The 288,358-nt window shown below is 35.3% G+C and overlaps 2 pseudogenes; one reads left to right on the top strand and one right to left on the bottom strand.

The window, feature by feature from the left end:
* Positions 1–40,571: 40,571 nt before the first annotated feature.
* Positions 40,572–40,848, top strand: LOC110213242 (U6 snRNA-associated Sm-like protein LSm2 pseudogene; annotated as a pseudogene).
* A 72,229-nt stretch (positions 40,849–113,077) lies between these two features.
* LOC110213301 (WASH complex subunit 3 pseudogene) lies at positions 113,078–117,154 on the bottom strand (annotated as a pseudogene).
* Positions 117,155–288,358: the final 171,204 nt, after the last annotated feature.

A 288,358-nucleotide genomic window follows, 5' to 3' on the forward strand; every position in this document is an offset into this window, starting at 1 on the left:
TATTAAACAATAATAGCCCTTTTCAAGCAGGAGGTGCTTATGAAACCAATTCTTCATTTCAAGAACCTTTTTTTATCTTTTCTTTAATAAAAAATGCTCACGCATGAGAAGATTTATTCAGAAATGACTCCTGAGAGGCATGCCTCCTAATTCACAATAGACCTATACACAATGTGTCCAGAAATTCTAAAACCTTAGTCTCAGGCTCTGGAATATTTAAAGCTACATAAAGAAATATTATCAAACTTTGCAAAGCTGTTGGCAACTGCCAATATTTTTTCACGTGTACTGAAATCTGAGAAAAAAACAACAATAACAACAGCAACACATAATTAACACCTCATAGTTTAAAGAGTAAGCTGGGTTTTCTGTTGACATTGTGCCAAGGAGATGATAAACATAGCAACATTCTGAAATTTAATTTTCATAAAACAAGTTGTGGTGTTAATTTTGAACAAGCTTGTGTTAGCATTAATCTATGGGTGCAGCTGTGCAGCATAGGCCCAGTGAAATTCCAAATCCTGACTCTAGCATTTCTTTGTGAAGTTGTTGTTTTAAAAGGTTTTCGAATTACAATGAGCAGATGCAGTTGTTTCAGAGTGGGTTGCTTTGCTAAATTAACTTATTTTAACAGCTCAGACACACTAACACCATACCTACCGCAGTCTTTAAATCTAAGCCCAATACCTCTTACCAGTAAAATGCATAACATTGGAGGATTAACAGGGATCATGATTCACTGCTGCCTTCATGAGCAGAGTGCCTTTTCAGGGAAATGTTAATGGATTGTATCAATGAGGCCTATCCGACAGGATTTCTGCTTTATTACTTTACTTCTACCAAGGCACTGGTTCTCAAACATTTAGCCTATAGACCTTTTCTTAACTCTTTCCCCTGCCTCCAACCCCACTCTAATTAGCTATGTAGATGATGAGCTAATTTACTGATAGAAATGAGGAAGAAGAGGAGAAGGAAGAAAAATTATGATAACAATGATTGCCCTAAGGAAGTCGTGGCAACAGAATGATATGAATGCCTAATATTCTCCAGATAAGCTAGATGAATTTTTCCATAGCTTATGTTCACAGAATAAACACCTCTCTCCCATTAAACTCTACCTATGCTGATGAGTGTGAAGGATTATTTTTCTTTTCTTTACATGTAAGGAATAAAAATTGGGCCTTCCTTGGATCCACTCTCAGAGACAACAGCCTATTTTGCCAGGTCTGGAGCCAGAATTCATCAATGGCAACTTCCCTTGACAATCTGACTCTGATGAAATCAGATTAACTCCCTAGGGTCCTCCTTCTATCAGCCAAATATAAAAAAAGAAACCAACAGATCCTACTTTGGAGGGAATTTCATTATTCTCAAAGCACATAGATCAGAAACAACTCCCTGGAATCAACCTGAAGAGCAGACTCCAGGGAAGTCACAAACTTAATGTAACAATAATAGTGAAAAATAGTAACAGCAACAATAATAATAACAATACTTGCAGAAAACAGCAACTAAGTACTGAAGCCATAAACCATGGGTATCACAAGAACTCATCATTTATCTGAGATTGTATTCACATCACATATACCTTAAGTTCTGTTTTCCTGCTTAACTTCCTGTTTCACAGAAATTAGCTTCTCTCAGATCCTGCATCCATTATGTAAGATCAACCTGAATGGTTATTTTCTTGAGATAGTGACAGAACTCTTACTCCAGGATCATAACTTCAACTCTCTTTTTCCATCCAATAGAAACATGTTTTTCACAAAGGTGTCAATCAAAAGAAAAATAATCTCAAATAAGCAAAAAGTCAGCTAGATTTGTGGTACTTTTAAATTAACTAAACTGTGTGTGTGTGTGTGTGTGTGTGTGTGTGTGTGTGTGTGTGTTTAACTTCTACTGAGAGGTTTGGGACCAGAGCATTAGGGTAGCAGTCCTAATTAGTCCTTAGAATTATTCATACTTGATTGATTTAATATGCCTATCATGTACTCTAATGGTGCAGCAAACTGAATGTGCTTAATAAATGCTTATTGATTAGTTAGCTGATTGATCTAGATTTGGAGCCTAAGGTGTTCTTGAATAATTTAGGAGGCTGAATTGTACCCATTGTCTATAATGACTAGAGGAGGAACTATTAGTTGACACCTAGTCCTGAGATAAATTGCATTGTACTGTGCATGCTTAAACATTTTTTATATAATTATTATTATTCTCACAAGAGACTACTACCAGAAAAAAAAAAAAGAAAGAAGAATTTTTGGAAATAATGTAGATCACAAAACCTATCATTATCTGGAATTCAATGGAAATGAATAACTTGGAAGGCTATCCAGTGTTTAGAAATGGTAGTAGTGCCAGTAGTAAAATTACATGGTGATTGTTGTTTAGTATCCATCTTGATTTTGCTGTCCAAAAGGTCTTACTTTCACTGTGGATTAAACTATGAGCTATTTTGAGCTTTTATTTGTTTCATGCTCTATTATGCAACTAAGGAAACATGGGCTCAGTGTTAAGAAAGGTCAAAAGATTCCACTTGGAAATTTAATACTGTAGATTAAGTTTTAACTTCTTTGTGTATTCTTTGTTCATGTGTTTTTAAAATACTATTGTTTCACTCTTTGCCAAAATTAGTTCACCCTATTGATAGCTGATTTGGATTAGATTATGATGATTATGTGATGGGTTGCATATGAAGAAAATATAGAACAGAAAACTCTGGTCACATTTACTAAATGTTTAATCAGTACACAGCAGGTAATCTGCTGAATCCTGTGCCCTATGGTTCAGCTACAAACTGATTGGACAGTTGTTAATATTGACGTAGTTATGTGGTAGTTAATCAGTTAGGTTGAATTATTATGTTTTAGTAGACTTACTCAATTAGAGAACTAAACTGATGTTGAAAAATTATTATTGATTTGGGAATGCTATTGAAAGAGCAGCATTCCAACAAAAGGAATGTGTATTTGTAGACTGCTTACTGGAGTGCTCATTAAAAGATAATCTGACCCCTTAGTAATAGTAATGCATAGCAGATCTGAATATTGAATCAGTCCCAGGTGAACATATTGAAGCTATGGGAAGTACTGGAAAAGTGGCCTAAAAGAGGTATTAGTACTTTTCTGAAGATATCATTGTTTTTACTTGAGAGACCATAACATTCCCTGTGGATGATAGGCCTATTATAGCAGTATATTGAATGAATTGTCAATCTTAGACACCAACTATATATCTATGATTAAAATAATCTCTATTGTAGTTCTAAATATATTATTATATGAAAATTAGTTACATATTACATCAGCAAAACTGTGCCACTTAAGTCTGTAATTCAAAGAATAGCTGGGAAAAGATCACCACCACAATCACCCCAGTAGTATTCCTTCCTTCCCCACTTACAGAGATTTCTTTTAGTTCCTCAAGAAAGCACTCAAGTGTTCTATGATGATTTTTTAATGAAACTAATGTATTTCATCTCTAAAAGATATATATGTGTGTATACACACACACACACACATATATATGCACACACATGTGTGTATATACACATTTATCTATCTATGTATCTTTGCAAGGCCACAGTAAATTAAGAAGAGAAATTTTAGGATAAAGAAGATTTCTAAGATAGAATTATTCTAATGGAATTATTCTCTCCATAATGGCAGGAATAAATCATTGAGGAATAAGAAGAACATATTCTTAATAATGACTCAAAAATTCACCAATCTCCACATTTATGTTGTATCTCAGTGTCTCTTTTATTTACACAACATGGCTTCTCATTTCTATAGACTAGTAAAATTATTCTCAGAAGAAATCAACCAAATTTCCCTGAAGTCAAAGTTTACTAAGCTCAAAGAAAAGTAGTTCTTGAAAATTTCTGGACTAGGTCTTAATGGCAAATCATGGATCTGATTCTCAGTTTGGACCACTAATATCATTGTGTATCTCATCATTAATAATAAGAAAAAAGAAACTCCCTGATGGTGTAGAAATTTTTAGAATTTTTGAGGGAAGTGACCACCCCTCCTTAAAACTAATGATAAGACTATAAAAATATACACTCCCTTTGAGCTAGCCATAGCACTTCTAGGGCTATATCCCAAAGAGATCATACAAATGGGAAAAGGACCCGCATGTACAAAAATATTTATAGCAGCTCTTTTTGTGGGGCAAAGAATTGGAAATTGAGAGGATGCCCATCAATTGGGGAATGGCTGAACAAGTTATGGTACACAAATGTAATGGAATGCTTTTGTGCTATAAGAAATGATGAGCAAGTGGATGTCAGAAAAATCAGGAAAGATTTGTATGGTCTGATGCTGAGTGAAGTAAGCAGAACCAGGAGAACATTGTACACAGTAGCAACCACATTGTGTGATGACTAATATTGATAGACTTTACCCTCCTCAGCAGTACAAGGATCTAAAACATCTCCCAAGGCATCATGATAGAGGATGCTATCCACATCCAAAGAATGAACTATGGAGTTTGAATGCAGATCAAAGCATACTATTTGTTCTTTTTTTCTTCTGTTGTGTTTTGTTTCCCCTTTATGGTGGTTCCTCCTAATTCTTCCTTATGACATCACTAATGTGAAAATATATTTAATAGGAATGCATATGGATAGGCTATAGCAGATTGTGTGCTGTCTTGAGGAATGAGGTGGGGAGGAAGGGGGAGAAAAATGGAAACTCAAAAGCCTATGGAAGTGATTGTTGATAAATCAAAATAAATTAATAAAAAAGAGGCAGAAGTGAGGATGTAATGCATTACAGGAATGGGTCAAGGTTTATGCAAAAGTACAGAGGTGGAAAATGTAATACCAGATTATGAGAACAGCAAATACACCATTTTATCTGGAAAAAAAAAGATTTGTAAAGGAGAGTAATATGAAATAAGTCTAGAAGGGTAGGCTAGAGCCAGTCTCTGGAAGACTTTGAATGACATATTAAGATAAGTTGTCCTAGAGGCAACAAGGAATTCTGAGATAGGTTGATAGTTCCTATTTCACAGTCTTTCACTGTATCTGCAAAGCTAGGGAAAATGCATAGAAAGTGCTAAAGAAGTTGTTTGAATGATTGAGCAAAGGAATGAAGTGGTTAGCTATATTACTTTAGGTGTAAATCAAATGCTTTTAGACCTCACATACTGTATCTCCACTCCCATATATGGTAAATGAGTGATACACACGAAATTCAGTGATAGGTTGGAGTGGAAAGGTATCACTGTGGCCTGAAATTTGTCAAGGAAGACTTCCCAAAGAAGTTGGGATTTGATTGGAGCCTTGAAGAAAAAGCAAGATTTTGGTAGGTGGGAGAAGAGGGCTGTCTGTATTGCAAGCAGGGAAAAGGGGATGGAATTGGGAATGTGAAAGGACATTCATGAAGTCAGCTTGGAGAGTTTGTATGGGGGATCATTAAAGGTAGTTTTGGAGAGTGTGATTGGGTCTAAATAGTGGAATGCTAGAAGGGAATTTGGACAACATGAATCTTGACAGCAATGGAGAACACAAAAATTTCTGAGCAGAAAACTGACATTAAAAAAAAAGTAAGGAGAATTAGGTTCAGTGAGCAGAAATTACAGGTACATAGATTTGAGGTTAGCATAGGGGAAAACATAAAAATGAGAGAGACTGGTACAACAATGAAATGGGCTACTTTGGAATGAAGCAACTTCCTATCATTAGAAGTGCATAAGCAAAGATTGGATAACCACTTCTCAGGAATTTTGTAAAGAGTGTCATCCAATGGGCAAGAAGGGTTGGACCAGACAACTTCTAAGGATATTTCCAGATTTAGAAATCTATTATTATGATGCTATTGATGTAAAAAATCTATGGGGAAATCCTATTGGAGTAGAACCTTCCTGATAATTCAGACCCAACCAAAAGTGTGTCCAGTCCTCATTTTGTCTCAAAATACACTTGAGATCTATCATGTGAAAAAAGGTTTTATTTTTAAAAGTTAGCATAAGATATAACAATATTATTGGGAAAAAATAGAATGAGAATTAAAAGAATTGTGTACTAATTTGTGTACTCTTTCAGAAATTAGCTATACGACCTTGCCATTCAATGTCTCTTCACATCCTCAACTGCCTTATAAAATAAAGACATTGCAGTAGAAAAAAAAATCTGATGATAACAAAGAAGAAAAAATTGAGCATAATCTCACATGTATCCTATATTCTGGAGAACAGATTTTAAAGGGTTTATAGAAAGGATAGGTATTATAGCTCTATATATCTATTTATCTATCATCTATATCTAACAAATAACCTACATGGGAAGTGTGACCAGAAAGAACAGAGATTCTCAAGAATGAGTGTTTAAATAGGAAAACCTCTAATAAGGAGAAAAATTGAGAATCATACAGAGTTATTAAGAAAATAAGAGAACCAAAGAGGTATGAATAGAATGGTGTTGTTTTTGTTGTTGTTCTACTTTTGTTCTTGAAGAGAACTAGTGACATCATGAGGGTGATATCTTTACTTGTGAGTGAATTGGGTCTTAGAGAGGCAGAGCTGCAGAAAGTCTTCAGCCTTTCTCTTTCCTCTAGTCATTAAAATGTAGTGGCAATACAAAGGTCAAGAAAACTGGTGATGGCACAGGAATGTAGTGGGTTATCTTGCCCTAAGTTAAGGTCTTATCCAAGTCTCAGTTTGTCTGAGATTATACCCATTTAGTGACTAAGGGTTAGGAAAGAATTGAGACAAAATATGGCCCAATGGATCATCACAAATATCTCACTCACTTATATTTAAACTACACAATTGTATAATTAGAACAGGACCTTACTTGATCTCTTTGCCTCAAGTGCTTCCCCTGTCTGATTCATCATACACACACACACTACACACACACACATACACACCACACACACTTATATATGTATATATGTCTCTTTATATGTATATTACTACATATTTTTGTTGTTGAGTCATTTTTTTCAGTCGCGTCTGACTCTTTGTGATCCCATTTGGGGTTTCTTGGCAAAGATCCTGGAGTGGTTTGCCATCTCCTTCTCCAGCTCATTTTAAAGATGAGGAACTAAGGCAAACAGTGTTAAGGGTCACACAGATATTGTCTGAGTCTGGATATGAATTCACAAAGATGCATCTTTTACTGTTCCAGCTTGCTGCCCACACGTAGTCTTATATTTATATGTGTATACATGTATACAATGAATTTGTGTGTACTTGTATGCACACATTGTACATATGTATGATTGTATGTATATTCCCATAGCATGGGCCTAACCATGTCCATTCCCTAATCAATAAGTTCCAGTGACTCCATATTGCTTCAAAGACATCTGGTTCCCGCCTATCTTGCCAATCATATTACTCCCTTTTGCCTCCTCTAAATTCCTGTCAAACTGCCCTATATTGGAGATAAATAAGGAAGAGCTACCATGATTTACTGCTTATTCTACCATCTGGCTCTTGCAAGACCCTTATTTTGTGCATATTTTACATGTCATCCTCTATGTTTATATTGTTTCCCTCAATAGAATGTAAGCTACTTGACGAGTTATATTTTTGTTTTCATTTCTCCAGCATCATGTATAGTGAATGCTTAGTAAGTTCTTATTCATTGATTGAATGAGTCAATACAGCAGCCAAACTTTTAAAAAAAAGTGATCTTTTGCTAGTCCAGGACTTGGTAAATGGTTGTTTCATTCTACTATTCTTTGTTGAGACTACATTAAGGAAAGTAAATAAAAAAAAGTGGTAAATGGTTGCAACTGAGAAGACAAATTTAGGCTAATGCACACACATGTACCAGAATTAGCAGTACCAGAAAGTGGAATGTGCTGACTTGAGTGGTATGAGTTTCTTTGCATTGAAGAACATCAGATAAGACTTGGATGACAACTTGGAAGGTATTTTCAAATATAAGCTGAACACTGTTCACTCCATCCCTTTCTAACTCTAGAATCTAGAAGGTTTCAATGATATACCATATGAGAATAAGTTGAAGATATTGGAGATGTGTAGTCCAGGAAAAGAATACTCAGGAGAAAATATAACTGTCTTCAAATACTTGAAGGTTTGTCACGTAAAAGGATGTAACTTGTTTTTCTTGATCCCTGCGTGCAGTACAAGAGCAACGGAAGAAGTTACAAGGATAAAAGACAATGTAAGCAACCACTCTTAAACATTTAGAGCTAACACAAAGTAGAATGTGTGAGAGAGAGACAGGCAGACAGACAGACAGACAGAGGAAGGGGAAGGGAGGGGAGGGGAGGGGAGAAGATAGGTGAGGATAGGAGAGGAGAGAAGAGAAAATAGTTAAGCTTGCCTAAAATTCTACTTTACTGCCTAGCCCCATAGGGGTAGAGCAACCTTTTCCCCAAGAAATCACAAGACTATATTAACACTGAATTCCTGGTTGATTTCACAGTGCCTGCTAATTCAACACAGTTGATCAGGCATCTGGGATCTGGATCTTGTTGGCTGAGTTAGCTGCTGCTCAGGGTCCTTAATGTCTTCACTCATTGGTTGAGGGCTATTTTTAATGAATCCTTGAAATAAATTTCAATTCATTTTGTAACGGTATTCGGTGTGGTCATGTCTTATACCTCCTAATTCAAGCAGAGCACTGATTGGTTTGTCCATTAAGCTAATGAGGGAGGGAGAGAAATAACTACTTTTATACCATTTTGTGGAAAGTCCTAGGAAATCTAGATTTAATTGAAAGGTTCAGCAATCCTCCAAATCTAAGTTTATCTGGGTACTTAATATGCTTAGTACCTTCAGAATTACCTTCCTCCCTTGTGTCTAGAAATGGAATCCTATCTAAGGACTGCAGTTTCTTTTAGTCCCCTTTTGTCCAGGAAATGATTTCTGAAGTCTAAAAACCTGCCATAGCTATCCTAGAATGAAAGCCAAGGGATTCCTACAACACAATACTGCTATAGGAATTCACATGGCTGGAGGGAAATTAGATGTTATTGTTCAACAAATAATAAAAGGTGCTGTTGATGAGTAGAAAACAGAATGGGGGATCCCATTGTATCTTCTGCCTAGGAACATTTGTACTTTTTCCAAATAATTTTTTAAGTGTCTTTCTGACTTTTGTAAATTTAATTTTACACTTTTTAACACACTAAATAAGCACCACCTAATAGTAGGTGAAGTAGTTGATTACTTCACAGTATGGTTTGAAGGCCTAACTATGCAAATACAAATGCCTGCCATTTTTGCCTAGGACAAAACCACTTAACATTCTTAACTACTTTTTTATCACAGTATTTGTCAGAATGAAGTTTATTAGGGAGTTTTTGCTCTGCCTTTTAACAATGCTTTAATTTGTTTCTACAATCATTCATTCAACAATCACTTACTAGATAATGCCTAATATGTGTAAGCTGTGTGAAACCTAAGCAGTTAAAATAGGCTTTATGAAAGTATCCATTTTTTTATGATGCTTTTGCGGATCTGCTTCTTGATTCTCAGTGAAAACACAATGTGAATTTTTCTAGGTTTTGTACAGATCACGGCTGATATCTTCAGTAGTAGATGTGGATGCTGGTTGTAGATTCACTTTTGGGATTGTGATGGGCAGAATCCAAGTCCTATTCTTTGTTATGTAATTTTTTTTAAAATGGTAAAAAAAAAAGCTTTTTCACAAGATCAACAAAGTAAAAGAAAGTACATTTTGAGGACATTTGGAGTATTTTTTTGGTTGTTTTTTTTTTAATTTGGCTAGGCAATGAGGTTAAGCGACTCACCCAGGGTCACATAGCTAGTAAGTGTTATGTGCCTGAGGCTGGATTTGAACTCAGGTCTTCCTGAATCCAAGGCCAGTTCTCTATCCACTTTGCCACCTAGCTGCTCCAATTTGGAGCATTTTTAAAGCTAATTGTGAATAAAATGTATTTCCTATTTAACAAAATCAATGTTTAAATAATAGTTAATATATGTAATATTACATTAATATATATAATATTACATTTCATTTACAACCCAATGGGAGAAGGATTGATGTGATTTTCTTGTAAGCTGTGCAGTTATTTCAATAAAATAAATAACTTGTGGGAACATATCTACTATGATGTTGGCAGAGTCAGGGCAAGTGTAGTACTAATAACTAGCCAATCTAAGCTCAAAGAAATACAAAGAACTTTTTCCCAGTGATTAATTATTTTGCCACACAAAAGAACACCTGGACTGTGAAATAAGAACACACAAAAATGCTTACAATTGCTTTTGCATTGTACTAATTAAAAGAAAATTGGAGGTATCTGTGTCTAGTGCTTGAAACTAACTTGTGGGAAAATATTATGGGGGAGGCAATAAACATTTATTAAGCATCTACTGTGTGCCAGGCATCATAGTAAGCACTTTACAAATATTTTCTTATTTGATCCTCATAACAGTCTTGTGAGGTAGGTGCTATTATTATCTCCATTTTACATTAAGGAACATGACCCAGGGAGAGGTTAAGTCACTTGCACAGAGTTACACAGCTAGTAAGCCCCTGAGACCATATTTAAATTCAGGCCTTTTTGACTCCAGTTCCCTGCTTTCTGTCCACAGCATCACCTAAATAATGTGGGCACTCTATCTTTCTCAGTGATTTCATTACTATCTCCGTGGATTCTAAATGTACCTTTCCTTAGTATTTTCTGCTGTATGGATTCAAATTTTGTGATGCTCTCCTTACTTCTTGGCAACATTTGAAAATAATTGCAGTTTTTCTTCTGACTAGATAATAACCATGTAAGATGCAAAAAAGGAAATTTGTATTCTATGGCTGTGCTTCGGGTCTAGACAGTTACAGATGTAGTAAATATAAGACAATTGAATCTGAAATGTACAGCTATTTATGCCTTAAGAATTTCTACGGTTTGCCTCTTGGAAAGTGTCTAACTTCATAAACTTATAATTAAAGGAGCCAGTATAATGCCCAAATCAACATGTTAAACAGAAACTACCCTAAAAGCCAAACACCAACAATACCTCTCAATACCATTATAATTAATTTTTTAAAAATTATTTTGAGGAGGGCAGCTAGGTGGCACAGTAGATAGAGCACTAGCCTTGAAGTCAGGGGGACTAGAGTTCAAATCCAGCCTCAGACCAAACACTTAACACTTACTAGCTGTGTGACCCTGGGCAAGTCACTTAACTCCAATTGCCTAAAAATTAAAAAAAAAATTAAAAAAAAATATTTTGAGGTTTTCAACCTTTTAAGGAATAGTGGAAATCACAAATGATTTTAATAGTTTTTCTAAGTATATCTTGCTTATTAATACAAAAAATTAAACATAAAAATTACCTAATATAAGTAGAATTCACATTTAACATTTGGGTTGGGCACTCCCCCTTAAATTAGAGAAAAATATATATCTATAATGAAAGATATTTTCAAAGTAATATATTTGGAGAAAAACATTTTCTGAATGTTATATTCAAGGTAATTTAACTTCATTGCTCAACAAATAATAAAAGTTACTAATGGAAAGGAAATAAAATAGTTCATCTCATTGCATCTTCTGTCTAGGAACATTTGAAATTTTTCCAGGAAAATATTTCAGATGTCTTTCTGGTTTTTGCAAATATAATTTTATACTTTTTAACTTACCCAACTGCCTGGTTTATTTATGGATAAGTAGTGTAGGTGGCCACTTACCTGTTATCGTGTGAAGGCCTAGTTATGCATAACTTCCTCCCAAATGCCTGCCTAACACTAAACCATTGGAGATTCACTCTTTTTGTATAAAGCATTGTGTTTCTAGGAGTTCCCTGTGAGGGGAAACCCAGGAAGTCATTGCAAACCATTAGTAATATATAAAGGAAAGAGGGGAAGAATGAGGGAGGGAAGATGGTTCTGCCTAAGGGAAAACCTATGTCTGTAAACTGAATTGATTATGCAGTTTATATTACATGTGAATTAAATTTCTTTCATTTTTTTAATCCATTCAATTAAACTTCTTACTGGATCAATAATATTGCAATAAGGCACTTGATGAATGGTTGTAAGAAAAAAGTAAGCATGTAGGGGCAAAAATTGAATGACTTGAGAGGATTAAAACAATGCCCCCATACTAATAGTAGAAATCATTGTAGGCTAATTCAGGAGTTGAACACAAGCACAATCATTAAGGTTTTTTACTGAGAAGAATAGGCAGCTTAATTAGGGGTCAGTATAAAATAAAACAGCTTACCTTGAATGAGTTAGTCAAATGTCACTGTTATTTAACAGTTTTTGAAAGTGTGCAAAACTATGGCAAGAATCACAAAATAAGCTTCTTATCACTGGAAGGACTTTTCTAGACTATCACGTCCAGTTGAGTATTTGACAACAAAGAACGGTGAAGATTTTAAAGAAAAAAAAGCAATACCCCATATTGCATAAGTATGACTTTAGTATATGAATTAAATATTTGAGTAACAATCCTTTTAGGAGACTCAATGTATCCAAAATCACAAATGCATTTTTTAGGGGAACTCTATCCATTGACACATATCAAAACCCTTTCCATATCATTCCAGGATATTTTTTTAATTGCTGAGGAATTCAAAACAACAACAACAAAATGACCTATATATATATTCTATCTTCTGGGAGCCAAGATAGTGCAGTAGAAAGTAAGTTGCTCTCATCATTCTATATCAACCTATGAAAGCCCAGAAAATATCACCCAAAGAAAAACTCTGGAACAGCTGAACCAGAAGAAAGACCAGGTGCAGCAGTCCAATATCCCAGGTAGCTTGAGGGATTAAGAGGAAAGGCCCCTCTTGCCCTGGGGGAAGGGAAGCAGTACAGATTGGGAGGTGTCCCCAAAAGCCAGCCTAAATCCTCACCTTAGCACATGAGGAGGAGATCCTGAAACCCAGGTGATGGAGCAGGCAAACACAAACACCTGGAGCCCTGAGTGCCTCAGTGAGGGATGGGGAACTAGTGGAAACCAGTTCAGAAAGCACCAGGTGCCTTGGCATTCTACAGCAGTCTCCCAATGCCTCTGTAAAACTAAGGGAAGCAGTGCTCCAAGGGTCCCCAGGCAGATAAACATCCTGAAACATCCATCTGAAAGGAGCTGAAGAAAGTGAAAGGAAAGGAAAAGCAGGCAACCTCCAGGGGCCAGATCACCCAATCCTAGCCCGAGAGTTCAGGTGTTGCTGGTTCTAGCCCAACACCAGATAAGCTGCTAGAACCCTACAGCCTCCAAATGCCAACATCAGAGGCCCCAGCACACAAAACCAGTGACTAAGACCTAGGCTCCCAACACAAGAAGCTTGGGTCAGTGCCCTCTGTTCCCCAGCAGGAGAGCTCAATCTCTTTAAAGGCCAGGAAATAAGCAAACACCATGAGTAAAAAGAATCATACCACAGATTCATATTATGAGAACAGTGAAGATTGAGGTAGAAATTCTGAAGAGGACAACATTGTCAACAAATCCACATCTGGAACCTCAAAAGGGAATATGAACTGTTCTGAAGCCCAAAAATCCTTCTTAGAAGAGCTGAAGAAGGATTTTAAAAGTCAAATGAGAGAGGTAGTGGAGTCCTTAAAAAATGCAATTTCCAAACTAGAAAAAAGGACACTGCAGAAACAGGTCCGTAAAAAATAAAATTGGCCAAATGGGGAAGGAGGTACAAAATCTAATAGAAGATAACAATTTGTTAAAAATTAGAATTGGACAAACTGAAGCTAATGACTCTATGAAAGAGCAAGAATCAGTCAAACAGAAACAAAAAAGAAAAAGAAAGAAAAAATAGATGAAAATGTAAAATACCTCACTGGTAAAACAACTGACCTGGAGAATGAATCCAGGAGAGACTATTTTAAAATTATTGGTCTGCCTGAAAATCATGATGAAAAAAAGAGCCTGGACAATATCTTTCAGGAAATTATCAAGGAAAACTGCCCTGAGGTCCTAGAACCAGAAGGTAAAATAACCATAGAAAGAATCCACCAATCACCTCCTGAAAGATATTCCAAATTGAAAATACCAAGGAATATAGTAGCCAAATTCCAAAATTACCAGGTCAAAGAAAAATATTGCAAGCAGCCAGACAGAAACAATTTAAATATCATGAAACCACAGCCAGGATTACACAGGACCTTGCAGCTTCTGCATTAAATGACTATAGGGCATTGAATATGATATTCCATAAGGCAAAGGAGCTTGGATTACAATAAAAGATCAACTACCCAGTGAAAATGAGCATGATCTTTCAGGGGAGAAGATGGATATTCAATGAAATAGGGCACTTTCAAACCTTCCTATAAAAAGACCAGAGCGCAACAAAAAATTTGATCTTCAAATACAAAACTCAAGAGAGACATAAAAAAGTAAACCAGACAGAAAAATATGATATGTTGTTAATAAAGGCAAACTGTTTAAATCCCTACCAGGGAAGAGGACACTTGTAACTCTTGAGAAATGTATATATGGAGTGGACATAAGTTGACTTTAATGTAATGATGAAAAAAAATCTAATCAAGTAGGTTAAATGGATCCAAGTAAGTGGATTAATCTGATCTAAGAAAATGTACCAAGAGAAAAGGAAAGGAGGAGTCAGGAAAGGGTAAATTACATCACAGGAAAAGGCACAAAAACCTGTTACAGCAGAAGGAAAGAAGGGAGGGAGATGAGTATTATTTGAACCTTACTCTCATCAGATTTGACTCAAGAAGGGAATAACATAATCATTTAGGTATAGAAATCTAACTTGCCCTATAGGCAAGGGGGGGGGGGGAAGGGAAAAGAAGCAGTAAGGGTAAAGGGGAAGAAAAGGGAAGGGGCTAATAGAAGGGAGGAGGGAATGAGGGAGGTGGTAGTCAAAAGCAAAACACTAGTAAAGAGAGAAAAGGAGAAATGAGAAAGAAAAGCATAAATGGAGGGAAAGGATGGAAAGAAAGACAAAGATAGTAATCATAACTGTGAATGTGAATGGGATGAACTCTCCTACAAAACAAAAGTGGATAGCATAATGGATTAAAAACTGTAATCCTACAATATGTTGTTTACAGGAAACACATCTGAAAAAAGAGCTACACACACAGCATAAACGTAAAAGGCTGGAGTAGAATACATTATGCTTCAGCTGAAGTAAAAAAAAGTGGGGGAAGCAATCCTGCTCTCAAACAAAGCAAAAGCAAAAATTGGTCTTATCGAAAGAGATAAGGAAAGAGGCTACATCCTCCTAAAAGGTACCAAAGACAATAAAGTAATATCATTACTAAACATACATGCTCCAAATGGTATAGCATCCAAATTCTTAGAGGAAGAGTTCAGGGAGTTACAGGAAGAAATAGACAGCAAAACTATACTAGTGGGGGACTTCAACCTCCACCTCTGTGAACTAGATAAATCTAACAACAAAATAAACAAGAAAGAAGTTAAGGAGGTGAATAAAATATTACAAAAATTAGGTATGATAGACCTCTGGGGAAAATTGCAGGCAATAAAATAAACCCACATAAATCATCAGCATTTCTATATATTACCAACAAAGCCCAACAGCAAGAGACAGAAAGAGAAATTCCATTTAAACTTACTGTAGACATTATAAAATATTTCAGAGTCTACCTACCAAACACACCCAGGAACTTTATGAACACAATTACAAAACACTTTTCACAAAAAATAAAGTCAGATCTAAATAATTGGGAAAATATCAGTTGCTCATGGGTAGGTTGAGCTAATATAATAAAAATGACAATTCTACCTAAGCTAATTTACTTATTCAGGGCCATGCCAATCAAACAACCAAAAAAATATTATATAGAGTTAGAAAAAATAATAACAATTCATTTGGAAGAACAAAACGTCCAGAATATCAAGGGATCTAATGAAAAGAAATGTAGGGGAAGGTGGCCTGGCCATTCTAGATCTTAAATTGCATTATAAAGCAGCAATAATCAAAACTGCTTGGTACTGGCTAAGAAATAGAGTGGTGGATCAGTGGAATAGGTAAAGTATGCAAGACACAGTAGTCAGTGACTACAGTAATCGATTATTTGATAAACCCAAAGACCCCAGCTCTGGGAGAAGAACCCACTCTTTGACAAAAACTCCTGGGAAAACTGGAAAAGAATATGGCAGAAACTAGGCATAGATCAAAATCTCACACCACATACCAAAATAAAGTCAAAATGGGTTCATGATTTAGATATAAAGGCTGATACTGTAAGCAAACTGGGAGAGCAAGGAATAGTTTACCTATAAGATTTATGGAGAACAGAAGAATTCATGACCAAACAGGAGATACAGAACATTACAAAAAGCAAAATGGATAATTTTAATTACATTAAATTGAAAAGCTTTTGCACAAACAAAGCCAATGCAACCAAGATTAGAAGGAAAGTAGAAAATTGGGAAAATATTTTTACAACCAGTGTCTCTGATAAGGGCCTCATTTCTAAAACATACAGAGAATTAAGTCAAATTTCTAAGAATACAAGTCATTCCCCAGTTGTTAAATGGTCAAAGGATATGAACAGGCAGTTTTTAGATGAAGAAATGCAAGCCATCTATAGTCATATGAAAAAAAGTGCTCTAAATCACTATTGATTAGAGAAATGCAAATCAAAACAACTCTGAGGTACCCATCACACCTACCAGATTGGCCAACATGACAAAACAGGCAAATGATAAACATTGGAGAAAATGTGGGAAAATTGGAACACCAATGCATTGTTGGTAGAGTTGTAAAATGATCCAACCATTTTGGAGAGTAATTTGCAAGTATACCCAAAGGGCTATCAAATTGTGCATACCCTTTGACCCAGCAATAGCACTTCTAGGGCTATATCCCAGAGACAGCATACAAATGGGAAAAGGACCCACATGTATAAAAATATTTATAGCAGCTCTTTTTGTGGTGGCAAAGAATTGGAAACTGAGGGGATGTCCATCAATTTGGGAATGGTGAACATGTTGTAGTATATGAATGTATTGGACTACTATTGTGCTATAAGAAATGATGAGCAAGCAGACTTCAGAAATACCTGGAAATACTTGTATGGTCTGATGCTGAGTAAACTGAGCAGAACTAGGAGAACATTGTACACAGTAACAGCAACATTGTGAGATGACTAATATTGATAGACTTAACCCTTCTCAGCAATGCAAGGATCTAAGACGTCATCAAAGGCCTCGTGATGGAAAATGTTATCCCCAAAGAAGAAAGAACTATGGAGTTTGAATGCAGATCGAAGCATAGTATTTGGTATTTTTTGTTCTTCTGTGGTGTTTTGTTTCCTATTTCTGGTGGTTCCTCCTATTGGTTCTAATCCTTCCTTACAACATCACTAATGTGAATGTATGTTTAATAGGAATGGATATGTGTAGCCTATATCAGATTGTGCGCTGTCTAGAGGAAGGAGGGGGAGAAAATTTTAAAACTCAAAAGCTTATTGAAGTCATTGTTGATAATTCAAAATAAATTAATAAAAAAGGACCTATATTCTAGTGGTTTAGATGTTGAACTAGAAGTAACCCCATATAGTCCTATAATTTTATAGGTAAAAAAAAAATGGACACTGGAGGAAGTAAAGTGAATTACCAAAGGTGACAAATGTAGTGAATGGCAGAGCTAAGATACCAGGTAAGGTCCCATGACTCTAAGCTCAGTAGAGAAGTTTCACATTCTTTCTACTATACTACATTGAATCTTCAACTTTAGCTAAGCTAGTTCTTAGATGACAGATGAATTTTCTCTAACTAGGATTTTATGCAAGGACCTTCCTGCTTTGTAGAGTCTACTAGAGTTTTTGTTCTCTACGGAACCATTTTAAGAACCTGGAACCAACCTCCATGGGACATTTAGGGGTCAATAATACTGATAATGATGATGATGTTGATGATGATAGTGATACTATTACTACTACTATTGCTACTGCTACTGCTACAGCTACTACTCTTGCTGCTGCTGCTATTACTACTACATGTTGTTCAGTTGTTCAGTTGTGCATGATTCTTCATGACCCCATGGACCATACTTTCCGTGAGGTTTTCTTAGCAAAGATACTGGAGTGGTTTGCCATTTCCTTTTCCAGTGGATTAACACACACACACACACACACACACACACACACACACACACACACACTAACATTGGTTAAGTGACTTGCCTAGGGTTATACAACTACTAAGAGTGTGAGGGCAAATTTGAACTCAGGTCTTTCTCACTGCAGTTCCAGCATTCTATCCACTGAGCCATCTAGTGACCTCCTAGGCAAACAGAGGTTAACTGACTCACCTGAAGTCACAAAGCTAGTAAATGTCTTCTGCTGTATTTTAACTTGAATCTTCCTGACTTCAGGCCCAGACAGCTATCCACTGAACCATGTAGCTGCTTCTACTACTACTTAAACATGACAAGTATTATTAACCCCATTTAAAAAATGTGACAATCAAAGCTCCAAGAGCTTGAATGGCTTGCCTAGAATATGGCTTCTATGAATAGAAAGGATTTTGAGTTCAAATGTAGTGTGTGTGTGTGTGTGTGTGTGTGTGTGTGTGTGTGTGTGTTTATGTGTGTGTATGTGCAACTTCCACAAAATGTTACCTGATGTCGTGAAAAACTTTAGAGAATACAACCAAAAACCTCTCCAGTGCCCCTGAAATACAGACAAATGATTGTAAGCACACTGATAAGATCATAGGATCATAAATTTAGATCTGAATGGAACCTCAGAAGCTATTTACTCCAAATCTCTCCCTTTATAAACAAGGAAGCAGAAGAATAGTGAGATTGAAGTAACTTCACTAAGGACACACTATACTACATCTCATAAGATTTGTCCTTGAGCCGTTGATGTATACCATGTGTCTCAAAAAATGTCTATGTGAAGTATTTCTGTTCATTACAGTTCAGAGTAATATCAAGCAATGAAAGTAATCTTTGATAATCTTGACAGTTTACACTGGGAAAAAATAGAACACTACCATGTGATCATTTTTAAGTAACACTGAACCTTGGTCCTCTCATGTCTATCATTTCCAAATACATAACTGCCACAAGTTCTCCTTTCTCTATATTCTGTGAATGATATTAATATATATTTTATGAGTATCTTGTAATGTGTACAGTACAGCCTTAGGCACTGCATTGGCCACCAAAGAACAATTGAAGAATGTACTAAGGACACACTGTGAGAACTTGACTCACTGAAAGCCACTGCCTCTTGCAGATGATAATTTTTCTCAGGAAAGCAGAAATAAACCTATAGAATATAAGAGGAAATTAAATGGGTGTACTTTAAGGTAGGAAATGGGTGATACAGTGGATAAAGCACTGGACCTTCAGTCAGGAAGACATGAGTTCAAATCCAACCTCATTTAGTAGCTGCGTGACCCTGGGAAGCCACTTCAATTCTCCCTGCCTCAGTTTCCTCATCTGAAAGAATTAGAATAATAATGGTACCTACCTCCCAATGTTATTGTGAGGATAAAGTAAAATAATAATTGTAAAGCATCTGGCAAACCTTAAAGTATTATATAAGTTCTAGTTTTTATTTTTATATGTATATAAATAGACTATATATATGTATGTATGTAAATTATTTTACATACATTATTTGAGGCTTACAATGGCCCTATGAGATAACTGTGATGAGCCTCATAATTTTTCAGGTTAGGAAACTATTGTTCATGCAGTTTAAATCATTTGCCTGTGGTCCCATAGCTGGTAAACATAAGGGGGGAATTTATACCCAGATGTTTCTGACTCCAAATATAACATGCTACCCATTTTACCATGTTGTCTCTCACCTTGGGTCACAGATATCTGATTCTATTTCTCAGCAGCATGACATCACAAGTAACAAGAGTGACCAGCCCTTCCTAGAACTTCTGACTAAACTAGATTATGCTGTTGGCACTTGGCTACCTGTACTCGGAGGAATATAAGAAAAAAGGGAAAGTTGAAGTGTTGCCAAAAGACACCAGTTTTAGGTAGAGAAATTCTCCTACTTTTAGGCACACAAGCTAATTGCTTGTAGGGTAGGAGAAAGATATATTTGGATTGATACATTATTTTTTGGCTCCCTGTGGCTGCACTGTATATATTCACCAGCTATATTTGGAAACTGCTTATAACACATTCCCCTTTTACCACCTTGTTACAGGGAGATGGGAGAGAGAGAAGGACAAATTCTTCCCAAACTATCACCTTAGAAACAAGAGGAATAAACCAAATACAATTCATCTCAAGTACTTTAAAGTCTGGTATAATTCACCAACTTATTCATTAAATGGAACTTAACTAATGGGAAATGTAATTTATATTCATTGACATTTTGCTAGATGTTGTAAACCATAGTGACCCTTATTATAATAAAGAAAATTATTTGACATTTGTGAGGCTTATTTTGCACTGGGGAAGGGAGATGTCACTGGTGCTCAGTGAAAGAGTATTTCATAGAAGAGGAAGTAAAGTACTTAAATAACCCCATCATAGAAAAAGAAATTGAACAAGCCATTAATGAAGTCCCTAGGAAAAAATCTCCAGGGCCAGGTGGATTTACAAGTGAATTCTACCAAACATTTAAATAACAATTAATTCCAAAACTATATAGACTATTTGGGAAAATAAGTGAAGGGCTCTTACAAAATTCTTTTTCTGATACAGATATGGTGCTGATATCTAAACCAGGAAGAGTCAAAGAAGAGAAAGAAAATTATAGACCTATTTCCCTAGAGAATATAGATGAATATAGACAATGAATATAGATTTCCCTAATGAAATATAAGCAAATAGATTACAACAACTTATCATAAGAATAATACACCATGACCAGGTAGGATTTATACCAAGAATGCAGGGCTGGTTCATTATTAGGAAAACTATCACCATAATTGATCATATCAACACCAAAACTAACAGAAACAACATGATCATCTTAATAGATGCAGAAAAAGCTTTTGACCAAATACAACGCCCATTCCTCTTGAAAACACTAGAGAGCATAGGAATAAATGGAGTCTTTCTTAAAAGAATAAGTAGCATCTACCTAAAACTTTCAGCAAGCATCATATGTAATAAGGACAAGATAGAAGCTTGTCCGTTATCACCACTGTTATTCAATATCATACTGGAAACGTTAGTTTGAGCAATAAGAGAAGAAAAAAAAATTGAAGGTATTAGAATAGGCAAAGAAGAAACAAAGCTATCACTCTTTGCAGAAGATATGATGATATACTTACAGAACCTTAGAGAGTCAAGTAAAACCTACTTGAAATAATAAACAACTTTAGAAAAGTTGCAGGTTATAAAATAAACCCACATAAATCATCAGAATTTCTATATATTACCAACAAAGCCCATCAGAAAGAGACAGAAAGAGAAAATCAATTTAAACTTCCTGTAGACATTATAAAATATTTAGGAATCTACCTACTGACACAAAACCAGGAACTATACGATCACAATAACAAAACACTTTTCACACAAATAAAGTCAGATCTAAATAATTGGAAAAATATCAGTTGCTCATGGGTAGGCTGAGCTAATATAATAAAAATGACAATTCTACCTAAGCTAATGTACTTATTCAGTGCCATACCAATCAAACTACCACAAAATTATTTTATAGAGTTAGAAAAAATAATAACAAGATTTATTTGGAATAACAAAAGATCCAAAATATCAAGAAAACTAATGGAAAGAAATGCAGGGGAAGGTGGCCTAGCCATTCCAGATCTTAAATTATATTATAAAGCAGCAATCATCACAACTACTTAGGACTGGCTAAGAAATAGAGTGGTGGATCAGTAGAATGGGGTTAGGTATATGACACAGTAGTCAATGACTATAGTAATCTATTATTTGATAAACCCAAAGACCCGAGCTGTGGGATAAGAACCCACTCCTTGACAAAAACTCCTGGGAAAACTGGAGAAGAGTATGGCAGAAACTAGGCATAGATCAAAATCTCAAACCATGTAAAGTCAAAATGGGTTCATGATTTAGATATAAAGGTTGATACTATAAGCAAACTGGGAGAGCAAGGATTAGTTTACCTATTAAATTTATGGAGAACAGAATTCATGACCAAACAGGAGGTAGAGAATATAATGAAATGCAAAATGGATAACTTTGATTACACTAAATTGAAAAGTTTTTGCACAAACAAAGCCAATGCAACCAAGATTAGAAGGAAATTAGAAAATTGGGAAAGAATTTTTACAACCATTGTCTCTGATAAAGGCCTCATTTCTAAAATATATAAAGAATTAAGTCAAATTTCTGAAAATAAAAGTCATTCCCCAATTGATAAATGGTCAAAGGATGTGAGTAGGCAGTTCTCAGATGAAGAAACGAAAACCTTCTATAGTCATACGAAAAAAGTGCTCTAAATCGCTATTGATTAGAGAAATGCGAATCAAAACAACTCTGAGGTACCACACCACACCTATCAGATTGGCCAACATGACAAAACAGGAAAATGATAAACATTGGAGAAGATGTGGGAAAATTGGAACACTAATGCATTGTTGGTGGAGTTGTGAAATGATCCAATCATTTTGGAGAGCAATTTGGAACTATGCCCAAAGGGCTATAAAAATGTGCATACCCTCTGACCCAGCAATAGCACTTCTAGGGCTGAATCCCAGAGAGATCATACAAATGGGAGAAGGACCCACATGTACAAAAATATTTATGGCATCTCTTTTTGTGGTGGCAAAGGATTAGAAACTGAGAGGATGCCCATCAATTGGGGAATGGCTGAACAAGTTGTGGTATATGAATGTAATGGAATACTATTGTGCTATAAGAAATGATGAACAGCAGGCTTCAGAAACACCTGGAAAGACTTGTATGGAGTGATGCTGAGTGAAGTGAGCAGAACCAGGAGAACATTGTACACAGCAGCAGCCACATTGTCCTATGACTAATATGGATAGACTTAACCCTTCTCAGCAATGCAAGAATCTAAGACATCTCCAAAGTGCTCATGATGGAAAATGCTATCCACATCCAAAGAACAAACTATGTAGTTTGAATGCAGATCGAAGCATACTATTTGCATTTTTTTCCCTCTTTCTGGTGGTTCCAGGAGGCTCTAATTCTAAATCACTAATGTGAAAATATGGTTAATAGAAATGTATATGTATAGCCTATATCAGATTGCATGCTACTTTCAGGAGGGAGGTAGGGAGGGAAGAAAATTTTAAAACTGAAAAGCCTGTGGAACTGATTGTTGATAAATCAAAATAAATTAACAAAAAAGAGTATAGTGATTAAAATTTTTTAAAAAGATAGTATTTCTTTAATCTGTTCTATTTTTCTTCATACAATCATTTGACAATAAATTAGAAATGTGTATACATATACATGTTAATTTTAACTTAAGCACCAGAACACAAATACAGAATAGAGAAAAGAAAAAAAAAGTATCATAAACTTAAATACTGGAACTTAAATACAAAGTAAGAAAAGAAAAAAAGAAACATGTCATGTGCATAGCAGAACATAAGAAAGGATTCAAAATATGTAGTGATAAGTTTTCATTTCAAGAAAGCCTGTGTGATAAATACTACAAGTTGTGTTGAAAGCTGTCCATCTTTTCTTTGTTGCCTCTTAAGTTTTCCTTTGTTCTCTGCTGTGCTCTTTTTATTTTGTTCTCTTTTTTTGCTCTTCCTCCATCCACCCCCAAGGCTACAGTTCAGTGTGGATATATTTCTAATTATAGATATATACATGCACATATATATATATATATATATATGTGTATATATATATATACAGACATATACAGACATATACGTTCCCTAACAAATTCTACTCTTGGTCTTTGTTTATGTTTGTGCATATCTCTTGTTCCCTATCCCTCCTGACTCCTCTACTTTATTTTTACCTACTACCTTGCCCTCCTATTACCTTGCCTACCCCCATCCAAAGATCTCTCCCCTATCCTGCCATTCCCATGAATCTAAACACCCTTCTATAGCCCCCTATAATGTATTCCCTCACTTTCCCCTCTAGAGATCCCTCCCTTATCCACCTATTTCAATTGATCTAAATATCCTTCCACATACCTCCCTTTAAACTATTCCCTCACCCTCCCCTCTAGAGATCCCTTCCTTGTCTTCTCCCCCCTCCCTATCCCCTAACAGTTTTATTTCTTCTAAATTTAGAAGACTTTCATTATACTCTTCTAGACATATGTGTATTATTCCCTCTTAAAGCTATCCTTGATGAAAGTAGGTTACCAGAACTACCAACCATCCCCCATCATCTAATTCTTCTGGATCAATTCTTCTTGCACCTCATTTTTATAAAAGAATTACTCTTTTTAGCTGTTCCTAGATGGTTTTACTTTTGAAAGTCATATCATACTCATGTCTGCCCTAATGTTTCTTACAAACTATGCAATTGCTAATGTCAATCTTAGACATACATTTTACATTTTACATTTATAAAAAGTAAACGGTCTTATAAAGTCCCTTGTAATCAGTCTTTGGTATGTAACTTATGTTGCTTTTGGCTTTTGTATGTCAAATCTATTAATTTCAGGCTTTTTTAACAAAGTCTTGAAAGTCTGACAGTTGCTCAAATGTCCATTTTTTTTTCCATTCAAGATTATGCTTAACTTTGCTAGGTATGATATTTTCAGCCAGGACCCCAGTTCTTTTGCTCTTCAATATATAGTATTCCAAGACCTGCAGTCCTTTGGTGTCTCCACTGCTAAGTCTTATGTGATTCTAATTATGGCACCATCATATTTAAATTGATTTTTTCTTGTTGCTTTTAATATTTTATCCTTGAGCTGGGGTTTCAGAATTTGATTATAATATTGCTTTGAGTTTTCCTCATAGAATCTCTTTTAAGTGGTGATCAATGGATTTTGATTCTTTTTCTACTCCCCTTACTCCTTGTTCTAATGCTTCAGGACAGTTTTCTTTATTTCTTGCATTATTTTATCAAGATTATTTTTTTGATCATAGCTCTCAGGTAGTCCAATTATCCTTATGTTTTCTCTTCTTGATCTGTTTTCCAGATCAGTTGCTTTTCTTATAATATGTTTCACTTTCTCTTCTTTTTTTCATTCTTCATATTTTGTTCAATTATTTTCCTTTTCATAGTCTTGTTTTTCTTGGATTATTCTTTTTTTATTTTTTTAGTTTTTCCTCCATTTCTCTCATTTGATTTTTAAAGTCTTTTTTAAGTTCTATGAATGTGGGCAGGTGACCATTTGATGTTATCCTTTGGAGTAGAAGAGGGTTTCTTTGTTTCAATATCTTCCTCTGAAGATGAATCCCAGTCTTCTCTATTTCCATAATAACTTTCTATGGTGGGATTCTTTCTCCTTTGCCTGTGCGGTTTTTTTTTTTTTAGTAATAGCTTGATTTTTGTAATCACCTCTAGCCCTTGGGTATGGGGGATAATGCCTCTTGCCCCAGATCTTCAGCTCTCCCCTCTAGCCTGGAACCAAAGCCAAACCTCTAGCCTCCTGTGAGTGCCCACAGCCAGAAGTATTCTGCTCCACTGTTTCTGCACTCACTGGTTCCTTCTCGCCCCCGCTGCTTTCTGCAACACAGCTGGGTCTGCTGTTCCTTGTCAGCAGAGCTTCCCTCAAGCTTCTCCAGCTCAGATGCGCAACTCCTCTCACTATCCCTGGGATAAAAGTTCCTGTGGCTGGGGCCTAGCCTGGAGGTGTTTAGTCTTCACAGGAACCAAACCTCGTCCTGGGATTTTTCTTCTAATCTTCTCAAATTGTCCCAGAGAGACCCCTGTTGTGCTTCTATTCCTATTTATTTTTACCTCCACTTTGTTCACCCTAAGGTGCTATTTTATCTCTTTAATGGAGGAAAATCTTGAGAGCTTGGAATTTTCTGACCTACTCTACCATCTTCCCAGAATCCTCTCTCTAGAAATATATTTGTAGTAGGAGACTGGAATGGATCTATGTTAGTTTAAGTTAAGCATGATAACTTGCAAATTGGACCAAAAGAAGCTTCAGATTGAACACTGCCTATTTTCATTCTGCTGATGGGTTGTGCTGGCCACACTTTAATTTGAAGTTTTCCTATGCCAACTTTAAAGTTCTCTGGGAATTCCAGAGTTTTAAGGAAATTCTTTGTAATTGCTCAATATTTAACTTACTTTAGATCAAATAAATTGCTTATTCTATGAGATCAAAAATTAAAAAGATAGATCCCAGTGACATAGATAATAACTTTTTTTTTTAAATTAGCACATACTCTTTGCTCCCCATGGCCATTTCCAGAATCTCTTTGAGGTTCAACCCATTTAAATAGATAAGACAGTCCCCATAAAAGTCATTCTTCCTTATTTCAAAAAATATCCAGCATGTGGCTCACAATCTTCCTTACCACTCCAATTCCCACTATTAAAATACAATGCTTTCACATACATATTGATGTCCTCTAACATCTTCTAATGTTTTATTACACTTTAGCCTCCTAATTCCTCAATCTATCAAATTCCCAAGACCTGCTTCCTCAGCTGCACACTGGAGTGGCTATACTAACAGTTTTCTGCTCAAAGTCTGCAAGATCTAAGACTGAATTGGGGTGTGCTGGAGTTTGTTCAAAATGGCTGGTGAAAGCAGATTATTAAATTTTCAGTGTGAGCATTTACACCTAAAAGACCAGTAAAATCTATAAATCAGGCCTTTTTTTTTTATTGTTTTGTTGATCATCCAGACTTATAAAAGCCGTTAGAAAATGTTTGTAAAGATACTGAAATAGTTTGTTATTTCCTTCTCCAGCTGATTTTACAGATGAAAAAAATGAGGCAAACAGGATTTCCCAAGGTCATACAGCTATTAAGTGTCTGAGACCTGAGAGCTGTTTTGTTAAACATTTCCCAGTATGCCACTGGTTTGATTCCTCCTTTAGATGTGTTTTAGCTGTGTGACCTAGGGTAAGTCACTTAATCTTTCTGGGTCCTGTCTCCTCATCTGTAAAAAGAGGATAAAAAATAGTACTTATCTCACAGGGTTGTTGTTAAGATCAAATATGTTAATATATGTAAAACATATATGTAAAACATATATGTAAACTGAAAAGCCCTATTTAAATATTAGTATTATTATCATCTCACCATCATGTAAAATGTTGGACTTCCATGCTCAATAACTCTGAGATTTCATTACCTGATCATTACATTCTCTCATTGCATCTTCTCTTAAGACTTACTCCCAAACCTTCTTTTACCTCACTGTGACCTCAGGCCCTCCATGCTTCAATATTTTTCCAGGTCAGCATCTCTGATCTGGTTATGTCATCTTTCTTTTCCTAGTCTCCACCTTGTTATTAGCTACCTCAATTCTATATTATACTCTATGTTCAAAATCTATTTTGCCTTATTACAACTCACTCCTTGCAAAAATTCAACCCTGAATTGCACCCACCATCTGTTTTATTTACTCTTACTTAAAATATTTTTGAACGAGGGGGGAGAAAATCACACAAACATGCTGAATGAGTCCAGTACAAATTGATGTTATATGATCATAATTAACCCTGATTACAGGAAAGCAATCCTTTCCCATGTCTCTAGTTTATTCTCTACAGTGGGTATTTCAACATTCTGCTCTTTTTTAAAATCTTCTGTTACCTACAGCATTATTTCTCACCATCCTCACAGCTGAAGACCTCTTGTATACTTACTGAGAAAGGAGACCACTCATAGGGAGTACTCTTTTCTATTTTCTTCATCTTATATATGGAGATAGATTGCACATTGAAATGCATTGTCTAATAATCTGGACAATACACATTCTTTATTCATTTTGCTTTTCTTCTGTAGAAGATCAGGTGAAACTCTTTTAGGTAATTTTGATTTTCTTCCCAAAGGTTCTCTGGTGTTCTAGACCATGATATGTTCAGCACAATGCTATCTGCAAACAGTGAAGGGAAAAGGAAGGGAAGGGAACAAGCATTTATATAGTACCTACTATGTGCCAGGCATTGTGTTAAGCAAAAACTATGTCATTTAATCCTCTCAATAACCCTGAGAGAGTGGTGCTATTATTATCCACATTTTTAAGCAGAACAGGACTATCCCAGAGAATCTCCCCATTCTCTGATGATCTCTTTTAACTTTACATTCTGTGTTTGATCACTGGCATCATATTGGCAAACACCTTTGGTGAGCCTATTTCTCTGTGTTTTATGTCATCATGATACTTGTGATCAAAGACTTTTTGAACAGTTTCATCCATTGTTATATGTCTCCAGGAATCTTACAGAGTTTTGATGTATGAATGGCAGACACTTTGTTGTGAAAACAAACAAGCTCAAAGGTGATATTTTACTCTTCTTAATCAAATACTTTCTTCCAAAATCAACAAATAGACACAATGACATCTTTCTCTACATCTTTCAGCCCATTGGGAAATCATGATAAATTTCTGGAAACTGTGAAAACCTGCTTGTTCTTCCCTACTAATTCTCTCTCATCAATTCATTTACAGATTATTTCTAGATTATTCACAAAAAAAAATTTCTATAGAATGGAGAACAAGCAAATAGGCTGATGGTTATTGATACTTTATCCGTTTCTATTTTGGGTATTAAGAAAGCCCAGTATTTTTTCACACATTTATTATTTCCACCCTTCAGATACCTTGAATATAAATACTCATATTCTCATAATTATATATACCACTCTCATTATTACTTCTGTCTTTGCTTTCCTCAATGTTATTTCAACCAACCTTAAAATCTAGCCACTGCTCAGATTCTTAGAATATAGCCAATACCCCACAGATTCTCAGATTCCTCATGAGTCTGGCTAATTTGGTGGATCTTTAATAAACCTTGTCTTTGGCTGAAAGAAGGCTTGAGTCAAATTCTTTCAGGCAAGATCAGCGTGTAGTGATCTTGGAGTTCCAGCACCCCTAACCTCTACATCTCAGCATATTCCATTTCCTGGTTCTCTGCACCAGGAAAAACTGCCTAATATCAAGCTCTTCACCAGCCAAGACTGGAAGGTATATAAGACTCTCCTCTCCTCCTAATCTCTTTCTTGCCTTGAAATTGGGTGGATTTCCAAGCAACTAGGAAGGCTTGGCTTGGAAGTACTTTTTAGTCCTGACCTCTCAGGTCCCATTAGGTCAGACAGCTACAAGGCTGTCTCAAACTCAGCCTGACACTCTCAGGCTCTTGGTCCAGTGATTTTGTTTGATCATGGACCTGGGCACACCTCTGGGCTCCCTATATGGAAGCTTATGCCCAATCCTCTCAATTTTCTCAGCACTAGGGACTTGGGAAAACTTAAGGTATTTCTTTGGGCTTTTGATTTTTTTGTTTGTTCCCAGAGGATTATTCCCAAATCCTCCTTTAAGGAATAAGGGACTTCCAGGCCCCACACCCACAAAGAGTCAATCCTCTTCAATTCTCAAAGATTCTCCTTTAGGCTATCTTTTACAAAATTGGGGAAAATTTAGTTTCTCTAAAGAACTTGGAAAGAAAAGACTGGTGCTGTTTTGCAACACTGTTTGTCCTCAGTGTCACCTGGAAAATTATGAGGAATGGCCTGTTTTGAGGACATTACAGAAACATACTCTCTCAGAGTTAGAAATATATTGTAGCAGGGGAGGAAAATGGGTGGAAATTCCCCACATAATGACTTTTGTAGAACTTTCTCATGACCCCATTCTCAGAAAAGATTGTGGGATGCTCATAGCTCAAGCCGCCCCACAAATGGGGAATAGGGATGAAGTAGACTTTGTGGATGACCCTCTTATGGTCCCCAGTGCTAGAGCACCCCCCTCTTCCCATCCTCCATTAATTCTGTGTGGGACAGAGACCACTTACTCAAAAAAAAAAACCGTAAGACTTAGATACTGTGAAAGTAGAAAGGAGTTTATTGCTTTCTCATGAGAAAGGGTACCCTCTTAGTCGCCATTTCAGGCCAGGAGAGTAGGAGTTCAGTATGGAAATCAAGGCTTATTTATACCCTAACTTGAGTTCTTCCTCCCTAACCCCCTTCCCCTTATCCCATTGGCTGGGCTTTCAGGGGGCATAATCTTTTCATGGAAATCTAGAACAAAGGTAGTTACACAAGTTTGCCCAGAGACAAGAAAAGGCAGGAAGTTTGAAGCAACAATCAAGAAGTATTAACAAGAACCATTGATTCCCTGAGGAGGCTTCACGTTTGAGAGAACATTTCTCACAATTCCCACCTCTCATTTCCTACAATTTGAAGCCTCCTCACACCTACTTAATATTAATAACCAACAGGGTGGTCTTGGACTGGCACCCAACCCTGACTCTTCAGAACCATCAGCTTGATTTTTCCTTTCCCTTCTATCTTAACCAAGAGGGACAAGGAGTCTTGCATACTGAGAAGTCACACCAGAGTAGGATAATAACAATTTCCCTCAAATTTTACAATCTAAGAGTTTTAGAAATGCAATACAATTTAGAAACAGTAATAACTTTTGTAACACAAACAATAAACTTCAGATAACATCAATTCTATTTCCATATTATCACATACAGAAATTATCACTCATGATACCTTTAACACTTGGCAGTCTTGGTACCTTTAACAATTACATATTCTGCATTTTAACATATGCATCCTTCTCTAATTATACTTCAGAAATTGAATCACTTATGCATGATAAATTCAAACACTGATTTTACTCTTACTTAGACCATGAGATGACTACAAATTCAGACCAAAACAGCAAGATCTCACTTCCTTATTTTACTGACCACTTGCTCTAATCAGAGAAATCTACTATAAAAGGAAAAGGCAGGGACATGTGACATGCCAAATATGACAAGATAGAACATCCTTAGCTCTGTTTGAATTCAGATAAGAGTCACAGTTCTCCAATCATGCAGCATCAATTCCATATCATAGTCAGACTCAGGAATAGTCAGATGGGAAACATTCCTTCTCAAAGGAACACAATGGGGAAACTGAGCCAGGAGGATCTCATCCCAGATTGAGGCTAAGATTGTCCTCACAGATTTTTCCCAGATGCAGACCTTCACCTACAGGATCACATTCGCTCTGGGTGCTTGTGGCATCTCTCTCTCTCTCAGATGCTGATTTAATGCAGACAACTATACCCAAATTCAAACTCAAAACAAAATTAATTATAGTCCCAAGAGCCTTTTACCTTAAACAGCAAATTTCACTAATTATGGCTTAAAGCCAGATACAGTTAATTTTACTCTCATGGAGTTGCAATAATCAATAAAAATTTATTAGGACTCACATCTCAAATTTAAGCTTGTCCCAGTGTAAAAGCCAATTATTAGAAACTTACAACTTCTTAGCAAGCCAAGTTCATTGTTTAGGAACTGCAAGTTCTTTTCTCAGGGCAGATGTACTCTGCTTTGTCTGTTCCTTCTTACTTTCCTGTACCCTAGCCACATGCAGTTTTTGGCCTGTTTTCAGCAACTAATCTAAAGGCCTGTTCTGTCAATTCCCCAACTTTTGCAACTTTTTATTATATCTGGCCAGGAGTTAGTTACAAGATATACTCTCAATAATCTTTGTGCAGTGGAATCCTCTAGTTTTAACCCTGAACACTTCCTCATGTTCTCCTTCAGCCTGTCTAAAAAGACAGAGGGAGTTTCCTCTTTTTTTCTGCCTTGATCCCCATCACTTTATTCACGTTCTGGCTTTTAGGGATGGCATTTCTAATTCCCTATAATTTCCTCATGTTCTTTCTATAGGCCAGGTTGTTATGGTCCCAATTCAGGTCTGCAAGGGGGAGCTTCTCTTTTCCCGTCGGTTCCCCTTGTGCTATCGGGTGGCCAGCATCCCAGGCCTTTATCGCCACACTCCGAATCTGATCTTATTCTTCCTCTGTGAATAAGATATCTAATATAGCTACCATTTTCTCCCCAAATATACAAATTAGGTCCTAAAAACTGACTGACCTGATCAGCAACCCCTCAATTAACTTCTTCATAGCCTTCTTAAAATTCCTAATCCCCAAACTATTGAGGGGAGCATTCAGATATCCGATTCCTCCTTGAGCTAAAGGAACCTCTTTTAATGTGAACTCCCTGGTGGTGCTAGAAGTAGGTAGTGGAAAGTTCTCTTGGTCTTTGAGTAACTAAAAGTTCTCTGCAGAAAGGGGTGGGTGTTGCTGTGGCTTCCCTCAGATCAATCAAGTCCTCCCAGTGAGGAGCTAATTTTTTCCTGCCAACCTTCCCATATCCCAAGGAGGAATGTTTGAATGGGCAGTTACTCCTTTTCACACAGTAAACAATTAACAATTCTAGGCTTTAACATCAAAAAAGTAACTTCAAATAACTTAGTTCCATATAATCCCAGCTAAAAATTCCCTTTAAACATAGACAAAACTTGGAAGTTCTCCTTTCTTAAATTACAATACTTAAAAGGAAATGTTACAAAACAGGACCATATAGAGTGCCCCAACAGCCCTGATTCATTCCTTTTTCGCTTATCTCTGAAGGCACAATTAATTTAACCACATTCTAGATCATAAAAGAAATTGCCTTTCTAGCACCATAACTAATACAATTGCTTACCAGAGTACATCATATAACAAATAATAAGAATCATGACAGTCCTCAAAATAGGCAGTCTTTGAAATGTACTCAGATCTTGCCCAACATACTTCATGCAATATCCATGAAATAATTTCAACTTAAACACTCCAACAAAACTAACCTTTTCATTGGGGGAGGAAGGGTGGTGTGTTGGAAAAGGGGGGGGGTTATTTAATAAATACTTGATAGCTTTTCTTTTTCTGAAATAGCAAAATCTGATCATTAAGAAATCCAAATTCCTATAAACCTTGCATGTTTCATTTTCCTGATTGAAACTAAACCTGATTAACTTTTCTGCTTTTAAACTCAATTAGGATGAAGAAGACAATGATGTCATTTCAAAAGGTAGCATAGAAATCTGCTTGTAATGTACTCAGGAAAATATTAAATTTACAATGAGTAAATTGTAAATACTAAGGGTGACATTTTTTTTAATTATTCTTTTCCTGCAAGCATGCTCATCAGCTTACACTGCTCCCCACAAAGGTTTGAATATTCACCAACTCCAGTTAAACCCATGGAGCCCAAGCAAATGTTTCATCAAGTTCCAACTAAAAACTTAAAACAGATCCAATAAATATCTTTCTTTCTCTCTTTCTTTCTTTCTTTCTTTCTTTCTTTCTTTCTTTCTTTCTTTCTTTCTTCCTGAACTCTTTCACCAGGTCCAGTCTCCTGGGGCCATTCCCACCCCAATCTATGCTAGCCGGAGATCTGGATGGGAGCTGAAAAGGCCAGGGGCCATAAGGAGGTAAGACAATGGAGGGGAGATTGGGTGTAGCCACAAGGAAAGGCCAGTTGATGGGATTATAGCTTCAGGCGAAAGTCAGAGATTTGGCCTTGTGGGATTTTTTCCTTTCTGGGGCCCAGATCTTCTTATCCTAATTGAATTTAAAAGCAGAAAAATTAATCAGGTTTAGTTTCAATCAGGAAAATGAAACATGCAAGGTTTATAGGAATTCGATTTCTTAATGATCAGATTTTGCTATTTCAGAAAAAGAAAAGCTATCAAGTATTTATTAAATAACCCCCCCCTTTTCTAACACACCACCCTTCCTCCCCCAATGAAAAGGTTAGTTTTGTTGGAGTGTTTAAGTTGAAATTATTTCATGGATATTGCATGAAGTATGTTGGGCAAGATCTGAGTACATTTCAAAGACTGCACTATTTTGAGGACTGTCATGATTCTTATTATTTGTTATATGATGTACTCTGGTAAGCAATTGTCTTAGTTATGGTGCTAGAAAGGCAATTTCTTTTATGATCTAGAATGTGGTTAAATTAATCGTGCCTTCAGAGATAAGAGAAAAAGGAATGAATTAATGAAAAAGGATTCAAACAAATGGGACCCAAATTCTTTTGGAGTAAGGGGCGAAGGTCTCGGCAAACTGTTTCAGCTATAACCCTTTCTTTAATTACAGGTAAAGGTGGAGATACATGGTTTTAAAAATTATAAGACAGAGTTAGCAGGGCTGACTGGTTTTACACAATTTTTCCACTGTCCTTTAGTTTATTCTTAGTTCACTTTAATAACATAACAATACAAAAGTTTACCAATTTGAAACGATACTAGAGGTTTAAAACTTGAAACAGACACATTACCAGTCAGGTGGCTCCAATTCTGTTGACTGTATATTCAACTTTCCTTACACAGAAAATCAGGCATCTCTTCATCATTTGCATTATATACTGGTCACATCTAATTAAGGAACTAATAATAATGGTTAACATTTTTAGTGTCTGCCCTCTGCTAGGCATTATGTTAGGGACCTTCCAATCATGACAAATTTCAGATCCATACATTTTCCTAATTTACCTTAATGCCAAACAGTGTAACATCACATTTCATTTAAAATATTACCAGAATGAATTAAATTACCTTTTGGTTGTGCTCTGGTACACAAAAACTTTTCTCTTTCATGTTAGGCAGAAAAGATTAGTTGCCAAATCTTTTACTCTCATAAACCTTCCTGCCTTCCTTCTACCTACTTATCCCTCTGCACATATCTTTACATAGGAACACTCATTCACACCACAAACACAAAAACAGACATCCTACAAATTGTAAAATCCTCAAATCATCAAATCATATTTATCTTTCCCTTTATACTTTGGCAAAGTCCAATTAGCTATCATTCAGAATATCAGGAAAGGAATTATGTTTCTGACTACCCGCTTTTGGATGTCCCCATGGCTCACCAGTTATTGCCGTGAGGTGGAGCCTCACTAGTTCTTGTCCTCTTTTGAGAACTCACCAATCTTGCCCTCTCACAGGAGGGGAGGCTGGCTAGATCTTGCTGAGGGCTCACTAGTTCTTGCTTTCTGTAGAAAGCTCATTGATTTTGCCTTCTCGCCTCACTAAGCTCAGCCTTGTTCCCCCCTCTCCCCTGGTCACCCAGAGACTTACTAGTTCTTGCCCTCTTTATGGGGGCTCACCATTCTTGTCTTTCCTGGGCCTGTGTGCACAAACATACAGATCGATTCAAATTCTTCAAATTCTTCAGCAGGTGGTGGTCGTTGTTCCCTTTTCTAAGTTTCTGCTTTCAGGTATCTGTCTTTCTTCTGGTCCATTCCTTAAAAGTGAAAGGAAACTCCCAAACCATTCCTTGGACCACTGACAAGTGGCCAGCGGGTGCCTGTCCTATGACTGGCTTGGCGGCCCTTCTCAGATAAAGAAGGAAATCCTGGAGAGCCCCCAATTGTGTGGGACAGAGACCACTTACTCAAAAATAAAAACAAACACTTAAATATCTTGAAAATAGAAGGGAGTTTATTGCTTTCTCATGAGAAAGGGTACCCTCTTAGTCACCATTTCAGGCTAAGAGAGTACGAGTTCGGGGTGGAAATCAAGGCTTATTTATACCCTAACTCGACTTCCTCCTCCCTAACCCCCTTACCCTTATCCCATTGGCTGGGCTTTCAGGGGTCACAATCTTTTCATGGAAATCTAGAACAAAGGTAGTTATACAAGTTTGCCCAGAGACAAGAAAAGACAGGAAGTTTGAAAGCAACAATCAAGAAATATTAACAAGAACTATTGATTCCCTGAGGAGGCTTCACTTCTGAGAGATCATCTCTCACAATACCACCTCCCCAACTCCTATCTTTACTCTAATCTCCCCTGGCTGCCCTTGTTTCCCATTCCCCCCCTCCTTCCCTTGGTTTACCTTCCCTTTTCTTCTAGCCCATCTCCATGTATCCTACCCTGCATTTCCTTCCCATGCCCTTGCTCCAGAGGTGATTTCTACTCAGGTTTTGGACAAGGGCCTTGCCTTGGCACCTCCTCAAGCCCTTTACCCTGCAGCAAGGACTACCCAGGCCCTAGTCTCCATGGTATCTCCTCCTCTGACCCTGACCCCTCCTCCTGTACCAGCTGATTTTTCCCCTTGCTAGCCAGATCCCCTGGCTTTGCAATCCAGGCCAACTCAGCCAACATTCCCAATCCCTCACTCACAAGAAGTGAGACTTCCTCTCTCCCTTCCTCCTTAGCCCCAGTGCCTTCAGGGCTTTTTCCCCTAGGGGAAGTTCCTGTCTCGCCTAAGGGAACAATTAGGGTGCATGTTCTGTTCTCCATTTCAGACCTCATTCAGGTCAAAGAGAAACTGGGGCAATACTTAAAAGACCCCACTAAGTTTATTGAGGGCTTTAGGGACTTGTCCCTACAATTCAAGCTTTCTTGGGGTGATTTGCATATCCTCTTCTCCATCTGTACCACTGAGGACAAGAGGAGAATCTGGGAACAAGCCTAGAAATTTGAGGACCATTTGGCAAGCAATGACCCCACAAAATAACCCCCAGGAACACCTGCTGTTCCCACTACTGAACGAGGATGAGATTATCAGAAGAGTGAGACTAGGAGAGAGACTATATGGTAATTTGCCTGCTAGAAAGCCTAAGAACTGCATTTCAAAAACAAGTAAATTTTCAAAAAATTAAGGAAATTACTCTGGGAGAGTAATTTTTTCCTTTTTCCAAGACAGGCTAGTAGAAGCTATTAAAAAGTATATGAATTCAGATCCCAATTTTATAGAAGGGGCAACAATCCTTAGCATGTATTTCATCTATTTCATGTATTTATGTATTCATCCTTAGCATGTATTTCATATATTTCATGTATTAATCAATCTGCCCAAGATATTAGGAAGAAACTGCAGAAATTGGCAATGGGACCCCAAACACCTCAGGCCCAATTGTTGGAGACGGCCTTTGCAGTTTTTAATACCAGAGACTTAGTAGCAGCAGAGGAAAGAAAAAGAAGGGAAAGGGCTAGAGACAGAGAACATGCTCAATTTTTGGCTGCTGTTATGGCCAGGAAAAGACCCAAGGGTGTTCCTAGCAACTCCCACAGTGGGAAAATCTGCTTTTGATGCCACCAGGAGGCCCACTGGTCCAAGGAATGCCCCTCCAGGACACACCACCCCCCTCCCCCAGCCAATACAGCCAATGGCTCTGAGACGGGGCCCAAGATGTGACGAGGAGGGACGTTGGAGGAAGGATTGTCCCTGAAGTTGGAAAAGTGGTGGAATCACCCCCCAGAATCCTGTCCTTCAATTTTCTCAAGACTGGGAATGATGGAGAAGCCTGGGGCCTGGTAGCACTCCCACTTTCTTTATCTTTCTTGTTGAGTCCTGGGCAAAAAAATGGAGGACAAAGGTAAGGTTACCCACTTCATCATGGCTATGGTCTCTGTTTTAATCAGTTACTCTGTGTCCCTATCTGCCAAACTAAGGGATTTCTCCTGACATACTCCCTCCCCTGCCTATTTGAGGATCTGTTGTTTGAACACTCCTTCCTTATTATCTCCTCTTGTTCCACCCCCCTTGTTGGGAAGGGACCTGATGGTGAAATTGGGAAGCCAATTTTCTCTAGTTAAGTCTCCCATCTCCCTTTTCCCTCTGTTCACCAGACGGCCCTATGTTCCCAAGAAGTATGAAAGACAGTTGAGCTAATTGTTTGGCATCAGGGAATTATGTCAAGAAACTTTTCATAATTTAGTTAGTACTAAAATAATTTGGCTATTGTCAGTTATTGTTTTAATGTGTAAACTTGCCAAAAAGCTTGTTTGGGTTTTGTCTTGCTGAGAATTTGCAAATATATAGAAATAATCTCTAATGATTGGCTTTTTACACTAGGGCAAATTTAAATTTGAGATATAAATCCTGGAAAAGTTTTTCCTAAGCTGTGAATTAGTGAAATTCGATTTTTGAGGTAAAAACTGGTGGGATTTATTTTTAGTTGTCTGATGGATCATAATAATCAATAATCAATAATCCACCATCTCAGAGAAATGCCACAAGCTACTCAAAGACAATGTGATATTAGTGGTGATGGGGTACTTGGGTGCTTGTGTTTGCGCGCTTCTGCTTATACTTGGACCCCAATTTCTCTCTAGTCTTAGAAATACTGTCTCCAACAATTTCTCCCCAGCCCAAGGACATTGTGCCTAGCAATTACTCATGAGTGGGCCCCAGCAAGACCCTTATCTCTCTCCCTGGTGCAGTAACAAAGAGCACCTGAAGGAATTATTAGTTTGAACTGGCTTTGCACTGAGTCAGAAAGGTATCCTACCCACTCTACAATGTACACTACCACCCTACCTCATTATCTACATCCTGGGCTCCTCATTATCTGTATTCTAGATCTAAGACATAAGCATACTCCTTACATCTATCTTGTCAAACAAAACATTGGCTGGTGGCAGACTGGACAACTCTCAGTTACCTCAGACCACTAGTTAAATTAGTGACCTAAAACCATACCTCCATGTGGCCACCCCTTGTGGGCTTTTCCCAGTGAACTCTGGGCAAAATGCCTGAGTGGTAGATACAAGAAGTGCATGTTTCTTTAAGAATTGACCACTCCTTAACCACTCCCTAATCCTGCCCTGAATCACCCTAATTATTGTATTTGACACATGTTTTATTATATTTTATCCTATATAAACTTTAACTGTACTCCTGTAAGATTGCAGGGTTCCTTAAGAATCTTTGCCTGCTGTAAAGCATAATAATAAACTTTTTGCCAACTTGACTTAAAGATTGTATGAGTTTTTGAATTCATTCCAGACAACCCTATCCTATACTTCACTCTTTGAGGGGTTAGCATCAGGCAAAGCTGAGAGGACAATTTTATCCTCAGTCGAAGATGGGCTCCTCCTGGCTCAGTTTCCCCTTATGTTCCTTTGAAAAGGAATGTTACTCACCTGGCTATTTCTGAGTCTGGCTATGAGGTGGATTTGCTACTGCATGGTTGGAAAACTGAATTATCTGAATCCAAATAGAGCTAAGGATGTTTTATCCTCTCATAGTTGGGCCCTAAATCTAGTCCCTGCTTTATATCTGGACCCTTCAGTCTTTTTTGTCAGATTTGTGTCTTCCAGACTACAGGCCATTCACCTACAGTTAATAGCAAAGAGTGGGTACCAGCCAATGTCCCCCCCATCATTCCCTGGATGCAGTCTATGCTCGGTTCCAGTCAACCTTTTCTTTGGGACCCCCTCAAGGCGGGGACAGGTCTATGCCCCCTGCCAGAAGGAAGTAGTTTCCAAAGGTGAGACCTTTGCCCCTTACCCCAAAAGAATTTGGGTCCCATTTGTCTGAGGGGGAAATGATGAGGATAGGAGCTATACCCCAAAAAGGAAAAACCCTGGACTTTCCCACATGGCCAAATCTCTGGTATTTGCCTGAGGCTATTATTATATCAACTGGCCTTTCATTGTGGCTACACCCAATCTCCCAATTCTGTTACCCTTAACCTAGCCTAGCTCTCCATTGTCTTATCTCACTATGGCCCCAGGCTACTTCCCACCCTTAATCCTATCTAGGCTCCATTCTCCCTTGGCCTTTGTGAAATTCTATTACCTCATAGACTACTTGGGCACTCCTAGATCCCTCCCAAAGTCTTTCTGTATATAAGATCCATCTTGTCTCCATTAAGGTGCTTAGATACTTAAAATCTAGCCAATAGCTCACTAATGTTCAGAGTCCTTAAGAGTCTGCCCAACATGGTGGATGTTCTAATAAATGTCTTTGGCTGAAAAAAAGAAGTATATCTGAGATTATGATGTTAGATTCCAAATATTGTGGTTCCATTGATTTTGGTGGTACAATTTATATTTGTTACAGTAATATGACATGTGTGTTTGTGATTTCCACTCCTCCTCATAACTTACTTAACATAGCTATAAGAGTTAGCAACAGATGAGATTTTAACTTGCTAACATGGTAGTAGAATACATTTCAGTGATGGCTTTATAAGTTAGAAAAAAGTTCCTTATGTGAATTGGAGAGGGCAATATGATTGGCAATATGATTAAACAAGTTCCTTATATGAATTAGAAAGAGAAATATGATTGGCTAGTAGAAAGCTGGCCTTGTCTCTGAAGATTATAAAAAGGCTGAGTTTCTAGCTCTGAAGGCAAATCCAAGATTGAGTTAGAAGTGGTGAGAAAAGCCAGTCACTGAGCTAGAGTTGCTCTTGAGTGAGAAGACAAAATTCCTGTCTCTTACTCTTCCATTGCCCAAATTGCTTTGAAAAGGATCTCCTTGACCAGTACAAGACACTGTATTCAACAGAGATTAAAAATATATTCCAGTAAGATATGATTACAGAAATGCAGTCAAATCAGGGAGTAAAATCGTTTGTAGAACATGATTTCTGGTACCAGAAAAGAGGGGTTGCTATGAACTTCAGAGAGATTCAGTATTGACAATTGAGATTTGGGCCACACAGAGGACTATAAAAAGTAATAAGAATGTATAAGTCCTAAAGTTCCAGAATTGTGAATCACCTTAGCTCATGTATTCCTTACAGATGTAATCAATGTAGTCTAAGTTTGAGCCCTCTGTTTCCAAAGACACTTTTTGTGGGATTTTGTATCTCAAGTTTATGAGGTGGAAGATGTTGTGTGGCTACTGTTTTTGCTTTTCAATTTAGTAAATGCCTTTATTAAAAGAGAGTTGTGCCTACACACTGCACACCCTGACCTCAGACTGCGGTAGCAGCGACAGGCTTTTGTAGCCCACTCTACGCAAAACCAGCTAAGCCGCCCCTCCTCCTTCCCCACACTTGAGAGGCAGCACAAGGTCCATGCTCTTCTACTCCTTCTTCAAGTCACCTGTGGGAAAAGATGTGGCCATGGAATTCCAGAATGACGAGCATCTATGGGACCCTGAACTATGTGGACTAGTATCTCAACATCAAAATAACTGATATCAGCATTACAGACCCAGAGAAATACCTTCACATGCTCTCTACGAAGAACTGTTTTATTCGAGGCTCTGTAGTGCAGCTGCCAATGGATGAAGTTGACATACAGGTACTACAGGACGCAGCTTGGAAAGTGTCTGTGCAGCAAAAACAGTAACGATTGTCACCACTACGTGTGTGACATTTACCCTCCAACCTCCCCCCCCCCAACTCAGGATTCTTTTTTAAAGTGAAGGGGTTTTCTTGTTTGTTTTTTGGAGGGGCAGGGGAAATAACAGAATGGTTGCTAAAAGTGTGATAGTGCAGGGGAGAAGTTATCCCCTGTAGTGACAGGAAAGATGGATGGGGGGGAGGGGAGGTTGCACAAAGCATTCATCTTTCCTTTTCCCAAACTCCTCGTTTCTTTCTCCTTGCCGGGAAGGTGAAAAGGGGGTGGAAGGTAATGGGACTGTCTCCCCAGGATAGAGTTCTGTCTCAAATTGGGCAGTAAAAAGAAACTGTCCCCCATCAGGAATAAAGTTTGAGCCTTGGAGAGGAGGGAAAGGGAAGATAGTTGTGTCTTCTGACTCACTGTAAATAGGAAATACAGCACTAAGAGACAGGAGTGTAGATCTATAGTATTTTGAGTAGAACTAAAGTGAGCAAGGTATCTCTGGGGACCAGACCTATGAGTGAAATTGTAAAGTAAAGGAGTAGAACAGAAGGAGTGCTACATTAATCTTTAGAAACCTTTTTTTCTTTTTTATTATACTTCCTGTTATCCTTCCATTTTTATCCTTACCAGTCCTCCAGAAAGCTTTGTTAAGGTGGATCTATGGCCAACATATCTTTAAAGTGGTTTTATTGTTCACTTTCTCTTTCTGCTTTAAGAGAAGACATTATGGAAGATGGCATTGTAAAATGGGAAACACCAGGCTCTCCAAAATTCTCCCATAAACACAATAAAATAGGTTAAGTAGTTTGCTAGGGTTTATACAACTAGTATGTGTCTGAGACAAGATTTGAACTCAAGTCTTCAAGACTCTAAAATGAACACTTTATCCATTGCACCACCCACCACTCCCCACTTGCCTTTCCCCTTCTGTCTTCTCCCTGTATCTGTATCTGTCTCTCTGTCTCTGTCTCTCCTCTCTCTCTCTCAATCTCTTTTCTCCTCTCTCTCCTTCTCACTCTATATACATGCAATTTTTACTAATTCATGTACCCATATATAACACTTATATTTAACTGTATTAAATATATGTGTAAAGTGTACATAGTATTATAGGCTTCCTTCCAGACTCAGTTCAGATATCTCTTTTGCAGGAGGCCTTTGCCCACATCCCCAACTACTAATGCTTTTCCTGAGATAACCTCTTATCTAATCTTAATATATTTTATATTTATATGGTTATTTACATGTTTCTTTTTGTTTATAATGAGTTCTTTGAGGATGGTGACTATGTTTTATGCCTTCTGTCATATGCCTAACACAGCACAATGCCTGACTAATGAAGTAAGTGTTTCATAAATACTTATGGTTTAACTTAAGGTGTAGGGTGATGTTAGCAATGAGTGATACAATGTGATCTCAGAATACATGTGGAGAAAGAGAACATTATTATCTTGAAGGGTGTGGAGGAAGAGCTTAGAAAAGGGAATATAGAGGAGAAAGCTCTTGGTTTGAGTCTTGAAGGAGGATAATGATTTGAAACCAAAGAAGTAAAAGGACCTTTTTTAAGACTTGGGAGACAACTTGATTTGGAGGTGATAGATGATGCACTGAGTTGGAGAAAGAGCTAATAACAGTCCATACTTCAGAATATTAACTTATTGCTATTATTAAGCTAAATCTTTATTTATAGTGGTTTCCCTGTCACTCTACTTAAGAGGTGATGGACTTAAAGTGTAGAATAACACATACAAAGCTTATGTGAAAATTTAATTTGCATATTTGTTACAAAGATTTGTTTTATTTTCCTTCTGTAGGATGGGGATGAGAGTAAGAGAAAATAAATGCTCATTGACTGAAAAATGTTTAATTTTAAAAACATCTTATTTAATTCTCTGTTGTAACCTGTCTACCTTACAGAGAAGTAGTTTTAAGTTTCCAATCATAATTCAGGTAGAAGCCCCACCACACACATACTCCTTTCCACATGAGTAGTTCAAAATCAACTGAAATATAACCATAGATGGCATTGTGACATTTTTATCATGACAGTATATCTTTTTATTCTTGAATACACAATTAAACATCATCATCATCATTATCATCATCAGACTTTACAATTACTATCTTATTTTATTCTCATACCAACTCTGTGAGGTAGGTGGTATTATCATCTCAATTTTACAGATGAGGGAACTGAAGTGGGAAGAGGTTAAATTACTTGTCCAAATTCACATAGCTGGTAAGTCTCAAGAGCTGAATTAGGTATTCCTGATCCAGATCTAGTGCTTACCCATTGTACCACCTTGTTGCCATGCGGCTCTAATGTAACTCTTATGTATTTTGTACTTACATATGTACTTATCATCTCTGCCATTAGAATTTAAGCTTCTTAAGGACGGAGACAGTTTCAAATTTGTCTTTATATCCCCAGCTGCCAATAGAGCTCTCATATATAATGACAGAGTCTTTCAAAAGTTAGTCCAGGAAGCAATTATCAATTTCCCAGTTCAATTTTCTTTGGGACATTCTGCCTGAGAGTATTTTTTTTTTCATTTCAGCATAAACATGTTTAAATCTGTAAAACTGCTTTTAGACATACAGAATAGTAATTTCCTCATGTTTTCATATTATTCTTCATTTATCATTCAAGCAAATCAATATGACTTTTTACACATCCCCAATAATTTTAAGGCGTGGTTTTAAAACTGAATATTTAGTTCCCCTTGACACAGAGAAACAGTAAGACTAACTGTTTTTTTTCTTTCATAGCTTATTTCAATTAGACAAATTGGGTAGGTAAAGAAAGAGGAAAATATATCTTGAGAAAGAACAGAAGAATTTACAAGTGAAGAAATACTGGGGGGGAATTACAATTTCCTAATTTCTTAAGGATCACTATTTGCAAAAAAGATTTTCATAGAAACACTGAAGCTAAGTTTTGCTTATGTGAAATTTGTACGTTGGGATGATTTTTCACAGAATTATTTTAGGTTTTGTGAAGTAAACATAAGAACATGAATCATAAGTGATAGAGAAAAAGTAGCCACCATAAAATATAAGTGGCTGATAAGTTAGATATAGTAATCTAAACTGTTTAAAATAAACTTCCATTTGTCCTTATAGATTTTCCTTAAAGAGAGTATATTGATTGGTCACATCAGAAGAGTGGGGATAATATAAATGTTGTAGCTAGACTGTCATTATTCATTTAACAAAATATGCCCACATACAAATTAAGTCACTGCTGACACAAAGGCTTAAAAATCTCCAAATGAATTTCAGAAAAAAAAAATTTTTTTCTGATACAGATGTGCCTTCATTAAATTTACATAACAAAAAACACATTATTGAAATGAATCACCATCTCTTTTGTTTCAAGAATGTTGCTATCTGATTGGAAAAATAAGTTTAAACCCTCATTTCATGACTTTGTCAGGGTGTTTCCAGCTACTTCCCAAGGGACATCACTGTAGAATTTCATTTTAGTTAAAACAAAGCATATGGCATTAGAGAACTTATATGAGGAATGGAGTATTTCATTAAATGTTCCAGACACTGTATTTTAAAAAGTCATTCATCTTTTCAGAATAAAACTTTAAACTCTTTTTAGGAAAAAGTGCATAGTTCCTGAGTCAAGCTCTGAGATGACTTGGTAACTACATTCTAAAATAGAAAGGTAAAGTCACCTGTACCACTGCCACTTTGAATACATTCTTCTCTCTCCCTCTTTATGTGATGGCTAACAATATCACATGACCTTATAACATTACAATGTCTTGGGTTTATCTAGATATACAAGAACAGAACTCTTCAGCAGTTAGGCCATGTCAACAGGCTAACTCAAGAACATAGAAAGCATAGTAAAGATCAAGGCATTAAGACACTTCTACAGTAGTTACTGAATACAGAGAACTATTGTTTGTCACTCAGACAGGACTTTAAGATTATTGATCTTTAAAATGAATACTTTCTTAACTGAGTATGTGTCAGCCTTCAGCCAGACTGAAAAAAAGTGTCAGAATTAGTCAGTCCTAGCTGACAAATGAGCTGTCCCCCCAGTCCCTTCAGATATTTCATTTACTTTCTGAAAAAGAGATAATTTTGATTTGGGGAAGTACTTAACTGGCATATTTCTATCAATAAATGATTTCATAAGTGGAGGAATGGTTAACGTTTTTTTCCTCTTGAGGGGCAACTTTTACTTTTATTGCTTGGAGGCATTGCCTATTCTTTCTAGCAAAGATGACAATATGTCCATTAACTCACCAATTCTTATAGTAACAAGTCAATTGAGACAAGGTCTCATTAGAACAATTCTTCCCTAGTTTTGCTTCCTTCAGATTCTTACTTATGTTTTATTTGGGGCAGATAACATTGGCTTTGTTTTAGCTGGTTGTAATTCCCCATGAATTACTTTCTGAAGAGAATAATTTGTGCATTTCAAATCACCACAAGCAATTGCAATGGCAGCCAGGTACAGTGGATGAAAAAGAAAATAATTAAAATTGAAATTTAATCGAATTCATTTGCAGCAATTTAACTTGCTATTCCAATGAGAAAGCAGCAACTATAAAAGTTTATACACGTGACTATTATCAAACAGATTTAGTTAGGTAATTATAAAACCCCCACCTACAGTGGTAGTAATGGTACCTACATCTGATAGTAGTTTTCAGATGGCAACAATATAGGATCCTTTTCAACTCCTGTGAACATGATTTTCATCAGTCCCCTCTGCATGAGATATACAAATGGAAAGTTTTTGTCTCAAAATGATCCCTGCTGGCATTATAAACAGAAATGAACATATTGGACTTGTTCCTGAGGTGTATGTTAACTACCATTGACTTCATTAACAATTATGACCAGGGAAAGCTGTGAGTATGAGTCAAAAAATACTAAAATGACAGAGTTCATGGTTAAAGCTGCCACTGTCCATGAGTTCTTGATGTTTTATATTTTTACACATAAAGATAAATGTTTAATAATGTGGACATAAGCTTTCATTCTGATATTTTTAAAATTCTTTAATTTCCTAATGGACAGATCTTACCATGTCCTTTCTCTAAGCAAAAATGTCTAATAATTCACATTGCCTCCTCATTCATTCATTCATTCATTCATTCATTCATCAAGAATTTATCAAATACCTTCTGTTTCCAGAGCTTTGGCTTGATGCTGGGGCCATTACAAAGCTTAGGTAAGTCTCATTCACTTACCTTATAGAGCTTAATGACTCAGAATAGGATGTCATAAACAGCATTAATGATAATATTTCACATTAAGAGAATAGGGGAAGGCACTTAAAAAAAGTGTTCTATGAGGGCTAAAGGAGAATGTTGTTACGTTTTGGGAGAATGAGGCTAATGAGGTTTGCTCTAGACATTAAAATATACATAAGAATTTAACAGGCAAGGTGAATGTGGAATGAGGAGTGGGGCATTCCCAATATAGAGACAGCATGATAAATAACATAGAGGAGGTAGTGGGCATGTAATTTTTTTAGGGGGGGCAAAGAATAGAAAAGTTTGGCTTAAGCATGGGCTACATTCATAGGGGCATATCAAGGTGCAGTATGAAATCAGATTATGGAGGTCCTTTAAAAATGTACATAATTTATAGCCTCTAATATGAGGTCTTCATATTCTTTGCCTAACCTATTTTTTTCAAGTTTATCTCATACTACTTTACATTTTCTCTGGTACCACCAAACTGGAAACTCCATAATCCTCCAGCCTTCCGCTCTGCATTTTCTTGCCTCTTTGCCTTCATTCATATAACAAAACAAAACAAAACCAAAAAAACCCCCCTTATACCTGCTCCCCAAAGCTTCACTAGTCCTCAAGTACTAAATTATGCCACCCTGAAGAAAAATGGCCCTACATCCTTCAGGAAAATTGGTCCAATCACTATAGCAGAAAGTTGTCTGCTTCACATATGGATGTCTCATGCTATCTTATTCATAATTTTTTTTTTTTACAAAACTTTAGGTTTGCATTAGATTTTCTTGTTTTTACTACCCTTTCCCATTTTCTACTCTTGGTTTCTTGAGGAGAGGGACCACATCTTATTCATTTTTATGTCTTCCACATCTCTCAGCTCAGGGTTTTGCCTGTATGCCAATCATTCATCTGAAATCATGCAACCTGTGACTCTGAACTTTGGGCCTTAATCTAGTGGACTTGCTTCTAGTCCACAAATATCTTTAACTCTAAATCTACTTCCTTATCCCAGAATTCAATGACCCAGCTCCAGGATCCAGCTTGAGGATTAATAATACCACACACAAGGGAAAGATGAGAGGGAAAAGACTTTTTTGTGGCACAATGAATTACTTTCCAATGTATAAAAATAAAACTAGGACTCTAGGATCTGCATTATACTTTAGTTTAGTAAGCCCATCTGCTTTTACCTTTGCTTATAGAGGAAAAAACAATGGAGGTTTGCCAATTTATGTGTCATGCAATAAAATTAGAAATTCACTGAGAACCCCTTTGGAATATTTGATAGTAAAGTAAATGACTGTGGCAGTTGCAGAGCTATCCATGTCACATTTCCCCAGAATGTTTCACAAATTGGAAACTGGAACCTCACAAATTTAACTTTTACGGAACAATCCTTTTTATTGATGCAGATGATGACTTCTTTAAGATTGTTAAAGATAAATAATTGACTTGTGAATTCAGTAATTGTAAACCAATTTTTTAAACTTGGTAAATGGATAATGATTAAATGAGTATGATAATCAATTTCCAAAGGATGGAACTCTAGAAAGACAAGATATTATCCTTAGTAATCAAAAAAAAAAGCATAGTAATATGGTAAACATTCAAGGACAGAAAAAAATATCTAGGTAATGGCAAGATGTTATAATGATGAGCTAATATGTAATTGACATGACACACCCTCTTCACTTTCCCTTTGTCTTAATAAAATGCTGAATTCCACACTAGCAACATTATATTAACATGCTTGGACATAAGAGATTTTTAATAACCACAACCATTCTTTATGAAGCCCATCATTGAAATGATGTCCACTAATCATGGACAAATTAATAAATTGTACCACTAAATGTGAACACATAAATTGTGTGGCCAGGCTCAACAGTCACTATTTGGGTGTACTTATTGCCCCTAAGCAGATCTGAAGCCAACAATCTAATTAACAAGCCATTATATTAAGTATAACCTTGTCAATGGAGATATGTGATGATGTTTTACCTTTGGCCTTTGGCTAGTTGATGGGCTTTAGGTTCGAACATATGCATTAATATCTCAATGTCTCACATATGAATAGTCAAATTCTCTCCTTCTTAATCTTTAATGGGGAAAAGTGGCCATGTTCATGATCCTCACAAAGGAGTAAGGATCTCTTAGAAGCATTAATGATGTAGAATGTTAAGAGAAGAAGAAAGATAAGAGGAAGAAGAGGAAAAATAACAAGAAGAAGAAAAACAACAAGAAGAAGAAGAACAAGAACAGAAGGAAGAGGAACGATGAATGATTATTGGCCAGCAAATGAAAGTAATGGTGTGTATTTGAGGTTGTACCTGAAATATTCTACTTTTGCTTTGTTGAGTGCAGTGGACTATGTGATCATGGAACATTGTTAGATGATATTCTAGACTTTTCTCATAGGAGAAATAAGTTAAAAGGGGATTTGAAAAGATGAGAAGCTAGTTTTCAAGTATGTAAGCCAGGTTGAACTTCAGAAGGTAAAATGAAATATTGTCAATCATATAATGGAATTAGAATGTGTAGATATGTGAAATAAATTGTAAAAGCCAGGACATTATCCTGTTAACTTTATTGGCTTAACTGTCATTTGTGAAGAGACAGCAACTAATGCTTTTGATGATAATTCAGAACCAAAGAAATTCTTGATTCCAGTCTCTTATGCCAGATTGACTGACTTGCTTGTTTGATGAATTTGAATTAAATTATTCCCATCATCCTAGTTCACTTTGGGTTATACAGATCTGGCCAAATGAACAGAAACCATGGTACAAAATGGAAATAAAAAGGCAATAGTTAGTGTTTGCAAACATTCATGGCTGGTACTTTAAGCCCCTACTACATATGACACTATTCCTTCTCCGCACTCCCTTCTCATGATCCACTCTGTAGAAGAAAAGTCTAATATAGCTTTGTATAATTTTCACATGTATCCGAAAAAAAAAATTTCATGTGTGATGATTTTCCAAACTATAATTTAAATTATACAGCAGTATAAATTACTCAGTAAGAAAACAGACATGTTTTGTAAAGTAGCAGTAATGTCAGGATTAGATCGGTATAAAACATATTCAGCAAATAAAATTTTAAAAAGACATCTGTTATATAAACAGAGTTGAAGTCCTTATTTATAACTTTGTAGCCATTGCATAGCTTTTGCTGATTATGAAGCAGATTTTGAAAATCATGTGTAATGTACAGGATGACCATTCCTCTGAATACAAACTTCATTTACTGCTTTAAAATGTTGAGAGGCTGTGTTATTAATCCCTTTCATTAATTTTCAGTACTCATATAAAAAAAAACTCCTGGTAAAATAAATTGATTTAAGTTACTATCATCTGAGTCAGCCATAAGGAAAGTGATAAAGGTAGAAGAGTTTACCTTAGAGTCTCTATTACCATTATAAACGTCTCTCTCAAGTATCTCTCTACACATCACTTGTTCTTAGCTAGGTGTCAGTTAATCCACATGAGATATTATTGTTCAGCTCTTAGCTAATATTAAGAATCAAACTTATTTTTATCTTAGTAGGCTCTTGGAAACTGAAAAGGAGTCAAAGTTCAAATCAATATGTGATAAGATATTAGTCACTGTGACCCCGTAATATGCAGCAGTCACTATGTCAAGGGCACCTTAAGCTATCTAGACACCAGCAAAAAGGAATTGGAAGCAATAAATAAAATTTTTTTTTAATATAATGGTCAGGAAATTTTGGTCTTAGTTATACCTTATCATTATGTAACAAATCTTGACTGGAACTTAGCTGAGCAAACCAATGCTAATTGGGAATTGATCATGTTTAAGCAGATAGGAAGATCCTGAAAAAAGAAAAGATATAGGAGAAACGGCTGAACAGGCTGAATTTAAAGCTTTACTTCATGAAGCTTTGTGTATCTAGAAGCCAAGAGATCATGGTGGACAGGAAATTTGCGAGCACAATTAGAAAGGGACATGAAAAAAAAAAGCAAACTATAGTTCCCCTTGAAATTTAGCACATTTGAAAGAATTGGTACTTTGAATCTTAGAATGGTGTTATGATTGTCTTTCTGCTTCAAGCATTTTCAAACTATGTGTCTATTAACTTCAGACATGAATCTATGCTGTGGAGATGATGAAGAGTTTCAAGGCAGGAAGGAGGAAATAGCTAATGAAGGAAGTCAGGGAGCAAGGGAGTGAGAATTAAAACTGGCAAGTATAAAATCATGACAAAAATAAGAAAAGAAGGGTGAACAACTAAATTGGAGAAAATATACTACAGGAGAATTATAGTTCTCCCAATAGAAGATAAAAATTGGACTTTTAGCAGAAGAAGCAACATCAGTATCAAATAGAAAAATAAAGATAATGCACAGGTGTAAAGAAACATTATTAGTCCCAGCAGAAAGAGGGGTTTTATGGTACTTGTTGGGCCCTTTTGGGTGTGTGGTAAAAGTATAACCATAGAAATCAGTATTAGAGGGCCAGAATTGTGTAAAACAAGTAAAGAATGGATAGGCTCTTGCTTGGGACATATATTACAATATGAACAGTTGAAAGACCGTAAACAACTGCAAAGGACAAAAAAATCTTTAAAAGGCAAACAGAAATAGAGTGGTGGATTAGTGGAACAAATGAGATGCACAATACACAGTGGTAAATGACCATAGTAATCTAATGTTTGATACACCTAAAGTTTCTGGGATAAGAACTCACCATTTAACAAAAACTGCTGGGAAAACAGGAAAATAGTGTGGTAGAAACTAGGTTTAGACCAACATATTTTTTCTTTTTTTTATATATTAATGTATTTATTTTCAGTATTCAACATTCACTTCCACAAGATTTTGAGTTCCAATTTTTCTCACCATCTCTCTCCACCCCCACCCCAAGATGGCATGCATTCTGAATACCCCTTCCCCTAATCTGCCCTCTCTTTTAACACCCCACCTTCTCTTATCCCTTTCCCCTTTTATTTTCCTGTAGGGCAGGATAGATTTCTATACCCCATTGCCTATATATCTTATTTCCTAGTTTCAGGTAAAAAACAAGTTTTAACATTCATTTTTAAAACTTTGATTTCCAAATTCTCTCTCTTTCTTCCTCCTCACCCACCCTCATTGAGAAGGCAAGCAATTCAGTATAGGTTATATATGTGTAGTCATGCAAAACACTTCCATAATAGTCATGTTGTGAAAGACTATGTCTGCCTCCATCCTGTTTATTCTATTCTCTCCTTTGACCCTGTCCCTCCTCAAAAGCGTTTGCTTCTGATTACCTCCTCCTGCAATATGCCCTCCCTTCTATCATACCCCTGTTCTCTTATCCCCTTTCCCCCTATTTTCCTACAGGATAAGATAGATTTCCATACACAACTGAGTGTGTATGTTATTCCCTCCTTAAGCCAAGTCTGAAGAGAATAAAATTCACTCATTCCCTCTCACTTCCTCCCTCTTCCCCTCTACTGTAAAAGCTTTTTCTTGACACTTTTATGTGAGATAATTTACCCCATTCTACCTTTCCCTTTCTCCTTCTCTTACTACAATCCTCTTTTACCCCTTAATTTTATTTTTAGATATCATCTATTCATATTCAATTTACCCTGTGCCTATATATATATATATATATATAAATATATATATTTCCTCTAACTACCCTAGTACTGAGAAAGGCCTCATGAGTTACAAATATCACCTTTCCATGTGGGAATGTAAACAATTCAACTTTAATAAATCCCTTATCATTTCTCTTTCCTGTTTAACTCTTCCTGTTTCTCTTGAGTCCTGTATTTTAAAGTCAAATTTTCTATTCAGCTCTGGTCCTTTCATCAAGAATGCTTGAAGTCCTCTATTATATTGAATGTCCATTTTTTCCCCGAAGGACTATACTCAGTTTTGCTGAGTAGTTGATTCTTGGTTAATAATCCCAGCTCCTTTGACCTCTGGAATATCATATTCCAAACCCTCTGATCCCTTAATGTAGAAGATGCTAAATCTTATGTTATCCTGATTATGTTTCCACAATACTTGAATTGTTTGCTTCTGGCTGCTTGCACTATTTTCTCCTTGACCTGTGAACTCTAGAATTTTGCTATGATATTCCTAGGAGTTTTCCTTTTAGGATCTCTTTTAGGAGGTGATCAGTAGATTCTTTCAACTTCTTTTTACCCTCTCATTCTAGAATATCAGGGCAGTTTTCCTTGATAATTAATTAAAAGATGATTTCTATGCTTTTTTTTTTATCATGACTTTCAGTAGTCCAATAATTTGTAAATTATCTCTCCTGGATCTATTTTCCATATCAATTTTCTTTCCAGTGAGATTTTTCACATTGTTTTCCATTTTTTTCATTCTTTTGGTTTTGTTTTGTAATTTCTTGATTCCTCATGCAGTCATTAGCTTCCATTTGCTACATTCTAATGTTTAAGGAATCATTTTCTTCAATGAGCTTTTGAACCTCCTTTTCCATTTGGCCAATTCTGATTTTTAAGGCATTCTTCTTCTCATTGGCTTTTTGCTCTTTTGCTGTTTAGGTTAGTCTATTTTTTAAGGTGTTATTTTCTTTAGCATTTTTTGGGTCTCCTTTAGCAAGCTGTTGACTTGTTTTTCATGTTGCATCCCTCTCATTTCTCTTCCCAATTTTTGCTCTACTTCTGTTACTTGATTTTCCAAATCATTTTTTAGCTCTTTCATGGCCTGAGAATGATTCATGTTTTTCTTTGAGGCTTTGGATGTAGGAACTTTGACTTTGTTGTCTTCTCCTGGTTGTATGTTTTGATCTTCTTTGTCACCAAAATGAGATTCTATGGTGTGAGGGTTTTTTTTGGTTTTGTTTTGGTTTTTTGCAGTTTGCTCATGTTCCCAGCCAATTGCTTGACTTTTAAATCTTTGTTAAGGTAGGGTTCTGCTTCCAGTGTGAAGGGTGTACAGTGCCAAGTTTCAGGGGTTTTGAGAGATACCTGAATTTTCAGAGGGACCTATAAATGTTCAGTTCTTCCAAGGTGGTATGATCAGAGGAGAGGTGTTTACTCCTTTCCTGGTCTGTGCTCTCATCTATGAGTGACCACAAGCATTCTTTTCTGCTTTGGAACTGAGAAGGATTTTATCTGTACCACTGCCACAAGCTCTGCCACACTAATGTATTTCCTCACCCCTGGACCACCACCCAGGACTGCAATACAGATCTAAGCATGGGCAAAGCAAAAGAATCCTGCCTTATCACCAGTAAAGAGATCCCTGCAATCCCCCTATGATCAGCCAGTCAATAGCCCCACCTTCTGTGGGCTGAGAGCTCTGGAAAGCAGGTGCTGTTGCTGTGGCCTCCACCCCAAGGCTGCATTAGTGCCAGGGCTGGACCACTCTCCTTTGCCACCCAGGTTTGACATAACTTTTCCACTGACCTGCTAAGTTGCCTTTGGTATTTGTGGATTGAGAAGTCTGGAGACTGCCACAGCTACCCACTATTCAGTCCCCTGAGACCTGTTTCAAGTTTGCTGGGGCTGGGGCCCTGTTTTTGCCTGCATAGCCCAAGCTGAACTGTGCTCCTGTCCCTGCCCAACAACAGAACTTGCCCATTAACCATGCAGGTTGTCTTGAGCTGAAAATTTGTTTCACTCTGTCTTTTTGTGGGTTCTGCTGCTCTAGAATTTGGTTAGATTCATATTTTTACAGGTATTTAGAGGGGTTTGGGGAAGAGTTCAAGCAAGTCACTGTTTTTACTCCACCATCTTGGCTCCACCCATATAGACCAACATCTTACACCATATTTCAAGACAAGATCAAAATGAATGCATAATTTAGACATGAATGGTGATATCACAAACAAATTAGGAGAGCAAGGAATAATTTACCTGTCAGACCTATGGAGAAAGAAATAATTTTTGACCAAACAAGAGAGAGAGAGAGAAAGAGAAAAATTATTACATATAAAATGGATAATTTTGATTATATTAAATTAAAAATATTTTGCACAAACAACACCAAGATAAGAAGGAAAGCAGAAAGCTGGGGAGGGGGGGAATACAGCAAGTGTCTCTGGTAAGGACCCTATTTCTCAAAAATACATCAAACTAAGTCAAATTTATAAGAATACAAGTCATTCCCCAATTGATAAATGGTCAAAAGATATGAATAGGCAGTTTCTAGATGAAGAAATCAAAGCTATCTATAGGCATATAAAAAAAAATCTCTAAAGCACTATTGATTAGTGAAATTAAAATCAAAACAACTCTGAGGTACCACCTCACACCTATTAGATTGGCTTACAGGACAAAATAGGAAAATGATAAATGTTGGAGAAGATGTGGGAAAATTGAAACACTAATGCATTGTTGGTGGAGTTGTGATCTAACCATTCTGGAGAGCAATTTGTAACTATACTCAAAGGCCAATCAAACTATGCATACTCTGTTTCCTACATGTTTCCTCTGTATTAGTTCTTCCTTTTGTACCATTTTTTTTGAGACAATTGCTCCATCTTACCTTTGCCTATCCAATTTTATTTTGTTTTTAGAACCACCCCATCCTACACAACTCTGACACAACCTTCCTTTCAAATTACCTTAGTAATGATAACAGTTTTAAAAATACTGATAACATTTTCATATATCATAAGTAAATAGCTTAACCTTTATCAATGCCTGATGATTAGTCTTTAGTTATTCTCTTTATTTCTTCTGGATCTTTTGTATCAATTTTTCCATTAAGTTCTAGTCTTTTTTGTTACGAATATATGAAAGTCTTTCAGTTCATCAAATATCCTATTTTTTTTCTATTCAGGATTATATTCAACTTTTCTGGGTAAGTTGTTTTTGGATGCAAACTCAGCTTCTTTGCTGTTTGAAATATAATATTCTAAGACCAATGGTCTTTTAGCTTAGAACCTGTTAGGTCTTGTGAAATCCTAATTGTTTTTTCCACAGTATTTAAACTGGTCTTTTTTTCTTGTTGCTTGCAATATTTTCTCTTTAACCTGGGGATTTTGAAACTTGGCTATGAAATTCCTATATGTTTTCTTCCTAGGATATCTTTCAGGTAATGATTGGTGGATTCTTTCTATTTCTACCTTACCTTCTTGTTCTAGAACTTCAGGCAATTTTCCTTAATACTGTCTTGTAATATTACATCCAGATAATTTTTTTTTTGTCATAACTTTCAGGTAGTCTGACAATTCTTGTGTTGTCTATCTTCCATTCTCTAGATCAATTTGTTTTCTAATAAGATGTTTCAAATTCTCTTCTATTTTTTCTAGTTTTATCATATCTTGGCTTCTTTTAACATCAGTTGATTCCACTTGCCCAATTCTAGCTTTCAAGGATTTATTTAATAATACTTTCCCTGGAAAGTCTAAATCAAGGGCACTATATTCAATTTAATTTACAAAATTTTAAGAGGGATATTGACAAGCTAGATTATGTCCAGATTAAGGTAAAGATGGTGAGCATAAATTTACAAGATTATTGAAAAGTTGACTGAGGCTTCCAGGGTGGGGTGCTGGTAGCAGGTCTAATTCTTGCTAAAATTGATTGTTAAATATCCAGTTTTTCACAGCTTGGAAATGAGCAAACACTACATATGAGGGATTAATTTATTCTTTTGTAAATCACCTGTATTTAAGAATGTGATGATGGAGAAAATGTAATAACATAGATTAAATTTGAAAATGTTGGGGGGGGGGAGATGGTGGGCATAATAAAACCAAGACACATGAGCAAATATATTGGATGTTTTAGGCTGGAGGAGAGAAAATGTGAAAATTGCCTTCAACTATTTGAAAGATTGGGTTCTTTTTATTTAGCCCTGGAACATCACACTCACTGGGAAAAGTGATAAGTTGGATGATTTTAAAGCAACACGAAGCAAAAACAAACAAACAAATAAATAACAACAACTCTATAACTCCCCAATAACTGGGAAGTCTAAAAATAGAATAAGTTGCTATTTTATTTAGGAAGTTCTATGTACTCTATTGGAAATTTGTTCAAGGAGAATGTGCTTGGGAAACTACAAATGGTTTAAAGGTGATTTCTCCTTGAGATTAGAAACTGGATTACATTATCACTAAAGCCTCATCAATTCAAAAATGGAAAGGAAAAATTTCGTATTAGAAAGAATCTTGAATCTAGAGCCAGGAGTCATAAACATGAATTCCTGAGTGACTTTTAGATCTAAAATCTCTTCTCACATTCTGTGATTATGGTATATCTGAAAGCTACCATTCTTCTGGTTGGGAATAAGGCCACTGGAACATTACCTTGGAGTAGACAATTTAAATGATTCCTGCAACACTGTGTCTGGGAATACTTACATTCTTGACTCTGACACCTTATCTGTGGCCTTGTCATAGAGCTTATTCCAACCCTCTTTAGCAACCTAGAAACCTTGTGATACTCTGGGCCACCATTGCCTCTTGACATCACCCCCATTTTCAAAAATGTTTAGTTATTGTTGTGTTGCCATCTTATATGGTTTTAATGCAAACTTCATTCATAAAAACAATCTTTTTGTCCTCTTTAACAAATCATGATTTCATATAAATAACAAGCCATGGATATAGACATTTGTTCAAATATGTTGCTGCTTTCTTATGATATTCATAGGGGCACAGTCACACCTGGAACAAAGGGTAGAGACAGGAATTCTCCCTCCGTGTCTGCCAGTTGTGCTGCAATCTAAGGAGACTGCTTATATATCCTGAAAGGAGAAGCACACTCCTCTAATTGACAATAACAATGAAATGTCCTACTACTTGTAAACTGTCTTGCAGAATAGAGAATTTGGGAAGAAATCATAAACTTTTTTCTAGAGGTTAACCCATTTCTCAGCCAGATGTGGGACAAAAATTTTTGCAACCAAGTGACAACTTGTTATTGTTTTATTTGTATTAATTTGTTCTATACTGAGCTGAAATATTCACAGGCACTAAAAGACACACGTGGCACCACATGTGCAATGCTAAGCTGCTGAATGCTCCTAGAAAGGAGAATGTTTAGCTAGGAAACATTTTGCAGTATTGGTCCTATAATCTACATCTGGAAGAGGGTTAGTTGAGGGGAAAGCTGCCTCAGTGAAATACTGCTTCACTTCAAGATTCGTATCAGCTATTATCCTATAGTTTATGAGTTTCAAAAGCTCTTCATTTCAAAATGTAATGTAGTAGGCTTGGTGATTAATTTGGTTGAATAGTGCAAATCCTAAGAACACTTTCATAGCCCAAAAACTAATTCAGAAGTTTAATTTCACATGTGAATCTTTCTTCTTTTTCTTTCTTTTTAAATTTTCAATTCATTCGCTGTTCAAGGGATCAAGGGAGAGAAACCCTATGTAAAATTTAACAAAGTGCTAATAATATAAACTTCATGAAAAATGGACCAAAAGCACTTAGAAGAGCTCTTTGAATTCTGGGAAGCTACAATTCATTCCAAATTCTGGGTAATACAAAGGCATTTGCATATGAAAAGTCTTTGTAATATTTGCTTCCATTCTTGTTAGCCTTGGATGCATTGACTTTGATTTTGCAAACTGTAAAAAGGAACAACAACAAATTTTATTTTCTCCAGATGTGTGGAAATGCTTAGCCTACAATATCTATTTTTCCACACCAGCTGCTGAGGGATATTCCATGGTTGGTTTGTTTCCATTTTACCAAGATGTTGTTTTGCGTACAGCTTGACTCTGCTTAGGCAGTGTTTTGGGGGTCAGGATAAGGTTTGTGGAGTTAAACAATCTAGCAAGCCAAAGGAGGAAAATTAAGGATGAGCCAAGACTTTAACATATTTCAGAAACTGTTACATTTTCAATTTTTAAAAAACATACTCATAGAAGAGTAATTTGAAAATATAAATAAAAAGAATTTGTGCCTAGAAAAATCACAGAATTGCAAATTTAATTGATTCTGTACATGCTGTCCTTGGTTACAAAGTTTGTCAAGCTTCTTAGTTGCATTAAGTCTTCTTTGGGGTGATTTTAATTATTTTTGTTTTATTGAGGCAGATGTTTATCTGAAGGAGAGATATAAAGAGACCTTGCACAGAAGCCAGAAGTGAGTTCCATCCTCTCAAAATTCACTAAAGATCTGAATGCAGCTTGAACAGGAAATGAAAGCCTGAGCCCACGAATAATGACAGAAACTTACCTTCCTTGTCAAAGCCTAAAAGAGCCAACATTTTCTGAAGTTACAGCATAACTAATCTTCCATGCTCATTAAATCAGATGATGTTCTTATTCACACTCCATGACTTCTACATTTTTCTCAATTATGCAACAAATGTAGTGTTTGTGTAGGGCATGGAAGGATAAACTCCTGTATTTGGTCCTCGTCCAGATGACAACAGATGGACCACTCGTACTATTTTGTCAAAGAACCTCCTGTGTTCTGACAGTTCTTTCTTCTATAATATTTAGTGAATTTGAGCTTTATTGGGCAAATTTTATTCTACTAAGCCCACTGTGACTCCAAGAAATGTTTGTTTACTTTCTATGAAGCTATGAGTGGTTCAGATCATGAAATCTGCATCTAGATATTGTTAAGCCATATAATTAGTACACTTCTTGGTTATTTTGTACCATTGAAAATACATCTGAGCATCATAAATGAAGAGACAGAAAACTGCTTAAGTCATATGGGTATGCTCATGAATTCATGAATTCACACACACATAATCTTACTTCCCATGACCACTCACCCCCCGATATTTTTACTGTGAAATAAGAAATAATTTATGTAAACAATCAGGTCATATTTTCTTACCACATTTAGCAACCTTCATTAATCTTTGAGATTCTCAGCTGGATTTACTGAAGAACATTGACAAAGTTAACAAGTGGCAAAGTTAATTGGAATCTAAATCTCCTAGCATTTCTCCTTTCCATCAGCATTTCCTTGAATGCCCTTTATGCAGTTGCAGCAAGGTTATGTGACTTCTTAGAGAAGCCTATATTAACATCATGTTGATTATTTTATGGCAGTAAAAAAATGTGAATGTATTAGAGGAGGAAGGAATTGTGAGTGGATGAGAAGAGGGAAATTTTCTAAATTTCATTCTCAAAGTGTAACAAATAGAAGATGAATTAAAATTCAGCTAAACATGATGCAGAATGTTTAATACCAAATATTTTCCAGTGCTATATGGCTATAATAAAAATATCTATAACATATAGGAATTTAATGTTTCCAAATTCTTTACACACACATACACACCCACACACACACACTCACATGCACATACACACATGCACACAAACGTAAAATCTCATTTTATTGTAGCAACAACTTTGTGAAGTGAGAGCCCAGGGTCACACAGTAAGGGCCTCAGGCTGGAATCAAATTCAGGTCTTCCTAAGTCTATGTCCAAGGCTCTATCAACTGTAATATCTCAGTTTTCAAAGAACTGAAATTGACGGCCAAAGGGCAATAGAGATGCACAGTAGGTAAGAATAAACTACAAAACTTTCTAAAAGCATTTGTAAAGGAGGTCATCAAAGAAATATATGAATACAAAAGATGGTGGCCTTTCCATGTGGTAAGAACAAAGAATAGACAAACTGTTTCCTCCTTTGTTAGCCATGGTGTAAAAGCAAACAAACAAACAAAACACTGACTCTATCAGTATATTACTTTGACTCTTTGCATTCAACTTGTAGACATATGGACAAGAGGATCCCAGAATAGGCAGGCCTGGATAGATCATAGGATAATAGATTTAGACCTAAAAGGGACCTTCCAGTCCCTCTAGTACAACCTCATGATCTTATAGATAAGTAAACTAAGGCCCAGAACAATTAAAGAGCCACATCGCTCCCCAAGTCAATCAATTCTATTGACTCTCTAGTGTGTCTAGCTTTAATTATACATTCTTCTGTTTAGCTTTTACTTTATTTTAATTAATTTGTTTTGAATTATCAACAATCACTTCCATAAGCTTTGAGTTTTAAATTTTCTCCCCATCCCTCTCCACCTCCCTCCCCAAGAAGGCGAGCAATCTGATATACGATCTATATCTATATCTATATCTGTATGCACATGAATGTATATGTATATGTATGTATGTGAATGCATATGTATATGTATGTATATATGTATATATAAAAATATTTGCTATTAAACATATTTTCACATTAGTGATGTTGTAAGAATTAGAATGAATAGGAGGAACCAACAGAAATAATAAACAAAACACAACAGAAGAAAAAAAATAGCAAATAGAATGCTTCGATTTGCATTCAAACTCTATAGTTCTTTCTCTGGATGTGGATAGCATTTTCCATCATGAGGCCTTTGGATATGTCTTAGATCATTGTATTGCTGAGGAGGATTAAGTTTATCAATATTAGTTATCACACAACATGGCTGTTATTGTGTACAACATTCTCCTGGTTCTGCTTATTTCACTCAGCATCAAACCATATCTTTCCAGGTCTTGCTGAAGTCAGCCTGTCCATCATTTCTTATAGCACAATAGTATTCCATTACATTCATATACCACAACTTGTTCAGCCATTCCCCAATTGATGGACATCCACTCAATTTCCAATTCTTTGCACCACAAAAAGAGCTGCTATGAATATTTTTGTACATGTGGGTCCTTTTCCCATTTGTATGTTCTCTCTGGGGTACATCCCTAAAAGTGCTATTGCTGAGTCAAAGTGTATGCACATTTTTATAGCCCTTTGGGCATAGTTCCAAATTGCTCTCCAAAATGGTTGGATCATTTCACATTCTGTTTAGCTTTTACAAGCATTCCTTTATAGCCTGGCCCCAACCTTTTCTTGCTGCTTCATTTGACATTATTCTTTCTTCCCCATTCTATGATCTGGACAAACTTTTCTCTTGTTCCTCACTCATCATGCTCCATCTCCTGTCTCTGCACTTTTGCACTGGATGTCATTTTGGGGAAGGACTCCCTCCTTACCTCATCCTCTTAAAATATTTCTATTCCTTCAAGGCATAGTTCAAGCACCACCTTCCACGTGAAGTCTTTCTTAATTCTCCCACCCTCATCCAACTGCTAGTGTTTTTCCTCCTAAACTACCATGGTATTTAGCTACTTTATATTTATTGTCTTCTTATTTTTCTTTGTATATTCATATATGCACATTCTACATTAGAATGTAAGCTCTCTTATACCGTGAGATTGTATCTCTAGTGCCTAGAACACTTCCTGGTACACAGTAGGAACTAAATGCTTACTAATTGCTCACTCAAAACTACCAAAAGATAGTATTGATCAATGATAAGCTTTAAACCCTGATCCTCTTACTGCAAATCCATTCTTATTTATTTTTACAGTCTACATGTCAAAAGCAATACTGACATCCACAAGATCACAGATTCTTTGGAGCATTTGTGTCTTCTAAGCTCATAAAACTTTAAGGTAATATGAATGTGTCACCTGTTCTCATTCCTGATGCCATGAAAATATGTATCCAAATTGCTCCAGAAACAGTTGTTGCTATACTATCTCTAGAAATTCCAGTTACTGAAATCTTCCATACTCCTTTATTATCTGAATTACTTATGTACTAATTAGAAATAAAGCATGGCCTTCCAATGAACAGGTAACTCATCCAGTTCTAGACTGTGTATACATGCAAAATTGTTTGACTAATTTATTTAATTTGACCAGTTAATTTAAATCTTTCTCATATCACTATAAATTTAGGTATGCATCCCCCCCAGATACTTAGAATAACTAACATCTTTATTATAATCATCTTGTAAACATTTGGAGACACTTTTATTAGACTAATTTTTTTGTTTGTTTGCCATTATGGCCCTTGTTTCCTATTCTTACACTTTTAAATTATGTCTCTGACTTATTGTCATTTTACCATATTTGTTCTCAAATTGGGCATAACAACCAAATAAAGTTTTCACCAATGAAAGAAGTGGGAAATCATCCCTTTGCTAAGCTACTCCATCCCTGTCATTACATTTCTATTAATATGTCTAATACTCATATTAGTGTTAAAGTAAGTATGAATTATTAACTCATATTCAACTAGGATATACTATACTTCCTCGACATGATTTGTGGCTAGTCACATTTTGCATCTCTGTTATTCTGATTTTTATAAGATAAAGCACAGTTCAATAGAATAACTATTAGGTTGACAGTATGGAAATCTGGGCTTAGAACTTGATTTTTCAACTAACTACCAAACTACTTTATTTTTGGAGAAGTCATTTAGCTTCTCTTTTCCTTAACTTCTTCATAGCAAGACTATAGGATGGGAATAGATGATCTCAAAACTTTTTTCTTATCTAATATAATTTCAAATATTTATTCATCAAGCCCAAGAAAGCATCAGATAATACCAATGACATGTACAATCATAATGGAACACTCCCCATATAACTCCCAGGGTATTTTTCCAACATGCTCAAGATTTGGGTATCCAAAGGGCAGCTGTTCCCTTGGGTTCTATGATCTAATCCTTTGGGTCCATATTCTTTAAGCTATGGCCCATAGGTCCCTACCAATGTGTTGTACATCAATAAGTAAGCATTAGACACAACTGTTAGTAAAAGCCTTTTACCAGGATGACACAGTTAAAAAAAAAACTATAAAACATTACTTTCCCTTCAAAATCCTAGAATGTACCCTACTCTCCCACAAATATATGAAAACATTCTATAGACTATACCATAACTTCAAACTATTGTCCTACTTCATTCCTTCCATTCATAATCAAACTTTTAGGAAAAAGCTGACTGCTCAAAAAGCACTGTCTCCACTTCTCTTATTCACTTCACAAAGTTCAGAATACATTACCTTACAAGCCAATGTCTTCTTTCTTTATTCAACTGAAATCCTTCTCTCTAGTTGCCAATGATCTTTTAATCGTGAAATCTGATAGTCTTTTCTCAATCCTTATCTTTTTTGAACTCTCTACAATATGTGCCATTGTTAACTACTCTCTGGTAGTTAATCTCCATTGTTTGGTCATCATCCATTGGAAAGTGTTTAGCACGGTACCTGGCACATAGTGCTATATAAATGTTTCTTGCTGTAGTTATTATTATTATTATTATGATTATTATGTGACACTTGTGTGTTTTCAAATCCTAGTTCTGGGTCCTCTTCTCTTGTTTATTCACACTCTTGTTAGGTTACCTCATTACTTCTTATGGATTTAATCAGGATATCTATGCAAATGACTCTATTTAGCCCTAGTTACTCTCCTGAGTTATACTCATCTCCAGTTGCCTACTGGAAATTTCAGACTGGGTGTCAAATAGATTCCTCAAGGTAAACATGTCCAAAACACAACTTATTATTGTCCTTTTTACCCCCAAACAATTTCTCTTCTGAACTTTACTATTTCTATTAGTGTCCCCACCCTTCTGGTTCCCAAGGTCCTCAATGTTGGTGTTATTTCTGCCTACTCACTCTCTATTTCCCCTCCCCCATATCTAATCAGTTACTAATCTTATCATTTCTATGTCATTTCTATGGTGGGGGGGCAACCCCAGTCATCCGGATCTATATTTTGCCACTGGACCCAGATGGCTTTGGAGGAAAAAGTGAGGCTGGTGAATGCACAGCTCTCTTTCACTTAAATTCAATTCATTCATAAGTCATGACATCTCCTTCCTGATGTCATGGTCCTCTTCAAGAATGAAGTGTAAACAACAACCTGTGAATAGTAGTGGCTGCCCCACTGGCCAGTTCCAGCTGGCCAACATAATACCATTCTTCCTTCCTTCCTTCCTTCCCTTCTCTCCCTCCTCTCTCTCTGTCCACATAGTGAGTCATACTCTCACCTGCAAGTGTTCTGCCCAAAGAAATATAAATTTTGATTGCTGAAACCTAGCAAGGTATCTTGGGGATAATGAACAAGATTTCTTTTTTCTCCACCACACCTTAAACCCAAATCACTCTCATTGATTGGCCAACATAGGGTCCAGCCTAAGTCTCACTTGATCATTGTGTGGATTCTTGATGGCTTAGAGTGAGTATAAATAGCTATTGTTTCTGTTTTGACTAGAAACCCTGAGGGTCTTCCCCTCCCAGATTGATTTTAATTTATTTTTATATGCCTTTATTATTTTACTTTTATTTTATTTTTAGGTAAAGGGGGCATTCTTTGACTCATTTCTACCTAGTTTTAGTCACTGAATGGGCATTGCCTCAGACAAACTGAAACCTAGGAAAGACCTTAGCTTAAAAGTCAGTGCATTGATCTATTTATATCTTGCCACTGGACCCAGATGCCTCCAGAGAAGAGGGTGAGGCTGATGACTTTTCTCAGCCCTCCCTCACTTAAATCCAATTCACTTGCAAGTCATGACATCTCCTTCCTGATGTCATGGTCCTCTTTGAGAATGAAGGACAACCACAACAACAACCCTGTCATGTCTATGTCTCCAACATATTCCTCATCCATCTTCTTTTCTCTGATTAGAGGATACTACTGTAGTCCAGTTCTTTGTTAATTTTCATGTAGACTACTGCAGTAGTCTCCTATTTTGTTCCTGCCTCAAGTAACCAATTAATTCATTTGCTCTATAGTTATCAAAGTTGTTTTCCTGAGGTAGTGATTTGATCATATTACTTTCCAACTACAAATCCAATGGCTCCCTCTTGCCTTTAGGATCAAATATAAATTTCCATTTTTGGCTTTTACAATCCTTTAAAACTCAACTCTATGAGACACCAAATTTGTAGAGTATCAGGTAGGTTTAACAAAGGATTGAGCAGCTTGTTGTCACAGTAGATAGAATGCCAGGCCTGGAGTTGGGAAGACCTGGGTTCAAATATGGCTGTATGTACCTGGGCAAGTCACTTAATCCTGGTTATCTCAATTTCCTCATCTGTAAATGAATAGAGAAGGAAATGGCAAACCACTCTAGTATCTTTGCCAAACGGAACCACAAAGAGTCAAGCATGACTGAAACAACTGAACAACAGAACAAAGGTTCTCTCAGTTTCAATTATAGTGATGGCCTCAGGCTGAATCTGATCAGGAGAAATATATAATATGCCATGCCTGCTTAGCTATGTAATGACCAACAAAAATCCTTTATTATGTAACAACTACAAATTGTGTAACTTTCAGATTGCATACATGCAAGTGGGTTTAGAATAAAAGTGATGGTACTAGTAGCCTTGCTGAAGTACCTATCTGTAGTGACCCAGCAATGCTGCAAGTATACCAGGGTATATCTTCTCTAGCATCTTCCCCCTGCCTCTGGAAGAGTGAGCTTAAACTGTACCTATGATGATGGTAAGGCAGATATATAGGAAATATGCTTGGCAAAGGCAATTGACAGCTCTTGGTAATGCGAACTGTGGACATCCATACTCTCTTTAAGTTTCCTGATACAACTCCTTTTGGACACAGCATGTTTGCTGAGCATTTTACATAGTTGAATTCCCAATGCCTGCTCTTTTCCAAAGTTTGAATATTGATCATAAAACAGCTTTCATTTCTGCCACCAAAAGTCCTGTTCCTCCAGAGTTGCCTCATCTCTCAAATAAGTGCCCTTACTTGTACATTGTTCTGGAACATGTTCCTGTGCTCCCTCAATTGTGCCTCAATTCTCTTGAACCAACTATTGTTTGCCCTACTTGTCTGTTGGTAATAGATAACCATGGCTATCAGGCAGGGTGTGAGAAAAGAAATTCTCTCCACTCCACCTTCTGGAGTATACACAAAGTATTTCTGAGCCTGAAACTGTACTTACTCAGAAACCTCAGGGTTTAGGCCCCAGTAGAGTGGTAAATCTTTCTGTTTAGGCAATCCTAACCCCTTTAAAAACAAACAAACAACTTCAACGTTTCTCCGTGGTCTTAAAAAATACAACACAAACTCCTTAGTGTGACATTTAAATCTGACTACAATCTGCATCCAATTTATCTTTCCAGACTTTCTCCTCCATAATCTCACCTTCAGAAACTTCACTTTTTGGTCAGATTGCAAGACTACTACTTCTTCCTCCAACTTGACACTTGAGCTCTTGGTTCCACGGGAACTATCCTCCATATGCCCTTCTAAATTTCTTTCTGTTAAAAGCCATAACTTCTTTCAAGTGTTGGGTCAGGTGCCAACTCCTTTGAGAAGTCTTCCTTAATTTATTGTTTCTTGGTTTTATGGCATTCCTCAAATAATCTCGTACTATACTTACTCACATGTATGTTCTAACTCTCCTCCACAATTCCCCAACCAAAATTAACTTCCATGAGAATAGGGCTGGCCTGATTTTGTCTCTGTCTTCCCAGTGACCTTGGATCATTGTCTTGTCATGACAGAACAGCTTGCATAACCCAATGAGACTATGAATTATCCCATGCAATATTACCAGGTTAGAGTGGAGAGTTCCAAGAAAACATGATCTAAAGAAGGAAGTGGCAAGCCACTCCAGTATCTTTGCCAAAAAACAAACAAACAAACAAACAAACACATGGACAACATACAGACTTTGGGAGATAAAAGAGGAAAGATGAACTTGGCATGCTATGGCCCATGGGGTCATGAAGAGTCACACATGACTAACAAGTGAACAATAACAAAAAACAATACTAATACTAATAGCTGTCTTTCCACAACCCCTCTAATATTCTGTCTTTCCACAACCCCTCTAATATTGCTGGGCATGAGATAAAATCTTAGTTGTGTTTCTTTTCATTTCTCTTATCACTGGTGATGATGAGATTCCTTTCCTCTACTAATATAACCATCAATTTAGTTCCAAATTATCTCACCTTTCAATTAGATAACTGCAACAGATCTTCTTGATTCAAGGCTCTCCCCACTGTAGTCCATCTTCTACAACACTGCCAACAGGATTTTCCTTAAGCATTTGCATACTTGATTCCTTACTCACATTCACCCCACATAGCAAATCTGTTGTCACATCTTATCTTCCTGCCTTCACAATCTCTCATTTTATAAGTTCTCTTCTCCACTCACACAGCCCCAAGAGTTCTACCAACTATTTCATCCATCATCTGGGCTATTGCAATAGCCTTCTAATTCTTCCAGTCTCAAGATTCTAGCCAATATAATCTGTCTTTCACTCAGCTGCCAAAGCAATTTTCCTAAAGCACAGGTCTGCCTATGTCACCTCCTTATTCAAAAAGTTCCACTTGTGCTCTTTTACCTCCAAGTGCAAATATGAAATCCTCTATCATTTAAAACATTTCACAACTTAACCCTTTCCTTCCATTATAAATCTTCTTAATCTTTATTCTCATTTGCATTTTCTAGAATCTAGCTATATTGGTATTTATACTATATGCTGTTCCCTATTCATGATAGCCCCTCTCACAACTCCATGCATTTGCTTTTGCTTTCCCTCATGATTTAAATACCCACACATGCCCGTGCTTTCTAGCTTCCCTGATTTCCTGGCTTCCTTTAAGACTCAACTTACAACCTACCTTCTGCTAGAGACCTCTTCCAGTTTCTCTATTACCCCTTCATACCCATTTGTGCCTTCCCTCTTAGATTACCTTCTTTTTTTTCACACTGAATACCCCTTATAGCTACAGAATTATTTTCATGTTGTTTCCCCAATTAGAATGTTAACATCTTGAAAGCAGGGACTCTAGCTTTGTTTTTCTTTGTGCCTTTAGCATTTAGCATGATGCCTGGAATATAGTTGGTTCTACAAACAAACAAAAACTAACTCAGTGACTGAATGCCTAAATTATCTTCAAATCAATAAACTCTATTGGCTCCATATTGCCTCCAGTATAAATATGAATTTCTCTTTTCAGCTTCTAAAGATGTCACCACATGGACTTAACCTGTCTTTTCATACTCATTAGATATGAGCCTCCCTTTTCTACCTTCATAAATGCCATGATTGACTAAACTGGCCTTTTCTCTGTTTCTCACACATGATAATCCATCTATGCCCACTGACTTTGTATTGGCTGTGTTCTTCATGCCTGAAATTTTCTCCCTCATTATCTCACCTCATGGACTCCTATTTTTTTCAAGATACAGGTCAAGCATCACTTTCTTTTTTTGTTTGTTTGTAGGCGATTGGGGTTAAGTGACTTGCCCAGGGTCATAGAGCTAGTGTCAAGTGTTTGGTCTGAGGCTGGATTTGAACTCAGGTACTCCTGACTTCAGGGCCAGTGCTGTATCCACTACACCACCTAGGTGCTCCCCAAGCACCACTTTCTACATGAAGTCTGTGATCTTCCTATTAGCTTGCACCTTTTCTCCTAAACTACCTTGTAAATTTGACTACTTTGTATATGTTGGCACTTATTCCCTTTTGTGTATGTTTGTATAGATTTGTGTAATGTATTTATCATCTCTTTCAGTAAATACCAAATCTCTTTCAAAGCAGGGGTTGTTTCACTCTTTGAATTTGTATCTCTAGGATAGAGCCAGGCATATAAATTGATGTGGAAATTTTGTTTGATTAGTCAGTGATATACAGTGATATACAAATGTAATTTCCTATCAACTGTACCTTATACATAGTAGATGCCTAAGAAATGCTTGCTGATTGACATGCAGTTAATTTATTTTTTATTGTGTGTTGGCTGTGTCTCCCATGTCTGGAATTGGACATGACAATGATATACTTATCATCTTCAAAGTCTTCCAACTCTCTTTGAAGAAAATATTCATAACTTAAAACTGTACAATCTCTGAATAGTCATTGTCTTTTTATTTTCATGTATTTAGAGCAGATCACATTTTAATGCCATATCTACATCTTGTAGCCAGCTATGTCTTTATTCTTCCTAAAGTAGTCAATTAGTATAAAAATATATAAGGAATTAATTTATCAATTTTTGCCAAATGTTCACTGAATTTTCTCTACTTCTTCATCCTCTACCATCCTCCATCTTAACACAAATTATAATTATCTTTACTTTGTTTTGTTTGCTTATGCTTATTTTCAAACCACAAAGTAAAATGAAATGTGCTGTGATATGTTTCTTTTTGCTATTCTTGCATGTTCTTGTACAGCATGCAACTCATTACTGTATTTCCCTCTCTAATGATCTATCCTTCCATTAAGTGAAAAATCACTCTGTTTTCAGGTTTAATTTACCATAATAATGTCAATATATATATATATATATATATGTATATATATATACATATGTATATATATATATGTTTCAGTTGACTCAGTCTTGTCTAAAAATATTAGTTGTAAGACAAAGATGAAAAATTGAATAATAACATTTAAATTAATGGGTTTTTTCCTCTAAAATTGTGATTCTCAGCAGAAATATACATATAATAATGATTTTTGCACAAAAAGTGGCATAAAGGATATTATGAAGATGATGTATGGTTAGAAATACAATTTGGCTGATCATGTAACAAAAATGAGAACCAATGGATAGATAGCTCTAGAAGCTCATTGATATGTACTAGAAAATTTGTCAAAAATTGTACTTCTGTTTGGAATATTGTAATGTTTCACATAGCTACTAAAGGCATGTGTGTGTGTGTGTGTGTGTGTGTGTGTGTGTGTGTGTGACATTTGATAATGCTTGTTGTTTGAGGAAGCAAGAATACATGCCTTAAAAACTTAAGATATGCATTTCCTCCCAAATGGAAATGAAGAGCTATAATGTGACCTTTACTACATGTCTAAAAGGTTAAGAAATTTACCCATGAGATGAAGATAATATTTACCATCAGAATGGAGGGTTTAAGATTTTCTTTGATCTTCACAGCCTCTCCAAACACCCCAACATAAGATTGAAGTGGAAGATATGAAGCAATTGCAGCTGTCTCCATATACTATGGCGAGAAAAAGTCTACTGACAAAACCTAATGAATTAATAGCAGAGAAAACTAACTGATAACTCTTCACATTATTACTTAGCACCCTCTCCCTTTCAGATCCTACACTCTGGCAGAGCAGCATACTCAGAAATACGGACCTGTGCTCTGGGATCCACTCAGAATTTTTCTTGCTGCTACATCAGCCTCTAAAAGCATACCTTGGTTCTGTTCTCACCCAACCCTTTTGTGGAAACTACCAATAGAACTCAAACCTTTTTGCCCCCTTCCCTTGCATTCAAAAGTGGAGGAGAAAGGAAAGTGGACTTTTGCTCTGATTGGAGTTGAAGAGTACTGTTATGTTGCATTCAGCCATAAAACAAAAGAAGAGAAAGAACTGGAGCAGGGCACAAGCATATCATGGGAATATACCTGACTGAAGAAAAGGGCACTGTCATCCAGTTGGGGTTAATTTTATCTCCCTAGAAGTCACTTGAGGACAGGACTGGGGTTGGTCCAAAGTGATTTCAGCAGTCTAACATGAGCATGAGACAGTTTTTTTTTTGGTCCACCCCTCAGAATATATGTCTCCAAAAGGAAAAGAGTCAAAAAGTTAGAAAGGAATGTAAGGAAGAAAAAAAAATTGAAATTATCAATTTCAAAGTAGAAAATCAGTTATAAACCTTGAACACAAAGAGATAAATCAACAAGGAAGATATTAATCAAATATATGACTTACAGATTATATAATTAAATCTAAATATCTCTAAGGAAATGTTAAAATGAAAAGGAAGTTGAACCAACCCCTGATGAGGAAGAAGATCCTGTGGATTCTCAAGACAACATGGAGCCATGACAGCTTGTTCCTGAATGTTCAAGAGGGAAATAAACATCATAACTTTATGGGCTGCACAAAAGAAATCTTTAATAGAATAGAAAAAAACTTGAATTCAGTGTGGTGATTCTCTCCAAAGAAAAAAAAAAGAGAGATAACTGAATGGAAATACAAATATATAGAAGGAAAGGACAATCTTGAAAATCTGGAATAAGAGAAGCAAAAAGCAATAATAGTTTACAGGAAACATGTTCTCTATACAAGCAAAATATTGATTCCAAAGACACAATACCTAGAAACAATTTAAGGACAATGAATGTAGAAGAACCTAACAATTAAAAAAAACCCTAAACACAACAACATAAGAAATACTTACAAGAATACTTTCAAGAACTTCTGAATATGGAAAACAAATTGCTACTTGAAGAATTCACAGATTGCCTCCAGAAAACAAAATGATAAAACAACAATAAACAGCAGCAGTAAAACACATGCTAGAAACTCCAAAACACAGTATAATTCTAAAATTCTGATGAAAAGCAACAATTTCTTCAAGAGACCAGGAGAAAGATCTCCAAATATAAAGGGAATGAAACTTGAATAAAATAATATTGTTCTGATCCCACCAGAAAACACAGAGGAAATGGAATAATGCTTTTTAAAAGAGCAAAGTATCTCAAGATACAACCCAAGGTTACACACTTTGTAAACCTGATCCCAGTCATCAGTGGGGGGAAAAAAAAGAGAAAAAGATGTTTTATAAAAGGATATTTTGGAAGCAATCCTACAAAATTAAAATTGTGATTTCATTAATCACTTTACAAACACAAGAAACATAAATAAATATAGTTACCAAGGAAAGTATAAGAAATGAAATAAATTGCCAGGAAAAAAATTGAGAAAAATAATAGAAAAACTCACCTCTGGTGTCAACAACAACAGCAACTATCACTACATCTCTTTCTAAAAGCACACAAGTAGATATAGATGAAAATGAAACAAATAGAAGTGTTCCAGGCTTGAAACATTGTGGATTAAATCTCATAACATTCTTTCTACAAATGAATCAGTTATGTATATGTGTGCACGTAATTAAACTTCAGAGTTGGAGGACAGCTAAAAGGGTAGAGGAAGGAAGACGGTAGAGGGGAATGTATTTTGTACCTTAATCAAGTCAATGGTAAAAATGAAAGAATAATAATTCCTTTAGTTTTTGGTTGTTTTCTTTTTGTTTATTTGTTTTTGTTTTGTTTCGGCTTGTTCTGGATGAAGAAATTGGTGAAGTGGCAAAGGAAGGCATTGAAATGGGAGAAAGAAAGTCAGTGAACTCAATTCAGTGGTGGGAGAGGGCTCTACTCAAGAACACTCCCATCATGACAGCAATAGCTTAAAAAAAGCCAAGATCTCCAACTACATCCAGGGTCATCATCAGTTATCCTGATCTATGTCTTGCCATTTAACTCTGATGACTCTGGAGGAGAGAGTGAGGCTGATGATTTTGTACAGTCTGGCCTAATTTAAAGCCAATTCACTTGTGAGTCAAGACATCACCCTCCTGATGTCATTGGTCCTCTTCTAGAATGAAGGATGAACAATAATCAGTGAATAATATTTGCCCCTGTGGGGACCCAATTGACCAATTCCAGTTGGGAAATACTGCTCCTCCTTGCGCTCTTCATCCTCTCTCATCTTGTTCTTCCCCCTCCCCCCTTTGCCCTCCCCTTCCTCTTCTTATCCATCTGCCATGTGGGGAGTCATATCCTTACATGTTGGTGCTCTGTCCAAAGGAATACAAATTTTGATTGCTTATATTTTGCAAGATATTTTGGAGCATGAGTGCTAGCTTTTTTCTTCCCTATTTATGTATTCTATCATTGTTTATTTTTTAAAAAGAGCTGGAAAATTAATTCTTTTATCTCATGTAGTTTTTTATTTATGATTTCTTGAAATATATCTTTGGTAGACCAAGCTTTGATAAAGCCCATTGGGATTCAAATGGAGCTCCTTGACTATGCCTTTAAGTCCAAATCACTTTGGCTCTCACTGATTGGCCAATAGTAGTCCCAGCCCAAGCCTTACTTGCTCATTGTTTGGGTCTTGATGGCTCAGAGTGAGTATAAATTGTGATTGTTCTTGCTCTGGCAGGAAAATTTGAAGGTCTTCCTCTTCCAGACTTACTCTTTTTGAAGTCAAACTAGTCAAATTTTTTACTTAGCCTTTAATCACTGAATGAGTGTTACCTCAGACAAATGAAGACCTAGGAAAAACCTTAACTTAAAAAGTTCAGAATCCCCCAATATATCCAGGGTCATCATCAGTCCTTCTGACCTATGTCTTGCCACTGGACTTGAATGATTCTGAAGGAGTGAGTGAGGCTGTTTACTTTGCGTGGTCCTGCCTCACTTAAATCCAATTCACTTGCAAGTCAAGACATCACCCTCCTGATGTGATTGGTCTTCTTCTAGAACAAAGGATGAACAACAACAACAACAGATTCTATAATGGGAGATTTTGACCTTATAATGGTATGATCGACAGGGTTTCATACTCAGAAAGGCCATTGCCTCTGAGAAAATACTGTACCACTAAAGGCAAGATACTGCTTCAGGCAGGAAAAATCAGACCTTCTGGGAACAGCCAGCTTCCAGAAGTATGGGAACACATGGTAACAGTGAAGAGATTTGTTGGTAAATGGGAAAGAAAATGATCAAATGAAGGCAAGAGATATTAACGAACTACAAAATTAAAAAACAAGAACTTATATTTTAACGATGAGGCAATAAATAACTTAGATCTTTTTTGCCTCTTGCAGAAATTGTACTTCTAAGAGTATGATACAAAAGAATAACAGGGGTTTGGATGGAAAATATACAAGGCAATAACAAAAATTATTCAGGACAAGAAATTCAGAAATGATACTTTTGGAGGTGTGGAACCTGTGGCCTTGAGGCCACATGTGGTTCATAGGGATTAACAAAGGAATTTTTAAAAATTCTAATGACCATGAATCAAAGAATAATGGATAGAATAGACCAAAAGAGAAGAGCATTAATGAAGAGAACAAGAAAAAGAAACCCTTTATTGAAAAAGATATCCAAAATTAAAAGAAAAAAAATGAAAAGGACTAGAGAAAGAAGAGATTATACTTAACTAAGTGATAGAAAAAAAGGAGGGGGGAAGAGAAGAGATAACTAGACAAAGGAACCATAACAACAACAACAACAAAAAGAATTAAAAAAAACTCCAAGAGATAAAGACAAAGTGGATTCAATGGCTTGGAAACTTACTTGATTTATATCCCATTGAAAACCTATGGGCTAATACCTATGGGCTAATTTTAAAAATCCTATGTGTGTTTATATATATGTATGTGTGTGTGTGTGTGTGTGTGTGTGTGTGTATGTGTGTGTGTATGTATGGATATGTATGTGTGTATATGTATATATACATATATGTATATGTATATGTGTATACTTCAGAAGTATAAATGCTGGGGAAAAAAGAAAAAAAAGAAAGAAAACTTATAGGATATAATCCTTGCTAGATTGGGGAAAATAGGCTACTTATAAAATGCATACTTAGTTTTGATGGTAATAAAAGCCTTGTAAACAGATTGTCAAGTCATATAAAATAAGGATGCATTACCTATTTTAAAAAAAGATGTAAATAAAAAGTTTTATGGTTTGTTGTACTATATATACAGTTACATTTAATACATCTAGTTACTTTACTTTGTCCAGAGTAGTCCACATGTCATATTCATTTGTTGAATGTATTCTCTTACCATTTAAATATATATATATACATAAATATATTCTGCATGTATTTGAATATATGAATATATTTGAATATTTGAATTGAGTCTATATCTCTATTTATATATTTCCAGGGAATATGTGACCTTCCCTAATCTTGGGTCTTTAATCCAATTTTCCATAATGTTTCAAAATCACTTATGGAGGAACAGCAATTACATATTTCAGTTTTTTCAGTACTTGAGGATGCTGCTATTAGCTGATATGAGTTCATCAAAGTAAATGAGGGAGAGAAAGACAGAGAGGGAGAGAGAGAGAGAGAAAGGGGAAGGAGAACAAAAGGAAGAGTCTAGGATAAAGACTTGGGGAACAGCCACAGTTGTTTGGGGGTTGATATGGATCATTAGCCAGAAAAGCAAACTGAGAAGGAATGGTCAGACTGGAAGGAGAAGAATCAGGTGACAGTGCTGTTATAAAAACCCAGAAAGGATAAAATATCCAGGAATGGGTAGTCAACAGTTGCAAATGCAGCAGATGGTTTAAGAAGTATTAAGCCTAAGAGAAATTATACAATCTTATTTTGCACCAGAGAGGTATAAGTTCCTCTTGTTCATTTCCAGTCATGTTCAATGCTTCAAAACCCAATTTGGATTTTCTTGGCAAAGATACTGGATTGATTTGTCATTTCCTTCTCAAGCTCATTTTACAAATGAGGAAACTGAGGTAAATAGGGTTGAGTGACTTGCCCAGAGTCAGATAGTAAGTGTCTGAGGACAGATTTGAACTTAAGTCTTCCTCACTCAGGTTCAGTGCTTTACTCACTGCTCCAACTAACTGCCTTATAAATTCCAAAGGAGATGATAATAGCTTTGCATTTTGCCCTGGTAAGGGAGTATCTGTAGTATTGTATTAAATAGTATCTGTATCTGTAGTATTCTATTGTGTTCTGGGGGTCCAGAGATTACAAAGGATATAGATAAGAGGAAGAATTTTTAGAAAAAGGAAACAAAAAGAGTCTTAAATCTCTTTTGTATGGATATAATTCAAATGAGGAGGCAACTAGTTACTTAATGGATAGAGTACTGGACTTGAAGTCAGAAAGAACTGAGTTCAAATGTGGCCTTAGATACTTACTAGCCGTGTGACCCTGGGCAAGTCACTTAGCCTGTTTGCCTTAATCCACTAGAGAAGGAAATGACAAACCACTCCAGTAACTTTGCCAAGAATATCTCATGGAGAGTATTGGCATGGGGTTATGAAAGTTGGACCTGACTGAACAACAACAAATTTGAAGGAACTAGGCATGTTTAGCCAGAAGAGGAGAAGATTTAGGAGGAACATGATAGCTATTATTTATTTATTTATAGGGTTGTAATGTATAATAGGAATTAAATTTGTTCTTTTTGACCCTAGAGGTTAGAACTTGTTTTGATATAAGAAAAAAAAAGTAAACAAAACAAAGCTTTGTCCTAGTTAGGACAGCTAGGTAGTTTGGTAGTGAGTAGAGTGCTAAATCTGGAGTCAGGAAGACCTTAGATAAAATCTGGCCTCAGACATTTACTAGTTATGTGATTTTGGGCAAGTCATTTTATCTATTTACCTTTGTTTTCTCAATAGTAAAATAGAAATAATAATAGCATCTACTTCCTATGATCATTGTGAGAATCAAATGAGATAATACTTGTAAAGATATTAACACAGTATCTGACACATGGTAGGTGCTATATGAATGCTATCTATTTTTATTGTTTTTATTGATGATGGTGGTGGTGGTAGTAGTAGGAGGAGGAGGAGGAGGAGGAGGAGAAATGGTAAAGGTAGTGATATTCACTTTTTCTCAGTCTTTTGGATAAGATCAAGTGTTGTTTAAACACTAAATTTTTAGACAAAATGGAATGTGCTGACTTGGGAGGTGGTGGGTTCATAGATAATCTTCCAACAGAGAATGGATATCCACTTGTCAAATATGTGATAATTAGGCTTTTTTAAAATTATGGATTCTGTTATTCTCTATTCTTAGAAGTAATATGTGCATTAGATAGATAGATAGATAGATAGATAGATAAATAGATAGATAGATAAATAGATAGATAGATAGATAGATAGATAGATAGATAGATAGATAGATAGATATACAATCAGTTGTGCTATAATATATGTTTTGAAAAGTACAAATTTGTTCCAACATGACTGATATGTTAGGGAACATTTTGAACATAACTTGAATTTGTTACTTGTTTTTTGATTGATTTCTTCCAGGAGAAATATTGAAAGAACTCAGAAAACAATATTACTTCACAATCACTTACAGGGCTGAAACCCTTAGGTAGCTCACTGTCACAAGTGAATTTCAAGTCTCTGTCAAGCTGAAATGTTATATTTAATACTTATGTATTTCTTAACCACTTAATACGTATAAAACTATGCTACTACTTTTTATTAAGTTCCTATCTTTGTGTGTGTGTGTGTGTGTCACTGATGAAGTTTTTCAGTTTTATTCCCTTAACCCCATTTCCCTGTAAGCTGTCTCATTATTTGATTTTGAATAGCACAATGGAATATATATATATATATATATATATATATGTGTGTGTGTGTGTGTGTGTGTGTGTGTGTGTGTGTGTGTATGTATGTATATTATATATATATGTATATAATTTATAGCAGAACTATGTGGATGCGTGCTATATCTTATATATGTACATACAACACGCTTAGACATATCTTTAGATATAACATGAGTACATCATAAGCATATGTTATACTATGATCTTTCAGATTTGAAATAAGCAATGTAGAAATACATATTGACCTATAGTTTCATTACACATATATATATATATACATATACATATAAAGTATTTATCAATGTGAATTTAAATATTATCCTTAGAGGAAAATGACTTAAAAGAAAGCATCTAGTTTAATGTAGAAATTAATTACATAATTTTATACTAATTATTTATATTAATTATATTATGTAATTTTACCTAGCCATATTTTTAAAAAATTGATGACTGATTCCTGCCCCCCCCGAAATGGAAATTTCTATAGATGTAGACATTTTATATGTGGTCATTTTGACCTGATTCTTCTGCTTAAGATTTTGTGGCTCTAAGTTATATATGGGGCAGGGGGAGAATGTGATTGAAAATATGTGCTTTCTTTATTTACCAACTACCAGAAATAAATATACACACTATGGTTAAAAGAAGCAATGCCAATGAGATTCCCTACTCTTATTGCCTGCATTTATTTCAGACTTCAGAAACTCTGTAGAAAATTATCCTGGTCCCAATTTTTATTGAGCATTTGTTTGGGGTGGAAAAAGGAAAAAAGAAATCAAGTATGATGTTATCAATGTCGTTATACCATGACACAGTATGACCCAACACATCATAAATTACATTATCCAGGAATGGATAGATACAACTTGTGTATCAGACTTGGCATGAGTAATCAATCAGAGTTGATTTGCAAGTATTAGCCAAAAACAAAAATAAAAAGCCTTTTGGAAAACAAAGGATTTCTTTGCATTTAAAATATGGTGTGGTGTGGTGTGGTATGGGGTGTGTGTGTGTGTGTGTGTGTGTGTGTGTGTGAGAGAGAGAGAGAGAGAGAGAGAGAGAGAGAGAGAGAGAGAGAGAGAGAGAGACAGAGAGACTTAGTAGTTTTACTAAAGATTAGAGCCCAGTATCCACATTTGGGAAGACTGATTTTTTTTTTACTCACCAATTAAAATACTGTTGTTTTAAAAAGACTCTTTTCACGGCCATCTTTTCTATTTAGGATGAAATGGTCAGTCACTTAGGGAAATCATATCCCTAAATCTTTAATAGTTCAATATGATTCCATTCCAATACTTCAGGTATAAGCAATGTTTCTTTATGTGAAATGGCTGCTTTTCCCCCCCCTTAGTTTTGAAGGCATATAATGTTTGTGAAAAGCTCTATACTATCATGTGAAATGCTATGTCTATTCAATTCATTCAAATTTACCAAGATGTCATATTTTCAAAAATTTATTTCCCTTCCCCACCACGAGTAGAATTCCTAGGTAGGTGAAATATGTCAAAATGTACACAGAATTTTAGTGTTTTTAAAAAATAATTATTAGAATATGGAGAAAATAAATAGAAATGCCCTTGACTATAGAATCTGTTATTCATTAGAATGAAAGCAAAATCCTGACTTACTTAGTTGTAGTACATAATTTAAGGTGCTTTATTAAGAGACCTAGATCCTGCTGAGTAGCTAATGTAAAGTACAGTGACTTCAACTTTATCCTCAAAGGCTGAAATTTACTAGGTTCTGACAACACATATTTCAGCAGCTTAGAAACAAAGAAAGTGAAAGGCCTAGAAGAAGGCATCCATTCCATTAGGGAAATGATCTATGGAGTATTGATGGAAGGAAAGGCTTACAATTAATAGTCAAGTCAATAACATTTATGAAGGACTATGTGTCAAGCACTGTACTAAGCACTAGGGATACAAAGATAAGTAAAAAGTCACTGTTCTCAGAAAGTTCACAATCTAATGGAGGAGACAATATAAAAACAGCTGTGTGCAAACAAGATCGATACAGGATAAACTGGAGGTTATCTCAGAGGAAAGGAATTAACAATAAATGAGACCAGGAAAGGCTATTTGTGGAAGATAGGGTTTTAGATGAGATTTGAAATAAGGCAGGAAAGGCTGGACTCAGAAATGAAGAGGGAAGCAATTCCAGGCATGGGATCAGTCACTGAAAATTTGTAAGAGCTGAGGAATGTGTATCATGTGAAAAACAGCAAGAGTTCAGAGTCATTGTTTCACCCCGTATGTGGGTGACAGTAAGATAGAAGAACACTAGTAGGGAAAGAAAGGGGCAGGTTACAAATGATTTTAAAAGGCAAATGAAGGATTTTTCTTAATTTGATCATGGAAGCAATGGGGAATCATTGGAGTTCAATAAATGATGCAGTGGCATGGTTACACTTGTAGTTTCGGAAAATCACTTTGACAGATTGGTGGAAGATGGACTGAAGTGGAAGAAGAGACTTCAGGAAAGGAGAAGAGCCAATAACCCTTTGCAATTATCCAGGAGTGAAGTGGATGACAGACCATACCAGGATGGAAGCAGTGTTAGAGGAGAGAAGAGGGAATATGTGACAGTTGTATAGGTAGAATCAACAGAACTTGGCAACAAATTGTATGTTGGGAATGAGAGAGTAAGAATCAAGGATGGCACCATTGCTGTGAACCTGGTTGGCTGCAGGTTGTGCCTTTAACAATAAAAGGGAATTTAGGAAGAAGGGAAATCTGGGGGAAAAATTGTTCAGTTTTCAGCATGTTAAGTTTAATATGTCTATGGGATAACTAATTCTAGGCTACAATAGATAGTTGGAGATGTAAGTCTAGAGGTTAGGAGATATTTAGGGAAGGAAGTAGATCTGGGAACCATCATGATAGATATGATAACTGAATCCATGAAAGTTGGTGGTATCACCAAGCAAAATATAGAGGGGAGTAGAAGGCCCAGGACAGAGTCTTGGGAGACATCTGTGGTTTAAGTGAACAGTATGGGTAAATATCTAATAAATGAACATGAGAAGGAATGGTGAGACAGTTAAGAGCATAACAAAGATGGAATGGTGTCTGGAAAACCTAGAGAAAATGGAAGATCAAAAGTTGAATGACAGTGTCAGAGGCTGCTGAGAGACCAAGAAGGATGAGGATGGAGAAAAGGCCATTAGATCTGACAATTCAGATATTTTTAGTAACTTTGTGGAAATAAATTTCAGTTGAATGATGATGAGGAAAGACAAACTACAGAGAGTTAAGAAGAAAGTGAGAAGAAAGAAGTGGAGGCATATGTTGTAGCCAACCTTCTCAAAGACTTGAACTACAAAAGAGAGGAGCTATATTAGATTATGGCTAGTCAGATGGACAAAGGGTTCTCAAAAGTGAGGAATGAAGAAGACATGATTGTGTAAGCAGTAAGGCTGTATGTAGTAATCAGAGATATGTTGAAATTTGGTGTGAGTAGGATCTATAGAGAAAACATTCTGCTAGAGAACACCAAATGGAGTGAGATTTGTTGTTCAGTGTTTGCCTTCGCAAGGAGAGGGGCTATTTATGAGATAGAGATGAAGGAAGATATAGAAGGAGAAGTCATCTGAGTGATTTGAGGTGAGGAGTTCAGAAAAGGAAGAACTTGGTAAATGGATTCAATCTTTTAAGGAAATGTGAGGCTAAGTTCTCAGCTAAAAGGGTATGTGAAATGTTTTGAAGAATGGTAGGAGGTTTCAGGAGAGATGGAAAGGTTTGGAAAAGCTACCATGGCAAATGAGATGGAGAATCTATTAGGGGTGTTTAAAAGGATTGCCTTGCTGCAGTGAAGGCCCTGTTGCTTTTTATGTGACATTATTTTAATGGACTAATTTAACATGGTTTTATGATTATTCTCAAGCTTTGTTTATCTGTAAGTGAATATGAGTGATGGACTGTGAATGGCAGGCATATTCCAAGCCTAGGACCTGGCAAGGCAAGATCAGAAATAGGATAAAAAAAAGGAAAAGACTTGAAAGATAAGGATAGTGAGGAATTGAACTATTCACCTAGGTTTTCAAATGGAGATGGTATAAGAACATAACTAGTGAAACTTAGAAAAGAACTGAGCTGTGGAGGGATTGGACTGGTGAAGAACAAGAGTAAGGTTAGAGGTAACGAGGAATATGGAGAAGTAAATGACAAATCACTCTAGTACCTTTGCCTAGAAAACCCCAAATGGTATCACAAAGAATCCAGTACAACTGAAAAATGACTGAACAAAAACAAAGTAAAAAAACAGCAAGAACTAGGATGATGAAATGTTATGATAAGATAAACGAATCTCAGAATTCATGAACATGGAAGTGGTGGATTTGTAGGAGATGGCAAAGTTAAGATCCTGACCACCTCAATCTGTAGCTGAAGTGAGGGAGAGGAGCTAGTCATGGGAAATTAGCATGTTGAGGAACTGGAAAACTATTCTGTTTATGGAAGCATGAATATGTATATTAAAGTCCCCTAGCATGAGGACAAGATATAGGGAGGAGAGAGACTATGGACCAGGCACTGAACTCATTGGAGAAAGATAGTGAGTGTCCTAGAAGTGAGTAGATAGTCTCTACCAGAATATTAATTGGATGATAAAATATTGATTGAGTAAGTCTCAAAGGAGGAGAAGTAACTGAATGATGGTGGTAGATGGAGAATCTGGAAGTAGCAATAAGGAGGAAGGGATATTCCAGCTCTCCCAGGGAAGTGGAGGTGGAGGGAAGTAAAAGTGCAACCAGTGCTGACCTGACCAGGGAAGCTGTGTCACCAAGAGAGAGCTGGATCTCAGTGAGTTCACAAAGATGGAAGGAGTGAAAAAGGAAGTGTTTTAGAATGAAATCAGATATGGATCAGGAAATCCAGAAAAAATAGTGGAAGGGGTGGGTATGTCATGAGTAGGATATTTGGGAGGACAAGCTTGAAAGAAATGAGAACAAAGGAGTGAGCAGTAGTGGATAAAGAATGATGTTTGTATGGTGATGGCCAGGAATTCAGGATCACTGGGAATGAGACAGTATGAAAAAAAATGGGAGTAGGTTACTAATGGAAGAATGAATTAAAGAAGGTTATTATCATTCCTGGAGAGCTGGGCAGTGGAAGTGGAGGTTTGATAGGCTGAAGGGTGAGATGGTATAGGAGAATAAGTGGTGAAATTGAGCCTTCTCACTATATGTAGATTCCAGAAAGAGATTCATTAGTTGTGTTGGGCTCATGGTGAAGTAGTCTTTGAGGTTAGGAACTGGGGTATAGATGGAATACTGAAAATTAAGGGCTGGAGGAGTAAGGCACAAAGAGTGGAATTGTAGCAATGCGCTAAAGGGCTGATGCAATATCTGATCCAGGCAAAGGCTCATCAGGATGAGAAGGAATGGATGGGTTACTGTCTTATATGGTAGGAGAGAATGAAATCATAGAAGAACTGAAGTATTGAAAAGCAATTAGGGCAATTATTGTTTTGGCAATTTTAAAAAGAAAAAAAATTGCTATTGAAACTTGGAATCATTTGGAAAAAAAGACCAAACCAATGTTTCAAATCTTCTAGAAATATGCAGTAGTTATGGATGTTTATTTTTCTTCTGTATATGTCTTTTTTTATCTGAGGAAAATGGGCAGTGTAGAGGGAGCTATCCTCAGTCAGGAAGATACAGGGTCAAATTCCTTTTCAGACACGAATTGTCTGTATGGTCTGTCAACATCTTAGTGATTTTAAGCAGCTGAGACAGGTACTCGAAGAGAAGGTGCTTACAAACCTTGAAATAAATAAATATATATATTTCCTCCATTATGATTACTTTTGGATGAAGGTTATTAGAAAATCAGTGTGAAAATATGGTAGAGCATATCTTTATTGTTTTTTAATAGTTCAATCATTCATTTGTTTTTTGGCCCTTATTTATTTATTTATTTTTGGTTTTCAACATTCACTTCCATAAGATTTTGAGTTCCAAATTTTTTCCCTCCTCCTCAAAACAGTGAATAGCCTCTACATATACATTCATATTAAACATATTTTCACATTAGTAATGCTGCAAAGAAAAATTAAAACCAGTGGGAGGAACCATGAGAAAGAAGAAACAAAACAAAATGAAAATTAAAAAAAAAAACCCGGGAACAAATAGTATGCTTCCATCTGCATTCAGACTCCATAGTTCTTTCTCTGGATGTGGATAGCATTTTCCATCATGACTTTTGGAGTTGTCTTAGATCCTTGCATTGCTGAGAAGAGCCAAGTCTATCAAAGTTAGTAATCACACAATGTGGCTGTTACTGTACACAGTGTTCTCCTGGTTCTGCTCACTTCACTCAGCATCAGTTCATGTAACAAGCTTTTCTGTCCACCTGCTCATCATTTCTTATAGCACAATAGTATTCCATTACGTTCATATACCACTAGTCGTTCAGCCATTTCCCAATTGATGCTCATCCCCTCAATTTCAAGTTCGTGGACACCAGAAAAAGAGCTGTTATAAATACTAATTTGAGCTTTTTGTTATAAACCATGCTGGGAAAAATATCCCTTCTAGTTTAATGAGAACCATATGGTGGGGTCAAAAAAATTTGCCATGATTTATTCTAAAAAATAATCATCCAGGGATGTTTTCTTTATTTTCAGAAATTATATTAAAATTATCTTTTTCACCTTTATCTTTGTTAAATACTTATAAAATTTAATAAGGAAGAAGAGGAAAATCATGCAAGTTTCATTTTTACATTTTTTTTTAAAATTCAAGGTGGTAGAGATGCTGTGTTTGACTCATAGATATCTATGAAATACACTCTGAATCCCAGAGCCATTCCTGTTTTGATCTCACTTATTGACATTCTCTCTCACATTTCAGAGAATGAATAACTGCTAGAGTATTGTCAGACTTTCCATAGCTTTCAGCACCAAAGATTGATCACAGTGGAGATGATAGCATATGTGATCCCACCCAATACATTTCCTGATGCTTTGTGTTCTTTTTGTTCTTGCGGATTGAGGCTTTTGGATTTCTAAGAGATCTGCAGCTCCATGAACTTTGGAGTACAATAGACAGCCCACACTTATCCGGAACTAAAGAACTTGAGAACCAGGCTTTGTGGAGTCATGTGAAAGGCTATGGGTGTGATGAACTGTGCTGTGGAAATTTAGTTTTGAGAAGTCTTTCCAGTGGTTCTCAGTTTGGAAAGTGAAGCCATTTGCTTTACAGTCTGAGTGGTAACCCATCAGATTTTGTGTCCAGAGTACTGAATTCTAGAAAGAGAAAAGTATTGTCCAAAGGACAGAAAAAGCAGGCATGGACATCTAGTAAATACCAGTGAGATTCTCTATTAAAAGCCCAATTCAAACTCTATGTACCCAGTTTATTCATATAGATAGCAAGAGTGTAATAGGTATCTATCTGATGAAGAACAATTAAAATGTTTCCTACTTTCAATAACTAAAAATAGGAAAAAGAAAAAAATATTATTTCTTCTTTTTACATCTTTTTTTAATGGCTGCCTAGAAAGAACGCTGATTGTTTTGCATTTATGTTTTTGAATCAAGTAAGAACATGCATACATACATACATGCATTCACATAAATAGGGTTAGGGACTAAATCTGTAACTCCTTGGTATAAGGAGTTCACAGTAAGGAACTTCCTCTACTAATGCTCTACTAAGGCTCATAATAACCTTCTCTGCCACCTATAGTCTTACAGAGTTACCTAGAGTGCTGAGAAATTTAATGACCTGTAGAAGGTCATGTAGCCAGTTTATATGATTGGCAGGTTTTGAACACAGGTCTTCTTGATTCCAAGACCAACTTGCTATCTACTGCATCAAGAGTTCATCAGTTTTTGATGTTGTGGTACCTTCTGGCAGTCTGATGAAGTCCATGGAACTTTTCTCAAAGTAACATTTTTAAATACATAAACTGAAGTACAGAGTATTACAAACAAAACTGACTATATTGAAATATTGTCTATCTATGATAAGTTTAGGGAGTCCAGGTTAAGAACTACATAAGAGCATTTCTCAAAAGTATAACACACATATGTGATTAGACTATCATTTCTTTGGTATGTGGGAATCTCAATGGGGAAACTATCTCTGCCAATGCAGACTGGCACCTGTTATTCAACTTCTAGACTAAGAAAGTGACTGGGACACTAAGAAGGGAATGAATTGTAAGGGTCAAACAGCCAACATGTATCAGAGGCAGGTCTTGAACACAGGTCTTCCTGGCTCTGAGGCCAACTTTCTCTCTACTAAGCTATGCTGCCTTTCAATATGTACATAATTTTCATATATAAAAACAGTTACAAACACATTTCCAGCATACACAAAGATATCTTATGCAGGCACACAACACTCCAACACCAGGAAACCTCCCTGACCTACAGAGCTACACCGATAAACCAGAGATTCTTCTAATTTAGTGTGTGGGGGCACTCTGTCCTTAATCCCACTGTTCCATAGATTGATAATCTGGCTGTGTAACAGTAGTTTCCAGAGTCACAGGTGAATTTAGAAACCATGATACTTTGGCTTCCCTGAAACAGTTTCTTCTGCTTAGTAACTCTGGATACTACATTCACCATCTTTTTCTGAGCCACCCAATAGTTTGTCTCTGGACAGATCAGTGACTTTGGAAACCAATCTATCAGGATTAGTAAAATGCTAATGACAGAAGCTAAAGGAGCACCATGCTCAAGAAAGGGGACTCGAGCTATCAACACGCTTTCCTCCTTTAAAATTTGGTTCAAATGCTGCTGCTCCCTTCTCAGTTTCTTCATCTGTAACTGAAAGAGCTGTACTTGATGGTCTCTTAGGTATCTTCTAGGTCTACGAAACTATGATCTGAAATATCTTGAATCTCTGCAGCTGAAATATGTCCCTCCTCTGATCTTATAGTAATTTATATTCTTCTTATGTACAACATATTCTTATTAGTATTATATTTTCTATATACCTGTCTTCTCTCCACTTACTAGATTTTAAGTTCCCTGAGAGCAGAGAACATGAATTATTTGTTATTGTTTTTGCTCCAGTATTTACCTCCATTCAGGGCGCATATTTAGGCAATTTATAAAAATGAATCTGCAAGTGATAAGGAATTTTGTTCACTTCAACTCAGTGGAATAGGTAAGGAAAGTATTATTACTCCAATTTTATAGATAAAGAAACTAGTCTCAGGTTTGAATGATTTTCCAGACATCACAGAGCTAGGAAGTAGCAAAGCTGGATCCCAGGTCATCATACTCCAAAAACTATTGTCCGTTCTCTTGTGTTATGAGTGTGTGCACTATTTATATGAGTACTAAATGAGTCATGTGCAAAGCTAAGTTTATGGCTACCGGTCTAGAGAAGCAATTTTCTTTGCTATGTGGCTATTATGTTTGGCTTTGAAATGCACCTTCATGTATTTTACACATAGGGAGTGACGATGGTGACAACCCAGATTTATACAGAATTTTTCAATCCATAAAATAATTCTCTTATGAGATCCCTATGAGGTAAGTAGTGAGAGGAATAGGTGTTGAGATAGGGATAAAGATTGGAATTGTGATTTCACTGGTATAGTGAACTATTAATATATGACAGCATCTCCTCTGCAACTTCCAGCTTAGAGAGTTGACTGGAGTACCTAGAGGTTAAGTGAAATCTCTCAGGCCACACTGTGAGTGTGTAAGAAGAGAATCTTGAATGTACTTTCTTCACTCACCTTGCCATGATGCTTTATACTACTAAGTAGTGTGTCACTGTGCACATTTTACACATAACAAACTAAGATCTAGAGAGGCTGTGACTTGTGCATAGTAATATAGCTAGTAAATGCCAGAGTTAGGGCTATAACCCAAGGTTTCTAATTTCAAATCCAGTGATCTTTTGGCTAACCCCAATTGCCTTTCTACAACATTCTAGGCTTAACATTTTAGGAATACACACACAAAGCATACAAATGATAGACTAATCATTATTGTCAAATACCTCCAGATAGGAAGAGTAATAATTAAAATGTATCTGTGAAAATTAGTCAGTCAGTAAATAAACACTTACTGTATACCAGGGACTATTTTATGTGTTGACTATACAAAGAAAGTCAAAAGACAATTCCTGCCCTCAAGGAGATCACAATCTAAAAGGGAGACAATATTTACATAACTCTGTGCAAACAAATTATATACATGATTATCAAGAAATAATCAACAGAGGGAAGGCCTTAAAATTCAGAGGGATTGGGAAAGGCTTCTTGTGTAAGATAGGATTTTAGCTGAGACTTGAAGAAAGCCAAGGAAGCCATTGGGGAGCAGTTAGGTGACACAGTGGAAAGAGCGCTGGCCCTGGAGTCAGGAAGACTGTCTTCCTGAGTTCAAATCTGGTCTTAGACATTTATAACTGTGTGACCTTGGGCAAGTCACTTAATCCTATTTGCCTCAGTTTTCTTATCTGTAAAATGAGGTGGAGAAGGAAATGGCAAACCACTCCAATATCTTTGCCAACAAAACTCCAAATGGGGTCATAAAGAGTCAGACACAATTGAAATGACTAACAATAAAAAAGGAAGCCAAAATGCAGAGAGCAGGAGGAGAGTATTCCAGGCATGAGAGACAGACAGAGAAAATTAGATAATGCCAGTGGAGATGAGAGAAAGACTAACCCAGGATCAGAAAGGAAAATTAAAAATATAAACAATTTAAAACATAAATTGAGTATTTCTGGAATTAAATTGGGAATAAAATAAATCAAATACTGCAAAGAGATGTTAATGGTAAAGATGATTTATTATTTTGCTTAAATATTATTCTCAGTTTTATACAGATAAAGATCTTATTTTAGGAGGTGATTCAATAACCCAGTTGTTGAAGGATATAGAGAATAAACAGAAATAAAAGGTTGGAGAATAAACAGAAGAGTCAGGTCCAAATCAGAGCTCTCTGTCAAAGCACCAAAGTACCTACTAATCTATATTCGCTAATAAGTAAATAAAATGGTTAGTTGCAATGTACTCATTTACAAATTCCTTCTAGTTATACTATTGCCTGTTGCTTGCTACATTTCCTGCAAATCCCTTTCACTCATGTCATTCATGCTTCACAAATATCTTGGTCCTCTTGTTAATTACAAATTGTAAAATAAATTTAAGTTGAATCTCTGGCATACACTGTGTGACTTAAGTTCTCAATCCAGGAGTGTCAATCAGCCATTAAACCATAAATAAGGATCCCTACAGGGCACATATTGACTTGGAAAGCTATATCCTAACATTATCTATGCCTTGTTGTATTTGTATTTACTTACTTAAATATTTCCCAATTCCATTGTAATCTAGTTCAGTGTTACTTGAGAGTGTTTTTGTGGGCAAAAGTGATGTTTGACATCACAGCTCTAGACAGCTTTCTAAGGATATAAATTGCAAAGAAGAGACTTCTTTGCATTGGTAGAAGCAGTGTCTCTATCTGGGCCTGTTTCAATGAATTCACAGGTTCATTCCTCATTCCTATTTTTAATGAGGACTGTGGCTTACTGAACTCTCAATTTGTTTTTGTTGACAGCTCAAGTTTTAGAGGAAGTAAGAGAATCTCCCAAACTATAAGACCTAGAGAAGTGAGGATTTTCTATTGTCCTAGAAAAGTGGTTGAATAAATACAATTCGAGACAACTTGTGGAGAGTGTCTCAGTGTTTTGAAGTCATTTTGTCTATATTTTATGTACCCAAATATTGTTCCATTCTGTATGTTAAAATAGAAGGGATAAAATACATCTCTGAGTTGTGCTATATAGTTTGTTTGTTTGTTTTTTGTCTACTAATTGGCATCTCTAATGAAAGACCAAGAAAAAGTTTATCTCATGAAAATAGACGAGAGGAGGCTTGGTATAGTGTATAGAGAGCTGGCCTTGGAGTTGGGGAAATCTAAATTCAAGTCCTCACCTTGCCATATACTGGCTGTGTGACCTTGGACAAATTTCTTAATGGCTCAGGACCCCTCTCTAAATTGTAAGTTTCAGAGAAGATGTGGAGTTATGTTGATAGATGGAGTTTCTTGCTGGGAGGTCCCAATACAGTTTGTGTCCTAGGTTTAAGTTTCTAAAACATGAAAGAGTATAAGCAAAGGGATCACTTAATCTAAACCAGTTGTTTCCAAATTTGGTTGTGGAAAAAAAAATGTGTGTGTGTATCTTCTTACCTTAAAAATAAATGAATTATTCTTTATGCATATTTATCATATGGTTTGATTTTGGCATCTATATGTCAGATTTTTACATCATATATGGTGCATAAAGTAAACTGAGTCAGGGATAGGCATTCCATTGAATTGAAGGATTGGCAATAACATTTTCTACTGGTCACTTTCAGTATACTGACATGTATAGACCTTTATGTGGTTAACTGGACTTTTGATTATATCATATTATTATGTAATTGATTATATAAAGAATTACATATAACTATATATTACATAATATATTATTATATAATTAAACAAGTGACTTGAAAAGATTTCTGCAAAGAAGTTGGATTAAAAATAAAATCAATAATGGGAATACACCAAGAGACAGAGAGGAGCCTGGACCTGTGATTTCTTTGGACTAGAGGACTGCCAGGTAAGAAAACTCCTTCTTCCAAGGTAGGTCAATACTTTTACTGAAATTTATACCCTTCAAGCATTGCCTAGAATTAGGTAAATGACTGTCCCAGGGCCATGCAGCAACTGTGTCAGAGAGGGAACAACCTACACATCTCTTCCTGGGTTTGATGCAGGCTCTGTATACACTGTTATCTATTGTCACAACTGAACCTCAAGAAAATGGCAGCATTCTCCTATTCCTACTCTGATCTCCTCATCTGCCATATTTTGAGGTAAAAATTATGACATTCAAGATTTCTGAAAGATAAAATAAACTGTAAACTTATATCCAGTATCATTAATTATGAGAATCATTTAAGCATATGTTGTCAAGTTATTAGCTAATAATAATATGAAGTCATCATGATTACAAAGATGTTTAAAACTAAGCTTTTGTGTATAAATATTTTGTCTTTGTCATTTATATAATCTGTCACGTCAGCACACTTTAAAAACTTAGAAATATAGTTGTCTGATGTATTTAAAAACTGCCTGTTATGTTTTGAACATAGTTGTTAAAAGTAAAACTACAACACTTTCCAATTAGTTTGCAAAAACAAACATATCAGGGGAAATGAAAATTTACTAGATAAGTTTTAGTATATTTGGACATAAAGGAAAGAGAAAAAAAAGTGGGCCAAGCCTTCAGTGCTCTGATCAAAACAAAGGGGAGACAAACAAAACAGAAAGACATAAGAATATTCTGTTCCATGGCTCCAGATAAAAGATAAAGAAGCATGTCCAGAGGAGTGACATGAGGTTCTCAATCTCCTCTATCCCACAAAAGAAGGGAAAGGAAAGCTCAGCATCATGTCCATTTATGTTGAACTGGACCCAAGACATGTAACCTGTGACATATCATATTCCTCATAGGAATAATTTGTGTCATATGTGATTAAGATTATTGCTAAAGATTTTATTTGCACTTTTCTTTTTTTTTTACCTATATGTGCATTCTACTAAGAGTCCATGTGCTTGGTAGTTTAACCTATACGCAATTATTTTAAGCTCATTAAGTCTTATGATCACTTATACATTCATAATTGTTCACTACTGAGTTTAGATTTTACAATAGTTTATGCAATTTATAAATAATTTTCTCTCTAGCAAAAATTATGTCGTTATTTTATGGGAGTTCAGTTTTGTAGATGTGTCATGACCAAATATTTGGAGGTATAGCAGATACTGTAGCTTTTGGAAGTAAGACCCCTCCCCCTTCTCACAGCTTGTTCAAAAGAATGTTGCAGTGGGAAATACTGCTAGACTAAACTCAGAAAGGACCTTGAATTCTACCCTAGACATGAAATGTGTGACTCTAGATACATTACTGAATCCTTCTCAGCCTCCTTTTCCTAATCCGCAAAACTCGTTTAATAATAACATCTACCTCATAGAGTTGTTAAACACATCAAATGAAATAACATATATAAATTATTTTGCAAATATTTTTTAACAATACAATGTGCTGTCATTACTATAGATGAATTATTTTATAATATAATAATTTTATTGTTTCAGTAATATACCACATCTTCTTGGAATTCAAGATGGATATGCCATGTTTTTGTGTGACAAATACGGCCAAAAATTAATTGCCATTCTATTATTTATCTTATTTTATGGCCTTAGAGATTAAATATAAAACACATTATATATATAGTTTAAAATTTTAAATATTTTAAAATTGTATTGCCTTTCATAAAATGGTTTTTCAGTTGTTCCTAATCACCACTTAGCATACGGTACAGAATACATAAAAAAGTCCTCAGTAAATGCTAAATGGTCAAAAGATTTTCTAAATTCTATTTGTTCTGTTTGCCTCCTATATTGTTAACTTTACTTCTGGAAAAATAAAAGCACCATGAGAAATTATATTTATTAAATTACTCTGTATTTGGAGCAATTTTCTTCATATGGCTCGTATAAAATGCTTCATTCATAGTTGTTTTAATTAAGATCATTTTCCATTAGACTAATGAAAAATCAATGGCATGTGAAAAGACAAGAAAAGGTTATTGATGGAAATGAGAATGAATTTCACTAGTTATTTACTCCTCTCATAATAAAAAGGCTAATATTATGCTACTTGTTCTGTTTCATACTATTTTTATTCCTTCTTCAATATTTTGAATGGTTATGCCATTTTTTCATAATTTCTCAACATTTTAGAGTAAATAAAAATGATTTATTAACATTTTAAAAATTATTGAGAAAAAAATCAACTCACATTTAGCACATTGTATATAACTGTTTTAATTGCTTATTAACTCAGTATGAAACCTTCTTAGATCAGTCCACAAAAATACTCTCTTTAGTTCCTTTGTAAATTAATTTTCCCTTTTTTTGCTGCATATTTTCTGTTTCCATCTATCATCTATTGATAATATCCTAATATTCCTTTTAAACTTTAATTTCCATGTGCCCAATAACAAATTTAAAAAAAATAATTCTTTCCATTATATGATTCTTAATTTGCTTGAATTCTTTGGAAATAGATATATCAGTATTTTTTTTGGAGATTAAAGTGAGAGGAGGAGGATGCTTTTATATGATTACACATGTTTCTACTTCTAATAGCTTATGCATGAGCTTGATATGTTGGATATGAGTTTGGCAAATGTGAAACTATTTAGGTAAAAATACTGACGTGTCTTGTTTTCATTTATTTCTTGGAAATTTGGCTTCTGACTTTTCAACTTTTGACTTCAACACATTCACAGCATTACCATATAAGAGAAAATCAGGCTTTCTTGATAGGAAAACAGTCATTCCAGTTTTGCCTATGTGAGTCTTTCCCACTGTAGCTGAGTGTACAGCTTGTTTGACACTGAGCCATTTAATAGTTTCATGGAGTGCCTATCAAAATGGAAAACCAAAGGCTTTAACTTTAACTACACAGGCATAACTAAAATATTTGGGGAAGTTATCCCCCGTTTGGAAAGAAATTGCAACACACCCCAACATTTAAGCAAATGTAGAAGGGAACTAGAAACTCTTAAATATTATGCAAAACAAAATGAGACTAAATTTTGTGGCCCAAAGACTGTGAAGCTAAAGCCTTTCCCAGTTGGAATAGTTTGTTTTCAGTTACAATAGAGATTCTTAAGCTTTTTGTCTTAGGTACTATTTGGACAGTCTGGAGAAGGCTACGGAAACCTTCTTAGAGTGTTTTCAAACACCTAAAATAAAAAAATAGCATCACAAAGAAATACGATTATATTGAAATAGCTGTTTAAAAAAAAAGTTCGTAGACTCCAGGTTAAAAACACTGCATTATGGTTCCTGACACACAAAATTTCATATTTCAATATTTGTTTACAATTGTGAATAAATTCTAAAGGTTGTAACAGTCAGTTTCTAGTCAAATAGATCTTGCTCTATTGACAGATTTTTCCTAAATCTAACTATTTGACTCACTTTCCTGATCCCCCTGCAGGAAAGAGTGGGAGGGATGATTTATTCTGTCTCCTCCCGCCCCTCATCATCCACATTCCAAGCTGATGGAAGCTAACTATATCAGTTGACAACAGTTGATAGCTTAGGATATTGCCAAAATATGGCTGAGTGGGTAGATTCCTAACAGCCCATAAAAAGCATGAGAAGGAAACAGAAAAACTTTCCAAGTTTTTTTTTTAAAGAGTAATGTACATCATTAATGACATATCTTATTAAAAGTGTAGGAAATATAAGAAACCCCAATTTATGTTAAAGGTTGATTTCAAAAAACAAATTGCATTTCATATCTTCATTTGGCCATAGATCTCTTTGACCTTGTCTTTTTTGATGCTTTGGGTTGTACAGTTCTTTGTTGGTAATATGTTGTAAATATAAACTTAAAGACTATTTTCCTGCAAAGTATCTCCTGCACAGATGTTAAAATTACATAAGGACCTATGACAGATGTTACTTGTGCAATGATGCACTAAGTATTAGTACAAATTGAAGTATGAAACAAGGAGATAAATTATAAAGGTATTATTCTGTGTCATGGAGGATATCCTCTACAGAGTCACAACAGAAGTAAGTCAACTATTTTATCAAGTACCCATTGTGCACTAGAGACTGTGCTAAGTGCTAGGAATACAAAGCAAGGAAAAAGACAAGCCGCTGCTCTCAAGCAACTTGGTTTAATGGTGGAAATAACACACAAAAAGCAATGTACAAACACGCTATATACAGGGTAAATTGCAAATAATCAACAGAAGGAAGTCAACAGAGGGGATGAGGAAAAGTTTCTTATAGAAGGTGGGATTTTATCTGGGACTTGAAGGAAACAAGGACAGCAGGAGGCAGAAATAAAAAGGGACAAAATTCCAGGCATGGGAGACAACCAGTAAAAAGCTAGTGAAAATACAAAGTTGGGAAGCAAAGGTGCCGTGTTACTAGATTATACAGTGTGTATGTGTGTTGAGGAGAGGGGTGATTAAGGGCTAAGAAGCCTGGGAAAGTAGGAAGGGACCTGGCTATGAAAGCCTTAGAATGACAGAGTACTTTATATTTTGTCCTGGAGGTGACTGGTGTCAAGGCTTTCCAAATACTCTTATTTGCAGACAGTGTCATAACAAATTGCATCAATACCTCAAGTATTAGAATCATGGTTTTAGAAATAAAAGTTTAGAGGCTAACTAATCCAACTCCTTCTTTTACAGATAAAGAAAGTAGGGTGCAAAAAAATGAAGTGACTTACCTAATATCACATCCATAGTAAATAGAAGCATCATGATTATAAAATCTCCTCAGTAAAATTCATAACCATCTAAAAGATATCAATGTAATAATCTAACCTGAAAAAATATGAACACTAAAAAGCATCTATTTTCCCACATTATGATATGTAATTTAATGAAAAGGTGCCTTTGAATTTGTTCATCAGAACTTATAACTTGAACAAGCACTAGAGGTAGACCAGGAGCTGGGACTAAAATTGAATCAGAGTTTTTGATCAGATTGAAAATTTTTGGGGACCGAGACCAGGCTGCTTTTTTTTTTAATTCAGTACTTGAAGTTTCTCAAAGTAAGTGCTTTTTCATGCTAGATTCTGCAAATATTTAATACATTTTCATCCTGAAATACAATTATCAACAGAAAGAGAAGACAAAATAATCAGAAAGGTCAAGTTGAGGATTGTTAGACAGGGATGACAACAGTATATCTGATTGCAGTTTGGATTTATATGCATTTTTAGCATTCTGCTCAATATACTTATATTTGTACGCACATTCATATGTAAATGTACATATACATATTTATATATTTGTATATGTATCACTCTCCCTATTTTAAGAAATTTGAGTATAAGGCCAGTGTCTAATTTCATTTGTGTGTCTCTATTGCCTAGAATAGTATTTAGCTACTTAATAAACATTTATTGAATTAAACTGAATTCTCTACTCAATTATATTGTTTTAAAATCACTTCTCTATTTTTTTTCCTTCTTCAATTAGTACTATAAATAATTAACCAAATTAGGGAAAGATTGGAAATGCTGAGAAGAATTAAGAAGTGTGTCCAAAGCCATTATTCTGAGGTCTCTCACTTCTTTTTATCTTTAAAGTTGTCAAATTTGAGTTGTGAAGCTCTTTAGAATAGCAGCCTATTTGAATGACTACAAGTATCAGCATGGCATTGTGTTATAGAACAATATTTAAAAGTGGAAAAGTCAAAGATTGGTGCGTTTTGACACAAAACCCAAACTGAGCAATGTGATTTGTCCTTAGTTCTGGAAGAAGACCATGACATCAGGGAGATGATGACTTGGGATTGAATTGAATTTGAGTGAGGGAGGACTATACAAGGTCACCAGCCTCACTTTCTCCTCCAAAGCCGTCTGGGTCCAGTGGCCAGATATTCATCTGAATGACTGGATATGGCCCAGGATGCTGTGGGAGATCTTGCCTTTTTTTGGGGGGGGGTTAGTCAAATGGGGTTAAGTGACTTGTATCACACAGCTAGTAAGTATTGTGAGTCTGAGGTCACAGATGAACTCAGGTTCTCCTGAGTCCAGGGCCTGTACTCCAGACCTTGGCCTTTTTAAGCCAAGTCTTCTCCAGTTCTCACTTTGATGCCTGTTCAGGGAATAGGCCTTTTTAAGAAGTGAGTTAAGGGACAGCCCTTTAAGGAAAAAAAAAAAAAACAGTCAAACCAGGAGAGGAAGACCCTCAGGGTTGCTGGCCAAAAGAGAAACATCTACTATTTTCTTTCACTCAGAGTCAGGAGGGCCCAAAAATAAGGATTAAGTGGTGCTTGGGCAAGGACATATTGTTCAATCAATGAGATCCAGAGGGAATGAGGTTTAAGGTATGGTCTTTGAGAAGGTAATCTAATCAGTACCCCAAATTGACTAGGTAGGTTTTGTTCATCAAAATTAACCTTCCTTTGGATAGAACACCCTCAGGTAAGAGGAGGAGAGGAGAGAACAACCACATTTATTATGAATATTTATGAAGTTAAACAATGGGCCAGAATTCACCTAGATTAGATTCTCTTTATCCTTTAATTGGAAATAAGCTTTACCAGTTGGGTGGGTTCCCACCTAAGATCAAGAGAATGTTAACCCAATCTCATCATCAGCCCTGTACTTCACAAGGAAGTAAAAGAAAAAAGAAAAATTCTTTGGGTCCTGTATATGAAAATGGTTATTAGTGTATTAACATAGTAAGAAAACAATATTTTTTTCTCAAGAAAAATTAACAGGAAGAACAGTAACATCAGAAAGGAATAATACCTCCAAGTCTAGTAAATGAGTTCAGGCACATATAAGGAAATACTGACAAAGAAAAATGATTCAACACTTGATAAAACAGAGGACCCTGTGGAATTTGAGAATATGGAACCACACCATGCTGCTCCTGAGTGATTTAAGAGAAAAATGAAAATTATGAAAGGAAAATTTCTGTCCTGCACAGAAAAAAAAATGAGCAGAATAGAAAACTTGAATCTGCAATTGTAAATTTCACCAAAGAAACAAGAAAGAACAGTAATTTGGGAATGCAAATACACAAAAAGTAAAGTACAAACAAGAAAAAGAAGAGCAAAAACAGCAATAATAATAGAAAATATGTTCAGTGTATAAGTAAAACATAAGGTTCTTAAAGGCAACTTGTATAGAGGCAACTTAAGGATCATTGGTCTCTCAGAATACTCCAGGGCAAAAAAATCCTTTACCAGAAAATTAGAAGAGAGAACTTCCTAGAATATCTGAACATAGAAAATAAAATTCAAATTGAGATATTTCATGGAAGATCTACAGAAAAACAAAAAACAAGGCTGAAAAGTAGAAGACACATAGTGGCTAAACTTACAATTCAGCTCAGGAACAAGTCCTACACACTATCAAGAGAAAGAACTTCAAATAAAAAAACATGTTTGAATAAGGCAAGATGATTCTGTACTCAGTTGGAAAAGAAGTGGGAATGGAGTCTGTTCTGATACCAAAATCTGAGCTTAACCATAAAGGACAAAGGATGGATGTTCAATAATGAAGGATTTGAATTGTTTTTTAAAAAGAAAACCATAATTGAAGAGATTATTTGTTTCTGGAATACCCGAAACAATAGAAATGCCAGAGGAGTGAATAAATTCAGCAGCCAAGGACAGCAATAAAGACAAGAGAAAGACCAGTAAGAAACTTCTTTTTAAATGGGCACAAGAAAAATTTTGGTGGCAAGATGGCAGACTAAGGAAAATGCTCCCTGGAACCCTCAGGAATTTCCCTGCAGACTTAGACATGGGGAATCATTTTACCAGCACAGCAGGAAAGGTCTGTCTCATAGGGGTGCGATGAGAGCACACAGAGCTGCCAAGCAGCCTAAACTAAGCAATAGCCAAAGTGAAAAGCCACCATATGCTCTGTTTTTCCAGCTTGGGCTCCTTCAACCTTCTTTAGGCAACCTGATAGTCCTTGCTCCCAAAAGCTCACCATACTGATATTAGATTACACTTGGACACCTGATAGCTTAGCCCAATGCATCTTAGAACTCCTTATCTCAAGCAATGTGCCAGCTCCAACCTCCCTTATAGCACGGAGTCATACTCCACCATATCCAGACTTTTAATTTCACATGCGGTGATGTCATGTTGAGTCCCAGCCATGTAGCTGCACCAGAAAAGCATTTAAAATATTTGGTGCTTGCTTTAGGAGAAGTTTGTGGTCATTTAAAATACTGTGTAATTTCCCAAATGCTGTCCTTTTGTACCTAGAAGCAACTACATAGTGCAATGAACAGAGTGCTGCATATGGAGTCAGAAAGAACTGAGTTCAAATAATGCTTCAGATAGTTCATATTTGTGTGACCTTGAACAAATAATTTAACTTCTGCCTATCTGAGTTTTTTAATCTGTAAAGTAGGAGTAATAGTAACTACATTCCAGGGTTGTCATGAGGAAAAAAAATAAGGTGTTTGTAAAGCACTTTAATAAAGTGCTATATAAATGTGCCTCCTCCTCCTTTTCCACTTCCTCCTCCTTTTTTCCTCATCCTCTTTCTTGTTCTCCTCATTCTCCTCCTCCTCATTCTTCTCATTATTATTTATTGCGTTTAGTGTCATGTATATCTAGTTCATTGTACATTTGAAGATTTTATCCAAGATATTCCTGTTAATGAACTAACTCTATGTACTGCTCATTCACCTGTTTATTGTAGTGTGGACAATAGGCATTCTTCATCTAATTGTTTGCTTTTTTGTTTGTTTGTTTTTTCAATGACATATAGATGTGAGACTTTTATATAGGATACACATTTTGGAATTTTTTCTTCCCCAATTCATATATATATATATATATATATATATATATATACATATATATATATATATATATATATATATATATATTCATTCTCTTGATCTTTTGCCCACTTTTGTGTTGTTGTTTCATAAATATATCTGTCTTCATAGTAATCCTTTTGCAGATGCTTTCAAGCGCAATGAAAGATGAGACGGACCAAGTACTATGCCTTTGGAGAGAGGGTAAAACCTATGTAATCAGATGCCTTATTGGCTCCTTTTTTAAATCTCATTTCACATTGCTTCCAATCACACACTCTTAATTCCTGATAGTTTACTAAAAGAGCAAAATGAGACACTTGTACATCTTCCACATGTAACAAAAGGAAATTTATTTATCCCAAACAGGGGGAGACTATTCAACAAGCAAATGCATTGAGGAAACCATGAATTGACACAGCTAAATGAAGGACCCTGCCTGTTTTTTTGCCCATCGTGTTCTGCCAGCCCTACCTATGAGCCAAGTGCAAGCCCTTGTGGCTGTTTCTACTCAGAAGTGAATACTTCTACTCAGGTGAATTAGAAGTAATATTAAACACTCTGGCCTTTGGCCTCTTGAGCCAATCATGTTCCCAGGATTGTCACAATTTTTAAAGAAATACTGGCCCAAAGTGCATATACCTGAGGGTAGGGAGGGATTAAGATATTATTCCCACTATATGAGGATCAACCTTGTACAAAGGCAGAACTGGAGACAGCTTCCATTCTGTAATTGAAAGAAAAATGTCCTTAACCAAAACATATATCTGATAAAATATTAGAATACCTGATAAATATTAGAAATTCATTATTTTGCATTCATAATCATACATAGATGTCTACTTTCTTGCTTGTGACATGGAGATGAAGTCAGGAAGAGAAGTTGGAGCTGACTGAATACATCTAAAAGAAGTCTATGCTTAGAGGCAAGATCATTTTTTTTCTTTTTCCTTTATGCAAGGCAATTGCAGTTAAGTGACTTGCCCAGCTAGTAAGTGTCAAGTGTCTGGTTTGAGACCAGATTTGAACTCAGGTCCTCCTGACTCCAGGGCCAGTGCTCTATCCATTGTGCCACCTAGCTACCCTGAGGCAAGATCATATTAAAGGCGTTGGGGGATATTTCAAAGGGAAAAATTCCAAAAGAGTGGAAGTATCAGAGACAATATAACTATTTAAGGTGCCAGAATTTTGAGGGGAACTACTGACCCATATGCTTGCTTTCTCATCTCTATAAAATCCTTATATAAAGGTAAGGAGTGTCTGTTTATATACAGTGATTATTCTTTATAAAGCATTAACGGCCTGCATACTTTCAAACTTATTTCCACCGATGATTTTCTATAGTTGGACTAAATGTATTTAATCATACAGTTGACTGAGAGGTATAGAAACTACATGGTCCTGATTTGTTTATTTGTGTGTGTGTGTGTGTGTTCAAAAAATTTTATTTCACAAAGGAAAACAACCTTAAAATTTCTTCTTCAACAAAGAACAAAGACAATAAGATTCCTTGGAAAATATAGTCACAAAGACAATTTTGAGCAACAATCTCTGCTTAGTAATATCAACTAATACACAAGTAGGGTTGTTTATGCATCTTGAAATTATTCACTGGTGTCATGGAGAGCATAGAGTCCAAAGCGTAAATAAAGGACTTCTCATTTTATACCTGTGGGTTATAAAAATTTCCAGTTTCTTCTGTTTACAGATAGCATTATGTTGGTTGTAGTTAGTCAGCCAATTAGCATTTATTTAATACCTAAAATATGTCAGGCACTATATTAAGGGCTGGGGACAGAAAAAAAGACAAAGAAATAAATGGATGAGGAAAACCTAGTCCCTACTCTTAAGGAGCTTGCAGTCAAATGAAGGAAACAACATACCACAACAAAAATGGACACCGGATAAATTGTGGCTATCTGAGAGAGAAGACACTAAGATTAAAGGGAATTGGGAAATACTTTTTGTAGGTGGATCTTTAGCTTGTTGAAGTAAGTCATGGATGTCAGGAGGCAAAATTAAAGAGAGAGAATATTCTGTGCATGGAGATCAACCAGTGAAAATATTAGGAATAGGGAGAAGGAGGATTGTGTTTGAGGAACAGCAGCAAAGAAGATAGTTTTAGTGGATAGCAGTGTACATGGATGGTGATGAGGTATAAAAAGACTGGAGAGATAGATTGGGGTCAGGTCAGTAAGGCCTTTGAACTTCAAGCAGGACTTTGTATAGTATAATAGATTTTATTTCAGTTGTAAGCTCTGCATCAGTGGAAGACATGTTAATAATATGTAGTTTTAAAATCCAAATATTCCATTTATGGTTAACATATTCAGTTACCTATCCTTAAGGTGGTAAATAATAACCATTAGACTAATGTTTATCAGGCAACTGATGCAGTAAATCTTTCTCTTTATACATGTAAGGGAGAAATCTACCCTGTTTACATACAAATAACTTCACCTTGTATAGCCACTTTTTCTCCTCTCTGATATGATACAAGTCATGTATAATTGTTCTTGACTTCTAATTTTCTTCTTCTCAATCTTTGTTGAATTAGAAAATATTGTTTCTCCCCATACCTAAAACAATGTTTTGCCCATAATTGGTGCTCAGTAAATATTGGGGAAAGCAGGCAGAAAGACAGGCAGGCGGGCAATAGGAGGAGGGAAGGAAGGAAGGAAGGAAGGAAGGAAGGAAGGAAGGAAGGAAGGAACGAAGGAACGAAGGAAGGAAGGAAGGAAAGAAGAAAGCAAGCAGTTAGCAAGAAAGGAACAAAAGGAGTAAGGAAGTGAAGGAAGGAAGAGGATTTCCTCTCCCTAGATCATTTGCAGATGAACTACTGTCTAATTACATCTGTTTTCTGAAGTTTTCTTTTTCTTTTTTTTTCTTTAAGAGAATTTAGGACCCAAAACTCCACTATATTTCATGTTAGACATTAGTGATAAGAACAATAACATGACTAATAAAATATACATACTTAATATTTAAAATATATTTGTTGAATGAATGCATTTAATATGAATTCAATTAATGAAAAAATGCTACAAACAGGAGAAGTGTGATTTTTTTTTCACTTCAAACATATCTTTCCCCATATTTACCTCATGGGTATTTACAGTCACATAAAATTACTTTCAGGGTAAAATGTATGTCAAAGAATGATGATTCATAAGAAATCTAGATTTGTACATACATAACACAATTCTACTTGATCATAAATTTCCCCCTGGTTAAAAGCAATGTCATTCATTAAATATTTCCCTGTCGCCAGGAATAGTTCATGGGGTTTCTAAAATACTTAATTTACATGCAGCAATAACTTCTATACAGGGAAAACCTCATTCAGTGATGTATATTTTAATCTGATACCAGAGAAAACATACTGTAATTCTGAAAAATCTATAATAGATTCACATCAAAATGTTATTATTGTCCTAAGTGACCAAGAAAACACAGGTTCTCCACCAGCCAGCACCGTACCATACAGACATGGAACCATTAGTTATAGCAAATGGAGAAATCCTGAATGTTGTGGATAAGTTCACTGACCTTGGTAGTATGTATGTACTTACTACCAGGTATGTACACATAGATGATGAGGGTGATGTATGAATTGACAGAGCTGGTTCGGTATTTGGGAGGTTCTGAAAAAAAGTGTGGGAGGAAGAGGTTTTAGGTTGCTTTTCTAACTGAAGATCTACGGACCTATTGTGCTGACCTCTTGGTTGTGTGTCTGTGAAACCCCCAAAAGCTTTTTGTTAGATTGATACCAACAAAAGCTATTTAATTATTTCAGACTTCAAGGAGTTTATACCCTATAGTGATGAATAAGATAATAATTAAATCAATTGAAAACTATTAAATGCCAACTATGTGCTAAGAAATGTGTTAAGTATTGGGATAGAAAGATAAAAAAGAAATAGTCCCCAGAAGTATCTTAAATATTATAATGATAGATATGAAAATAATTCAATAATTTCAATCAACAAGTATTTTAAATGTCTACTATGTGTCAGGCATTGTGTTGAGCTCTAGAGATCACAATACAAAGAAAGAAATGATCCCTGCTCCCAAGAAGCTTATAATAATTCTGAAAAATCCTGTAAAATGTATCCTTCAATTTATGGCTTACGCTCTTAATAGAAGAACTCATTTTTCTAATTGTGCCATGTTTTTCATTTTTGTAGTGCTTTGTATGCTACATGTCTTGAACATTTTGTAAATTTCAACCATGCAGCTGTGTTCTTTCAGAGACCTTTCAACAAATCTTCAGTATGGGTCCTACTTATTACAGGACATTGTGTGGTTTGGAGAACTAGAAATTGAAAATGCTAAGCTGTTACTGATATACTGCACACACATACACACACATATATACATATGCATGTGTGTATACATTTATACTGTGTATACACACATGTGTATACATATAGGCATTCACAAACATGTGAATGCACAAATTTAAGTGTATACATACATACCAGTTTTTTTCCCTGTAAGTATGGATTTAAATACAGATACATACACATGTGTTTGCATGTATAAGTGCATCAAAGGAATAAATAACCATTTTTTTTATTTCTGACTCTCCAAACTGCAAAATATCCTCATGTAACTAGTCCATATATTGATTTGTTTAAAATTCTATAAAAGAGCACAGCTTTATGACTGTAGTTTTACAGTGTTCAATCCAATTAACATACAAAGCACTAGAAAAAAAAGCAGAGTTGGAAAAATTATCTCTTCTTTGTATACATATAAACATAAAATACTAAGTATTTAAGTATTATTTACTTATATATGTATACATATATATGCACACAAATGCCTAAATATGGATATAAGCAAATACATATATGAATTTATAAACATATATATTTATAGAGAGATAAAGTTGATAGGAGTAGAGATAGAAATAGAGATAGATGGAAATGGGGATTATAAGGATAGGAACAGAGATAGAAATGATGGGGAGAAGGCTAAGAGTAGAGATGAGTATAAATTTAAAGACAGAGATAGAGCTGATAGACATAGAGACAGCAGAGATGGAAGTAGAAGTAGGGATAGTGATAGAAGTAAAGATAGCAATAGCATCGTTAGGGATGAGGAGAAGATTTCGAATAGGAATATAGCAGGTTTAGAAGGAGAGAGAGAAAGAAAAGCTATCCCAAAAGTCTCAGTGCAGTTTTAAGCTGTATAACTTAAGACTTGTGGAATCCTACCTATGCATGTGTTTGCTTGCATGTACTTGTGCAAACAGTTATATAGATGTGTATTGCATATACAGTACTGTATATTTATGTCAGTAGAACTGAAGATCATTTTCAAGTTCTGTTCCTCTAAACTGTGTGACATTTTCTCATAAGCAATCTAGATATTGAAGATTTGTTGACAGCTCTATAAAAGAAAGACAGCTGTGTGACTATAGTTTTACAATGTGTTCAAGAAATTTAGCATACAAAGTGCTGGGAAAATGAAAAGCAAAGCTCAGAAGAATTACTTTCTATGGAAAGTATAATTTCTTAAGTTTGTACATATATACATGTATGTAAATGCTTATGTTTATATGCATATGTATACCAGTGTTTTTAAATATACAGGTGTAGATATAATTATCTATCTATCTATCTATCTATCTATCTATCTATCTATCTGTCTGTCTATCTATCGGTGGGTATATGTATGTGATATATACACATACACACATACATACTTATGTGTTTACATGTGCGAGTATCAGTGGAACAGGTGACCATTTAAAAATTTCTGTATGTACATATGCATATAGATCATATATATATTTACAAATGTATATCTGGGTATTTATATTTGTGTATATATGTTTGTACGTGTGTGTGTGTGTGTGTATGTGTGCTGATATACAAGAAGGAAGAGGAAAAAATCAATCTCAAGAACAGACCTTCAGATTCAGAAGGGTAAAGGATGGAATTGTGACATAGGTAGGCCTATAGGCAATTACAATGCATAATATAGTGAAGAGTATAGGTGTAATACATAAGATAAAAGTTTGGTATTTGGTTTTGGCCTAGAGGGCAAAATTATGAAGTAGCTAGAATTGGTGGTTTTTCTTCAGGAGCCTCTATTTTCCTTTTCAAAATGCCTTTTGCTGTCCACCCTAATGTTTTTTACTTTTAGGGGTAAAAGGAAATGGGACAAAAAAGCAAAAGAAAGGAACAATGCTGAAATAGCAAAAACTAGATATTCAACAAGTAAAGAGAAAATAACTACAAAAATGTTCCAGAGAAGTTCAAAAACATAACAAAAAAATTAAAGTAACAAATAAGATAGAATTTAGAAACATTAATGAAGAATTAAAGGTAAGACAGGATAATATGTTGCTTAGATTATATGCTGAAAGCTGAGGCTATCATAAAAATAGAAAGACTATCAGTGGGTTATTTCCATGGAGGAGAATGAGTTACAAGTATCCTTGGGGTGAGAGAATAAATGAATTAATATTCACTAGAATTGTGTTTTGCAATTTAAAGATGATTCAAAGGACAGGTGAGCTGCAGTAGGAAGGGGGGACCTTCAGGTCCCACTTTACTTTGGATTCTCCTAAAGAATTGCAAATTTAAAAAAAAAATCCAGGCATCTGGTTATGGTCTAGACAGGGGAAAAGGGCAGTGTGTCTATCTGCGTGTGAGCATGGGGAGATGGATCACTTATTTTAAGCATAATTATCCATAGGTATTTACAGCAGATTTTATTTTTAAAGGTATGACTCAGGCATATGGGCCCTAGTTGTAATGGAGGTTTAAAAGGATTGGAAAGGGGTGAGTGTGTTTGTATGGGAGAAGAAATAAAAAGGAAAACTGATTAGTATTTAGTGTAGAAAAAAAAATTCAAGTGTTACATATTTGACTATAATGGGCTATACTTTTCCTCCTAAATAGAAGAAAATGTAAGAACAGTTAAAATTGGGAACAATTTGTTACATTCAACAAATACACTTAAAGGAGGAAGACACACACTAAAGTACAAGTAAGAGCCTGGAATTAAATTGATTTCAACTCTGCTAAATCCAAAAAAAAGAGAAGTTGCAAACTTGATGTTGGATAAGACAAGAATAAAAAGAGCTTCTTTCAGAAAGACAAACAAGGAAGCTAAAATATGCTTAAAGCATTATAGATAGTGGCACAATATCAACGTTAAATATACATGCATAGAATGACATAGCATTTAAAAACTTAATGGAAAAGTTAACTGAATTGCAAAATAATAAAAGCATTAGGACAATTTTAAATTTAATAAGGTTAATTCAGATCTTGATAAGTATAATTATTGTGTTGGAAATATTAATCACTTGCATTCCTGTTAAGTGTAAGTGCCATTTGGGAATAAATAACAGATCACTCAGCATGGTGTTCTGGAATTCTGTGTCCAGTTTAGCACAGCCAAGTGTACAAAATTTCCTTGAATATAATGGAAGGATGCCTTGTGAGGTAATAAAGAGAAAGGATTCCAGGAATCTTTAATTCACAGTTTAGGACTTTCTAAAGGCAGGCATAGGAATTCTAAGTGAAGAAAGTTTTGAATAAGCATGCCTTTAGGAAATGCAATTTGTTAATTTTATTAGCCATTGAGTCAATCTAGTCACCTTTTCCTGCAGAAAAATATCTCAGGTTTAGAGTGCTCTCCTCTTCCTTCTCTTAACCAACTTTCTTCACTGTTTATCTTTCTCTCACACCTCACTGATATACGTCACCCATGCCAGCCTTTCCTTGACTGCTTCTCTCTTCCATTCTCATTTATTTCCTTAGTAAACATGATGAATTAATCCATGTTTTAACACCTATAGGTCTGGAGTCCTAATGTGTTACCATTCAAGTAGTTAATTTGGAGGCAAATAATAATACTAATTGATAATAAAAAATTGGTGATAACAAAATTAAGCAGATGTTTGTGCATAAATGGGGCTCTACTCACTTAAAAGTGGCTAGCTACCTTTGTCAAGTGAAAATACGTCTCTAATGAATCAATCAACCACAATCTAGTATGGATTCTGCCTAGACATTTCTTTGAATAGTTCAAAGTCATTAGTGAGAGACTAAGTCAGCTTCTGAAGAATTTAAATTTTTAAAAAAGTAGCTCTTTCAGAACTAGATAGAGATTCTAAAGAACAAGGAAAGGGCAAAGGGAGATCATACAGAGTTGATCTAAAATCTGGCAGCTTTTGGGATAAATAGTGAAAAGTTTAAAAGGTGGTTGGACTAAGCTGTGGCAAAGGGGAATATTGAGAAGGGTCATTGGCTATATAGCATCTTGGAGAAGACACAGGCTGACACTACCAGCATATCCATGTATTCAAGGACTGAGGAAATGATAGAAAAAAAAAGTCTATACTTTCCCCAAATTCCCTTAGTGGTGTTTATCTACCAGCACTTTAATATAATCTGCCACTTTGTTACCAAAATATTTCTAGTAACCTGATTCCACTCTCTGCCCCCCCCCCCAATCACAAATAGGTAGAGGTTAACTAGAGATAGACACAAATGTATATTTAGGCAGAGAACCTAACAGTTATCATTTACATAAAATCTTTTACAAGAAGCTTTTCCTAAACTCTTAATTCAAGTGCCCTCCCTCTCTTAATTATTTCCTATTTATCATGTGTATATGTATCTGTGTATCTATATCTATCTATATTTATATGCATATATATATGTTTATCTATATCTATATCTATATTATTTCTCCCATTAGATTGTAAGCTCCTTAAGGATGGGGACTGTCTTTTCTCTCATTTTGTATCCTTAATGCTTAGGACAGTGCCTGACATGACAGTAGGTGCTGTGAAAATGGATACCTCATTATATTTTTGTATTTTTTATTAATTGAGAATTATATCTAATCACTGGAATCAGCACTTACAGATTAGAGTTAGATTTAATTTTATAGGCCTTAGTATTAGAGTTTAAAAGAGTTGAACTTAACCCATTTCTCTTAGTTACAGTCTGGACTCAATCTTTCTTACCCCAGGAAGGAAAGAGGGAGGATGGGTAGACAGGACCATAAAATGTTCTGCTTGGGCATAGACCATGCACCAGACCACTCTGTTATGGGGGAATTGCCTAACACCAGGCTTTGCAGAAGATGTTGATCAACTCTGTGTTTTCTCCAATTGCAATGGATCCTGGAGAAACCCTCATATTAGTCATGTCAGTTCACTCTTACCTCTGATATAGACCAGTTACTGTCTTAGTTTAGTTTTTATCACAAAACTATTTTAGCACCTCATATAGACTGTTATTTTTTCTATAAAAATGGCTGCTCTAACTGTTAAAAGCATCCCTGGCTATTGAGGAACTTGTGATCTCACTTTTCTAGTAATTGCTAGCCTTGCTAATAAATTGATCATGCTTGGGAGCTTGTGCCTCGGTGTATTTTTATTGCTGATTTTTATCCTGACAGTGCTTACTAGATGTTTATTAATTGATTTATGGATCTCAAGTGCACAAAGAACATATATTATCTGATTTCATCTTCACATCAACTCTGGGAAGCAGATACTACCTTTAACTGCATTTTACAGATAAGGGAACTGAGCATGAAAAAGATAAAAGAGGGAGGTGACTAGGATTACTATGCTAGTATGTGTGAGGCCATATATGAATTCCAAGCTTCTTTCTCCTAGACTAGCACTTCATCTATTATACCACTTACCTGCCAATTTTAGTGATTTTCCTAACTAGGAATTCAGAGTAAAGGTTATCGAACAAATAACATTTTGTTTAAAATAGCAAAACCAAAAGAGGAGCAAACCATACAGACTGCAAGAATCATTATATTCCCTCTAGGCTTAACATGACTTAATTATTTTAACAAGGGGTCACATTTGGAAATGGAAATTTCCAAATAATATTATGTAGTTATTTTCATTTGTGCCTAGAGCATATAAATAAGAGGTATATACCTCAATACTATGGATTTAACTAATCTTTCCTTGGTGCATCTTTAATTTATGTTTCTGTACACGTACTATGATGGAAACAGACCTTGACAGCAAAGACCCTGAAGGTATTTTAGTTAGATTATGAAATTAGAAGAAAGGGAACTACTTCTAGACATACTGATTAGCTTAGTATTAATAATAATGTACACATACAATGTGTCCCAAAGTCTTAGTGCAGTTTTAAGGGGTTTAAAACTGCAGTAAGACTTTTGGGACAGCACCTTATTATACCATTAAAACTATTTAAGCTTTTAAAGTTTGACTGAATGAAAAGTTTTGGAACACCTTGCATGCTTGAGTACTTTAAGGAGCTGTTATTTCACTAGTATGCTCTTTACCAGAGTGAACAGCAACTCTTTCAAGTGTTGCTAGAGAAATTTGATGATTTATAATGGCCAAAAGAATTGCTACCTGTTTGCTAAATGTCTTCAGGGGTAGCCTCTCCAGTTAGGGCAGTTGATTTGATACAAACTTTTCTAGCTTTGATAACCTGCCACAGTTTGACTGTGCTTTACTGTCAGAGACTTCAAGAACCACAAGATCACTTCCATGCCTGAAGGAAGCACTGAAATAAAACGGCCTTGTAGGTCTTATCAAGATATTAAATGAAAATTATCTTAGTATAATATAAAAATGAATATAAATTGCACAAAAGCAACTTTCCTAAAAAGGAAAAAAATATTTTCTTTTCAGTTAGTCTCCAGGAACTTTCCTCAGCAAAAGATACACTAATCGTCAAAGAACAAGGCTGTGTTTTATCATTTTTGGTTTCTAGATGTATTCAAGTTATCAGAATCAGTTCTCATACTGATTACATTAGAACAATTTATAATCTGATATCTACATTGATATGGGCCACAATTGAACAACATTCCATGGTCAAAATCCCAGACAACTAATCTTAATACACACTAACTATTCAAAGGCGGATTCAGATTAAACTCTTTTTTCTTGATGATTAAAATGTGAGCTTGCTGAAGGTTTATTTTTTTTCTTTCTTTTAATTTATGGCAAAATGCTATTCATTAAAACACAGGAAGTAGTTTAGATCACGTGGATTTCTTGTCAAAGGGAAAAGTTATTTGCACGTTTCTGTGACCCTAAAATAGGCAGAGAGGATTGTGAGGTTCACCCTTGTGGCTAAATTTGCAATCAAACTGTCTCATAGTCATCCATCAAGCAAGAATTATCGCAAGATGAAAAATCTAGGAGAGATACACAAGTTTCTCTCAGATTCACAAATAAGCTTTATGTCATTATCTATTTATTGAATTGGTCTATAAATACATTCTCCAAGCTCAGATAAATGGCCAGCTGGTTTAGTATTTATGTCCCTGGAATATGTTAAGAGCAAAGTTTTATGACCTCTATTTATGATGGCAGACAGCGCTACCTAAAAATCCACTTTTAAAATCTTATTACTGTCAAATTCATTATGTAGGCCAGTGATTTGACGTTCTTGCATGAGTGAACATTAAAGCTTTTGCCTTTTTAACCTCCTGATCCTGGAGCATAAATCATTTATAACGGGTTCTATCCTCTGTGTCTTTTTAGTATTATTGGATTCTTATCTTTCATTCCAGTCTATGTTTCCAATGTAATTTATTCAAAACTTTGGTTCTGCTTTTCTTGTCTTACAATGAGATGCAAGGAAAATGAGGATATGAAACATTGGGGAAAGAAAAAAAATACTCATTATGTACTTGACTGATCTCTTTGAAGAATCTCTCTATTTAAAAAGATGACTAGTAGGTCACTTTTTACAGTCGTTTAATGTCCCAACGTTTGTGTTAGATTCTATGAGGCTATGATTAAAAGCAGGATAGTTTTATTGTTGCAGTAAACATTACTCTATTCATACAACATAAGAAAAGAACTTTACAAGAAGCAAAACTCTTTCCCATCTCTCCTCTCCCCCCTACAGTTTCCATGTTTTTTCTTTACACTCATTGTTGCAGATATTTATTTCTGTATATTGAATTTGGTAACTTGTGAGGAAAGTAGTGTTTACTAAAAGATATGACCTATTTTAGGTGGCTCAAAGCTAGTCAATAGAAATTCTATGAAGTAAGAGTCCCTCTAATTTATGTCATACTTGAAGCTATCCATCTATTAATTAGGGCTTTAAAAAAAAAGTCTAGTTAGTGAAAGAAAAATACTGTATTTTCTGTAAATATTGTAAAATCACGATTCAAATAATATATCACTAACTAGATTGGTAGGTGAAAGCAAGATATTCTCTAATGTAATCTTTTAAATACTTTCCAGTGTTAATAAAGTCCTCATGTGTTATAACAGAAATGAACTTCACACAATCCATTGTATTGTCAGATTTTCTTCTATGAAGGATTGTCATCCTACTAAGCAATGGTTATTTGATTTGTTTTACTTGTGAGCAATGAGACTTCTCCCATTTTATTTTTCATTTAATCTATCAACAGACACAAATACACATCCACCAAAATTCCCTATTTTTATATTCTCCAACTGTTATTGAATTATTTCCTTCTCACAGATACATTTTTCAATTTTTTTCCAGTAATTTCTTCCAGAGTCAGGGAGGTGGTACAGTAGATAGAATTCTGGGCCTGGAGTCAGGAAGACCTGAATTCAAACCCAGCCTCAGACACTTACCAGTTGTGTGAGCCTGGGGAGTTCACTTACCCTGTTTGCTTCAGTTTCTTCATTTGTAAAATTAGCTGGAGAAGGAAATAGCAAACCATTTCAGTATTTTGCCAAGAAAACTCCAAATGAGTTCACAAAGAGTTGAACATGGCTGAAATGAAAGAAATAACAATGTCTTCATAGGTGAATTTAAATTGCAATGAATTTAAAGATATACTGATCATTATTTGACATAGAATTCTAAAGGGATCATATCCTCTTCTTTAAAAAAATTATTCCAAAGAAATATAGCTCTTTTATTTAAAAAAAAAAGACTTCAGAAGGTCATTATGGAATGCTGCCTTCTCATTTATTTCTGATGTTGAGAAATGAGGGAAAATACAACTGTTCAGTTTCTTATGTACTGAGGTTCCTCTTGAACATTCTGCCCTGAAAAGTATTTAGGTCCAATTGCTCCCCCCCCCAAACAAAGAAAAGTTGAAGAAAAATACAAAGGAAAAAGAATTTGAATAATTAATAGCAATAAAAACAACTAATATTTTTATAGCTGTCGCTATGTGCCATGCATCTTACTAAGCAAGTTACACTGATTATCTCAATTGATCCTCATCACAACACTGGGAGACAATTTCTATTTTATCCCCATTTTACAGGTAAAGAAACTAAGGCCTACAGAGGTTAAGTGATTTACCCAGGGTCCCACAGCTAGTAAGAGTCTAAGGCTGTATTTGAACTCAGGCCCCCACTTTGCATCTGCCTGGTTTCAGCTCTGGAACAAGATTCCCTTCTCAGGATAAGCTCAGCATTTCTAATCTTACACCATGCTGCTAACTCAAACTTTGATTGATACCACTTCTATCAGCTTCCTCTAACCATTGATTGCCTTCTTTTATGAAGCTCATAAGCTAGACTCTTAGCTCATTCCATTTGCATCCTCTGGTCTGTCTTTTTTGCTTCCTAAGCATGCTTACATTTTTCCTTCTTCAATCTTTGCTCATACTATTCATCTCTTGAATTCTTTACTCATCCTGTAAACTCTTCTCAAAACCAAATTAAGTCTTTCTGTTAATAGTTGGATAACAATAACATAAAAAGGCATATGCATTATCAGTTGTCACTTTATTAACAAGTTTTTCTTTACTTTTTGGTGGGTATTTTTGGGAGATTTTATTGGAAAGGGCTTGTTGCTTCAAAGCAAAATCTAATTCAAACTTTTATCTATGTCTTCCAATAAATTATAAAATGAGGTCAACCCCAAATTCCAGAGGCCTTTTCAAGTTCTTTTAACCTTATGTGGATGACAACAGAGTACATAGAATTGTGACTGGCCCATCTTTCCCAACAGATACTGGATAGAAGCACTTGATCATTTCTTTTCATTGTTAGAAAAAAAAAACATATAGTTCCAGAACATAGTTCTGTTCTATATTTCTTATTTGATATTTTCTGTCAACCTATTCACAACCACCATACTGTTTTTAGATTGATCATCAACTTGGATTCTTGCATAATTCACAGGTAGAAACTTTACCAGGGATGTGCAGGTAAATGTTTAACAATTAGTTCTCTGAAGAAAATAAAGAAAGTAAAATGTGCACAGGACTGTTTAAGACATTTTCAAGTTTTTCTGAATTATTAACATTTTCTTGATCACTTTGGTCTAGGCAATCAATGAAACAATAAATCAGGGGCAGCTAGTTGGCACAGTGGATAGAGCACTAGCTCTGAAATCAGGAGGACCTGAGTTCAGATCTGGCCTCAGACCAAACACTTGACACTTACTAGCTGTGTGACCCTGGTCAAGTCACTTAACCCCAATTGCCTGGAAAACAAACAAAACAATAAATCAAATCCTTATTTCTAGTGCTCTAATTTCCAAGATGTAAATACTCCCACAGACTGTTGTAGCCGACTCCAGCATACTCCTGCCTTAATCCATTGTCACAAATACTGGTTGCATCCTCCTTGACCTTCTTTTCCCAATATTCTTTCCAAATTTTTTTTAAAGGAATGCTGTTTCAGAAGTGGCTGTCATTAACTCCTGATACTTAATATTATTGTTGTTGTTATTATAACTCTTTACCACACAGGTCATCTAAATTTATTTTCAATTGATTGTAAAGCTAGCATGAAACAAACAGCTTCATAAACAACTCATATTTACTTGACAATATATTCTTTAGTCATCAGTAAAATCATTAAAATCCTGGACTATAAGGTTTTGTTCATAATCTTATAAGAAAAAAAAGTTGAATAATTGCCAAGGAACTTTTGTAAAAAACAATTTATATGTTTACCTTTAAAAATATTTATTTGTTTTTGACATTCTTTTTCTCCATATTTGAATTGTTTCTTTCTCACTGCTTGCAATATTTTCTCCTTGACTGGGAAGCTCTAGAATTGGGCTATAATATTTCTGGAAATTTCAATTTTGGGATCTCTTTCAGGAGATGATCAGTGGAATCTTTCAATTCTATTTTACACTCTGTATCTAAGATATCAAGGCAGGTTCTCTTGATAATTTCTGGAAGTATGTCTAGACTTTTTCTGTGGTTGGATTTTAGATAGATCCAGATAATCTGGATCATGGATTTTAGATAGTCCAATCATTCTTAAATTTTCTTTCCTTTATCTATTTTCCAGGTTAATTTTCCCCCAATGAAATATTTCACATTTTCCTGTATTTTTCCTTATTTTGACTTTTTGACTTTGATTGTTTCTTGAAGTTTCATAGACTCTTTAGTTTTCATTTGCTCAATTATGATTTTTAAGGAATTGTTTTCAGTGACCTTTTGTTTCTCTTTTTTTTCCTTTTGGCTAGTTCTTTGTTTTTTTAATTTGGAGTGTGTTTGTGTGTTTCTGTATGTGTGTGTGTGTGTGTACCTTTTTTTTTTTCCATTTGGCCAATTCAGGTTTTTAAGCAGTACTTTTCTTCAGTGAATGCTTTTGTCTCTTTGAAGATTAGAGCAATTTTGTTTTTTAAGGTGTTATTTTATTCATATTTTTCTGCCATCTTTACAAAGCTGTTAATTCTCTTTCCATAATTTTTTATTACTCTCCTTTATTTTCCTAATTCTCCTTCTACCACTCATCTCTTTCTTTAACTTTTCCAGGAATTCTTATTGAGCTTGGGTTGAATTAGCAATTTTCTTTGGGGGGAAGAAGCTTTGTTTGTAACTGTTTTCACATTGTTGTCTTCTTTTTAATTTATGTCTTGACCTTCCTTCCCACTATAATATTTTTTTAAAGGATCAAGTTCTTTTTTGTTTGTTTGCTCATTTTTTTTTCAATTCTATTTTTTGATTTGAACTTAAAGTTGGGCTCTGCTTACTTGCAGGTGAGCAGACACTATCTCAATCTTCAGGCTATTTTTGTGCTGCTGTTTCAGATATTTCTTGGAGTCTGCACATTTTCAGTCTTCCAAAATGGAATGTTCCTGAGAGAGATGTGGTTACTACTCTCTTGTTCTTTTCTTTGGCTCCTCATCCCCTGCAGCCATAAATGCTAGCACTCTTTTTGCCTTGGAATAGCAACTAGGGCTCATGTTCCTTTGTGACCACCACCTCACTCCTCTCTAGCCTGGAAACTGTGACCTAGAACTGTGTATGGACAATAGAGTTGCCAGTCAGTGCCTGATGTACCCAGTTCCAGTAAAGTTCCCTGTAATCTATTTCTGACAAGTCGTCTAATCCCCTTACCATCTTTGGCCAGGGAGTTTGCAAAGTTGCTTCTTATGCTGCTGCAGCTGCTGCTCCTGCTGCCATATATGTTACCTTCAGACAGGCTTCCAAACTTGTATCAGAAACTTCTGCCACCAACCTCATAAGTTTTCCAAGGTCAGAAAAATGTCTCATTCTGTTTTTTTATTTGTTCTGCCACTCCAAAATTTGATTTGATGCATTAATTTAAAGTTGTTTGAAGGTGAATCTTGAGGGAATTTAGCTGCTTTGCCTCTGATCCTCCACCTGGACTCAGCCCTCATGGACATTTCTTTTTAGCGTTATTAATTAATTTAACCCAAGACTCTGTTTTCTACTTTTTTTAGGGAACTAAGAAAGTCAATGATAATTGTTCTTGAAAGAAACATGGTTGGGTAAATGTATGTATTCAGAGTATGTTTAGAGCCTTTTTGTGGCAAATGTTTTGAAGCAAGTGCTCAAGAAAACCTTTTGCTTGTGAAAATAATGATACCTGTTGTGCTAAGGAAGTTCAAATAGAAATGCACTGATCTACAGAGGGTCACCTAGCCTAAAAAGTATCTTAGAAACCACTTTCTATTTTAAGCCTATTATTTTTCTTAAAACTTCTAAGACAGAAAAGAGCTTTCTTTTTTGGTTTTTGTCTAATATATTTTTGTTTCATGTTATCTTCCAAATTGAATGACTTTTTGACATTAGTAAAAAAAAAAGACTTTCCCATCCCATTTTGTTTACTGAATTCTCATCTGTTTCCTTTAAAATCACTTTATCTGTGAAGCATAAGCACATAAGTAACCACATAAATCAAGGAAAACAAAGTCAAAAGCAGCAATCATGTTAAATTGGCTGCTATCATGTAAGAAGACATGATTTTGCAGCATTATACAAATTTTAATCAAGTAACTCATTTGTTCCAAAAGCAACATAATTTTAATAAGCAATTGCTACCCCAAAATTAAACGATTTGACTTACAAAGTTTTTCCATAAGCTTTTAGTCTTAATGATAACAATAGACAAAACTAGTCAGCAGAAACTTTCAAAGCAGCCTACCATCATAGAAAAAAGAAACCTGGTTCTTTTTCCAACACTGTTTTACATTGTCTATTATAATTAGCATAAGAATATCTTCTTTTATAATTATAATAACTTTATGCTTTATTTTAATTAAGCCATTCAATTTTTACTTATTCAGGTATATTTGGGTTATAGATATTTCTATGAGGTGAGAAGATGCACATTGTCAAGTTACTCATCTACCATGATGATAAAAAAAACCCATTTAATTTTTAAAACACAGAAATGATTTTCATTTGACTGTATGGCTAGTTATTAATTTCTTAATTGATCAGACAAAATTCCAGTTAGTCATTATAAAAAATTTTCACAAATTGAGACAATTCCTAGATAACTTTTTTTCAACTTGTGATTAGAAGCCATTTTGAAGAGTTGAAAATCTTAGTCTAGTAAGTATTGTGTTAGAGGTGATCTTTGAAAGTTGTCACCCTCAAATAAAATTCTTATGGATTTCACTCTAAGTCTAAAGCATATGAGTGGTAAATATCCTTCCTGTGCATTGCATAACACATATACATTATACATACATACATACATACATACACACATACATGCATGTATACTCTGCAAAGTCAACAAACAAGATTCACTATCTAAACTTTCCTTGGCATTTGCTTCACCTTCTCCACCAGTCACTGGGGTATCTGGCCTCTTAAGAAGGCCTGGGTCCAGTTCTTCAGATATCGTTTTGTTTCTTAATGCCATTAAAGGAACACCCACTTGAATCATTTTGAAGTATCCAGCATATCTTGGATCTTTGTCTACAGTTAAGATTGTTCAGTTTCCATACAGAAGACAGAGATGACTGTTGACCTGAAGTGGCTTCAAGACCAATTGTGACACTATTAACATTTGCAGTTTGTATTTAAAATTTGACATCTTCTAGACCTGGAATAAATGATAGCTTTGTATCCAAAATATTGAGTTGTTTCAATTTGTTGGACCCAAAGAGGAAGAACTGATAGCTTCTTTTCACAAATTGTAGAAAAACAGTTGAAGTATTATACTGTATGTACCACAAACTGGCTTAGAAATAAACTAATGTATATATTCAACACCATCCCAATTAAATTACCAAAAATATTTTACAGAATTAGAAAAAAATAATAACAAAATTCATTTGGAAAAATAAAAAGTCAAGAATATCAAAGGAAAAATGAAAAAAAAAGTGTAAAAAGAGGCTGAGCAGTACCAGATCTTAAATTGTAATATAAGGCAGTAATTATCAGAAATATCTGGTGCTGGCTAAGAAATAGAAAGGTAGATCAATGGAATAGTGTAGACATACAATTTATAGCAGCAAATACACATAATTTAATAAGTGTAAAGACTTAAGATTTTGGGATAAGAATTCATTACATAGTAAAAATCATTGGGAAAAAAAACTGGAAAGCAGGATGACAGCAGTCCTATTCTGTTGAATTGCTGGCACCTTGGTCAGGCCTATGCCTGACCACTTCATAGGCAGCCCATCCTTGTCCATCACCCCCAAGCAAGCCCCATGTCCCCTGCCTTCCCAGCCTCAACCCTGGGAGTGATTCCCAATCAATCTCCTCACCCAAAATCCCGTGGTCCTTTCTGAGAATATTTTCTTGATAATATTCAGACTACATAAAAAAGTCTTATTTAAAAAATAAATTAAAGTGTATGCATAGAAACAAAGCCTTCAAAAGATTAAAATTTTAGGAGTCACATTTTAATGACATTTTTTGTACAAATTCAGATTTTCTAACTTCTACCCCCAGAAACTTCAGTGAAGAAGTTGGCAGGTAGGTGATGTAGTAGGTAGAGACCTGGCCCTGGAATCAGGAAGATTGAGTTTAAATCTGGCCTCAGACATTTCCTAGCTGTGTGACCCTGGGGAAGTCACTTAACCACTGTTTGCCTCAGTTTCCTCATCTGTAAAATGATGTTAATAACACCCACCTCCTAGAGTTGTTATGAGGATAAAATAAGATAATAATTGTAAAATGCTTATCACAGTGCTTGGCACATAGTAAATATTACATAAATGTTAGGTATTAAGAATCCCCAAGGAAATTCAGTCATTTATACCTTACACATGCATTCCTGACTTCATGTAATAGATTTACTTAATACCTTCTATGTGTGAAGAAGAGTAGACTTGTTTAGAGAAAAATAGGAAACTTTTCTTTAAACAATTTGAATTGATTAAATCATAATTCTCTATTGACTTCCAGTTTTTTCAAATGGGAACATTTTCTTATGACCAAAATAATTTTATTCTTTCTTGCAACTATAGAGGATCAAGTTATAGGAACTTGCCCTGTGGTTTTAATGACATAGGCAACTCTCAGATAAGGATACTTCCTCAACCAATCCAGGTTAGTAACTTCTCTTCAGCTCAGAATTGTAGAGGGTTGCCTACACTGAGAATTTGAGTGACTTGCCTATAAATTAAATATATAAAAGAAGATGAATAAAAAAAAATGATAAGTCCTCAAAATGTTATGTTATGATGTACACTCCAGAATTTGTGAGGAAAATGCAATCCATCTGATTCACCAGCACACCCATTTCTAAAGTCGTCTGAAATCTCAGGAACTACTGTACTGGAGTTTGGTCTTGTTACCTGTTTTGAACGAGGCTTATTATTTGCGTAACACCCAAAGATGTCTTTCAATCCCACCGTTCTCGTTGCTGCTATTCAAACCAACATAATAGTAATATTGAAGATACCCAGATGATTGTGATAATCTTTGTTCTATATTTGTAACATGTTATGAATTGTTATTGTTATTTAGTTGTTGGTCATGTCAGACTCTTTCTGATACCATTTGGGGATTTTTTGGCAAAGATCCTGAAATGGTTTGCTGTTTCCTTCTTCAGCTCATTTTACAGATGAGGAAACTGAGGCAGATAGGGTTCAGTGGTTTGCCTGGAGTCATACAGCTAGTAAGTATCTCAGGCTAGATTTGAACTCAGGTCTTCCTGACTCCAGGCCTAGTACTCTAAGCACTGTGCCATCTAGCTGCTTATGAATTACTGATTGAAAAATAAAATTCAAGTATCTTACTATATTGGTTTTAATATTTACTTATGTTCTGGAGATGGCCAGTATTCGGATAGTATTTATAGAGTACTTTCAAGTTTGCAAAATGCTTTACAGATAGAACATGTTCTCTATTGTGCCTCATAATAACTCTGTGAGGTAAATGCTTTACCCTTGGCCCAGTTTATATTGAATTAAGTACTTTCCAAATGATTTGTAGTCTCTATAGTCAGTCTATCAAGATGATAATTTTGTGTGTATATCGATATAGCTTATATAATGTATTTTTTCTATTAATTTGCATTTCATCAGATTATATAGTTTATTATGACTAGGATATTCATATCTGCATTATTACTCTATGCATCATTTTAGTAAGATACTATGCTAATAACACCATTGAGTATAAAGAGCTTATTTATTATGCATTTTGTATATTTATGTGTTACCTACGGTTCAATCACAGGCCTATGAGCAGGAACAGTTTGTAATTTTGTGTATAGGAAGGAACAAAGAGAAGACATTCAGTAAAGTATTACTTGGAATGATTCTCTTAAGAATGAATTTCAACTGCCTTCTCAGATCTCAAGAGAACGTATGACCAGCTTTCTACTTTTGAGTGGACTTTTCTAAATGCCCTCTGTCTAGTCTTTCCTCTAAGCGGAACGATACTCAATTACTCTATGTCCTTTTCTCTCAAACACAATCTAGATTAAACTTCCATTTGACACATGGAGAGGACCAATTTGCTTTATATTCACTATTTAATTAATGGGAGCAAAGCGAAATTTTATTTTCATCTTTCCTTTGAGTTCAGATGGGAGAGAGACTGGGTGGTGCTGATTAAGCATTTTTTGTTACTTCTCTGTCCCCTAACATTTGGAGAAAAAATTTTCACCTCCATCCTGGTTATGAAGCCCATGGAGCTTACCTAACTTGTCTTCTGACAACACTGACCCTGGTGTCTTTCTTAACCTGCTAACATTCCACAAAGAAGCTGTATTTCAGAAAGCTAAGAAGATAGAAAAGATTTACAAAAACCCCACCTGCGGCACACTTGTTACTGAGCAGTTGTTGTTGTTGTTGTTGTCGTTGAAGTCCCCTATGATTATGATTGCTTTATTTGTTCTAACTTTCCTCATTAGCTGTTCTGTCTAGTCTCCTTCAAATGGGAAATCTGATTATCTCCTGAAATACATTTAATGGCACTGGTGCCTTTAAGTGGATTCAATCATGCTAGTACCTTCACACTGTGACAAAGATGTTTCTGTATCCTGAAATTGTATTTGTTTTAAAAATGAAGATTATAAACATTTGTCTTAATCCAGACCTGGTAGTAATCTAAGGTACTGTTTATCTAAGAGATGTGTATTGTCCATTTGGAGCAGTTGCTACACTTACTGTTTGTAATAGATGGTGCCAAGAAAGAGAGAAGAATATGTAAATGAGAGGTTTTCTTCTTTTCTTTTCTTTTCTGTTCTTTTCTTTTTTTTTATGCCTTTGACTGTTTAGATTATCTTTTAATTGCGGAAGCTTCTTCCAATAATGTCATAGTTGAATTGCTTTGTTTCCTGGGATTTGTTATAGGTTGGAATCCTGTAGTTTGTGTATATAATAAACTGTTAATTTGGGAATTGAATTGGAGTCCTTGTAAATGCTTCTACACAAGATTTAATGAGCATGAGTGGAGAGGATGATTGCAATGGAGGGAAGCTTTTTATATACAGAAGGGAAAAAGGCCTTTGAGCACCAGTTGCTACAGCTGGCATGAAAGTTGAATTTGCCACTTGGGTAGATAATAGGGAATGAGTTTTCCTCTTCTGCATTATCATTAATGTAGTATGAATAAGGTTCATTTATCTCCAGCATTTAGGATTATTTTAAAATAGTAGTGGGAGATTTTTGTGTGTGTTCAGTAGAAAATTAGTTGGAATTTATAGGAATGTGGTAGCAATTTCACATTTCTCTATCTATGATAGAAAGGCAGGAGCTTGTCTTGCGGGAGAAGTGAATTTAACTCTGATTAAGAATTGTATTTGCCACATTAATCAAAGATGATTTTGTTGCAGCTCTTCTCAGAAATGAGAAATATGCTTTTGGTTTATTTTCCTAATTTGTCATTCAAAATGCTGTTAGGAATGTTAAATTGAGAAAGAGGGCAAGAGAAAAATGAGTAACGAAGTAATTTCTGGACACATAATAAGAAAATGTGTTTTTATAAAATTTTAAAAGTAGTTTCTATGTTGGTAAAGTATGATGCCATAGAATGAAGAAGAAGTATCATTAGCAATATTTTCTTAGAATGAATGACCTTTAAAAATTGTCATTTACCAGGTTTACCAAGGGGCAGGGAATTAGAGGAATTGGCATTATCAATAAATCAATTGGCATTATCAAAGGAAATAAATCAAATTTTAATGTCTCCATCTCTACATTTGAACACAAAAGAAGGCATTTCAATTCTTTGTAATTTTCAATTACCCCAAATTGCAAAATATGATGGAAAAAAATATCACCATGTAGAGTAACCACTTTGGGTCAAAGTATTATGCTTTATAAATATTTGCAATAAAAATAAAAGTCCAGGTTATACAACCACCCACCTATGGCTTGTCTTATGCATGATATTTATCAACGTACCACTTTGACTAGAAAGGAAAAGAATACGGAAGAAATGCCTAAAATGTCATATCTTTAAAATTAATGCTGGGTAACAGCCCCAAACCGAATTACTCCACTCTCAAAATTCATGATGAATCTTAAAATTAGATCAACATATGAGCTCAATTACAATTTGTAGGATTTACATAGCATTTTCACATTTGCAAAATGCTTTACAAGTATTATTTCATTTTATTCTCACAACTCTGGGAGTTATTATTTTCATTTTACAGATGAGAAAACTAAGGCTATTATAGGGTAATGATTTGGGTCACACAACCTAGTGTGTCTCTAAAGCAGGATAAGAACTGAGTCTTTAGGTACCCAGTTAGGCAATTATGTCAGTGTCCAATCAGATTAGTATTATTCAGTGTGAAAAAAAAAACAAACTTTAATTTTTAAGGTATGTTTTTTTTTCCTTCTATGTGATAATATGCATTTTATAGATCTTTCTGTCATGGAGAAATAAATTTTAAATGCAATATGGGAATAAACTTTCCAGCTTTAGAGATCTTATTTTTGTGAATGTATGTTATGTATGGGGAGAGGCATAATTCCGATGATTTTTATTGAGAAAAACAACTATGTGGCTGGAAAATCACTTTAAAAATTTCAGTAAAGCTGTTAAGTTTCACTATTTTTAGAAAATCAAGTACATCTGTCATTAAAGTCTGTACATATATATATCTATATGTATAATACATATATATCTTAAAGTTTGGGTGCTAGGCATTTTAATAACAGGTTTCAATTATTATTTAATTAAAATGTAATTCTAGATTTCCTTCTATGGAAATTTAAAAATAGAACTCTTAAGGGTACAGTGAAAGAGTTTGTTGGCTCAAAACCAGAAGAGTACTTAAATCTTTGGATATTACCTAATGTCAAGTTCAAGATTGTATTTGCTGAATATTATTATCTTTTACTGTAGTGTGACTGAATATTATCTGTCATTCTTATTATCCCTTAGAACCCCATGCTTAAATATAACAAGATTTTTTTCTAAACATAGAGACTTAGAAAATTTTAACAGGTTTCTGAATGCTAATGCCCAGCTGAATGCCCAGCTGGGCAACACTGTGGTGTTGGACTTGGAGATTTGAGGGGTTGGTTGTGAGAAATCTAGAGAAGGCTGTTTTGTAGACATGTGAGAAAATTAATCCAAACACTTTTCCATTAGATTGAAAAAAAATCTTTTAATCATTTTGCAAAATTTATATTCATTTATTTTACAAAATTAGTAGGAGCTCTGCAAAATATCCAGAACACTATTTCTGTGGCATCCTGTTGCAATAATTACTTTCTTTTCAGCCTAGAGTGAAATACAATGACCTCAAAGGTTTACATCTTGGGCAATTAGATTGCACAGTGGATAAAGAGCAGGGCCTGGATTCAGGATGACCTAAGTTCAAATCCAGCCTTACACACCTATCAACTGTGTGACCCAGGGTATGACACTGAATCATGTTTGCTCAATTTGCTCATCTATAAAATGAACAGGAGAAGGAAATGGCAAACCACTCCATTATCTTTGCCAGGAAAACCCCAAAAGGTGTCATAAAGAGTCAGACACAACTGAAATGACTGAACAGCAGAAAAAAAAGGCTCTGGGGTTCATCTCCTCGGGATATTTTAAACCTTTAATGAGGTACAGGAAATTTATAAAGAGTTATGAATTAAGTCAAAATCATTCTAAGCCTCCAGTGAGGAAAATTCCTAAAATTTAGGTACAGATTAAGTTCTTTGCTTTACTTTTAATTCATATATTTCTTCTATATTTTTGGTTGAGGCGAAATTCAGTTTACTGGAGATGTTTGGGCAATGAGAGAGCACACTATAGTTTAGTGTTTATGGATAGACAGGCAGTGAGTGAAGAAGCTGAGGAAAAAGATGATCTCTCTGACCTTCCCTGAGTCTGGATATTCGGCTTCAAGATGTCTCTAGAACAAATGGCCTCCTTCATTTCACAGCTCAGTCTTACCTTTATCTTCAGGTGTATGCCTCAATGCCATGCTTAGTTCAACCTCTTGAATAAATATGATTTAAGTAGCTTGGTAATTTATAGATGACCTCTAAGTGTGACCAAATTTCCTTCTGCGGTATCACTATGGTTCACAGGGCTTTTCCTTTGACATTCAAAAGATTCAGAGGTATGGATTTGTGGAAGATAGCTAATAGAGCAAGGAGTGACACTTGGTTTATTTGATTCTGTTTGTCATTTTTGAGCAATGATTCATTACTACCCACCCCTAGAAAAATATATGTGGCATAGCTATTCATTTTTAATGATTTTTCCCTCCAGCTAAATTTTTATTTGGCTTGAGGCACAATTCCTCTAGGTTGGGTAGCAGCTGCTGAACTCCTTGAGTGGGATGAATGAGAACTATTGACTGGCCTCAGGCTAGATATTCTCCTCAGGCTTTCTGTGGCACATACGGCTACTGAGGTCATGTATGTGTGATGAGATGACAGATTTACATTGCCACTGGTCATGCCCCATTTCAGGAATACCATAGCCCTCTCTAACCTTGATGCCCTGTGAGTTTGAATACTATCATCCTTCAAAGATGCAAAAGCAGCAACAGAAATAGTAAGCTTACATTGTTGAAATTCTGGGTTCAGAGCCAAGATTAATGGCATTGATTTCAATGTCACAGTTAATGGCATTGAAATTTTAGAGTATAGTCAAAGAAAATAAATGTTCCTAAATAGAAACACAGCGATTCAACTCAGAGGTAAACAGACTAATGGAGATGGGGAGGAGGAATACAATGGCATACAAAATTTTAAATCATTACGAATTATTTCAAAGATAGATTTTTATGCATTCTTTTTTCTCTCTCTCTCTCTCTATCTTTTTCTGTCTCTGATTTCTCCTCCCTCTTTTCACCTCATCCCTCCTTTCACTTACATAATCCCTTTCAGGGAATTTGTGATTATACTTGAATATGTGTTTCATACTGAAAATGCATCCCTAGAAACTCATTCCATGTGCTTTATGTCATACTGTAAATGGATTTCAGGATTTCATTGGAAGATGTAAAGCTTCTGAGAAAAGAAGGTCTATCTTCTAGAAAGTCTCTGATTCACATCTTTCCGGGAGCAAAGGTTTTTCTTTGAGATTTTGAAGAGCTAAATATAGATACATTTCAGGTTTAATGAGGTAGCACAGATGGTTAAAAATAAGTCAGAATAAAGTCTCAGATGAATGTTCAGGTATAATGAGAGAAATTGGAGACGAGTCCTAAGAGAGCTCAGGACAAAATGTTCCTGAGATGCTACTGATTTATTCCTTCAAGAAGGAAAACATCTCATGTAGCTGACTGCAGAAACTATTATTAAACATATTGAGCTTAAAAGAAACACATGGGATGTGGGGGAATTATAGAACACTCCTAGCCTGGACTCCAAGTACTCTCTGAGAATGAACAAAATGAGAGAAAGAAAGTGAGAGAGAGAGAGAGAGAGAGAGAGAGAGAGAGAGAGAGTAAAAGTCCCTTAGCTTTCTTCTCTCTACTCCTCTATGAGATTATGAGATTATAGAAATCATTTGGACACACATATGCAAAGGATTCATTATAGAAGTAATTAATCTCTGAGGTTAGTCAATCAGATTTCAATTTCCTAATTTGTCTCTGAGATTTGGTTTCCTGGCCTGCAAAACAGGGTAGAGAACACTTACAGTGTGCCTACCTCAGAAAGTGGTAGTAAGGATTAAATAAAATGATTTGTGAAAAGTATTTTGTAAAAATCATAAAGGTGAATTTAAACATCAGCTATTATTGCTTTCTGTAAAAAGTATGACACCATTTTTGATAAAATAGAATTCATCAAATAATTGCAACTTGATCATATATTTTTTGAATTTATTATTTTTAACATTAATGTATTTAAAAATTTTGAATTCCTAATTCTCTCCCTCCTTTTAAGCCCTCCTCCATCTATTGTGAAGGAAAAAATGTGATATCAATTAAACATGTAAAATCATGCAAATCATATTTTCATGTTAGTCATGTTGAAAGAAAAACTAGGAAAATAAAGTGAAAAACTATGCTTCAATATGCATTCAGAATTATCAGATCTTTCTCTGGAGATGGAGAGCATTTTTCATCATAAGTCCTTCAGAATCAATCCACATAGCTAATTCATTCACGGTTGATCATCAGAAATGATTTCTGTTACTATGTACAATTTTCTCCTAGTTTTGCTCATGCCATTTTGAATCAGTTCATGCCAATTTTCCTAGGTTTCTAAAACTATCCTACTCACCGTTTCTTATAGCACAATAGTATTCTATCACAATCATGTACCACAACTTGTTCAACTATTCCTGATTGATGGGCATCCCCTCAATTTCTGATTCTTTGCCACCATAAAAAGAGATGCTATAAATATATTTATGTACAAATTGGTCTTTTCTCCTTTTCTTTGATTTCTTTGGGATACAGACTTAGTAGTGGTATTACTAGGTCAGAGGGTATAGACAGTTTTGTAGCACTTTGGGCATAGTTAAATTGCTCTCAAGAATAATTGGATCAGTTAACAACTCTACCAACAGTGACTCTATGTTTCCAATACTTCCAGTATTTGTAATTTTTTTTTGTCCTATCAGCCAACCTGAAAAGGTGTGAGGTGGTACCTCAGTTATTTTAATTTACATTTCTCTAATTAATAGTGATTTAAAGTTTTTTTCCATATAAATATACATCTCTTCCTGCTAGATTTTGTTGGTAATATGTAGAAATGCTGATGATTTATGTGGGTTTATTTTATATACTTCAAATTTGCTCAAGTTGTCAATAATCTCAACTAGTTTTTAGATGATTCTGTAGGATCCTTCAAGTACACTACCATTTTTCTGCAAAGAGTGAAAGTTTTGTTTCATCATTGACTATTTTTATTCCTTAATTTTTCTCTTGTCTTATTGCTATAGCTAGCATTTCTAGCATAATATTGTATAATGGTGGTGATGATGGGAATCTTTGTTTCACCCATCATCTTATTGGGAAGGCTTCAAGTTTATCCTAGTCACTAATAATGCTTGCTCATGGTTTTAGGTGGATCCTGCTTACCATTTTGAAGAAAGTTCCATTGATCTCTATGCTTTCCAGGGTTTTTAATAGGAATGAGTATTGCATTTTGTCAAGTTTTTTTTTTATGTGTCTATTAAGATAATCATGTGATTTTTGTTATTGATATGGACAATTATGGTGATAATTTTCCTAATATTGAACCAGCCCTGCATTCCCAATACAAATCCCACCTGGTTATGCTGTATGATCTTTGTGTGTGTTGTTTTAATCTCCTTGCCATTATTTTTTAAGGGCAAGTTTCCTTTATAATTTCTTAAAATTTGATTTCTAAGTTCTTTTATTTTTGATCATGACTAGTTTAATAATTCATGGTAGTCTAATAATTCTTAAATTGTCTCTTCTTAATTTATTTTCCAGGTCAGTTGTTTTTCCAATGAAATATTTCATATTTTCTCCAATTTTTGTCATTTTATGACTTCATTTTATTGTTTTTTGATGTATCATGGAGTCATTAATTTCTACTCACCCAATTCTAATTTATAAGGAATTATTTTCTTCAGTGAGCTTTGTACCTCTTTTTCTTTTTTGTCAATTCTATTTTTTAAGGAATTATTTTCTTCAGTGAATTTTTCTCTTTTTTTTCTATTTTGTCAATAATGCTTTTTAAGGAGTTCTTCTCTTCAATGGATTTTTTTTTTTGCCTCTTTTATCATTTGGCCAATGCTGTTTTTTTTTTTTAAGGTGTTACTTTGTTCACTATTTTTTGTGCCTCTTTTAATAAGCTATTGAATCTTTTATCATGACTTTCCCAATTTTTCTACTTCCCTTTTTTGATTTTATTAATCTTTTTTGAGCTCTTCCTGGAATTTTTGTGTGCAATTTTTATTTTATTTTATTTTTTTTTCTTGTAACTATTTTGACATAGTTTTCTTCTGAGCTTGTATCATCATCTCCTTGTCATTCCTTTTTTGTTGTTTGTTGTTGATTTTCCTGGACAATTTCTTGGCTTTTAACTTTATATTAAAATTAGGCTCTGCTCTGGAGGAGCACTGTCCCAAGCTTCAGGTTTTTGTGCTGCTGCTTTTGGAGCTAGTTCTGTGGTTCTGTAAGTTTGTATTGCTTCCAAATTGGTATGATCTCAGGAGAGGTATGCATGCATGTATGTACATATTTATACATGTATTAATTGGAAACCCCCAAACTTCTTTTTTTAATAGGAAAAGAATGAAATACTAGCAGGAAGTTATTGTTTACTCATATTTTTAATTTTTTTCATTGCACAAACAATTAGAATGACCATACACTTTCAAAAGGTATTTCATCTGTGAAAATAACAAGTGTAATACATACCACATTTCCCCCCTAAAAATCAGTATCATTTTGCTTTTGAATAGATGAGCTACTCTTAACTACAAGTAATTGGTCTTTTCATCTGTTCTCATAACTACCCATGAAAGGAATTTGTTCCTCTGTAGTCACAATGCTAGTGCTAATCTTCACCTTAGAACTGAGACCAAGGCCTCTCCTCCCATGTGATTGACCACAAGTGTTCTTCTACACCCTGAACCTATGACCAGGCCTCCTCCTCCCTTCTGGCTTCAAATGCTATTACTACTTTTGGCCCTTGATCTGTGACTCTGGGCTCTATTCTCCTTATGCTTCAAGTACTAGGGCTCCTTTAAGATTTGGTAAGACCAGGACCCCCTTCTCCCTTGTCAGTGACCTCAAGCACTCTTCTGCACACTGGAACTCTGACTAGGGTCCCTGTTCCTTTAGGGCCTCAAGTGCTAGTGTTCTTCACTTTGGAACTGCAATACTGAACTGTATCGTGTGGGCTGAGAGCTCTGGAAGCTGTTGCCACCTCCAAAGTATGAGGCTGGTGTTACAGTCATGTGGGCTGCACTCTGGGGTGACCACCACACTGGTCTCACAGACCTTTTTTGCCAATCTCCTTAATTGTCTTAGTCTGAAAAAATGTCCCACCCTCACCTGTTGCAGACTCTGTTGTTCCAGAATTTGACTTGAGGCATTATTTAAAGTTGTTTAAAGAGGAATGTTGTGAGAGTTCAGCTGAGGTTCTGCATTTATTGTACCATCTGGGCTCTCTCTCTCTCCCCGTCTCTCTCTCCATGTACATATGTATACACATACATATGTGTACCCACACATATACATATGTATACATGTATACCTACACCCATTATGTATATGTATATATGTACATACACACATATCACCTATCAATTATTCATTGTGCAACATTAGAACATTAGTCTATCATGATTTTCTAACATCTATAAACATTTCTCTTGCAGTTAAGAGCAGCTCATCTATTCAAAAGCAAAATGATATTGATTTTTAGGGGGGAAATGTGGTATGTATTACACTTGTTATTTTCACAGATGAAATGCCTTTTGAAAGTGTATGGTCATAAGAGCTAATTGTTTGTGCAATGAAATGAATTAAAAATATGAGTTAACTATAACTTCCTGCTAGTATTTCATTCTTTTCCTATAAAAAAAAGAAATTTGGGGGTTTCCAATTAATATGTGTATAAATATGTATATACATGCATACATACATATATACAAACACATGCATATACATACACTTTTATATACATACAAATACATATATGCATTCACCTATACATATGCATGCATAATGAATATTTACACAATACAGTAACAATATTGGTAGGAGGATACTAATAGGCATTTTATCCCCATTTTGTAGGTGAGGAAACATTGAAAGAAGGGAAGTAATTTTCATGAACACAAACAGCTAGCACATATTAAAGAGGGATTCAAATATCTCATGTCCAGTCTAAGTCTAAAATATAAACTTTCTGTTGCATGCTGCGTAACAGAAATTTGCCCAAATGGATAAATATACTATATGACTTTCTTCTAAGTAATTTTTGCTAGGTTCAAGTAAATATTGAATGTTATATGTCATAGATGATTGATATCATTTAGAATCACCAGTATCCATATGACTCTTTGAGTAGGTACATTGATAGCCTGGAATTTTTTGATTCCTTACAAATATTTCTTTTTACTTGCCTGCCTGTAGCCTTAGTCGCAGATTCTTCCAAATCAATCCTCTATCAGGAGATATGTGTCTACAACATTTTTCCCCTCCTAAAGGAGATTTCATTTTATGTTAAACTAGAATTTTCTCTGTTCAAAGTTATTATTGTCAAATTCCTTTGTTAACAAAAGTTCCTACAAACGAAATAGTTTTCAACTTTCTTCCAGTAGAAAATAGTTGGTATAATAATTATAGCATCCAATCATGTATTTTGTTGCTCTTACAAATCAGACATGGAAACACAGTGAATGAATAAAAAGCCAGCTGGCAGATTCATAGCAATAGAAGAGATATGGAATGTTTGTTCATCTTGACAGGTACAAATATTTCTCTACTGAAGATTTATATAAATGGCCTGGGTACATTCATTTTGTAAAGACAAAAAAAATGCGGATACTAAAAAATGCAAGGAAAAAGTTTTATTTGGTAGGTTTAGTGTGATTTGAGTTTTCACATTAGTATTTCAGAGTGACTTCAGTAGTCCTAGATTTCCAACATCCCCAAGTAGTCCTGAGAAAGGGTCCTTGATTCTCTAGATATTTGGATGTTAATCCAAACCTATAGAAAAAAACCTCATCTTCATGGAGCTTTATTTACTGGAATGGATGATAAAAAAAATAAAATGAACCTTTGCAGCACAACCACAAAATAAACTGAATGTTAAAAGTAAAGAACTCAGGGGGTGCACAGGTCCACTCAGCACCATAAGAAGGTAGGGATGATATACAGTGATTATTATTACATACTATTATGTGATTCCATGATATATTACACAGAGCACTTTTTAAACAGGTAATATTGCATAGGAGAAAAAATGCTGAACTAGCAGTTATACCTGCATTTGTATTCTGCCTTAGATATAAAATAGTTACATAATATGGAGAAATTATTTGAATTCCTACATTCCATTTGCTCAACTATTAAATGGAAACAATAATGATTCCACTATTGCCCTCACAGTGATATTGTAAGAAATATTTGGCAAATTTTAAATTCCAGTCAAATACAAGGTGCTATTGTTTTTAACCAAGAGGATGTGGCCTCTCTGAATTGGTCAGTCAGGAAAATCTTGGAGCCAAGATGATTTAGCATCTGAGATTTAACTGAGGAAAAGAATATGGCACATATTGAATAATTCTTTCAATTTCCCTTCATGCTAAAAACAAACAAACAAAAAACAAACAACAAAACCATACCAACATTGCTTTGCAATTATATTCTTAAGATTGTTATTGGATACTTATTCCTGATACGGTATTTATACTTACTTATTTATACAACCATTTATGAATTTATTTATCTATTTTAATGATTTCCCTATTGATAAAGCTCTTGCTAAGTTATGACATTGCATTTAAAATTTTCCCACAATTATTCAGAACATGCTCGATCTTTGATGTCTTTTGTGGTCACTTCTACATTTACTTTACATTGACTTGAATTTAGATATATCTACCTTTCTGCCATTATAATAATTTTTACCGACTGGGAGCTTGTTGGAGGATAAAATTATGGAAAAAGGACTCTACAGAGGCAGTGAGGTAGCTGCTCTCAATACATGTGATCAGTATAGGCATGTTTTTTTTACTTTGTAGTCAATTTATATACTATTGCACATAGAAATATGTATATATATATATATATATGTACACATAATAGCACATACTGTACATGCAATGGTAATGTAATATGAATTATCATTAAACATTAAATAATATTCTAGACAACTCAACCAATAAACTAATATTGGAAGTAGATCATTATCAGAGACAAAATTGTTTCCTTTCATCTTTTGAATATAATATATTTGTACTTATTTACATATTATTTTCTCCATTAAAATGTTACCTTCTTGAGGGCCTGGACTATTCTGCTTTTCTTTGTACTCCTTGCAAGTTAGCAAGCAATTTTTAAGAACTTACTATTTGTCAGGTAATATAAGAAATACTAGGAATACAACAAGCAAAAATAAAAGCAGTACCTTGTCTTGAGAAGCTTATATTCAAATGGGGAAGACTGCATATGAAAGGAAAAATTAGCCTGATCTTGCTTAAGAAAAAAAAATGAAAAACAAAAAACCAGAAGTCATCGCATATCTCCTCCCAAAAGATGAGAAGCTCAATGTCCTCTTCAAACATAAGCCAATTACTTGTTCATACACATTATATAAAGTATTCACAACAATAGGTTGTTGAACATGTTTATTAATTGAATAAAAACATTTTTAAACGCAAGAAAACAATATATTGGCTGAAAATTACAAAGACTATGACAAAAAGTAGAAAGGTTACAAAGAATAAATCATTGTCATTTAATATTACTGAACAAGTTGCCCAAAGTTCAAAACACTTTAATTCAGTTTTGACCTCATAGATAATTTAAGTAAAACACGCGCACACACACACACACACATGCACACACACTCCACTGGGTTTGTTAAATGTAAAAGAAGTTTCCCTATGGATGGAACATATGAACACTTGAGATCTTCAAGAGGAATAAAAAAGACACTCTATTATTGATAGTCACATGATTTATGTTCACAAAGAAGCATTAAAAACATATATGAGTTGGGTGGATTTGTTTATAGAGACAGAAGCTTTTAAAATAACTATATGAGATGTGGTTATTTTTATAAATATTGATTTATGTTTATTTTTAAGGGAACTGAACCTTTTGATTTATGCAGATTATGTAAAAAATGGTAAAATTTTACATATTACTACAGCTTGTAAAATTTTAACAGCTACTGAAAACCCAGAAACAGTCAGTCAGGTGGGCAGAATTATGCACTGGAGAAGTGTACTATCTTTCATTAACTGAAAGATGACAAATACTCACGTTTCAAATAGAAACACCTAAATTTTCCCTAAAATTCAACAAATAATTTATACTCAAAGAACATCATCATCATCATAGAAAAAACTGTTGATAAAAATTGCCAATCTTCATAAAAATTAAGGATAGCATTAAAAGTAAGCTTTTACCATATCAGAGGTTCATTCTCCAAAATACGTAGCAATAAAAGTTTTCAAGGATGCTGAAGCTGTTTAATTACTTGAGCTTGGTAGGTCTGACATGTAGTAGAACTAAGTCAATTGGGTATCCAATTATAGAGTCTAAGAGGTGAGTAATATACCCAAGTTTTCAGAGACATTAAGTAGAAAAATCAAGATTCACACAGAAGTCTTCTGAATCTAGTCTCAAAGTTCTTAACACTATATCACATTTTTAAATTTTTCTTCTTCAGGGTGAATTTGTTTAAATTCAATTCAATTAAACTCAACTAACATTAATTAAGCACAAACTGTATGTTGATGTATTGTGCTAGAAATGGCATATACAAAGACAAAAATGAAACATTGTCTGATAATGGGAAACATACCATGTACTAGGTGAAACAACACATACAGCCAAGGAAATTTGAGGAAGAGAAGAGTATAACTGATGTATACAGCAAAGATTTTATGGAGGAGGTGACATCTAAACTGAACTCTGAAAGAAGATAAGCATTCTGATGGATAGAGATGAAGAAATAGTACATTCCAGCCCTAGACAATGGCCAATTTGAAGGCAAGGCTAGTTTATGGAATGTTAAGTTCAAGGGGAAATCTAGTTGTTTGTTTGTTTTTTTCCTGGTCTGGCTAAACTGGAATGAAGTAATATGAAATAAGACTGAGAATGGAGTTTGGAACCAATTTAGGGAGACTTCTTTAAATGTCTTCTTTAAATTAGCCTCTTTACCTTTTCTTTGAACTTGACATTGATTTTGAGTTCTGTTCTAGTTAGTCAAATGTCTGCAGATGATCTAGAAATAACTTGTATGTAAGCAATCAATCATCACCTGCCTATTAAGATACAGCTAATTTTCTTGGTTGTGTATATATTTGTGTGTGTGTGCTATCCTTCATTGTCAAATCTTGCATTTTCCTACTTATTTATTAAAGTATTCATAATGTCTAAGAGTATAACTTTGGAGCAGTCTACAAACTTTCAGTTTTTCATTTCATAATTACTTGATCTCTAACCCTATTTTTATGCATAATTTTTGCCACTCTTCTGCCCATATTTATGAGAAAGTTTTCCAGTGGTAACACACATGTTGACTTTATGTTGGGAATTTTTTCAGGTTCTTTGTATAATTTTCCTAATTCTTTACCCTTTCCAACAGATGTACACGTATAAGCTGCAATCGTTTCCATGACTGCCTTTTTACTTATACTTTTCAGAATGCTTATAAGGAAAAATAAACAAGTGTCATAAAAAATGATGTTTTTATTGCCTTTTGGTGCACAATAAAACTAGCTCTTTTACTGGTATCTAATAAACAACATTTCAGGCCCACTTGATGGAAAACAAAAGAACACAAACCCCTAACAGATTATTTTGGTTGTGTCTAATGAAGAGGATGATCTTAAAGCTCACCTGGAATTCTTCTGAAAACAATTTTCATGTAACCTTCAATTGAAGAGTGTGTTTCATCAGTAAAAGTTCCCTTTTATCAAATTGCACTAGCTTTCCCATGATAAGCATTTTTAATAACAACATTTAGGTTTTTCCCCTTTTTTTTGTTGTTGTTGTTGTTTGTTTTTTACTGTTCTTCCAACATAAAGTCTACACCATCACAGAAATGAATTGTTTAGAACCCCTCCAGCTGCCAGGTCCCTCTGAGGGTCTTGGCTTATTTTCTGAAGATTCATTAGGTTGTTTTGCAATAATAGCTTGTCAGTTCTTGGTATTGTTTTATACTTTGTAGACTTGAATGTTCCTTGAAAAGCCTGATTTCCCCACACTGACTATCATGATAATAGCCCTAACAGTCATTGAAGTATGCTCTTTAAGAGATACTTAACGATACTTTTCCCCCTATTTTCTTAGAGTAAAATAATTTTTAACTACAGCAATAAAACATATTGGAGAAAAATAATGAAACAAATGTATATAACAAGAAATCCAATACTCAATTGACAAATAAGTAAAGGTGGGGAAATCAGCTCAGTTCCATTTCATCTGGCTAAAGTCAGATGTTCAAGAAGCATATATTCATGCTGTAAAAGAAGTCATATAATATTTTGTCTTGTTCCAGCTAATTCCCACTAAATAGAGTCTGTTATGGATCTTGGAATGCCACTTTATTCAAACAATCAAAATTTCTGTTGGTAACAAAAATGATGGAGAAACACATATTGGAAGTCATCAAGTTGTAGCACAGTTCCAATGATGATTATGCTGTTTGAAAAGTACTATCATAAACACTATAGAACACATATATTGATATAAAAGATGAAATGATCCTATAACAAGAAACACTAGGTTAATAGCATGAATTGCTTTGTGAGCATGTGTGAAAAGACTTAGAAGAAAACCTCCATTGTGTTGGGTAGATGTTTTTTGGAGAATTTAGGAAGCGTAATGGACAAGAATTACACAGGATAAGCAATGAATCATTTGTCCTTGAAAATTAGGGGAGGCTCCAAATCAGTGCTGTCAGAGGTCAGCTGAATTACTGAAGTTATAATGGTCCATAGTTACATAATACTTTTGAGTTTACAAATAGTTTTGTTTATAAAACCCTGTTGCTCTTAGACAATATGGATATAATGGTATCTGTTTTCATACTATAGTTATAGATGATAATAAGTATACACAAATACCTTATATGTGTGTATATATGTGTGTATGTGTATTTGTGTATATATACACACATATACACAGGATATATGTATACAGCTATGCACATATGTATTTATGTATGTGTATATGTTGATCAAGATCTGTGATTAAATTGGCATAAGGAACATCTCATGTATCAATTATTTCCCTCAATGCAGGTCATCAATTCATTTATAATTTTTAGTTTTAACTTTAGTTATTTGATGGTTAAATGATTTACTAATTGCCATTTCACTAATATGCAGGAGAGAACAAAACTCAAATCTAAGTCTTCTTGTGTGTGGGCACGTAGGCATGTATATCTGTTTTTCTTCACCTGCATTTTCCCGTCAATATTGATGGGGACAGTTTCCTTATCTGGAGTTCTCTGTATCAATGAAACCACAGGTCCAATCATATATTGATAGTTTTATTACTCTTATAGTCAATAATTGATTCTTATATACCACTCTTGCATTTAATAATCAACTAGACCCATGATTTCCTTGAGGGTACAAAGCTTCCTATGTGGAAACTCTTACATAAATGTAGATGGTAGACTGTTTTGCAATTTAGGATCTTAAAAAATTACCTGGACACTGATGTTTAAGTGATTGATTTGTCCAGAGTCATAGAGTCAGAAGAAATCAGAGGCAGGACTTGAAAATTTGTTTTTCAAAGCAAACTATTTAAACACTAGTTCTTGCTGCCCCTCTTGTAGCAGTACGTTCATGTACATAAATGCATGCATGCACATATGATTTAGACAAATCTCTTCATCTCTCTGGGTCTCAATTTCCTAATCTGCCAAGTGAGAAAAATACTCTAGTAATTCATATGGTCCTGTAGGGCTCTATGATGATTCTAAGATTTACTTATGTACATAGAACATATAAGCCAATGTCACCCACAATATGTGTATATGTAGATGAGATAAAGATATCACATTCTGTCTTTATAACATAGGCAGTTCCTATAATGAGTTTCATTGAGTGTAGCACGTAAAACAACACCATCATTTTTTGGCTAAGGAACAACAACATCATAAAAAGATGATTTTTTTTTCAAAAAGTAATCTTTCAGTTACATCACACATGTGCTGCTCTGCTTGTATGCTCAATATAATGTCTTGTTCTCATTTACCCTTAACTTTTTGAGCTGAAAACTCTGACCTCTTGCATACTAATTACTTGGCTTATTAGTTTCAAATTATATCAGTAATGGTGCGATAGTCAGCTTAATTACTAAGACTTGAAAAATTGTACTTTTACTCTATGATTCATGACCTGTGTGATATATTTCCCTTTTCTAATTTACTGTCTTCTAAATGGATTGAACAGAATTTTTACTTAATGGTTAAACTAAAAAAAAAATTCTCCATGTTGAAAATTTAGTTTCCCACTCATATAATTCTATCTTATACCTCCATGGCTTTGAATAGCCTTTCTCCTGTGCCTAGAATTCTCTATATTCCCATCTTTGCCTTGTAAAATGCCTAGACATGTTTAAGACTTAACTTAATTTCCACCTATATTGGTGACCATACTGATTCCTCCTTTCCCTAGTTGGTTGGCTATCCCTGATTACTTCATATTGTATGTAGCTTGTATTTACTTATTTGTATCTCTCAGCAAAATTAAAGCTCATTGAGAATAGGAATTATTTGATTTCATTTTGTCCCCAGCAACTAGCATAATGCTTCACATATAGTAGGTGCTTAATAAGGACTTACTGAGTAAAATTGAATTGAAGCTATTAAATAGCTAGTATGTTGTTTTGGTCTGAATTTAGTATTTTATTGATACAAAAAATTCTCCATCTAAGAAAATTCCCTCCTCTAATATAAACCTCAATTAATCAGTCAACAATCATTTAAAAATGCCTACCATGTATCAGGCACTGTATAGATAATGAGAATATGAAGATAAAAGTGAAACATATCTGGGCCTCTTCCATACTTTTCCATGTTAGAAAATTGCCTGGGACATTGAGATTTTAGGTGATGGTCTCAGAATCACAGCCAATATGTGTCACAGGCAAAAATTGAACCCAGGTCTTCCTGACTCTGAGTCTGGCTCCCTACACACTAAATCACACTGCCTTTACTAGGGGAAAAGAAGAGAAGGAAACAAACATTTATTAAGCTCTGGCTATGTGCCATGCATTGTGTTAAGCACTTTATAAATATAATCAATTAATCTTCACAAAAACCTTGGGAGGTAGGTACTATTACTATCCCCATTTTTACATGGTAGTAGCCTTTTAGGTTCTTTTTAAAAATGTTGTTTGCTCATTTTTCAAGCATAATTTTTACTTTGAATTTTATGTTTAAGGTGAGGTCTGCTTACCTAGGGGGTGGGGAGGCATTGTCCCAAGCTTCAGGTTTTTCATGCTGCTATTTTCAGAGTTCGTTCTGGGCCTCTGCAAGTCTTTTGTGCTTCTAAAGTGGTATGATCCAGGGAATAATGTGGTTACTACTCTCCTGGTCTATATTCTGGTCTTTACCTAAAAAGGCCTTCTGCTCCCCTCCAGTCATAAGCACTAGTGCTTCTCTTGACATTGGAACTATGACCAGGTCCGTGGCTTTCATTCAGTCACAAACACTAGGGTTGCTCTTCACTTTACAAATGCAATCAAGACCTCTATTCCCTTGTGACAGATTACAAGTACTCTTCTCTGCCTGGTACTGTGACCCAGAACTGCTTACTGGCAACAGAGTTGCAAATCAGCACCAGATGTACACAGGGCCAGCAAAAGTCTTCTGTAATGTCTTTCTAATCAGTAGTATGACACCCTCAACACCCCACCCTGCTGCCACTATCTCTGAACTGAGAACTTCCCAAGCTGCCACTGCACTCCTATTGCTATTACAGTTGCCCACCATGACCAAAAGGTACTTGGTATCATCGCCAAATATCAGAGCTAATATGCTACTTGCAATGAAGCCTATGGCAAGTCAAATCAGTCACATCCACATGTTCCTTCAGTGTGACCACCACCTGCTGTGGTCCTCTGATCTTTGAGATTGAGCTGATCATTAGTCAGTATAGCCGAGACCTTCTGGTTGACTCCTACTGTCAGCTGTCAGGAAGAGGACTTAGTTGGGGGAGTGCCTCTCTGTACGGTTAAATCCCTAGCATGTACATGATGTTCAGATAGCTCTTAAAGGATTGATGAGTCAGAAAGGCCATTGAGAAACTACAAAATGACATGCTTTTGCTTTGCTCACCACAAATAGAATCTTGATGTGTCTAATTGTGAGGAAGTTTTTCCTCATAGTAAGCCTGCATCTCTAACTCTTTTTCTGTCACTATCATGTAATTTTAACTTTTAATTCTTCTCATGAGGAGCCAAGGAAACCAGTTGGATCCCACTTTCTCAAGAAAATTCTTCAAATGTTTGAACGTAGATGTCATATAACCTCTAGATCTTCTCTTCTTCAAATACCCAAATCCTTCCAATGATCTTGTCATGGAACATTTGCAATTTTCTTCCCCAACCTTGTTTCACTACTCAGTTTATTAATGACTTTCCAAAATGTGACATGAAGAAATGATCACAATAATCTAGATGTTGTCTGACCAGAGCAAAGTATAAGGAGACTGCCACCTACCTCATTCTGAATGCTACACTTCTATAAATTCAGCCTAAGTTGGTATTACTTCATTAAAGTCCTCTTTTAATGACTTGTTGTGGCATGGAGTTCACATGCTAAAGTACAGTAATGAAAAAGTCTTTTAGCTTCTTCCAAGTTAGGATGGAATGTGATAGGATAAAGGAGTTCATCACTTCTTGATCTTGAACCATCTTTTCCATTTTCTCTTGTACTTATGTAAGGAACCATGGTACTATGGAAACAATATTGACTTTGGAACAAAAGTACCTTTGTTGGAATTCAGTCCTTCAATTTAATACCTGTATCATCTTGGCCAATCATTTCACTTCTCTCAGTCTCATTTTCTTCAACTATTAAAAGAAGAGGCTTGAACTAGTTGACCTTTAAGGTACTTTTAAGATCTAGGTCTATGAATTGATGATCACATCATCTTTTTTCCCCTTTATTCCCTGTACTAGACTGGAAATTCTACAAGAATAGGGACTATATATTATGCAAACTTTCTGTATCTCACTGGGATGGTTTGTACCACTCCAGCACTTGCTAAACTCCTCTGGAGTCATTAAGCACTTAATATAAATTACAGAATGAGGTCATACAGGTTTGTTAAATATTTCATTTATAGACTGTGATGTCATTTATCAGAGGACTAAAACAGGGCAATTTGGAGAGAGACTCATTACAGGAAGGTTGGCCAGCATGTCCTGTATTATTTTGGCCAAAGGTAACTTATGAAAACTATATATTGAGGCAAATAAAATAGATAATGTCTATTTTGAGAATATATCTTTTCTAAAAATTTTCATCAAAAACAAGATATTCACAAGTAAGATGGGAGGTAATATAATAATAATTTTAAAAAAACCACACATGTTAGAACTTAATTTGTGTTCCAGTTTTGCTCATAACTAACTAGATGCATTTTGACAAGTCTAACTTTTACAAATCTTTTTTTTCTTTTAAATTGAGGAGTAGGATAGATGATTTTTGTAACGTACTTTATACTTTGGGAACTAGTACTGAGATCCCACAAGGGAAGTTGGCCCAAGAATGGGTGGGAGGAGACCCCCAAGGACAGAATTCTGACTACAAATCTCTAAATGATTCTTATAAGGAAGCAAAAGGGGAAAGCATCTAAAAGAAACTGATGTGACTGCATAGGAGGAACACTGACAAACTCCTAGCAACAAAGATGTATAGAAAATGGAAATAAATAAAGACAAGCTGAGGAGGAATACTAAAGTGTTATGTCTGCTTTGGAATTACTTCAGCAATATTAAAGGCCAAACTGATCTGAGTTTTTTTTTAACAATTCTATGTGTTTTAGCAGAAACTTTTAAAAATAAATTTTAAGCTGTGCTATAGATAAGACAAAGGTCAAAGGAGCATAAGACCATAGGTTTAGGAGATGAGTTAACAGAAGACATTGAGTGGGCAGAACCACTCACTTTTATTTTGCCTCCATCTTCTCAATCAAGAAAATTATTTCAGAATAGGAATGGTAGAACAAAAATTGACAATAGAGATTTGACACCTAAGATAATTGAGAAAATTTAAAAAGCCGCTAATTGTTTGTACCATAAGTTGTAGTCACCAAGCTTAGGGAAAAACAAAACAAAAAAACAAACAAAGAAAAACAGCACAGCCTCTCAGGGTGCTCAACTTAAGAATGTGATTACAAAACCATTGTGGATAATCTTGAGGGGGTGGAAATCATGGATAACAAGTGGTCTCAATTTTTAAACTAGGCATAAATATGGATTCTTCAGACTAGAGGCTAATAAATTTGGGGAACATATTCTAGAACTTGTTAAAGGGATGGTTTGTGAGCACTCAGGAAGGGAAGTGGCAAACCTTATAAGTCAATGTTGATTAATTTTTTAAAAAAAGTAACAAGAGACTAAACTTTCTGTCTCTCTCTCTCTCTCTCTCTCTCTCTCTCTCTCTCTCTCTCTCTCTTCTCTTTTTTGGGGGCAGGATTAGCAGACTAGAATATAAAGACAATGCTTTAGATCAAAAGTTCTTAACCTGGTATATGAACTTTATATGGGTATACTTATATATGTGTATAAACACACAAACATTATATATGTACACATTTATATGTGTGTGCAAATATATCCATGCATGCCCATTTACATATGCATATAAGTACATATAATCATCAGCATATATATCTCCATATACATATATAACTTGTTTCAATATAATTGGTTTGTATAATCTGATTATGATTATGATTATTAGCATTTACAAATATTATTCAGAGAAAGTATCCATAGCCTTCAGCACATTTTCATTGGAGTCCATGGTCCATGACACAACAAAGGTTAAGAAATTCTACTTTAGACATATGCTTGAATTCCAGGAAAGTACTTGACAAGAGCTTTCACTACATAGTTGCATTCAAGATGGAGAGATACAGGATGGATTATAGTACAATTAGGTGGATTTGGAAGCAATTAAATGAATGGGTTCTGTACCTTTAGTATTTGCTTTTACTTTTACCTAGAGTTACAATTCCTTACTCACCTATTCATTTGTTAATTCATTATTTACATATTTATTTCTTTCCTTCTTTGTTTTTGTACTTTACCAATGACAATGGGAAAGCATAGAAATTTGATTATATAGGTATTTACAACCAGAAAGCAATTCCTACAGTAGAATAGACAAGTTTTAAGAATGAGGGGCACCTAAGTGGCACAGTGGATATAGCACCAGGCCTGGAGTCAGGAAGACCTGAGTTCAAATCAGGACTCAGACCCTTATTAGCTGCATAATCCCAGGCAAGTCACTAAACCCTCCCTGCCTCAGTTTCATGATCTATAGAATAAGCAGGAGAAAGAAATTGCAAATCACTCCAGTATCTTTGCCAAGAAGACTCCAAATGGAGTCACAGAGAGTTGGACATGATTGAATAACAACAACAACAACAACAAATGCTAAAAATAAATCCAAGTAAATTAGTGTGAAATTGGTTTATTCAGTGAGTACTTTGTGAAGTTGAGTCTTGAGTTATACCTCAAAGGACTACAAAATGTAATCAGTAAAATAAGAGAAAAAAATAAAAGATTTCATACAGCAACACAAGTAGAAGATACGTCTCTACACTTCTGTGATGTAACAAAAGTGGATGTTGCTCGGGAGAGTAGAGTTCAATGGATGGTACTCAGTCCTTTCTGTTCCCTTTTCCATCTCCCACCCTCAGTATACAGGAACAGAAATTCATCTTCCTCAAGCATTTTTCTGTCTTCTTTCTGGTGGTATCTAAGAAGTGGGGGGATTATTATGTGATCTTTTCTCCTGCCAAGCTCTTTCCTCTCAATTCCGCCTAACTTTGGAGGTAACCAAATTGGCCCACACAGTTTTTACAACTGGCTTGCTGTTCAACCTAGGGATAGACAATATGATGGATCTCAGGTCCACATTATACATTTTGCTATTTTATGGAGCTTATATAAAAAGAAGAGTAAACGATGCAATCATAGTAGCTCAGAGCCTTTCATGAGAATTCCTATCATTCAGACAGAAGCTTGTTTCTCTACCATAATTTATATTTTTCTTTATTTCTAGCTAGCTCCAGGTATATATGTTTGAGGCAAAATCAGGATGTGGGTTCATTTCTTTTTTTCAAGTAGAAGAAGTGCACAGAGTATGTTATAGAGGCTTTTACTAGACAAGCATGGGGGCAGAAGCTGGGGAAAGAACAAACCATTTTGAGAAACTCCCCTCAAACTTCATTTCTTTTAAACTTGTAAATATGTTAATTTAAACACCTGGAAGATTTCATTCTAAACTCAGAATCTGAAGGGCAGCTAGGTGGCACAGTGAATAGAGCACCGACCCTGAAGTCAGGAGGACTGAGTTCAAATTTGACCTCAGACCAAACACTTGACACTTACTAGCTGTGTGACTCTGGGCAAGTCACTTAACCCCAATTGCCTTAAAACAAAACAAAACAAAAAAAACCCAGAATCTGATAATTGCAAAAACCCATATATGTTTTCATGTCACATATCACAAAGTTAAGACAAGATATATAGAGCAGAAAAAATCAGACATGATATTTATAATGTATATACCACATGAGTCATGGCCAAAATTATTTCTATTAGTAGTAAACCAACTTCCTTCAGTCCTGGAAGAGGTAGGTGCAAACAGTATCTTCAGGGTGAGTCTTTTTCTTCGACATAGCCCTGCATGATCTCTCCTTTCTACAATGTAGCTCACCCCTCCTTTCACTTTTTTTTCTTTTCAGTTTCTCCTTTTTTATTTTCATTGTTCTTTTGTTTCCCTTGTGCTATGCTTATTTCTGGCTCAGCTCTTTAAGTGATGAATGTGGCTAGGGATGCTGTCTCCCCACTGCAGCTGCTACTGCAGAGCCCTTACTCTGTACTCCCTCATTTTAGGCTGTGTCTTACATACCATGTGTGCTCACCTGAAAATCTTCAGGTATAACTCAAGTCCACTGTTCAACTCAAAAATTGTAGTAATATGTAATCATTTTCAGGGATGAGAGGGAATGCTTGTCCGTCTGAGCTACTAATCTTAGAATGCCAATCAGTTCTTAAACCCCTATTACAATGACCTACATAACCATGCATCTGGTTTGTTTTAAAAGTTTTCATGCACGTATAATTACCTCCGTTACAAGAATGTAAGATATTTGAAGTTAGGCACCATTTTTTTTTACATCTATGGTATCCTTCACTGTATCTAGTACAGTGTTCTGCATGAAATGATTGTTGAATGAATGAATGAATAATGGAGGATCTTTTATTCCCTGCACAGTCTTGTCTATAGATTCTGACAATGAGAAAATGACAGAGGGGAAAAATGAATTCCTAAGTCTATAAGCCCTTTTGCAAATTTCATGCTCTTTTGGATATCTTCTCTTTAGAGGCTCCCATGGTAACCAGTAACAGGAGAGTAGATGGATTGATCTGATGCCAAATGCTCCCCAGAATCTCTAATCTTGTCTGCCAAATATAGAATTGAAAGAAAGGAGGAAAGTCAGTCACCAAATAATTAAACAGTGAAAGAAGATCTGGCATGGAGTTCTGGACTGGACAAACCATTCATGTTCAAGGTCCATATACCTACCCATAACAGCATAATATCATAAGCAGCAACAAAACATCCTAGAGAATAACCATCATGAAGATGGAAATCAAATTACTTCTTAGAGTTGGCTTTTGGCTTCTTCTAGCTCCAAGAAGAATCTCTAATGCATAGAAAGGGAGTTTTATAGATACTGGCCAAAATGTTCTTTGTCCCTTCCACCTCCAAGTTCACCTGTAGTGAGAAATCCTGTATGGTTACAAATCAGGCAAAATAGTCTTGGAAGTCTCTTCTCACACTTATATTCTTTGCTTCTTTGTCTTCTATCATCAGTTGAATCTTTCCAACTCAAAGGTACATGTTAAAGGGGTTCTGTGAGCTGATCAACTATATTGCATTAGAATATGGCAGTTATTAACTACCATCATGTCTGCATTAAGGATCATTGTTTTAAATTCAGTAAGACTGCATGGTAAGAAAATACTATCCCTGCTCTAATGGAATTTATAACCTAAAGTGGGAGGGAGCACACAGATAAAGATTAACATAAAGACACAAATGGCATGTTTTTTCCAGCAATGTAAGGAACTCCTGGTGAGGTACTTGCTCTGAAACTTAAAAGAATGGGGAGTTGTCTGGGTCACTTAGAGGTTAACTGATTGCACTCAGGTCTCAGGGCCTACATGGATCAGAGGTGAAGATTGAACTCAAGTCTTTCTAAATCCAAAGTTGACTCTTTTTTTATTCACTGGAGAAGACTACCTCTACAAAACACATGGCAGTGTGCATATATAAATATACATAATGAGAAAAGACACAAGTGCCTCCAAAACATTCATGATGGGGAAAAGTTCTCAGTTTATCAATTAATGGCAAGAACTAGGAGGGTTTTTATGAATAAACTACATCATGCATAACCCTTGACAGATTCTGACTATCCACGTGACTCCTCTGTATTTAGATATGCATTTAGTATATTCTAGGTAGATCAGAGATAGAAGTGAATAATAGAATCATAGGATCTGAGAGTCCTGGGTAACCTCAGAAATAATAAAATTCAATTAATATCTGATGGTACAAATGATATTCCCTTATACAACATCCATGTGAAGTCACCCTCAGGTGATTAAGAAATGACAACTTTAGTGATCTGTTTTCTCCTTTGGAAATTGTTAGGCAGTTTTTCGTTACATTAAAATGAAATCTACCTCTCAGCAATTTCTACTTGTTGGCCCAAACTGGGATGAACTAAAATGAGTCTAATGATATTTTCCATATAAAAACTCTTCAAATATTTTCAGACTGGTCCTATTTTCCCTCTTTCCCAAATTTTCTCTTCTCCTGGCTAAATATTCCCAGTTACTTCAACTAATCCTCATATGGCATTGTCTCTGTTCTCCTCATCATCCTGGTCACTTCTGTCCTCATTCTAGCTTGTCACACAAGCTGTGATGGTCAGACTGAATCCAATACACCAGATGTCCTCTGACCACTGCAGACTATAATGACAAAACCTCCCTTTTTCTAGCCACTTGTCTTCCATTAATATGACACAAGTTCACATGAGGCTTTTTATTTGTCTATCATAATACAATGTTGATCTATATTGAATTTTAATGTACTTAAGACAAAGATGATTTTTTTTCTTAGCATGTTTTCTAATCATCTATCATTGATCTCATATATATTAGATTGTTAGTAACCCAAGGTCCTATAAACATGTTTTTTAAATCCCAGTTCTGTGATTCAGGAATTTACTATACTTCCCAGGTTCTTGCTAATGGTAAATTTGATAAATATGATATTTGTGCTTTCATCAAAGACCATTTAAATCAGCAGCTATTAAGTGTCTACTGTATGCAAGACACTGCTTAGTCTTGGGAACTCAAAGTCTCATCAGTCTCTGTCCTCAAGGAGCTTATATTCAACTGGAGGATGCGGAATGAATATAAATAACCGAATAGAAGTAATTTGAGGGCAGAGAGGGTGAAATCAATTTGAATGGTTAAGGAGGAGTCTGAAGAAAACTCTTTACTGAGAAAATACAATTGATTCACTCTGAGATCCTTCTTTTCTTCTCTATATCTCATAATACCTCATCATCTCCATTTTCTCCTTCTTTGCTCTTTTTTTTACCCATCTCCTTGCCCAGGTTCCGTCTCTTCATTTGTGTTCATGATGTCATACCTTCAAAACTCAACTCATGTGCCACCTCCTACTGGAGGCCTGTACTCTTTCTCCTAATTGATAGTACCCTCACCTATAGCCATAATTTTCTAGGTACTTTAAATAAGTATGTACTTGTCTGTGTTGATGGTGTTTCTCTAAATATACTTTATGCTTTTTGAGGGCAGGGACTGTTTATATGGCTATATCTTTGGAGAATATAAAACAGCCACATATGTATATATGTATATACACACACATATGCATATAAATATGTGTGTATATGCACATATATGTATGTCTTTGTGTGTATACATACATAGATATACATATATAAACGAACACACTTGTATATATATGTACATACACATATATACACACACACACAGTGTGTGTGTGTGTGTGTGTGTGTGTGTGCGTGTATGTATGGCCTATCATAACAGGCATTTGTAAATAGTTATGAAAAGTTAATTGAATCCACTCTCATCTCCTCCAAGAGTTTGCCCCATCAATTATCTATTCTTTTTTATCTTTTCTCTTTTTCCACTGGCTCTTTCTGCATTGCCTACAACCACTCCTGGGTCTCCCACATCCTTAAAAAGAAAACCTTTGCTTAAATCTGCCATTTTCTTGGGATCTGGAAGCTATTATCCCTTTCATGGTCATACTCCTAGATAGGGCTTTCTAAATTGTTGCCTCTAATTACTCATCTCCTATGTTTTTCTCAATTCTTCTACTCTGATATTTTACACCACCACTCAATGAAACTTCTCTGTATAGGGCTAACAATAATCTCTCTTGGTGATCTTGTCGGTTCCCATTTTCATTTCAAAAATATAATTAGTTATATTTTTACCAAATCAATATATCTCCTTCCATTTTTCCACTGTGTACACCACCATCATTACAGTAATCCCCCAATCAAATTTGATGATTCAGGAAGAGAGAGTGTGGCTGACGACTTTTTGCAACTCTGCCTCAATTAAATCCACTTCATATACAAATCAAAACATCACTCTGTGATGTCATTGGTCCTCTTCAAAAATGGACAAACAACACAATCTCCACAATATATTGTCTGTCTCCTTCTCTCTTAGTTTAAGGTATCTTCACCATTTGCCCAACTTTAATATTCTTGCAATTCATCACCTTCTTAAATATTTCCCCTCTCTAATCCACTTAAGACATCAGCGAAATTTATATTTTTAAACATAAACTTGATAATGATATTTCTCTATTTAGAAATGTGCAATGGCTGGCTGTTGTTTCTAGAATAAAATGCAAATCCCTGAACTTGGTATTTAAAGTCTTCCATAATCTGCCTCTTACCTAACTTTCTCAACTTGTTTCATGTCATTACCCTTCATGCACCCTCAGTTATAGTCAAATTGGCCTGCTAGTGGCTCTCTGAGCACAAAATTCAATTTTTCACTTCTGTTCATGAATGGTCTTGTATGCCTGGAATGTATTTCCTCCTCATTTCTACCTTTTTGAATTTTTAGCTTCCTTCAGAGAATGGCTCAGATGCTACCTTCTACTTTAAGCCTTTTCTGATCCTTTCAGTTTTTAATCTCCTTGCCTACTTGAAATAGTTAGGCATGACTATTTATATATCTATTTATTCAGCTGTATACATTCTATGTCCCTTCTCCCACCTTATCTCTGCCTCTCTCCCCAGAAGAATGAAAGCTTCTTGAGGTTATAGACAATTTAATTTTTGTCTTTATATCTTTGAAACCAAACACAGTATCTTATTGAAATAAGAATTTAATAAATGTGTGTTGTATTGAATGGAGACATTTTCACTTTAGGTAAGTTTTTAAGAAAGGGAAGTATTAGAGAATAAGAGTCAAAGCACAAAGGACAATCAGCTTGCAAATAAACCCTGAAGGGGGGCAGCTAGAGCACCGGCCCTGAAGTCAGGAGGACCTGAGTTCAAATTCAGCCTCAGACCAAACACTTGACACTTATTAGCTGTATGACTCTGGGCAAGAAACTTAACTCCAATTTCATAAAAACAAACAAAAACAAAAACAAAAAATCCCTGAAGGTGGGAGACAGAATGTCAAGATTAGCAAATATCATGTGGTCTTATTTGTCTGGAATACATAGTGTGATGGGAAGTTATATAAAATAAGTCTGGAAAGTAAGTTTGAAATCAGATTATGGAGTCTGCTCAACGTCAGACTGGGAAGTTTGCATTTGAATATAGAGCCAATAGGGTCACACTGCCAGTTTTTGAGCAGGAAGATGATATCAGACTTGTCACTGATCAAAGTGTTTTTAACAAGACAGACCAAAGGAAGTCCTCAGACATCCCAAAGCTGATGTCATCCACATTGGCAAGGATCCATTAATCAACTGCAAATTCAGATAAGTATACTATCATCTAGCTCACATATCTGAATAATTGTCTGCAAAGATATATAATATGTGGGCCTTTGGAAAATTGCTTGATAGAACTCAGGTAAATAATATTGAAAAAAAATCCTGAGTGCATTTTTTCCTGCCATTAAAGGAAAAAGAGGTCATGCTAGTGTGCCTTATTCTTGTTGAACCTGAAATGATGCATAATTACCATTTTACTTTGTCAGTGCTCACCAACTCTTTAATAATTCATTAGAAATTTTTCCTTGTATTAGCATCACCAATTTTCCCATAGTCTCAGTTTCTTTATCTATAAAATGAGAAAATTGTGCCAGATGGCCTCTAATTTCCCATCCTTGTCTAAATTTACGATTTTATGAAATGCACTAGCATGGTGTCATTACTTCTATAGATTCTTTCAGAATCTTTGCCTGTGTTCATCCTACCCAGTGTTTTTGTTCTTATTTTTTTACATATCTTGGGTTATTATTTTGTCTTTTCCACTTTTTTTCCTTATCCTCCCTAGTTTGGGTATAACTCTTCTTGATACACACACACACACACACACGTATATACGTATATAAAATATATATCACAACACATGTTTTATATGTATATAAGTATATGTGTGTATATACACATATATATGTATATGCAATTTTAAAAAGGTAGTCATGTTATTTTGTCTACTTCCAGCCATGATCATCATCTCATTTAATCCAAGCAATGGTACTATAACATTCTTACATTCTTCATCTTGCTTTTGCCTGTATCTTATTAATATATGTTTATATGTACATATAAATACATTCACATATGTGTATACATGAAAATATTGTATTATATGTATAATTTGCATTGGTGTCTTTTATTTATATACATATTTAATTATTTATCAAATGAATACAATTTTTATTCTTTTGTGTTCATTTGTGTTCATGTCACCAGCACTGAAATCTTTAAAGTAATATGTCTTTCTTGAACCATGGGTTCTACCTATCCTATCTTGAAATTAAAAGAAAAAAAAAGGCAGAGCCAAGATGGCAGAGTAAAAGCAGTGACTTGCTTGAGCTCTCTCCCAAACCCCTCCAAATACTTATAAAAATGGCTCTAAACAAGTTCTAGAGCAGCAGAAACCACAAAAAGACAGAATGAAACAAATTTCCAGCCCAAGACAACCTGGATGGTTGATGGGAAAGGTCTGTTGTGCTGGGCTGGAAGAGGAGCGCAGTTCAGCATGGGCATTCAGGCAAATGCCAGGCCCCGGCAAACTTGGAGCAGGCCTCAGAGGACTGAATCACAGGCAGCTGTGGCAGTTTCCAGACTTCTCAACCCATAAACACCAAGACCACTTAGAAGGTCAGTAGGAAAGGTCTGTGACCACAGTGAGAGAGGAGCTTGGCCCTAGCCCCAGTCACAGTGTAGTCTCAGGGCTGTGGCTGCTTCTGAAGCTCTTGGCCCACAGTAAAATGGGGAATTGAGTGGCTGATAAGAGGGGGATTGCTGGGATCTCTGCTGGTGCTGAGGCAGGAATCTCTTGCTTTGCCCCTGCTTGGATCTGGGTCACAATTCTGGGAGGTGGTCATAGGGCAAGGAGGAGCATGGGCTTGGTGGCACTTGTAGTGGCAGTGAAGAGGTAAAACTCCTTCCAGTTCCAAGGCAGAAAAGCATGCTTGTGGTCACTGATAGACTAGAGCACAGGCTAGGAAAGGAGCAAACACCTTGCCCTTAATCATACCACCTTGGAAGAACTGAAAATGTATAGGTCCTTAGAAGTATTTCTGAAAATAGCTGCACAAAACCACTGAAGCTTGGGACATTACATTCTTCACACTGGAAGCAGACCTTTACCTTAGCAAAGAGTTTAAAACTCCAGTAATTTGCATGAGTTAATTGTGCAAAAAAAAGTCAGACCATAGAATCTTTCTTTGGTGACAAAGAATATCAAAACATATAAGCACAAGAAGAAAACAAAGTCAAAGCTCCTACATCCAAAGCCTCCAAGAAAAATATGAATCAGTCCCAGGCCACAAAAGAACTCAAAAAGGATTTTGAGAAGCAAGTAAGAGAAGTAGAGGAAAAAACTGGAAAGAGAAATAAAAATAATACAAGAAAATAATGAAAAACAAGTCAACAGCTTGTTGAAGGAGACCCAAAAAAACACTGAAGAAAATAACACCTTAAAAAACAGCTTAACCCAAATGGCAAAAGAGGTCCAAAAAGCCAATGAGGAGAAGAATATTCTAAAAAGCAAAACTGGCCAAATGGAAAAGGAAGTCCAAAAGCTCACTGAAGAAAATACTTCCTTAAAAATTAGAATGGAGCAATTGGAAGCTAGTGACTTTATGGGAAATCAAGACATTGTAAAACTAATCCAAAAGAATGAACAAATAGAAGACAATGTGAAATTTCTCATTGGAAAAACAACTGACCTGGAAAAGAGAGCCAGGAAAGATAATTTAAAAATTATTGGACTTTGTGAAAGCCGTGATCAAAAAAAAGAGCTTAGATATCATCTTTCAAGAAATTATCAAGAAAAACTGCCCTGGTATTCTAGAACCAGAGGGTAAAATGGAAATTGAAAGACTTAACCAATCACCTCCTAAAAGAGATCCCCAAAGGAAAACTCCTAGGAATATTGTAGCCAAATTCCAGAGTTCCCAGGTCAAGGAGAAAATATTGCAAGCAGCCAGAAAGAATCAATTCAAGTATTATGGAAATACAATCAAGATAACACAAGATTTAGCAGCTTCTATGTTAAAGGACTGGAGGGCTTGGAACATAATATTCTGGAGGGCAAAGGAGATCGGATTACAACCAAGAATCACCTACCCAGCAAAACTGAGTATGATCCTTTAGGGGAAAAAACTGATAGAAAATGAAATAGAGGACTTTCAAGTATTTTTGATGAAAAGACCAGAGCTGAATAGAAAATTTGACTTCCAAATACAAGACTGAAGAGAAGCATAAAGAGGTAAACAGGAAAGAAAAGTCATAAGGGACTTGTTAAAGTTGAACTGTTCACATTACTGCATGGAAAGATGATATTTATAACTCATGAGACCTTTGTCAGTATTAGGGTAGTTGGAGGGAAAAATTATATGTATGTATAAATAGATAGATAGATAGATAGATAGATAGATAGATAGATAGATAGATAGAGGACACAGGGTGAGTTGAAGATGAAGGGGTGCTATCTGAAGAATAAAATTAAGGGGTGAGAGGATTATACTGGGAGAAGGAGAAAGGGAGAAGCAGAAGGAGATAGAGTGGAAAGTAGATTGGGGGAGAGAGTAATCAGAAACAAACATTTCTGAGGGGGGACAAGGTCAAAGGAAAGTATAGAATAAAAGAGGGTGGGATAGGATGAAGGGAAATATAGTTAGTTTTCCATGACATGACTACCATGCAAGTGTTTTGTATAACGACACATGTATAGCATACATTGAGTTGCTTGCCTTCTCAATGAGGATGGGTGGGGAGGGAGGAAAGGAGAAAATTTGGAACTCAAAGTATTAAAAAGAAATGTTAAAATTGTTTTCACATGTAACTTGGAAATAAGATATACAGGCAATGGGGTATAGAAATCTATCCTGCCCTTCAGGAAAATAGAAGGGGAAGGGCATAAGGGAAGAGGAGGGGAAGGTAGAAGGGAGGGCAGATTAGGGGAAGGGGTATTCAGCATGCATGCTATTTTACATTGGGGGGAGATGGGGAGAAAATTTGGAACTCAAAAGCTTGTGGAGGTGAATGTTGAAAACTAAAAAAAAATTAATGAAAACACACAAAAAAAGATAAACAAAAATGAAACAAAAAAATTAATCCATTCAATTAAAATCTGGGTTATCTGTCAGGATGCTTGACAATTCCCTCTTTATCTATCTTGAGCTAAACCTTCTTCCCAAGGTTTCCATAATTTCTAATTTAGCAATCATTTTCTTATTGTCCAGAACCAGATCCAGAAAAACAGTCCTTTTTTTATTTGTTTGTTTGTTTCATTGTTTGATGCAGATTTAATTGTTTCAGTATGGATGTTAGCTACACCAAAACATCATATATCCTTAAGAGAAATTTTTCAGAAATTTTAGTAACACCCAAAAGTGATCATCACAAAGCCAAATTAATGATGAATTTCTTTTAACTTACAAAGCATGTTTTTTGCTAAGCAGATATAATCTATCATCAGACTTCATACTTTCTAATTGTATAGGACTTGGTTGAATTTGTGCTCCATTGATATAGCCTTTAGAAACTATGATCAGTCTCACACTACGATAAAGCATTAGAGGAGGACTTTAAGTGGTCTCTATGTTGAAAAATAAAAATTTCATGAAGGCACAACAAAGATTTCTCATCTATTCTGCATTTATCAGAGAGAAACTTCCATAAGATGGCTAGGTAGGTAAAACTCCCTAATGCTATTATATATGGCTTCCGCATCAACAGCACTTATCATGTAATTGCATCTTCTGGCCTAAATGTCTGTATTACATTGCCAAAACGATGTATTTTCTATTACTTTTGGAAGAGAATGCAAGATTTCCACTTTATACCAATTCCATGAAAAATAAAACAAAACCAAAACAAATTTAAAAAATTCCATGCCATCTATAATAGTTTTGTTACAAAGCATTTTGTATATGTATTTTTTTGTTTTCTGTGTCCCATTTCCTGTAACAAGATTCAGCTATTTGTTAGGTCTCTTTTGTTGGGAATATGCATCCATCCAATGTGGACCTGGTTAAAAGAAAACAAGTCCTTTAGTGCAACCATAGCTCATCCATATCTGTGCATATGTACAAAAACTCCTGAGCTTGTGAATACCAACATCCTAAACCTCCAAATACCTGACAAATTCTTACAGAGCCCCCCAATAACAACAATAACAAAACTTGGCTGAATTAATGGATTCTTCCATATGTATCCTCCCAGCAAATGTCCTACTTACCCATAGGAAATGACCAAGGCATGCTTACTGATGCTTATGTCATTCCCAACTCTCTGGGGATGGGGGAGCTCATTTCCATAGACACATAATGATAAAGTTAGTGATTATTTTCACAGGACAGCTCCTCTCCCATCTCCCCTAAATAAAACACACACACAATTCATTCTATAATGCTGCTGAAATAAATACTGATTTTGATTCTGAGTAAAAAAGCCTCTGATCTCCAAACAACCAACATAACAGTAAACTTTTAAACAGGGCTCATTTTTAAATGAGGACTGCCTGTTATCTTTTCAAAACAGAAGCTGCATTGTTATGGACAATAAACTACATCAGGCTAGTGGTTTCCAAGTGATGGTTGAAAGGATTGATGAAATAGTACAAGAGCTAAATGCATTCACTTTCACAAATGCTTCATTCAAGTCCTTGAGAAATCTGCATGTAAGAAAAGTACATATTTCATTTTTAAGAGCCCTAGACAGGCAGGCGCTTTCCATTTGTTATTCTGTAACAAAAGGCTCCATCATAAGTAACATTTTGTCCCGTTCTAGGAGAACATCTAGGGCTTAGTATTTAGGGTATTTGCATCAAAACCATATTGCTGTACACTCAGGCTCATAATTTCACATCCAATCTACACATTGTTCTTGGCCATCTCAGAAAGCTCAGCATGTATAATACATACAGAATGTAATGTGTCAACTAGAAATTACATTTTGAAATGTATTTTAAAGACTGTGGTGATTCACATTCTTGAGATTTAGAAAGATTCAGTACTTTCATAGCAGTATCCCTTGGGAATAGAAATATATACATTGCACTGCTTTGTCTAAGCCCTTTCTTGCTATTTAGAAGCAAAGCTAATTTTTTAAGTTCCATTGTAATAAACTGAAAAATTGAGAATCAGAGATTCATGACTTAGTAGATGGAGTCTAATCACCAAAGGCCTTATCCAGGGCAATGTCTACCCAGCAAGCACGGAAGAGTTTAATCAAATAAACTTAGTTTAGCTTAGGAGAAACCTGGCGAAGGAGATATGGATTTGAAAGTCAGGATTACACCAGGGAACATCCTAAGCAACATTGTTGGGAGGTAGGAAGAAAGGTACTTAAGACAGGGAAAGATTAAATAATGATTTGATAGCTAGCATCATAGGAGTGAAAACCAGAATAAAAATTGACACTTGGGACTTAGAGAGAAAAAGGTGATCTGAGGCAATCAGACTCCAGAAAATTAAATAAAACTACATACATTTCAGGATTATCATTATAGCTCTTCATAGAAGAAATGTGAGAATTTCTCTAATTGACTAGAACAGATTATCATAAAATAACAGTGTTTAAGGAGAGAAAATTTGTACAGTCAGATGATTGACTCATCAGAGATAAGATCAGAATTAGTAAAATTCAAGAATATTAATAATGGGAAAAGATATGGTCTACAATTGAAGCAAATTAATTCTAAAACACTTAAAAAAGTAATTAAAGCTTAGATAGGAAATGGATAATAGAATTCAAGTAGGCACTGACTATAACACTTTTTATTATGAAGTTTAACCAGAGTAAGTCAAGTGCCACTATTTGAAGACTAAAAGAGCCCAGAAAATAACTTTTTACAGAATAATTTAAGTTGACAAATGGAGAAAATGGCTGCCAAACAAGATTGGATAACATCAAATTAGGAAAATCTAAACAATACATCCAGTGAAATGAAACCATCCAATACCTTTCAATGAAGAAAATAAAAGACAACATAGATAAAAATGGAAGCAAAAATTTTAAACCCATTTTTGAATTGACAATAGAACCATCACATTTGGACACTAACATCACAGTTTCCAAGGTACATATAAAAGAAGTAGCAATGACACAAAAAAGAACATATATGGGAAAATCTCAGTCTGATTAGACCAAGTACATATAGGGGAGAGCTAGTCTGAAGGTGCTAAAGTTGTAAGGGAATTAAGAGACCAACACACAAGTATCTGAAGGAGAGGAAGATACAGAATCTATAAAGCCTCAGATTTTATCAAGGCCAACAAGAAAAAGGTAACTGGAGGAAGGACAATAATTATTGACTTTTTTGCCTACTCTTCTATCTATACAAAATCTTTATAATGGTTATTGCTGCATGAATTAACGGTATCATCAATGTAATGTTAGTAGGGAATAGCAGCTTTCAGAAACAACATTCAACAATACACAAGATATAATGTCACAATCACCTAATAGCTATATAAGAATAAAAAATCCCAATGTATTTATTGTTTATTTATTATGAAATAAAGCACTTGATTCAGTAAACCAAAATGCCACCTTGCATACTCTTTTAAAACAAGCCACCTAACACCCATTTATCAAAATCATTCAAAATTCTTTGAAAGCAAACAAGAAAAAATAACTCTGTTCAACAACTCCCTGATTATACGCTTAGGGTTCATGAAAATTATGCATCACTGTGATGGAGAAGTACATTTAAAGAGGGATTCTATATGAATAGTGAATATCTCCAGATGCTCCAATTTGTGGATGATATTGCTTTGGTTGTATCTTTAAGCACTAAGGCATTGGGGAGCCTCCTGAAAGAGGCATCTGCTAACCACTAGCAAAGGATTTTGGCTTGTCTGTTTTATAAGAAAGACCAAGGAAATTAATAATGCCTGTTGCTCATGTATTTGGATGGATACCTGATAGAGCTTGTCCAACAGTTTGAATATCTGGAATAGTATGAATAAACAATGAGGTCACAATGGTGACAAGGGAAAAGAGTGGTAGGTTGCTTTCAAGAAATTGTAAAAGTCCTTCATGACCCCCAAGATTAACTTTTTAATATCAGCATTATGCTATTGTTGTTATATGGCTATGACACCTGAAAAACAACTTCATCTAAAGTACTAAAGAAGATTATCACACAGGAAACAAAGGAGAGAGGCACGCTGGTTGTGAGCAGGCTCAACAGATAACAGAAGAGAACATCAAGAAAGTACAAGAGTAAAAGACACCATCAAGAAATTGTAAGGTAAGAAAAAAACAAAACCATTAGATTGGTCAGGTAGTAAAGTCAAAGGATAAGAGGTGAACAATCACAGTGATCTATGAATACCCTGACAATATCAGGAGAAATGGAGGAATCCCCCCCACACACACATTGTGAACCAACTCTCATGAAATTTTGAGAAAAATGTATGGGTTATGATAAGCCTCATTGAATGGATGGACAAAAATGGGTAATGAGATGTTTCATTGAGGTGGGGGAGGAACTACTAAACTGATGAATTTATAGATACATTTGAACATGTATGATGATAGGAATTTGGAATATGAGTAGTCACTGCAACTTGGTTTCAAATCTTGTTATTCTTAAGGATAGGACAAGGAATATGATGAGTAAAATGTAGCAAAGTCTTTCTTTTTTATGTTTAGTAGGGTTTTTTTTTACAATTACAAGTAAAGAAAGTTTCAACATTCATTTTTATAAGATTTTGAGTTCTAAGCTTTTTTCTCCCTTCCTCTCACTCCCCTCAAGATGGCAAGCAATCTCATATAGGTTATCTATGTACAATCATAGTAAACATATTTCCACATTAGTTATGTTGTGAAAAAATAATCAGAATGAAAGGGGAAAGCCAAGAGAAAAAACAACAACAACAACGAGGTGAAATTGGTATGCTTTGATCTGTATTCACACAGTTCTTTCTCTGGATATGGATAGTATTTTCCACCATGACTCTTTTGGAATTGTCTTAGGTCATTGCATTGCCGAGAAGAGCCATGTCTATCAAAGTTGATCATCACACAATGTTGCTATTGCTGTGTACAATGTTCTCCTGGTCCTGCTCACTTTAATCAGCATCAGTTCATGTAAGTCTTCCCAGGTTTTTCTGAAATCTGCCTGCTCAACATTTCTTATAGCACAGTAATATTCCATTATATTCATATACCATTACTTGTTCATCCATTCCCCAATTAGTGGGGATCCTCTCAATTTCCAATTCTTTGCCACCACAAAAAGGTGCTATAAATATTTTTGTACATATGGGTCCATCCTTTTCCTTTTTTTATGATCACTTTGGGATACAGAGCTAATAGTGGTATTACTGGAACAAAGGGTATACACAATTGTATAGGTCTTTGGGAATAGTTCCAAATTGCTCTCCAGAATGGTTAGATCAATTTACAATTCCACCAACAATGCATTGATGTTGCAATTTCCCCACATCTTCTCCAACACCCATCATTTTCCTTTTCTGTCATATTTGCCAATCTGATAGGTGTGAGGTGGTACCTCTCAGTTGTTTTAATTTACATTTCTCTAATCAGTAGTTATTTAGAGCACTTTTTTCATATGACTATAGATAGCTTTAATTTCATCATCTGAAAACTTCTTGTTCATATCCTTTGACCATTTATCAATTGGGGATGAACATTTCTTGAGACATATAGATAAATATAGAGATAGATATATCTATCTCTATCTATATGTGTGTAGATATAGAGACAGATATCTCTCAGAATATAGGGGTACCATGAACTAGTAGTGAATAGAACAGCACACAGAATAATAGGGCTAAACTCATAAAAGCAATGATTAGAATTGAAAAGGATGAATAAGGAACAAAGGTGGTAGAATACAGACCAGGACCTAGCCTAAATCTGCCAATATTTCTCTCCAAACATCTTTAAATAACACATCAAATGAAATTTTGGAGCAGCAGAGCCAATGAAAGGTCTGAGGGAAAGATTTTTCCAGCTAATACAACTAAGAAGGTTCACATCATAAGTCTGTAACATTGTGGTGGGCAGAGAGCTAGAGCACAGAAGGAAAAAGGCAGCAGCAGCTTAGGGAGCTCTCAGCCCAGAGATGGTAAGTGAGTCTGGAAATCTGGTCAGAAAGAATTTACAGGAAACCCTTTGCTGGCAATGGCTGGTTCTCATTGACAACTCAATTGCCCATAACCAATTTTGAGTTGCAGTTATAGGAAGGAGAGGAGCACTGCTGGTCAGTCACAAGTGGCCTTGGTAATAATTCCAGGGCCAAGAGGAACATCAGCCTTTGAGGCTTCAGAGGAACAGTGGCCCTTCCTAGGGATACAAGAATACAGACCAGGACAGCAGTGACCATAGCACTTTGGAAACCCTGAAAACTTACAAATTCTCAGAACTAGCTTTAAAAACAGCAGTGTGAAAAGCCGGAAGCTTGACACAGTACCTCCCACCCCTGGGTAAGCAAAGATCAACTTTAATATAAAGTTCAAAGTGAAAAAATAGACTGGCATGATGAGCAAACAAGAAAAAAAAGCTTTATCAAAGACAGCTACTATGGTGAGAGGGGAGACCAAGACAACTTTGAAAAAGACAACAATATGAAAGAAGCTACAAGCCAAGTCTTAAAGAAAAATGTTAATTGTATCCAAGGCCAGAAAAAATTCCTGGAAGAATTGCAGAAGGAGATAAGAGTGGCAAAGGAAAAAAAAACCCTGTAAAATGAAATGAGAGAGATGGAAGAAAATTATGGAAAAAAAATTAAGAGCTTGGTAAAAGAAACACAAAAAAATGGTGAAGAAAATAACACCTTAAAAGAACAGAATGGCAAAATGGTAAATGATGCACAAAAATTCTCCAAAGAAAAATCTCCTTAAAAAGCAGAATTAGCCAAATGGAAAAGAGGTAACAAAGCTAATTGAAGGAAATAATTCTTTGAAAAATTGGACAAGTAGAAGCTAATGACTCCATGAAATTTCAAGGAACAATAAACAAAGTCAAAATAATGAAAAAAAATAGAATAAAATACAAAATATCTTACCAGAAAAGCAACTCATCTGGAAAATAGACTAACAAGAGAAAATTTGAAATCATTGGACTTCCTGAAAGACATAATAAGAAAAGAAATCCTAGATATCATATTTCAAAAAATTCTAAAGGAAAATTGTTCTGATATCATAAGTCCAGAGAGTAAAATAGAAATTGAAAGACTCTACCAATCACTTCCTAAAAGAGATGTGAAAATGAGAACTCCCCAGACCATTATAGCCAAAATCCATAGCTCCCAGGTCATGGAGAAAATACTGCAAGCAGCCAGACGGAAATAATTCAGATATCATGGAGTCACAGTCAAGATCACAGAAGATTTAGTAGTTTCCATGTTAAAGGAATATCCCAGAAGGTAAAGGAAGTAGGATTACAACCAAGAATAACTTACCCATCAAAACTGAGTAATAATCCTTCAGGAGAAGAATGAATACACACACACACACACACACACACACACACACACACACACACACCCCTTTAATAAAATAGAGGACTTTCAAGCATTCCTGATGAAAACACCAGAGTTGGATAGAAAATTTGACATTCAAACAAAAAAATCAAGGGAAGCATAAAAAGTTAAACTTGAAAGACTAAATATGAGGGACTAAATGTAGTTAAACTATTTACAATGTATGTGGGGAAATGATACATACAACTCCTAGGAACTTTATCATTATTCAGGCATTTATATGGCATCTTCATGAACTGAGGGTAAAGCTGTAAGTTGATTATATTGGGATGATCTACAAAAAAAAAGTTTGTGTGAGAAAGAGGGATGCACTGGGAGAAATGGCTAGAAAATATAGAATTGGGTAAATTTTCTCATATACAAGAGTTACACAAGGAAGAGCTTTAATAGAGGAGGGTGAAGTGAAAGTGGATGGGTAATGCTTAAACCTCACTCTCATTGGGATTAATTCAAAAAGAAAAGGCTATATATACACACTTAGTTGGATATAGAAATCTTTCTCACCAAGATAGGGTGGGAAAATGATAGCAGATTTTTGGGGATGGGATGTATTAAGGGAGAGGATAAACTGGTGGCAGTATTGATCAAAATCAAGATAGGAAAGTGCACAATTAGTAGTCATAATTGTGAATGTAAATGTGATTGTGATAAGCTAACCTATAGAACAGAAATGTGGATAGCAGAATGGATTGGAAACCAGAATCCAACCACATTTTATGTAGAAGCAATATACTTGGGAAAGAAAGACACAATAAGACTTTGAAATGAAACATTAGAGCAGAGTCTTTTATGTTTCAGTTGAAGTGAAGAAGACGGGGGTTACAGTCATAATATCAGGGACCACAAAAGCAAAAATAGACCTAATTGAAAGAAAAAATCAGGGAGACTATGTTTTCTGAAAGGTACCATAGAGAAAGTGATATCAAAAAAATTTACAGCAAGTTTCTCTGATAAAGTCCTTATTTCTCAAATATGTAATGAACTGAGTCAAAATTTTAAAATTGGGGCCATTCCCCAATTGATAAATAATCAAAGGATATGGATGGGCAGTTTTCAGAAAAAGAAGTCAAAGTATTTACAGTCACATAAAAAAAATTGTTCACAATCTCTATTGATTAGAGAAAAGCAAATTAAAACATCTCTGAGGTACCACCTCATACCTTTCAGAAGTGACAAACGCTGGAGGGGATGAAGGAAAATAGATACATTAATGAATTGTCAGTGGAATGGTGAACTGATCCAGTCATTCAGGGAATGCACTTAAAGGGCTATAACCTACACTTTGACCCAGCAATACCACTACTAGGTATATACCACAAAGAGATCAAAGAAAAAGGAAAATGACCTATATGTACAAAAAATATTTATAGCAGCTCTTTTTTCTTTTGGTGGCAAAGAATTGAAATTGAGGGGATGCTAATAAATTGTGGAATGGCTAAACATGTTGTACTATATGATTGTGATAGGTTACTACTGTACTAGGAGAAATGATGAAAATGTGGTTTTGGGAAAGACATGGCAAGAACTATATGAACTGACATAAAGTGAAATGAGAAGAACTTAATCCCGCCAACATCCATAATTGAACCTACCCTTGTAGAAAAGAAAAATGTTAATTTAACAACACCAGTATAGTTACATTTGGCAATATATGACACATTTTGCACTCCTAATTCATAACCTCTTTGCCAAGAGGATAGTGTTATGTAGAGTAGTATATTTCAGTAATTGTTACTGAAATCTACTGTTTTCAAATTGATAGTGCTTTATTTTTTTTCCCAATAATATATAAAGACACTTAAAACATCCATTTTTTGGAATATTTGAAGTTCCAAATTTTTCTCCCTCCATCCCTCACCAAGATGACAACAATCTGATATAGGTTATACATGTGCAATCATGTAAGACATATTTCCACATTAGTCATGTTGTGAAAGAATCCATCTATCTATCTATCTATCTATCTATCTATCTATAAATACATATATATACTTTTTTTCCATCCAATTACCCTAATACTGACAAAGGTCTCATGAGTTACAAATATCATCTTTCCACGTGGAATGTAAACAATTCAACTTTAATAAGTCCCTTATCATTTTTCTTTCCTGTTTACCTCTTCATGTTTCTCTTGATTCTTGTATTTGAAAGTCAAATTTTCTATTCAGCTCTGATCTTTTAATTGAGAATGCTTGAAAGTCCTCCAATTTACTGAATGTCCATTTTCCCCCCTGAAGGATTATACTCAGTTTTTTGGGGGGTAGGTGATTCTTGGCTGATTCCTAGCTTCTTTGCCCTCCAGAATATTTTATTCCAACCCCTCTGGTCCCTTAATGTAGAATCTGCTAAATCTATGTTATCTTGATTGTGTTTCCATAATACTTTAATTGATTCTTTCTGGCTGCTTGTAATATTTTCTCCTTGACCTGGGAACTCTGAAATTTGGCTACAATATTCCTAGGAGTTTTCCTCTGGAGATCACTTTCAGGAGATGATTGTTGAATTCTTTCAGTTTCCATTTTACTCTCTGGTCCTAGAATATCAGGGCAGGTTTCCTTGATAATATCTTGAAAGATGATGTTTAGGCTCTTTTTTTTTATTGTGGCTTTCAAGTTGTCCAAAAATTTTTAAATTAGCTCTCCTGGATATATTTTCCAGGTCAGTTGTATTTTCAATGAAATATTTCACATTGTTTTCTATTTTTTCATTCTTTTGCTTTTGTTTTATAATTCCTTAATTTCTCATTTGCTTCCATTTGCTCCATTCTAATTTTTTTTTTATTTTTGAACATTTAATGATGAGGTGGACTAGAAAATCTTTAGTCCTCTTGCAGATAATGAAGCTTGATCATGAAACTCAGCAACCTGCAGCAATCTGGGCAGGGGAAGACATTTCCATCCAGACCTCTCTGGCTTCATGAACTTAGCGTCAGCCTAAACTCTAAGGAAGGGGATCAAGGACAGGAGTTCATTCAAGCAGGGATAGAATTCACTGAGACTGGATTCCCTTTATATTTTACACAGAAATCAGGTTTTCCATTTGAGTGGGGTCCAGACCGGATGCCTTAAGCAGAGATGGACTGATTCTGATAGTCTTTAGATGGGAACAGGCTTCTCTCTAAGCCAGTCTTTTTGCAGAGAAGAGAATATTACAAATTATTACTAATAGTCAAATGGTACAGTATTGAAATCAATTTTTCTCACCCCATGGAACATGTCAATGGGGTTTCTGTGGCAAAGATACTGAGTTTGCTATTTCCTTCTTCAGTGTGTTGCCATTTCACAAAAGAGGAACTGAAACAAATAGGGGTTAAGTGACTTACTCAAGGTCACACAGCTAGCCATTGTCTGAGTGCAAGTCTCAGATCTTTCTGACTCCAACATGGTGCTCTATCCACTGTGGTCATCTACCCAAGAGCCAGTGTGGCTTCAGAGAGGCTTGTGGAACAGTCAATATGGTGTTCACTGCCTGACAATTCCAGCAGAAGTGCCAGGAGCAGAAAGGACATCTGTACACAATGTTCATTGTTCTGACCAACGCCTTTGATCCTGTCAGTCATGAGGGCTTGTGGAAGATCATGGCAAAATCTGGCTGCCTGGAGAAGCTCATCAGTATTGTATGCCAGTTTCATGATGGCATGCTTGCCCAGGTTCTGGATAATGGGTGATGCTCTCAGGCTTTCGCATTCACCAAGGGAAGTGAAGCAGGACTGTGTACTTGCTCCCAAGCTTTTTAGCATAAAGTTTTTAGTGGATGTTTTTGTATGCCTTGGTAGTATACCTTCCAGGAATATCCACATTGATAATGAGGTTGATGCATGCATTGCCAGAGCTAGCTCAGTGTTTGAGAGGCTCTTTTGTTCTGGTATTCATTTGCAGGCCATCATTGAGAAAATCTTGGGAATTTCTAATTCTAAGTCTGGGACAAGAGACTTTTTATGTTCTCTCTGTTTAAATCTTTCCTTTCTCCACCTCCTCCATAGGACTGCCAGAAGAGGTCTGTGGTTTTTAAATCCCTCTCAGGTTTATCTGAAGGATATGTCACCCTTTTTTATTAATAGCTAGACTCAGATTTGCATCTTTGGCTGCAACTTGAGATCCTTTACTCTTCAGAACACATTATTCCATTCCCTCCTGTAGTTTTCTCCCAAGGCTGTTGTTAAGCTTAAATGCAACAGTATCTGTGAAGCGCCTTGCAAACCTTAAAGTGCTATACAAATCCTAGCTATTATCAGCATCATAATTATTGTTACTGTTTTTGCTGCTGTTGTTATTTAGGCCTTTAAGGGAATAGTAGGCATTAAGATGAAGTTTCCATTTGAAAAAAATTATTTTTCATCCTCAGGCTGTAGGCATATAAAAAAGTCTTGTTGGAATTAAATTCTCAGTTTTGTCTTTGATTCCATGAATACCTGGTGTTGGGCTGGAATCAACAACACTGGAACTCTAGGCTTAGGATTAGGTAGCATGGCTTCTGGAGATTTCCTGCTTACCTGGCCCTTTCTTTCTTTTTTCTTCAGCTCCTTTCAGATGGATGTTGCAGGATGCTTATCTGCCTGTGGCCCCTTGGACTGTTGCTTCCCTTAGTCTTGCTGAGGCACTTGGAGACCTGTTGCTTGCAGTCTTGGCTGGAGAAAAATTTGGGATTTGGCAGTTATTCCCGGTCAGGCAATCAGATGATGAGTTCTAGAGGTTTCGGGGTGCTGGGACGCCAAAATCACAACATGCAGGTCCTACCCGAAGGAATTTGACCCAAGCCTTTTTTCAACCAAAGACAGGGAGTCTGAACATTAGTGAGCTATTGGCCTTATTATAAAAATCCAAGCTGCTCCATTCTAATTTTTAAAGAAGTATTTTCTTCAGTGAGGTTTTGGACTTCCTTTTCCATTTGGCCAATTCTGCTTTTTAAGGCATTATTCTCCTCATTGGCTTTTGGATCTCGTTTGTCATTAGGGTTAATCTATTTTTTTAAAGTGTTATTTTCTATAGTGTTTTTTTTGAGGCTTCTTTAGCAACCTGTTGAGTTGGTTTTCATCATTTTCTTTGATCACTCTCATTTCTCTTCCCAGTTTTTCCTCTATTTCTCTTACTTGCTTCCCAAAATTCTTTTTGAGATCTTCCATAGCCTGGGACTGATTCATATTTTTCTTGGAGGCTTTGGATGTAGGAGCTTTGACTTCGATGTCTTCTTCTGGGTGTATGTTTTGATCTTCTTTGTCACCAAAGTAAGATTCTAGGGTCTGACTCTATTTGAGCTGCTTGATCATGTTCCCAGACAATTACTTGGATTTTAAACTCTTTATTAAGGTGGGGGGTCTTCTTCCAGTGTGGAGGGTGTACTGTCCCAAGTTTCAGGGGTTTGGTGTAGCTTTTTTCAGAGACATTTCTAGGGACCTGTAAGTTTTCAGTACTTCCAAGGTGGTATGATCAAAGGCGAAGTATTTACTCCTTTCCTGGCCTGTACTCTGGTCTATAAGTAGCACTCTTTTCTGCCTTAGAACTGTGAGAAGGATTACCTTTCCAGCAGTCCATGAGGTCCACCGTACCAGTGTTCCTCCTTGCTCCAGGACCACCACCCAGAACTGTGACTGAAATCCAAGCACAGTCAAAGGAAGAGAATCCTACCTCAGCACTAGCAAAGAGATCCCTGCAATTCCCCTCTGATCAGCTGCTCAATCTCTTTACCATCTGTGAGCCAAGAGCTACAGAAGCAGCCACAGCCCCGGGACTGTGCCAGGACTGGAGCTGGGAACTGAGCTCCTCCCTCACCATGTTCTGACATACCTTCTCTACTGACCTTCTAAGTTGTCTTTAGCATTTGTGGATTTAGAACTCTAGAAACTGCTATAGCTAGTAGTCATTCAGCCCCCTAAGGCATGCTCCAGGCTCACTGGGGCCCCAACCTTACCTGCATTGCCCATGCTGAACTGTGTTCCTCTCCCAGCCTGGTGCAACAGACCTGTCCTATCAACCATACAGGTTGTCTTGGGCTGGAAATTTGTTTCACTCTGTCTTTTTGTGGGTTCCACTGCTCTCGAATTTGTTTAGAGCCATTTTTTTGCAGGTAGTTCAAGGGGTTTGGGGGAGAGCTCAAGCAAGTCACTGCTTTTACTCTACCATCCTGGCTCTGCCCCCCTAGTCTATTTTTTAAGGTGTTATTTTCTTCAGTACTTTTTGTGTTTTCCTTACTAAGCTGTAGATACATTTTTCATGATTTTCTTGCAGTACTCTTATTTCAGTTCCCAATTTTTCCTCCACCACTCTTACTTGATTTTCAAAATTCTTTTTAAGCTCTTTCATGTTCTGCAAACAATTCATATTTTTCTTGGAGTCTTTGGATGTAGAAGTTTTGACTTTGTTATCTTCCTATTAGTGTGTGTTTTGATCTTCCTTGTCACAGTAGTAATTTTCTGTGGTCAGCATTGTTTTTCTATTGTTTTCTCATTTTCCCAACCTATAACTTGATTTTTTAATGCTTAGCAAAGGTAGGACTTTGCTTTCGGGGTGGAAGGCATGCTGTCCCAAATTTCAGGGGTTTTGTGCAGCTGTTTTCAAGATACTTTTAGGGGCCTGTAAATTTTTTTATTTTTCCAAGGTGGTATGATTTAAGGAGAGGTGATTGCTACTCTCCTATCCTATATTCTCCTCAATGAGTGACCATTAGCATTTTTTCTGCCCTGGAAATTGTGATGAAGGTCTGCACTCCACTGTGGCTACAAGCTCTGCTGTACTGGTGCTCCTTCTTGCTCTAAGAATGTCACCAAGAGCTGTGACCCAGATCCAAGTATAAGCAAAGCAAATGAATCCTGCCTCAGTACTAACAAAGAGACCCCTGTAATCTTCTTCTGACCCCCTCATTGTCTGTGCTCTGAGATCTCCAGAAGCAAATGCTGCCACTGCTGATTCCACTCCCAAGGCCTGCTCCTGGTTTGCTGGAGCCCAATCTGGGTCTGCACTGGCTTAGCCTGTGATGTTCTGTGCTCCTCTCTCATCCTGATGCAGCAGACCTGTACTGCTGATATTCTATGTTGTCTTGGGCTGCAAAATTGTTTTACTCCATCTTTTTGTGGGTTTTGCTGCTCTAGAATTTGTTAAGAATCATTATTTAAGGGTATTTGGAGGGGTTTGGGGGAGAGCTCAGACAAGTTTCTGTCTTTACTCCACCTTGGCTCTGCCTCCCTTAGCTTGTTTCTTTTATTGGTTTTTAATTTACTCAGAGTTTAGTTTCTTTGTTTGTTTGTTTGTTTGTTTGCATGCACTGATGTAGTCAATGAGCATTATTGTTTTGTTAAACTCATTTTTCAGGTGAAGAAACTGAATTGACTCAGCACTGAGATAGCCATGTTCACGTAAAAATTTCTCCCTCCCTTCCTTCTTCTTCCTTCCTTCCTTCCTTCCTTCCTTCCTTCCTTCCTTCCTTCTTCCTTCCTTCCTTCTCCTTCCTTCCTTCCTCCCTTCCTTCCTTCCTTCCTTCCTTCCTTCCTTCCTTCCTTCCTTCCTTCCTTCCTTCCTTCCTTCCTTTCTTCTTTCCTTCTTTCCTTCCTTCTTACTTTATTTTACAAAATATTGTCTATATGTGAACATGTGAAAATAAAATGTATCACATTCTTATCTAATTCATGCACTTTCATTTCCTTGATGAAAATATTCTATTTTTACTAATACAGTGCTATGAGCTATTAGTTGTTTTAGAACAATCTCTATACTTGTCCTCTATAAATTTTACTTTTTGGTAGCTAAGAAATGGGGCCTGAATTTCCCCCGTTTCTCTCTCTTAAGATGCAGCACAGAACTCATTTTTTTCCAAATTTCTTGTTTATGATCAAATGGATTAAACTTTTTATTTGGGTAGGCAATTCAAAGAACCTGTGCCAAAAGCAACTTATTGAAATTCGAATGTTGACAAAAGATTTTAAGGCAGTACTTTACTTTTCTAAATCCAGCAACCTTGAACTAAATTCTGAGTATTATGAACAAAGTTGAAAGAAAATAAATCACTGTCCTCATAGGGAACATAAAAGCTCCAATTCAGTGAGAATAAGACTAATAAATATGACTTAAAACTAAGGTTAATGGGAAAATAGGACTTACAGTTTTTGAAAAGCCCTGAAATCTGTTCCTAATTTCATGTTATTCACTGCAAAAAAATAAATAAAGCCACTTTATGTGTCAAATCTATTCTGTTCAGTTTTTATGATTCAGGTTTGGGAAAATCTTCAGTGAAAACAGTGAGAGCCAAACAGAAGGAGAGCACTAACTTTATTTTACAAGTCCTTGTACTTAAATCTGATAGACTGCCATAGATCTATTGTAATCTGGCCAATCTTCACAGTATATTGTGTATATAGTATATTGTACATTCATACTTAATGTTAGAAATATTTTAATCTCACAAATTCTCTAGTTTTGCTATAGAATAAAGGTTATAGAAAGAAGCCACTGAGCACATCTTCTCCAGCTCCTTCATTTTATTCAAGAAGAGAAAACTGAAAGCTACTTTAAGTGACCAAAAACACAGAGATAGTAAGCATGGGAGGCAGAATTTGAACCCAGGCTCTTTGGATTTGAGGCAGTATTCTTTTCACAGTACCTTGCTCTATTGGAATCATTATATGTTCTTGGAATTACCCAAAAGATTTATATCCAGTGTCTATTTAAGGCAGAAAGATTATGCCAAACTTTGACTTTTGAGTCCCACAGGTTTTTTTTTTTTTTACTTTTTCCCCCACCTCCCACTCAGGTTCCTAGAAGTATTATATCAGAAAGAAAACACTAACATCAATGCAAAAGTGGTGCCAACAAGAATAGATGAATCAGGGATTACCAAGGCCCAAATATCTAATTAAATATGAGAGAAATAAATGTCATTCTCAGAAACTGAAGCTAATTAGAATGAACAAAAAATGGATGGAATAGGCACATCACCAGCCTAAGAAATAGCTCTACCTAAGGGATGATGTGTGAACAGGGATTCTTGAAATGTAATTATTTTACAATTCAGTGACCTTCCTAATTTAGTGATGTGAGTGATGCTTCTAATGTTTTATATTATAATCTGTCTCATGGAGAGGTAAGGGAAGAGGATCTTTTCCATCACTTCTCATAAATCCTCATCAAAGTTTCCAATCAACATGAGCTAGGGAGACTTTCTTCTGGGTGTCTGTGTATGGGTACTATTAACCAAGCATGGTTTAGAAGACTTCCTGACTTCAAATGCACTATTCTGCCCATGATATCGTGTTGCTCAATCATAGATCCTGTTTGTTTTCTCATTAAGAAATGTAGAGTGTGATAACGAATAGAGTAAGGAATTTTTGTTAAATAAAAATTGAAATTTGTTTTTCCCCTAAAAATTTCAAAAGCTGTATAATGCTACGTAATTGTCTAAATATTCAGACTTCTTTGGGAGGGGCATAGGGTAAAAGTGTATATATTTGTTAGAGAACTGATAATTCGTGTTTGTTTATTAAAAGCCCATTTTAATATCAACTTGTTTTATCAAGAGTTAAATGTATCTGCACCACATGGAAAATATGATGCTTTCTTGTGATTCTTTAAACCAAGAAATAAAATAAAGAGTAGTTTCTTGGATGCCTCTTGCTATTTTAGAAGCCTGGGGTCCTGTCTTTTCAGCATATGCTTTGCTCTGAGTCCAAGTAGCCTTGATCAGCTATAGGTCAACTACCCTGAGGAAATATTATGGAGTAAAAGCACTCAAATTTCATACACACACACACACTCACACACACACGCACACACACACACACACAAAATCACTAGCAAACCATTTTAATATGTATGGGGGAAACATATATTACTTCTATGCTGTAGAAGGTTGTTCAAGAGTTTGTTTCTTTTTTTTTTTGCTTTTTTGTTTTTTTCTTGGAATTTATGAAGATTAAGGCCATAAATAATATATGAAATCCTCAGAAATGTTACAGATGATTTAACCTGTTTCTTGAAGCGGCTTGTCCAACAGTCACCTCTTTCTTCTCTACCTCCTGCCCCAACTTTTTATTTTCTTGCCCAGAGGTACTATGGTATACACTTGGATTCAGAAAATATGAGATCAGACACTGCTATTAAATTAAAGTCTGTGTGAACTTCAGCAAGTCGCTTAGTCTTAGAAAGTGTACATTGGAAAGATAGCCATGTTCACATAAAAATTTCCTGTGACTTAACAATCAGAGCAATTGTGTTCAAATCATGTCTCTGCTAACTGCTTTTATGGCTTCAGACAAGTTATTTAATCTCTCTGGGCCTCAGTTTCCTCATTTTAAAAATGAGAGGGGTTGAAATGGGTAACCTTTAAGGTTCCTTCCAACTCTGATTCTATGATTGTGAGTTTCATTACCTCATCTATAGAAAGGTCATGATAATTTTGTGGCCTTAGGTACAGGGTTATTTTAAGGATCAAATGGATATCAAATGGATAACTATCAATAAGTAAGTAAATGTAGGTATATTATAATTTTTTATATTGACTCAATCTGCTTATGAGCAGCCAGTATTCCAAAATCATATGTGAACTGCTAATATTACCCACGTTGAAAGTGTTCCATTGCAGAGCATCCGCCATATAAATTGTCACATGAGTAAAGGAATCAAGTAATTCTATTATATATAAAAATTTATTTGTGTTTCTGTTAGCAATATTACATATTGGTATTTGTAGAGTTCTTGTTTTTATCTTAGTGAGTATGATGGGGTGCTCGGGTGCTGGTGCTTGGATGCTTGTGCTTGGGTGCTTGTGCTTGGACTCCAATTTCTCCCTAGTCTCAGAAACACCATTTCTGACAATCATTCTCCAGCCCAAGGACACTGTGCCTAGCAATTACTCATGCATGGGCCCCAGTAAGACCCTTATTTCTCTTCCTGGTGCAGCTACACAAAGCTGGGTGAGAGAGTGCTGGGCTGCCTAGACCCCAGCCCTTAGATCATGTCTCTGGAAGCCTCCCAATTCCTTAGTAAGTTCCTGTCTTGTGAGGAAGCTTTCCCTTGTTGCAGAGCATTCTCTCATCAAGACAGAGAGGAGTTTTGTCCTTGGCTGGCCCAGGGACTCATCCTCCTGCCAGACTCCCAAGATCCATACTTCTGTCTTCTCCTTCCCTGTCTGGTAAACTCCCTGTACTTTCCCATCCATAGCTCCCAAAGACACCTGGACCTTTGAATTACCTAATCAGTACCCCTGGCATTCCTTTCCCATGCCCTTTTCCATATAAACCCTAGCTCCATCCTCAGTCTCTGGCAGGTTCCTTAAGAATCCTTGCCCTCTGAAAAGCTTAACAATAAATCTTCACCACCTTGGCTTAAAGAATGCTTCAGTCTGTGAATTCATTCCAGATGACCCTGTCCTGTACTCCAGTCTTTGAGGGGTCTCAACCTCTCAGACTGCAATAAGTAGACTCCCAAGTGTTTTATATACTCATAATTTATTTTAAATTAAATTTCACTTTCTATCTCTTTCTACTGGGCTTTATTGATGTTATACAAAAAGGAAACAAAATAAAATGATGATTTGCATAGATTTATTTTATGTACTGTAACTTAGTCTGGTAATAGCCAGTTGGCAACCCTAATTACCATGTAAGAATAAGGCAGGTCACTAAAATACCCATCAACTGTGAAAGAGAAAAAGGAGGTTGTCATCTGATCTTGGTGTCTTGCCCCACTGCAGAAACTGGGGGTGTGTTGGAGATTAGGGAAGAACATAATGACTACTATTCTGAGAGGGAATGGAGCCAGACCTTTGTTATACTCTGAATAAAGGGAATCACAGAGGTCAAGTTCAGAGAACAAAAGAGGATCAAAGGTTATCTCTTCAAGACTGTTATTTAGAAAAAGGTAGGAAAAAAGAGAATGAAAAAAATTGAAATTGAAGTTGAAATACTCAGTACTGAATGCTTTCATAAGGTGCTGAGGGATTTGGATGCTTTTAAGACAGAGTTGGGAGGCAGTAGGGCTAAGGGAATGTTAAATAGGATGAGACAAGTAGCACTATATGATTATGAGCTTTTTTTATGTCTTGCTTTGTTTCCTCATGTAAATAAATAGAACCCTGGACTTTCCTAGGTGATGGCTACTGTGGCAGGGATTTAACAACTGATATAGTTGTTGTCTATGGACAGGCCTAGCTAATTTCAGAGAAGCATTACTATGTAGGTTAGAGAAGGAAAGTTTTTTCAGCTACAGCAACAAGATAAGACCATCTGCTAAGTTCTAGAGAGCTTGCACTCTTCATTGGTAGAGGGAGCCAAGGCTTGGTAGAGGGAGCTTCCTTACTGAGGAGTTTCCTACCTTAATGAAATCACAGGTTTAGAAAGAAAAAAAAAGTGTTGAAGTACATATAAAGTTCTTCCTTATTTATCTTGTTCCTATAAGGTTACAAACTGATTTTTCATGCCATTCACAGTCATAAACAATTGAAATAATCTGCAGGATAATATATATATATACTCAATAGGGAATGCATTGTCTTTTCTTCCCCATTACTACAGTCAAGGCTTGTGCTATCAGCCAGTCAACAGCTATTTTTTTTTATGGGACAGTATATCTGGATTTACAAGTGCAATAGCAGAATCTGGAAGTTGATTGCATAGATCCATAGAGAACAGACACTTGTAAATGCTTCATATTGTATTCCTAGCACAATTTGAATGAGCTGTGAAAGGATCTATCCCTTTGGAATATGTCTTAAAGTGAAACTTACATGAGTGTGGTATAGCTGTCCTTTGGAACTTACTTTCCTTTCTGTTGGATAACTAAGTGAAAGGCTATGTCCATCTTCCCTTGCTAAAAAGAAATGTCACATTTAACTTTATTTTCTTTCTCAGTAAATTGACTGGGACCCTGATGCAATCCCTGAAGTAGCTGACATAGTCCTAAATGAAGGTAATGTTAGACTTTGCCAGCCAAAGTAATACCCTAGAAGTATAGGTTCATCAAGAAAATCCCATGGTGCCAGTCTTTCTTTGCATTCTGATGAACACCTGTGTTATCATGTTTGTGGCTTTTAATCAACATAGTCCAAAGTCTTAATAAACTGCTTGATTTTCTTCAAACCTAACTAAATGTTAATACTTTTTATATTCTAAATTTTATAGTACTTTTTTTTTTATCTTTTTGCTTCTGAAGCTCATGTTTAATGCATTGTTACAACTTTCTTTGCAGATCATGTAGCTCATCATAGAACTTTTTTTTTTCATCATATACATCAAGGCTTTGAGAAATCTGTGATCTTACCAGTGTGGGCACTCAGTTGACTAGTTCCATTTACATTCCATCCAGGCCTTCTGCTATGCAATTCTTATCTATTAATTTCTGTCAATTCATTTTAAAGGATTTATGCAACATGCTAGAGCCCTTCCTCTTAAAGCTTCCACTTTCCAGACATTCCTAGCTGTTATTTCCATTTGATTTTTCTTGTCATTTTTACTTACTCTCTTCAGAAAATTTCACTCATGAAACTGATGGGGTATGGGTTCTGGACATCTGTCTCCTCCTTCCTCTTTGAACTTTCCCATGAATTTCAGGAACCCAGACCTGAACTCAGATCCCTGGAGTTCACCTGAGGCATTGGCCCATCCCAATAATCCTTTCAACTGTCCTTTCATTGTGCCCCCCTCCCAGTCCAACCCTCAATTCTCTCTTACCTTCAACCCAGCCCAACTCTTCATTATCTGTTATCTCCAGACTACCCCAGACTACTTCCCACCCTTAATCCCATCTAGACTCCTTCTCTTGTACCTCCAGGTCACCTCTGGCTATTGGACACTCATTGATCCTATCCAAATCTTCCCACAATCTTTTTCCCTATAAAAAAAAGGTCAATCTTGTCCTTACCAAAGGCACAGATTCTTAGAATCCCCTTTCCCCTGCTTCTATTGGTGACAAAATAAACCTTGTCTCATACTGAAAGAAGGCTTGGGTGGTTGAATTATTCTGAGGCAGACCTGTGCCCCTTTGCCCTTGAATTTCAGGGTTCCCAAGACCCCTAGACCATAAAAATATGGTTCCCTGACCAGGAATCTGCCTAATTCAAGGCCTTCTTCAGAAAAGACTGGAAGGTACATAAGCTCTACCCAACCCATCCCTTTCTTGTCCTGCTGTTGGGGTCATTCTCCTAGCACCCAGGAAGACTTGGAGGTACTTTTCAGTCCTGATGCTGTTAGGTTCCATTCAAGTAAGAGGCTGTCAGGCTCTCTGTCCAATGGTTCAGTTTGAGGCTATGACCTGGGCACACCTTCCACAGCACAGAGAATGAATGCCTTATCTAGAAGTGTATGCCCAATTCTCTCAATTCTCTTGGATGCTAGGGAATTGGGAAAACTGCAAGCACCTTTTGATTTCCTGAGTCTTACTCCCTCCCCCTACTAGGATTCTCCTTCATGGAGAGACTCCCCATCCCCATGCCCATGCCTGCAGGATCCCTCTTCTCTCCTGGACTCATAGCCACTGGAACCTCGAAGCTTGACTCAGCAGGACTTCTCTGAGATTTGCCCCTAGGTTAGAACTGGAAAAAGTTCTGTCTCCAAAACCTTGAAAAGGAAAGCTTTGTGTCTGGCCTCAACATGATATAGAGGATCAAGATAAATTGTAAAAGTTCCAAAAAAAAAAACCCCTCAATATTCTTCTTTCTGTAGTCCTGTCTCTGACCAGGCTAAAGCTATAGTGAAAAGTTAGAACAGCTAAAAACATCTTAGCAGATTCTGAAGGTTTTGTGATTAATCATTAAGGAGTTTTGAAACACCTCCTTACAATCCAAGTCACTCCCTTCCCCGACTCCCTTCCCTTGATTCAAGAGGGTATCTCAGTGCAGGGACTGCAAACAACCCTGGATTTTTCTGTTAACCCCTCTCATCTCAGATCAAACTAGAAAAGAGTTTCACCCTTTCCCCTCTCTTTGAATCAACCCTCCACTATTTGGCAAAAGAAAGGAGGGGGGGAGGGGCAGCAACTACAACAGAAGAACCACTGGTAATGGTCCTGGGCCCTGGGGCACTCTGTAGGGTGTCCTGTTTGGTACATCCTGCCAACCCTCCCCCACCCCCCCAGCTCTGAGATATAACAGACTAGGTTTGGTCTTATCTTGTTCAGTCCCAAGACTCTACAGCACTTCCTGGACATTACCTGACATACACCTCAAGCACATCCTTTCCTCCACAACTCCCCTTCCACCTACACATGCATCAGTAAACTCCTGAAAGTAAAACAGCTCTTGAACATCTGCAAATATTAGAACAAGATGCTTTCTGTACAGTAATCTTTAGATTTTTTTTTATTCCAACAATCAGAAGCATGATGGACAGAAGCTCATTCAGTAGCAAGGACTGTGACATTTCTGCCAATTAGTTCCTCACCCATGTGCCATGTGCACCAATATTCTGGGTTGGCTTTTTGTTGGTCAGTATGGCTTCTGTGACCAACCTCATGATCAAACCAGGCCTTTCCCTTCTTTTCAGTAGGCAAGCCTAATACTAGAAGCTCAATGAAAACTGCTTCAGGTACTGATTCAAACTTCCCAACTCCTATTGCTGGAGGAAGGGAGAAGCATCAGAAAGCCAAAATTCCATGGCAAAGCAAAATGCTGGAAGTCCAAACTGAATCTTGCCACGCCATTGCTTTTTCTTTTCTTATTTTTTCATTCACCTCTGTTTCCAATTTCCACTCTACTCATTCCTGAAATTGTCAATCACTCTGCTTGTTATGACTTGCTTCTCTCTACTGTGCAGACTTTTACCAATTTGCCCCTGGTTCTGGCACATTGACAAAGGATATACAGTCTCATAATTACAATAATATTGAGGGGAAATGACTGGAGGTCAATGTGTGAAGTCTAGCTCAGTATTTTGCCTATTCACCATAAAAAATGCCTCCTCCTTTCCCCCACCAAACTCCTCCACAGTTAATGATAGCAACCAGCCCTTCCTATACAATAGGCAAGGTCCTTCCTGCTCACCCTCCCTGCTGTCCTTCTTTTTATGCAGGCAAAGTATTTCTAGTTTTCCCTACCCTTTGTTCAGGCAGGTCTAAGAACAGAGCTGCAGGTCAAAGAGGATTATTATGCTGACATTCAGAGGAAAAAAGTTTCCATAGTTGCCTTCTTTTCAGATAAATCTGATGTCACCTTTTACAGGTTAAGTATCATGAATGAATTTTATCCATCGGGGAAAATATTTGCAACGAATTTGCATTTCATTATTTCAGATATGCTGTATTTCATTAGCACAGCTAACTGAAACTGTAGCAAATACAAGGGTCCATTTGCTCTAATCTCATAGGCGAAAATCATGGTTTAAACCAAAGACTTAAACTGGGAGTCTATTTTGATAACTGCATTTCAATATAATAAACTTTCTTTTGATCCTACAGACTTTCTTTTATGCATTTAAAAACATGATTTTGAGAAGAGTTACACAGACTTCATCAAACTGCCAAAGGTATCCAGGATACAGACACACACACATTAAAAATTTCATTAATCATTTTGCAGCCTTCCATGCCCTGGATATGCTCAGGCTTCATTGTTTGTCTTGCATAAATTTATGTGCATTTCTCCTATGTGTTTGCTTTGTTTGGTACATTACCTAAATTCTTTTGCACAAAAATTTTAGATATTCTTTTCTTTGGTGTCTACCACAGTGTCTAGTGTCATTACTTATTAATGGATACTCAAGGAAATGTTATTGTCTGATTGATTTAATGAGTATCACTGGACCAGGAAAATTCCCCCCTGGATATGGTAAATCATCCTAAATGTGGTGAAAAAGAAAGAAAAAAGATAGAGAAAGAAAGAAAGAGAGGAAGAGAGAAAGAACAAGGATGGAAAGAAATCACTATAAAGTCCAAAAAACTGGGCTTTTAAATCTGGCTCTGCCACCTACTAGCTGTGTGATCCTGTGGTCTTTGACCAGTCAGTCACACTTTACTCCTCTAGGCATTAGTATTCTCATCTGTAAGATGAGTAGGCTGCACCAGATAATCTAAACGCCTACCCTGTAATAAAATTCAATGATTCTAAGCCAGTTCTAATTGGACATGTCCCTGACCACTGTTCCTAGCGTTGGACTTTACTGCCAAGAGATCACACTCTGGAGTTTGTGCATGACACTGGTTTCTTTTTCCAAGAGAAAGGGTATTGCTCTAGGGTCACCTCCATGACAAAAGGGTCTTTTGGTCTAGTTAAGACTTCACCAGCCATTGGCAGTTTATCTTTTCCTCTGACTTTTTAAATCAGCTCATATAGCCTTTGGATTTTCCTTGGGAGCTCTGCTTCTCATCCAATTTCACCTCTCCTTTCCTTTTCCTTGCTAATCCTTGCTAGAATTTTTTTGGAGCTAAACCTGCCCCTTCTATCCATATGAGTTACACCAGATAGTTTTGTTGCAATCCACATTGTGATCAATATGGTGATCATCTCCCAAAAGAAAGGGGAGAAGGAAGGAAGGAAGGGAAAAAAGGAAGGAAACCTATGCTGCAAACTCCAAGAAAAATAGTACTTCAGTTTAAAAGTTTTAATGATAAACAAATGCTGCAAGTGATCAGGAATAAGACCTTCAACTATAAAGGAAAATAAATTTGAATAACTCAAGACTACTACAACTACACACCTGAAATCATGTAATTAAATGTTATAATACATTCCGAAAAGCAAAGGAGCTATAGACATGAGCCAAACTGACATACCCAGCAATACTGAGTTCAAGCATTGATGGAAAAGAGGTATGTCCAGTAAAAAAGAGGCATTAAACATTGGGGGATAGATGTGAGCAGATGATATGCTTTTCAGACAATGGAAACACCATAACCCATGAAAACAACACGAATGCAGCAACCAAGGAAGGCATGATGAATAAAATAAATCTTCCCAGAAAGGAAAAAAAAATAAGAAAAAGAAACTAAAAAGAGAAAGATACTTAATGGCTTTTGTGCACAATGAAAACAATAACCGAACAACAAAGGAGACAAGATTGAAGGCAGAATTTAAATAGAAGTAAAAGTGGAGGGCCAAGTCTGAAACACCAGGACAAAAACTCACAACCTACAGATGACTGACTTTTTTTTTTTAAATGAGGGTAAGGGAGATGCTAAATGTGAGAATGGTGGGATGCATAAAAGGGAAGGAGGAAGGAAGATAGAAGGGAGTGTGTAATGCATCCTAATCAATCAAAGATGATGAATGGTGGGGAAAATAATTTCTGGAGTCTCTCGGGAAGAAGAGAAATAAGAGAAGAATAGATGAATTGGCAAAGTAAGGGATTAGAACGGGGGAAAAAAAAGATAGGAGGAAATCATGATTCATTTCTGGAACTGGTTTCTTCCTCCCAGAAATGATTTGAGATTTTCCTCTCTTTCTCCTAAAGGGGAAGTGAGATTCTGTAACAGTAGAATTTACAAGTATATAATTTTAAATTATGATTTTATTATAATTGTTAATTACATATTAATTATGCATTTATTACATATTTAATTATTATATATAATTGATTGTATTTAAAAGTATGTAATTTTTAATTATTCTATTCTTAGACAACTACTGCTAAGAAAATATTATGTTCCCATCTGACAACATCTTGAATCAAAAGAAAGAAAATCAAAGCTCTTGGGCAACTAACATCCAGAAGTATGGGAGGGCATACAGATTTCATGGCAAATGAGGGGAAATGATCATGGGGTGGGTAGAGCACAGTAATGATCTACACAATCAGGGACACAGGAGAATTTCTGCTATTCCATGCCACAATGCTTTCTGTCTCATGCAGGAATTGATATTTCTATTAATGAGGCACAACAGAAGAAAAAGGGGAGGAGAGTGAAGAACTATAAGGCAATAATTTTGAAATTGTTTAGAAGAAAAGACTCAAAACAGCTACATTAGAATCTTTTATTCTTTGAGGAATACAGAGACAAAAGAAGCAACAGATAATCATAAGAACTACAAATAAAGAATAAAAACCCACAACGGACAGAAAAAGAAGAGAATTAACAATGAGAATGAGGAAAAGAAATCCTTTCTAAAGAAAAAAGAAGAAAAATTAAAATGATAAAATGAAAAAAATATGTTGGAGTAGGGAGGGGATTTTCATAAATACTAATATGTGAGGGGAAAAAGGGGATGATTAAATAACTAGATAAATGGAAGAAAGAAAAAATAAAGTAATAGCTTTAAGTAGTAAAACTCCAAAACTAGACAATGGGATGAATACATATGGGAGGGGGAAGGTTTTAAAGGTGAGGGAAAGAGGCTCTGTTATTTCCTTAAAATAGAGAAATGTATTCTCTCACTATCTGTCTCTCTCTCTTTGTGTCTACATCTCTTTCTCTGTACCTCCCTCTCTTTCCCTCTCTCTCCCTCCCTCCTTCCTTCTCTTCTTCTCTCCCCCAACTTCTCTCCACTTCTTGCTTATAATCCCCTAGTATTCAGGAGCCAGCTGGATGGACTCTTAAGAACAATTGTTAAATACTCAGTGTGAGTTTTTACATCTCACAAAAGGTCAGAGGCTACAAATCAGGGCTTGATTATTGTTATTGTCTTTGTTGATTATCTAAACTTAAGAAAATGATGGAGAAAATGTTAATAAAGCAGATTAAACTTAAGGGTGTGTAGTACATAACTTTTTTTTTCTTTCTTTCAAAGTGGTGGTCATTGAACATTTATAGGCACACTCATGACTACAACCACATTCAGCTTTCCATCATCTTTAAGTCAAATCATTTTTCTAACTTTTTTTACAAATATAAAATCACACTCTAAATATACCATAGACATCCCTGAAAAAAATTTATCCAGGAGATACTGCTATTTTTCAGTCTAGCACATTAATGGGATTTACAAGTGAAGCAGTCTAGGCTGAGTTTTCATTTACATTACCTTATGAGAAAATACTACCATAAACTAATTCTGGAATTGAGAAGTCAGACATCTCACATTGAAGCAGCTAGGTGGCATAGTGGATAGAATGCTAGATGTAGAATCAAGTAAACCCAACTGAATCTTTCCTCAGATACTTAATAGTTATTTCAACATGAGTCACTTAATCTCTCTGAGTCTGAGTCTCTTCATTTGTAAATAGGGGTTAAATATCAGCACCTACATCACACATATTTTATGAGGATCAAATGAGGTAATGTACCTAAAGTATTTTTCAAACTTTAAAGCATTGTATAAATGCTAGCTATTACTATTCTAGAAGAAATCTATCTTTTAATGGCCTAAGTTGGTCAAGGATAGTACCATTTTATATTAAGGAAGAAAAAGTGAGATGTAGCATATTACAAGTAAAGCAATCCCAGATGAGTGAACTACAAGAACTTTAAACACACTACTTATTAGTAGGGGAGATAATGCTGAAAATGAGGGTTGATATAATCCCTTTGGTGTTCAGGGAGACAGGCTATGTGTCCATCAGTGCTTCTACCTATTTCTCACTATGTCTTTTTTCCTTACTTTGATACAGTAGAGAAAGAAGCCTCGTTCTAGTCAGACTACTAATTACTGAAAACATAGTACGACACTTTTAAAACCTCCTGCTGTTTTGTTATCAATAAGCAATACATATTCAATAAGCAGTTGCCATGTGCCAGCATATTTTTCTAATCTAATTGCAAAAGAAATTCATACAGATGTGGGAATAAGCATGGTATAATGAATTGAAGATAACACTTGTAGTAATTAACACAGAGTGCAAGTCCTCTCTTTTACACTTATTAGCTATATGGCAATAGGTGAATCAATTAACTTGTTGCTGCCTCATATAAGTTGCAGACAACTTGCTGATCTTCATCTGTGAAGTAAATTTTTAGTCTGGAAAAAACACAAATAAAAACACAAATAAAAAAATAGTATGATAATACTATGTAATTTATAAAATCTCCTGCATAGACTATTTTTTGGCCAAAATTTTGCAAGGTTTTTTTTTTAATCATTTGTATAAATACTATCAACTTTAAAAAGTTTCATATTTTATGAAATGCCAAACAAAATGGTGGTCTTCTCTGAACAGTAATCCAATTAAAATACATACTATTCAATACCTCACTATTTATTGCTATAGTAACATGTACTATGTACTCAATCAGTCCCAATAATGAGTTGATGTGACCATTTGCAGAAAGATGGTTTCATAAATAGGTTTCTCTGTCTTACAACTTCCTCTAAGTCTTTTATTTTCTTTGACATAATATGAAAATATTCGCTTTTTCTCCAAATGTTAAGAGGGATCATGTTTTAAAACTGCCTTGCCTTTGGAATATGAATATCTAGGTTTAATGAAGGCAGTTCCACCTGCCTTGAGTAGGATTCCTAAGCTCTCTGGGTCAGCTTCCGTGAAATGAGATGACTTATTTCTAAGCTCATTTTCAACTCTAAATTATATAAAAGAGAAGTCATACAGTATCATTACATCTGTCAATAACAACAAAAATAGAAAGTTTAAAAGTTTTTTTAGCCTTATTTTTCATATTCTCTTCAGAACTGTAATGAAGTAAAGATATTTCCCCAAACAGATCTTTTGAAAAGAGGGAATGACATTAAACATAGTTCCCACAAAATATTATGCTTATTCTTGTAATTATGCTTCATTTAAGTGAGAATAGGTAATTTGTCATCTATATAATGTGATTTAAATGTCAACGGGGAAAGAGCTCCTTCCTCCAAGAATATTTTGGGTCAAGTTAATCCAGGCATAGCAAGAGCTACTGTTTTCACCCCAGGGCTGTCTTGGGGGTAAATAAGTCTCCTCTGTAAGAGCTTATTGCAAACACCTATTAGTGGAAGTCTAAGTCTAAGGAGCATATGGTTGGTACACCATTCTGGAGGGCAATTTAGGATTGTGAAAAAAATTAAACAATTTCTATTTTCTCTCTTTTAATTGACTATTAGAAATGTACCTCAAGACAATCAAAGAGAATGAAAGTCTCCATGTATAGTGACTTTTATAGCAATATTTTTTGTGGTAGTAAAAAAGTAGAAATAAAATGAGTATCCAGTAACTGATGAATGGTTATCATCACATGGTCATCACATCATATAAATGTGATGAAAGCATTGTAAATAATAACAGATATTAAGAATCAAAGAACAATAAGAAAATATATATGAATAGATGAATGAAGAAAGCAAAAGTAGTGGACTAAACCCTATTAAATCCACAAATTTGTGAATGAAAACAATACTAAAAGTCATCAGAATTCACATTAAAGACAAGATGCAAGCTTTGTTAGTAATAAGTAAAATGGCCATTTACTCTTCTATCCCTATGCCTTCGCACTGGCCTTGCCATATGTACTCCTCTATCACCACTCCCTCTTATAATTCTTAGTTTTCTTCAAACCTCAGCTCAAGTGCCCCCTTACACAAAAAGCCTTTCTGGATTCTCTCAACTTGTGTATATTTTATATGCAATTACAACATACATGTAATTTTCCTTAATAGAATGTATACCCTCTAAGGGCAGGTCCTTTTTGGATCCTTAGTGTCTAACACAGTACTTAAAAAAAAAAGGAGAAAATGGTAGATGCTTTATAAATATTATTTTATTTGATTGAATGGTGAATGTAGATGTTTAATAGTAAATGTTTAATCAATGTTCATTGATTCATTGAATGGCAGATTTGCTCCAAAGGTGTGTTTGCTGTGCCAATTTGTTGATTTGTTTGATTGGTTCTCTTTGTTACCCAGAAGAATTCAAAGAGTAAATCTGGGCATCACTGGGAAATGTTGGTGTAAAAAGGAAAAAGGATCAATTAAATAATCAACAACCAAAATTCATGTTACATAACATTCCTTCACAGGAAACAAGATTCTTCTTTGAATTTATCAAGTGAGGTGTGTTTGTGTGTGTTTGTGTAGAATAAGCTAGTGGAAAGCAGCACTATTGTCACTCTAAGGTATTTGGTGATATGCCCTCCCTAACTAGAAGTTTTTACTCTCATCCACACAAAGTACTTTAATTTTATATGCCACATGATCATGTTGGGGATTGTGTTAGTACATGATTCCTTGATCTGACACTGGAAAATCAAGGCAGAAAGAGATATTCTTGAAACTATGGAGACAACAGTGGAGGTAATTCATTCATTGAACAAATCAGTCCACGCCACACCTACTGGATTGGCTAATATGACAGAAAAGGAAAGTGAGAAATGTTGGAGGGGATGTGGGAAAATTGAGACACTAATGCACTATTGGTGGAGTTGTGAACTGATTCAACCGTTCTCGAGAGCAAGTTTGATGGGTTGCTTGGATGGTTGTACTGGGGCCCCAATTCCATGACTATGTTTCTTCCTAGCCTCAGAAACAATATACCTAGCAGTTTCTCCCCAGCTCAAGGATACTGAGCCTAGCAATTACTCGGCCACAGCAAGACCCTTATCTCTCCCCTTGGTGCAGTTACAAACAGCACCTGAAGGAATTATTAGTTTGAACTAGCTTTACACTGGGTCAGAAAGATATTCTTAACTACTGGACTATCTATACTACTGCCCTACCTCATTATCTATATCCTGGACTCCTCATTATCTGTATTCTAGACTTAAGACATATGTATACTCCCTACATCTATCTTGTCAAACAAGACATTGACTGGTGGCAGACTGGACAACTCTCAGTTATCCCCGACCTCAAGTTAACTTAGTGACATAGCAGGCCTAAAATCACATCTCCATGTGGCCCCCCCTTGTGGGCTTTTCCTAGTGAACTCTGAATAAAACGCCTGCACAGTAGATACAAAAAGTGCATGTTCCTTTAAGAACTGACCATTCCTAAACCACTCCCTAATTACCCTGAATCACCTAATTACCATATTTGGCATATGTTTTATTATATTTTATCCTATATGAACTTTAACTGTACCCCTCTAAGTTCACAGGTTCCTTAAGAATCCTTGCCTGCTATAGAGTATAACAATAAACTTTTTGCCAATTTGACTTAAAGAATGCTTGAGTCTGTGAATTCATTCCAGACGACCCATCATGTACTCCAGTCTTTGAAGGGTCTCAACCTCTCAGACTGAAACAATTTGGAATTATGCCCAAAAGGCTATAAAACTATGCATACCCTTTGACCCCAAAATACCACTACTAGCTCTGTATTCTAAAGAGTTTTTTTTTTTAAAAAAGGAAAAAGAATCTATGTGTACATAAATATTTATAGCAGGTCTTTTCTAGTGGCAAAGAATTGGAAATTGAGGCGATGACCACAAACTGGAGAATGGCAGAACAAGTGATGATATATGATGGTGATGGAATGCTGTACTTTGATCTTGAAGAGGACCAGAATGACACCACTATGTTAAAGTCAAATTACAGTATGTCCACCTGTGGCTGATCAGACCAATATAAGCTCAGAATGCTCTAGCACAGGTTGGGCACAAGAAGTCCCTGTGAACATTTGATGTGGATTCTCTAAATTTGTGGGCATACCATGCTGGGCGTTACTCTGTCATTGTCTCTTATGTTATGCAATCAATTCCAAAGGTCTTCAGAGGGACTTTGATAGTGTACTTGTACTGCTTCTTCTGACCTCTATGTGAGTGCTTGCCTTGTGGGAGTTCTCTGTAAAATAGTCTTTTAGGCAAGCGTACATTTGACGTTTGAACAATGTGGCCAGCCCATCAGATTTGTATTTTCTGCAGTAGAGCTTGAATGCTTGGAAGTTTAGTTTTATAAGGACCTCCAGTGTCTGGTACCTCATCTTGCCAGAAGATTTTCAGAATCTTCCTAAGACAATTCATATGGAAGCAATTCAGTTTCCTGGCATGGCCCTGGTATGCTATCCAGGTTTCACAGACATACAACAATGAGGTCAGTACAATGGCTCTGTAGATCTTCAGTTTGGTAGTCAGTCTAATACCTATCTTTCCCACACTTTCCTTTGGAGTCTCCAAATACTGAACTATATACTGTTGTGCTATAAGAAATGACAAGCAGGATGCTCACAGAAAAAAAAACTGGAAAGATTTACATGAGCTGATACAAAGAGAAATGAATCAAACCAAGAGAACACTGTACACAGTAACAGCAATATTGTACAGTAATCAATTGAATTACTTAGCTATTCTCAGCAATATAATATTCCAGGACAATTCTGAAGGACTTATGATGAAAAGTGCTATCAATCCACGGGGGGGGGGAAACAAAAACAAAAACTGATAGAGTCTGAATGCAGATCAATGCTACTTTTTTAACTTTATTTTTCTTGGTTTTGCTTGTCTTAGTCTATGTTTTCTTTCAAAATGTGATTAATATGGAAATATGTTTTGCATGACTGCACATGTATAACCTATGTCAAATTGCTTGGCTTCTCAATGAGGGGGCAGGGGAAGAAGGGAGAAAATTTGGTAATCATTTCTTTTAAATGGTAATACGTTTTTTACTTGTAAATGGGTAAAATAAAATAACAAATAATTTTTAAAAAGTTAACTGGCATTTATTAAGTGCTTACTATCTCTAGGAGGTGTCAATATTTATTGAATACCTACTCATACATGAATAACTGTTCCAATTGTTATGGAAGAGAACAAAGAAAACATTTTAATTTTTAAAATTCTTATGATAAAAAACACATGGGGAAAATATGTTCTTTTTCCTCAAGAAATGCATCTCAATATTTGTTTCAGAAGGCATTGCCAATAGGAACTGGCGTTGTTGGTGAATAGAAATCCTAAAGAATTAGTAAAGACCTCATTCAAAAGATTCTAAATTATCTTCTCTACAGATTTTTTTGTATTTTCTTTCCTTTTCCATGTATATTCATTTTCTGCAGGTTGCAAAAGAGATAATGGAAGATCCTGATTTTGTGGAAATACTTTGAAAAAAAATCTTCCTTTTCACATCCAGAGAAGTTTAAGTGACACATTGCTAAACCAGTGTTGTGGGTTTAAATCCTTTGCTTCTTTTAACAATGGACAATTTTAAGCTACACATCATGCAGAGTATTATCCATAATCCCTCTTGCCTTTTTAATTCCTCTTTTCATGCTTCAAAATTGCTGCTTTGTTTTTCCACTATTGTAATCTAATCTATTTCATCCTTTTCAGATGCCCATTTCCCAAACTGCCCAAAATATAACATTTGAATTCATTGACATACTATTGGCAGGTCAATAATATTGACAATTAATGGTTCACTAGGGTTTCAATTAATAACCAAGGGATGCTGGTGATAGATGATGGTGAAGCTTATATATGAAAGGAGTTGCAATTAGAACTCTTCATGTTAAAACTCTTTATTTTAAATATGCCCTACCTATTGTCCTCCAATTCACAAATGTTACAAAAGAACTGACTTATTTATGGAATAAAAAGGCAAAAGGATTGCTTCAAAAAATAAATTAGCAGCAGTTTCAATGTAATATGTAAAGGTGAAAAAAAAAACAACATAGAAATCCCAAATGGCTTTTGAAGCTATGAAGCATGAAATTATTTAAATTAGGAGTATCTTGGAATCCTAAGAAAGACAGTATAGTGATCTTAATAAGCATGAGATTTGAGCAGCTAAATAACATAATTCAGCAATGTTCTTATCTGTGCAATATCAACTTTTGTGTATTTCTGAGATTTCCTTGTAAATATAGGACTCCAAAAGTCATAAGGTGAACTTTTTAGCTACACACAAATTAATTATGATAATCAATGCTAACATTTCAATAGAGGTCTAGGTTTAAAAAGTACTTTGCATATATTATGTCATTTGATTCTCACAGCAATAATCTGAGGTAAAAGTAAAGACCTTATTATTTCAGTTTTCCAAGTGTGGAAACTTTGACTCAGGGTGATATAAGCATAGATATAAAAGACATATTTAAGCTTTAATGATCACTTGCTAGGTATGTTGTACAAGCAACTCATCTTTAGGCTGAGGTTAGGCTTCATGGCTTCTGAGTTCTTTTCTAACCCTGATATTTCATTTTTTAGATATACCATACTTCTCAACTCAACATACCATGGTTTATTACCATGTATTATGTGTGTATGGGTAAAGGTGTAGTTATACATACATATTCATATATTCATACACATTATATGTATGTGTATATAATAATTAGCATTCAATATGTATTATGTAACACACAAAAAACACAACTTTTTATACATTAGAAAAGCTTTTAATATGCAATGTTCCCATTTGCTGTATTAATTTTATATGGAACTCGTAATCTCTCCTGAAATGTCAATCCTCTGAAATAAAGACAATAAAATATATTGCTTTAAAGTTTTTTTTGTCTTTTTTTGGTGAGGCAATCAGGGTTAAGTGACTTGCCCAGGGTTACACAGCTAATAAGTGTCGTGTGTCTGAGGCCAAATTTGAACTCAGATCCTCCAAGACTGGAGCTCTATCCACTGTGCCACCTAGCTGTCCCCTATTGCTTTAATTTTTGAGATGATGGAACTCAATTTCAGTGAGAAGTGTTTTGTCCAAGACACCTTAGCAAAATTAGCAGCAGAAGGACTTATGACTCAAAGTCTATACATATATGAATACATTCTCAGAAATAATATAAGATGTTCATAAATATATAATAATATGTTCGAAGATCACATGATGAGCAGTAAATATATCTTACACATATATACATGTATGCTAATATGCATAGGTTGTTCAGTTGTCTCTGACTCTTCACGGCATTATTTGGGGTATTGTTGGCAAAGATACTGGAGTAGTTTGTCATTTCCTTCTCCAGATTATTTTACAGATCAAGAAACTGAGGCAAACAGGGTTAAGTGACTTGCCCCATGTCCCACAGCAAGAAAATATGTGATTCCAGATTTGAACTCAGGTCTTCCAGAATCCAGCCTTGGTACTTGATCCACTGTACCACCCAGCTGCCCAATGTGGGGGTGTGTGTGTGTATAAACATACATATACATATATACTTACCTATATATAAATATATATCATATTTAGTAAAGAAATTTGACATACATTAAAGAACATAAGAGTTAGAGGGGACCTCAAATCTATCCATACTCAGACACAAATACATTCTACAACATACCTAGCAACCAACTTGGAGTTTATTCAAACACAGAATTAATGAGAGCATGAACTAGGTTGGCTATGTGAGTAGAAAGAAGTGAATAGATACAAATGCTTCATGGAAGAAGAAATGACAGATTTTGGCAAACAATTAGATCTGAGTGGTAAAGTAAAGGGAATGGTGAAGGATATCTTTGAAGTAGGTAAGTATGTAGGTGGGTAATACAGATTTATCAAATTTTTACAGTTTGTCAGATACCATGCCAAACTCTGGGAGACACAAGTATAAACAAAAATAAATGGTCCTTTTCCTCAATGAGCTTATATAGTGTACAAAAAGTATCTAGAAGGGTGACAGGAGGGACAGGGAGTAAAGGTACCTGGTATGGTTGCATGGTATCAAAATCCTGAACATCATAAGCACAACTGAGTGGGGAATGGAGGTTGGTTGTCTTGATCTCCCATCCAAAAAGGAAGCTCCTCTCCACCAATGGAAGTAAAGAGCCAGCCTGGAAGATGGATGTTCCACTTGAGGTGAGGAGGCCCCAGAAATTAGTGTAGGTTCCAGTTGAAGTCAGAAAAGTCAAAAATTCAACCTGGAGATGAATGAATTAAAAACATTTCTCAGGGAAATTCTGGGGTTTTGAACCTAGGTGACTGCATTGATGGTAATATCCTTGAAAGAAACAATAAGTTAGTAAGAGGGAAGGATTTTTTGGGGAAAGGTAAGTTCTGTTTTTGACATGATGAATTTAAAATATGTTTTGAACATGAGGGTTAATAGCTTCAATCTGAAATTTTGCTTTTTGTTTTTTTAATAATGTTATCGTTTCATAGTTTTGAGATAATTTAATATACTAGATGAGAACTTTGATATAATTTCATCAAAACTAATCACTTAATAAATTAGTAATCTGAGATCCAGAGGATAAGATGTCTTGTTCAAGATTATATAGGTATTGGGGCAGCTAGGTGGTGTGGTGGCTAGAGCACCGGTCCTGAAGTCAGGAAGACCTGAGTTCAAATCTGGCCTCAGACCAAACACTTGACACTTGCTAGCTGTGTGACCCTGGGCAAGTCACTTAACCTCAAATGCCTAAAAAAAAAATTTTAAATTAAAAAAAAGTCAAATTTGAACTTGGTTCTTCTGACTCCATATCCCATACTCTTTCTATTATCCCAGGATGCTTCCAGCACAGTAGTTAGGAATTGTTCCAGTTGCTATATCTATAAGATGTGTGTTTTCAGGATTTTATGACCAGACATAAAAGTTTACTCCAGACTGTGTTTGGCAGAAATATCTCATTCAAAAAGCAATTTACTTTTGCTGCACTTAAAAAAAATAGCCAAAGTGACTTTTAAAGTTATGAGACATTAGTATCAAAAAGAACATTATATCTTTTAAAATAGTGGTACATTTGCACAACTCCAAGTAAATCTGATTTTTAAAAATATCAATAAAAATGTACCTAACAAGATGAAGCTATAATTAATGGCTAGAATGTACAAAAAAGAGATGGTTTTATTTTTCCCTAACATAGCTAAATATATGAATTTTTATGAGATCCTATAATTACTCAGAATGGATGAATAAAAATGTTGGCATGCTTCTGTGGATGGCAACACCCAGAACACGTAAATCCCCACATGCTACAGACAAGTTGCCTCCTAAGCTCTGGGACAAAAAATTCACAGTTGTGTGAGAACATCAGATTTTGTTTTTAATGTATTTATAATTACATATTTACCTAGGATGCTGTCAGGTTCCCTTAGGAACATTTTTACCCTGTCATTTTACAGATGGGGTGAGAATGCTGGTACTGGAAAATAGCAAGTGGCACAAAAGGGAAATCAAAGGGCTTTACTGATCCTTACCCCTTTTACTCCCCATAAAGGGACTTTTTTCCCTAATAAAAGCAATTCTGAATCTGGAATTATGATTCCACTAGTTTGATGGACTTGGTTATTGTTATTTTAATGAATGATTACACTTAGACTGGATTTTCCCCTCTAGAACATGCTACCCTGGAGTAGCAGTACCTTATTAGACACAGAATCCTACAAAACATGTTCAGGTTTGAGGTAGTACTAGAGGCATACTAGAGAGTTCCTTTAGCATTTATTTCCATTGGGGAAAATGTGGTCTATGCTTAAGCACCCATGTCGAAGAATATTTCTGAGAAAATAGTGTAGACAAAATGCTAATATGGAAGAAGTCTATCTTTAGCCATAGTTTTTCCTTGTTTTGAATTTTTATACAAATTAGTTTTGTTTTGATATAACTGACACTTCCCAAGAAACACATGAAGTGCCCTTCAAAGTACATTTGTAGAGGTTCCTTAAAGAAAAGTACCTGATGGGTAATGACATCTCTAGGCTTCAGAGGATCCCTGATGCCCTAAAAATACTCAATGAGGGATTAAAGATCCATCACTCTATTAAGTCATAAGGGAAAAAAATCATTTCCAAACTTCTTCACTCAATCCAATAATCAACAGAAGAAGCCCCCATATTCCTGTAGAGATTCATGGAGAGGAAAAATTCTGGGGCAGATCTACAGCAAAGCACAGAGCACAGTGTTCAGGCAACCTCTTCTGGAACCTTCTGGCACTTAGTATTCCTGTTGAGCTCTGCTTTACTGAAGACTTTATAAGCCTAAGTTATTTTGGTCTTCAATGAAATAGAGGTTTTCCAAGAATTCCTGATGAAAAGGCCAGAACTGAGTAGATATTTGAAAATGGAAAACCAGAAAATAAACAAACTGCAACAATTATCTTTCTTTCTATCTAATCTATCTATCCTCTATCTATCTATCTATCTATCTATCTATCTATCTATCTATCTATCCACACACACCTGTATAATTAAAAGAGGGGTGACTTGTTTACTTGTTAACAGGAAACTAACAGATTATGTCTAAGAACTCTGATATCTTTAAAGGTAATAAAGAAAAATTAAAATGTCAGGGTTTAGTCTTTTTTAAAAAAGTACCTTAGGAGGAGAAATAGGAAGGATAAAGGAATATGATGGGGAGAAAATGAGGAAGAAAGGAAGAGGGAATGGATTACTACTGCATAATAAAAGTGCATAAAAGAGGAATATATAATCATAGAGAAAGGGTTGGGGCAATGGGGATCCTATAAATCTCACTCTCATTTCAGTCAGATGAAGGAAAACTGAATACAACTACACACATATACACACTCACACATACCCTAGTTTATAAACATGTTAAATACAAAAGGGAAATAGGAGTGGACAAGAGAGAGCTTTAGATGTAGCCAAAAGGGAAGGAAAGATAGATAAGGGAATTATTATAATCAAAATGAACTCAAATGCAGGAAAGAGGAAAATAAAGGGAAGGTTAAAAGGAAAGCAAGAATCAAAAATGAATTAAAACCTAGCATCAGAGTTAGGGTAAGGAGAAAAGAAGAGATGCAATTGAGAGAAAAAAGGCTCTTTCACTTACAAGATTACAAATGTTAGTAAAATTCCCTTTCTTCTGTCATACACACACACACACACACACACACACACACACACATTCATATATTTATATTTTTTAAAGAGAGAGGTGGGAGCAAAAATAAGAATATTTACAAGAAATCAAAAAGGAGGGACATAAACAACTAACAGTCATAACTTTGAATATGAATGCATGAACTCACCCATAAAATTCAAGAGGATAGCAAAATGGATCAGAAAATGAGCAACATATTGTTTTGTTTTGTTTTGTTTTTACAATACTCTTGAAACAGAAAGTTTACATACAGTTAAAATGAAATAAACAAAAAATAAAACAGAGGTAGTAATCATAGTTTTAGAAAAGACTACAGGAAATATAAATAAGAGAAAAAGAGAAAAATATAAATTTTATTGTTGAAATTTCCCATAAAAATATATTATTACCTAATATACATGATTCTAGTAACATAGGATCTAAATACTTAAAATGTCTTACCACCGTTATCTACAATTAATCACACACACATACACACTATGTATATGTGTGTATGTATATATGCAGACTTATACATATACGCATCTAAAGAGAGTTACTTGCAAGTTCTTTCCCCCATTAATCTGTGAGCTCCTTGAGGTCAAGGACTGCCTATGTTCTCCTTTCTTTTTTTTTTTATTCCCAAAGTATGGCACAGTGCCCAACCCAAATTAGATGCTTAACAAATGGTTGTTAACTAACTGGCTGAGTAAAGGAAAAATTGGTAGAAATCTAGTAAAATAAGTAAAAAAAAGGGGGGCGGAGGATTTATTTTATCCTTTTCAGACACAGACAAATCTAACCAAATGATAAAAAAGAAGGTGAATAGAATAGGTGAATGAATAGAATTTTAGAAAATTTAGATAAGTTAGACCACTAATGATTACTGAACAGAAACAGAAAGATATTTACATATCCCTCTACTGTATTTGGCACCTTTACACAATTGCCCACATATTTAAACATACACATAGAAAGTGCAAAAAAGGGAAAGTAATAAAGATATTATTTACTGAACATAAATAAAATAACATTCACTAAATGCAAATTAAAGACAGTTAAAAAGTAATTGGATGATAACATAATTCTAAGGAGGTGATGAATTAAAAAATACAGTAACAATACAAACTTTCATCAAGGAAAATTATTATAATGAAATAATAGAACAAAATTTGTTCAATGCAGCTAAAGCAGTTCTTTTGAGGAAACATAAAATTTCTGATTGTTTTCATCAACAAAATAGAGAAAAGACAAATCAATGAGTTATATATGCAATCTGTAAAGAAAAAAATGTAAATCAAATTTAAAATCTTTAGCAAAATAAAGTAGAAGAGTAGACATTGCAATAAAGGAGAAATTATTGAAAAAAAGCAAAAATAAAATTGAATTGACAAATAAAAGTAGGAGATATTTTGAGGGAAACACATAAAATAGATAAAACATCAATTTGTTCGTGTAAAAAATGGACCTTGCAATAATTGAAGAAGAAAAAAGAAAATTACTAGAAACTTTTCCTTGCTTAGATACTAATAAAACTGATAACAGGAAAGAGATAAATTCTTAGACAAAACAACCCATTTATATTAACAAATATACATACTTTTCAAATAACATTGTAACAGAAAAAAATTGAAAAAAATCATAAAGGAGCTTCAACTATAATTAACAGCAACAACAACAACAACAAGGAAAACAACACCTTCAACTTCAAATGGATTCACAGGTGAATTATACTGAACATTCAAAGAAAAATGAAATCGGATAAAATATAAACTATTAGCAATAATAAGAAAAAAACTGTCTTCAAACTCAATGATACAAATATAGTATCAGTACTTAATATAAGGATAAACAAAGCAGAGAAAAAATACAGAACAATATCACTAATGAACACTAACAAAATTGTCCAGTATATTCCTATTATATTGATATTTTTACATCAAAATTTCTTTACTGAGCAATTGAAGTAATGGTATTTATTGGTCAAAGAATATGAATAAAAGACTAAATTTTCTGCTGTTATTCTTTCCTCTCCTCACTATGTAGAACCAATCCACAGGTCTTCCAGTAGTGAATATATGTGCCTATCTTCCCATAGGAATTGCAACACTGAATTTTCCATTTTTCCTTTTTTTTTTTGAGGAATATGAGATATGCCAGAGTTGCTTTAAATTTTTTCTTTTGATCATTAGTTATTTTGAACATTTTTTGAGATCATAAATTCATAGCCAGGAGGAAACCTAAGTGTTCTCTCATGTGGAAACTGATATTGAGAGTATCATATGTCTAATTCAAGGAAAGACAGCCAGGAAGCGTGTGAGACAGAATTAAAATTCAGGTCTTCCAGTCTCCAGTTATAGCATTCTATCCATTATTTCTCAGCTTTACAACTCTCCTACACTCATAAGACATTAAATAACTAAGAGTCGAAAAAGTGCATTTAATATAATAATGACAAGAAGAGTAGGATGTAAAGTTACCACAACACCATAATCCTTAAAGAAGAAAAAATAACTAAGCAGATCACCAGTCTATTGCTTGTGGCATTCTCCCAAAACAGACTATAGTATCAACAACTAATAGCTGCCTATGTCTCTCATTGGTAGCTCTAATTTTCAGCATGTACAATTAGTGTTAAATCCTTTGTAAATGTAGAAAGGAGAATTCTGTTCTTAGGGCATGTTGCATTCTATGACTTAATTTTTTTTAAGTGTCTAGTATGTTACAGGCACTTTTGAGATGCTGGGGAACTAATAAGTATAATAAAAATTATCAAACAGAAAAAGTTAACTAATTAGAGAAGAATGCCCCATTTGGCAAATTCTGCTGAAATAACTGGAACTCTGTTTGGTCAAATTTAGGGTTAGACAAACAGAACTACATAGTGTATTATATGAAACAGTCTAAATGGATGTGTGTCCTTAATATTAAAGAATATACTATTAAACAAATAGAAGTAGTTATATACCTCTCATAATCTATATGTGTATATATACATGCCTATTATATTATATATTATATATACATGTGTATATACATGCATATATAGATGAGAAAATATATTCCACACATAACAGCATACATGTCACAGAATATATACAAACATATATGAAATAGAGAATATATGTGTACATGTGTCTGTATATACATGTGTGTATGTGTGTATGTGTATGTGTTTGTGTGTGTGTGTGAGACCCTTGGCTCAAAGGTCTAATTGTATGTGACTCCTCATTAGTGGAGATTGATTATTTAATGTATCAGAGTTGATGAGATCTCTTCCAGTTTCCACTTTTGAGAAAGAAGATGCTACATTCCAACCATTCTTCAGGACTCTGAAAGATAGATAGAAAGACTCTGGAAAGAAAGTGACATAGAGTTGCTGACAGTGTCTGTCATGTCCCTATACCCAGTTTTCTACACTATGAACTTAGGGGAACTTCTCCTCGAGTAACATCTGAGACTCTTTCTCTGTCTCCCTGACTCTGTTTCTGTCTTATCTCTCTATCTGTTTTCTTTTGCATCTCTGTCTCTGTCTCTGTTTCTGTCTCTCTATGTCTCTCTGTCTCTCTGGTCTGTCTCTATCTCTCCCTGTCTCTCTGTCTTTCTCTCTGTCTGTCTATCTCTCTGTTCTCTCACTCCCAATGGGAGAACTTATTGACTTTGTATATTGTCTGGTATATATCCTCATATGTTTTTCTATTTCTATTTCTGATTTCTCTGATTTCTATTTCCATCAGTTTGGATAAATGAGCTTTTGTGCCATCTGTATGTGTTTCCATCGTAGAATTGGCATCTGGCATGAAGGGGGTCAAGCTCAGATAGACAGTTTAGCATCCTCCTTCTCCATTAAGGTATAATAATCAGGAGCTTAACTTGAACCTACAAATTACTTCTCTTACACAAAAAACTAACAACATCAACAACAGCAAAAAACATTTAAAGGGCATATAGATATAATTTTAGCTCAGTACCCCGACTCTCTGAGGAGAGAAGGATGGTCAATCACTGGACCCTATGTCCTTTTCCTTTCCTGGCAGGAATGAGACTTCCTTGAAAAAGGGAAGAGGGAAGAGATGCTAGAAATGTCTTTACATGCCTTCCTGACACCTACTCCTGGACAGAACCATATGGGCCCATGTTATACATATATAGACTAAAACAAAAAAAGACTCACACTCATGATACACATGTACATGTGTGTATATATGCATGTATACACATGTACACATATGTATATACATATATGTACATATTCTATTAATTGTTCGTATCTAAATGATACAGATAGATATATCTATAGATAGAGCATATATAGATATTTGTGATGGATATTGTTTATACATATATTTAGTGTTTATAACATGTTTATGTATCTGTATGTATATTTATTTTTTTAATCTTTTTTCTTTCTTTTTTTTATTACTTTAAGATATTTTTGTCTTATGGGATGGCCCTCTGGGAAGGAGAAAGATACTGGCATAATTATAGTAATGTTAAAACAAAATAAATCAATAAAACTCATTTTTGAAGTAAGAGTCAGAAAATTTTCAATAATAATAACTAATAGCTAGCATTTATATAACACCTACTATATTCTAGACACTGTGCTAAATGTTTTAGGAATATAATCTCATTTGATCCTCATAACAATCCTTGGAGGTGTTATTATTATCCCCATTTTACAGACTAGGAAACTGAGGCAAAAAGAGTGACTTGCCTAATGTCACATAGCTAGAAAGTTTACCGGCCTGGATTTGACTTCTTGATTCCAGGTCCAGAGCTCTACACACTGCCCTTCCTAACTGTATCAATGGACTAGTTGAACATTTCTCCCATAACTGGAGATGCACTTTCCCACAAACATTCATGTGTATAGTGAATGTGTATAGCAATCATGCAGCAGGGGTCCATGTATGAGAAATATGATATCTTCTACTGATTATATTATTCTATATTCACTTGGAAGGTTCTTGCTGGGGGCAGAGTCTATTTTGTTACTTTGTGTATGTTGTTTGGCTTGCCTCTTTTTATCTCATATTGTCTTTTCTAGTCTTGCCATAAATGTTATACATGTAATTCTCACTGGTGAATTCCTCTTCTGAGCTCATAGCACCCTGGCTTGAATAGGCATATTGCCATGTCACTCAGTCCTTGTGGGTCCAGTTGAGTATTGTTCTACTAGCTGCTGGGGGCAGCCACTTGGTTCTACTTTATGGGCTTATCTCAGAAACAGTAAAGTCAACTCAATTTCAGTTTAGAAAGTTATTGTACTTAAAATATCTTCCTGATAAAGCAGGCAGACAGCTTTTTAGTCATAGCTACCAATTAAAGTGAGAAAGAGTGACTGTAGGCTAAGATTAGGTCTTTCCTTTTGGAACCCTAAGTCTGGGCAGAGATCAAAGTCCTCTGTTAGAGATAACTATCTTGCTTTAGGGAAAGAGATCCTTAGTTAGTCTTAAGATTCTCTGTGATTTAGCATGTAAATGACTTGAACTTGAATAGAAAAGCAAGCCAAGGAAACAAGGTCATTGTTCTTCATCCACTTATCTTTATTATTAATATGTTATGGGAATAAAGCCTCACTGATTTGTTACAAAGTTTAGGGCAGCAAAAATCATTATTCTCTCTACAATACTGGGCAGAGTGAAACAGGAAATAAGGAGATAGTGTATTGTGAACAAGATACTTATTTGCAAATGGTTTTTTGCTTGAGAATGCTCCAGATCAGAAGTGTCAAACAAACTGCCTGATTTTGCCCTCAAACACTCCTGAGTTTGGCCCATTCAGATCAAAGTGCAATTGGAAAAATATTTAACAAAATATAAAAGATATAATAGAACACATATAACATTAAAATGTTTTTTAAGTAGCCAGCAGAGATCATTATGTATGATTTAATTTACCACATTTCTATTTATTTGAGTTTGAAACTACTCTTCTCAGGCAATCCTTTTTCAACCCCTTCACTACAGAGTCCCCAAGAGTAAGGCTAAAGATGGAAGAAAGTCAGTTGTAGAGAAAAAGGTAGAGCCTAGAAGAGTAGGACTGGATAAGATAGAGAGCAGGTCCAATTAAATGGTTCTCTCAGAGTTCCTCTTTATCAGTATCCCATCTGTTTATACTCACTAAATGAGAGTTATAGAACTTGTCAAATAGCAGGACTTGGTAGAGGGGTATAGCAATGCTGGACCTATAGAAGGGAAGATATTGATGGCAAGGCCTAGGTTTACAGAGCAGAATGGTTGAACAAGAGTGATAAAAAGCTGAAAAGAAATTAATAATCAAGATGAGTCATCTCAATACATAAATAAATTTCAGCAAAGAAAATTGTGCCAATGTTGCAGTCTGAGAAGTTCAGAGACCCCTCATATACCAGAGTACCAGACGGGTCATCTGGAATGAATTCATGGGCTCAAGCAGTCTTTAAGGCAAGTTGGCAAAAGTTTATTGTTATTCTATTCAGTGGGCAAGGATTCTTAATGCACCTGCAACCTTAGAGGGTAGAGTTAAAGTTTATATAGGATAAAATATAGTGAAGCATGTGCCAAATATGCTAACCAGGTGATTCAGGGACAGATTGGAGAGTGGTTAAGAAGTGGTCACTTCTTAAAGGAACATGCACTTTTTAAATCTACTACACAGGCATTTTACCCAGAGTTCACCAGGGTAGGTAGGGTGGTAGGTGGAGGTGGGGGTGGGCAGATTGGTGGCAGGGAGGACATGGGATGTGGTTTTAGACCTGACACAACACTAAGTTAACTAGCAGTCAGGGCCTACTGAGGGTTGCCCAGTCTGCTACCAAATAATATCTTGTTTGACAAGATAAAAGTAGAGAGAATACATATGTCTTAGGTCTAGAATATACATAATGAAGAGTTCAGGATGGAGTTAATAAGGTAGGGAGTTAGTATAGATAGTCCAGTGGGTATGAATATCTTTATGACCCAGTACAAAACCAGTTCAAGCTAATAATTCCTTCAGGTGCCATTTGTAACTGCACCAGAGAGAGAGATAAGTGTCTTACTAGGGCCCACTAATGAATAATTGCTAGGCATAGTGTCCTTGGGCTGGGGGGAACTGCCACGGATAGTGTTTCTGAGGAGAAATTGGGGTCCAAGCACATGCACCCAACCACCCCATCATCAACCCCTCTAAGAAAGATGAATTATTATGACAAATTTTGGAAGGTCCTTTGGAATTTCTTGAGAATGGGGGCAAATCTCAGAACTTCCATCATGGCTTAGAAGAACCATCAACAATTAAGAAAACAAAAAAGAAATAAGGAGATAAATTAAAATTCTTGAAAAAGAAATCAGAAAACTTCAGATAACAGAAATTCAGAAAACAAACAAAAAAACACTTTCAGAAAGAAAAATATAATGAAATAGAAAAGTTGCATACCTCACTTCAGGAAATACAGGAAAGTCCCTCAACAATATTATAAGCTAAATGCAAATTAGAGATTCCGAGAGTCAGAAACCCAACTGAAAGTACCCTCAAGTTTAACTGACTCATCCAGAAAACTCAAACTTCAATATCAATACGATCAATACAATATCAAATGACATTTTTGTTTGTATTCAGAAAGGGAACAAAGTTGTCACATTCCAAGGATATTCAAGAGGAACACAGAAGCACTTTTCAGAAAAAATTAATCAAAGGAAAATTTAGAGTAGAATATTAAAAAAATAAGAAAGATAATTTAACATCACCAAAATATCAAGTTTGGGCAACATTAAATTTGTAAAAATGAATGTTTGAATATTATCAGTGAAAATAAAAATGGAGACTATACAGTGGGAAATATTGATAAAAGTTTCATATCCATGGTACATAGCATTGATACATTTATACATAACTGGGAGTGATGGGGTTGGGATCCATACCCCAGAAAGGAAAAACCCTGGCCTTTCCCATGAGGCCAAATCTCTGGGGTTCTCCTGAGGCTATAATCCCATCAACTGGGCTTTCTTTGTGGCTACACCCAGTCTCCCCTGCACTGTCTTACCTCCCTATGGCCCCTGGCCATTTCCCACCCTTAATCCTAGGTAGGCTCCACTGTCCAGGTCCCAGGAGTTCTGTTCACCCCAGTTTACTGGCCACTCCCATTCAGATCCATTCCTAGATCCCTTCCACAAGTCTTTCTGTATATAAGGTCCATCTTGTCTCCATTAAGATGGTTAGATTCTTGTAATCTAGCCACGGCTCAGATTCCTAAAATCTATCCACTGCTTACCCATGTTCAGACTCCTTAAGAATCTGCCCAATATAATGGATGTTCTAATAAACCTTGTTTTTGGCTGAAAGAAGGCTTGGGTCAAACTCTTTTGGGCAGGACCTGCATGTTGTGATTTTGGGGTCCCAGCACCCCTGAACTTCTAAACAGCAACAGGAGGGATCTTTCAGTGGACAAATGTCCAAAGGACATAAATATTTTTCAAATGAAACTTTATAGTTTATAAATAACCAGGATCTGACAAAAAGTAAAAGATATTCAAAATAAAACACTTATGAAGTTTCATCTCATATCCTGCAAATGGGGAAAAGATGACAAAAGATGGAAACAGTCAGTTCTGGAGGCATTGTGCAAAGATATGAACACTATTAAACCATGCTAAAGCTGTGAATGACTCCAACTCACCTGGATGTCAATTTGGAATTATGCAAGTAAAATAAATTAAATTTCTCTACTTTTTCACTGATTAATCCCATTCCATGCCATATACCTCAATGATTTCAAACTCAGGCGAAAAAAAAGTTAAGAGATATGTCAAATATATTAATGAAACTGATGAGGGCAAAGAGCTTGTTGTTTGTCCCTTGTTCTTAAAGAGGACCTGGACTTCAGGGAGAGGATGAGGTGACTTGCAAGTGAACTGAATTTAAGTTAGGGAGGACTCTACAAGGTCACCCACTCACTTTCTCCTCCAGAGCCTTCTGCATCTAGTGGCAAGACATAGATTAGGATTAGGACAACTGGAGATGACTTCCCATGTAGTGGGAGACCTTAGCCTTTTTAAGCTTAGGTCTTTCTGATTTCTCATGAGGCAGCACTGCCCATTCAGTGATTAAGGCTGGTTAAAAAATGAGCCAAGGAATGGCCCCTTTTATTAAAAAAAAAATCTGAGAGGGGAAAACCCTCAGGGTTTCTTGCAAAACAGAAACAATCACTGTTTCTTACACTCAGAGTCCTCAGGGCCCAAACAAAGAGCACTAAGTGGTGCCTTCAGCTGGGACCTATTGTCGGCCAATCAGTGAGAGCCAGAGTGAATTGGGTTTTTGGCCTAGTTTTAGGCCTAAATGAAATCTAGCCTGTAAACCCCAAAATATATTGCTAGTTTTCTACCTTCAAACTTTGCATTCCCAAAGGTAAGGGTATGATAGTCTATGTGGACAGAGTGGAGAAGAGAGGAGGGGGATGGAGGGAAAGGGAAGGAGGAGAGGGGAGGAAATGAAAAGGAAAGGAAACCAGTTGGGCCCCCAGTGGGGCAGTTTGGGTTACTTGCAGGTACCCAGTCCCTCTTCCATCTTTCCAGTGCTGTGGAGACCATGGCTCTAGGCTGTAGAAGTTTGCTTATCCTGAAAAGCCTACCCTGGGATACAAACCTCTAGCACCAGTTATATGAGTCTCTGGTCTGCCCATACCAGGGCAAATACTGCCTGAGGTAGGCTAGAGAATTTAGGAAGAGAGGGAAAGTGTGGCCATGTCTGTGTGTGTGTGTGTGTGTGTGTGTGTGTGTGTGTGTGTGTGTGTGTGGAAGCCGGGAGCATTCCACTAAGTTGGAGTGAAGGAGCACAATATCCAACTAGGGACATTTCTTACCATGTAAAGGTCACTTATGGAAGAAATATAACATAATGAGCCATGAATTGCCTAGTGTGAAAGATGGCTGAGATATTTCAGATCCAGCCCTCAAGGAAACCAATTCTGTGAGGAACAGTGAGAAAGTAAATAGGGGAAATTAAGAAAAAAATCAAAACAAAGCAAAATGTTAAAATTATCAAAGATCTCAAGAAGGAAACTAAAAATATGAAAAGGAAAATTAAAAGGGTAAACAAGCAACAGAAAGGAAAAATTAAGCAATATGGCATACAGATCTAGTAAACAAGTTCAGGAATCTGAATGCATGTTGCAAAACAGGGAAATGTTCAAGCACTTGAGGATACAGAGGACTATGAGGGATTTGAGGAGAAAAGGCAAATATATCACATTTTGCCTGAGTGGTTCAAAAGAGAAATGAGAATTATGAGGACAGAATTTATAGCCTGCAAAGCAAAAATGTGAGCAACAGGAAAATTGGAAATCTTCATTGGCAAGTCTCAACAAAGAAACAAAAGAGAGAAAAATATATTGGGGAAGCAAATATACAGAAGTGAAGGACAATCTAGAAGAGAAGCAAAAAAAAAAAAAATCCAGAAAAAATATGCTCATTATGCAAGCAAAACATACTGATCTTTATGATAGGGTTCATAAAGACAATCTAAGGATAATAGGTCTTGCAGAAGAACATGACAGGGCAAAAAAACCTTAACACCCTTATGCAGGAAATAATAAATCAGAACTGCCCAGAACTTCTGAACATATAAAAAGAAATACCAATTTGAAGAATTCACAAATTAAAACCAGAAAAAAAGGCTGAAAATGCAGAGACACATAGTGATTGAATTTAACAATTTAAATCAAAACAGGTTCTACAAGCTATTGGAAGGAAAACCTTCAAATGAAAAGTAAAGGATTTTTGAACAAGACTATTCTACACCTGCCAGAAAATATAGGAGGGGAATGAAGTAATGTGTTCTGAAGAAAGATGAAAGTCAGGATACTGAACAGGGTGATGCATCATGCAAATCTGAGCTCAATCATTCAAGGGGGAAAAAAAGTATTTAAATAATTAAGGGGTGTTTGAAACATTTTTATAAAGAAACTCAAAACTGAAGAGTTATTTACTTCTCAAAAAGCCTCAAATAAAAGAAATGCCAAATGTCCTTGGTAGCATTCAAGGCTAGGAACAGAGTTACAACAGAGAACAATAAGAGGCTATGGAAGGAGACGAGAGTTAAGGTAGAAATCTAGTAGAAATAACAGCAAAGAGTGTGATGAGAACATTGTGTATGGAAGCAGGCAACACCTTACCTAGATGTGCATTTTTTTTTCTTCTGGGGACTATATTTGAACATAGGATACATGAAAGACAGGGGAGCAGTAGAATAGAGAAGAACATGTGATATATCAGGGTCAAATCAAGGACTAGGAATGAGAGGAAGTGACTCCTGGTGTCAGAAAGTGAGAAACCTACAAGGCAATAAGAGAAGGATGGGTGTCTTGCTTTTGTTGTAGGAGTAGGTTCCACTGATGAATTCCGTGTGCAGAGATAGTCTGTGAAAGGAAATGGGGACCATGCACTGGGTTTGGCCTGGGGGATTTGGTGCTTGAAATGTCTACTCATCTTCCATCAGAAGTGGGGGAAATGGAATTCCTAGGGGCAACTGGCAGGTGGTGTAATGGGGGAACATGGATATAGGGTGGAAATTTTTAGGAAAATGGTAATAAATTTTAGGTAAGGGAGGATTTAGATTCTGGGTAGACTGCATAATCAAGGATGTTTTGGGGGAAGGACCCACCCATGGAGCAGGGTCCTCTCTGACATTTGAAATAATTAGCACTGTGCTGGGAACAGAGCACAAAGGAAAGGGGTCCTAACAAGGAAGAAAGCTCCTAGATTTGCAATTCTAAAGTGAATAGATTGTAAGCTTTGATAGCATGATAAACACAGAAAAAAGGAGAAAGACCAGAATAGTTAAATGGATCAGAGAACATTGGTTTAAAGTAGACAGAAGGAGAAGATGGATAATGAATAGAGTGAGAGAAATCCTTTTTTGAAAGGGACACAAAAACCAAAAATTTAAAAACTAATAAACAGGATTAATCGAAGGTGAGGATCTACTTGACTAACAGAGAGAAAAAAAGGGGGATAAGTATATAACCAGAGAAAGACAGGAGAAAAAAGAACTAATTAGCAAAACTCTATGTTGAAAGGGTCACAAATAAGAGGTGGGGATCGGAGATGAAAGAAAGAGACCCTAGGGGAACAGGGCCGCCTGTAAAAAGGTTACGGTAAAGTAAATGAAGAAACATATTACTGTGTTTATGTGAGGAAGGAGTGAGGATAGTACCTTGAAAGGAAATTAGCTTATGAGTTACTGAAAAGCCAGTTATGGTTCCAGAGCATAGATAATGAAATATATTGCCATCTTAGGGCAGAAAGGTAGGTGAGAGCTCTCTAAGGTAAAATGTTGTACATAGCACACGCACGCTTGCGCTTTTTTCTTTATTATAGGAGAAGGGGTTCATTTATGTCTCTGTGACCTTGAAGTGTCTCAGGTTCCTATAAATGAATCCATTATAAAAGCATAAGGCAAAACTTTTAAAAAGGGGAGTCCAATCCCCAATTTTTTAGGCAAAGCAATGGAAGCCAAGATACATTAAGTGACTGGCTAGATAGAGGTCACACAGGGAATAAAGTGGCAAAGCTAAGATTTGAAGTCAAGGTCTCAGATTCTGTATCCAGTGCTCTTTCCTCCACATTATTCTTATTTTCAAAAAGTCGTCATATTTTTGGTTCACTGGCTATGAAAGCACCATGATTATATATACCCCCTGCCCTCCCCTTCTTCCATACTACTATATATGACAGCCCCGTCTATTTAGAAAGAAAGAAAGAAACAGAGAGAGAAAGAGAGAGAGAGAGAGAGAGAAGAGAGAGAGAGAGAGAGAGAGAGAGAGAGAGAAAGAGGAGGAAAAAGATTTCTCAGTGTGAGCCTACAAATAGAAAGACCTGAAGTTGTGAAAAATCAATGCCTAGGAGTAAATGGGCTGGTTTTATGAATAGGACAAAGGAGGACTTTTATTGAATGGTAATGACTACGAAAGACAAACCCTGTTAGTGCCAAAGGTAGGAATCAGATGGAGTATAGCAAAGAAAGGAGAAAATGGGGAAAATATGAAAGAGAAGGTAAGCAATTGACAAAGTGACAAGTTAAAGAAACAAAGATGAGAAAAAATAGTGCCATTAACTGCAGAAAGAAGTTAAAGGAGAGATTATATGAAATGTGTTGTTATTATTGATGTTATTTTGTTGTTGTTTTTAATGTAGAAAAGCAAACAGAAATGCTAGAATAATCAGTTCAATTTGTTTTGTTTTGTTTTGTTTTAGGCAGTTGGGGTTAAGTGACGTGTCCAGGGTCACACAGCTAGTAAATGTGAAGTGTTTGGTCTGAGGCCAGATTTGAAGTCAGGTCCTCCTGATTTCAGGGCCGGTGCTCTATCCACTGCACCACTAGCTGCCCCTAATCAGTTCAATTTGAAAGATGTATATTAATCATAGACTTTCTTATCATTGTAGAACTCAAAAGACCTGTTTTAAAATCCTGCCTTTTGTGTGACCATGGGAAAGTCACTTAACCCCAAATGCCTTACCAAAAAAAAAAAATCTTACCTTTGACACATGCCAACTTTGTGACTTTGGAAAGCAGATTGTCTAACTGGCCATTGGGTTCTTCATTTCTAAAATGAGCGAGTTGTACTAATTTCTAAGGTCTTTTCCAGCTCTAGAGATGAAATCCTATGTTCCTATGAGTCTGAGGTATTCTTTAATTGGGACTTGACCTACAACTGGTCCTCTCTTCTCCCTGCCAGCTACTCCTTGACTGCTCCCTGCTCTTTCAAAGAATGTCTGTGGAGAAATGGTATCTCTGGCTACCTGTATTAATCTTCTTGCCTTACCATCACTTCTCTTTCCCCTCAGCCCAATATAACTGATGCTCATAATGACAGTTATGAAATTATGTTCAGTAAACTATATAGGAAGAAAAGAATGTAAAATATTTCATAAGGACTTCCCCCTAAATTTATTTATATATTGGTATTTATGAGATTAATCTTCAAGTAACTGGGAACTTCACTTGTCTAGAACATATCCTTTTGCATATCCCTGGCAGGGTATCAGAAATATGTAATGTAATATAATGTAATTATATTACAAGCATAATATATTAATTTAATATAAATCTACATATGTTTTGGTATCAAGAAGCCACTTGTGATCCCTATCAAGATCTTGACAAATGCATGTATTTGGATAAAAATGTTTATGTTTCTTTCTGTGAGTATATACATTAATTCGTATGTATGTAAATACAAACACTTATACACATATGTGTATATCTACATATATCCAAATACATAAAGCATTTTAAGCAAACAACAATATTCTCACAACCTTTTTAGATCCTTTACAAATTCATCTTCATCTTTCTGAATTAGGCTTTCTGAGTTGAACCTGCTGCAAATTTATGGTTTTTTCGAAACAGTATGAGATTCAGCTTTCCTGTCTCACATTATCGGAATTTACTTGATAAAGGACTTCTAATACAATATAGAAACTGATGTATACTCCTGAGTAATTAGGAGATGAATTTTGGAAAAGATGTAGTAAATTTTGTGTACATATAATCAATGTAAAATGTTATATTTCAAATTGGCAATTTGGCAAGGGGATTAGATTCTGAAAATTTTATTTTCTCTAAACAGAAGATACATAGCTGCTAACTTATCTTGTGGGAACGTTGTATAAAGCAATGGGAGAAGTATAATAGTTTCATTCCCCACCTTCACCTTAAACCAACTCAACTTTAAGATCTTTAAAATAAATTTATACTGAGAAGGAATGCCTGAAGGCAGATTAGGAAAATCTGATGTCTCCCTCCTGTAAATTCTCACAGCACTTCTGCATATCTCCCCTATGAACTTAGCCATCTCCTATTTATATTATACTTATCTATATGTAAGTTTTACTTTCTTAGTAGACTGTGAATACCTTGGAAGGCAGAGATCCTATCTTGTTAAACTTTGCTTCTCCTTCAGAGCTTAGTTATGTGTCTTGTACAACATTGTACACAGGGTTCCTTGTGTACTGAATTTTCAGAATTTAAGAAATTAAAAGGTCAAGTGACCTATATTTCCCTATTTTAACTATAGTTTATGCTTTATTTCCCACATAACAGCCCTATTGGTTGTAATCTATTTCTACATATTCTATCAATGTTTTGAAGTAACATTTTGCTTATTAGAAAAATTATTGTAATATTTTTTATTACTAGAAACAGATTACTCTATAAAATGATTTTCCCTCCCCCCTCCATTGACATATATTTGTGACTGAAATTTCTACTAATGTGCCAAATTTCTCTATCTATTAAACAAAGAAATATGAGGTACAGTTAAATGTTTAAAGTGAATCTTTTATATCAGAATTGATCATAAATTTTGATGTCAAGACATTAAAAAGAGTAGAAAGGGAACTCTGTGACCTAAAGAGACAGTAAGAAGTATAAATTACCTTATAATTGAAATTCTCTTTGGGAAGCTCTCACAGAGACCAAATGAAAGTAATTTTGAAAGTAAGTTGCTGATTACCCTTTAAAGATGGAAAATAATTTTAGATTCCTTTGATGACAAAAAAAAATTTAGCGACTCCACTAAAAAAACAAAACAGTAAAATACTTTTGTGAGACCCCAGTGGGGAAAAATACAGCTTTCCTCTGCAAGTTGCCATGAAAATAAGTCACAAAAGATATGATATTATGGTACAGCCATCCAATGCTTGTTTAACCTTTAAGTTTACACACTTCATATACTCATGTTTTCTAGCCATTTAAAAACAAAATTTGAAATTCTTAATTTCATTACTATATTAAATAATTTATCTAAATTTTGAATAGCCTATTTATAAATAGGTTCCTTTAAACAAATGATTAGAATTTATTTCCTTTACTGAATTTTTAGGCTTTTTTTTTAATTGTTAGGCTCAGCTTTTTAGGATACTTTACTGTTGATTTCCAGCCAATTTTATTTTACCTCAAATAGCCCGGTATATTAATCACAGCTTGGGAAAACCTTTTCCTGGACTTGAAAATTCCCAGCAAGCCATAACCCAAACAAGCTTTTTGGCAAGTTTACACATTAAAATAACAACCAGCAATAGTCAAAATGTTTTAGCTGTAACCAAATTATGAAAAGTTACATGATATAACGGATACAAAATGTTTACCAATTTGAAACTTGAAACAAATCAGATTGTTTCAGTTTTGTTAAGTGCATTTCCAAATTACTTTACACAGAGAATCAACATCTCAGCATTAACAGTTAAAACTACAACTTTAAAAGAGCAGGCTTACCAAAGTTCAGAGGCTGGCTAGCTTCTTTACCCTGACCCATCCCCCTTTCCTTCTCTCCTCTTAGCTGCTGGGGGTTGAGGGGAGGATGGGAGGGGGTCGAGCAGGATGTGTTGAACCAGATTGCTGCTTCCAGGTAAAGGTTGCCCCAGGGCCCAAGGCCATTGTTAGTGGAGCCCATGCTGTAGCTTCTACCCCTCCCCTCTCCCTGCTTTTACCAAGTGGGGGAGGGTGATACTCAGAGCTTCTCCTATGAGAGGGATTAACAGACACCCTCTTCACTCAAGGAAAGGGTGTATGAGAAGGGAGTGACCAGGGTTGTAGGGAGGTATTTCAAAACTCCTTAATGATTGCTCACAAAACTTCCTGAATCTGCTAAAATATTTTTAGCTGTTCTAACTTTTCCGTTTAACATCCATGAAGGAAGATTCATGGGTGTAAAGGGAAGGGAGTAAGTAAGTCTCAGGGAACCAAAAAGCACCTACAGTTTTCCCAACTTCCTAGCACTGAGAGAATTGATAGAATTTGGCATACGGTTCCAGTTAGGGCATTTCTCCTTGTCCTCTGTGCTGTGGAAGTATCCAATTCCACAGCTTCTAACCAAATTGGTGGATGGAGAGCCTGAGAGTATGAGACAGACTCCTAACTATCTGCCCTAAAAGCACCTCCAAGCCTTCCTAGGTGATTGGAGAGCCACACCAACTGCAGGAAAAGAAAGAGATTAGGGAGGGGGGAGGCTTACGTACCTTCCAATCTTGGTTGGAGAAGAGCTTGAAGTTAGGTAGCTTCCCCCTATAGGCCACCAAAATGTTGACAAGGCACTGGGACACCAAAACAACAACACATGGGTCCTAACTGTATGAATTTGACCCAATCCTTCTTTCAGCCAAAGACAAGATTTATTAGAACATTGATTGGGGATGGGTGAGATTTAAAGAATCTGCTATATTGTCCAGACTCTTAAGGAATCTAAGCACTTTTAACCCTAATGCAAGCAGACCAGATCTTAAGAATCTGGGCTAAAATGTGCTTCTTGTAAACAACACATTGTTGAATTTTGTTTTCCAATTCATTCTGCTATTCATTTCCATTATATATGTGATTTCATCCCATTCATAGCCACATTTATGATCACTAACTGTGCATTTCCTTCCATCCTGGGTTCTTTTATTTATCCTTCTCTGTCTTTCTCTCTGTCTTTCTATTCTGTCCCTCCATTAAAGTTTTTTTTGCTCTTCTAGAGTGAGGCAGGAACTCCCTGGAACCCTCCTAAATTTCCCTCCAAACAACTTGAAAACTGCTTCAGAACTGATTTAGGAGCAGGTAAGCAGCTTCCCAGTTCAGCAGGAAAGATCTGTCTCACTGGGGTTGGAGGGAAACAAGGCCCAAGAGTGTCAGTAGCAGACCTCAAGGAAGGAGACTGCAATGAGCCCCAGAACAATCCACCATTGAGGTCCCACCCTCATGCAAAGAGGCAAGCCAGCAGCTTGTGAAGCACAGACTTCCAAATGGAAGCATAAAAAGGTAAACAGGAAATAAAAATCATGAGAGAGTCTATAAGGTTAAACTATGTACATTCTTACTTGGGAAAATGCTTGTAACTCCTAAAAACTTTCTCATTATTAGGGTAGTTAGAAGGAATGTACATAGACAGAGGGCATGGATATGATGGGATGATTATTAAAAAAAAATCAAAGAGTAAGAAAGAGTAATGCACTGCGGGAATGGGAAAGGGGTAGTTAAAGTGGGATAAATTATCTGACATAAAAGAGGTACAAAAGAGCTTTTACAGTGGAGGGGAAGATGGGGGAAGTGAGGGAAAGCACGTGTATCTTGTACTCACTGGAACTGGTTCAAGGAGGGAATAACATACATACTCAATTTGTATAGAAATCTCTTACCATATAAGAAAGTAGGAGGGAAAGAAGAGACAGGAGAGATGAGACTGATTAAAAGGAGAGCAGATTGGGAGAAGTAAAAGTCAGAAGCAAAATACTTTTGAGAATGGATAGGCTGAAAGGAGAGAAAGAGTAGGATAAACAGAAAGAAATAAGATAGATGGAAATACATAGTAATCATGGCTGAAAAAAAATGAGAAAGAAAAAAGAGGGTAAAAAAGGAAAATAGTATGCTTCAATCTGTATTCAGACTACATGATGATTTCATTAGATGTGGTTAACATTTTCCAGCATGAGACTTGGAATTGCCATAGATTGTTTTATTGCTGAAAAGAACTAAATCTATCATAGTTGATCATCACTCAATGTCGCTGTTACTGTGCACAATGATCTCTTGGTTCTGCTCATTTCGCTCAGCACCAGTTCATGCAAATCTTTGCAGGTTTTTCTGAAATCCTCCTCACCATTTCTTATAGGACAATAATATTCCATTACATTGTTATACCATAAATGTTCAGCTATTCTCCAATTTCCAATTCTTTGTCACCCCAAAAAGAGCTGGTATAAATTTTTTTGTGTATGTGGATCCTTTTCCCCTTTTTAATGATCTCTTTGTGATACAACCTTGGTGCTGGTATTGCTGTTCCAAAGGTTATGCAGAGTATAGCCCTTTGGGAATAGTTTCAAATTGCTCTCCAGAATGGTTGGATCAGTTTACACCTCCACCGACAATGCATTAGTGTTCCAATTTCCCACATCTTCTCCAACATTTATAATTTTCCTTTTCTGTCATATTATCTAATCTGATAGGTGTGAGGTGGTACTTCAGAATTCTTTTAATTTGTATTTCTCTAATCAATTGTGATTTGGAGCATTTTTTCATATGACTATAGATAGCTTTAATTTCTTCATCTGAAAATTATAGCCTTTGACCATTTATCAATTGGGGAATGACTTGCATTTTTATAAATTTGACTCAGTTCTCCATATATTTTAGAACTGAGGTCTTTATCAGAAACACTTGCTGTAAAGTTTTCTGCTTTCCTTCTAATTTGGTTGCATTGGCTTTGTTTCTGCAAAACCTTTTTAAATTAATGCAATCAAAGTTATCCATTTTGCATTTCATAATGTTCCTTATTTCTTTTTTAGTCATAAATTCTTCCCTTCTCCACAGATATGACAGGTGAACTATTCCTTGCTCTCCTAATTTGTTTATGGTGTCACCCTTTATGTCTAAATCAACCATTTTGAACTTACCTTGGTATACTGTGTGAGATGCTGGTCTATGCCTAGTTTCTACCATTCTATTTTCCAGTTTTCCCAGCAATTTTTGTCAAATGGTGAGTTCTTATCACAGAATATGAGTCTTTGGGTTTATCAAACAGTAGACTACTGTAATAATCTATTACTATGTCTTGTGTACCTATTCTATTACACTGACCCACCATTCTATTAACCAGTACCAAATAGTTTTGATGATTGCCACTTCATAATACAGTTTTAGATCTAGTATGGCTAGTCTGTCTTCCTTTGCTTTTGTTTGTTTGTTTGTTTTGTTTTTACTAATTCCCTTGATATTCTTGACCTTTTGTTCTTCCAAATGAGTTGTTTACTATAAAATAATTTTTGGTAGTTTGATTGGTATGACACTGTAAATAAATTAATAAGTAAATTAATTTAGATGGGTCGTCATTTTTATTAGCTCAGCCTACCCATAAGCAATTTACATTTTTTCCCAGTTGTTTAGATCTGACTTTATTTGGGTAAAAAATGTTTTATAATTGCATTCATATAGTTCCTGAGTTTGTTTTGGCAGGTAGGCTCCCCAATATTTTATGTTTCCTACATTTATTTTAAATGGAATTTGTCTTTCTATCTCTTGCTGCTGGGCTTTGTTAGTAATATATAGAAATACTGATGATCTATATTGGTTTATTTTATATCCTGCAATTTGGCTAAAGTTGTTAATTATTTCAAATAGTTTTTTACTTGCTTCTCTAGGATTCTGCAGGTACACCATCATATCACATGCACAGAGTGATAGTTTTGTTTCCTCATTGCCTGTTCTAATTCCTTCAATTTCGTTTTCTTCTCTTATTGCTAATGCTAATATTTCTGGAATAATGTTAAATGATAGTGGAGATGATGGACATCCTTGTTTCCCCCCTATATTATTGGGAAAGCTGCTAGCTTATCCCCATTACATATCATGCTTGCTTGTGGTGTTAGATATATACTACCTATCATTTTAAGAAAATCTCCATTTATTTCTATGCTTTCTAGTGTTTTTAATAGGAATGGGTGCTATATTTTGCCAAAAAAATTTTTTCTGCATTTATTAAAATAATCATATAATTTTTGTTAGTTTTGTTATTGATATGGTCAATTCTGCTAATAGTTTTCTTAATATTGAACCATTCCTGGTGTAAGTTCTACCTGGTCACAGTGTGCCACAAGTGCCTGTGTCTGTGTCTGTGGTCTGATGCTAGCAGAGTGTGAAGAGAGAAAGAAATACATAGGTCATGTGGGAGCAGTGAAGAACAAACTCCGTTTATTGATCTGAGGGCTCAGGCTTACATAGTACTGAATCAAGCAATAGTAACATTATTTTCCGTGACAAGCACAAACCTAATTAAGTGATTTCCTTATTTGCTTGTACCTTGTCTGTTACTTTCTTTCCTGCATCCTATCCTGTACCGTATCTGTTTCCTCATTTCCTGCACCCTGTTCTCAAGAGACAGAACAGGGGGGTGGTGAGCTGACATCCTGAGTTTACACAGCTGTCGAGCTTAGTACAAACTGCAGGAAGACCTGGGCTGGCCTAAGCCCTCCAACTCCCCAGAGCTGGGCCTCAACAATAGTGTATTAACTAAGTGATAAATTACTGTGATCTCTTTGGTAATATTATATCTAATTTTTTTTTTGCATCAATATTCATTAGAGACATTGTTTTATAATTTTCTTTCTCTATTTTTAGTTCTTCTTGGTTTAGGTATCAGCACCATATTTATGTCATGACAAGAATTTGGCAGAACTCCTTCTTTGCCTACTTTTCCAAATAGTTTATATAGTTTTGGAATCAATTGTTCTTTCAATATATGGTGAAACTCACATGTAAATCCATCAGTCCCTAGAGATTTTTTCTTAGGGAGGTTACTGATGGCTTGTTCAATTCCTCTTTCTAAAACGGTATTATTTAAGTATTTTATTTCCTGTTCTGAGAAATGTATATATATGTATACACACACACACACACACACACACACACATACATACATATATATATATATATATATATATATATATATATATATATATATATATATATATTCATCCATTTCACTTAGATTGTCAGATTTATTGAAATACAGTTGGGCAAAATAGCTCCTAATTCTTGCTTTAATTTCGTCTTCATTGATGATGAATTCACTCTTTTCATCTTTTGATACTGATAATTTGGTTTTCTTTTTTTAATCAGATTAACCACAGGTTTGTCTGTTTTATTTTTTTTTCACAAAAGTAGCTTACTTTTATTTATTATTTCAATAGTTTTCTTACTTTCAATTTTATTAATCTCTCCTTTGTGTTTCAGAATTTCTAATTTAGTATCTAATTGGGAGTATTCAATTTGTTCTTTTTCAAGCTTTTTTGTTGTTGTTGTTGCATGCTTAATTAATTTATGTCCTTTTTCTTGATTTTATTCATGTAAGCATTTAGAGATATAAAAATTTCCCTTAAGAATTGCTTTGGCTGCATCCCATAAGTTTTTCTATGTTGTGTCTTTATTGTGATTCTTTTGTATTATTGATTATTTCTATGATTTGTTCCTTGACCCACTCATTCTTTAGGATAAGATTATTTGGTTTCCAATAAATTTTTAGTCTATCCATGGCCCTTCATTACATGTATTTGCTTTTTGTATTATGATCTGAAAAGTATGAATTTAATATTTCTGTCTTTGTACCTTTGATGGTGAGGTTTTCATGCCCTAATACATGATCAGTTTTTGTGTAGGCACCATGTACTGCTGAGAAAAGTGTATATTTTATTCCATTCAGTTTTCTCCTGAGGTCTACCATATCTATTTTTTCTAAAATTCTATTCACCTCCTTAACTTCTTCTTTTTTTATTTTGTGATTAGATTTATCTAGTTCTGAGAGGGGGAATTTAAGGTCCCCCATTAGTATACTTTTGCTGTCTTTTTCTTCTTGTAAATCACTTAACTTCTCTAAGAATTTTGGTACTGTACCACTTGGTTCATATATGTGTAGCATTGATATTACTTCATTGTCTACAGTAATTTTTAGCAAGATGTAGTTTTCTTCCTTATCTCTTTTAATTAGATCTATTTTTGCTTTTGCTTTGTCTGAGATCAAGACTGCTACTCTTGCTTTTTTTCAGTCCTCCTGAAGCACAATATATTCTTCTCCAGCCTTTTACCTTTACTCTCTGTGTATCCCTCTGTACCACCTGTGTTTCTTATAAATCACATATTGTAGGATTCTGTTTTTCAGTCCACCCTGCCATCTGCTTCCATTTTATGGGAGAGTTCATTCCAATCACATTCACAGTTCTGATTACAAATTGTGTATTTACCTCCATCCTGTTTCCCTTTTTGTACTTTTCTCTCTTCTTTCACCATATCTCTCCTTACTAGTGTTTTAGTTCTGACCACTGTCTCCCTCAATCTGCTTTCTCTTCTATCAGCCTCCCTCCCTTTTCTTTCCCTTTTCCCCTCCTACTTCCCCATAGGGTTAAATACATTTATATAGCCAACTGAGTGTTTATTTTATTCCTTCTCTGAGCTGAATCCGTGAGAGTTAAGGTTCGAACAATGCTCATTCCCTCCCTTCTTTCCCTTTACTATAATAGGTCTTTTTTCCTTGTCTTGTGATATAATTTACCTATTCTGTCTCCCCTTTCCTCTTCTCATAGTATATTCCTTTTTTCACCCCTTACTTTTTTTATAGTGTCACATCAAAGTCAATTTATACTCATACCTCTCTGTCTAAGTATACCCTTTCTAACTGCCCTATTATTGATATGGTTCTCAAGAGTTATGAATATCCTCTTCCCATGTAGGGATATAAACAGTTTAACCTCATTGAACAATGTTTTTTTTTTCTTTCTTGTTTACCTATTTATACTTTTCTTCAATCTTATATTTGAAGATCAAATTTTTTTTTCAGGCTCTGGTCTTTTCATCAGGAAAGTTTGAAAGTGCCCTATTTCTTTAAATATTCATCTTTTCTTCTAAAAGATTATGCTCAATTGTAGTTCAAGCTCCTTGGCCTTCCTGTAATATCATATTCTAAGCCCTTAAATCTTTTAATATTGAAGTTTCTAAGTCCTGTGTAATCCTGACTGTGGTTCCTTGATATTTGAATTGTTTCTTTCTGATTGCTTGTAGTATTTTCTCCTTAACCTGATAATTCTGATATTTGGCTACAATATTCCTTGGAATTTTCATTTTGGGCTCTCTATCAGGAGATGGTCAGTATATTCTCTCAATGACTATTTTATCCTCTGGTTCTAGAATATTAGGGCAGTTTTCCTTTATAACTTTTTGAAAGATGCTGTCCAGTCCCTTTTTTTAATCATGGATTTGAGGTAGTCCAATAACTCTTAAATTATCTCTCCTGGATCTATTACCAGGTCATTTGTTTTTGCAATAAGATATTTTACATTATCTTCTATTTTTCATTCTTTTTAATTTTGTTTAACTTATTCTTGATGTTGCATAGAGTCATTGGCTTCCACTTACCCAATTTTAAGGGATTACTTTCTTCAGTCAGCTTTTGTGCCTCCTTTTGCATTTGGGCAATTCTAATTTTTAAGGAGTTGTTCCCCCCCAGCAATGGATTTTTCTTTTTTTGCATTTGACCAAATGTATTTTTAAGGAATTCTTTTCTTCTGTCATTTTTTGTCTTTTTTCCCCCTAAGCTGCTGACTCTCATTTATTTTCCTAATTTTTCTTCTACTCTTCTTGTCTTTTAAATCCTTTTTGTGCTCTTCCAAGAAGGCTTTTTTGGGCTTGATACCAATTCATATTCCCCTTTGAGGTTTCACATGTTGGCGTTTTGACAATGTTGTCCTCTTCTGAGTTTGTATTTTGATCTTCCCTGTCACCATAGTAGCTTTCTATGGTTAAGGGTCTTTTTTGTTTCTTGCTATTTTTTTTTTTTGCCTATTTCATGACTTTTAAAGTTGGGCTCTGCTCCTGGTACATAAGGGGCACTGTTCTAAGCTTCTTGTGATAGCTTCTGGTCAGTGGCTTTATGCACTGGGGCCTCAGGTGCTGGTGGCTTATTTACTTGATGAGGGTGGCCTGGCCTAGTCACACCTGATGCTTCCTGGGTTCTGGGGCTAGTAATTTGCTTTCTTCTCTAAAGCTGGAGCCCTCATAGTTAACCTACTGTACCACTTACCTACTGAACCAGAACCAAGGGGCATTGGGTGCTGATTCATGCTCTGGCTGAGAGCCTCTCTATGGTTTGCGTAGACACTGTCTGCATGGAGCTATCCTCCTATTTACCCAAGTGACACCGACCTTTCCTGAAGTCCTTCTAAGTTATCTTAAGCTGGAAAATTGTTTCACTCTTTTAATTTTTTTTGGCTTCTTCCTGGCTTATTTCTAACATCTTGTCTTTGTCCCTCCAAACCTGTTTTATGTAACATTTTCCCCCATCCTTCTTCTCCCTTACCCATTCTCTCAAGGTATCCCTCTTTCTCCCCATTCTTTTTTTATATATCTTCCCTCCAAAAATCAATTCATTCTTACATTATAGGCAACCAATACCTTCTGTTTGCTGTAATAATAATAAAAGTTCTTAGAATATGTATGTATCATCTTCCCATATGAATAGGTAAACAGTTTAACTTTATTACATTCCTCATTGTTTCTTTTTCATGTTCACCTTTTTTTTCTTTTTGATGAGACAATAAAGGGTTAAGTGACTTGCTCAGGGTCACACAGCTAGTAAGTGTCAAGTGTCCCAGGTCGGATTTGAACTCAGGTCCTCCTGACTCCAAGACCAGAGCTTTATTGACTGTGCCACCTAGCTACCCCCACGTCTAACTTTTTATGGTTATTTTGATTCTTGTATTTCATAGTCACATTTTCTATTCAGTTCTAGTATTTTTGTCAGAAATGCTTGAAAGTCCTCTATTTAATTAAATATACATTTATGACCCTGGACTAGTATGCTGATTTTTATTGTGTAGATTACTCTTTGTTGTAATCTCAGATTTTTTTTTCTTTTAGAATATGCATATTTCAAACTTTCTGCTCCATAAAGGTGGTAGCTACTAAATATTGTGCAATTCTGATTGTGACTCCATGGTATTTGAATGGTTCCCTTCTGGTTGCTTCAAATACTTTCTCTTTGACCTGTGAACTCTGCAATTTGGCTATAATATTCATGAAAGTTTTTATTTTGGATCTCTTTCAAGAGATGATCAGTAGAAATTTCAATTTCTATTTATTTCACCCTCTGTTTAGAAAGTATTAGGACAGTTTTTCTTAACAATTTCTTGAAATACGATGTCTAGGCTATTTCTTTGATCATGGTTTTAAGATAATTCAATAATTCTTAAATTATCTCACCTCAATCTCTCTTCCAGGTCAGTTGTTTTTATAAGATATTTGTCATTTTCTCCTCTTTTTTCATTCTTTTAACTTTTTTTTTGTTTGTTTCTTGAAATCTCATGGGTTCATTAGGTCTCGTTTCCCCAATTTTACATTTTTAGTAATTATTTTTCCTGTAACCTTTTGTAGCTTTTCTCCTTTTTTGCCTATTTTGCTTTTTAAGGAATTTTTTTTCCTCAGTGAATTTTTGTATTTTTTTTGCATTTGGCTAATTCTGTTTTTAAGTTGTTATTTTCTTAAGGTTTTTTTTTGTGCCTCTTTTACCAAGGTCTTAATTGTTATTTCATAATTTTGTTCCTTTGCTTTCATTTCTTTCTTTACTTGTTCATGGACTGCTCTTATTTTATTTTGAAAATAATTTTTTTTAATCTCTTCCAAGAATTTTTGTTGGGCTTATTTCAAATTCACTTTTTCCCCCTTTGAGACTTTTCTTATAGATATTTTGACATCATTATTTTCTTCTGAGTTTGTGTTTTGATCTTCCATGTCACCATAGTAACCTTCTATAATCAGATTCTTTTTGTTGTTTTTTAATCATTTTTTTCTGCCCTATGTCTTAATTTGGAACTTTATGGTAGTTTTGGGCTCTTTTCCTGGCCTGCAGAAAGGAGTACACTGTCTCAGGCTTCAGGCTTTTGTGCCCTGCTGTTTCAGAACTAATTCTGGGGGTTTGGAAGTTTTGGTGCTTCCAAGATGGTGTGTTCTGGGGAGAGGTGTGATCATTGCTCTCCAGCTCTATTCTGGTCCTTATGATAGAAGCACTCCTATTTTCTTGGGCTTAGAAACAATACTCATCCTCAGCATCTCTGATACTTGGGCAGGTAAATGATAATGCCCATCTTGTCCTCCATTCCCTTTTGAGTGAAAATGCTCTCCCCTGTACTTAGCTATGACCCAGAAGTGGCTATAGAAAATGGAATTGCCAAAGAGTTGATCTTTATGCTCCTACTCCTTCTTGACCAAGTGTTCCTGTGCAACCTTGAATTTTGACCCAGAAGTTGGTATAGGCAATAGAGTTGCCAAACAGCAATTATTCCTGCAGCCAGTGGTAGCACAGGGGTCCTTTGTAAACTCTTTCTGTCTAGTTGCCAGGTCCCCTTACTATCTCTGGCTTGAGAATTCCCAAAGCTTTTGCTGCTTCTATCACCACCATCTAATCCCACCACTAGTGTATCATCTACATGAGCTCTGGGCCAGCCTCCTCACCCATGTCACATATCTCTCCTGACCTCCTATATTGTCTTGAAATGGAAGAATGTCTCACTTTGAACTTTTGTTGGATTTGCCACTCCAGCATTCAATTCAAAGCATTATTTTAAAGTTATATGGAGAGGACTGCTGGGAGTACTTTCTCTGCTCTGTCATCATGGCTCCACCAGTCCTATGTACTTTTAAAAAAATGCCATTGACATTTAACATGAAGTCAGGAGAAATAGCTGGGCTGGACAAAATAGAAACTGCTGCTTTACAATATACAATTTTGAAAGTACTCAGGGCTCCATACTGAAGTATCTTAAAGAGCATGTCGTTCTTCACTTTCACCTTAGTGGAAGGCTTAGGGAAGTCAGGGAGTATTACTGAGAACTCTTGAGTAGGAGGTACTAGGTGAGATATAAGAGGGTCAGTTCTGTCTTTGAACTAATAATTATGGCACCTAAGGCAAATTCAATTGAATTGGATGAGACAGAAAATTATACCAGGCAACGGACTTCAGGAGTCACACTGTTAAGTCAGCAAACATTTATTAATAACTTACCATGTGCCAGGCACTGTGCTAAGAACTGGAGATAAAAAGAAACGCAAAAAGAGGTTGCACACTCAAGAGCAACAATAAAATGAAAGCAACAAATGAAACTTTATATAAACAAGTTACATACTGGATAAATTGGAAGAATTATCAGAGGGAAGACACAAGTCTTAAGGGGGACTAAGAAACAGTTCTTATGGAATGTGGAATTTAACCTTATACTTGAGGAAAGCCAGGGAAGCTAAGAAGCAGAAATGAGGAAGGAGAAAATTAAATGTATGGGTGAAATGAAATTGTGAAAAATGAATAGAGCTGGAAGATGTAGTGTCTTCTGCAATGGGTAGCAAGTAGGCTAGTGTCACTGGATCACAGATTACATGGATGACAATCGAATGTAAGTGTACTGAAAAGGAAGGAAAAACCCAATAGGATTTTATATTTGATCCTACAGTTAATAGGGAGCTACTAGATTGTATTGAATGCTGGGTTGACATGATTAGACTTGTGCTTTAGGAAGATAACATTACTCTGAAAGATGAGTAGAAGATACACAACCAGAAGGCTAATGCAAATGTTCAGGATTGAGGTAATAAGGTCCTGTTTTAGGCTAGTGACAGGGTCATAGAAAAGAATGGGGGCATATATGAAAGGTAGAATCAATACAATTTGTTAATATGATGGGCATATATAGGCAAAAGGTGGTTGTAAGGGAGAAGAAAGAATCATGGATGACACCTATGCTGCAAGCGTGAGTGACTGGGAGAATAGTGGTGCCTTCAAAAGTAATATGAAAGTTAGAAAGAAAAGAGAGTTTGGGGAAAATTAAATGAATTCAGTTTGAGATTTCTAATAGGCAAATGGCAATGTGAGACTGGAAATCAGTAGAAAGGTTGGGCTGGATGAGTAGATCTCAGAATCATCAATATGAAGATGAAATCTGAATTCATGGAAGTTGTTTATATCTCTAAGAATAGAGTATGGAGAAAATAGAGACAATAGTCCAGGATAGATCTTGAAGGGATACCAATGGTCATTGGACATGGCCTTGATAAAGAGCCATTTGATTAAATAATGTGGCTAAAAGTCAGACTGGGGAAGCTAGATAGTGCAGAGGATAGTGTGCTGTGCTTGGAGTCAGGAAGATTCATCTTTGTGAATTCAAATCTGGCCTCAGATACTTGTCAGCTGTATGACCCTGGATAAGTCACTCAACCCTTCTTGCCTAAGTTTCCTCATCATTAATTTATCTGAAGAAGACAATGTTGGACCACTTCACTGAAAAATGACTGAACAGCAATAGAAGCCAAATTGCAGAGAGTTAAGGAAAGAATGAAAGGAAATGGAGTAGAAGTGGCAAGTATAAATGCTTTTCTTTTTGAATTTAGTCAATGAAGGGAGGAGAGATATAGAATATTAGTTAGTGACCATAGCTTGATCAAGTATGGGTTTGGTTTCTTTCTTTCTTTACCTTTCCTTCTTTCTTTCTTTCTTTCTTCTTTCTTTCTTTCTTTCTTTCTTTCTTTCTTTCTTTCTTTCTTTCTTTCTTTCTTTCTTTCTTTCTTTCTTTCTTTCTTTCTTTCTTTCTTTCTTTTTCTTGAATAAAGATATGCATTATATTATTAATAATTAGTACTACTAATAGTAATTTCTTGTTGTTAGAGAGGCACTAGTAGTCAAGAAGAATTTGAAGATTACAAGGGGAATGATAAAAAGGGGCAAACTTTTTAAGAAAGTAGATAGAACTGGATCATTTTTATTTCCTCTGATAAGAATAATCAGTTCTTCATGTGAGAGAGTGGTAAATGAGGAGATAGTAAGGAAAGTCATGAGGAGGGGAGAAGAGGAAGCTCTCGGCAGATGACTGATTTTGTTTTTTAGTGAAATATGAGACAACATTTTAAGTTAAGAGGTTTGGGAGTCATGAAAGGAGGGTTGAAACATTTGGAAAAGCTTCTGTGAAGGGGCAGCTAGGTGGCTCAGTGGATAGAGCACTGGCTGTGAAGTCAGGAGGACCTGAGTTCCAATCTGGCCTCAGACCAAACACTTGACACTTACTAGCTGTGTAACCCTGGGCAAGTCACTTAACCCAAAGTGCCACAAAAAAAAAGCTTCTGTGGTAAGTGGGATACTAAATCAATTAGGGAGATGTAAAACAATTGCCTTGCTGCAGTGAGGGCACAATTGAGATTGTTAACATAAGCTTGTACTTGACCCAATTGCAAACATTTCATAACTCTCCAGCTTCATTCAGCAATATGTGAATAGCATCTAAGGCAATGGATGGTGGAAGTAATCCAAGATTGGGGATTGTGGCAGAAAGATCAGTGATATAAAAAGGGCACAAGGGATTTGACAGAATGGGGTGGAATAGTGTTAAACTTTACCATAGAATACAAAGACTTATGGGGAAAAGAGATCCAAGAATACTGCCCTCTGGGAACTTTCATGAAAAACAGATTAGCTTGAGTTTTGCCTGGGTTATCATGGTCATCACTTAGTCTAGTTGTCCTCTGTGACAGCTGTGGCATAGTCCCTTAGTCCAAATGCCACACTGTGAAACTTAGTAAACTTTTGGCAAAGCCCCACTCACTTTGCCCTAATTATATCTATATGTCAAGTATCTGCTAGGTAAAGCTGGCCAGAGGAAGAGAATAATATCCACCTGTGAAAGGCCAGAATTAAGTCCTAAGGACCATAAGCTTCTAGTACCAAAACTGTAACCAAAGTCATTATGACAAAATGCAAAGGAAGGAGGCTTAGCCTGGGAATGAAGCATAGGTTGGAAAGATAGCATTGTAATCCCTCTAGGAATGAAACAAAATTTGAGGCTGGCCTCAGGTTCAGTAAAGCCTAGTGTCCCATAATCTGTGACCTCAAGTGAAAAGAATTCATATGCAATTTGAAATGTCTGATGCAATAAGCATCCTGGCACATTTTAATGCTCAGGCTTCAGACATGAATGCCATTCTCTTTGTTTTTCTAAATAAACTTCTGTAATCACTTATTTCTAGCTTTGGATTGTATTTTCAACATACACAACAATTTAATTCAATTAGTGCCAGAGAAAGATGGGAAAGTTTTAAATGAATGGAAAGTATGTGAAAACAGTATTTTTATTCTCCCTACCCCACCAAAAACATGTTCCTAGGAATGAGTTTACAATTGCTTATCACTTGTTCACCTTTTTCCCCCTTTATCAGCTTGACAAAAGTGATACATGCATATGTTTTCTTAGAAACCTCTTTAAGGTCCCTACCAGTTCTAAATCTTATATATACATGATCTCATGAAATGATGAGAAGAGAGAGGTATGAAGCAATATTGACTGATTTCTGCTGGCACCACATATTAATTGTCACACCTGATTGAAATATCTGAAAAACATAAGATCCTTCAGTGTTTATTTTTAGTGATATATTTTGAATAACATTTAACTCACTGGGACAAAATATAGGTAAAGATGCTCTCCTTAGTCGAGTTACCTTTCATGCTTGCATCCAAATTAAGCAAGATTCTACCACATACTCAACTGCTGTGAGTGCCTTTCATACTGATCCACAATGTATTGAAATTTAGTAAGTTGGTAGATAGGAAATTGGTATAGATTTGTTAGAGTCATAGAAGATGGTCTAGACAAGTCACTTAAAGCAAAGTTCTTCAAAGCATCCTTCTTGTTTTTGGTATATAATAAATGGCATCAAGTCCCGTAATATTACAAAGTGAAATAAATTGTAATGAGAAAGACATTATTCTGATCATTGAGGCTAGAAAAGCAAAGTGGGATGAAAAACATACAAGATATAGATTAGGATGTGTAGCCTAGTCCAGCAGAGTGTTCCATTAGTGCATCTGTATTGGTATCTTGATGCAGATGGATAATGTCCTTTTCTCAGAACTGGACAGAAGGCAGAAATCAGGCTTAGTCTCATGTGAGGTATTAAGCGTTGCTCTCAGTGATTCCAAACAGTGGTCAATGGCAGTGGCAAAAGTTCATTTTCTTCATATCAACATTCTCCCAGTGATGTTACACAGCTGTGCATTGTGAAACAATGGGATTTCAGAAAAATTGAAGTATAAACAACCAAAAAGCAATGGAAAGATGTGTGCCAGACATAAATAGTAGCATGCTTGTTAGCAAGGATGACATGTGGCAAAAAAGGTATAAATGACAACCTCCCAAAAAGCAATGGACAGTCATACAATGAATATATGAAATGAAACAAGGGGTAGCTTACGTATATTCATACATCTAAGTTACTAAAATAATAAAAGAAAGACCTATAGCATAATCAATAGATCCTCTGTGGAAGACTTATGAGGAAATTAAACAAGGCTTACAAAAAATGGGAAGGCCTTCTCAATGCTTCTCTTGGAAAATCTACAATAAAAATTTTCTCCATATGGTGGCCACATATGCTACTTTGGAATGGTTTCCATTCTGGGACATGCGTCAAAAAGCAAATCAGAGAATAGGAGAGGTAAGAAGAGAGAAAAATTTCCCCTTTTTTGCTGGAGAGAGCGTAATGTTGACACCTACTCAGACACAACAGGAAAAATTGAAGTCAACATTTTTTCCTGACAATTTACATATTTCCTTTGAATCTATAGTCACCTAGTTTGAGATAACATATGCAAAACTACAGGAGTTCTCAATTCCTAAAATCACAGATCATTAAAAAACAACAAAACAAAATAAAACTAAAAGAAAAAAAACCTCATCTAATCATATCCATTTTAGATTTTAGAGCTGGAAGGGATCTCAAATTTCATTGAATCCAGCTCCATATTTCACACATTTTACAGCTGGAAATGACACAAGGTCACAGACATAGGAAATATTATCAGAGATTTGAATTGACATCCTCTACCTCGTGCTCATTTTGTTGCACCACATTAGCCCTTTCTCAGTTAAATTCACCAAATGATTAACAATCACCTATTGGAGTAGGAAATGGAGAGGAAAATACCACGCAAATAGAAATTCAATACCATAGTACAGAAAGCAACTCTAAGAGGAAACAGTGAGGAGAGAGCTTATGGGAGGATGCCTTTATGAAGGCATGATGAATACATGAAGGCATGTGAATAAGAAATGGAATGTCTTCATCAGGAAAAACATTAATCAGTTTGGCTTGGATAGGGTGTATGAAGAAGGCAAGTAATCTGTGTCTGTCTCTCTCTGCCTCTGTCTATCTCTGTATGTGTTTCTCTCTGTCTGTTGGGTGTGTGTGTGTGTGTGTGTGTGTGTTGTGTGTGTGTGTGTGTGTGTGTATTTGAGAAATAGGTATGAGCCTGACTGTTGTGAGGGAGAAAGATGGATGGATTGAGGAGGGGGAGACAGGGACACACACACACAGACAGAGAGACAGAGAGGTGGAGAGAAAGACAGAGAAAGAGAACCAAAGAGACAGAGGCAAAGACACAGAAAAAAAAAGTGAGAAAGAGAAGAAGAGAAGAGAGGAGACAGAAAGACAAAGAGAGAAAAAGAGAGAGAGAAAGAAGACACAGAGAAGAAAGAGACAGACAAATATACATACACAAATACAAACATGGAGAAACACACATAGGGAGAGACAAAGGACATGCCTTGACAGAGCACTTTGAGGAATATTCACAGTTAATGAATGGTCCAGAACAGAAGTTCCCAAAGTGGGTGATACTGCCCCCAGGTGGTGCTGGAACTGTCCAGGTTCACAGTAGTAGGCTTGAGTGCATCTGGGGATGTTGAACAAAAATAATGGGGCTGTGGAAGCATAAGCAAAGAAAAGTAGAAAATTTTGAAAAACCATTCTTAAGATGTTCATCTGTTGTGCAACATAGTTAAAGACATAGTGATTACATTATTTTCCAAATAAACACACAAAATGCAAGTTATAACCTATCAGCAGTCAAGTCTGTTGACAAGTCTCAAAAAGCAAGTGTTGGCAGGCTAGCATGTTGTGCATTGTCAGGAAGTCCAGCATGCATCGGCAAAAATATGTGCCTATAATGACTTTTTTACAATACAATACTGTATGGTTATATGATGTAATATTGTGTCATCAAAATTTCAATGCAGAAAAAAACCAAAAATTTACAATAAATTATTAAATTTAAGATGCATCATTTAAAACACATGTTTTTGAAGGATGATGAAAATTTAAAAAAAATGTTAAAGGGTTAAAGGCAGTAGGTTTCCAGAGGGGTACTAAGTGATAACTTTTTTTTTTTTTGAAAAGGGGATGGTAGGCCAATTAAGTTTGGGAACCTCTGCTAGGTGAGGACTGAAGAGTGATCAAAGAAGAAAGGTAAAGACAGGAGAGAGTGGTATCATGAAAGCTAGGAGAAACAGTGGACACAAGATAAAAGAAATTAGTCCAAAGTTTCCAAAGGTGTAGAGAAGTCAAAACAGATGAGATCGGAAATAGTATTATACGATTCAGCAGTGAAGAAATCACTAGTAATCAAGAAGAGAGCAGTTTCAGTACAGTGGTGTCTTCATAATTTATTTTGAAAAGGTTAAAACGTGCTTGAGTCAAAGAAGTGGAGACAAGAGTGTATATGACTTTTTATAGGAATTTTGCTGTGGAAGCAAGATTCATGAAATAATAGTTTGAAAGAATGACAGGGCGAAACTGAAAGATTTTGTTTGTTTTGTTTGTTTGTTTTTTAAGGATAAGAAGATGTAGGCAGGTTTTAGGAAAGAAATTCATTGAAAAGAGATTAAGAAATTATTGTAGAGCCAGAGAGAGATACAGGACATAGAAGAAATAGGACCAAGGAAACAAATATGGCACTGCCTAGCTCAGAGTCCCATTGAATTAAATCAAGAGAAAGCATTACTCAAAACAGATATTGGGAGATCCAATTAAATATGGGCAGATTTAATGATGTATCATCACATTTATAACATGATTAAGGCTATAAAAAGGCAAATACACTTTCATTATGAAATGGCATGGTTATTGCTCTTCATAAATATTCTTTGGGACAGTGAGGTGCCACGGTGGATAGAATGTGGGGCCTGGAGTTAGAAAGGCTAATCTGCCCAAGTTCAATTCTAGCCTCAGACACTTACTAGCTATTTGACTCTGGACAAATCACTTAACCCTATTTCCCTCTGATCCTCATCTGTAAAATGAGCTGGAGAAGGAAATACCAAATGACTCCAGTACCTTTGCCAAGAAAACCCCAAATGGGATCACACAGAGTCAGACACAACTGAAGCAACTGAACAAAAACAACAACAACAACAGGTATTCTTTAAGACAACAGAGGTAGACACAAAGACCAAATATAGTGGATATATGGTTCAGGGTCAGTGAGCTTAAATATATTATCATCTTTACAACTCTAAGCATGTTTGAGGCATATCTTTTTTTTTTTCCTGTTGCAATGATTTTATTTCCCATAGTGGAAACTGGAGAGAGCAGGAGAGGCTTCTTTTGGAAAAAGCAAAACAAACAAACAAACAAAGAAACAGGGTGGGTGTAACTAGCCCCAAGCTAATTAGGTGTGGATGGAGTCACTGAACTGAGTTACTTAAATTGGGAAATGCATTTCTTATATTCAGTCTAAGTTTTTGAACTTGTGGCCTAGCATTAGAATGTATTGGTATCTCTTTTCCCTCCTAAAGGTGAGTCTATACTCCTGAATCTTGTCTAAAGTATGGACCTCACCTTCTTGCAACATTGTGATAACCAGCTCTTTTGTCTTCTATTAACCTCCATTTTTATCTCCTGTTCCCTCATTACCAGAACCTGAGTGAACTTCTCTCCCCATCACTCTTTCCTAGAATGAATCTCAGCCACTATCCTCGGCTACATCTGGCACTAGCTTCATTCCTGCTGGAAGTCATAAGGAACAGTGCACCACTACTAAAATACTGCTGTCAGGGATGATCAGAACATTATAGTAAATAGTCTATTCTATTTTCTTAAAACAAGCCTTAAAAAAAAAACCTGGATATATCATAATTTCTTCTGGCGAAATTGTCATTCTTTCCTAATTAACTCTTAAGAATAATTCTACTGAAAACCAGGACTAGATAACTATTTGGACACATTTTATTAAAGTTGGTAAAATACTGTGATATGGTAAAGTTACAAGGTTATAATATCTTTTTTTTAGTTTTCCAAAAATACCTGAATATCTATTATAGTATGAATTTGCAAGTATTACAATGAACTATTGAGCTTTTTAATTAAATTTCAAATAAACAAAGAAATAAACAGAAGAACAAAGACAAACACTAGGTGGTATCAAATTCAAGGATCTAATCTAAAGTAAGACAACAGAAAGTAAATATCCTTTTAGATTTCAATATTATTAAAGAGGGACAGGGAATGTCAACTTGGTCTTCCCACACTAATTACATTTTGAAATGTTGAATTCTGTCAGGTGGTAGAAATCAGTTGGTTGGATTTTGCTGGTCATTATTCAATTCTTTTCAATGTAACTAACTGGTTTTTTTTTTTAATCAGATGTTATGTGTTTAAATCTGAGATCAGAAATAATAAAATGGAAAAAAAAACTTGGTTCATTATATTTACATAACTTATAATATTTTATTAGTTCAAAGAAAGTCTTGCAAAATACATTAACATCGCCTGCATATAAGAAAACTTCAGTCTGCCCTCAAAAGTCTCTAATTCTACTGAAACAGATTTTAAAGTTTCCTATTATTATAGTGAAATAATATTCTTGCAAGAATCAGGTAGCCATTTCATTATCAAGCAGGAAGAACAGGGTATGTAAAAATGACATCATAGAGGCAGCCAGGTGGAATAGTCAATAAAATACTGGACTTGGAATGACCAGTTTTATGACCCCCTTAAAATCTTTTGCATGACAGCTCCCAAAATTGCTACTCCTGCTGCTTGCCTTCACTGTTGTGGCCACTTCTAAGGTCCACCATAGTAGTTTTTCCTGCTAAACTTTAAGCTAGCTCCCACCACAGTGTCACAGACATCTCCTGCAGACTTCCTAAGTTATTTTAGGCTGGAAAAAATATCTCACTCTGATTTTTTTGTTGGCCCTGCCTCTCCAAAATTTGATTTGAGGAATTATTTTAAAATTATCAGGAGAAAAATTTTGAGAGAGTTTAGGTCGGTTATCTTGGTTTTTTTTACCCTTTGCTACTATTTTTTTTTCAAAATAATTATGAGATTTCAATATGAATTTAATGACCAAAAACTATAACCAGTCACCTTCAAAAGTGTTGATAAAAGGCATAAAACTGTAATATTGTGACAGAATGAAATGTGAGAAAAGGAACCTAATAAGCTTTTCAAAAAATCCTCTCTCCACAGAAACATATTATTTCTTCCAACCATTAAGGAATGGAAAGGGGGTGTTAAAGAAAAGTTAAAAACTACAAAATTAAAATCATTAGATTTTGATTCTTTAACTAAAAATAAATTCCTACAGTGAAAAATAGCTTTGCAATGTGACAGATAAATATTTCTAATAGGAAAGAGCAAAGCTCAAAATTTCAAAACCACAAACAGTAATAATATTTATTCTTATAATAATTTCATATACATATGCATATAAGTGTAGCCTGGTTAAGTAAAGTTTGAGTGTGGAACGTTCATTTACTAATAGAGTCATTTAGTTTTCTTCTTTTAGGAGAACCATTCTGATTTCATTACTTTTTTTATGCCTGCCAGAAAAAAAAAGAATATTAGTTATCTCTTCAAAATATGACTCAGTGTGTGTGTGTGTGTGTATTATCTACAAGAATCTAGAGAAGAGAACTCTGTCATGAAGAAAATAGTGGGGTTTCTAGGCAACAAACTTACCTACTAGCTTCAAATAATAAGATTCCAATTAACTTTCCTATTACATTATATGTTGAAAATATCTGAAAACAGTTTAAGTTCAAAAGAGAACAAGAAGAAACATGAAAGAACAAAATTTGCTCCTGTTTCATGATTACTACTTTTTTGTTGGACAGAGAAAGAAATATCACAGGAAAGAAGAAATGGGGCAGAAGTCATTTTGAGATAATAGATCCATATATGGTTAAGAGAAAATGGTCTGCCCACCTCACCACATTAAAAAATGCCAATTTTATTGCAATAATTAGCAATCATTAATTATCTACATAGAGACTGAAATTAACTACTCCCTAAAGCTTCAGATAGAGCCAGTAATGCTAGTTGTGAGGAAAAAAGTAAAGTTCTTTCTTTCCTGAAATTGTTATATCTTCTTTATTTATGCATATATCACCCCTAGTAAAATGTAAGGTTTTTGGAGACAGGAACTGTTTCTTTCCCCCTGGAGGTGCTGGCTTGCTTTTAGGAATTTGAAAAGCTATCTTACTTACTTACTCCCAGTTTCCTGGGAAAGCAAGGGTCCATTTTTTTCGACATGGTTGCTATATGCCAATGACATAGAGCAACACCACTGACCCCAAAGAACTGAAGATGAGAAACAGATAGACCACAACAGAAAAGTGCATGATAGATGTGACAAGACTATTCTACAACCAAAAAGGATCTCTAAAGAATAAAGAGCATCATCAATAAGTTATATGACAAAAAGAAAAAAAAATGAGCTGGCAATATGGAAAGCACAAGGAAAGACAGGTAGGCAGTGACAGTGCTCTCCTGGTATCCTGGTAATGTTGGGAGAAAATTTAGAAAACCTCTGACATGTTGGGTGGAACCCCTCTGGCACATTTTTCTGTAAACATAGATGAGATATAGGAGATGGGCAGACATAGATGAATTGCAATATTTAGCATTGGACTAGAACTCTCGAGTTAATATTTTTTTTTCAGTTGCTTTGCAGTAGTTTCTGAATCTTTGTGACCCCATTTGGTGTTTTCTTGGCAAAAATACTGGAGTGTTTTGCTATTTCCCTCTCTAGCTCATTTTACAAATGAGGAAAATGAGGTAAACAGGGTTAAATGACTTGCCTATGGTTACACAGCTAATGTAAGTGTCTGAGGCTAGACACTATCTCATTGCCATATAGCAATTGGAAGATGAGTCTTCTGACTCCAAGTCCAGCATTCTATCCACTAAACAACATAGATGCTCTAATATATGATATATGGATATATGCAGACCATAATCCATACACTGTAAGACATCCTCAACAACAAACACATATAATTCTTGTATGCGTCCTTCCAAAAGTTCACCAGTAAAGTGCCATACACATAAAAGATACTGAATAAATATTTTTGGAATATAATTTCCTTGAAAGTTAATCACAGGGCGACAAGTAAGGAATCTTTTAAAAGGAATATAAATAGTCATTGGTCTCTAGTTTTCCCCAATTCTCCAGACAAATTTTTCATATTCTAGAAGACTAGAAGTGTGATCAGTTGAAATAAATCAGAAAGTCAGCTCTATGCCACATTGGACTTCATAGATACATTATACTTATTTGGGTACACAGTATATTTGAAAACAGAAGGCAAATCAGTCAGTCATTGACTAGAATTTATTTAACACCTACTACATGTCAGGAACCTCACTAATAACTGACTTTAACTGGATGAAGAGAAATATCCATTAATATCAACACTCTCCCTGCCCATAGTGCTGATACAAGGGGAAACTACATGGTCACCATGTGGAGAAGTGAAACTGCCCTATTTCCCACCCAGAAACTCACAAATGTTCTGTACTCACTATCTACTGGGAAGGAAAGAGACTGATAAATCAGCATCATTTCCTTTTACATGAACTAAGATACAGTTCGATACCTCTTGTCCTCCTGCCTACTTGGCCTATTAGGAGACATTTTGTCAGTACTGGTCCCTCCATCTCACAATCTTGTTGGATTGGAAACAGGGAATTTATGTGTATGTTCTGTTTAACTGGCCAGGAAAAATACATTTTGACAGGCTGGAATGATGAATTGAATCTAATAAGATAAAATTTGATAGGGATATAAGTGTGTGGGGGCATCTATTGAGTCAATCAATCAAATAACCCCACCCCACTTAGAGTGCCTAGCTGCTATGATGCCCTGATATCTTTGGGAAAATACATCAGTTTTGAATCAATCAATCATAGGTTTTAGACTAAGTACCCCCAAAGTCTTTAATTTATATAGATATTCCTAAAAGCCACTAGATGAATTGGAGTGATATTGCAATAAAAGTATGTTAAAATTGGTGGAGAAAACTTGATCATACTCTATGGGTCATCTATAAAATAACGGACCAGTTTGGAGCATTGAACTTCCGCTGTCTGGCAGAAAAGCAGAGAAAAACACCCTGAAGAAAGATTGGTTTTGGGGGAGGATAACATAGAAAAGATTCATGGCATAAATCTTATTTTCCTCCTCCATCCTCCCAATGACCAGAAAAGGACCTTGTGATCTTCAAAGGACTAGAGGATTTAAACTGTTTAATCAGCATCCTAAACTTAACATTGTCTTCATAACAGCTGATTTTGTGTCTCTATCAGGAGCAGAATATAAGCAAGATATGCTGAGAAAAGGCAGCTTCAAGTTTCCATAATGAGGCCAGCAGAAAGCTACGATCAGAACTAAAGGGACTTTCTTGAGTACCTACTGAAGAGCAGGGAAGACTTCCATTTCTAGAAACTAGGAGCTGCAATATGCTCTTTTAAACCTGTACAACTCTTTCTCTAAATACTGTGTGTCCTTGTGGTAGAGGATGTCCAAAGTTTTTGTTTGTGTTTGTTTTTGTGCCAATAGTTCTTACCACCTTAATAAATATTCATTTCTCAAAGCTAATTAAGTCTGGCAGATGATAGATTTAGAGTTGGAAGGGACCTTAGAAGTAATATAGACCAACCTTTCCATTTTTCAATTGAGGAAACAGAGGCCTAGAGATGTGAAATGACTTTCCCAAAGTTATATGGGTAGAAAATGGAAGAACTACAATTCAAACTCATGTCCTATGACTCTAGATTTGGATACTACCTACAGCATCATGATGTCAAATAAAAAATTCCCAAATTTATTATAAGGACTAATAAAAATTGAATACAAATGCAAACATGCAAATTAATTCTTTGTCATTTATTATAGATGCTTCTTGAGTTGTGCTGTACCCCATAATATCTAAGCTACCAACTAATCTACTAATAATTAGTATTGCCTGATGTTATGAGGAGGGAAAAAGGAAAGGGCAGAAGAAAAGATAATGTCTTCATCACTCCAATAATAATAACAATAAGAAGAATAATAGGAACAAAAATCAGCTTCCCAAACATGGTAGAGCAAGATGGGCTGTGATTAGGCTGACAACATGAATTAGAAAATATAAATAAAGATCCCACAAAATGCAGAGAACTAGCATCATAATAATTTGGAGTCACTCTGAGACTGTATCCCCAAAATATCAATTAACTTGACGAAACTGTAATTGCATCTTCTTGTTTGTTTTGTTCTTGTAGTATGTGCGTGTACCTACATATAACTACATACATCTATATCTATGTTTATTCATGTATTTTTTCACTTGTTTATTTACTTTCTGTATGTTCCTTTCTTTGATTATTAATCTCTACAATGTACAACAGTACATGTATGGATTGTACATATGTACACTAGTACATGTAGACATAAAAGCTCATGTACAAATAGATAGGATCATACAGATATATCCAGGTAAAAATAAACATGTATGAATGTATATTAGTGTAAATGTACACTAATAAACATATGCCATCATACAAATATGCATGTATATATACACATGCACAGCTATGCATTTGGATATTTGTACACATTAATGGACGTAACATCGTAGGCATACATAAATGTACACAGTACATAGTATAGACTGTATCTTTACACACATGCAAACACACACTTGTAAATATACAAATGTACACAGTACACCATTGAGACATAACTACATTCTCATACCTAGTACACAATACAGAAATTCAGAGACATACTGCAATAATATACGTACATGTATATTGCCCATGTGCAGATATACACTGATACAAATGTACCTACAAAGTCAAAAACAATTATAGATATAGAAATACAGTTTACAAACATACATGTGTACACACATACACTTGTACGGTATAGATGAATACATTATACATGTACAGATATATGGATATACCCATACATAATGCATATTATAGATATACACATGTAGATGCATATACATTAGAAAGTATATGATATAGATGTACTGGTATACTGGCACAGACATACAATCCCATATAGTCACACAGAGGTATACATGCACAGATGTGTGCATATACAGGTTTACGCAATACAGATATACACATGCATGTACATATATAAAATGAAATATACCTATACACCCATACACATCTACAACCACACACTCATACACATTCAACATAGAGATATAGAGTATAAAGAAGTATACTTGAAAAGAAGTATATTCATACAGATATGCATGTACATGTTTATGTATACATGTACACATACACAGGCGTAGAGATACACAATGCACTTTTGCACATGTACAGACTTAAGTGGATACAAACATACTTACATCCAAATATATAATCCTACAGCATATATTTTATAGATATATACTCATACACGTACACATGAAATTATACTATTATCATATTTCTCTCAGTAGGTATGCAGTATGGTTTAACATTAGTCTTCTGGAATGTGGAATATTCATTAGACTGATTTGCATTCTTAAGTCTTTTTTAGAAAAAAAATATTATTTTACTTTGATTTATCAACAATCATTTCCATAAGTTTTTGAGTTATAAATTTTTCTCCTCTTCCCTCCCTCCTACCTCTTCAAGATGGTGCAGAATCTGATATATGCTATACATATACATTCCTATTAAACATATTTTCGTATTAGTGATGTTGTAAATAAGAATCAGAACTAATAGGAGAAACCACCAGAAAGAGGAAACAAAACACACCGGAACAAAAAAAATATTACTACTCTACTTCGATTTGCATTCCAACTCCATATGGATGTGGATAGCATTTTTTCATTATGAGACCTTTGGAGATGTCTTAGATCCTTGCATTGCTGAGAAGGGCTAAGTCTATCAATGTTAGTCATCACACAACATGGCTGTTACTGTGTACAACATTTTCCTGGTTTTGTGCACTTCACTCAGCATCAGTACATACAGATCTTTCCAGGCTTTTCTGAAGTCTGCCTGCTCATCATTTCTTATAACCCAATAGTATTTCATTACATTCATATACCACAACTTGTTCAGCCATTTCCCAATTGATGGGCATCCTCTCAATTTCCAATTCTTTGCTACCACAAAAAGAGCTGCTATAAATATTTTTGTACATGTGGGTCCTTTATCCATTTCTATGATCTCTTTGGGATACAGCCCTGGAAGTGGTATTGCTGGGTAAAAGGGTAAATACAATTTTATAGCCCTTTGGGTAAAGTTCCAAATTGTTTTCCAAAATGGTTGGATCACTTCGCATGAGTTCTTAAGTCTTTCAAATTGTTGCTGTTGTTGTATCAAATATTCTCATGCTTCTGTTCATCTCATTGCATTAATTTCAAAGTAATCTTGTCAGGGTCTCTAAAATTTTCCATTTAATTATTTTTGACAGTGAAATAATGCTTCATTCTTTCTATAATTTGCTCAGCTATTTATTAATTGATGACTATCCTCTTTATTTTTAGTTCTTTATCACTACAAAAAGCAATGCTATATATTTATATATATATATACACATACACATATACACATGTACACATATATATTATATATATATATACACATACACATATACACATGTACACATATATACACACATATACATACACACATACATACATACATACATACACATACACATACATTTATACATATACACACACATATGTCCTTTTCCTCTTTGACATATAGACCTAGTGAAAGGGAATGAACAGCTACTGTTAGTGTATAATTCCAAATGACTTTCCAGAGTGGATGGACAGCTCCAACAGCAGTGTATCAATGTTTTTCCACAGTCCTTTCAGCAATTCATTGATTCATTTATTGGCAATCTGCAGGGTGTAATGTGAATCTCAGATTATTTGCATTTTTCTAAATAATAATGATTAGGAGTGTTCTTTTTCATAACTTGATTGCTTGGTTTTGATAGCTTGACAGTATATGATAGCTTAGATTTCTTCTTTAGAAAACTGATTCATATTCTTTGAACCATTTATCAATTGGAAAATGAATCAATCTTATAAATTTGAATTAACTCTTTGTGTCTTGGAGAGCTGAATATTCATCTAAAGTTATAGGCAAAAAGTGAAGTCTTTTCCTTCATTTGATTCCTCCCTCCACACATATCATTTTTGTTCTTTTACAAGACGAGAGGCAGAAAAGTTACTGTGGAGAAACAGAGGAGATGAATTGCTGAAGTCAGTCAAGTTTCTATCAAATGAGATGAACATAGAACATTCTGAAGCTTCTTGAAGTCACAAATTGCTTTTCAAATTATTTTGTATCCCTAGTCCTTATAATTATGCTTGTAAACATACTAAACAGGTAGGGAGTACAGTGGATAGAGCCCTGGTCTTAGCATCAGGGAGAAATGTGGTGGAATCCTACCCTAAGCACTTATTAGCTGTGTAACCCTGGGCAATTCACTTAAGCTCTCTCTGCCTGTTCCCTCAACTTTAAAATGGGAATAATAATAGCATCTACCTCAAAAAAATTTTGAGTATCCAGTGAGCTAACATATAGAAAGTGCTTTGTAAACTTTAATATTCTATATAAATATTGTTGTCATTTGTTGCCATGGTAATTATTAATGAATGCTTGTTGAATGACTGGTTTCAAACAGTAGGAACTTAATGTTTGTTGAATTGTTCTTGACATTGGATGTTTATTTTTGAATAGAAGGGCTAAGTGTGTTTCTTAATCTAATCCTTAAAATTTTTGCCTAACAACACTGGAAACAGTAGTCATAGAGTAGGGCCTCCTCATGTCTCAGTCCTCCAACATCCAGAGGTTTTTAAAAATTTTTCTGTATTGGTTGTTTTTCCCCACCCTCATTCTCTTCTCTATTGAAATCTGGTTTCCTTTTTATATCTAGCTGAAAATATCATGTTAGTGCAAAACAAAAATAGGCAAAAATACTCTTCCTGAGAAGCAATTCAAATCAAGTCTTTGTCTTTTCCACTGCCATCTTTCTTCCTTTCCCTTATGAGGAATTCAACATTATTTTATGTTTGTTTACATGAATGATTTGGATTTTGTTTTTAAATGCTACATTCTTCATAGAGATCTTTTTTTAACCAGTTTTTTTTATTAATTTTTTTTTTTAATTTTTGGGCAATTGGGGTTAAGTGACTTGCCCAGGATCACACACCTAGTGTCAAGTGTTTGGTCTGAGGCCAGATTTGAACTCAGATTCTCCTGACTTCGGGGCCAGTGCTCTATCCACTGCACTACCTAGCTGCCCCATGATTCAGATTTTGATTATATAATATCACAGAGGGATGGAAATTTATATTTTAAAAGTTTATTTCTTCAGGGAGATAGAAATAAATGCTACACTTGAAATATAGTACTTGATAATCATGCTTATTCATCAGATTGCAAATTAGAGGGATTCTAATCCAGCCTGAGAGAATTACTAGCTGTGTGACCCTGGACAAGCCACTTAAGCTCTCTGTTTCTTCAACTATCAAATGGGGATAATAATAGCATCTACTTCCCAGATTTTTTGTGAGGAGAAAAGGAGATAATATTTATAAAGTACTTTGCAGTACTACATAAATGCTTGTTGTTGTTGAGTCACATCTGACTCTTTGAGATCCCATGGACCTTATTGTGCATGGGGTTTTCTTGGCAAAGACACTGGCATGGTTTGCCAATTCCTTATCCAGTGGGTTAAAGGAAACAGGTTAAGTGACTTGCCCAGGGTCACTAGTAAGTGTCTGAGATTGGGTTTGGATTCAGGTTTTTCTGACTCCAAGCCCAGCACTCTATGCACTGAGCCATCCATCTGTTGATATAAATACTACAGTCATCATCATCATCATCATCATCATCATTGTCATCATTGTCATTCAAAGAAGTTTTCTTAATGTTTTTTGAAGAGGCTTCATATTATTATTATTAGTATTAGTATTAGTAGTAGTAGTAGTAGTAGAGTAGTAAAAGTAATAATCAAGATCAAATGGTGTAACAAATGTAAAGCACTTTGCAAACCTTAAAGCACTATGTAAATGCTAGACATTTTTATTATCAAAGAAATTACCAAGTTTTCTAAATAAATATCACAAGACAAAGAAAGTTAATTAATATGATGAAATAGGGAACCCTAGATTATCTAGACAACATGAAATTGCAGGATGTTCCAGAATGCTCAAGAACAAACTTGGAATATAGAGAGATATTAGAAGGTAACAGATGGCAAAAATTATGGCTTGCAGAGCAGAAATAATTGGTAGAACTGAAAAATTCAAGTCCAGAGTGACAAGTCTCTCCAAAGAGGCAGAAAAGAGACAAAAGTTTGACAATGTAAATATGCTGAAGTGAAATATAATCTGACAGAAGAGAAGCAAAAAATATAACATTAAAAGAACACATAAACTTTTATCCAAGAAAAGCACTTTCATCTCAAAACCAGGATGCATAGAGGCAAATTAAAAACCCTAAGCCTCCTAGAAGAACATTAAAAATGATAGATGATAGATAGACAGATATGTGTCTCATTTCACAACCTTAACCATAATATTTCTTTAACAGATAGCATATTTCATCATCAATCTTCTAGAATCATGAATGGCTATTATATTGATCTTAGTTCTTATGGTTTTCAAACTTGTTTCCACAGTGTCAATATTGTATAATTTTTTATTCTAGTTTTGCTCACTTCATTTTTACCTATTAATAAAGTCCTCAATGTTTTTTTTTTTTCATTCTCAGGCTTTTTTATGTGTCATCAGAGCATCCTGGGCAATTTTAAACCATCTCCATACAAACCAGGGCAGGCACTGTTCTTTGTGAAATTCAATGTATTTTAACAAATCTTTATTAAGTGACTACAAAGGTCCAGCCTTTGTGTTAGGTGAGACCCAGTTAAGGACACAGTGGAGAGTGGTAGGGGAGAAGGGATGCAAGGTGTGCCCAGACAAGTAAATGCAAATACAAAGCATGTAGAAAATAATTCAACACAAGTTCCAGATGGTGAAATCTGCAGCACTATTCTCTGAAAGCATTTAGGCAGAGCCTGATGTTGGAGGTGGTAAGTGATTTGTCCTCTGAAGATCAAAGGTGAGGAGACAGTACACCTTTGCAGAGGCCCTGAGGTAGAGGATGGGATGTCTTCTAGAGAGAATTGCCTGGAACAGAGTCTATGATGAAGAACAGTAGGAAATAAGACTGTGCATTAGGGGATTTGAGCCTTTTTAAGTGTTGTTTATAAATTGAAAAGCTTCCCAGCTTCACAAACTATGTTATTACACGACTGCCAATCACTCTCACATTTTTTTTAGTCTGAACTTGTGATTTCATAAGTGTATTAAAACTCCATTGACTAATGCACATCAATAACGGGCCTGGAACTTATAGTCTCTCAAGTATTGTTTGGGAAAAATTTATGGCTATACAAGTAATGAGTATCAAAGGCAACACTGAACTCAGATGCTCTTGACTCCAAAACCAGATTTACAGTTGCATTCTGATTCTTTTATTTTGAATTATGTGCATGCATACATGTATTTATATATAGATAGTTATGCTAGTTATGCATGTGTGTGTGTGTATGTATGTATAATTTCCATCTATTACATGCATATTGCACGTATATAGCACTTTAGGTTTTGCAAAGAACTTTACAGATATCACCTCATTTTATTCTCACAACAACACTATGATACAGTATTGAAATCGGCTTGTACTTCACATCTTGAGAATCAGTGCATGCTACAAATCAAGTCTTAATGTATTGTTTCATTGATTTTCTGAACTTAAGAAATTTATGGAGAAAATGTTAGTAATGAAAATTGTGTTGTGCATATTTTTTTTCTCATGAAGCCAGTTGTTAAACGTTTATTAACATATCCAGGATCACCCTTCTAATTATAAGGAAACTGAGACAAAGATTAAATGACTTGCCCAAGGTCACACAGCTAGCAAGTGTTATAGGCTGCATTTGAACTCATGGGTCTTCCTGACTCCAGACCCATTCCTCTATTAACTGTGCCACCTATCTGTCACATGGCATACTTCCTTGATCATAGGCAGCTATCTATGACTACATGATTACTTGGAATGCAGATTTTTTACTACTGAAAGGGACTTTATAGGTCATCCAGTCCAGCTCCTTTCATTTATAGATAATGAAACTGAAACCAAGAGAGTAAGTTATTTTTCTCAAGATCCTGGCTTGTTACTGCTCTATAACCAGAAAGGACATGGAGACATTTATCATATTTGCCTATCAATGTTTCTTAAATTTTTGCCTATCAACATCTGCTTATCAATTTTTTGTCTATCAACATTTCTTAAAGTTCACCATTGCTTTTATTTGGAGTAAAGTTTTTTCCCCTTATAAAGAAAGTCAACATGGTATTAAAACAAAACAAAACAAAACAAAACAAAAAAATCCCACTACTGGCCAGGGAGCAGGACACTTATAATACCCTGGGTTGCATCAATGATTTTGTGATTTTGATTAAGATGTTTATCTTCACTCTGCCTAAATTTCTTTATATATGGAGGTAATGCTGAAATACATTTCTTAGTTCTATTATAGCTTTGAAATTCTTTAAGCCTCCTGTTTAAGTCTAAATATTTCTTGATGAAACCTCTAACTTTTTTTTAAGTAGTTTTGACCTCCCAGGGTTAAATTGTTTTGGGGCATCCCTTCATGTACCAAATATACATTGCTGCCAGCTGGAGGTTGAATATTCTAATCCAGCTGAACTGTCACAAGCTGTAAAGCAAAAACACAGTTAACTAGAAAGTGGGTGATATAGTCATTATCCCCACTTCTTTTCAGAAAGATGAAGAGGCAAACTTATCCCAGATAAAAGAAAAGAAAATGTTGCATTTAATCTCACTAATATACTCCAATCCTTTAATACACAAGAGTTCTGTCATCCATGTCTCCTTATATTTTATATCTCTTCAATATTACCTCATAAGTATGCCACAGTAGGTTTGTCCAGTGTATTTTATTCCAGTAGGTACAATATAAAAATATTATTGATTAGATTGCCATCGAAAGTTGCAGTACAATTATTTAGAAGGGGGTCTATGGTAATGGATAAAATTATGTTCAGTCATAAAAATGCAATTTAAAAATCAAGGAAGAAGAAGAATCCACATGGAGCCATGAAAAGATTGCCAGATCTGAAATGAGAATAATTGGCTCTGAATTTTGATTCTGTTCCCTTAAACCTAGGTAACATTGAGCAAGTCGCTTAACCTATATAGGCCTCTGTTTCTTCATCTATAAAATGAGCACTGGACTAGATAACATATATTTTCCAGAAATAAAACTGTTATCTGAGGGCAGAAGGGAGATCTCCTTTGTGTCATGCTTTCTTAAGCATTAGTAATGATTTTGTATAGTTTACAGAATCACATAAGTGGAAAGAATTGAAGGAGCCATTCATTCATTCATTCGTTCAAGTATTTTTTTAGCATCTACTATGTGCTCAACACTCCAATCCATATTCGAACAACCTGAGCCTCTAAATCCTACGTGACAATGGGTTGTACAAACTTTCCCTGAAGATCTCCATCAAGTCACCAAGAAGGAATCTACTACCTTCAAAGGTGGATGACTGTAATATGGGATAGATTTGCCAGGTTTATACTACTTAAAATCAAGACAAAATTTTCATTTTTGCCTTTTCTGCACATTGATCCTAGTTTTTCCATGGAGGCTCAAAAGGACAATATTAATATCTTTTCCACATGCCAACCCTTCAATTATATAAAGTCAGCAATTACATCAGACATATCTTCCATTTTTTGGGCTAAATATCTTCAGTTCTTTAAACCAGTTCTCATATGAAATGATGTCAAGGTCCTCAATCGTTCTTGGTTGCCCTCCTTTGAATATTGTTCATCTTACTAGCGTTCTTCCTAAAATATGGCATCCGGAACTCAATCAACAGGCCTAGTGTATTCTAAGGAGACCAACAAACCATCACCTCCTTAGTCCTAGACTGATGTCATTCTATTGCAGCCCAAGATTGCACTAGCTTCCTTGGAGTCATAGTCATACTACTGACACATATTGAATTTGTATTCCGATGAGAACCTACTAATTTTTATCAAAAAACAGCTTTACAGCCATGATTTGCCCAGTTTATATTGATGGAATTCAATTTGTTAGCTCGAATGTAAAAATTAACATTTATCCCTACTATATTTCATCATATTTGTTTGGGTCAATGTTGTAACCTATCAAGATCTTTCGGACTCTATCATTTCATGTTTAGCCATCATTCTCCATTTTCTAAGATGAGACTTGATAATCAATAAATCTGACACAAATTATTCTCAAATGTGGTAGCTATTTTCCATGGTGCTTTGTCTCTAGAGAGAGGAAAAAAGTAATAGTCACAATATTCAATAATGATGACTAGTCACATCACTACAAGATATATAGGTCTTGCAATGTAGGTCATCAATTAGCTAGGCTTCTTGTTTTAACAGAGGCAGGCCAGGATTGTTATGTTTCCTGTCATGAAGGTTGTTTCTGGTTATGGGTTTAACATAAGTTCACATTATCATTTATGAGGTTATGAATCAATTCAAAAATTCACTGTGCTACCATTGCAAGGTTTTTCATCATAGTTAAATTTTTACAAGTTGCTTTTAAGATAGTATATTGTGTTTTCCCTTACTTTCTTACATATTCTAACCAGAATATCTACACTAAAAAAGATATAGAAATAATTTGTTTTTCATAATCTCAGTATAGAAAAAAATATTATAACATTCTCTTCCCATCCCACTGCACCCTTTTTAGGCTTCATATTAAAAAGTAATGTTAGGATAGCACTTTATTATTAAGTCTTTGACCTAATCTGAATGAGAGATCCTTACCAATTTTTCATAATAAATGGCAAAACAATGTCCAGCTCTGAAATATTTTAAAATTCATCTTTTCGAATGCCTCACTATTTTCTAAAAGAAGAGGCTGGATCTACCTAGGAGGGAACCTTCCCCAAAATGATTTAGAGTAATGATCAAACTACAAGAAAGATGTCTTTCACTAGTTCAATTAATAGAAGTATCTATTTACTTAAGCTTTGACCAGGCTTGAAAGAAGAATTTTTAGACTAAAGATGAAGTTGAAAAAAATGCCTAGATCAAATAAATATTTATTTAGTATTTTATTTTTCCCCAGTTATATATAAAAACAATTTTTAACATTCAGTTTTAAAATTTTGAGTTCCAAATTCTCTTCCTTTTTCTCTCCCCATCCCCCACCCATTGAAAAAGTAAGCAATTCAATACTGATTATATTTGTGTAGTCATGCAACATACTTCCATAATAGTCATGTCATGAAAGACTAACTGTATTTCTCTCCATGCTGTTCTCCCCTGCTTATTCTAATCTCTCTCTCATTTCATCCTGTCCCTCCTCAAAACTGTTTTGCTTCTGACTACCCCCCTCCCAATCTGCCCTCCCTTCTATCACCCCACCTTCTCTCATCCCTTTCCCCCCTGCTTTCTTGTAGGGTAAGATAGATTTCTATACCCAGTTGAGTATGTATGTTATTCCCTCTTTGAGCCCATTCTGGTAAGACTAAGGTTCATTTACACCCCCTCATCCGCCCTCTTCCCCTCCAGTGTAAAAGCTTTTTATTGCCTGTTTTATGTGAGACAATTTATCCCATTATCTCCCTTTCTCTTTCTCCCAGTGCCATTCCTCTCTCACCCCTTATTTTTATTGTTTAGATATCATCCCTTCATGTTCAACACATACCTGCGCCCTTTGTCTACTTATACTCCTTCTAACTACCCTGAGAAAGGTCCTATGAAGTTATAAATATCATCTTTCCATGTAGGAATATTAACAGTTTAACTTTAATAAGCCCTTTATGATTTCTCTTTCCTGTTTACATTTTTATGCTTCCCTTGAGTCTTGTATTTGAAAGTCAAATTTTCTATTCAGCTTTTGTCTTTTCTCAAGATTTCTTGAAATTCCTTTATCTCATTGAATGTCCATTTTCCCCCAGAAGGATTATACTCAGATTTGCAGAGTAAATGATTCTTGGTTGTAATCCTAGCTCCTTTGCCCTTCAGAATATCATATTCCAAGCACTTCAAACCTTTGATGTAGAAGCTACAAATCTTGTGTTGTCCTGACTGTGGCTCCATGATACTTGAATCGTTTCTTTCTAGTTGCTCGCAATATTTTCTTCTTGACCTGGGAAAAATAATTGTTAGATTTAAGAAAATGATTTTTCAGAGCCCAGGCAAGATGCTGAGACAGATTCTTTAGCTATAAAGTGGGGAAAATCAGATAATAGCACCTATCCCACAGGATATTTGTGAGGGTCATATAAATAATGCACAGACACATATGCATGTACAAATACATCTTAAAGTTTTATTTAATGTTAATACTTATTTGTAGTAGTAATAATAGTAACAAAATATAATAATAATTATTATTGTATTTAATCTTTATTTGGGAATTTTTATTTTGTTGTTGAACATTAAAAATTTTGTGTGGAATATAACTTGGGCAGATAGATTTTCAAAGTTGTACTTTTGGATTTTTTTTTCTCAGCACAGGTGCTTGGAATTAATTAAACAATAGTGTCTCTGGTGTTCTTGTGCTTAAAAAAAAATACAGAGTATTCATTTCTTTCCACATAAGTCATATGACCAAATAAGTAGACTGATCATCTTTGAACTCTCAACATCTGAATTAGTTACATTGTAATACAGCTGTGAAAAACCTTGCTTTCACTTAAGAACATTGATCAACATAATGACCAATTATGACTCAAGAGGACTGATGACAAAATATACTACCCAGCTTCTGTCAGAGTAGTGATGAACATAATATACATAATGATATTTAGATATTTGGACTTGTTAAGGGTGAGATTTGCTTTGCTTAACTATGACTGGCTCCAAGGATCATGGTTAACTTTTGGTTTAGGAAGAACTTAAAAGAAGTGAGAGTGAGCTACTAATAAGGTTACAATCACACAAAAAAAAAGAAGAAAAGAAAGCCTTTGAAAATGATTTTTTAATGCATATTATAGCCCTTAAAAACAACAACAACAACAACAACAAACAGGGAATAAGGACAGCTTTGAAATTATCATGTTCAATATTTCTTCCCTGGTTTCAATTGAAGGAAGACTTATTAGTCTCTTCAGGAAAGAGGACTCAGGCCTAGGGATCTACAGGCAATTGACTTGCAAGACAACTAGACATTTGCCCAGACAGAAGTGAGGATGTCCCTATGCCTTGAGGGAATCTTAGGAGAATGTTACCCAGCACAGATGGTATCTTACCTGCCACTGATGGTAGAACTGTAAGTCCAGCCCAGGGGCCAAATCCCTGTGGGAAAAGCTCCACATTGGTGGGGAGCTCTATAGTGATCAGAACTCCTTCTAAGATGAAGTTGTTTTTGTTGTTGTTGTTGTTGTCTTTTTCTTTTTTATTGCCATTATTTGGAGGAATGTCATTTCAAGTATGCACTGGGATTGACTTTAGGATTAAGTTATGATAATCTTGTCAAATTTTGTAAATTTTGTTTGTTAAGTCTGAACAACTATGCATTTTTGGACAATTCTTATTTTCTCCAGTAATTGTGGTATTACATTAAATTATGCCATGTTGGCTGTTTTGAATATATTTATTCTTGGTCACTGAGAAAACCAGTGGAAATATATTACTTATGTCTTTATATAACCCAAAAATACTTTTCTGGATTTGGGTTATAGAAATGTGTCAAAAACTATCCTGGATGACTGAATGAGAAGTGCACACTTTTAAAAAGCTTAGGAAATAAAATGACAGACTGTATAACTGTAGAATTTATGAGCATGAATACTGTGCTTGGTTAATACAATTCCCACATTGGGATTCAGAGATTCAGAGAAGGTATAAGTATAATGTGCTAAACATGTGATGATTTAGGGTGCTAGATAAGCACATTGTTAGTTCACAGTTGTTGCTGGGGCAAAATGAACTCATTATCATTTGTCATTTAATATTTAATGAACAAATACATGAATATAATAATGAATGAAGAATTAATTGAGTGCTTACTTTGTGCAAAGAACTGTGCTAAGTACTGGAAGTGAAAATTTAAAAAAAAATAATCAGAGAGTCCCTACTCTCAAGGAATTCACATTCTAATAGGAAAAATAACACAAATGCAAGATTTTGGTGTCAAGAACTTCGTTTTCAGGGTTTTCAATAAGTGTCACAGTTAGGAAAAGTAAGCCAAAAAAGAATTACTTAGCCCTAACATAGAAAGGCTATTCGACAAAGATATAACAGCACTTAACCTCAAGCATAAAAGTCCCCTCTCGTTACAAGGTCTTAGGGCAGCCATCCAAATGGGTGGGCCTCTTTATGCCTTTAAGTGACTAGGAGGCCACTTTAATATGTCTAGAAGAGTTTAACAGCAAACTGCATTAAGAGAAGCACAACTTGAGCATTACTCTGTTCCCATCAATCCGTGCCTTGTGGCCTTTTAGGGAACAGGAGGCTAACATATATGCATCTGGGGTGGGGAGGGGAGAACTTTGAATATAGTCAGTGCTCTTTTCTGCCTGGTTGTAATAGAGTGAAGACATGCTTTAACATTCTTTAAAAGCCTCTTTGTAAGGAGAGAGATGATGCATTTTTATCTCTTTCAATGTTCCATCATGCAACAATGAATATGGATCACTGTTCTTTCACTTTTTGTGTTTCTTTAATTAAAAATTTATTAAAAATAAGGATTAAAAAGCAGAATCCTAAAGTATATTGTTTACAAAGAAGCACCTCTCAAGCAGAGAGACACTCAGAAAGTAAAGGTAAGAGACTGGAGCAAAATCTGTTATGCTTTAGCTGAAGTTAAAAAAAAAAGCAGAGGTAGCAATCATGATTTCATACAAAGCAAAAACAAAAAATAAATCTAATTAAAGAAGACAAGGAATGAAACTACATTTTGCTGAAAGATACCTTGGACAATGAAGTAATATCAATAAATACACCAAATGGCATAGCATCTGAATTTCTAAAGGAGAATTTAAATGAGTTATAGGACAAAATAGACAGTAAAATTATTCTAGCAAGGGACTTCAACTTCTCCCATCTCAGAACTAGATAAATATAACAAAAAATAAACAAGAATAGAATTTTGGATAAGTTAGATATGATAGACCTCTGGAGATAACTGAATGAGGAAAGAAGGGAATATGCCGTTTTCTCAGGGATACATAGCACTTACACAGAATTTGATGTATGAGGGCATAAACACCTTACAATGAAATACAGAAAGGCAGAAATATTAAATGATTCCTTTTCAGATCAGGATGCAATAAAAATTATGTGTAATAATAAGCTGCAGAAAGATAGATTAAAAATTACTGGAAAATAAATAATTTAATCCTAAAGAAGAAGTGGGTCAACATAGAAACAATCATTAATTTCATTAAAGAGAATGGCAATAATGAGACAACATACCATGATGTATGGGATGTAGCCAAAGCAGTACTTAGGGGAAATTTATATTTTAAATGCATATATCAATAAGATAGATTAAAAAAAGCATACTGATGAATTGGGCGTGCAAATAAAAAAGCTAGAGAAAAAAACAAATTAAAAATCCTCAATTAAACACCAACTTAGAAATCCTGAAAATCAATAATGTGATTAATAAAATTTAAAGTATGAAAATCTTTGAACTAATAAATAAAACCAGGAGCTGGTTTTATGAAAAAAATAGATTAACCTTTGGTTAATTTGATTTAAAAAATGAAGAAAACCAAATTACCAGTACCAAAAATGAAAAGGGTGAATTCACCACTAATGAAGAAGAAATTGAAGAAATAATTAAAAGCTATTTTGTCCAATGGTATGCCAATAAATCTGGAAATCTAAATGTAAAGGAAGAATATTTCTAAAGATATAAATTACCCAATTAGCTCAAGAGGAAATAGAATACTTAATTCATTTTATTAAAAAATGTGAACTAGCCATCAATCAATTTTTCACTAAGAAAAAAAAATACTCAGCACCAGATAGGTTTACTGGTGAATTCTACCCAAAATTTGAAGAACAATCAGTACCCATAATATATAAACTATTTGGGAAAATGTACAACACTCATTTATAAAAAAAAAAAAGATTACAAAACATAATCTTAAAGAAACCTTTTTAATATCATAAAAGTATCTATCTGAAACAAAAAGAAGTATTGTATTAGGATCTTTCCCAGTTATTATAGGAGTAAAACAAAGATATTTACTCTTCCTTTTTTTATGTATATAGTTCTGGAAATCGTAGCTTCAGGAATAAAACAAGAGAAAGAAATTGAAAGCATAAATATGGATAAAGAGAAGATAGATTTATTTTTACTTACTGACGGTATGATGCTTCAATTGGAAAAATCATAAAGAATCAGAAAAAGATGCTAATTGAGATGATAGCTTCAGCAAAATTTCAAGTACAAAATAAACCCTCAAAACTCAATAGGATTTCTATATAATAATAACAAAATCCAGGAGGCAATAATAGAAAAAGGAATCCATTGGGAATAAGTAATTAACATTGTCATTAAACATCAAATCCAAGCATTGGACATGTTTGAAAATGTATAGCACAGATATAAAAATGCCAAGTCAATGTCATTTATTTTGTTAATTGTTATGTTGAATACTATAAGTTATGAGATGAGGCCCCTGCCTTTAAGGAGCTTTCAATCTATTTGTGATTACAACTACACAGCTTGGACCAGTTCCTGAACCCACTCAGTAGTAAGGATTAGCTGTTGTCAATCAAGGACACATCCACAACTAACATGTAACATTATAGTGTAAGTCCTTCTGAGGTAAAAAGAAAAGTTCTCTCTGGCTCTTAAAGACTTGACTACCTTTTACATTTAGCTCTGCCTCTTTGTCAATAGCATCACTTTTCTCGTTAGTGTAATGGTTAATGTGTGGATTATCTCATCAGACCAGATGTCATTGTGCCTTCATCTTATTTTAGGAAATCTCTCCATCCATCATAATTCCTACCATGTTTCCTAATTCTTTGAGCCTCTGCTTATAGCTAGAATTAATGTTTAATCAAAGGAATAAAACATAATAAAACAGAATTATAATAAGCATTTTATCAACTATCATTTACTCATTTCATGCAAATACAAGGATAAGTTTTCAAAATGAAGAATTCTCATTTTGCTTACCTCTATTAATGGGGTTTTGTGGATGGAGGGGGACTCAGCTGGGATATTGGGAGACTCATTTGCTCCCTCAGTATAGGAGACACACAATATATACTTGCTCTGACATAATTTTGCCTTCTCACAAGAATTATGCTTCAAGCAGTCCCATTCTATTTCAAGTACAACTGTTGACTAAGCCCTGTTTCTTTTCACCTTGTTACAATCACCACCTTTACCTGAATCCAGCATATGCCCAAAAAGTTGTTTGACTACAATATAAATATCTTAGGAAAACTAAGTAGCTATATGACAAAGGAGAGTTGGCTCCATTTGGATCACCAGATTAAATCTGTAACCATTCACTTTCAAATATATCTATACTCCATTCTTACATAACCTTCCTTCTTTATCATGGCAACTAATAGCCACAGAACTAGGCAAATGAAAAAGACAACATTAACTAGAAATGTGGGAATGCTACTAAAAAGGATACAAACAAATGGAAAAATGGTCATATTATAAAAAATAAGTTTTATTGATATGTTTTTCTTTTATATTACATTTAGTAATTATTCCTTCTTCACAAGAAATCTGTTGAAAAAAAGTAAAGCAGTTAAATGAAATTGTTTAAAGTCATCTAAATTGCATATTTAATATTTCACATTTGGTATTATCTCTTTCTATTAAGACAAATAACTGGAATCTATTTTCTCCCCTTCCCACCTACATCACACTGGGAATAAAAACAAAAATAAAATAAATTTCCAGTAACAAAAATGTATAGTCAAGTAAAACATATCCCTTCAATGACTGCATATAAAAATTTTTGCATCTCACTCTGCACCCAAAATTCATCACCTCTGTAATGGAGAGTATGTTTTATCATGTGTCCTGTGGAATCATGAATGGCCGTTGTACAGATAATAGTTCTTACAACTTTAAAATTTCTTTTTACCATATCATATTTAAATATTGAGTAATCATAAGTTATGAGTATCTGAATCAGTTTCTAAATCTTAAAATGGACACAATAATGTTACACTACTCACTTCTTGGATTGCTTTTAAGAAAACCCTTTGTGAGCCTTAATACACATGTACACATATTGATACTAGGAGGGTAAAAATGTTTAAAATCACCTTGTACTACTAATATATGCAGTTTGGTTAACTTCTTAATAAGCTGGTAAGTCTTATCAGAGACAAATTTAAAGATTGCTTTTTTTATTTTGAGTTGATGGAAAAAACTATACCCTATATTATGACATAATTTTCTTCTCTTGGCTGTTTTGAGATGGATAGAAGTATCTTCCCAATGAGGTGACATAGCATGCCTCTTATTCCTCTTTTATTTCTTTGCTCCCCTTCCAAATCTGCAGAACGATGTTTTGAGTAATAAGACTAACTTACATTTGTAAAACATTGTAAGATGGCAAAAACTTTACATGTGTCATTTAACTTGATCCTGACAGTAATTCTATTAGGCTGATATTATTATTTTCTCCATTTTATAGGTTAGGAAACATGTTGCTAGAAGTTAAATTAAGGAAATCACTCAAGATCACACAGCTATGGCAACATTATTCCCAGGCCTTTTTATTGTTAATCTTAGCCTCTTCTTTATGGGAGATTTATTTAAGTGGGCTACATTTTCCTTTGAGATTTCGTATTTTAAACATAATAATTTATCAAGGCTTAAATACTTATGTACAGTTTTCCTGATTCTATTTAAAGCCTTGAGCAAGTATGTATTCACCATCATTGCTGGAAGTTTGACATGGCACATGGGACCTAGGAAGGTATGGATCCAATGAAACTGTGTTTATGACCTAAGCCTCAGGCCACATAAGCCTACAAAGTGTCATTTGCTCATGTTATCTTTGTCTCCCAGCACTTATCTTATCAGATTAAAGGTAAAAAAAGAAGATAGAAGAGACAAATGTTTTGTTCATGATCATTTAATGTTGTGTTTCTATATTTTGAGAACGACCTAAAATAAGAGACTGGTAATGCCTAAGTCTCTCAGTAGTAGTGATTAACATGTCACTGCTAAATTCACTGACCACTCAGATAAAATATTACTAAGCTCCATTTCTGATGCTGCACATGCTTTCAGAGAAATTTAAACCTTGTAAAACCTGTAGAAATTAGAATATGAAAGTTACTGAACCTCTTTTTAATTAAGAGAAATACAAATTTGTATAAAATATAATTACACTGAATCTAGTGGTCTAATCACTGTAAATTCAAAACAATGAGGTGATTAAACCATACACATTATAAAACTTCTATAAATGATACAAAATGAATTAATAGGATATTGTACATACTAACAGCAATGTTATGGGGATCTACTGTGAGTGACTTAGCTCTTTTGATGAATATAATCATTCAGACAATTCTGAAGGATTTATGATGAAAAAAAAAATCCATCTCCACAGGAAGAAATGATGGATTTGGAATGGGGGTTGAAGCATATTTCTTTTTCTTTCTTTTTTCTTTGCTTTTTTCTTTCTTTCCTTCCTCCTTTCTTTGCTTTTGCTTTTTTTATAACATGGCTAATGCAGAAATATGTTTAGTTTTAATACACAAATATGATTGATATTACATTTCTTGCCTTCACAATGGATGGGGAGAGATTGAAGAAAGGGAGAGTTTTGGAATTATTTTTAAATGAATTTAAAAAATAAATAAATATAAAATTAAATTATAAAAAGACTTATTCATAGGTAGCATACTAGGAATAAGAGGAAGGATTATAACATTGGTTTCGCTAACAACCATATTTTTAGAAAAAGGCAAAATGTGATCCTGGATCTAAGAAACAGGTCTGATATTATGCTTGTAGCAGCGACATATGTCAGTTTTCAGTTTTGTCAAAAATACTCAAGAACTATATAACAGATCCAGTTAGGATAGTGGAAGGATTCTGTATAGAGGGGTAACAATACAGGGCAAAGGCTGGTGATGGCCCTGATGCAAGCTTGAAGTTTTGTAAAAGACAAGTAGCAGGAGAAAAAAGTAGCAATAGCTGTTCAGTTCCAACCCTCCTAGTAGAGCAAGATCTCATTATTGGTAAATTTGTGTTTTAATAATAAATTGGTCTTACTCAGAATTTTGTGCCTTAGTCTACTTTAATTTTAACTGTTGCAATTTTTTTTTTCTGGAGAATTTAGGAAGATTATGTTCCACTTGATTCACCACAATAATTTATATGCTGTGTGGAATGTTTTCATTTTCATTCCCATGTTCAAAGTCATATAGGAAGAACCATACATAACAGAGTTTTACTTATTCATTTGATCTCAGGAAAAATGATAAATTTTAGCCTAGGTTATTTAGAATGGTTTCATAATTAGAATTATTAGTTAAACCAATCATTTGGTATTTACTTGACAATATCTATCTACATCTATATCTATATAGAATTAAAGTTCTCTGGTCACTGACTCTCAATGACATATTTCTGAAGAAGTTAAATGACTTCCTACAACTCATTATTTATCAGAAGTAGATACATGTTAATGATTAATATACTGTTATCTAAATTTAAAGAGAAAATGTAATTCATTTTCTTGAAGTACAATCTGATTTTATTCACAGTTTTGCCTCTCACTTTCTGATAAATTATTGCATATTTTAGAATCCTTGATCTCATAATTATTGGGAAAATGATATTCAGTTAGTGTTACTGTAAACCATGGTACAGTGATAAAACAAGAATATTGCATAGACATGCCAGTCTCTAAAATGGCAAATGGACTCTGTTCCAGAGTTGAATAGTTTGGTAACATATTTTTGAAATTATATTTTGGAGACTTGCAAGTGAGAGAAACTAATTGAGACAATCAATTTTGTCCTCTCTGTTGGAGGAAATGTGGTAATCATGGTTGAGAAATGCATCCTGTTTAAGGATGACTTTTCCCTAGGCCTTTTCTCCAGGACTTCATTGGTAATTGGAATTGACAAGACACTCACATTCTTCTTTCAGCTCCATGCCACTTTTCTGCATTTGCTCATGATTATTGCTTTTCATTAATTTTTTTTTGTTAATATGACATGATAAAATGATCTCATTGGAGATACACTATGAAGTCACATTGTTATATTTATAGGAGTTCACCTTTTCTTCTTTCTTTTGGTCATATATATAAACCCACTTTCAGTTACTAATTTTCAAGAGACTAACATTTGGCTAGAGCTATCTTATCTTAAAAAAATGTCCTAACTCCCTTTACTATATATTTGTCCTAACTCTGATCCCTGATCAGTCAGAGGAGAGAGAAACTGTGAGAGACAAAAGTCTGAGTCTCCTTGCTGCTAACCAAAGTGCCTCATTCTCATTGTGTTGTTTACTTTCTGATCTGATTTTCCTACTTGTCACACATGTTTATATGACTATGAACGCAAGGTCTGTCAGCTGCTTAAGCATATGTTTCAATAAGTACTAATTGCATGACCCTAGTTCTGTGTATGATACCAATATGGATAGGGATGTAGGATGAAATCTGATTCCTTTAAAGGAGTGGGAGACATAATTCCTGCTTTAGAAAGAGTTTTGATATGGAAGGAGGAGTAGATGCTGATCTACTTTGGAAATTTCACAAGCAACATAATATTATAATCACACTCCTAGGAAATGCAAGTTTCTCATAAGTAAGAGAACATATTAGCTAATGTACTAATTTACATGTACCTCTACACTAATACAGATAAGTATTTGAGGTAAATGAGAAAACAAGATAAATTTCATGAGGTGATCATTTAGACAATCTCCTCTTAACCAGTCTCATGTATGTTGTTTTTTTGGAAATTTCAGGGGTCTCAACTGGTGGCTCCTTTCTCTTTATTTATTATTACCATTTTATCCATAACCCTCTATATCAAGATGTTCTCATAGGACACCTATTCCACTAAAGTTAAAAGCATTTTAACCCCAAAATCTAGGTAACACTTTATAATGGATAGAGAACTGGTCTTGAGGTCAGAAAGATCAGGGTTTAATTCCTGTTCAATAAGTACTATTTGTGTGACTTTGGACAAGTCTTTTAACTCTAAGTTCTTTCTTAGGTAATTCTCTGAAACTTTAAGGTGTAAAATAATTATATATCTATTGAAATTTGACTTTCCTAACCAATGCAATCATAAACTTAGACTACCCTTGGCTTCTATAGACTTCTCCCAGCCGGGACACATAATTTAACTGAATAAAAATATATAACACAGGTAAAAAGGCCAGCAAGCTATATTTATTCAGCCTTTTAAAGAGATTAAAAGGACATTAAAGTGATTATGAAAGGAGAGGAGGGAAATGTTCACAAACACTTTCTGAGTCATGTTCCATACATAAGAACAGGCAGAATATATAATAGCAATTTTCATAAGCCTGAAATCATATATGGCTTTAATGCTTTTCACATTATTTTAGTACCATGTCATTTTTCTATACTTGCCTTTGGTAATATGCTTTTAATTGCAACTTTTATTTTATTTTTAGCACTCTTTTCTTTTAAATTTTGAGCTCCAGATTCTTTCCCTCCCTCCCAGATCTCCCCTATCCACTGATCCACTGAGAAGGCAAACAATATAATATCAATTATTTACCTCTTTGAGTAAAGACCCAGTAGTGTATTGCTGGATCAAAGAATATACATAAATTTACAACACTTTGGACATAGTTTCAGATTGTTCTCAGAATGGTTGAACCAGTGTACTACTCCATTAGCAGCTCATTAGTATAGTTATTTTTCCTCATCTCTCCAGTATTTGTCATTTCTGATATGTCTATGGTCGTATCTCAGAGTTGTTTACTTTTCCTTTCAATAATCTATAGTGACTTAGAACATTTTTTAAAATATGAATATAGATACCTTTGGTTTCTTCCTCCAAAAACTTTTTGTTCATATCCTTTGACTATTTAACAATGATGAATGACTTTTATTTTTTTATAAATTTGGCTCAGTTTTTATATATTTGAGAAATTAGGCCTTTGTCAGAAAAACTTGATGTAATTTTCTAATATTACTTCTTTATCAACAAAAAATTGTAATGAAAAGCAAATAATCATGGGCAAATGCAAAAGAGTGGCATGGCATTGAAAGAAGAAAATGAGTGTCCTGTCAGTTCTACTCAATACAGTCCTGGAAGGAGGGCCTAAGGAAAAGTCATCCTTAAACAGGATGCATTTCTCACCATGATTACCAAAGAGAGGGCAAAATTGATTGTCTCTGTAGTTTTCACTCACAGGTCTCCAAAATCTAAGTTAAAATATACTAATAAATTAAAGTTTACATTCCATATGGAAAGAAGATACATATATCTCCTAAGAACTTTATCATTATTAATGCAGTTAGAAGAAGCCTCCATAGACAGAGGACCAGTGTGTGAATTGAAATAGTTTGTGCGATCTCAAAAAAAAAGTAGGAGTGAGAAAGAGAGATGGACTAGGAGAAGGCAAAAGGAGAAATAGAATGGGGAGAAGAGGAACATGAGGAAGAGTTTTACAGTGAAAGGGAAAATGGGTGTTAGAGGCAATGGGCAGTGCATAATCTTTCAATGGAAATGATTAAAGAGGGAAAGAGAGTAGGGGGATAAGAATGATAAAATGGAAGGCAAATTAAGAGATACGGTAATCAGAAGCAAAACATACTTTTGAGGAAGGACAAGATAAAGAAAAAAGAGAACAAACAGGAGAAAAGAGTATGGAGGGAAGTATAGTTAGCAATCATAGCTAATGTAAAGATGATGAGCTCACTCAAAATGGAAGTGGATGGAAGAGTGGATTAGAAGCCAAATCAAAATTATTGTATAAATAGACACCTTGAAAAAGGAAGATCACACAGATTAAAAAAGAAGACTAGAGAAAAACCTATTTTGCTTTAGTTGAAGTAAAAAAAAAGCAAGCAAAACAATCAGGATATCAAACAAAGCAAAAGCAAAAATGTAACTAGATAAAAAAGATAATCAAGAAAGTATATTTTGCTAAAAGGTACCATAGATATTTTAAATTCACTTGTCATAGAATCATAAGTCTCTTTTCTCTATATTTATAAGCAGTGTGGTATTGTGGAAGAGCACTGAACCTAAAATTTAGAGATTTGGGTTTGGATATAGTTCTGACACCCTAGCTGTGTCTCATAGGCAATCATGAGGATAAAATCAATGAGACGCTATATGTACATCTTTGCAAGCTTGAAAATTTAAACAGATATCAACTGTTACACTTTTTGAAATAATGTTTTCTTGGTGTAGAGTGTTACTCCTGTATTGTCTATTCCAATAAATCAATCATTAACTATTTCTTATGTATATACAATATACCAGGAACTAAGCTAGGTACTAGAACACGATATTGAAGTAGGACAGTCCCCACTCTCAAGAAGTTTACCAAATATCATCAATCTCTTCCATGTTCTTGTCATTTGTACTTGTATTTTTTTTCTTTTCTGTTAAATGACAGCACAGAGCTGAATTTTCCTTTATTCCTACCAAAATAATCGAGCAATTTCAATTATTTAAAAAGGCAAACTATTTTCTCAATACTCTGATAAATGAAAGAGATTTCCAAAACTTCTATATTTAATTTTTTTTATACAAATCACAAATCAAGGAGATTCAAGAGGTTAGAGTGACATAAATTAACAGATTAAAAATCCTTCTCTTGGACCTGATCCATAATTGAAGTCCTTAACATTTTCAGATCTTGCCTCTTTGCCATTTAAAAAGAATCCATGATATATAATATAATAATAATAATAATAATAATAATAATAATAAAAGAAGCTGCCAAGCATAGTGGTTAGAGAGCTGTCCTCATGACAAGGAAGATGATTTTAAGCCCTACTTCTTTTACCTTTGCAAAGCACTTAACATTTCTGCTCTCTAGGCAACTCTTTAGGATGGTAACTTTTACAGGAGGTTCTGGCTTTCATTGGTAGAGTAATATCCTCATCTGAGAATTCCCTATACCAATAAAATCAAAGTCTGATCACCATTTTGTTCCTTTGTTATTAAAACATTATCTATATCCATTATCAAGCTAAGAAATCTGAAATACACTCCCATAATCAAATTGCTTTTATTTCACTCTCTTTTTAATTCACATAGATGTGCTTGAGCATTCTTCTACCTTTAGATTCATTATTTCATGAAGATTTCTTTATTGCTGATTTTCAGCACACTTGTCCCTTCTTTCAGATTTATTCCTTTTGAATAAAGTATATCTTTTGCCTTAATAGTTGCTCTAATGACTCAGTATGGGATATACTTGATATTTAGCTTGCAAAGATAATACTGACTTCCGCTTCCGGGAGCCAAGATGGCAGAGTGAAAAGGTAGTTGCTCTCACTCTCCCCTATCAACCTCTGAAAATCATGAAAATATAACCCCAGAAAAAAAAAAACCCTGGAACAGCTGAACTAAAAGAAAGACAGGGAGCAGCAGAGCAGCAGGCCTGCAAACTGGTCTCCCAGTGCCTCCGCAAAAATAAGGGAGGGGCCCCAGGCTGATAAGTACCCTGTGGTATTCATCTGAAAGGAGGTGAAGAAAACAACCTAAAGGCTTCCTAAAGCCCCGGCCTTGCTGGTTCCAACGCAATGCCAGGTGAGCTTTTGGAGCCCTGCAGCTTCTAATTGTGAAGAAATCCTGAAGCCCATGTGGTAGAACAAGCAAACAACAACACCTGGACCTCCCAGTGCCTCAGTGAGGGTGGGGGAGCCAGTGGAAACCAGCTCAGAAAACCACCAGGTGCCTTGGCACTCTAACACAAATGAATCTCCCAGTGAATTAGCAGAAACTAGGGAGACAACACTGCAGGGGCCCCAGGCAGATAAGCACCCTGCAGCACCCATCTAAAAGGAGCTGAAGAAAGCTAAAGGAAAGGAAAAGCAGGCAACCTAGAATTGCCTGAAAGTTCCAGCCTTGCTGATTCCAGCCCAACAGAGTAAGCTGCCAGAAACCTACAGCCTCCAATTGCCACATAAGAGGCCCCAGCACACAAAGCCAGTGACCAAGACCTAGGTTCCCAACAAGAGAAGCCTGGGTCAGTGCCCTCTGTTCCCCAGCAGGAAAACTCAATCTCTTCAAAGGCCAGGGAATAAAGAAACACCATGAGTAAAAAGAAACGTACTATAGATTCATATTTTGAGAAGAGTGAAGACCAAGACAGAAATTCTGAAGAGGACAGCATTGTAAACAAACCCACATCTGCAACAACAAAAGGGAATATGAACTGGTCTGAAGCCTGAAAAGCCTTCTAAGAAGAGCTCAAGAAGGATTATAATAGTCAAATGAGAGAGGTAGAAGAGTCCTTCAAAAAATATAATTGGCCATTTGGAAAAAAAATACACTGAAGAAAACAAGTCCCTAAAAAACACAATCTGCCAGTTGAAGAAGGAAGTACAAAAACTAACAGAAGAAAACAATCTGTTAAAAACTAGAATTGGACAAATGGAAACTAATGTCTCTATGAGAGAGCAAGAATCAGTCAAACAGAAACAAAAAAATGAAAAAATAGATGAAAATGTAAAATACCTCATTGGTAAAACAACCGACCTGGAAAATCGATTCAGGAGAGACAATTTAAAAATTATTGGACTACCTGAAAATCATGATGAAAAAAAGAGCCTGGACAGTATCTTTCAGGAAATCATAAAGGAAAACTGCCCAGAAGTCCTAGAACCAGAAGGAAAATAACCATAGAAAGAATCCACCGATCACCACCTGAAAGAGATCCCAAATTGACAACCAAGGAATATAATAGCAAAATTCCAAAATTACCAGATGAAAGAGAAGGTGCTGCAAGCAGCCAGAAAGAAACAATTTAAATATCATGGAACCACAGTCAGGATTACACAGGACCTTGCAGCTTCTACATTAAAAGACCACAGGGCATGGAACATGATATTCCATAAGGCAAAGGAGCTTGGAATGCAGCCAAGGATCAATTACCCAGCAAAAATGAGCATCATTTTTCAAGGGAGGAGTGGATATTCAATGAAATAGGAGACTTCCAAACTTTCCTGATAAAAAGACCAGAGCTCAACAAAAAATTTGATCTTCAAGTACAGGACTCAAGAAGGACTTAAAAAAATGGGACAGAAAGATACAATATGTTGTTAATAAGGGGGCTGTTTAAACCCCTACAAGGGAATATGACACTTGCAACCCTTGAGAACTGTATTGTTATTACATGTTAAAGGAGTATACATAAAGAGGGTGGATATTAGTTGACTTTGATGTAATGATAAAAAAAATCTAATCAAGTGGGTTAAATGGATCCAAATAAGTTGATCAATCTGATCTTAGAAAATGTACTGAGAAAGGAGGAGGCAGGCAAGGGTAAATTACATTACAGGAAAAGACACAAAATCCTATTACAGCAGAGGGAAAGAAGGGGGGAGCATTGTTTGAACCTTACTCTCATCAGATTTGGCTCAAGAAGGGCATAACATAATCAGTTAGGTATAGAAATCTAACTTGCCCTATAGGCAGTAGGAGGGAAAAGGGGAAAGAAAAGGGAGGGGAAAGAAAAGGAGGGGGGAAAGAAGGGAGGAAGAAGCAGTAAGAGAAGGGAAGAAAAGGGAAAGGGATAATAAAAGGGAGGAGGGACTGAAGGAGGCGTGGTCAAAAGCAAAACACTAGTGAAGGGGGAAAGGAAAAAGGAGAAAGAAAAGCATAAATAGGGGGAAAGGATGGAGAAAAAGACACAGATAGTAATCATAACTGTGAATGTGAATGGGATGAACTCTCCCATAAAACGAAAAGATTGCAGAATGGATTAAAAACCATAATCCTACAATATGTTGTTCACAGGAAACACATTTGAAAAAGAATGACACATACAGGGCAAAGGTAAAAGGCTGGAGTAGAATATATTATGCATCAGCTGAAGTAAAAAATAAAGGGGTAACAATCCTGATCTCAGAGAAAGCAAAAGCAAAAATAGATCTAATCAAAAGAGATAAGGAAGGAAACTACATCCTGCTAAAAGGCACCATAGACAATGAAGTAATATCATTACTAAACATATATGCACCAAATGGTATAGCATCCAAATTCTTAGAGGAGAAGTTCAGGGAGTTACAGGAAGAAATAGACAGCAAAACTATACTAGTGGGGGACCTGAACCTCCCCCTCTCCACACTAGATAAATCTAACCACAAAATAAACAAGAAAGAAGTTAAGGAGGTGAATAGAACATTAGAAAAGTTAGGTATGATAGACCTCTGGAGAAAACTGAATGGGGATAGAAAGGAATATACTTTTTCTCGCAGTACATGGCACATGCACAAAAATTCACCATGTACTAGGGCATAAAAACCTCACAGTCCAGTGCAGAAAGGCAGAAATATTAAATGCATCTTTTTCAGATCATGATGCAATACAAATTATATGTAATAAAGGGCCATGGAAAGATAGACTAAAAAATAATTGGAAACTAAATAATCTAATCCTAAAAAATGATTGGGTCAAACAACAAATCATAGAAACAATCAATAATTTCATTCAAGAGAATGACAATAATGAGACAACATACCAAAACTTATGGGATGCAGCAAAAGCAGTTCTTAGGGGAAGTTTTATATCTCTAAATGCTTACATAAATAAAATAGAAAAAGAGGAGATTAATGAATTGGGCATACAACTAAAAAAACTAGAAAAAAAAAATTAAAAATCCTCAACTAAACACAAATTAGAAATATTGAAAACCAAAGGAAAAATTAATAAAATTGAAATTAAGAAAACTATTGAACTAATAAATAAAACTAAGAGCTGGTTTTATGAAAAAACAATAAAATAAAACCTTTGGTTAATTTAATTAAAAAAAGAAAGAAGAAAACCAAATTACTAGTATCAAGAATGAAAAGGGAAGCTACCACCAAGGAAGAGGAAATTAAAACAATAATTAGGAATTATTTTGCCCAACTATATGCCAACAAATTTGACAATCTTAGTGAAATGGATACATATTTACAAAAATATAAATTGCCCAGATTAACCGAAGAGGAAGTAAAATACTTAAATAACCCCATCTCAGAAAAAGAAATTGAACAAGCCATTGATGAACTCCCTAGGAAAAAATCTCCAGGGCCAGATGGATTTACATGAATTCTATCAAACATTTAAAGAACAATTAATTCCAATACTATATAGACTATTTGGGAAAATAGGTGAAGAAGGAGTCTTACCAAATTCTTTTTATGATACAAATATGGTGTTGATACCTAAACCAGGAAGAGTCAAAATAGAGAAAGAAAATTATAGACCAATTTCTCTAATGAATATAGATGCAAAAATTTTAAACAAAATACTAGCAATAGATTGCAGCAACTTATCACAAGAATAATACACTATGACCAGGTAGGATTTATACCAGGAATGCAGGGTTGGTTCAATATTAGGAAAAGAGCATAATTGAGCATATCAACACCAAAACCAACAGAAACCACATGATCATCTCAATAGATGCAGAAAAAGCTTTTGATAAAAAAACACCCATTCCTATTAAAAACACTAGAAAGCATAGGTATAAATGGAGTCTTCCTTAAAAAATAAATAGCATCTATCTAAAACCTTCAGCAAGCATTATATGTAATGGGGACAGGCTAGAAGCATTTCCAATAAGATCGGGGTGAAACAAGGATGTCCATTATCACCACTGTTATTCAATATTGTACTGGAAATTAGCTTTAGCAATAAGAGAAGAAAAAGAAATTGAAGGCATTAGAATAGGCAAAGAAGAAACAAAGCTATCACTCTTTGCAGATGACATGATGATATACTTAGAGAATCCTAGAGTCAAAAAAAACTACTTGAAATAATAAACAACTTTAGCAAAGTTGCAGGCTATAAAATAAACCCACATAAATCATCAGCATTTCTATATATTACCAACAAAGCCCAACAGCAAGAGATAGAAAGAGAAATCCCATTTAAACTTACTGTAGACATTATAAAATATTTAGGAGTCTACCTCCAAACAAACCCAGGAACTCTATGAACACAATTACAAAACACTTTTCACACAAATAAAATCAGATCTAAATAATTGGAAAAACATCAGTTGCTCATGGGTAGGCCGAGCTAATATAATAAAAATGACAATCCTACCTAAGCTAATTTACTTATTCAGTGCCATACCAATCAAACTACCAAAAAATTATTTTATAGAGTTAGAAAAAATAATAACAAGATTCATTTGGAAAAACAAAAGGTCCAGAATATCAAAGGAACTAATGAAAAGAAATGCAGGGGAAGGTGGCCTAGCAATTCCAGATCTTAAATTGTATTATAAAGCAGCAATCATCAAAACTGCTTGGTACTGGCTAAGAAATAGGGAGGTGGATCAGTGGAATAGGTTAAATATGCAAGACACAGTAGTCAATGACTATAGTAATCTATTATTTGATAAACCCAAAGACCCCAGCTTCTGGGATAAGAACCCACTCTTTGAAAAAAACTGCTGGGAAAACTGGAAAAGAGTATGGCAGAAACTAGGCATAGACCCAAATCTCACACCATATACCAAAATAAAGTCAAAATGGGTTCATGACTTAGATATAAAGGCTGATACCATAAGTAAACTGGGAGAACAAGGAATAGTTTACCTATCAGATCTATGGAGAACAGAAGAATTCATGACCAAACAGGAGATAGAGAACATTATGAAAAGCAAAATGGATAATTTTGATTACATTAAATTGAAAAGTTTTTGCACAAACAAAGCCAATGCAACTAAGATTAGAAGGAAGGTAGAAAATTGGGAAAGAATTTTTACAACCAGTCTCTCTGATAAAGGCATCATTTCTAAAATATATAGAGAATTAAGACAAATTTATAAGAACACAAGCCATTCCCCAATTGATCAATGGTCAAAGGATATGAACAGACAGTTCTCAGATGAAGAAATTAAAACCATCTATAGTCATATGAAAAAATACTCTAAATCATTATTGATTAGAGAAATGCAAATCAAAACAACTCTGAGGTACCACATCACACCTTTCAGAGTGGCCAACATGACAAAACAAGAAAATGATAAATTTTGGAGAAAATGGGGGAAAATTGGAACTAATACATTGTTGGTGGAGTTGTGAAATGATCCAACCATTTTGGAGAATAATTTGGAACTATGCCCAAAGGGCTACAAAAATGTGCATATCCTTTGATCCAGCAATAGCACTTCTAGGGCTATATCCCAAAGAGATCAAACAAATGGGAAAAGGACCCACATGTACAAAAATATTCATAGTAGCTCTTTTTGTGGTGGCAAAGAATTGGAAATTGAGAGGATGCCCATCAATCGGGGAATAGCTGAGCAACTTGTGGTATATGAATGTAATGGAATACTATTGTGCTATAAGAAATGATGAGCAGGCTGACTTCAGAAAAACCTGGAAAGACTTATATGGTCTGATGCTGAGTGAAGTGAGAAGAACCAGGAGGACTTTGTACACAATAACAGCCATAGTATGCGATGACTAATATTGTTAAATGGAGTGCTTTTCAGCATTTCAAGGATCTAAGACATCTCCAGAGGCCTCGGGATGGAAAATACTGTCCACATACAAAGAAAGAACTATGGAAGTCAAATCTCTATCGACTTATTTTTACCTTCTGTTGAGTTTTGTTTCATGTTTCTAATGGTTCCTTCTATTGGTTTTAAGTTTTACTTACAACTTCACTGATGTGAAAATATGTTTAATAGGAATGTAAATGTAAAGCATATATCAGATCGTGCACCATCTTGGGAAGGGTGGGGGGGAGGAAGGGGGAGAAAAATTTTCAACTCAAAAGCATATGGAAGTGATTGTTGATAGATAAAATAAATTAATCAAATTAAAAAAAAATAATACCAACAAGGCATTAGATATAGCAAGTTTGACAAAATTGTAAAGACTTTTAACACAAATTCAAGACTGGGGTGTCCTCCAAAGCACAGCTAAGCTAAGTTTTGGGAAACTTGTGTTCATGGGGTTTGCCATCATGTTATGATTATTTTAAATCTATTGGAACTATTGAAAAGATTTATAAAAGTGTAGAGTCATTATTCTGTGGACCAGCAGAAGAAATAAAACATGTAGACACAAGTAGAAGAAATAAAATAAGTGTAGAAATCATCTACACTTGAAGTGTTGAAACATTCCTTTTTATTCCTGTATTTTAGGCATAAAGTTCATCTCACCATGTGTCAGTGGTATAGATGGGATTTTATTTTATCACATTGTTAAAATGTCAATTTTATTTTCTTTTGTAATGTTTTATAATGCACCATTGAACATTATACAAAATAAGTGCTCATGTAAATGCAGTGAATGGGTCAACGTAATCACGTTGAGTGAATTGTCCAGATAATGGAACTCGTAGGAGAAGTCATATACTAGACTTAGTTGGCCTAAGAAAGTACCTCCTATCATGTGCATTTAGCCCCTAAGTTAAGACAAAAGTAAAGCAAAACAAGAAAACACAGAGTTTTTTCATTTAGAATCTCGAGTGCATTTTAGAATTTTATTAATGGATCTATAAAATTAAATATGATTAGGCTATTTACTCCCATTCCATTATTTTTGGCCATTTCAATAAGTAAATACATCACATACTAGAATATTTTTTGAGCTAAAATGACAGCAGGATTTCATTTCCTGTAGCTCAGAAGTGTGAAATAAATACCATTGGAAGTTAGTGTCACTCATCATACTCTATTATTTGAGCAAATAATCCAGGATTATTATAGATTCCACATCAGTTTCCAAGGAACTTTGACATAGAACACTTTGACACAATAAAGCATAGCACAATGACAAACCTCTATTAACATTGCCCCCCCCAAAAAAAGCACAAGCAAAAACCCATTTCACTGGTCTTTTTAGGTTTGTCTGAATCATAACTATAGTGCCAGATCACCACATTTAAACATTTTTGTTTCAATGAACAGAATGTAAGTTGTGTGAGTTTTATGTAGTTAGGAAAGAACACAGCCTGACCTTTGCCTATTTCCACAAATCCCTGTGATGTTAGTAAGAGTTGCATGTACATACTGAGGACAGTATTTGGGACTGAGTACTTACTTAACTTCTTTATATCCCTTATAAAATTTTATCACTGATGACAACTGAAAAGTTACTGGAAAATCATTCTGCATTGCTGAGCTATCTTCTGAATTATCATGAGCTTGGTAATATTGTAAGGGAAGCATAAATAGCAAAATGAGGGGGAAAAGAGTTAAAAGGAGAGCAATAGTAAAAATTACAGCATGGGGTATTAATCATGTTGCATCCCCTGAGTTTTTGACAGATAATAAACCAGTGATAGATGTGATCTCTAAAATCACATGCATATCGGGAGCAGAACCCTCACTGTAATACAGGGTCATTGGATTTTACAATCTCATAAGCTTTCTGGGGTTTGCTTGGCACATCAAAACAATTGCTAAAAGCTCAATAAATTCTACCGTGAGCCATCTGCTTACCCTCTTGACCCTTCAAATCTGATGAAAATCTGAGCCCATAATTTCTCACTTCATGAACTCCCACATTTTTTTGAATATGTTCTATTTTGAGGTTACTTTATCTTTTTTTTGTGTGTGTAATAAAAATAACCTACTACATTGAAAATTCTTTGGCAGCTATATCCTTTTCCTTTGAAATGATTATGAGTACAATCACTGGATTTAATAGGATTTCAGGTATTTGAACCTGCTATCTCATTAAAGACATTTGATTTAGCAAGCATGCCTTGCTGGTGTGGAGATAGCTATCTGTCAACAATCTAAACTGCTGAAGATGGCTATTTTGGATGGTGCTTAAGGAGCCTTAAGAGTTATTCCAAACACTGACTGATTAATATAAAATGCATTTCTTTGAACTTTTTATTTTTTACAGAATATACTTTGGGGATGATCACTGAATTTAAATATGCATAATCATTGGGTAAGTGCTATAGACCTGAATTGAAAGAACAGTCATAATCTTTGCCCTTAAGGAATTTATAATCTAATAAAGAAGAAAAGACATAGTGCCATAAGGAACAAAAAAAGCCATGTAGATTGCAGGGAAACTTTTGAAGACTTCTATAAATGAATGAAGAACAAAGGAATCTGTATTGAGAGAATAGACACAAGGACCACCTGGTGTAAAGGGAAGCAATATTGAAGGTCACCATTATGTGGATTGATGCAATTCACTGAAATTAGAAAAAGACATGTTCCACTTTGTTCAAGTGTCTGTATATAATCAAAGCAATATGGAAATAATAACTGATTGATCAGCAAAGGGCCAATTTTCATTTAAGACATAGGGGTTGCTTGAGATGTATAAATGTGAGAAAACCCCTTACATCAGTCTTTAGATCTGACCAGCTTTCTGGCCAGCATAAACTGAATCTTTGATTAAGGGCTTTAAGCAATAGGGAGAGGTGATTCAGTTTCCCAGCCATGTAGGGCTAGATAAAAGTACCTACATGTACAAAAGTATTTATAACAGCTCTTTTTGTGGTGGCAAAGAACTGGATGTTGAGCGGATGCCCATCAATTGGGGGATGGCTAAACAAGTTGTGGCATATGAATGTAATGGAACAATATTATTCTATAAGAAATGATGATCAGGTAGACTTCAGAAAAACCTAGAAAGACTTGCATGGACTGATGCTGAGTGAAGTGAGCAGAACCAGGAGAATGTTGTGTGATGATTAACAACTGAATAAAGTTTTCTTACAAGGCAGAAATTGGCCTAGACCCATAATCGAAGAGAAACTACCTGCAGAATTGAGTAACAAGATGGAATCATTATGGTTCCCTCAATTTCCACAATTAACCACTTGCTGTCAAAATCAATTCATTTCCTTCAGGGATCATCTTATATTAATGGATTTACCAACAGATTAGCAGGCCATAATAAACTAAGATTGACTATTATGTGAAACATGATGGTCAGTTCATTATCCAAAATTTTCAGTAGAGCATATGCCCCTTGTATACAGGGCTGACTAATTTTTGTCATTGAATCCCCATTGCCTATTACCTTGACAAAAGCATACCAGGCATTTAATAAATGCTTGTCTTAATATTAATTGATAACATATAGTGATATAACAACAAGGCTGGCTTCATGTGATAGATAAATAGATAAATAGATAAAGGATTAATCAGAGTGTTCATGTAACATCTTTGCCTTGCTTTATGATTTAAGGTGATGAAAACATATAATGCTATAAGCAAGAAGAAATAACTTGCTTCATATAGAAAAGAACCGTTTTAGTATTTTTGTTGTTCATATTCTCACGTAAGCATACACACTTACTTCACTTAAGGATGCCAAAACATAAGTATTGAATAAATATTAAAATTTTATCATTCTGAGGGAGATCCAAGATGGCAGAGTAAAGGCAGGGACTTGCCTAACCTCTCCCCCAATTCCCTCAAAATACCTTTAAATAGTGACTCTAAATAAATGGTAGAAAAGAAGAACACACAAAGAGATGGAGTAAAACAACTTTCTATCCCAAGACAACTTAGAAGGTCGGTAGGAAAGGTCTGCTACACCAGGATGAGAGAAAAGCACAGTCCAGTGCACATTACTCCAGCACAACCAGGGCACCGGCAAACCAGGAGCAGGCCTTGGGAGCCACTGAATCAGCAACGCCATCAGCTGCTTCTAGAGTTCTCAGCCTACAGAAGGCAAGGGGGTCAAACATCAGGTCAGAAGGATATTACAGGGGTCCCTTTGGTAGCACTGAGACAGGACTTTTTTGCTTTGCCCATACTTGGATCTAGTTTGCAGTCCTGGGTAGTATCCCAGGTGAGAAGTAGAATTAGCACAGCTTGTGACCACAGTAAAGGGGATACTGTCTTCACAGTTCCAGGGCATAAAAGAATGCTTGTGGTCACTCATAGACCAGAGCACAGGAGTGCAGCAAACACTTCTACTAAGATCATACCATTTTGGAAGAACTGAAAACATACAGGTCCCTAGAAGTATCTCTGAAAACAGCTGCACAAAACCCCTAAAGCATGAGACAGTACACTCTCCATTCTGGAAGCAGAGCCTTAGCTTAACAAAGAGTTAAAAGTCAAGTAATTGTTTGGGGATACAAGCAAACAATACAAAAAATTCTAACCATAGAAAGTTATTATGGTGACAAGGAAAACCAAAACACACACTCAGATGAAGATAATGAAGTCAAAGCTCCTAAATCCTAAGCTTCCAAGAAATCTATGAATTGGTCTTGGGCTATGGAAAAGCTCAAAAATGATTTTGAAAACCAAGTAAGAGAAGTAGAGGACAATTTGGAAAGAGAAATGGGAGTAATGCAAGAAAAACATGAAAAGAGAATTAATAGCTTGGTAAAGCAGACGCAAAAAATACAGAAGAAAATAACAACTTAAAAAACAAAACAGACTAAGTCAAATGGTAAAAAGAGGTCCAAAAAGCCAAATGAGAAGAATGCCTTGAAAAGCAGAATTAGCGAAATGGAAAAAGAGGTGAAAAAGCTCACCGAAAAAAAAATTCCTTAAAAATTAGAATTGAACAAATGGAAACTACTGACTTTATAAGAAATCAAGAAACAATAAAACAAAACCAAATAATGAAAAAAATAGAGGACCACATGAAATATGCCATTGGAAAAACAACTGACATGGGAAATAGATCCAGGAGAGATAATTTTCAAAACATTGCATGTCCTGAAATCAATGATTAAAAAAAGCTTAGATGTCATTTTTCAAGAAATTATCAAGGGAAACTGCCCTGATATTCTAGAACCAGGGAGTGAAATAGAAATTGAAAGAATCCTCTAATCACCTCCTGAAATGGATCCCAAAATGAAAACTCTCAGGAATATTACAGCCAAATTCCAGAGTTTTCAGGTCAAGGAGAACATATTACAAGCAGCCAGAAAGAAATAATTCAAGTATTCGTAAGCAATAGTCAGGATAATACAAGATTTAGCGGCTTCTACATTAAAGGAGTAGAGGGCTTGGAATATAATATTCTGGAGGGCAAAGGAGCTAGGATTGCAACCAAGAATCACCTATGCAGAAAAACAGTATAATCCTTCAGGGCAAAAAGTCGATATTCAATGAAATAGAGGCCTTTCAAGCATTCTTGATGAAAAGTCTAGAACTGAATAGAAAATTTTATTTTCAAATACAAGACTCAAGGGAAACATAAAAAGGTAAAGAGGAAAGAGAAATCTTAAGGTACTTAATAAAGTTAAACTATTTATATTCCTACATGGGAAGATGGTACTTGTAACTCATAAGAACTTTTGCGTTTTTAGGGCAGATGGGAGAATATATAGACAGAGGGCACAGGTGTGAGTTGATTATGAAGGGATGATATTGAAAAAAAGTAAAATTGAGGGGTGAGAGAGTAATGTACTCTGAAAAAGGGAAATGGAGAGGTAGAATGGAGTAAATTATCTCACCTAAAAGAGACAAGAAAAATCTTTTACAGTAGAGGGGAAGAGGGGGCAGTAAAGGGGAGTGAATTGGCTCAAAGAGGGAATAGCATACACACTCAAGTGGGTATAGAAATTTAACTTACCATACGGAAAAGTAGGAGGGGAGGGGGGTAAGAGAAGGGTGGAGGGTGATAGGAGAAAGAACAAATTGGGGAAGGGGACAATCAGAAGCAAAACACTTTTGAGGAGGGATAATGTGAAAGGGGAGAGAGAATAGAGAATAAATGGAAGAATAGGATCATAGAAAATAGAGTTAGCTACAGTAACTATGAAAAATTTTTTGAAATAAGTTTCTCCGATAAAGGACTCATTTTCAGTTTTCAGATGATAACCAAAGCTATCTATAGCCAAATTAAAAAAAAAAGTTCTAACTCACTATTATTTGGAGAAATGCAAATTAAAATAATTCTGAGGTATTTCCTCATATCTATTAATAAGACAGAAAAGGAAAATGACAAATGGTGGAGAGGTTGTGGGAAAAATGGAGCATTAATGCGTTGTTAGTGGAGTTGTGAACTGATTCAACCATTCTGTAGAGTAATTTGGAACTATGCCCAAAGTGCTATAAAACCATGACCATAAAACTGTTTGACCTACCAATACCACTAATAGGTCTATATTCCAAAAGAGATTTTTTTAAAAAAGAAAAGGACCCACATGTACAAAAATATTTATAGCACCTCTTTTCTCATGGCAAAGAGTTGGAAATTGAGGGAATGCCCATTAGTTAGGGAATGACTTAACAAGTTGTGGTATGTGATTGTAATGGAATGTTATTGTGCTATTGGAAATGATGAGCAGTATACTCTCAGAAAAGCCTGGAGAGACTTGATGTACTGATGCAAAGTGAAATGTACTGTGTACAAAGTAACAGCAATATTGTAAGATGATCAGCTGTGAATGACTTAGCTATTCTTAGTAATACAATGATCCAAGATAACTCTGAAGGACTTACGATGAAAAGCTTCATCCATCCGCACAGAAAGAACTGATGGTGTCTGAATTCAAGATTGAAGCATACTTTTTAAAACTTCATTTTTCTCTCTTTATTTTTCAGTTGTTTTTTGGGGGGTAGAGTATGTTTTCTTTTATAACATGACTTTTATGGAAATGTTTTGCATCACTATACAGTTATAACCTATATCAAATCTCTTGCCTTCCCAATGAGATAATTTGGTACTCAAAGTTTTAAAAACAAATGTTAAAAATTACTTTTACATGTAATGGGAAAAATAAAATACTAAATTAAAAAATCATCATTCTGAAAGTTGGATTATTTGGTATTCTGACAAAAGCCAATATCATGGAACTAGGTATAAGTATATAAAGATTTTGAGCCGGAGAAAGCTTCTATTCATTGCCAATCCACTTAAGAAAGCCTCCTCTTAAACTATTCTCTAGGCCATTGGCATCATTTAGCATAAATCTTATGATATGAAACTTGGGAGAATTTATATGATAGTTGAAAGGTTGGAAACAAGTCTAGAATGACACAGGAATGTTTTAAAGTGAGTTGGAAGAAGTTTCCCAGACTATTGAGCAAAACAGACACAAAGTATATTCACCCAGAACAGCACTATAATACATTTTCATGTTCCTTTGTCATTTCAGCAGAATTCTTTTTTTATCCTACATGGTACATTCACCATAAACATACTTTAAGGAGAAAAATGTCATCAAAATAAGGTAGAAATAAACAATGTGGAGAGAAAAGTTCTCTGGTTCTAGATTAATAGTGGCTTAGTTTGAATCCTGCCTTTAACATTTACAGACTACATAACCTTGGGCAAATCACTAATTTCAATAGGTATCAGAGTTCCTCATATGTAAAATGGGGGGAGGAAGAGTTGGACTAAATGACCTCAGAGATCACTTTCAGCTCTTGATCTGTGATCATAAGGTTTGATTTCCCCTCCCTATCTGTCTCTTCTACTCTCCAAACATGCTAATCATTTTAACCAGAAAAAAATACCGTAACACTTAGGTAAGAATGAAAGCAGATCTCCTCCAGTCAACTCCATGTAGTTAATTTTTCATCATAAGAAGGAGTTCATATAAAATTATATGATTTGACACATTTTGTGAATTAAAGCAATATGCTGTTGGTTCTGTTAAAAAATATCTTCTTTACAAACCAATCTGTCAAGTGTATTAGTCTGGAAGCATCTTAAATCTAAACTCTTTCAAAAGCATATCATATAAACAAAGCTTTAAAATGTTTGAGGTTCCCCACCCCCAACACCAAAGAGAGTTAGGCTTTAACAGAAGCTTTGGAGTGCAGAATTTGAGGAGCAACATTTATATTTTAACTGCTAAAAGTACCAAATACATTAGTGCCAGCTCTCATTCTCCACTTATTATTTGCAACCAAAATGAATGCATTTGGTATTTACTTTTGCTAAAACTGTGTTCATAAGAATGAGGCATGAGTCTTTTGTGATACATGATGGACTTTGCAGCATACTATCTGCTGTTCCTACTACCTAAATCTCCTGTTATTTTTCTATTTGAGTACTAAGGAATTTCCATCACTTCCTCTCAATATATAGAGCTAGGAACAGTGCCATTCCAAGTCATTAATCAGTGTGAAAAATTTCCAGTATAGAAACTTCCTCCAGCAATGCAGATTTGTGTTATCTAATTTATGGGATTGAAGAGTTGACTGGGAATACCAAGAGTTTAAGTAACTCACCCATGGTGACAAAGCTATCATATGTCACAAGTTAGAAATGAATCTAGGACTTTCTGAGTTGAAGGTCATCCAGTCCTCCACTACACAATGCTTCCTCTTATGTAAGAGACAATCTTGTTCTTTTTCAAAATGCATATCCTATAAATGTTGGAGGGGATGTGGGAAAACTAGGACACTAATGCATTCAGTGTAGTAGTGAACTGATCCCAACATTCTGGAAAACAATTTGGAACTCTGCCCAAAAGGCTATAAAACTGTGCATACTCTGATCCAGCAATACCATTGCTAGGTATGAACCCCAAAGAGATAAAAAAGGGAAAGACATATATTTGTACAAAAATATTTGTAACAGTTCTTTTTGTAGTGGCTAGGAATTGGGAATCAAGGGGATGTCCATCATTTGGGTAATGACTGAACAAGCTGTGGTATATTATTGCACTGTAAGAAATGACATGCAGGATTATTTCAGAAAAACTTGGACTTACATGAGCTGATGAAAAGTGAAGTGAGCAGAACCAGAGCATTGTACATAGTTACAGCAGTATCGTGTGGTGGAGAACCATGAGTGACAGCTATTCTCAGAAATATAAGGATCCAAGATAATTCCAAAAGACTCATGATGAAACACTACCTGCTTCTAGACTCTAGAGTCTAGAGAAAGAACTGATATCTGAATACAGACTGAAGCATATTATTTTTCAATTTTTTTGTTTATCATCTTGAACAAAATAAACACTATGGAAATGTTTTACATGATTGCACATGTCTAACCTCTACTGGATTGCTTACTGTCACAGTGAGGGGGAGGAGAGGGAAGAAGGGAGGCATTGATTTTAGAACTAAACACTTAAAAAATGTTAAAAATCCTTTAAACATTTTGGGGAAAAATAAAATCTAATTTAAAAAACCCAACAAAGTATACCTCTTTCTGTATTCCCTGTTTATTAGTTTTATGCAACGTTAGAACTTGCAGGATGGGTTGTCACCTCTAAGGGGGAGACTAAAACCTTGAAAAATGCCATTTATCTTTTTCTTTGTGCAGAATCCAGAATGAATAAAATATATTATTTTTCTGATTATTTTAATCTTCTACAGATATCTCATAGTCATGGGGAATCTTAGAATGTTTTTTACCTAGACTCACATGCAAAAATTCATTTTTATATCAAATCTGTGAAATGAAAGTGGAATGAACTAAATATATATTTACTTTCTATTTTCATTTATGTGCCAAGAAAGGGAAAAAAAAACATAATGTTAATCCATTTACAACATAAAGCACCTAGCTTTATTTATGTTCTTTTTCACATGCCATGCTCTTGAATTAGTATTTCTCCAATAGAGCATTTATCAGTAAGCATTACAAGATGGTACCAGATAACATTTATTTATGAATAAGTATTAAAAGATGGCACCAGATAGCAAAAGATTTAGAGATATAAATTGCTGCTTTTCCCCAAAATAAGTCAGTCTATGGGTTGGAACTAGAAAATCTTACCATTGAAGCTCAGTCCAGAGAACATGCCCTGGATGATTTAATCCCTTCAGCTCAGAATTTTAGCCTGGCCTGGGGATAGAGGAAGTATCAGGAGGTGTTTCTTGATTGTTGAGTGCCACCATATCTAGGCTTGGCTCCAGCTAGGTTTCACTTAATTCCTCCACAATATTCTCACCAGTTTAACCACTCTATCCCTCCCCAATTCTTTCTCATTTTAGTACTGTTATTAAATCATTATTAGCAATGCTTCTTGAAAGAGTCTGTTGGGTAGCTAGGTGGTGCAGTGCATAGAGCGCCAGCTCTGAAGTCAGGAGGACCTGAGTTCAAATCTGACCTCAGACCAAACACTTGACACTTACTAGCTGTGTGACCTTGTGCAAGTCACTCAACCCAAATTGCCTTAAAAAAAAAAGAAAAAAAAAGTCTGTTGGTCTACTTCCCTATGGCTCCACTCATCCTCCTACTAACTTTTCAAACCAAAATATCCATCCCTTTTCACTATTCACCTATATGTGATGATTATTTATCAGAATGTAAGCTTCTTGAGAATAATAGCTGCCTTTACTTTTTTTATTTTGGGCAGAGACTATCTTCTCTTTTTATATCCCTAGGGATTAGAATAGTATCTGGTACAAAGTAGTCTAGTAGGTACTTAAAAATATCTATTGGTTGATTGACCTCCAGTGCTAGCGCAATGCTTGTAACATAGTAAGAATTTAATTATTACTTTAAAAATTCATTCACAATAATATTGTGGCTAAGATAAGACATCTGATCACTACATAACAGAGTTAGCTTCATCTTAAGAAAATCTTTGCCCCTTACTATGACATTAAATCAGTATTTCTAAATAACTTCAGATGAATGAGGTGAGAGTACCCAAGAACTCTTTTTTTAAATGAGGAGTCATAAGACCAATGCTCATTTTCAAACCGTAACTATGCATAGAGGCACATGTGTATATATACACACAGACACACACAAAGGCACACAGAATTCCACCAAAACCAAGACCAAACCAAACTAAAAGAACTGCTTAATTTTGCCAAATTTGTGCAGCAAATATATTTTGAGAAAAAAAAAGGTCATGGCATACAATAGTTCTGACACTTTAAAAATGTTAACAGGGCCATTACTTATAAAGAAAAACAGTTATTTCATTTTTATAGTGTTTAAATCAATATATCATGTGGCTAGGATATACTGATCATTGAATTATTCTTGAAGTCATCACTATGAAGAAGTCTTTAATTATATGGGACACATACTACTGACAGTCATTGACTGGTAGAGATTATATATGCAGAAAATAATGACAAAAAAAAATCTACCTGAGAATCCTTCATTCTGGTGATTGTTTTGAGAATGCCTGCTATCCAACCAAATTGTGTCATGTAATCAACAAAATGGAGGGCTACACATTTTCTCATCCTCTAACCTCACAAACTCTCCAAAATAGAAATTATGAACCAAAAGTAATCAACTTCAGCTGTCTCCATGATTTGGTACATCCATGATTCAAAAGAAAATTTAAACAAAAGTAAAACAGTAAACAAGTAAAATAAATAAACAAAAAACCCATGAACAAACTTCTTCACTAAGTACACTGAGCAAATCTACTCCACCTCCTATTCTACCAGGAGAAAGGATGAACTTAGTCAACTCGTGGATCAGACCCAAAAACTAACACATGGGTTTATAACAAAACTTAACCTCAGTTGTGTTTCCATTACCTTTACATAGGGCTGTGGAGATCCTGGTTCTAGGCTACAGAAATTACCTGCCATTTGGACAGCCAAATAGTGTGGCTTTGCTCCAGGGGTAGAAACTTGCTGGGGCAGGAAGCAGGGAGGGAATCTTCAATGCCACAAAAGTTATCTGTAGCAAAACCAGGATCAGAGGGAAAGTGGCAGAATACTTGTCTGGGCTTGAGGTAGAGCTCAACAACCCACCCCATCTCACCCCACCCACCTAACTGTCCTCAGAGATAAAAACTACAGAAATCAAACCTGTAGTATCAGTCAGAAAACAGTGGAAAGGAGGGAGCAGGGCAGGGCAATGGAATAGGTAACCATATGTGTGTGAGGGTAGGAGAGTGGAACTATGTGACCTTCTAGTAACTCTGAGAGAAGGATCTTATCATCCAACCAGGACCAGTTCCAATCCCTAAAAAAATCAATTGTGGCAGATACCTAGGTTGATGTGCCCAACATGGAAGGAGGCTGAGATGCTTTGAGATTCAGTCCTCAAGGAAAACACCAAGAAAGGGTGTCAAACAGTGAATAAAAGGAGAAGATTAAAGAAAAAAATACACTGAAATTGATTTTGAATACAAACAGATAAATTAACAGGGAAAACATTAACTGCAGAAGGAAAGATGGCTTCTAGATCTAGTAAATGAGTGTGTGTGTGTGTGTGTGTGTATGCATATATATATATATACACACACACATATATATATACACACACACACACATATATCTATATATATAATGTTAAACAAAAGAAAATAAAAAAAATTGAAGAATCAGAAAATCCTTTGGAATTTGAGAATATGATACCACAACATACATGGCTGAGTAATTTAAAAGAGAAATGAGTATTATGAAAGCAGAATTTATGGCCTATGCAGCCAAAAAATAAACCCCAACAAATTAATGAACAAATAAATAAGTGATTGAATTAGTGAATGAATAAACTGAGAAATAGTAGTAGACATAAATAGAAAGAGAAGAATAGAAAAGCAGGAATTCTCATTGTCAAATCTCACCAAAGAAACCAAAGTGAAAACAACAGATTGGGAATGGAAATAGACAGAAGTGAAGGACAGTTCAGAAGAAGAAATGAAAAAAAAATAAAATAGTGCAGCTGCTATGTTTCTGATAAGTCAGAAAATATGTTCTTTCGATGTTTTGGTCCAGGTCTGTCATAATCAATGTCCTTTGATAGTTTATGTTTAGTATTTGAATGAAATGAGATATTCATAGGTCAATCAAAATTTAACAAAAATGTATTTGACCATAGAAAAGAGATATATACAAAAATCATATATACTGAAATCACCGTGAATTAATTCAACTTAGCAAAGTGCCCCTGCTGAATTGCCCATTGTTGTCTACCAACTTAACATCAGAGAGAGGAATTCCTTATATTTGTTTTGTTCTTGGGCAACCAGGAAAGGATGTCAACCACCCAAGCCCTTAGATCCTTAAATCAATCAGATTTTATATGGAAAAAATTAGTTGACTTGCATGTGGATGGAGGCATAAGATATTGCTCCCATCACAGGTGCTATTTAGTAACTTACAGTCAAGTCTGGGACTTAGCATTAATTCTAGCTTATGAGAGTATCTTCTCCTGGGTTACCCTTTAAATGATGTCTATGTCTTACTACATGTTCTGAACTTATAATTTGAATACCCAGGTCTGTCTAATTTCTATGAACTTTGGAAAGATTGGGACTATTAGAGGATCTCCACTGATACTTCTTGTTTTATGGAAGCAATCTGGGTGCAAAGTATCAGTGGGTTGTAATCATTCCGGGGACTATCTGTAGTGGTAAAATGATGCATAGGTCCCAAATAGTCCCAATAGTCCCAAATTCCCTCCCTCACAATTAGAATACAATTGTTGTACTTTATCAGTTCTTTATGTTACAGTAGCCAAGGCATTGAACCAGATGGAAAGTAATGGGATAAGCTAACAATGTGGACAAGAACTTAGCAATTGAAGAAAATAAAAGATTTTGGAATAGCTTTAACTTTCCCTATAATTCAGAAGTGATTAGCTGAGGAATAAATACTTGCCTAATTGCCAGATATTTTCACCTAAAATATTTTAAAATAAATTTGCTTTAAAGTGATGTTGAGAGTCACAGTATTTAATCAGTATAATGTTCCCTTTTGGTGCCTAGCTTAGTACTTAGCAACTGAGACAAGAATATGGACTCCTCACTTGGCACATCCATATATAATCTCTGCAGTTGGTGTTTGAATTCCCCTGATTGGTTGCTGATACAGAAAACCAGATATGACTGGGTGCCATAACTGGTAGAAGAAAAGATTTCTTCTTCCTGGTAGGTCCAAGAAATGTGTCTTTTAAAAAGATATGATTTGATTTTCATCAGGGGATAAAAAAATTAAATGTCCTTACCTATCCCAGCAAAAACGGGTTTGGACAAGGACTGCATCTCATTTGGATTCAACTTGTCTATATGACCAGATAATACCAGTATAGGGAGAAATTAGCTAGTTAGCCTCCTTGCAAACATTATATTTCAATGAGGCTTTAGTATTAGCTTTCTAAGTAGTGATGAATGACATTATTCTGTTCTAATAATTCTATTATTATTTATTGCTTAGTATCTAATTTTCTGCATGGGAAAAAAACCTGACTGTTCATGTTTGTATGTAGGGTACCTTTATTACTTTCCATATTTTCTGTGGAAAACTGTAAATTTAGATCCCATGACCACATTTCTAATTAACAACACTAAGTAGTAACTTGCATTGTGAAGTCAAGGTATAGGTGTTTCTGATTATGACATCAAAATTTTTTTTTTCTATGAAGAAACCAGGCAACACCAAATCAAGGAACACATGGGGAAGGTTAAGTGTCCTGACATTTTGTAAGTCTCAAGGTCTGTTTACCTCTAGCTTTGATGCTGGGTGAATCAGAAGATAATACTCCCTTTAGGGTCTGAAATACATACTCATTGAAACCCCACCATACTACCATATATCAACAAGGGATAGTTACTGTATCCAACCAAAGGTAAGAATTAATTGATTATACTAATGATCCCTTTTCTGGTACAAGCCTTATGGAAGGCAATGAGGGAGAGTTTTACGTGAATATGAAGCCAGGAGAAAATTGTGATTTAGTAATCTATAGGAAGAACTTTTTTCTTTCCCTTCCATGCACCATCCCCAGGGTAAAAATTGAAAACAAAATAAAACCTTTTGAAAATATGCATCAAGAAAAACAAATTCCTATGCTGGTCATGCCCCAAAAATATAGGTCTTATTCTGTGCCCTAAGTCTACATCTTCTCTGTAAGAAGATGGATAGTGTTATTTACCTTTTGTCAGGTAGAATTGTTATTAATCATTGAATTGTTCAGATGCCTAACTCTTTCAAAATTTTTGATTTTTATAAAAATTTAATACTATAAATTATTCTTCTGATTATCCTTATTTCACTCTTCAACAGTTCATACAAGTATTACCTTTTTTTTTTGAAATTGTTCCCTTCATCATTTCTTAGAAAATAATAATAGTATTCATATACAATAATTTGTTCAACCATTCTCCTGTGGATGGAGACTTCAGATGCTGGTTTCTAGCTCTTTGGTTGTACGAAAAGAGCTGCTATGGATATTGTCCCATTGTAGACCCTATTGGTTGGTAGCAACAAAAATTACATACATATATGTATATTTACGCATATAGGATACCACACATATACACACACACTATATAAACTAATCGGTACAGTGAAGATGATGATTTTGGGATCTTGAGTTGACTTAAGAAGACCTGAGTTCAAATCCAGCCTCAGACAGAGCTGTGTGAACTCCTGTTAGTCCCTTAATTTCTGTCTGCTGGAGTTTACTCATTTGTAAAATGAGGATAATAATTACACTTGCCTCCTAGAGTTGTTGAGATGACATAATATTTGCAAACGGCTTAACATAATGTCTGACACATACAGACATACGTACACACATCCAAGTGCATATTTACAATGGACATGTTTGAATGAAAAGAAATATATATATACATACACACAAACATACATATATAGATACTCACATACATATATAATGCATGGACATACTTTCCTATGTCTATATGTATATTTATATACATATGCGCATTTGAATATACTTATACTGACACACATCAATTCATATTTATATGTGTATAAGTAGGAATCTTGTGTTCATATTTATGTATATCATACATATATATGATGAGGTAGAAAAGAATGCTTGAGGCAGATGCAGCAAACAGGACATGAGATAGGAGGTAAGACGCAGGATGTGACCAGGCAGAAAAGTGCTGAAAGAAGACTATGTATTGAAGCCTCCACTGTGGACTTATCTGCTGCCTTCACAAAGTACTCTCAATTCCAGAACAACTCTTCCCCTCTCCTTTCCTTTTCCTTTTCTCTTTGCTTATCACCTCTGGACTCCCTGATACCACAGGCATTGTGAAGCCATACTTGCTCCTCCCATTGTCTTGTCCCTTTCCCTCTATTCCAAAAAAAAATGTGTTTAAACCATACCTTTCCTCTGGCTAACCATCTTTGCTTCCTACAGGAATCAAGGTCCACTCTGCTCCCTTAGCAGAACAGGGTCTATGGCATATGGTCTGCCTCCCACATGTAGCAGAGCCCACTGGGGCTCTGCCTCACAGGGAGCAGGTCTGTTTGGGTGCATTGACCCAATAAATGTCTTTTTTTAACTTGGAGACTGTCTGAGTGGATTCTTTCTGGAAACTAGAACCCACATTTCTATTCCTCAGCATTTCAGGTAGCACCCCAACCTTATTGGGGTCCATCCTGAACTCATCACCAATGGCTACAGAGAAGGCCTGAACCACTCTCCCAACTCTGATCTCAACCTGTATAACATACAAATATATAATAAAGAAATGAATAAATATGTAAGTCAATTATACCCATGCATATTTATTGTATTAATATGTGCATATTTGATTTATGTTTATATATGCTAAAATGTCTGGATTAGTTAAAGAATACTTTCTCCACAGTCAGGAGGTAGGAAGTAGCAAAAACAGCTTATGAACACAGATTTTATGACTTCAAAATCATTTCATTACATCTACTACATTACAATTCTCTTTCTAATGGCCTGATATAGTGAAGATGAACATGGGACTAGAGTCAGAGAACCACTTCTTACTACCTTTGTAATAATGTTTTCTGAAATAAACTCAAGTATTTCACCCTAAAATAAGAGGTTTTTTGAAGGAACTTGCATTTTTCCAACTGCTACTGGCTTTCTATACCAATGAATCAATGTATTGTTAGGTAATAAAAGTTTTCTTTCATCTGACAATGAAAATGGTAAGGAAAACAAGAAAAATTCATTCTACAACATTGAGCATAATAGCATATGAAACATTTATCAGTTCCCAAAAATAATTTTTATGCCATCAATCAATAGGGTATACAACACAAACAGAATTGCACACAGGAAAAACATCATTCAATAGGTCACAGTCTTAAAACAAACAAACAAACTCGATTTTTACTGCTGAAAATAAAATACGTTGTAGGATTTGGTGCATCTTTATTAATTAAAAAGACATGAAATGCTATGTAGACTTACCAATTTTATTGTTTTGTGCATATGTGTATGTGCCTTATCTCATTTGAACACAGGCAAAATTGAATTAAAACAAATGAACAGAAGCAGTGAGTGCCAATTCTCAATTCAGGAGCCTTTACTAAAGACCCAATTCAGTATTATAAATGTCCCAATGGCTCTTCATTTTTGATACTTCTATCCAGCTATTAATAATTAAATATAGCTAAACTTTTTCATTGACTTTTAGCTCAAAATGACTTTTCTTTTGCCTCTCAACAATATCATTAGGCATCAGAGGGAGGCTGTAGTCTAGGTGAAATCTTCCCTGAAAAGCATTAGGCTCTAGCTTTTAAAACCCCACTGTTCAACTTATGTGGTCTGAATGGTGATGGATCCCTTAGTCTATTGATCTCCTGTTCAGAGGCACCCACTTTTCCAAAGGTACTCAAATATTTGATCTCAATGATTCTTCTTCAGTTGCCAAGAGAAATCATTGACCTGCAATTTATTAATTATTTTCTAACCTAATTAATAAATTGATAATTAATTTCCCAGAAACTACATCTCTAGTGTTTTTCATTTGTCACAATGGCCAAGTCCAACAGTATTCTATTGGAATTGCCAAACAGGTGTATGCCCTCAGTTCTTTGCTCAGACTCAAACCCTGGTCCAGAACTTGCAGAGCTCAAACCAGAAGGGCAATAATCAGATTTTTCTCTGTATCAGACCACTTCAGGAGTACCAAAACTTAGAAATCCCTTAGTTGAGTTGTCCCTGAGATCTTAGAATAACAAAAAACTCAGTACCTCAAGAAAACTAAAGAAAGACCAAAGAGGATAAAAGCATAATCTAGCCCAAATTTAAAATCTGAAGTTAGGAAGGTAGCTGGAAAAAATGAGCAAGCAAAAAATAAAAATCACCATAAAGAACTATGATGATAAGGATGTTCAATAAACAAAGCCAGAATAAAATGATTCCCAAACATCTAAAAGCGAATACTCAAAAATAAACACACAAAGCAGCCCATGCACAAGAACAACCAGAATTCCTAGAAGAGGGAAAGTAAATGAAAAAGAAAAATAAATAAAAACAATTTTAAAACCATATGAGGACAGGAGAGGAAAACAATATGACCAGGAATAAGAGCTGTAGGGGGAAAAAATTTGAAAAAGAATAAAAAATTTAGAACAGAAAGTACAAAACTTTGAGCAATGGGAGCAGTGTGGGGGATTCTCTAAAAATTAAAATTAATCAAATGGAAGGTAATGACTGTGTGAGATAACAAAAACATTAAAACAAATATAAAAGACAAAATAATTAGAAGATATAAGGTATTTAATAGCAAAAACAACTGATCTAGAAAAAAGATCAAGAAAAATAAGTTTGGAATTATCAGATAACCTGAAAATAATTACCCCCCCCAAAAAAAAAGAACCTAGATATCACATTGAAAAATATAAGCAAAAAAAAATCCTTTAGAAAGGGCATGACAAAGGACAAATTATATAAATAGTCAATGTTTTAAAGATAATGACAATAACTAAGCAATATAACAAAATTTTTGAAAAGTATCAAAAATTAAAAAAGGTAAATTTCAAACCAATGAAGAACTACAATAAATTATTAGCAATCATTTCATCAAATTATATGCCAACAAGATTAAACTTTATGTGAAATAGATAAATATAAATAATAAAATGCTCAGATTTACCAAAAAAGGAATAGAGGACATATGTAACTGAGTTTTAGGAAAATGAAATTAAACATATCATAATTAAACTCACAAAGGGTGGAATTAGGGAGGGAGAAATAACACCAGATGGACAACAAATAATTTTTATCAAACATTCAAAGAACAATTAATTCCATTATTACATAACCTATTTAAAAAAAAAATCAAAATGTGCTACTATGTTCCTTCAAAGATGCAAATTTAGTCTTTAGTCTTCAATCAGGGAGAATAAAAATAGAGAAATAAAATATAGATTAATAACCTAATAAATATTAATAAAAACAATTGAAATAAAATTTTAGCAAAGTAACTACAGCTACATATCACAAATACAATAAATTGTAATCAGGATGGATACATGCCAAGAATGCAGGGCTGGTAAAATCATTGGTAAAATATAACATAATCAGTCCTCTGAAGAACCAAAATCATATGATTAGAGCAATAAATGCAGAAAAAACCTTTTTATAGGATAGACAATTTTGTGTAAATATCCTAGAATGTGTAGGAAAAAAGATTCATCTCTCCTTAATATTATGAGTAGCATCTACCTAAAATCAATGGTAATATTAGTTATACTATGATAAATTAGAGGCCTTTCTTTCTCAGTAAAACACAGAAGACCATCATCATAATTTCTAGTCAATGGAGTGCTAAAAATGTTATAGCAATGAATGCAAAATCTAAATTAAGGTGAATAATTGGAAAGGAAATAAAAAAATATTACTTTTTTGTAGAAATGGTTTTATTTAGAAAACCTTAGAGAATCAACTAAAATAATTAATTAAAATAACTTCAAAAATTTGTAGGATATGAAATACAACCATATCAATCACCTTCAAATTAACAAAATTTTATATATAAAACTTTACAATAACCAGAAATTACAGAAGAGAATGGAGTAGTATGTTCCAGAAAAACATGGATCTGCCTCCCAAAATGATATATCCAGGAAATGATTGGCTTTCAATGAAAAAAAATTTTGTTGTTTTTATTTGTGTCTTGGTCTTCCCCGTCACCATAACTTTATATGGTTAGATTTTTTGATGTTTTTGTTGTTGTTTTTTGCTCATATTATTTTTTTTTGCCATTTTTCTTTCTTTTAAATTTAATCTCTGCTCCCAAAGTGGAAGGAGCTCTGCCTCACCCTTCTTGTTCTAGTAGCTGCTAGATGTTGCCCTGAGATCCACAGGGGACCCTTGTGTCTAGCTTATGGTATGGAGGCAGGGCTGGTGCTGCTGGAAGCCATAGGGGTCTGGGAGTTTACCTGTTGCTGAGCTGGTGTCTGCATTTCCCTGAGGCTATACTGATGCATGTGGAGATTAGGCAGCTGGAAGGTGCCTGTTTGCCCTGATCTGTACCAAATAAGTGGAGGTCTGGGCTACTTTCTTTACATGCAGGAGGATGCCTGCCTGCCTGGGGTATGTGTTGGTTGCCAAAGCTGCAGTCTGCTGGTTCCCCTAGCTATGCTAAAGTATGTGGGGTATCCCAGTGTTGGCGTTTGTTTGCTCCACAACCTTGGGGCTCAGAATCTTCTACTGGTTGCTAAGATGGGGCTTGCTGATGGATTGCTGGGATGCTTCTCTATCTGGAATGCACTCCCCTTTTACCTGTGTGAAACAGACCTTTCTTGACATTCCTCCAAGTCTCCTGGGCTATAAAACTAATCCACCTCATCTTTCTATTGGTTCTACTCCTCCAGAATTTGTTCTAGGGAGGTCTTTTATGGTTGTTGGAGGTGAATATAGTAGAGCCACAGAAATTTACTGCTTGCTCTGCCATCTTGGTTCCCAGAAGTCCTATTCCTTTTTTCCACCTTATATCAATTTCTCTTATTTCTATTTTCTTGGGTAAACCAGAATTTGCCTCTTCTAAGTAACACATCTCCAAACATTTAAAGACAGCTATCAATCCCCTCCTTCTCTGAAAATACTTCTCTAAGTTAAACATCCCCAATATGTTAAATAGATCCATGCAACTCTAATGCCGTATATATATCCTGTACCTTTCTTAATAGACCTCCCTCTTTAAGTGCTACAGATTCTTTGCTCCCCCTGAAACATAACATCCCTTCTTTTTTTTTCCACTGTCATTTTTACAACCTTAGTTCAAGAGAAAGAAAATAGAATAAATGGGGGAGGAATAGGATGGATGGAAATATAGCTAGAAATAATAACTGTGAAAAAAAATTAAAGGAAGTTTCCCTGACAAAGACCTCATTTCTCAAACATAGAGAACTGAGTAAAATTATTAAAAATATGGGCCATTACTCAGTTGATAAATTATCAAAAGATATAAACAGTTTTCAGAAGAAGTAATCAAAACTATATATGTATGTGTGTATGTATACATGTGTGTACATATATATGTATATGTATGTGTAAATATATAATTTTGAACATCAGCTTTGTTCTGCTCCCTACCTGTGGATGTACCCCCAAGGTCTGTCCTGAATCTTCAACATGCTACTGATTGGTGACTTCACAAGTTCTTGTATGTTTGATTGCTAACTCTGTTTAGAGTACTTCTAGATCAACATATTGACTCCTTTTCTCATCTCTTAAACTCCAGCCCTATACCACCAACTTGTATAGTGCATCTGACTCTGAAGATATTCTAGGCATCTTGATTCAACATGTCCAGAACAAAACATCATCGTTCCAACAGATCTAACTTACTTCTCATTTTCCTATTTCAACACAAGTCCTAGCATTCAAAGCTTGGAGATCGACTTAAATCTGCCTGGGTTTTACCCTATCCTTAGCATCACCTCTTAAAATACTTAATTTCCCTCAAAGCTCAGCTCAAATTGTATATTCTCCTAGAGGCCTTTCCTTAAGATCTCAGCTCCTACTGTCTCCCTCCTTCAAAATTAATTTGTATTTGTTTTACTTATATGAGTACATGTGATCTAAAGAATATAAATACCTTAAGAGCAAAGAATGGTTCATTTTTTAATCTTTCAATCCCCATAACCAAGGACATAGCATACAGCTCCTGGCTCATGGCAGACAATAAATTATTGTTGATATATTGACTGATCCTACTATCCAAGCTTAATAGCAAAAAGATATTATTGGGTCTTATAAGCAAACCTCTTCTCTTTTTCTGTTTAAATTTTATTTAGCTCTGCTTATGCCTCCTTAATTCTGAAAACCTTAATAAATTTCTTTTAGAAAGTTTCTCCTACAGCTTAAGAGAAGAGGATCTATACATAAGTAAGTAAACTAAACTAATGCATGTTTTTATGTCTTCTATAGTAGTCCCACCTGTTTCATAGGAAGTAGGAGGGGAAGAGATCAAGTAAGGTGATGAGGAAATTGAAAGAAGGGTGAGAGATCAGGGGAGGTGGTAGACAGAAGCAAAACATTGTCAAGGAGGGAAAGGTTGAAAAGAAAGAGAGGACAAAGAGGAGGAAGAATAAGATAGAGGGAAATACGCAGGTAGTAATCATAACTGTAAATGTGAATGGGATGATCTCTCCCATAAAACAGAAGTAGATTAGGAGAATGGATAAAAAACCAGAATCCTACAATATGTTAGGAATACTCTATCTAGCTGATCTATGGGTAGGGAAAGAATTCATGACCAAACAAGAGATAGGGAGCATTACAAAATGTAAAATAATTTTAATTATATTAAATTAAAATGCTTTTATACAAACAAAACCAATGCAACCAAGATTAGAAAGAAAGCAGAAATCTAGGAAACATTCTTTACAGCAACTGTCTCTGATAAAGGCCCTATTTCTCAATATATAGAGAATTGAGTTAAATTTATAAGAACATAAGCCATTCTCCAACTGATGGTCAGCTATGAACAAGCAGTTTTCAAATGAAGAAATCAAAGCTATCTATAGGCATATGAAAAAGTGCTCTAAATCACTTTTGGTTAGAGAATTGCAAATTAAAACAACTCTGAGATACCATCTCACACCTATCAGATTGGATAATATGACAAAAAAATGAAAATGATAAATGTTGAAGATGTGGGAAAATTAAAGCATTCATATATTGTTAGTGGAGTTGTGAACTGATCTAGGCATTCTAGACAGCAATTTGGAACTACTCCCAAAGGGCCACAAAACTGTGCATGCCCTTTGATCCAGCAATGTCATTACTAAATCTATATCGCAAAGTGATCATAAAAACGGGGAAAGGCTTTGTATGTGCAAAGCTATGTATATGCCAGTCTGATCCACCGTGGCAAAATACTGGAAATTAAGGAGATGTCCATCACTTGGGGAATGGTTGAACAAGCTGTGGAATATGAATGTAGTAGAGTATGATTGTGCAATAAGAAATGATGAACAGGTAGATTTCAGAAAATCTTGGGAAGACCTGTATGAACTGATGCAAAGTGAAATGAGAAGAACCAGGAAGACATTATACACAGTATCAGTAACACTGTGTGATGAGCACCTTGAATAATTTAGCTTTTCTCAGCAAAACAATAATCTGAGTCAAGTACAAAGAGCTCATGAAGGAAACTGCTATCCGTGTCCACATAAAGAAGTGATAGACCCTGAATGCAGATCGAAGCACATTTTGTTACTTATTTTATTCTTTCTCATGTTTCGCTTTACATTTAATGTGTTTATTCTTTCACAACTTTGAGTATAATGGGAACATTTTTTTGTTTACATTATAGCACATGTATAAACTATATCAAACTGTTTACTGAAGAAGTGAGGTAAGGAATGGAAAGAAAAAAATTTGGAACTCAAAATCTTGCAAAAATTAATGCTAAAATTTTTCTGGACATGTAATTGAGGAAAAATGAAATACTATTTTTTTTTTGCTTTTTGGTGAGGCAAGTGGGGTTGTTACTTGCCCAGGGTCACACAGCTAGTGTCAAGTGTCTGAGGTCAGATTTGAATTCAGTTCCTCCTGACTCCAAGGCTGGAGCTTTACCCTCTGTGCCACCTAGCTGCCTCATGAAATACTATTAAATTTTTTAAAAATGTTTAACAATGGAAAAAAAGTGGAAAAAAAAGCAGAAATATTGAATATTTAGAAAATCTTCCCAACAAAGAAAACTAGTCAAAAGTGAAATGGATTGCTTACCAGGAAACAGATTCCTTCTCATTAATAACAGTCAAGAAAAATTGGATTGGCCACTTATTCATTATTTAATAGATGATATTCTTTTCCATGTATTCCTGAAGGGAGCACTAAGGTCCCTTCCTTAGCTTCTGTGATCCTTCTTAACCCATCTCTAAGATCATGAGATATCACTTCTGTGAAGTATCTACTCAGCAGTTTTCTTCATTTCCCCCCCAACACACCCATTCCTGGATCACTGCATTGTCATTGCAGAGGGGCTTGCATAACTCAATAAAATTATGAGGCCTTAAAAGTGTTACCCAGGACAGACAGATCAGTAGAGAGTTCTGACAAAAGGTGATCCACTGGAGAAGTAATTGGCAAACCAGTCCAATATATTTGTCAAGAATAGCCCATGGACAGCACTAAAACAATAAAAGAGATGATAACAGAAGATGAACCTTTCAGGTCAGAAGGTGTCCAATACTCTTCTAGTAAAGAGTAGAGGACAACTGTGAATACTCCAGAACTAATGAAGCATCTGGGCCAAAGCTGAAAAGAAACTCAGCTGCTGATGTATCAGGTAACAAAAGGAAAATTAAATGCTGTAAACATCAATATTGCATAGGAACCTAGAATATAAGATCTATGAACCAAGGTAAGTGAAACAGGAGATGGAAAAAAAAAAACTAAACATTGACCTCTTGGGTATGAGTGAACTAAAAAGGACAAGAATGGCTTAATTTAATTCAGGTGATCACTACATATAACTACTATGGGCAAGAATCCCTTAGAAATAAATGGGGTAGCCCTCATAGTCAATAAAAGGATGAGAAAAGTGGTACTGGGGTATAATCTCAAAAATGACATAATGATATCTGTTTAAATCCAAGGCAAACCAATCAACACCACAGTAATACAAGACTATATTCCAACTACCAATGGCAAAAAGGCCAAAGTAGATCAGTTCTGTGAATACCTATAACATCTTCTGAAATAACACCAAAAAAAGATGTCACATTCTTCATAGGGGATTGGAATGTTAAGTAGGAAATCAAAAGAAAATTGTAATAACAGGCAAGTTTGGCCTTAGCATACTAAATGAAGCAGAACAGAGACTAAAAGACTTTTGTCAAGATAACTCACTGGTCACAGAAAATACTCTTTTTCAACAACCCAAAAAGCAACTGTACCCATGGACATCACCAGATGGTCAATATAAAAATCAGATAGTTTGAGATTATAAAAGGAGTATAACAAGGCTGTATATTGTCACCTTATTTATTTAACTTGTGTGCAGAGTATATCATATAAAATGCCAGGCTAGACAGATCAAAAGCTAGCATTAAAGCTGCTGGGGAAAATATCAACAATCTCAGATACACCATTGATACCGCTATGGTAGCAGAAAGAGAAGAATTAGAAGCTTCTTGATGAGGTTGAAAGAGGAGAGTTTAAAAGTTGGCTTGAAGTTTAACTTGAAAAAAAACCCTCAAGATCTTGGCAACTGTTCCCATTACTTACTGGCAAATAGAATGAAAAGAAATGGAAACCGTCGGATTTAATACTCTTGCCCTCAAAGATCACCAACAGCTTGAGTGCTATGAAATGATGAAGGGAAAGATTACTTTCCCCCAGCCCCATTGGCCCTGTGGCTCCAAGAAACAGGTTACATAGAGTCTTGGGCTCTTTTTTTCTAATTTATTTGTCCTTTCCTTTTTTAAACCACATGTAGTAGAGTCCCGCACCACC

This window comes from Phascolarctos cinereus, unplaced genomic scaffold (assembly GCF_003287225.1).
Source record: "Phascolarctos cinereus isolate Bilbo 61053 unplaced genomic scaffold, phaCin_HiC Scaffold_726;HRSCAF=1367, whole genome shotgun sequence".
Lineage (NCBI taxonomy): Eukaryota > Metazoa > Chordata > Mammalia > Diprotodontia > Phascolarctidae > Phascolarctos > Phascolarctos cinereus.